The sequence below is a fragment of the Prunus persica genome, chromosome G6, assembly GCF_000346465.2.
Source record: "Prunus persica cultivar Lovell chromosome G6, Prunus_persica_NCBIv2, whole genome shotgun sequence".
NCBI lineage: Eukaryota > Viridiplantae > Streptophyta > Magnoliopsida > Rosales > Rosaceae > Prunus > Prunus persica.
The window spans coordinates 23,218,346-23,442,829 of record NC_034014.1 but is presented as its reverse complement, the minus strand read 5'-3'; the positions used below and the strand labels follow the sequence as shown (position 1 = coordinate 23,442,829).

The window sequence follows — 224,484 nt, the reverse complement described above, 5'->3', positions numbered from 1 at the left end:
ATCAGTCTGCTTGACGCCTATAGATTACTCAAATTTCTATTAAAAAATAAATTATATTGAGTAAAGCTCAGAAAAGTCGTTGAAGATTAATTGTCTATAAATTTAACTCGCATTATGAGATTCATACTCATTATTAATCACACACACACAAACTCATATCTTATTTCTTTGTCAGAAATCTACAAAAAAAAAATTTAGAGTCGGTGAAGCTTCTGAATATATCTATCTATATGTAGGTGGTAATAAATGACAATAGAATAAGATATTGATTTTATAAGAAAAAAGGTGCAAGAGGAAGTGGTTTGACATTTTTTTTTTAAATAATAATAATTTTGGAATTGCATTTATAATTTAATTAAAAAAAGTTATTAACTACAAAGGACCAATATAAATTAACCACAAAGGTCATTACAATAACGAAACGATCTAACATCAAGATTAAGATATTATGGGGCTCCTCCATTAACAATCACGCACGATCGAAGAAACTTTGACATAGTCATTCCAACTAAGAGTGCAAACTCATAACAACTAAAAAAATATAAAGCTTGAAAAAATCAAGCCATAACAATACAAATAAAACTCTCACATAAGAGAGGTGGAAAGCTCTCATGAATGAGAGGTGAAAGCCTCTCACAACAGGAGATGTCAAAACTACACAAAAAATCGATTCCAAACATAAAGAAACTGCAAAAATGATGGTGTTAGAGATCCAACACCGAAACGCAAGTAGAGATCTAACACCGAGATGTATTTGCCTGTGATAATTAAGTTGAGAAAAATCATAACAAAATGAAGACAAATAGGAGAAACTTTTTATCTATTGAAATGGGGGAAGATAGGAGAATGGAGGAAGAGAGAAGCGGGGAGGGGAGAAAGAACACGGCTTTCTTCCCCCTCAAAATAAAAACGACTCTAAAGTATTTTTTGGGAAAAAATAAACCAGGGTTTTCACAAGAGATTCCTGAAAAACCATATGTACATTCAATGGCAAACTTGTGTAAATTTTTGTTTCTAAAGGGAAAAGGGTAAAAAGACAGCATGATGCTTATTGTCCGGATCGATCTCACATAAAAACAAGATGCATGCTAAATATAAAAATGATTAATAATATAAACGTAATATTTTATATATATAAAACTGATATCATCATGATGATATAGCTGACCTGCGGTCCCTCCGTTGAATGCCGTTGCCACCCACAACAAATTATAAAAAAAGAGATGCCCCATATTCTAGCCAGCCCTTTATTTGCGTTACACTCTTCTTGGTTGATTCTTTCTTGGACAATTTATATATTAATTTACATGTAATTTTGTATTGTATTGCTCCGTGTCTACAAACCACAAACAACCACACGTGATATTTACAATACTACTGCTGAGGATTATTATTTATAAATATATATATATCGGCCTTTTAATTTAAGGTGGCAAGTAACTATTATATATGTTGGACAAAGTTGGTGAAAACGGATGCTAGTTACTTTACGTTAATAACGTACAAGGCATGATGTGTGATGATATCGTCATGACTTGGACCAAAGAACTTTACATGGTTCATGCATGAACTCCTAATAATCAAGTTTAACTAAAGTTCTAACCGATCTTCCTCGTCTTAGGGTTTAAGATTAAGCGTTAATTTGGAATTTAGTACGTATTCGAAACGTACACTAAAATATAATTACATAGTATTATATGCAATGATATTGCTTTGATAGTAAGTACAGTATCAACAGTGAAAACCTAAACCTGTGCAAAATGGGGTTGAATTGATGCTTTGCCTAATCAAGTTGTGTGGCAAGGTTCTCCACTGATCCTTTCATCCAAAAATGGCACTTGGCTTTGTCAAATGTCATGTTTTAATTCCTTACTGTTGCCAGATGCCATATATATATATATATATATATATATAGATCTCTCTCTGTGGCTAAAGTAAAATGGAAAGAGAGCTGCAAAGATTTAGAAGATTGAAGGCCCACTTTGCCAAGTATAGGGAGCACTAGAGTCAGACTAGACGCTTAGTGTTGGTTGTTCTTTCGTCACATCTTAGCTAGATTTTGTGTTTCTTCTTTTTCGTCTTTTTCACTCCCCTGAATTATGTGAATAGGTTTGAGGTCACATCTATGGCCTCTTCTCCTTGCAAAAGCGGCAACAATAATTTAAAGTCGGCTGGTTGGTGGACTGAGATTTGACTCAATTTTAGCAAATAGTAAATGGATCTACTGGCACTGTGGCACTACATTTACAACTCTTTGATGCTTCCCTTTGCAAGCTGTTCTCTAGGTAGCCCACATTTATAGCTACGTATATTAGCTGGGTGTGATGAATAAGTATTTACTCTCCCCAATTTGACCAAACTTACGACTGTGCATGAGATTAAAAACTGAGTTTTCAGGTCACACAGAGATGCTATATGAGAATAGACGTCTTTCTTGATTTTCTTAAGGTGGCCAGTCATATGTGTAGTCTGATCCCACCATGTGATGCACTAGGGGGTCCATGAATTTTCTTTCTTGAGAAAATATCTTGTAAAGTCTGGCCTTGCATGCAATGACTAATGGAGCCTAGCCTTAGCTTTCTTTGAGGCATTTTATCAAACAGTTTGCAGTCTTTGCCCCAGACTCCAAGAAAACAACCTATTTCTTAGATTCTGATTGAGGTTAGGGTTGATTTACATGTATTACTGCTTCCTTATGTGGAAAGGTTGCAATCAACTTTTGAAGAAGGAAGGAGATGGGTTTTATCAAACCAATCAAGCCAGTCAAACAACAAACTTTGTCTAAAAGCCCAAGCCTTGTTTAACTTTAGGACCAACAAATCTTTAAAACATCCCAAGGCCCATTTAAGAAACTTAGCTCATTTGAAGAAAGAAGCTACTTGTTTGTAGCTACAAGCCTACAATTATCTATCAATGCACAATTTTAAACAAGAATAATTTTTCTTTGGCCCCCTTTGGTAATTCTTGTTAGGTTGTTTTAATTTCATGCCAACCCCTATTGTTGTGGTCATACATAGACCAATCTACCTAATTGGGTCATCCTCTTCTTGCAGCTGAAGCCTATATAGACCTAGCCTGGTCCAAATGATCAAGGACAAAAAGATAGGTAGGGGGAGGCCTGAAACCTAGCTACCCTAAACCCTCAAAATTTGGGCTGGTTGCTTTGTTTTGTAGACTATAATTGGAGTTTCAACAACCAGCTCTGGCAAACTGTTAGAAACCTCTCATCACAAACTTCAAAATTGCAACAAAAAGTACATATCAAGCCATTTCCACTTTCAAACTTATTTTTTTTGGGGTAAATTATTTTTCAGTCTTTCAAAGTTGCAAGCAAACCCACAAACATGTGTGAGAATAAAGGCATCTTGGCTTATAAAATAGAAAAGACTACAATTGGAGGGTAGGTGACAGGAAAAGGTTGCTTTAAAAACCAAGCAACTTCCATTTAAAGGGAAGAGAGAGTGAGTGCAGAGTGCAGCCCCAAAGTCCATATGAAACGACATGCCTCAAAATCAATCACGAAAAAAAAGAAAACCCTAAATTGGGAATTCAAACAACTTTATCAATTCCCGTTTTTGCTAATTTTGAATATGACGAGACATCCAACCTTTGTTTTTTGTGATGGCTTTTTGTTTGAGACGCGAGACAGAGAGTCGTCTTTCCCAAATTGGAAATTGGAAACTCGTAACCAAATTGCTCATACGTTAAAATGGAAACTTATTCATTTTCTTCATGCTACTAATTAATCAGCAAACTTTGACATTTTGACAAGAACCGTGATGAGCAACTGTTGTATGCTTGTCTTTGTTGACATATGCATTCCCTTTTATCACAATTTTCTTGAGTGATATCCAAGCCTTGTCAGATATTTATAGTAATGTGGCTGTTTGTCACTCAATTTTTCTATTTCTTTCCCACCAATCTCACTCGATTGTCTTTTTCCTTTTTCCTTTCTCATTGTTGGGCTACATGAATGCTTGAATTTAAGAATATAAAAGGTAGATTAATTAAAAATTAGGGTAATTTTATCAATAATGAGATTTGTAATTGTGAATTTTACTTCATGACATGTGAATTTTAAAAAATTAGGGTTATAATTCAAATTATTTGGCTCGTATATAATTAGTGTTTTACCGAACAATGCTTATCACTCACCTTGTTCCAATGTGGCGAGAAATTTCTCACCAAATGTTCTCATTCTATAATGATAAGTAATAGAGAACATAAGTTTGAAAGTTTCACCAAACTCGCCTTCTCCCTTTTTACATATATAGATGAACATATTGAGATGATAAATGGAACTGTTATTTTCATGATTGCTGTCAACAAAACATCAAGGTGATATGAAAAATACAACTTTAATTGAATCGTTTAGTTAGCTGTTCCTGGCCATCTTACCCAGAACCCCATCAATGATGAAAAAGACCAAAACTGCATTTGGTTATGATGACAATAGCGGAAGAGACAGCACCAACCAACCAAACATGAGTCCTTTGTACTTGAAAATTATTCAATTTTTCGCGTTACTTACTATTATACGTACGAACTTTCATGAGAAAACATACCACAATGAAATACTATATATGTGTGCATTCTTTTTCTAGATCCCACACTAGCCTATTTCTCCCTCTACTAAGCCAACTCATCACACTTTTCAGGAACATCACATATGCAAGATGATGCTTTCATAAAAATGGAAATATCCAAGCCATGGTCATAATTAATTAGAAGCAAACCTAAAAATTAGAGGAAATATTTAACTGGGGTCACATGGGGCAAGTGTAGTCGTCCGGTTCGAATATCATAAAGAAACTTAAAGTTTTTAATTTAAAAATTAATTAATAATAGATAGATATAAACTTTTTGAAGGTTTCTTAACTTTCCGATGTGATATCATCTTTCACATCCTAGCAACATGTGTGTGCTCATTGTCATTGAGTCTAGTTGCTAGCTTAACCTTCACACACCCCACCACTTTCTTTATGAGAGGAAAGTGTGAAGGTGGGGGATGCACACCTAACATGCAAGCAACCTTTTAAAATCCAACCCCAATAATTCGATTTTACATTAATACCACCTCAGAGGGAACGAATGGCCACAGATGAATGGCTTTTCGTGGCCGCTTTTGCAACCCCACCGAGTTTTTGTTTTTCTTGTCGACAATCTTTTCTATTTTTGGAAACCACTCAAAATCAATTCCAATTATAGATTAAGGTAGAGAGATAAAGAGGCCTATCTCTTTTGGGTTTTTCTCACTCTCATCTCTGTCATCTGGGTTCCACTTGCTATTAATAATTTTTGTGTCTAATTTCTAAGGGTAACTTTCACTCATGTGCAAAGTGCGTGAGTGTTATATATGTTAGGATGGGTCAATTTTATTGTATTGTAATTTGTATGTGTGCAATAATATATACCACGTGCATGTGAAGGTATAGAATGTAATGTAAAAATTTACTTCGTCGGAAAATTTAATTTTTTTTATTTAAACTCGGTCGGTGTGCACTGTGCAGTTTGCAGAACGGCAGTCCTCGGTGAAGTGAAGGCAAAGAAAAACGCAGTATTTTCATTCAAGATCATGAGGGTCAAAATTAATGGGATTAGAGTAGGAATAGAAATAAAAGCTACTTTAAGTTCGAGTGTATTAGAAAGGTAATCAGCAATGTGATATAAATAGCAATACTTTTTTTGATTCTGAATAAGAGATCAATGCAAGCTTACCGTTATTCGTAATTCATCGCCAACCGTATCTCACCTAAGTCTAAGATCATAGGTAGAGCATCTCATTGCATTTATATAATATAGTCTTGTTGCGTTTCAAAAATGTTATTTTGCACCTTAAACCATGAAAAAGAATTTCAGAAAAAACGATACTGTAATTGTGTCCATGGATTGGAATTTGGAAGTATAAAAAGAGAAGAAGGTACGTACTTGGGAATTTTCAATAATTATTTTATATTATATTATATTATATTTTATGGTGGGTGAAGCATTGCTATTCACCCAAACTTCTTAATAATTAATGCTCAGAAATTAAACAGATGTATGGTACAATACCAGCACAGTTCCTTTATGATTGGGTTTCGTTTGTTGTATTGAAGACAGAGGGTGGACAAAAGCTAGCTGGTAGCTGCTTGCTGCTACCGGGCAAACTCCAGCTCCTTCTACCTCCATACATCTTCTATGACAAAATGAAGAGGATTCTTATAAAGTTTTTGGTTTATGCATCCAATTGTACAGACCTCATTAAACCACCGTGTAATTTAATACGGTCCGAACCATCCCTTTTTTTTTTTTTTTTCTTCAAATATCATTTGTACTAAAATAATCAACTAAGTAGTTTATCGAAAATATTATGTTTGTCTATTTATTTTACTGCCTTCGAATGTATGCATCATACATGTAAATAAAATAAATAAATAGAGATAATGTTTTAACTTTTAAGAGCATCCCCTTTGCAACAAAACTCTTTCTGAAAGGGGGACCATGAATCGACTTTATCTGTAGCTGTAGCATTCACAAACAGTACTTTTGGTCTGGTGGTCCAATCCAATTGCTAAATGGGACACCAATGGAGAATTCACAACAGAACAGCTCATTATCTTTTGCGATTTATGAAACTTGTGGATGAGAAAATTAGACATCTGAGGATATATATATATATATATTGTCACAAACAATTCTGTGGGTTCTTTGATTCCTAGGCAACAACTTTCTCCTTTGTTTTTCGTTTTCAACCATAAATAAAATTGTTGGACTGTTGTTACAGGAAATTGATGTCCTCACCCACCGTCTCACTGAACTCCCATGATACCATAATTGGAGTTCATGTTATTCAGAGACTAGGGTTTTGCTTAGCATTTTGAGGCAGGAAGAGGCCCTCTAGGAAAGGAAACTTTTGATTCCCCTTCCCCCAAATGGACCAAGCAAATCTGTTAATATTTCCTGAATTATAATTTGCAGAGTAATTGATAAAGTCTAGGCCATGCATATATATCATGTTATTTATTATTTTCTTGAGGCATCTAAATGATACTTTTAAAAACCTTTCCCACTTATAAGTTATATCCCAATTCCACCCAACTGGGTTTTCAACAGTTTGGCTAGTGAATAGCCTAGATTAGCCCTTACCTACAAAACATGCCTTGTCCATTTTTCTTAACCTATTAGAATGGAATCGGCTGGTAGGGTTAGCCTGAGGACAAGTTATTTTTGCTTTTGTTAGCAAAGTTTCAGACACGTTCATGCAGCTATAGCTATCGCCTAAGTTGGCTCCATCTATGATTCTACATATTTAGGCTAGTTTCGTCCCAATCCTTTGAATGCAGGCTCTTTCCTTAGTGGGGGGATCCTTTCCATATGCAAAGGTGCCATGCTTTATGATTAAGCTCTACTCAAAAGGAGAAGGATAATGTCACGCCCACGCACTTTTAAACCACACACTCATGCGTTAATAAGGTTTTTATCTCTTAAACAACATAAGTTTGTGTTTGAAATATTCTTCATACGTGTCAAACGTATTTTCATATAATCAAACCGTTTCTAATACTAGTACAGTATGATCAAAATAAAAATTTGTACTTTTTGAGAACTTCTAAACTATCTTTATTAATATAGGTTTTTTTATTACAAATAGTTCCTGAGATTTGCGGAATAATCGTCTTTGATCCTTTATGTTTTTTTTGTGACATGGTTAGTCCTTAATTAAGGTTATGTTCCGTACATAAAGCTCTTGAATAAAAAATTCAAAAAGAGAAGGACAATGTCACGCCTACACACTTTGAAACCACACAATTATACATCAATAAGGTTCTTATCTCTCAAACAACGAAAATTTGTGTTATAAGTATTCTTCATATACGTGTCAAACATATTTTCAGATAATCAAACTGTTTCTAATACTAGTACAGTACAGTATGATCAAAATAAACAATTGTACTTTTTGAGAACCTCTGAACTATCTTTTAGAAATATTTCGATCCTTAATGAAAGTTTTACATGCTTCTAACAGAAAAGGGCTGCTAAAGCGCTCACTCTCTCTCTTTCTCTCTCAAGTAGGCTTCTTGTTGAAGGGCAGGTGGGACAAGAGATGTTAAATTTTGAATGATATTGTTAAAGAGGTCCGTGCAAGGGAAGGTGTGAGGGAGCAGATGGGGTGTGAATTTTGTGGACATAATAACAATGCCCAAAAATGGAAATATATGGATGCAAAGAGAGTAAGTCAGAGAGAGATAAAGCAAAAGAATTGATGGGTGTTTTAAAGAGAGAGAGAGAGTGAGTGGAAAGCTTAAGCGCGTCCCAGAAAGGGAAACCAAAGAAGTAGTTTGTCTCAGTGAATGATGAAAGCGATCTAACACACACACTGCACTGTGCACAGCATCTACATATATGAAAATACATAATATATTATAATTATACACCCTTCACAGTCAAGTCCCAGTCTGAGTCCTTCACAGAGTCACAGTCACATTCATCAGAAATACGTATATGGTTTTGGACAGAAAACAAAAGTGAAAGGACAAACGCTACACGCACCACTCTCACCAATAATGAAACCAAATAAAGAAAACAACCTCTCCAAAACCATTTCCAACCATTCAAGCAAAGCAATCACATTTATGGAAAAAAAAAAATATTTTTTTTAAAAAAAGCAAAAATTTAATTATCCCAAGGCAACCCTTGTTTGTGTTATAAATACCTTCTAGGCCAAATGACATTTCTTTTGGTCCTTATACTTGACTAGGGTTTTCATTTTTATCCCTATACTTACTTGATATTGTAATTGAACGACCAATTTTACATACTTTATTCTAATCACTCAAAAGGATATCGACTATAATAACTACCTTAATCATTCAAAATAACACGAAAAACCTCTCACACAAAACATGATTCATATAACTTTAAAGAATAGATAGAACCCTACAACTGTTCATATATTTCAACATTAGTTAATTACGAGGACATATATTATTGTCAAAATCAAAACTATGAGGATGAAAGTGAAAATCTAAACAGCCTACATGGTTTGTTAGCACGTAATTAACTCTCCGACATGTTATTATCAGCTTATCAATACGATAAGTGTATTCAAACAAGAACTAATCCACATGATAAATGACATCACGTTATGTTGCAAGTTGCAAGAATGTTGACAAGACAACATACCCATGTATATACCCAATCTATCTATCGTCCTCCTTCTTCATAGTTTTCTGTTTAATTTTCCTTCCTTTGGTCCCCACATTGCTCAACAAGGGTTGTCTTGTACAGACCTAGTACACTTCAACACACATGCAACATAGCTGTGTTATCAATTATAGCCTCTCCCCTTTTTTTTTCTTTTCTTCTTTTTTGGTTCTTTTTTCCACCATAATAATTAATGGTAAAAAGCATATGAGAGAGAGAGAGAGAGAGAGAGAGAGAGAGAGAGAGAGAGAGAGAGTGGGATAAAATCTGTTTGTCTGAGTTATAGCAGTGCTTCGTAGATCCGATGCAAAGGAAAGGATCTTAGGCAAGGGGCTTTAAGCTACTACAGGACAATGTCGCTTTGTTCTCTTTTGGAAAATTGGAGTTTTTCCTCCATTCAATTCACACCCAAATCATATAAAGCCGCGTGGCAGCGTTAGTGCTTTGGACCACTTCAGGGATCACTTATGAAGAAATCTACGGCACACAAAAGTTTTGGTATTATTCTAAAATTTAAAAAATTAAAAAACATATTTATCTTCCTTGTTTAAAAATCAAAGTAAAATAACTAATGGGATCTAGCTAAGTACTTGCACATTATTTGTATGTGTGAGAAACTCTCTTACTCTTTGTATCGCTTGTATTTAAAAAAATAATAAAATCAAAGTAAAACATAAGCGTATGTATGTATTGCTTGCTTCTAGTCTAGGTCAAAATAACAATGAGGTAAAGTGGCAGTGAAAATCAGAGGGGTACGAAGGATTCTTTGCTTCAAAACCCAAGTTCGCTGCTTTCACATGCAAGGGACAGAATCTCTGGCTCTTTTGTTAGCAACTTTTAGATTTGCATTATTCCTCCTTGCCTAGCTAATTAAAAGTTTAATTGGTCATTAAAATATTTAATTAATCTACATTTTCCTTGTTAAAAATGAAAGTACAATGAGCTTACAGATGTTTGCTTTGTTTTGTGCAAATTTCAAACTTCAATCAAAGATGCACAAGAATGTCGAGCCAGCTTTAGCTAAGTTTTCACCCAGAGGTATATACAATGTACCTTAACTTAGGCATGCATTTACATATATTTATAATATAATGCAGACTTCAAGAAATGGCTCAGTGAGAGAGAGAGAATATAATTTGTATGCGCCTCAGAAAAATCTTGGTGTGACGCGCATGATGATGAAAGCAGCTCTTGTATTTTATTCGCATCTGCCTAACTTACAATATCTAATTAATATACTATTTTACTATTTTATTAAAAATAACAAATAAATATAATAATAAAAATATGTTCTTCGTATTGTCGCATGTTCTAGGTCTAACTTCGCTCCATTTTTCTAAAGTGTCTTTTGTGTTTGCTTTGTAATTAAAACAGACAGGACTAAACATACGAGAATTAGGTGAGTTGTTTAAGATCATTCGGTCGCAAGTTCGAATCTCCCTCTCCAAACTGATATGACTAAATTTTAAATCCCAAGTAGAACCCTAACCCCATTGGTCTCTATCTTTTAATTTTTTATGTCCTTTGAAAATATATGAAAGGTCCCTCTCGTCATAATAGCAGTGTCTGACTATTGCTTTTGGAGAAAGAACTGATTCAAAGGACACCGATGATGGGGACTATTCATCACCATCGGGTGATATTTCCAAGACAATACAAAATACCTGTTTACGTATGCCTGAATTTCTCTGAGTCTCCACCCCATCTTTGAAGCTTAGATTTTCTTCCTCTTTGTTTTCTCACCTCAACCTCAACCCCACTTTTAAGGCCAAAAAAGTTGAATTATAAAAATAGAAAGATGACAACCTTTGGATCCAAAATATCATAACTTAATCTAGCAGCTAGGGCGCAATAAGTCAGTAACACATGGTCTTGAATTACATATAAAATAATAAAACAACTATTAAAATTAAATCAGATATATATTGTTGTCAGAACTCAGAATATCTAGTTGAAGATGGATTTTTTCCACTTGTTAGTTTGACCAATGACCATACATTTCCTACAAAACAGGAGACTTTCCTTCCTTTCTCTTTCGTTTTGTGTTCTCTTCCTCTTCTTGACTAGTTTCTCTTTTTGGCACTCTGAAAAAATTGGAGTTGGGGATCAAATCAAAAGGCTTACAAACACAAACATATCAAGAGGGCTTGGTGAATAATTAGATGAAATGGGACATGGTGGAAATTAGGCAGAGGGAGGGTCATGGCTCAATGGTCAAGAGAAGAGCTATAGCTAGCGTCTTGTGAGAGAGTGGAAACCACTTTTCTGCAGCCAGCAATTTTGCGCGGACGGTCTGATTTGAGGTGGGAATCCTGATGATGCTGCAGCAGTTGCAAATATATCGGAAGTCGGCGTGCCGGATTGCCATTGTTGTTGGTGTGGGTGGTCACTCATCGAGAGTGAAAGATCACTGCCGATGCGGCCTCCTTCGCTGCTGCTTGGAAACTGAACCTGTGACAAAAGGAAAAATAATCACAATAATTTTAAGCAAATTCATCATCAACGCAGCAAATCATGAGTTGAAAATTATTTAATTGTGCTTACATGGTGGTAATTGTTTGGTGAGTTGAAATGTGGTGGGAAAGTGTGAGGCATTTGGGTGTCTCCAACGGTAGGCCTCCTACTAAACTGCCCATATTTATGCATTTCATTGGGGGCTGGAGAATGAAGGTTGGTTCTGAGTAGAAGCTGCATGGCTTCTGTCTCTAAGTATCCATCTCTTCTGTGTGCATCAGTCTCCTCTCTAGATCGATCCCTTTGTAGGTTAAGCTATTAAATGTAAGAAACAAAAATAATTAGACGGATATATGATATAAATATGTATGAATCACACGTTCAGACAAGAATTAATGTAATTAAATAAAAATAATTTGTTACGAAACCTTTTGTCGAAACCCTTGATTCCGCCAATCGGCTTCGAGTTGCATTGAGGCAGAATGTTGAACTTCCATTGCAGCATTTTGGCCATGATCACTACTCCCAAAAGCTTGATTGTTTTTCTTCGAGTTTGAACTGCCCAAACTCAAATCGAGATTGTGTTCTGCAGCATTAACGCCGGATGATTCTACGCAAACACGTATATCCAAATGATCAGATTAATTACAATGCATTAATAATGTTATTACAATTTGAATTACCAGAGGAGGGGTTGAGCTCGTTCTCGTAGATGCTGGGATCAAAATTAGTGACAGCTTCCTTGCCATTGCACTTGATTGCTGCTTTGTCATAGGCCCTACAAGAATTGAAGTAGCATAAAATTAACCCCCAAAAAAAACTCAAATTTTTAAGAACATTCTAACCGTAAATGAACTCAACATTACGAGATATACATATTTATATATAGAGAGCAGATCCGTAGTACGATATCATGTATATATATGTACCTTGCAGCATCAATCTCGGTATCAAACAAGCCCAAATACACGTACCTATGAAAATCATTGAGCAATTCATGAAGCAAGGAAGTAGTAGAAGAAAAATGGTGAAATGAGAATTGAAGGGTAAAGCTAGAGAGAGAGAGAGAGAGAGAGAGAGAGAGAGAGAGAGGTTGATTACTTTTTGCCTAAAAATTGGCCCATCCTGGCCTCCCATCTCCCACACTTGTGCAAGGTGACCCCTCTATATTTGGAGCTACCTCTGGGGAACCCGGTGCTTTGTCGGCGAAGTACATGCACAAATTCTTCCTTTGTTAAATTGGTCATCTGTGTTTCATTTCATGCAAACATCCCAAGAAAATTATAACAAACCAAAACTCAAAAATAAAATTTATAAAAAAAAGAAAAAAAGAAATTTATTTATTTATTTTCTGCAACTGTTGAAGATAAGGTATTAAAATAAATAAATAAAACTGTTGAAGATAAGTTCAAAGCCCTTTCTCTTTATTTCGGGGACCGTACACTCTCTCTCACCTGTTTCAAGTCTTCTTCATAATCCTCTATGCTAAAATTTATGTCAGCCTCCACTCCCCGGAACTTGATGGCCGCTCGATCGTAAGCACTGCATAACACAAAATAAATTCTCATATTTTTTCCAGCCCCCACATTTTCCCCCACAAAATTAAACCTTGGTTTTTTCGAGATGACGAATTAGGAAAAGAGCTCACCGTGCAGCTGCATGTGCTGTGTCAAATCCACCTATTAATCGTATTATGGAGAAAGAAAAAAAAGTCCCATCAGTAAAAATACCATAAAATAAAATTAAAATTGCAAGCCAAAACACAAAGGCATCATTTTTGTCAGAGTCTTACCAAGATAAACTTGCTTCCCACAATCCCTGTGCCAAAGTACAAAATAAATTAAATATAGAAATATAGAAATATATATATATAAATTGTTTGAAACATAGGAATAGTAACTGAAAAAAATTAGTTACTAATTATGTGAAGTGAAATTAACTAACTAATAACTGACCAAATATGAGACTCCCATCGGCCAGTCCTCCGGTAAAACGTCACGCCGCGGTACTGAGAGCTCCTGGAGCGAGGCCCACGCCGGCTCTTCTTCATGGGCTGGTGGGCTGCCTCCACCGCGGCCGGCGGCTTCCCGGGGCTGCCCGAATCCGACTGCCCGAAATTGACCCCGACCCAGTGGGCCCTGGGAAACGACGACGACGACGAAGAAGGAGGAGCTGCAGGCGGGACGGCACCCCGTGTGGGCCCCATTATTTCAGTGGTGGAGTCTAGCTCCACCGGAAAGAACTGTCGGGTCACGGTCACGGTCACGGGCGGATCACCATCCATGGACTCCTCGTGGGCCATGGAGAACCCGAATATCTTGCCCCCTCCTCCTCCCCGCGTCTTGGCGAGCTTGGCGGGGCCGTCGTCGTCTTCTTCCTCGTCTGATCCGTCGTCCTCGACGACCACGGCCGAGGAGCTTGAATTGGACACGGATCCGACCCGTTTGCCCTTTTCCTCGTCTCCGTCGGCCGAGGTCTTCTGGGATGAGCATCTCTCCGATTCATCGCCACGTGGACGCTGATCAGGCGAGTCATTGAGATCCCACATTTTTTTTCTCTCTGTCTCTTTGTTGGGTTTGTCTACCAGCTGTTTGCTCGGTGTTCAGTTTTATTTTTTTACATCAAACCCAGAATTCAGCGTGGCAAAAAAAAAAAAAAGGCCTCAACAAGAAACACGAAAAGGAAAAGTTAAAGAGAGAAAAGAGAGAGGTGGGTAATGTTGCAGGTTTTGTGTCTTTGCAAAAAGGCAAGAGGAGGAGGAGGGTTAAGAGAGAGACAGAGAGAAAGAGAGAGCTATGGAGCTATGAAGCTATGGAGCTATGGACTCCAAGATCTTGTGCTTGTATATGGCGCCTAAAACTGCCCAATACAGCATAGACGAGGCCAGTTTCAGTAAAGCCTTAGCCTCAAGCTTTCTCACCCCACCCTTAATACCCCCCTCTCTCTCTCCCTCTCTAACCACTTGCTTCCTTTTCCTTTCAATGACTCATAATTCTCTCTCTCTCTCTCTCTCTCTCTCTCTCTCTTTACTTTTTATTTTGTGCAATCACTCAATTTTATAAAATATTGTAGTATGCATTTTTGGCATCTATATTAAATAAAGATTAAACTTGAAGTTTTTGGGCTTTAAACTTGTTGTGTACAGTTCAACTTTACTGTTGTCTCTCTTTCTCTTTCTCTGTTTCTTTTTTTCTTCTTTTTTTTTCCTCTTTTTTTGAGGTTATTGGTGGGTTCAAAGGAGCATGGATCAGATGGGGTAATGGGGAGAGAAAAGAAAGAACCATCTCTTTCTTACACAACTTTCCCACGTTAACCAAATCGAAAAGCATTCTTCTCTCTCTCTCTCTCTCTCTCTCTCTCTCTCTCTATTCTATTTACCCACTAATGGAAATAGACAGCCCAAACACTAAAATAGATGGCTAATTACTCTATTGCCTTTATTAGCAACTTAATTATTTCAACGTTCACATCACAAGTCAACAAAATCAATAAAATATTGATACAAAAATATTTGATTTCACTTTTTTTCACATATTCAGGTATCTTGTGTGTTTCACCTGGTTTTTACCATAAGGAAGAAGGGCAGTAAATAGTGGGTGGACAACCGGGGCATTTTGGGAAAGAAAAAAAGGGTGTAATTATCAAATCAAGGACCTCTCTCTCGAAGGAGAGAGGTGGTGAGTGGTGACTGGGTTGTTATTACTGGGTTTGGTTTGGTATCAGAAAAAGGAAATGGGAATAATGGTAGGAAAAGGAAGGTCTTTCCAAAAAAGTCCAATCCAAGAGTACGGGAAGAGGGCCACCTTTGCCTCTTTCGTTCTTCTAGCGACCAATGCCCCTTCCTATTTGCTGTACCTCGTATTGTTGTGGCCCTTCTCTCCCCCCCTCCTCTCCTCACTCTCTTCCTTTCCCGCGTCTCCTACACTTCTACTTCTCTTCTTCCTTTCTTTTCTCTTTCAACTTCATCTTTTCCCCTTGTTAATGCTTAAACAATTTTTTACAAATGACAAGATTACTTCTTCTTCATTCATACTATATTCCTTTTCATACCATGTGTGGTCCTTCCTTCACTTGAATAGTTTAGTCCGACTATGTTAACAGGGTGTTACAAGTATTCAAGAATTGTAACATGTGTAGGGTTAGTAGTCCCGTAATTTAGAACTTCTGGTTTCATTGAATAATACGTGTATTACAATTTAAGAGAATTTGTAAGTTTACATATGCCCTGTGAAAATACAGCCACAAGTCAAATACTAGATTTTATGGGAATTGACTGTTTTATAAACATCAAGTGTTGACATTATCATCATCATACTTTAATGATTTGTTATCGAGATTGTAATATGGTCAATCTAGTTCAACACTATGATCCAACACAAAATAATTAAACTGCCAAACTTGCAATAAAAGAACTAAAACCATACTTTAGGCCGAATTACAAATTTAGTAACTCTAGTTTGTTAGGGTTTCTATTTTTGTTCTTATAGCTTAAGAATGCATAAGCATAATCTTGTATTCACATTAAGTTGCAACTGGAATTGATAGAATGGTAGCATGGTCATCCCTAAATACCCAAGTTTTCTTAATATCTTTTATGAATCCATGTGTTAGGGTGGGTTGGTGCATGACTAGCAGGTTTTATATAGGCACACTAAATCATGAAAACACCCTTTGTAAATGAAAATGAAAGCTAAAAAAATTCATGAAACTCAGGGGTCCTCTTGAAATGAGAGCAAAAGGAAAATAAAAAATAAAAATCCTAGCCTATGGAATTATAGTTGCCACCTCCTTTCCCCGTCCCTCCCCTCTCTCTTTGCTTTGTTGGTTTGGTTTAGTGTTTTTTATTAGCATATTGGAGTTTTCATATCTACTTTGGATATGTGTGGTTCTCCTCTCCTTGGATTTTGCCTCAAAGGATGGGCGTTTTGGCAAATCTAATGTCCTGGATACTTTATGGGTTTGGTGGTCGTTGACGAGTTGCTGTTGTGTGTGCCCCGTGTTGGTTTGCGGCTATTATGGAATGCAAGGATTGTAGTATTTTTCGGTTTTGAACCAGCACATGTTGAGAGAAGTCTTATATGTGCAAAGAATTATGATGCTGAATTTCAACAATCTCATTTGCTTCATCGTAAGAGGCCTTCTTTATCAGTTCGTGAATGACGTTTTCGATGGTACCCGCTATAAGATGGTTTAAGATTGTAATGTTTTGAGACATATGTTTTACATGTAAATTTCAACCAAGAAATATTATTTATTATTGATCAAACTTAATCTTAATACTTGTTTCATATTCAGTCGGGTTTAATCAAAGTTGCTTAAGTCATTTTCTTAGGATATGTTTTCATGGTTTGGTAAATGACATAAAAAGAAAAATAATTGCGATACGTTTATAGAAAAAATAGGAATAGGAGCGTGATAAGCAGTCTATAGACGCGCGTGTGGGTCTAAGTTCTAACTTGAATGCTGGAAGCCAACTCAAAGCCTGGATAGATTGGCAGATAGATTCGTAGATTAAGAGATAACATCATGCTTGACATCATCAACACTAAACTCTCTATTTGCTTTATGTTAAACAAAGATATTTTCAGTGAATAAAATAATATTTGGTATTAAAATATTCAGGAAAAATACATTTGTTTTTAGAGGAGAGAGAATAGGAACAAGCAAGACAAGCCAAAACAAATTTAAAGAGAAAAAAATTTAAAAGGAGTGGAATAGGAAAAGATTTTACAATTCTTTAGTTTTGTGTTTTTAGTCAATATTCTAGATGTCGACTATTCTGTACAAAAAAGGTTATGAATTTTTACATATATAATTGCAAATTTTGGCTGTCTTCTTCTAATATAAAGAAAATGAGTGCCGACAGTCTACGCACCACATTTTATAAATTTACTCTCAAAAAAAAAATTATAATCATATTAATTGTCTAGACAATAAGATATTCCGTCAACTAGAGTTGTAAAAAACTAGAATACATTTGTCGCATGAAAAGTGCTTATGAGTAGAAGTATAAATACAATCAGGAATACATCAACAACATCTAACTAGACAATAAAGTATTCCTCCATCCAGAATTACAAAAGACTAGTATACCTTAATCGAATAGAAAGTATTTCATATAGAAACAGTCTCAAACGGGTTCTATGTACAGTTTAATTCAGTCAAACCCAATATAGTAACAGTTAGAAAAACTTACATTTAATTCTGGTAATTAAGTTTTTGTAGTTTTGTTTACCCAAAAAAATATCTACATTTTTTTTATAATTATGAGAAGGGGGTGTTGTGTCAGAGAGGGAAACAAATATTGTCTGAGAGGGTGGGGGCCCAAGAGAGAGGAGAGGTGAAAAAGGATGGTGACGTCACAAAGCACCAGACAAAATTCCCAACAAGCCCCAACCCAACCCAATAGCAATTTATACGAAATCTGGCTCTACACGTCTAATCTCTCCTCATGAAAGAAGGATTTATTTTCTTAAGACAATGAGTGGGAGAGCAAATGGTTGGCATTGCCAAATAAAAACCTTCTAATAATGGAAGTGGGACGTGGCTATGCTTCAAAAGAGGTTGTTTTCCCCAAGTGGAAACAGTACTACTACCTTCCAAAGTGGGCCTCCACCATTCAATTATGTCTAGCCCAGGCCCACCTATCACTCTCCTCTTCATAATATATCGAAACCTCTAGGCCCACACCCTTTATGATCCTTAACCTCTTTCCTTTGTTTCAAACCTACCCTCCTCAATTTTATCCTTGTCATCGTAATACCGCCACACAGTCTTAGCATGTGTAAAATTCGTTAAATGATGGTACTAAAGGTGGTGTTTACTGATTGAGATTCAACTCGATTACGAGATAGATTTGGATCATATCGCGTTGGATTATATTGGATTGGAGATGATAACACTAATACCGTGATATATTTGATACTACACATGATATAATAAGAGTGCTGTTAAACGGACCTTAAAATTAACTGGGTACATCCTGTAATCTAAGTTAACTCTAATATTTTAATCAAAATGTAAAATTAACTAAGTACACCCTATTTAACTACCAAAAATAGCTATGATACAACACTTTAATACCAATCATAAACCAAGTTTCTCTTTTTACATGAATTTGTGCCCTCTTTTCAGATTTTGGGTTTCATCCAAATCTTTAATTTCGTAATACCAATCCTAAACTAAACTAATACTCTCTGCGTTATTCGTGAGCACCAAGCAATACAAAGACTTTTTTACGTATGATAAGGGATGAATATAGTGAGTAAGGTGTACTTATTAAAATTTTATTTGTTTCACAATTCAATATATATTTTTTGGTCATTTTATATCAGGGTAAATTAGTAATTCAATAAATGGTTTGGTAGTATGGTGTACTCAATTAATTTTAAGATTCGTTTAACAGCACTCTATAATAATGAGACTGAGTTAACAGCGTTAAAAACTATAATACCGTCATAGATAAAAATTTCCATTTTTGTCGGATCCCTTTCTTTCTTTTTTTTTCTTTTTTCGGTACTCGCATTGTGCATCATTGGATCGTCCAACATTTTTCCTTTTGATTGCCAAGGTCTAATCACAACTTTAATTTTGCGAAATTGGGTGGTTGGCATATGTTGAAATGAGTCCACATGACAATTTTTCATAATTGTTTGTTGTGCATACCAACAAAAAAAAAAAAAAAGACTGCTAGTAGACAAGCATGGTGTTATCTCATTTTGTCTTTTGTCTTGGTAACCAAAACAAAACAGAATGATACTACCACCCACCACCCACCACAATTCCTACAAAGCAAATTTCCATGCCCAATTGTGGATTTACCAACTGGCTCACAAATTTTACTCTATTCTTCAAAAGCATGCCGAATTTGGGTACCCTTTTCCTCATGTAGAACATGGCCTTCTTTAAATGTCACACTAAGTAACCTACTAAACTTAAACATTGTATTAATTTTGGATTATCAAAGAAGGAAAGGAACTCACAAGCTTGATTTTTAAGCTAATCTTGGGCTTACTTAAATAAACAAACCACAGAGATAGATGTAAGGTGAAGAGAATGCCAATGAGAGCAAGATTACAGGTACAGGTATGCCCATATATGCATAAGGTTGTTAAAGATCATATTTATTAGAGATGCCATTGCCATCAAACTTCAATGTACATTTAGTAAAAAACTAATTAAAGTAATAAATAATTTTAATGAAATTTAAGGTGCCTTAAGTATAACTAAACTTGACATAAGTTTACGTCAACCAACACCATTTCTACATTCCAGCCTTTTTCTTTATGACGAGAACTATAATATTTATAGTATTGTACGTACAAAGTTTGGATTATTTTAACCCCTAAAATTAAAATATATGATATCAACGTACTTATTTGAATTTGATGCTAATAACAACGTCCAAATACATGACATGGTTCATTGCCTCACCAGGAAAGACAAAAGGAGGACAAAAGAATGTCATAGCTCTAACTTATGCAACCGTTATCTTTGATCAAAATATTATTTTGCATAAAAGCTGCACATGAGAAACAACAAAGGTACATCAAATTGCACCATGTCTGTTTATGGACGCATGTGGAGTGGAAAACCAAGAGACAGATTTGCGGTAGGCCTTCGTGTACTTCCCTCAAATAGGAAAAACATATTTAAATCTTTTCTGAAACCTCCAAAGATCTCCAATGAGATAATGGGATCTCTCTTTGTTTTTTTTTTTGGGGGGGGACAAAATCTCCGAAGAGATTCCCATCGATCTGCCAAACAACGTTGAGAGACAGAGATGGAAAGTGAGAGAGTGGGCTTGGGCCCGTTGGTTGATCCAATTCACAAACCACCATAAATTTTTGATAGTATTGACCCGGCCCATTTAAATTCCTTACAAAAATAGGTCTCCTAATAACTCTAGGATAGAGTTTCTTCTATAAATACAACCTATGTATAAAAATATGTACGTAACTTCAACATATAAATATACCTAAACACATACACTCTAAACCTTCCAACTCCACTATGGTTCCGGTAGTACTACTCACGATTTTAATTGATATGGTTCTCATGCTCTTAGTTTTGCTCGAGGCGCCTTTAAAAAAGACGAAGATATCGAGCCTCAATGAGATCAACCGCAGCTGCTATGGGACCGCTATGCTGATAGTCGTGGGGAATATCATCTTTCTCGTGATGATTCAGAAGCGTGGGATGATGGGCCATTTGAGTCTTGAAACCACTCTCATTGTGTTGTCTCTATTGCTTGCCTTTGTGATAGACCGGCTGCATTGTCGTCTTGCTTCTCTTGAGAAGAGCATGGCTTGCAATTTAAAAAGGATCAGAGGATTAGAAGAAAAGAATGCTTGTTTAAATTTGAGGCTGAGACACAACAGAAATGAGTGCATCCAATTTCATCATCAACCTTTACATGACCAAAACGTTGACGGGTATATGAAATCAGTGCATCATCTTACCCGAAGTTTTAAAAAAAATGTTGCTGTAAATATCGAACGAGTATGCCATTTAGATTTAGGTCGCAAGAAGTATTATTAACACCATTAACTGTAACGATTTGGAGATTCTATGTAATTTTTTCTTCTTCCTTTTACATAGAAGTTGCTTGGAGAGTTCGAGGATGTATTTCAGTTTATTGCATTTTCTTCTTCTTTTTTTGTTGATGAAATTATTGCCTTTTCTTTTTACATTGTACATTTACCATGCATATTTCATCCGGTTAAAAGTGCATTTTATTCCAAAAAACTATGGGTGAATTGATTTGATAACTAGTTGAAGGATATTATGTCATCTATATATAATCTCAATAATACCATTAATTAATCAAAATGTTAAGAAATAAAACAATTTATGAAAATATAATTTCTCAATAAATAAAAAGCCAATTGGGATTAGGCGTGGACGCAATTTTGGGTCAACTCAATCATTAGATGATTGGGTTGGGTTGAATTGGTCTAATAATAAGCTAGTATTAGGTCTAAGAAATCATAAACCGCTCACGAGTTGGAACCAAAACTTAAAAGTAACTTAATTTTGAGTTAACTCGACCGATCCGCCCAACCCGATCACAAAAGGGTTGGGTTAGCTTAATAATAAGCGGATTTTGAGTCCAATAAATCATAAACAACTATATATGAATTGGGACCAAAACCGACTTAATTCAACTCATGTCCACCCCTAATTGGCATCCGTGATGCACGTGCTAGAAGGCTTAAGATTTAATGTGAGAATGAAAATTCGGATTTGATGGGGTAATTAGGACAATCATCTCTTGCATAATTATCTATCTTGGAAATATTTAATATGATCTTACAATACGTCTAACGCATGCACTACTAGTTTACTACTTCAATAGAGATTAACTTGTCACGTGACACAATGAGTAACATGTTTTGTCCAATTACAACATACCATATGCTATAAGTTTCTATTTGGGCTCAATCTCTCAGTTGTCTAACAAAAAGGAGTATTCTTGGGGGGACTTTTTTGCAGCCCAAATACAAAGTTCAAAAAAGTGTGGCCTCAATTTACCAAAACCTTGAAACCATTACATTAGCATGCTGAAAATATTTTGTGATTAGAAATAAACTTTGATATGTGAAACTCAACTAATTAAATTGCAGAATGCCAACGGGGTATAGTCCAGTAAAAAAGTGTATTTTCTTACGGATTAGTAGTTTCATATTCGAATCTTCATGGTGTGCCAAAAAAATAATAATCACTTGTATAAAAAAAAAACCCTTTCTCAATATCACTTGTAATATACATGTATATCAAATGGCAGGGATTTTGTACAGACAGGGGCAACAAACAACCTCCCATCTCAACAATAGAGAAAAGCCAGAGATTTTAGCTTGGGGTTGCTTGTTTTATATGATCATTCTTGTTATGAAAAAGTGAAAGGGGAAATATTAAGTGGGGCCGTGAACACTGAAGAAGAGTGTTTGTCGTGAAGCTAAAAGAGGCTTTTTTCACATGGGCATTATTGGCATTCTTAGTTTTAAGTCTAGATGCTTTTTTATTTATTTTGTTATTTTTAGTTAAAATTTGTAAGCGTATGATTCAAGATTTGCACCTTTGGCCCTCCCTACTTGATTCATACGAGCAAATGAGTTGTATAACCAAACAAAAGAGTAATATGATGAACTGCGGGGGTCCATTGTTCTTCCTAGGCTTTATCCATTGTTCTTCCTATGACGCAATTGTTGGGCTTGTTAAAGTAGTTCAGGTCTCTTTGTTGAGTGATTAGATTAGTTTAGAGTAATTTTAAAAAGATGGGATTTTAAAAAGCGATTATATGCTAGTCATGTTTGTGCTTGACTTTCCATTAGAGTCTTTAGATTAAAACTTGAAATAAAATAAGTGCATAAGCTAGATTACTGTAAAGGAGAATTTCCCGATCAATATTTCATTAGCATTGATACAGCTTATATACACACTTTAGTAGATATACAAAAGGTAAGAAATATGAAATACAATCAATTACAATTAATCAGTAATTAGAATCAGTGACAGCTATTATCTGATCAAGGCAATGAAGGAGAAGATCTTGTAGAGGAATTGGAGGAGAGTTGACTGGGCTTGATTGCTGCACTAACACCCCCCGCAAACTGGACGGGCAAGGCCGGACGAGTTTGGAACGAAGGAGATGATGACACGGTTTGTGAAAAGGTTTGGTGAGAAGATCGGTAAGTTGATCAATGGAAGGGATGAAACAGACTCAGTGGCTGCCTAAGGAGACCTTTTCTCGCACAAAGTGATAATCGAGCTCGATATGACGAGTACGAGTGTGAAAAAGGGGATTGGCTGCCAAGTATGTGGCAGAGAGATTGTCGCAGTGCTGAGAAATTGGAAATTGGAGATGAACACCAAGTTCGACGAGCAGATAAGACAACTAGGTTTTCTCGACACACGCATGGGCTAAGGACCAGTATTCAGATTATGTGTTGGAGTGGGATACTGTGGGCTACTTTTTGGAACACCAGGAGATCAGATTGCTACCCAAGTATATCAAGTAGCCGGTGGTGGAGCGGCAAGAGTCGGGGCAACCGGCCCAATCGGCGTTAGAGTATTTGGTTAGGCGGGCGGGAGTGGACTGAGGACAAAGTGTTAACTCCAAATCAAGAGTCCCTTTGATCATGGCAGGTACTAGGGATTAGGTTCGTTGGGTTGGAGTGGTGCTGCGGTTGGGGCAATACTCTTTTATATATATATATTGGGTTTAACAGAGAGCTTTTATTGAGGGATCCCTTAAATTTGAGGGATACCCCTTGTAGGCCCCACTCCGAATTGTATTTCACTAATCCAAACCGTTTATTTTGTAGATACTCATTGAAAGATCATCTCTACAAAAAATCACTTGAATCCGATATCATTTGACCACTCAATTGAGTTATTGAAATTTTAGTACTTTCTTAAAACACCGTGTTCATTGATTTTGTAAGACACAATTGGATGTCAAAAAGGTTTCCAATTTGTCTAATTTTTTGTAAGGATGATCTATGAATGAATAACTAAAAAATAGATGGTTTGAATTATTGAGAAAAAAATTGTAGAATACCCTAAAGGGCGTCCCTCAAATAAAATTATTTGAGGAATCCCTTAATAGAAGAGGACTGTTGGGTTTAATATATAAATTTATTATCAAGTCTTTAATTTTTTTTTTTCTATTTCAAAATATAAAAATTAAGAAGCCCAACCGTAAAAAAGAAAATAATTAAATTTTAAAAATGAACATATAACAATATTTGAGTGGGAGTACTATAAATTGACGTGGTATATCTGTACTATTGTATAATTTCTCCCTATGAGTGATGCCAAACCCAATCACAACTGATAACGCAATTTCCACCGTCAGATCGCCTCTCTGGCCCACCCTGAAACCGGAGAGTGCCACGTAGCAACCTAGTCAGCTCAGTCAAATTAGTTTTTAAATCCGTTACTATTTAACAGCTAGCGCGGTCTCGATCCCAGGGCGGTTACTCTGCAGGCCGCGCAGCTGATAAACAAAACCAAAACACAATTGCTTGCCAGCACCACTAGACACAGCCATGGCCTCGATTTTCGTTCCAGAACCTTCACTCCTGCCTAATTCCACAGCTTCCGTTTCTTCTCCGGCTAATCGGCTGCCGTGCCTGCTGCTATGCCGTCCAGACCGACGCCTATTCTCAATCTCCGTCGCCACGTGTCGCGCTTTGGGGCTCCGGAGGTCCTTCAATGTCACCGCCAGCGCCGCCTTGACGTCTAATTCCGTACCGGTATTTTTTTCTGATCCACTCCGTTCTCCGAATTTCATCTGAGTAATTTTGATTAGAATTTGTAATTGAAGGTGTTTGATCAAATCGAATTCAAACGGTTGAAATTTTGAAAATGTAGCTTAATTTGTGTCTTTGGCTAGAATTGGATCACTTGTTGTGATGGGCAGAATTGCGTCTGGTTTACCTGATAATGTGCAGGAAAAGAATGGAATTCATGTAGTTGGCGATTTTATGACGCCTAGAAAGGATTTGCGTGTGGTTAAGCCCACAACTACTGTAGATGAAGGTACTATTTGTTGTATGAGGTGAAGCTTATTAGTGCAGTTTTGTAGATTTTTCATTTTCTGATGGAATTAGCTTTTATGCCTACAGCTATAGAACTTCTTGTAGAAAACAGAATCACTGGTTTTCCAGTGATCGACGACGACTGGAAATTGGTAGGTCTTCACTTTTCATCTCCCTTCTTTCTCCAACACTTTGTGTTTCCATGTATTCTCTTTCAAATTTCAGTACCAGACTTTCAAATGATTTCCAATTTGCGATGTTTGAACTTATATATCAAAGTCTTGTCTTACTTGTAAACCAAAAAGAAGAAGAAAAAAGTATTGTCTTACTTAAGGTACATTATGTAATTCTGATTGTAAGTGAGGATTAGGTATTCACATTGGAACGGTGAATGGACCAGGAATTTTTTTCTCGTGGAGCATTGCTCTCCTCCCCCTGGTTGGTTCAGGATTTTGTTATGACCTCAAGCATCAAGAATTCACACACCTGCTTTGTTCGTTTTGAAACATATCTGCAATATGCTCAGCATAATAGTGTATGCATGCGGCCTGCATTCAAGCAAACACACATATGTCTATTTCGCAACCCCAATGGAATTTCCTGCGTTTTCTCATGTTAATGTTATAGAAACAAAAACGTCTTTCTTTTTCTGAGAAGTTGTGACCATCCTCATTGTTTAGTCAGTATCTGTTTCTTGATTTGTGCTTATATGATTGAGCAACTAATATACAGTGGTACTTTTTTTGATGCAGGTCGGTCTTGTTTCAGATTATGACTTATTAGCATTGGACACCATATCAGGTAATTTAATATGTAAAATTATATCTTAGATTTATTTATTTTTTGGTTTATCAAATTTTGCCTTTTCATTCAAGTTATCTCTAATAGATTTCATGGTGTTTTCTCTCATTTTCATCTTCATTTGATTTATGATCATATCTATGTATCATTTACTTGATAGTTAGGCCACCACTTGAAAAAGGGTGATCTGAATCTTGTAAGCTAAGTTTGTTTGACATGCATTATTTTGGCTGATATGCATGATAGTATACATTATTTTATTTTTTGTATACATTTGACATTATTGACATTATTTTACATCCAATTAAAGTAGATGAGGACGTTGAGGTGGATGTGGATATTCATTCTGAGGTAGGGGTGGCTTCGATTGATGATAAAATGAGGGAATTTATGATTTTCTGGTCATATACAATGTGAAGATACAAATGCACTCTGTGAAAGAATAAGGCAAGGAGGAGAATTGAACAGTAGATGGATACCAAGAATGGCATTGGTGGAATTGATTAGGAAGGATATGTCCACAAGAGATTTAGTGAAGGATATAGCTCTTTATAGGATTAATATTAAATGGAATTTGAAAATTCCTGTGTGAAACCTTGGGTTACAGCTAAGCTTAACATAAAGAAACATAAGCGCAAATCATGGTGTACTCACTTTGGCTAGCAGAGTATTTAGTTTTATCATTGAGAAAAAAGAGGTGTCAAAGTGTCGGGCAAGGATCACATAGTAATTCACATCCCTTACAAAAAGGTCAAAATGTTATTGTTTCCCTATAAACTACATAAAATGGGCCGTGTAGTTTGAGGAGTTTTATAAGTATGATTGTCTGGAATAGTTGAATTTCTTTCACATCCTGTTTGGAACCTCTGCAGAATAAGGAATTCACTGCTTCAGTTCAGTTGCAACTGAGTTATATAGGTATGCCCTTAGAATTCGAATTTTTTTGGTGGGGAAATATTCAGATTTCCATACAGGTTCCAGTCTGACCAAAGTAGATTGGATTTTCTCATGGTTCCATTCATCTGTTGTGATCCTTTTTCTCATTCTAACGAGATCCCTGCATCCCCTTCTAGTCTCTCCACTGCTGCCCTCCCAGTTTTTTCATTATTCAAAGAGATCTCTGTCCCCCCCTCTCTCTCTCTCTCTCTGGCCTTCAATCACTCATCTACCCATTTTTCTCATCGAAACCAAATGGTTTTAACTCACATTAATGCATATGTTAAAGACATAAGAGAACACCAGATTGGTCTTCAGTCATTCAATCACTATCCTCCTATTTCTCTTGGTGTGGCATACGAATTTCGAATGGATGACCCTGATGTCTGTCTGTATTCTCCTTTTTGGGCTAGTGATGTTGGGACTTCGTTTGATGGACTATCATGTTCTTTTTCAAATATATATATATAAATAAATAAAAAAATATTAAAAAAACTATTTTTAAATTTTTGTTTGTTTTAATATTTGTTAATTCTGTTTGGAGACGTAAATCAATTACTTCCAGTCTCTGCAACTTTTGCATATTACAACTGTGCCAGTGCGTAACAGTTATCTGGTTAAAGAAGTGTAATTTTATTAGGGCCATATTCATTTGTTTCTTCTATTGTTTTGTTCGGTATCAGTGAATTCAACTCAGTTATTCTGTTAAGTTTCAAACAAATGAAATGAATTGGAAATCAGTTCATTTTAAGTTTATTTAATTGCAATATAGATAGAATTGGTTACAAATGACGTGTTTGGCTATGGATTACTCCTTTCTGTATGGTGAGGTGCTATGATCTCAAACAGAACTGTATGATTTTCTGTGCACAATGATCAAGATGGTCATCTCTTACATAATACAGCCGTCCAAATATTTTACCTGATAGGTCAAGGAAGAACCGACAACAGCATGTTTCCAGAAGTGGACAGCTCTTGGAAAGTATGTGACAAATTTTCTTTAAATATTTTCATCTTTTACTGTTCTTGATGTTTGTCTGCATCTGTTTATATTGTTTTTATTCTACTTAACAAAAGATCTCAGTAATGGGGGTAAATTGGAGGGTGGTTTAAGAGTTTTATTACACTTTTATTTTTCTCGTATATCCCAAGAGAGGCATAATGCTTTTGGCTCCATAGCATTTGAAATTACTTCCCTGCGAAGATAGCTTCAATGAAGTCTGACCAGTACTTTCCCATTTCTGCAACAAATATTTTGCCTTACAAAAATGCTTCTTTAATTGATATGGTTGCAGACTTTCAACGAGGTACAGAACTTGCTCAGTAAAACCAATGGGCAGGTGGTCGGCGATTTGATGACACCAGCCCCAGTCGTCGTTAGTGAAACCACTAATCTTGAGGATGTTGCTAGGTTTTGTTTTCCTGCTCTACTTTTTCCCATTTCTGCATCCTATTATCCGTCTAGCCGGAAAGGATTAATTTTTGTTATCTGATGTCAGATTATTGCTCGAGACAAAATATCGCAGACTTCCAGTTGTAGATGACAGCGGTAAGCTGGTAAGATAAGAGATGCATTATTTTCTCTTGATCTCTCTTTCGCTGTCACCATAATACTCTCTGTATCTCTGATATGCCACTGTTTTCGCTACAAAGGTAGGAATTATTACAAGAGGAAACATCATAAGAGCAGCCCTTCAAATAAAACATGCTAGTGAATCAAAAACATAACAGCCAAACACATAAGGATCAACTTTCGTTCCAGATGTTTATGGTGCAATTATAGAAGATGTTGGAGGAGCTGGTCTTCTTTATAGGCGCAATTTTGACAACGTGGTTGTGTAAAACAGCAATGAGGTTGTATTAATTATGAATAACACAGAACCCTACCAGGATTAAGGGTTTATGGACCATCCTTGCTTGTCCCTGAGAAGGGACAGGAAAAGAAACAGTTTGAGTGGTTAGCTGTTGATGGAAATTCGTCTCGAAACCCGTTGACAACCACACACAATGCGCACATGTATATCATTTCTCTATAGTCTAGATGCTGTCCTGCGTTTGTTGAACTGAAGCGGCCATTGGATTGGTTTCATGATTGCCAAATTTTCCGCACTAGTTGTTGAACAAATGGTTGAATTGGGGAGGTTGTAGACTTTATCTTTCTTTATTGGACTTCTATTATTGTTGCGCATTTGTGCGTATAAAAAAGAATAGAAAATGTACGATAGTCAAAATGATTGCCTCATTGGATTTAAAAGATTTTCCCTTTGATACGCATGATGAAAAGAACATGTGGAACTACAATCAATCAAATCTTTGAGGTGTTAGAGAAAGTGTATATTTCTTTTCCTTGGAAGTAACAATCAACAAGGTCATCCATTGGAGAAAATTTGAACTACGGTGCATGTAGATTTAGCTAACCTAGAACATCTACATCATTGAGATATGAGCAACTTTTTAAAAAATAATTAACAAATCACATTAGCATAGTAAGATATACCCGATTCTCCGCTAATCGTGGATTAATCGTTGCCGTTTAGTGGAAAGTAGCATGCAAATGGTTAAATTAAACCAAAAACATGGGTTACAGCTAATCCATAATTTGCACCAGCCAAAATCAGTGTGTGCTCTTAAAATCTATGCAGCCATTGCTAATGTAATTGTCCTTGTCCAGGAGCACAGACGGATAGAGCAAGACATGGCAATAGTGTCATTTGACCAGAAATAGAATCTGAGACTGATGATGAGAGAGGCATTAGCTAGGGGGACAAAATCGATAAAGGGCACACTATGCACAACCATCAAATCACGATGACGCACCCAATTTGCCCTTCCCCCTCCATCCCACCAAAACCAAAACCCTACCACATCACCACCGCCAGTGCACCACCACCCATACCAATCCCATATAATTGAAATCGATAATCCCACCCATATAATTCACAATCAATGAATCAGCTACAGTGGTGAGAACCAGGAAATACCTAACTCTCAAATCTGAATTGCTTTTTTCTCCAGTAGTAGTTATAGCTTTAGTGGTTAGCCCTGGCCCCCTTTGTCTCCCCCTCCCTGTAGGCCCTTTCTGCTCCCCTCTTCTCAACCTCTCTCTCTCTCTCTCTCTCTCTCTCTCTCTCTCTCAATTCCATTTTTGCTCTGTTCCATCAAAATTCCCATTACCAGTTCCCTACCAAAATACCACTTGGAAGTTACATCTCTCACCCACCAAGTTCCAACTAGGAGGAACAAATTAAAATTAAAACAAAGGAATAAATACACAGCAAAAGGGGAAAATTAGCTAATTTTCTAGCATAATTTACATCTTATATCACGTTTTCGTAAGGGCCAAAATTTCTCCATCAAAATGCAAAAATCTTTCTGAACAAAAAAGAAAAGAAAAGAAAAAGGATAGGAAAAAAACGGATACAGTAGGCTAATTCTAATTCTCTAATCCAGGACCAGGACGAAAGCTTCATCATTGCTTCAGCCGTCACATACCTCCCCTGCGCATGTTAGCAAAGCCACCCCTCAATTTCAGAAACAAAGAGATGAAGATTAACATAGTCTCTCTATCTCTCTCTCTCTCTCTCTCTCTCACTAATTCGTCTCCCACTCGCAGTCACCGTCCGAATTCTCCGGGTCGGGCATCTTATTCAGGTCGACCCGATCCACGAATCCACCCACGCAGGGCTTAATCTCAGCGGCACCTCCGTTTGGCGCCGCGGTGCCACCACGGTGGTGGCGCATAGCCGTCTCGACGGCGTCGACTCGGGCGCCGACCTCGGTGGCCCGCTTGCGTATCAAAGCCGCCGACATATCGCCGCATCCGCAGCCTACGCCGCCGCCTTCGACCGGCAGAGCCTCGGGAAAATTGAGGCGCGCCGACGGGCCCCGCAGGTAAAAAACGGCCGTGTCGTAGGCCCGAGCGGCGGCGATGGGGGTGGAGTAGGAGCCGAGCCAAATTCTGGAGCGCTTGTTGGGTTCTCGAATCTCAGCCACCCACTTGCCCCACTTCCTCATCCTTATCCCCTTGTACGGCTTGTCGTTCTCAACCCCTCGCTTCCTATTAGTTTCTGCCGCACCTCCTCCACCGTCCATCTTCTTTTGGTTCTTCAATTGTTGTGGGGTTTGGTGTTTGGGTTTTTGTGGGTGTGAGAATGCAAAACGAGTGGGCTGCTTTTTGGGGGGTAGAGGGTTTGCATGCTACTTGGCCACTAAGCTTGCCATCTGGGTAAGCCTCCACGTCTCTGAAACCCAACAAAAGCAAACAAAAAATTTAATCCCAAAATAAATCCAAATTCACCGACACAATTCCCCCGTTTTTTCTTTTTTTCTTTTTTCTTTTTTGGGTTTTTGGGTTTTGAGTTTTGCCTTATTAGCAGTGGTTTTAGGCAGACTCAGAGGACCCTGTCTTACAAAAACAGGGTACTTGGCCGAGTAGAAGAAGATGGAGATGCTCTGTTTTCTCTTTGCTTTATCTTTGCATCTCTGAGTCTGGGTCTGAGTCTGAGAGCTCTAATAATCTTTTCTTCTTCTTTCTATTTTCTTTTCTTTTTGTTTTGCGTTTCCAAATGGACCAAAATGAGATGGGATTTATTTATACAATTCAGAATGTATAAATAAATAAAATATCTACTGGGTGGTGGTGGAGGTAGTGATGGGAGAGCTGTCTGTTTGTGTTGTGGGCAACTGGAGTGGAATTCAAAGGTCGTGAAAAACATTTCTCTTTTCTCTTTTTATAAAAATTATAATGCAGAAAAAAAGAATATTGAATTCAACCAGACACCATGAAAAGAATATTTCAGTTATTTCCAAGTGTTTTTTTTTTGGGCAATGTAAATAAATAAAAAAATATTTTATTATTTTAATTTTTTAATACCGTTAGGAATTGACTTTTCCCTCCACGCAATAACGATCTCAAGAGATAAGACGATTCTCTCCTCCCCTACCTGTGACAGGTGGCGGCAGGGTGGGGATAATATGGTTATTTAAAAATCGTAATGACCCCACCAAGTAAAAATGGAAAAAACCTGTTGATGATCTGATTGGGCCGGCCTCATTATTTTATGCATAAAAAGGTTACAATCTGATTGTTTGTGTGTTTTGAGTTTGATTCCCTGAATTTACCGCCCCACACACGACAAAGTGATTGAGAGAGACTTACTTTTGTGGCGGTCGAATAAAATCACACTTCCTTTCCTTTGTAACAAGTCATAAACATTAGTAGGACAAACAATGAGGTTGGAGGATTAGACACTGTAAAGTTGAAGGATCTTGTCTTTCCCAGTATAGGTAGAAAACTAGACAACTGTTAAAAAAGAAGAAAAACCTTCTACACTTCTCAAAATAGAGCGTGTGGAGATTTTATGACAACACTCGTTCACGCACGTGTAGATGATTTTGTGTCGTTAATGCATATAAAAATTTAATTAAAAGATAATTATGGTAGGTTTATTATATAGCACTTGTCCCTTGTCAACAATACATACATTATACATAATAATATTCCACAATCACATACACACCTAGGATTCATCGTTTTTTAACGCATCATACGACCCACACAAACATGTGGTTCAAGTAAATCTTCCATTTAAATACTACAAGGAATTATCTTATGTGCTTGTCCCCGTCCACATTTTGTTTTCATTGTATGTTACCTACAATAAGGGTTATTATGACCAATAAACGAATCTCAATCATTCATGGATTTGTATGGACCTTATTGTATATATATTTATATAAAATAACAATAATTTATGATCTGGTTGGTTTCTCATATCTTTGCAATTTGCATTCCATTCTGGAAATAACTTGGATTCTAACAAGAATTTTTTTTTATATATATTTTTTTGGTGTGTGTGTGGTCAAAAAGAAAAAATCTTTAGTGAAATTGTTCATGCCATACGACAGTGTTGAGTGACATAATAATCTAATTAAACAAAAATAACACGTGTTTAATTAGATTTACTTATAAATTAGATACGTGACGAACAACACCGCTGTCAAGACGGATTGTCCCTATGACTAACCTGAGTTATAGCCCAAACAAATTTTTTTTTTTCTAGTCTAAAATAGCAAACCTAGCACACTTGAGTTCACTCCCCCAAGTTCCAATCAACCCACGTAAATGGACCCCAACTGACAGATTTAATGCATTGACTTGGTGGAGTTGTGTGTGAGACACCTCCTTTCTTTAGTCCACCACATATTTCACCACACTTCCCAAATTTTATTAACATTTAACTCTTCACATAAATATATATATATTTTAAATCTTCACATACATAAACAATTAACATTAAAAACCACACTTACTCATTAAATTTTTGTTTAAATTAAAACCACACCCCATTCCTTAGCTTTAAAATTGTAATAATTTTTTTGTTTAATATTTTAAAATTAACATTAAAAAGAATTTTAAAAAATTATTTGAGTATGAGATATACATGAATTATTCTATTTTAGAGACGGAAATTTTGGGTTTGAGTTATCTAGTATTAGGGATGAACTTAATAAATTTATACGCAAAATAAATTTAACCCATCCTATTTTGAAATCATAAATCCATCCCTGCCCAAGTTTTTCCGGGCATTAAAAGTTGCCCATAAGGCATTGAAGAACAGTGGTTACATCTGTGCGTTTTGTATGTAGTTCCCAACTTGATGCGCGGCTCAGAAGAAACCCACGACAATCAGACAAGAAGCTGTACATCATTAAGAGCTGCCACTACATGCAAACATTTAAAAAGCACCACCGACCATCGCACATACACTTTTTTCAATTTTTGGCTAGTTCGAGTGTATACGTCTACACTGCTCAACCTAGAACTTTAACCACTATGGCTTGTCTCCTGGGGGACCTATAAATAAATGAATATACGTATCATGGATTGATTTTTCAGCGACATTTACAGCTTGGATGGCTACTTGTATTGTATTTTAGTATACGTAGCCAAATAATCATTACAACAAAAGAAAGGCCCTCTTTCAATGTTTTCTTGTGTTGTGATTTGTGATGGATAAATTTTGAAGCAAGTTCGTTGGTAGGTTGGAAGATTTAGAAAACAATGAGGAGGGTTGTTGTTGTTGTTGTTTATTTTAAATTTTTTTATTTTTATTTTGAAGGGTTTTAAGTAAGCTAGGTATAGCTTTGGTTTATGATACCAAATGGGTCAAATTTGGAAACCCTAGGTTTCAAAGCTAGATAGAGTGGGGGTAGAAAAATTGTAGGTGTATGGCATATGCTATGTCTTATCATGAGGCCAGTCTCCATGTGTTTGGTAATTTGCTCTTTCCGGGGACTTTCAGCTGGGTTGAAAACAAACAAGAATGCTAATTGTGATTGATGGTTGAAATAAATCTATATATATATTTTTTGGTTAGGGTTGTTGTCCCCAAAAGTGGAGAGCTTATCCAATCTTGTTGACCTTTTTAATCTCCAAAGAAAAGGATGAGGAAGTAATTAAGCTGCATTTATCAATCTAATCACGATTAAGCTAAGCTAATCCATGTTGCAAATTCAATTGCCCTCTTTTTCAATTACTGTTTGGGTCAAAGACATTAATTGGGGGCAGCATGATCTTGTATAAGGTCGGAGGAGGAAGACCAATAATTCATGCAAAGGATGAGAACATTGAAAATCATCATCCTCCTTCATTCATGCCATGATGACATGGCATGCAGTATGAATGACAGAGTGTGACAAATCCGAGGGAAGTTAGTGCATCGACATAGGAATAGTTTAGGATGCACCATGTTGACCTTTTTCTATAAATCCAAAATAAAAATTACATGTCAATTGATGCGTGCACGGTTGCACATGTCTCTAACTGTGTTGTGTACTATAATTATTATTCATTTATGTTATTTGATGATTTGAGGTTGAGGTCGTGTGTGTGTCCGCAGAAAAAAGAAAAAGAAAAAGAAAAAGAAAAAGAAAATAATAAGAGAAAGTCACATGTGTGGAAAATGCGGTGTCTTTGTCTTTGACATTTTTTTATATATATTTATTTTGTTTGGAAGATGTCACAAAGCATACACACTGACTTAGTAATTAACGATGGATGTTTATGTTACGTGCGTCTGTGCCGCCCTGCATGAATGAATGAGAGGGAAGGCTAGATGGGTTCTTAATTATTTAGTTTATTTTAATTATCAGTCCACTTACGTTGAACTACTTTTAGTATAGTTATGTTAGTCAATATTTACATTAATGCAAATCTACAAGGTTTTTTAGTTCAAAGTGATACAATCCACATATTATAATATGTGCCGACGAGCTTAACATCGAAATAAAATACGTGTTATAACATTAATGAATTGTACCGCCACGTGATTTTACTTGATTAAAGAACTTTATAAAAATTTTGTTTTATGCAAAGATTTTTTCCCAGATAAGGACAGAGGAGCCCCAAACATCACAAACTTCAAACAGCTGCTTCAATCAATGCTTCTTCATCCGTGATCAGTTGAAAATATGCAGTTTTGATTAAATCTTGGACCCTTGTAGCGATAAAATAGTTAAATCTTGAGGATCTTCGGCCAGATTTTACAAATCTTTTTTGTTTTGTTTTGTTCAACTAAGTTCTGGTCCGTATTTTTTTACCATTTACACTTCCACTCTATCACCACAAAAATACAGGGATCGCTTTCCATTCTGAATTTGAAGATATAAAACCATAGCATCACGAATTCACAATGGGAATGGAAACAAAAAAACATTTCCATTATTGAGAAAATGAAAATAAATCATCATAACAGTTAACCCTGATACTAAAGTCTACCTATTCTTGGTACAAGCTTAATGTAAGATGTGGATCCGCTTGTGTGGGCATGGAAACGAGCAAAAAGCATACATCTTGTTATTTTCTTCACATTACTTTGGCTTCTTCCGCATTCCCATTCGTGATTTGGCATACCTGAGATTCTTGTTAAGCAAAACTTGTGACAGAGAAATCAACAAAAGCCAAGGGCAGAAAAACTTAGGAGGTGATCTATTAAAGGATACTCCAATCTCATGCCTTCGCCCGTTGTTGACGAGTAGAGAATTGTGCCTTGCAGATGACTCAGCGCTCCAGTTGAGCAGGCAGTATCCTTCAGATATGGGAAAGAATATAATTAGAATTGCAAAGCAGCTCTAGAGGCGTTCGGATCAGGAGATTGGAAATTATACCGATAACTAGAGGCTTCTCCTGTACACTTTTCACAATAAAATCAAAGAATTTACAAAATGCAACTGGATAAGGATTACGGAATTTTACTTCCAATTTTCAAATGCTATCTACAAATAGAACATTCCATATCCAATTTAAAACAAGGTTCAACCGTTCAAAATAAATGAGAACTATGTCAGTTTTCACAACAAGGTTCAACCCTGTTAAAATTAAACCAGAATTATATCAGTGTTATTTACATCTTATTAGGCTCCCTCTCAGAAAGGCCGTGTTTTATGGTTATATTTAAGACGGATGATAGAACCTAACAGACATGGGCACCTGAAAATCAACAAATGCAACTGGAGCTCCATATGTGCTCTGCATCTTCAATTTTATGAACCCAGGGCACCTAATAAAAACAGTTAGAAAATGACATCACAGTATTGCGGACTATACAAATGAATCTACAATAAATAAAGTATAGCTACTAACCTTGAAAATACTTGAATCAGCTCTTGCTCCGTACAAGTTGGCCCCAAGTTAGCCACGAAAATAGTTGGGCATGGAGTATTATTTTGTGGAAAATGTTGTGCTGCAGAATTATTCTGCCAATGTATAAAGGCCAATAACACTCAGATGACATTTCACATACATATTATCTAACATTTAATTTAAATAAAAAGTGAGATTCCAGAAGAAAATATATAAATAGGAGAAAAATACAAATAGATCTGCAAAAGGCAAGCTTAGGAATCCATTATCTAACAAGAGATGAACATCGACTTGAAAATGAAACTACCCTGAAAAAATAAAAGAGTGCAAGTAGTGAAGAGATAAGATACCACGTTTCCGGCAATTGTCTCATGTACAGGTATGCCATTGAAGTTTCCATGACTGAAGAGTGAAGAAAAAAAATAAATGAGTACAAGGAATTCCGTAGATTTATTAAAGTGACTATTTCAAAAAGGAAAATACTATACTCCAACTTCATGGACCAGGGCGTCCAGAAACTGCTTTTACTAATCCCTTGGCCTTTCAGCGTAGTAATATATTTTAAAATAAATATGTGCTGATTATTGAGCTACAAGTAGTCACTTTCATGTAAACAAAACAAAACGTGTGCTCAAGCAGTGCAGATGACCTTGGTGCAGATGGATAACCAATGATGTTGTAAGCAGAATTACCCATTCCAGGCATGTGAATGCTGCCAACACCTGCTAGTGCCCAAGCGTGCAAAACATGTGCAATGTGAGCTTTTAGAAGAATGTGTCCTCCATGTGACTAAGTAATAGTTTCTGATCTTGTAGACCAGTCAATCATCAAATAGATATGGTAAAGAAAAGCAATTATAAAGCACAGTGAGATCATAAAGTACAACAGGATAATTAGCAACAAAAAAATTGCAGACAAGAAATTCGTGCAAGCTAACTTCCTTACACAAGCAGTTAGAGGCAATCCTCTTACCAGAATCAGGAGCGCCCCTTGAATACGATGAACCTCTAGCTTTCTTATCTGAGCCAGATCTTTCATCATCTACATACAACGATCAACAATAGCACAGATTGCAGTTCAAGTCAGTTAAGATGTGGAAGAGAACAAACAAAGGACAAAGAAAGTGAATAGAAATAGACCTGTTCTTGAGCGTTTTGACCTAGAATTAGATTTTGCTAGATCAATATATAATGTTGACCCTTTCTCAAGATCAAACACCATCCCCTGCAAACACAGTTCGGAATCAAGAGCTCTTAGTTAAAATTTTCACCTAAATTTTACATATAGTGTAAAACTCACCAACACAGTGAATAATAATAAAACCCATACAAACAAACAACACAAAAGCCAACTGCTAGTACTAAAGATCTGCCATTCTCCACGCATGAATAGGCATAAGCTATTTTACCCTGAGCGAGGCTCTTCAATTCAAACAATTTGCAACAGACTTATAAGTTGGGTGATAGTCCCGAAGATAACTATAAACTGTGAAATACCAACCAATACTATCCTAATTTCCTCTACTGTATAGTTGAGACAGCATTGTATATTACAGCGTTTATATACAGATACCCAACTATTAATGTCACAAAAACAATGCAAGGTCTACTCACATTCAGAGCATGCATTGCCCCGATCGCAGACTGCTGATCCAAGAACACCGCAAAAGCAAAAGGCTACATCACCAAAAGACCATGTCAGCCCACAACAACTTCAGTGACAAAAAACCAATATATATTCCAACCCAATTGCAAAGATCCAAACTTTTTGACCGCTACAGTAAGCTGATAACCAAAATCACTCAAAATCAAGCATTAATATAATTTAATTTCAATTGTCAGCAATACCTGAGACTTCTCGGTTGGGGTCCGGAGGTGGGAGGACTCGTAACCCGGAAACTCGCGAAAGAGGTTGTAGATTTCTCGGGGCTTGACATCTTCGGGAAGACCCGCGACAAATAGGGTCCGGACCTCGTCGTGTGAGGGTTGGGGGACGAGAGCGGGCGCGTAGGAAGAGAAAGGCGGTGGGTGTTGAGGGAAGTAGGGCTGAACCAGGTGGTGCTGTAACGGTGGCGCCACCGACGGAGGCGGTTGCGGTGGTGGCGGTTGTTGGTAGTATGGGTAGTGGACGGAGCCTGGTGGTGGAGGCGGTGGCGGGTAATAGGCAGCCATGTCGTCCATTTTGGAGCCCTAGCAGAAGATGATTCTGGGTTTCGGGTTTTTTGTTTTATGATACGTGCATCAGCAGTGCCGCAGTGCCGCAGATGGGCTGGGCCGGGAAAGTTGGAGCTGCGTGTATTTTATTTTATTTTATCAAAATCCTACCTTTCTTTTTGTTTCAAAATCTCATATTTTCGAATTCGAGATCAAAGCATTTTTCACTAGATTAGACCCGTTGGCTGTAATATTTAGTTTATTTGCAAGTGAAAATCAATTTTTCCCTAGTTGAGATAAACTAAAGTGTCACCATTATGCAAAGAACCCACTAGTGTAATGATTTGGAGTATTTACTCGCTCAAACAAAGTCCTGAGTCCGAGTCCTAACATTCGTGGTGTGTGTAAATTTAATATATTACCGCCTCCTTTCAATACAAAAAGTCCTCAAAAACCAAAAAAAACAGTGTCACCATTATGACAATGGAAATAGGAGGAAACATCCAAGTAAATCTTTAATCATGGGCTAAGTGAATCATGTCAACCATTAATGCTGTAAGAAAAAGTTTGGGTGATTTATTCAAGTGACCCATTTTAAGAGGAAGCTCATCTACTCACAACTGCTTTCTATTTAGAACATTGAAATTTTGCACTTCATGAAAAAACACATGGAAATAATTCCTGAACGATTCTCCGCCTTAAGATTTTCTGCCAAAGGTTAATGGACCTGATTATTTTGATCCACGTATCTCAAAGTCTGCAATTTTCATTTTTGCAATACCTTAATTACTAGAAACAAAAGAGATTCAAAGTGAAACTGAATACGAATAAACACAATACCTTGAAATCAAATCAAATGGTACCTAATTGTGTTTGAGACTATTTTGGTGCTTGCATTAGCCTTCCTCACAACCAGGAACGAGAAACTCATAAATTAACACAATTGACATAGTCCTCCCAACACGAAAGATTGTGTTTCTCATTGACACAGAGTATGACTGGATCACTCGCTAGTGTGTCATTCACTAGCAGAATTTAATCCAAATGATAAGAGGAAAAATAATTCAAGCAAGTAGTTCTACACAGGAGTCAACTAAAACTTGCAAACAACAATTTCTTACATGAGCAGTTTTAACACTAAACAAAAGGCAACAACCGACGGTTACCAGAGTACCAGCATTTTCTTGGACTAGAAAGCCAGCTTTGCGTTAAACTAGAGGTGGGTATTGCTTGGCCTGCTGCCGAACCCTTTTCTTGTACTCCGTGGCATCCTGCATAAAGTCGAATTGCAGAGTGTAAGAGCAAAAACTCAAGCAAAGCAAAGGTAAATTAATTCCTGTTTAACTCATAAGAGGTGGTCACTTCGCCACACTTAATCCTATTCTCATATGTATAGCCACCAACAGATAGCACAGCAATGGCACCCTAAAGTTGCAGTCACTCAGGGTGAGTTCTGATGCTAATTGCCACTGCCAGGATTAATGACGTTAGATGAGACTTTACTGGACGTCCCAATAATATGCCATCACCTCAGAAAATGTGGGAATGCAACCTTCAGAGTTTGCAAGATGTATACTGCATTATACTAGCTTTACATTCATTAAAGAAACAACGGAGCCTTCCCTCCAAATTTTGCAGAGCAATGGGGAAACAAAAAGTTGCTAAGGAGCAACATACCTGAATGAAGAGGTGATACCCTTCTGTCTGTGCAGGATCAGCAGGATTTGGCTGATCCAGTAAATCCTGAATGCCCACAAGAATTTGCTTCACGGTTATTGCTGGTCTCCAACCCTACATATAAGACAACGAATGCTAAGTATCATGGGATAAAAAGCTCATTAATTCTCCATGTCAAAGAAGTTGCTATATGTAGAAAACTCAAACAAACAGAAGGTACTCACACTGTCCTCATTAAGAATTGATAGACAAACAGTTCCAGATGGATATACATTTGGGTGGAAGAAACCTGGTGGGAATTTACACTTTGGAGGCTTGCTAGGGTAGTCTTCACTGAAGTGAAGGGTAAGTGGGAAAAACCCCCCCTCCCAGTCAGTCTGCAACATAATATTAGTAAGAAATGTTAATGCCAATAGAAAACATTACATTGAATGAAAACATCTTGATTTCTTCTAATTTAATGTACATTCTCCACTCTAAATATAGTAAAGCCATGCTGCTGTTGATAAATAACCATATAATGCTCACATTGCCTGATATAAAAATCTTTTTTTTTTTTTGGGTAAATTTCCCTGAAGTACAAACCCTTCAAATAAATACCCCCATATACATAATTAACACAAATGATGTGGAATGGACATGAAAACAATAACCTAAACGCATAAATTTGAAAAGCAAAAACTACGACAGAAGGAGATAAAGACACTACAGATAATAGAAAAAACCCCCCAAAAGAAGGCCATTCCTGCTGAGTCTTCCACTAAAATCAACACAAGCTTCTGCATTATGGTACAAAATGTCAGAAGCTACATACACCAAAAAAATACAAAATTATTCCATCTCTCTAGATAAAAAAAGCCTCATTCCAAAAGCTGAGGTATGATATGTAATAACAAACTTTCGAGTATGAAATGGCTCTGTTTATTTATTTATTTTAAAGTTAACATATGAATCACTCTCCACGGACCAGATCAGCACAAAACATGGATACCCTTGAAAACGTCAAGACCAGACTGGCTCACAAATAGAGTTATAAAAAGATAACTCATTCAACCTTTCATTACAATCCATGAACCCGACAATTGATGAAAGTGCTCAATCCAACTAAATCCCATCTCAATCATGCAAGTAACACTAACACATCATGTTGCACACATGTATTCTCAACAATAAATATAGCAACGCTCTTCTTTTGTCAGAGAGTTTAGTATGTTATGCATTGAAACCACACATTCAAACATGGATTCACCTCATCAATGGTACTGAGAGACAACTCGTACCAAACTATGCGGCAAAACAAACAACAAATAGGTAAGTATAATGAATAACTTAAGGCGTTCTAGGAGAAGCTTTCTGCAATGAAAAAAACTTTTTCAGTCATTTGGTCAATTAAGAAAAGGTACTTTGCACTAGAATTTTTCCTTGATTGTGTTATGGCAAGTTTTCCTGTCTTCTCCATAAGAAAATTAGTAACCTTTGAACAAGAATGAGAAAAACCCATCTCAAATGGAGTAACTCCCTTTACCAAATACTCTATTGGAATTAAGAAAACCAAACAATTCACCAGAAAAATAAAAAGACCCAAAAAACAGTAAAATTCAAAGTCCCAATAAGTTTGAGAGCTTACACCGGTCTTGCCAGGAATCGTGCAATGCCACACCATCAAATTCACCGTCCCATCAGATAAAGTCTCCGGCTTCGCAACAAAACCCTACAACCCAAAAAACTAAAAAAATAAAAACCCAAAACAAAAAAATTCGCAGTAATTCGGTGAAACAAAGATATGGGTAGATGTACGGACATGAGGGTGGTTCTTCCGCCAGGCCTTCCGCTCCTCGGCAAGACGACCACGAGCTATGCCTCCAGACATGGCGTTGTTTGTGGGTGGGTGGGTCGGGTTTGAGTTTCTCTCTGGTTTGGGGGATTTTTTAAAGAAAGAAAATTGAAGGCAGCGACTTTCGGTTTTGGTGGCTGGTGGTGCGAAACAGCAGATGGATGGGGGCGATTCTCGCTTTTATGCGGCTTCGAATCAATTGATTATAAAAAGCGCTGCTTCCGTAAAAGTCAATGAAATTGCTAATTTTTAATTTTGTTAAATTCTGGCGTGAGAACCACGCCACTGTAAGTAGTTCACGTGACCCACCCCACCATGCTTGAAGTGACTGCTTATTAATGAGCTACATTGATTGTACGAGACTGTGGGCGTTGATGCCGTAACCAGAGGTTCCAATTGTAATGGGATGGACCCTATTTTAAGGCCCATTAAGCCCATTGTTCTATGATCTTTCATGGGCTTTATGAATGGGTCTTGAGTAATTGGGCGGGAACTTTTTATGGGACCTACCCAAAAGCCTTTAGGTATTTTTTCAAAGTAAGCATTTTTACTCACCACTTTAATCCAAAGTGTATGCTCACCACTTTTCTTAATACTTGACACATATTCATAAACATAACCATGGTTACATAAATCAAGGTAAAAAGTTAGCTATGGTTATACCTAGGGGTGGGCATCTCATCCGAATTATCCGCATACCGACTATACCGTACTAATGGTTCGGTTTGGTTTGGTTAAATAGTTATTTTTTAATTTTAATTATTCTGATCCGATCCATACCGAAATATTTGGTTTGGTTAACGGAAACAAAATTCCTAATCCGACAGAAACCCGTACCGATCCGATATTTATACTTATTTTATTATTTAAATACAAAACAAGAAACCAAAGGTAAATATAATCAACATTTTGTATCACTCCTTTATCACTACTGTATCACTTCTTTTTCACCATTGTATCACTGCTTTATCACAATTTTATCACTGCTTTATCATCACTGTATCACTTCTTTATCACTATTGTATCACTTACCCGGGAGTACTGTAGCACTTTTTGGTCAGAGAGGAATTTATGAACTTCCTATGTTTTTCAGTTTCGACCTTTGTCCCTTTTTTACCTGTAACTTTTCAATTATTGATCCAAATTTTATGTTCTTTATATGGTTGGATTCAGCATGAAAAACTAAAGAACCCATCGCAGAACAAATGTCAAAATCATTTACATACATATAGAGAATTCAATAAAAAGAACACTCAAAGGTTCAAACAACAAACACAAGTGGCTCCTAGTACATCTTGAGTACATATTGAATGATATAGTGACTAAGTTATTTGATTTCATACTTGGATGAATTAGACTATTAAATTTTTATATTTTACAAGGATAATTTGGTGTATTTGTTCAAGAACTTTTGATATGTGAAAGTATTATAAATTGTGTTTTTATTATGGTACTAACGGTGTACCAACAAATTCGAACCGAATATTAGGTTAACCGATCTGAAGTCTACCTAAGTCTTTGGTTTGATTAACGGAAGAGAAAATGGTCTAACGAAGTCTTTGGTTTGGTTAACGGAAGAGCCTTCTATCTTTCCGAACCGATCCGTGCCCAGGCCTAGTTATACCTATGGACATATGTCAAGTATTAAGAAGAGTGGTGAGCATAGATCTTGTGTTAAATTGGTGAGTAAAAATATTTCCTTTTCCCAAATGTGTACGTGTGCGTCCACGTGTTTACACGTCACTAAAGAATTGAGAACCACCTAAGTTATGTAGGTGAAAAAGTAAAAATGGACCATCTAGGTCACGCATGGCACAACATTCAAATTATTTGCTGACAATTTTACCAACAATTTTTTTTTTTCCGGAGACATTAGGTTTGACATTGAAAGATTTTATAGGTTAGGGTGCTATTTGAAATTTGGATCATACTTCTGAGGTGCAAAATACACGTGATGTATTTTTATACTGGGTTTAATCTCTAACTTTTTTATGTTAGTTATATTTTGCACCTAAGAAGTATGCAACCACATTCAATTTTGACAAAAACATAATTGCAGTTAAATACACGTGATGTTAGTGTTTTTTTTTTTTTTTTTTTTTTCTTTCTATAAATAAATCAAATCAGGGAAGGGATGATGGAAGGAGATGAAGCCTTCACTAGTATACAACCACATTCAAATTTGACAAAAACATAATTGCAGTTGAGACCTGCCAACCAAAGAATTAGGTTTTCAGAGGTTACAATTTGCTTTAATCATTTAGATCAATGCTATCTAGACTAAATTATATAATAGCAAAGATGCAAAAGGCTTAAAATTTAAGGATTAATCGCCATCATTATGTGTTGTCCATGGCCAATGGCCAAGTATGTTTAACAAAATTTCAACAATCATATTTGGATAACGTTAAGTACCTTTGTGGCTAACTTTCCCAACCACATTTTTAGTTTACAGGACCTCAATCAATGATAAAGACACTTAGCAAAATACAATGAATAGTTCTTTTTATCATACAACTCGAATATACACATTTGTTTAAATTTAGAGAGCGAATGACGACAATCGAGTTTTCATCATAAGACGAGAGAAAAATACTACGCCATTGAAGTTATAAGCCTATAATAAAAAGATCTCGTTTGAAAGTCATGAAAGTGTTTTATTGCAACGAATGAAACCACATTTACATGTACTATTATTACTCAATCTTGCTGCGGTTAATCTATTGTACCTAAGATAATAATAATAATAATAATGGTTTAAGTAATTTCTGGTTGATATTGATGTCAAAGGAAGCTAGATATCATGTTATTCTAAAACACATCTTGAAAGGAAAAAGAAACTTGCAGTGGTGCACATGGATATGTTGACAAGTGCATGAAGCTTGACCTGGAAAGAAGGGAGATAAAGCTTTAGACTTTAGAGCCATTGCACCTTAACTGAGCAAGACAGGGCATGATTTACTAAAAGCAAGGAATTTGTAACTGGGACACTTTGAAACATCTGGTTCTGGAGGACCACACCACATGATCACAGCTGTAGTTGTATAGAAAGAAATCATCTTTATACACTTACTATTCGACGTTGCATATACTCAATTGAACTACCCCTTGAGGAAGAACTTTTTGTACGTTTTTGTAATCCGACCTAACATACCGACGTGATGTTATAAATTTACTCAAATTATAACACGTGTAGTGTATTGAGTCTAGGTTAATCCACACCATGAGTTATTAACAATTAATTTCTGGTAGATTTTGTGCTGATATATATTGTTGGTATTTTGTGTTTGTGGGGGAGAATCATTTTAGAAATCATAGAAAGTTTGCATAGGGGATGATAAGGGAGCATCGAACGAAAGGCCCACGAGGGCAGGGCAGACAGCACAAAGTACAAAGAACGAAAAGTAAAAAGAAAAATGGAATAAGAGCAGGAGCTCCAATCTTCTGTAAACAAAGTCATAGGGAAATGGCCAAAACTTAAAGGTAGAGGAATTTCTTGATGTAAACAAATCCTATGTAACATGAATCAATTCCTTTTGATCATTGTGATCGATTGAGGCTAAACTTTACAACAGTCCAGAAGAATAAAAAGTTGAACTTTAAAAAAAGGTTCGCAAGATTTTCAAACCATGCTTAAGCTTAATTATTCATTTGTTTACAATTACTTCCCATATATGAAGCACCATTTTGCATAAGAATGCTTCTATTAACACCTTCAAGTTTCAACATGCTCACGTTATTCTTTTCATCAGTCCTGTTAAGTTCTAAAGAAAAGAAGAAGAAAAATTAATTACATATCAAATGATGTGACAAATGATATATACAACCAACACATTCACACATCATGTACACAACTCACCACAAGAAGTATGGTGCCTTTTGGTTTTTTGTTTGCAAAATCTGCTGCCTTGGTGAAGGTTTTTGAAGAACAAAAAAAAAACCTATATGGCCACCATCAACTACAACACATCAGGGAAATATTATTTTCTTAAGTTTATTTGTATTCTTTGTTTCTTTTGACAGTGTTTAATGAAATATTCTTTTTTTACCCCCAAAAAAATAGGGAAAGCTTTTAACGTTGGACTCAATAAAAATTCACACAAGCCCTTCAACCCACAATTGCAGACGTAGTAAGTAATTGAAATTAACAAGTGGGAAGAGGCTTTAAAAAACGAAATGTTAACCTAATTCTATTGTTCTTGTGTTTACAACTAATACATATGTGAAACTTAATTATTTATATTTTTGCACTTTGCATTTGTGAAGCTTATTCGGTTGATGTCAATAAATTTTGATGGATTCAAACTACAAAGGTAAGATTTTAAGCTAGCCCACCCACAGAAAAAGCCGTAATTCTGCCCTTGAATGTACACGTTATAATTACTTACGCATATTGTGGTACATAAAATGTGTCTTTGTACTGATTTTAGCTGTCAATGTCCTGTATAGATGTGCAACCTAACCAATCTCTCCTTTTTTTTTTCTTTTTTTTTTTGGTCACTTATGTTAGAACTAGCATTCTTTAATATGCAATCTTAGAGTAAAAATTTTGCACAAATGACCATCATTTTTCTACAATTACAAAGCAAACCTTTTCGATGTAGACCCTATTGAGTATGACTTGTCACCTTATTACGAAAACAAAGGAAGTGGCTTACAATTCAATTAATTTTTTAAAAATAGTTTAAGGAAGTCTAAACTCTAACCTCTCTTACTTAATCATGTCATTTTTAGACTATTTAGGTTGGTAAAACTCTTGTCGCTGCAGTCCGTATTACCTAATATATATATATATATATATATATATATATATAAACAAGAAGATTATGATAACATCAATGTCTTAAAACAAAACCAGTCCATATCCAAAACCAATAGGACTATTTGATATCATTTGATGGGGCCTCATTCCGGATACTTGGCTCGTTTTGGGGAGAATCCGATGGATGAAGGTTTCGAAGGGTTAGGTGCATAGACTAGAAAACTTGAACTTTTCTCTTTTGAAGTTGAAATCTTTGTCTTTTTTATACCCCCTTTTTTTTTTCGGTCATTCTTCATTTCTTTAGGAGAAAGGACATTTTGAACAAACCTTATAACAACAACATTTGGGTGAGCTAGCTTAATGCTTCAATTGTCTTTTACCACATTCATATCCAAGCTATGTATTTACAAAGAAAGAGGCGGTGGTTATTGCTTTTATCATCATATGATTAAAGACATTTCTCTATCTCTATTGCTTTTTCTTTCTACAATTCATTAATTACCAAAAAAAAAGACTTTTGTTTTTTTGTTTTTTGTTTTTTGTTTTTTGTTTTTTTCTTTCAAATGTCAAGCATAAGTTTATAGTTCCCTAAACAGAAGAGTAGAGTTGAGCCCAACCATTTTTCCCAACTTATATGTTATTTTCACATTAAGGGCGTAGCCAAAGTCAGGCTTGAATTGGCTTTGCCCTCCACCTATTTTACAACTCCCTCTAAAGCATTTTCAGGAAAGTCTTTAAATTTTAATTAAAATAGTTAAAAAGCTATTATGAGCCAAAGTTAGGCGTGATTATAGAATAAAGAAGCTGCTAGACCTAGAGCTAAGGCTTTCCCTTGTTATAGCCAAAATAGGTAAGGAGCAGTGTATAACAACTCTTACAGTGAAGTATCGAATTTTAACAGCCAATCTAAAAATCCTAAGTTCGTCTCGCATCCAATTGAGTTCTATTCTAGTGCTGTCCTTTTAATGTGATAATCTGGTGTGGGAGAAAAAATTGGTATGCGTAGAATTTTCTAATATGTAATATAAACAAATATTAAAAAGAAGAAAAAAAAAATATATATATATATATAATACCGTTATCAAGCATAGGTTAACTAACAGTGGGAGATTTCTCAGCTTCATGCCCAGTAATATCACTGCAATTTTAGAATAATATTTTATGGTTTTGGCATCTTGGTAACTGAGAGGAGGCACATTATTTTTTCTCCTTCTTTTGTGTTTCCGAAGAAAAAAGATAATTATATATATTTGTTTCAAGGTATCTCTGTATTTTTTTATTTTTGTTCTTTTGCAAGAAACCAAGTACTCTCGACAGTTGGAAATACCTCGAAACCAAGTGTACGGTTGAAGACTGGAGGTTGGCTGGCCTTAAAGTTTTGGCCTTTCTGAACAGTAGGCAAGTGGAAGCACAGCACACTGACTGGGAACTGGTGGGCAATTTAGGAAAGCAAAGATATACACACACAGCAGCAGCAACCAAGCAAACAGTCTTCAGCTTGGTTTGGCTTTTGGGTGACTCGGTCAGTGATTGAGCAGTCAAGAACAAGGAAAATGATTTGATAGTAACGTATATTTACACCAAGTATTTCTATAATTGTATTGCTTCTGTTGTTGTTGTAGTAGTTATCTCTGCCTCCTTGCAGGCCTTTGCCTTCTGCTAGTCTTCTTTTCAAACCAATCCTAAACCCCGCCCTCCCCTTTTTTCCAACCACAACTCTCTCTGTCTCTCTCTGTCTCTCTCTGTCTCTGTCTCTCTCTCTCTCTCTCTCTGTGTCTGTTGAAAACCCACTTGTTGTTGCATCATTTTCTTCATTCTAACTCCAACTGATTAGAAAATGAGATCAAGATTCTAACAAATTTTATCTCTTTCTGTATAACCCATCTATTTGCATGCCCTTTTTCTCTCTTTTTTCACTCTTCCCTTTTTCAATTCACTCTCTTTATTTGTGATAGTAATTCAATGGAGGCATCAGAGAATTGCTGTGTCAAGGTAGCCCTTCATATTAGACCGCTTATTGATGATGAACGCCTTCAGGGTTGTAAGGAATGTGTTACTGTCACACCCGGAAAGCCTCAGGTACTCTGCTTTCTGTTTTGCAATAAGGAAGTGGGTTTCTTGAGATTGAAATTGTTGGTGTTACTATATTTGGATATCTTGGTTGTTTTTTAAGTTAAAGATTAATGTAAGGTTTAGTTCGTCTTTTTGGTGCATAGTTAAATGAATTGTTGGTGTTTCCAGATTGTACCTCTGTCGAATTAATGGAGTTTTGTAATTTTGTGTTTCATCTGTTATGTGTCTCTGTTTTTGGAAGTGGGCATAAAGCATGAAGAATTAGAAGCCATTCTCTCCTTTGTTTATGTTACTTATGGTTCATAGGACTTAACTAGTTTCGTTTTTTCACAATCTGAAATTTGGTAACAACCCTATGCGGTGGTGTGTGATATAAATCCGGCTTCTCATTTGGTAAGTGTTAAATCATAGTCCGTTACATTTTTCTTTTCGGATATTTTCTGTTTCTACTGAGTCATCTAGATTTAGGAAAGTTAAGGTAGAAGGTGATAAATTTAGGAAAGTTAAGCATTTGGCATAATACCTTTTTTCATATTAGGTGGCTATGTTTGTGTTTGCAATTTTTTCACTTGCTGTCTTAGTTGCTGATAGTATGATCTTTGTTGACCATGGTGCAGATAAAAATTGGCCCACATTCTTTTACATTTGATCATGTCTATGGCAGTGGTGGAGGTCCATCACCTGCCATATTTGAAGATTGCATTTCTCCACTTATTCATGGTTTATTCCAAGGATACAATGCTACTGTACTTGCTTACGGTCAGGTAATGTCTGTCCTGTACAAAATGTGCCTTATGGTTGAACAAGACCATGCATCTGGTCTCCTGTTACTTTAACAGTTGAAATATAAATATGCTGCAGACAGGATCTGGAAAGACATATACCATGGGAACTGGCTCTGGAGATGGCTGCCAGACGGGGCTGATTCCTCAAGTTATGAATGCATTGTTCAACAAGATTGAAATATTGAAGGATCAAACAGAATTCCAAATGCAAGTTTCCTATATTGAGGTGCATTCCTTAGATTGTTCATCTTCCTACTTTTTCATAGATATGTCCTCAGTCATGTGCTTCGAAAAACTTGTAAACCATATGCAATGACCAAAAGGAAAAGGCAAAACGAAAGAGAAGTGGAAAATATTATAAGCAATCTTGATTGCCTGTATTACAGATGATAGATCCCAAAATATCTCTAATTTTTTAAGGCGACTCGAAAAGGGACCTTCTTCTGGAGAGGGGTCCAACTCAAAACAATGATAGTATCAGCAAGTCTTTCTACAATGGCTAGTTATCTATTACTTTTCATAGCACAATCTCTCGCCAATTGTTTTTTCCATAATAACAGAATTAATTAGAGGGTTTAAATTTTCAGATTCTGAACGAAGAAGTGTGTGACTTGTTGGATTCTCTATCAATGAAAATTGAGACTACAAATGGACATGCCACAAAAGTTGGAAGGCATCCGATACAAATTCGTGAAAAGTCAAATGGAGCTATAACACTAGCAGGATTAACTGAAGTTGCTGTAAATTCGTTACAAGAAATGGCCACTTGCCTGGATCAAGGATCATTAAACAGAGCAACGGGGAGTACAAACATGAACAACCAATCTAGGTAAACCTTGAATGTCAAATTTTCTTTGCCATGCAAATTCCCTTTTTGCTGACTGACAAGGTCAGTTTCAATGTTTTTTTTTTTTTGGGTTCTGACCCCCCAACCATGCAATCTTGTTGGGTAAGGTCTGTTTGTCATAATGGTCAGAAATATTCAGTTTTTAAGTATATCCAATGCACTCATTACTGTTCAACTTTTAGCATGAAAAACTCTAAATTTTGTGAAATATGAAGGTTTATAAATAAAATTGGGAGGAACTTGGTTCTTTATAGATATCTTCAGCCTGGGACTTATTGATAGAGTCCTTGAATTCAAATAATTTTGTTTATGGTATTACTGTTTCCGAGATTTAAAAAAAAATCATTTGCAAGGATGCATTAGTGTAACAATTGAAGTGCTAGAAAATCTTATTACACTTACAGTTTAAGAGTGAATGCCCATAATTTAATGGCATATGGTTCCAATTTTTATGGTGGTACCAGTCGATCACATGCCATCTTCACAATCACATTAGAACAGATGCGAAAAATCCGTTCAGCTTTTCCTGGGAATGACACTCCAGATGAGGATATAGGTGAAGAGTATTTTTGCGCAAAGCTCCATTTGGTAGATCTTGCTGGATCCGAACGAGCAAAGAGAACAGGTTCCGATGGTCTTCGGTTAAAAGAAGGTTGGTAAACTGTTTCTGAATGTAATTGTAATGTAACTTTCAATCATAAAGTAATGAGACGTGTAAATATTAACTTATGAATAGGTATACATATTAACAAGGGACTTCTTGCACTTGGTAATGTCATCAGTGCATTGGGGGATGAGAAAAAGCGAAAAGAGGGTGTGCATGTCCCTTACCGAGACAGTAAACTGACTCGACTTTTGCAGGTTAGATAAACATGACTGTTCTGCCTGCTATGCCTGAGATATAATTTCAAGGGGATGAAGTTTCTGTATTGGCTTGCTTTATTTTTTTCCTGTTCTGATCTGGGTTCACTTGTGCAATTTGGCAGGACTCACTTGGTGGAAACAGCAAAACTGTAATGATAGGTAACCCTTACGAGCTTGTTACGATGATGTGTGCTTTGGTCCAGTGCCGCTAAGAATATAGTGTGACATTTATTCATACTTCCCTTGCTCAACTATTTCATTGAACCGAGTGATGTGTTTTCCAATATGGAAATAATTTTTTATTGGAAGAAATAATCTTGGATCATTTGTGTACTTTTCAACAAGATAGTCTGGAATTTTTCTCCTCTTTGATTGAAGATGGATGCCTTTCATGCTTCTTACTTTTGGTGAAATTTGCTATGCTTCCAGCTTGCATCAGTCCTGCTGATATCAATGCCGAGGAAAGTCTTAACACTCTGAAATATGCAAATCGTGCTCGTAATATCCAGAACAAGCCTATTGTAAGTTTGTCAGATGACTTTCTTATGACTAGGTTTGCTAAAATTCCCTTTACACACTGTGTTAGTTGATGAGTACGGTGTTTCATATTCCATGAATTTGGACCAACGTGAAACATTCTTGTTTTTGGGTACAGGTTAATAGAGATGTGATATCCAATGAGATGCAAAAGATGCAAGAGCAGCTAAAATTATTGCAGGCAGAGCTATGCGCTCGTGGTGGAGCTCCATCAGATGAAGTGCTGGTATTTTGCATAAAATAGATTTTTCATTTATTTTAAATTAATTTTATGCATCTTTTTATGGACACAAAAAGAAATTGGTTGCATAGGTTCTTAAGGAAAGGATTGCTTGGCTTGAGGCTACCAATGAGAATCTTTGTCGAGAACTTCATGGATACCGCAGCAGATGCGCTGTTGTGCAGCAGTGTGAAACAGATGTGCAAGTATGTCAACGGAATTTTACTGTTTATGTCTTTCATAAGTGATATTTAGCTGGTTGAGAATTTAAAAATCTCATGTTGGTAGTTAAGCCTTATATCTTAATATATAAAATCTTGAGCTTATACAATCATTGTTAACGGGGTTTTGGGTTGGATGCTCCAACTCTAACATGGTATTAGAGTGGGCAATTCATCCACATGTTGGCCCAATATACCACACATGCTTTCAGATCACATTGTCACCCAATGTAATTGATACATGTGTTTGGCTCAATGCAGCCACACGTAAGGGGCTGTCGGGAATTTAAAATTTCCGCAAGGAGCATTCTAAGGCTTAGGTGTAAATCTCAGTATATTAAGTCTTGAGCTTCTTCTACCCATTGCTAATTGGTTTTGTGTTTGATTTTCCAACTTCAACATATCTTTTACTTATTTAATTGAAAAAAGTTTTCCTAGATGTCACTAACTAGGTATATTAAGGTTGTAGTTTGACATCATATTCAAATTTATATAACAATTTACAATTTAATTGCTGGATGATCTTCATGTTGATATTTTTCCACCTCTCAGGAAGGCCCTGTTTGTTTCCCAAAAAGTGATGGACTTAAGAGGGGCTTCCAGAGTATGGACTCATCTGATTATCAGATGGTGGAAATTACATCAGGTAAACACTCATTCCGTTCATAATTTTGACCAATTTAAAAGAATGATGTTTTTTCTTTTAATTTTCTTTAAATAAGGAAATTTAGAATAATGTTGTTAGCAGGCCAATTTTGGTTGGGGTTGATTTATGAAATGCTTATTATGATACATATATCATCTTTTTCTTGGTAGTTTGGCCTTCACTTTTTCGGAATTAAATTGCCAAATTTTGCAGGCGAAAATTCTAAGGAAATTGATGAAGTAAAAAAAGAGTGGGAGCATCAACTTTTGCAAAACACTATGGATATAGAGTTGAATGAGTTGAACAAACGCTTGGAGCAAAAAGAGGTTTTACTTTCATCTATGTTTCCATATGCAAGTTATCCATGGCATTGAACTTGAAGAAAAATACTTATAATCCAACTAATATATGTACTATGTTTATAAGTTCTTTAAATGATTTCATATCATACATGCATAACTGATCTAATGGTTGCAAAATATGAGTAAATATGGTTAGTATAGTATTTCTTTATCTTCTTTATTTTTTGGGGTGAAATTTCTGTATAGTATTTCATTATAACATGCTAGGTTCCTAATTTTTCAATTCCGCAGTCTGCAGATAGTCCTTCTTTGTTATGATTGTAATCTTTCTGATATTTTATATATCAGACAAATGAATACATGGCTCAGGAATGCTAAAAAAAAGAACAGAAATTTTTTTGGGATGCAATATCAATCTGGACTGTTCTTAGACTTTTACTTCTGTAAGTTTTAAAAATAAATTAAATTAAATTAAAAAAAAAAAAACTGTGTAGTGAATATGTACAAGTATAATCTTGATTCTTGAGTAGACGTGCCTGACAATCTCCAAGCAAATTTAATTTGGTGTGACGTGAAGTCATTTTCACTTTCAGTACCTTAATTATTTCTGAATTAACTGAGCTGGCGGTCAGTGTCCCAATCAACCTTCATTAATCTTTTTGGCATGTTTTTATTTATATAATGGAATGGAATGATAACCTTACCTCTGCGCTACCCCAAAGTCATAGCTTCCACTTTTTTGCAGTCTGAAATGAGACTTTTTGGAGGGATTGACACTGAGGCACTGAAGCAGCACTTTGGAAAGAAAGTTTTGGAACTCGAAGAAGAGAAAAGAATTGTGCAGGTCAAATAGAACATGTTTGACTCTTTTTATTTTGCTAAAATATATTTGAATTTTGATTGTTTAATATTCCCATATTTTATGGCTGATATTCGTAACAATCACAGCGAGAGAGGGACCGCTTATTGGCTGAAGTTGAGAGCCTTGCTACTAACTCTGACATACAAGGACAAAAAATGCAAGATGTGCATGCGCAAAAATTAAAGTTTCTCGAAACACAGGTGATGCTGTGAAATATTTAGATACCATCATTCTGGTCGCCTATATTTGTGCTGATGGTTGAATGTTCCAATTATGAACCACAGATTTTAGATCTTAAGAAGAAACAAGAAAACCAGGTCCACCTTTTAAAGGCAAAACAAAAAAGTGAGGAAGCAGCAAAGCGGCTGCAAGCTGAAATACAATATATCAAAGCTCAGAAGGTTGGTTCTCTTTTCTCCGTATTTCAGACAGTTCTGTAAACAATGATGTGAATTGTATAATTTTTTTGTAACTTTTGGGTCTTTGTTACCTGGTTGTTCTTCATATGCAGGTTCAGTTGCAGCATAAAATAAAGCAAGAGGCAGAACAATTTCGACAATGGAAGGCTTCTCGTGAAAAGGAATTGCTACAGGTGCTTTACCTTCCATAAAAATATGTAATCTGGTCATCTTTAATATCTCCAAATTCATGGCTGGTGGGTTCCTAGTAAAGATTTTGTTATTTCCTTGATATATATATATATATATATATATGTATATATTACAATTGGATAATAGAGCATTTAAGCAACTGGATATCTTTACTTCTTCAGGAGGGGTTAAGAGCTGTAATGTTTGTTGCATGCACTGTGGAAATTCAGAAATTTATGTTATGACATTCCCGTTAAATAAAGATATATCATCATGTTTGAGAGAACTGAAACAGAATATGAAGACATTTCAATAATTACAAACTTAATCTACTGTTATAAATCTGTGTCTTGAAGCCAATAATTTTTTTCTTAAATATGAAGTGCAACAATGCTTTCTTTTGGTATCATGTTGTTGTGTTACCTTACTCCGTGGACGGTTTGGTCTAATGGGCTTCACCTATCATTTTGTATCGTATCACACATTTTTTAATGTCTCAAAGTGCTCCTGATATTTTGGAATTGGTTGCCAAAAGTAGGCCTTGTAATCTTTTTGGGGTTTCCTTGTAAAGGCCATTTTATTTTAGTCGTGCTAATTCTTGTTATGTCATTGCTTTCTATTCTTGTATTATTTAGTGCTGGTTTTGAAGTTTGATTATGATTTTATCACAAGCAGCTAAGGAAGGAAGGGAGGAGAAATGAGTATGAACGGCACAAGCTTGAAGCTCTGAATCAGCGCCAGAAAACGGTAAATATTTATATTTGGAAATGCATGCTGACGGTTAACCTTCCCTTCTCTCATTTCGACCCTAAATAAAAAATAAAAATTCCCTTCTCTCTGTGCATCTATGTCTGCTTCACCATGCTTGCTAAATTGGTAGACTTTAAAAAGGTTTTAAACAAGATATATGCTATGTTGGGAGTATGGGGTAAATTACTTTTTCTCATTGATATTAAAAAATTTATTGAATGTTGCCAATCATTTTAATCGATCTTGCAGGTTCTTCAAAGAAAGACAGAAGTGGCAGCAACTGCTACCAAGCGGCTTAAGGAGTTGTTAGAAGCTCGCAAATCTGCTGTACGTGACAACTCAGGTAATTCTTTTTTTTATTCTTTTGGAAGTATTCTTTTGTTACATAATCTCATTTCCTAATTTAGTGTTGTCTCCATCAGTTAACCCCAACAGGCATACTTCAGCCAGCCAGGTAAAGATCTGTACTTTTCATCTTAGTGCAATTTTTAAATTTAATGTTGGGAACATCCGTCTGTCAAATCCAGCAACATGTTTATAGGTTGGACAGCTTACGCTCACAATGACTCATCCCTTTTCATATCTGGAAAGAAATTCATGTATAGCCAAAAGTATGCTTATTATTATTAGCATCGCTTGTTGGTTTGTATTTACTCTAATCGATCGTTAAGCTTGTGGTTCTTTTAAACCCAGCCTGGAAAACCCTAAAAGAGATTTGTTCTATTATCTCTGCTATAATTTTATGTCAAACAATTTCAATATGAGTTGCATCTCCAGAGCAATGAAAGATCTTTACAACGGTGGCTTGATCATGAGCTGGAAGTCATGGTGCATATGTATGAAGTTCGTTTCGAATATGAGAAGCAAAAGCAAGTGTATGTACTTCTATTTTTCTGATACTTTCTGTATATTGCAATGAATGTGTTTAGACTGGGATTAATGAGAAAGTATTGTAGGCGAGCTGCACTGGAAAAAGAATTGGCCTTACTTAAACAAGCAGATCAGCTTTCTTCTGAAGGGCAGAGTACCCAAAGAGGAAAGAGTGGATATTCCAGGTATGTCTGCTAAATTTTTTGATGTATGTATACATAAATATGCAGATTTAAACAGACAATGGCTACACATGCAAGTTGATATGCAATGCAATACAATTGCCATGTTTTGTTAGTATGATACTATCTCCATTTTGACATTTTTGTATTTTCAACCAATCAGAGTGTTATCCATGTCACTGGATGCAAGAATGGCAAGAATAGCTTCACTTGAGAACATGCTTGGCATGTCTTCAAACGTTCTCGTGGTGATGGCTTCACAACTGTCAGAGGCAGAAGAAAGGGAGCGGAGCTTAAGTGGTCGTGGGCGTTGGAATCAGTTGCGTTCAATGGGTGATGCTAAGAACTTGCTTCAATATATATTTAATGCTGCTGCAGAAGCAAGGTGCTTATACAACCTACATAGAATCTGATGGAAGCTATATTGCATTCTCGAGGATTACTTTATTTCAACTATCGAGTACACATTCTTTGATGCTCAGTGAACTGTTTAAGATTTTTTTAGAATAGTATATGATGTTTGGTCACATATTTTTAGGTATAGTTTTTGTCTGAGTAAATATTACCTCTTCGCAACAGCAAATAAGAAAATTAACAATGAATAGTCCATAAGTTGTGATTACAATGTGTGAAGTTAATAACTTGTTCCTGTTTCAACAGGTGCCAGTTGTGGGAGAAGAATATGGAAATTAAGGACATGCAAGATCAACTGAATGAGCTTGTAACTCTACTGCGAAAAAGTGAAGCACAGAGAAAAGAGCTCGTGAAGGAACAAAAAGTGACAGAACAAGCTGTTGCTGTTGCCTCAAGTACATCCGCTTTGGTGAGACCACCTGCTAAACATGTCATGGTTTTCAACATTTCTTGCATTATAACTTCTTCTCATCCTTAGCTTGGGAAATTTATTTGGAAACCCTTGTTTTTAAGATCAATATGCATATCTACCATGATTTAAATGGTTATTTTAAGGCCTAACATCCTTATATCTGATAAAGCATTATTTAGTAAGCTCATATTTTACTCCACATTTTCTGTCTCAAATTTATACCTCTCTGTCAATTTTTGAATTGTTCTTACTACTACTTAAATGGGATGGGACTCAACAGGGGAATTCACGCACTTCATTAAAGCACTTCGTCGATGATATGAGTGGTCGTTTATCTCCAAGGTCACTTCCGGCACCAAAGCAGCTCAAATTCACACCTGGAATAGTTAGTGGGTCAATTCAAGAGTCGGCAACATTTCTGAACCAGACACGAAAGGTAATTCATTTGCTTTCAGGCTATCTTTAGTGTTGTAATTCTCGTCCTTGCTTAAGAAAATAGTCATCATTGCATCATGGTGAGTGCAGATGGTACCAATTGGGCAATTGTCTATGAAGAAACTAGCAACGGTGGGTCAAGGAGGGAAACTTTGGAGGTGGAAGAGAAGCCATCATCAGTGGCTGCTACAGTTTAAATGGAAGTGGCAGAAGCCTTGGAGACTCTCAGAATGGATCAAGCACAGTGATGAGACAATAATTAGATCGAGGCCTCGCCCACAGGCTCAGATAGATATTATGTGATAACTTCATTTTCATCAGCTTCCTTCCATGTTGTACTTGTACATACATCTTGACTGCCATATATGATCCAACATATGGCTTGGTGAAAACAACTGTAACTGCTGGTAATCATTCTCCTCCTGTTATAAAATAGAAGCACAAAAAGCTTCATTCTTGAAATAATTTGAGACTGCATTCTTTGTTGCCTGCATGCAGGATGCAGGGGTGTTGTAAATTGGCAGGAAGATGGCAGGTTCGACTAACCAACTTGTCATGCAAGCAGTCTCACGAAACTTGCATAAGACGGCCAAATTGGAGTGCTGTTGCATCTGGTGGAAGAAGACACGGTCATGCAAGAAATAGGTGGTTTATGATGCTAACATCTGGTGTTGATTTGTTTTCCCTTTTCCTTTTCTGTACATCGTCCATTAGATACATAGGCATACCACTTAGTTTGTCAGAATTTGGCTTTGGCATGTGATCTTTTGTTTTTGTACTTATTTTCTCTTTTATTATGTGACAGTTTTACTCAGACAAATTTTTCAAGTCAAATGAACATAGACTTCATACACTTTTTTTACTTCAAATTACACTTGGCTGATAATAAAATTCAACATGAAAGTTAAAGCACAGTTGCCCTAGAAATCAGAGCTCATAATTTAGCCATAGCAATTCAGTCTTGCAAAAGATATGGATGATTTTTTTAATGAATAAATGGATCTATGGATGTTTATCAAAATACAGCAACCTTTCTGAACCCATACCCCATTCAACACACAGAAAAAATAAGAGGATCAATCTGTCATCTTATCACTTCATCCCAGCTACCTTTCATTCAATAGGGATAGGTTTTCCACCTTAGCAAACAACAAACTCATGCAGACCTGGATTATGTCACTTGGTCAAGACAATGTACCCACTCCTTGCACTCGAGTTTGGTCAGGACAATATACCCACTCCTTAACACTCAAGTTTGATTCCCCTTCCCTAGTCGCTTAGGACATTGTCGCTTGTATAAAAGACAACAGAAAACTCGTTATTCAAGCTGCAGCAGAAAATTGGGTGACCCCGAAACTATAGGGCCCACATTGTATCAACGGCTAGACAAAAATTGCCCACTCCAGAGTGAGCAATTGGCCTTAAATTGCATAGGTCCCCCCAACAACAACAACCCGCACTCCCGTCTCTGCTGGCACTAACATTACCAAAATCACCAACCACCAGCATATGCCTACCAAAGCCCTTACGTCTTTATTGGCATTTTCAGACACTACCTTGCACCAAAAGCCACATTAACTCCCCCAACATTGTACAGTTCGTATGGTGAGAACTGCTGTAAATACCAAAGCCTCGAATCATAAGCATTTATAAAATCATTATACATCTGCCATTTAACAGATTACATTGGCTGGTCGTGTGCCTGCAATTACAAAAATGCCTTCAAGCTTCGCCTATAAATGAGTCGTTCAACCTTAGCCCCATAAATTTACCATTAGAACTTTTTCTCAGGAAACCCTCTGAGAGATACACGTATTGACACTAGCTCCTGCCTTCATTTCCTTCTTTGAATCCAATATTTGTAAAATTGAGACTACTGCTTTGAAAATCCAACACCTGCATTATCCTCTGTCATCACACTCTCTTTAATCTCCTGTATCATCTTCAGCACTTGCCACATTGCCGGCCTCTGTTCCGGAGATGTCAAACTAGATATACAAGCAACCTCAGCAAGCATTCCAAGTTGATTATCGTCCCCAACATCATCATCCCTCATTGCTCTGACCCAATCGGGCACGTCCGTGGGCACCAGAAGCGGATGTTGGGACGGATGTTTACCCGTCAAAAGTTCAAGCAAGAGGATGCCAAAGGCATAGACATCGGATTTAGAAGTGGCTCGACGGCTGGACTTGCGTATCTCAGGGGCCTTATAGCCTGCAGAGTCAGGATCTTCATTTGCAGAAGTGTCTGCAAAGAAGGTAAGGCTGTAGTCCGTGAGACAGGCCTCAAAGTCGCCTCCAAGAAGAACATTGGAGGACTTGAGATTGCCATGGATTAAGGTTGATGATTGGTGAATGTAAGCAAGGCCTTGAGCCACATCTTCCGCTATCTTCAAGCATGATGTCCAATGAAGAGGCTTTGCTCTAGTTGATTTAGAACCTGTTCATACATAATTGCAATTTGTTAGCAACAGCTTATAAACAATGGCTTGAAGTGCAAAAAATCAACTACTAGCTTATTTTCTTTTATTCCTCCTACTTTTTCACTAACAGGGAAAATCTATACGAACACTTCCTAATTGGTTACGAGGCTCTGATACGTGCAATCACTCGCAAATCACCTCCTAGGTAAACTCGAAAGTGTTTGCGTATGTAAATTCAAAACTAAAACGTCTGAATTTACCGTCTCATGCTCATGAAGTAATACGAGTGTAATATGATCCATACAAGTGTTTGAATGATGTCATGATAAAAATAATACAATATGGGGTCAAACTTTGAACCATGAGCACCAAGGGGCCAACCCGTAATTGTCGGTATTAAGACAGAAGTGATATATGACTGAAAAGCAAAACCCAGTAAAACCACAGAGACATTTTAACAAACAAAAAGCATGCAATAGTTTCAGCGTTTTTACCACACTTACCGTGAATGAGATTGAAGAGACTGCCATTGGGTTGGTAATCATAGATCACCAGCCGCTCTCCCTTGGCCTGAAAATAAGCTCTCACCGGAACCAAATACGGATGCCTCAATCCACCCACCGCATCCATATGTTCATCAAACGCTTCTCTGCTCGTAATCGCAGTCTTACCCGCATCCAATCTCTTCACCGTCACAATCAGCTGGTTATCCAGCACCGCCTTGTACGTAGTTCCAATCGTACCCCTCCCAAGCAACTCCGCCGAGGCTCTCATCAGCTGCTCCAAACTGTACAGCTGGGCCTCCCCATAACAAAACACCAAGTTCCCACTTCTCGGAATCGCTCTCGGTTGAGCTTGTTCAAATTCATCAACTGTTTTCACCTTACTGGGATACTGCATCCCCCTCTGTTCTGTCACTTGGGTTTCGTTTCTAAAAGCGTTCGGATTTGGATTCGTGTGAATGTGATCAATACCTTCATTGATGGAGGATGGTTTCGTGGCTTCATGAGTGATAGTCTTTGTTCGGTTTCTGGCCACTGCAAAGAGGCATAAGAGACCGGCAATGAGGAGCGCAACCCCAATCGCGAGCCCGAGAATGAGACCAGTTTTCTTGTGATTTTTTGGGGAAGGTTTCGACAGAACCACTCCTTGCGACTGCGCACTCTCCACTAACGGCTCCGATGCCGGAGAGGTAGCACTCGCATTGCGAGATTCGAAGAAGGGAGCACGTGAGCTGCACGCCCTGTTCACAATCTCGCCGCAGAGGCCCGGGTTCAGCTGGAACGCCGACGCGTCGAACCGGGACAGAGTCGGTGGGACCGGCCCGGTCAAGTCGTTCCCCGAAACGTTGAAGACGAAAAGGAAAGACTGGTTCAAAGCGGGGAGGGTGCCGTTGAACCGGTTAGACTGGAGTTGGAGGGAGGTGAGCCGGTCCAGAGCGGACAGCCTCAGCGGAATGGGACCGGAGAAGTTGTTGAAGGAAAGATCGAGAACGGAGAGGCGGTGGAGGGAGAGAATGGAAGGCGGCAAGGCGCCGGAGAAGTCGTTGCGGTTCAAGAAGAGGGACTTGAGGTTCTGGAGATGGGAGATGTCGGGGATTGGGCCGGAGAGCGAGTTGTTGTGGAGACTCAGGACTCGGAGCTGGTCGAGGCGAGTGAGAGTGTCGGGCGGAAACTCGCCGCGGAGGGAATATGATTGCAGAACGAAACGGACGACGCGGCCCTGGGCGCATTTGACGCCCTGCCATTGGCAGTAGTCGAAACGCTCGTTTAGGGTGTAGAGGAGCTTGTTGTTGAGGTCGGCTCCTGACTTGAAGGAGAGGAGGGCGACGGCGTCGGAGGAGGGGAGGAGGAGGTTGGGCGGCGGTGGAGAGGGAGGAGAAATGGAGGGCTGAGATTGGACGGTGGTGATGAGAAGGAGGAGGAGGGGGAGGAGTGGAAACATAGTGGGTTTATGGAGTGAGGAGGGGGGGGTTCATGTTCATGGTGGGTTTGTGTAGTATAGAGTTTGAAGTGGGAAGCAGCTGGGTGGTTGTGTCGAGTAGCGTTGGTGGAGTCTGTGTGGGGGTCACGTGAAGGTGGGGGATAGGGGAAGGGAGTGGGAAAAATTGTTGGTGTTGGTTTCTGTAGGGAACTGTTTTCTAGGCCTCAGATTTCTCGGGCTTTGCTTCTATTTGGCGCGTCAACTTACGTGTTTTTCATTACTGTGAAAAGGTTTAAAACTAAGCTACGCAATGAGTAATCATTTGTTTGTTAAGTAAGTGTTATTGTAAACTTCGTCACGTAGCATTAGCATGATGATGTTGTACTATTAGGTTTACTTCAATTCTAATTTGTGTATACTTATTAATATTTAAAAATATGTTAGTACAAGTTGTTGTGAGTTATTGTTAACGGGGTCTAGTTCAATGAAAAATGATATTGATTTGCATAATAGTCATAGTCACAAGTTCAAACCTCTATAACACCGTCGTATTGTGCATGCAAGAAACTCTATTTTATTCATAGTTTAAACTATCGCTTATAATTTCGAAATGATAAATTTTAAACTTAGAACACTCCTTACAATTTGTGTGTACTTTTAAAATTATCAGTATGTCATGTTGCATAGCATTCATGTCACACCCATAGATCTGTCCAATTACTGGGCTAAGGCATGAAGTAAGAAATGTGAGGGGGAAAAGTCGTTAAAATGCCACACACAGGTTGAACAAGCAAGTATCCTCCCTTTGAAAAATAAAAATAAAATTTTGAATTCATCACTGACTCACGTTAAACACAATAATTTCTCTCCCTTCATGGTAAAAAAAGTTAAAACTTGGTAAGCAATGGGCAATCATTTGTTTGGTGGTAATTAGATATTTAGATAAACCTTACTCATCGTTAGCTGATTCGTTGCTTTCCATTCCACCATGCCAAATTTGTACATTATTATCGTAACCTCATAGGCACAGCGACGGAGATTACAACACACGCGATGTATGGTGCGTACCTTCCGTTGTGTAGAGATCACTCTTCGTATAATAATATATAGTTGGACTGGACTGGACTGGAGAATACTATTTGACCCCTTTGATTCTTATTAATGCCGTCAATAAGTCAGACTATCCATCCTGGCATTTTTAATGTTTTGTGGTTTTTTTATTTTGTTGCTCAGCATTTGCATGTTCTTTTGGTATATTTTTGGTGTTGGACAAATTGTTCCACAATTCTCATTTCGACAGAAATGCTAACCTTAATTGTTCGAAATGCTAACCTTAATTGTTCATAGAGAAATGCTAACGTTAATCGTTTATTATATTATGTTATGGAGTTCAAAATATATTAAGATTAGGGCTTGTTAGCAAACGAGTGAGCGACTAATCCAAACACAATTCTATATGTATAATCAACTCATCCAAACACAACTCTAAGCAATAAAAAGTACCCTCTTTGTGTCGGGGCAACAAAAGCCATTGCCTCTTTGTAGTGCCTTAATTCTTGTGGGGAAAGTTTGAAGTCAAAAATCCCTTGTGTTGTGGGGACACAATGGTTCTTGATCATTGTAGCTAAGATAAGCAAGCATCTTCTTTTCGTGCTTCTTTTTTCGGAAAGGGTCGTTCATCTGCCTCATCTTTCTCATGATCTCACGGGCTTGAAATATGTGTCATCCTTGTCAAAAGAAAGGGTTGTTGTGCTTTCTTTTTCCTTTGCGCCATTTCAAACACAACAAAGCTAATGATTTTTTCTTCTTTTCAAACATGCAACAAATAATTTCATAGCTAATCGAGCCACAAATTTATACTATACACACATAGCATCTTGGGGGCAGAGCTACACTATGGCTAGGGTGGGTTCTAGCTTAGTGCAAAGTTTGGGAAAAAGAAATTTACAAGCAAAAATCACTCTACTTGATTCAAACAGATCTCGAGTTAGCTTCAATTTTTACCCTTTTAAAAAATGAATATAATTTTATTTAGATTCTTACTTATATAAGAAATAATAGCCCACTCCTATAAAAATTTATGATTCCGTCCTTTACTTAAGTCGGACTCTCTCTACGCTTTTTAGGGCCTCGAGAGTCCCAAATGACTACAGGAGCATAAGTCTACTCTACCTCAATTCACCGTTTCGAACCTCGCCCACTCTTTCATTCAGGGTGGTTAGAACCAGGGGAGGATCTTCTGCCTTTAAGGTCATAGCACCAGCACCTGAAATAATACTATGTGCATAGGTAGGTTTCCGCCTATGTGGATCCCACTTTGATAGAGAGGTAGTTAATAAAGTAGCAAGTAAAAGTGGTCCAATCCACATAACAACAATTTTCATCATAGTAGTTTGTGGCTCAATCCACAACAAATACTCTGTTATGGTTAGAATAGAATCCACTCTGTTACTATTGCATTATAGCCATGGATCACCTTATGCATAGAAGAAGATTTGGACAAGAGAGAAGTTTATCTTTCCTAGGAATGGCACTAAAGTATTGTTAGGGGGGGCAGCTAGGGATAATGAATCCTGGACTTGGTTCCTTCAACAATTTCTAAGGTGAGGTGGGGAGATAGGAGGAGGATAGGAATTGGAGTTGGTTTCTGAAAGGCAAAGGGTATCTCTAAAGTTAACTTTTGTTATATAGTGTAATGCCCATACTGGTGTGTTTTGTGTCATATTCCACCTACTTCAAGGCTTGAAGCAAACATTTTATTGCTGATGCTACAAGCTTAGCACACAATATTATGAGGCACACTGGTAGGAAAAGTTCAAGGGAAAACAGCTGAAAATGCATATACATATACTAAGAACAAGGAATTAATTTAATACTAGAAATTCAGTCTAATAATTTCAATAATATATTTTTGTCTAACAATCATTGCCAATTTATTGTTTCCAAAACAGAGGAAGACAAGCCACCAATATTTAGTACAATACTAAATAACTATACAACAACATTGGGCAATTTGTATCTTTGTTTGTAGGGGGCTACCTGTTAATGTTGTCATCTTCATAATGAGTTCCAAAGTCTCACTCATGTATTTGGTAAACATAAACAAACCCAACTGCATATTCTAATAAAACATGTTTATTCAATGGGGGAATGGATCAGACAATCTGAATCAGGTAAGTTGTCATCTTCAAAGGCAGCTACTTACTTGAGGAATTGCATATTTAAAGAGGTTACTTGAGATGTGAAGCTCAATTGAACAAGGTAAAGCGACTTGAGGCTTGTAATTAGTTATGGGGTCACTAGTACTACAACAAAAAAAACACCTATACCCATAACCCATCTACCTTCTCTCTCACCAACTACCCCCATTGTTTTCTCCTCCCACTCCCACTTCACAAGCACTGAAATACATACATACACATACATACTGAACAGAACATAAACAAATAAAAGATTGTATGGAAACAAACCACCAACTAAAGAGCAGTTATAACTAATAACAATAAAACAATTCATTCTCAAAAAATTTAAAATAATTTGATTTCTAGAATGCTTAGAGGGTGATTGTAAGGTCAAGGTCACCTTCAGTTTCTTCATCCCACATTGCTTCAGTTTTCTGCTTGCTTATTCAACACAATCTTTAAATCTTACCCTCTCCAATATTCTCAAAACAGAAAACAGAGAAACAGAGATATAGAAGAGAGAGAGACTCACCTTCCATTGTAACACAAGCCACACTCTGATCAAAGTGTCTCTCTCTTTCTCTGTTTTGATCTCTCAATCCAGTTGAGATGAAGAACATCAGCAACACAAAGCTGATCCTTCTCCACCCCTACATCCAGAAACAAGGAACCTCCAACCGCCTCTGGCTTCTAGCCTTCATGTCCATCTTCACACTCGCCTTCCTTCTCACAATCATTTACACAAGCGGCTTGTACGCATACTCATCAACCACAACAACCACCATCTCCGCCGCCACAATAACCACCACAACAACCGCCTCCACCGCCGTCCCCCAGCTCCCCACCACCGTCATCAACACCCTCCTCTACTACTCCGCCAAATCCAACGACACATTCAAAATGTCGTACGCCGACATCAAGCCCATCTCGGACGCCCTCCGGAAATGCTCAACCCCCTGCAACTTCCTCATCTTCGGCCTCACCCACGAGACCCTCCTCTGGAAGGCCCTCAACAACAACGGCCGCACCGTCTTCATCGATGAAAACCGCTACTTCGCCGCCTACATGGAGGAGAAGCACCCGGAAATCGACGCGTACGACGTGCAGTACACAACAAAATCGAAAGAGCTCAAGGAGCTGGTGGCGGTGGCAAAAGAGCAAATACGGAACGAGTGCAGGCCGGTGCAGAACCTGCTGTTCTCGGAGTGCAAGCTCGGGATCAACGACCTGCCGAACCACGTGTACGAGGTTGATTGGGACGTCATCTTGGTGGACGGGCCACGTGGCGACTGGCCGGACGCGCCCGGGCGGGTGATGCCGATATTCACGTCGGGGGTGCTGGCGAGGAGCAAAAAGGGCGGGAACGGGAAGACGCACGTGTTCGTGCATGATTTTGGCGGGGAGGTGCAGAGGGTCTGCGGGGAGGAGTTTTTGTGCAGGGAGAATTTGGTGGAGGCGAGTGAGACGCTGGGGCATTATGTGGTCGAGAGGATGGAGGAGAGTAGCTTCCAGTTCTGTCGCAGCCGTCCATCGTCAAATTCTTCATTATCAGCAGCATCTTAGTGGTTGTTGTGGGTGGTGTTTGGAATTCATAGTAATAATCGTTTAACGTCATCATGGTGAAAGATTCATCAGAGTGTTATTGGGATATGGCATGAAGGAGGTAAACCTGGGTTGGGTTTGGGTGTATATTTATGATTTTTGCTCTCCTTTTTAGATTCTTTTGTCTTTTTCTTCTTTTTCTTTTTGTTTTCTGTGGGTGGGTCATGTGAAAATAATTCTTCTTTTTTCGGCAAGTGCAAAATGTAATTTTTGCACTAAAATCAAAATATAAGTTCCAGTTACAACCATTTTTCCTTTTTCTTCGCTTCCTATTTTAATTTGTGGGTTAAGTCAGTAAATCCGCCCCCTAACACTTAAAAAGACCATTCGCTTCCCAAAAAAAAACAAAAAATAAGAACATGCCATGTCCAGTCCATTACAGATTTCCGAAGGGGTCACCTTTGGACAAGTGTTTTATAACGAGGGTCTTAGCCTTTAGATGAGACTCTATCTTTTAATAATTAGATCAAATTAGTTAGATGCTGGATTAAATCGGTTAGTCGTTTGATTAAATTGGTTAGTTTGATTTAACAGTTAAGAGATAAGACCTCATCTAAGAGCATCTACAATCATGCTTTCTATTTTTTAGTTAAAATATAGCTAAAAACACACAAAAGTTATTGTAGGAGCTCTCTATAAAATTTGAACTACAATCATATTCCCTAGTTTGGTAAGTCATAAATACTATAATTATTTTTTGATTCAATATACTTGGTCCATTTCTATAAAAAAAAAATATAAAAATAGTTAGTATTAATTAAAAGTTTACCATATGCATAAAACAAAGCAGCATTAAATTTTAAAGAGCCATTAAGAGTCTTTTCTCTCTCCTCATATTTATGAGCTCCTAAAAGTCTCCCTATTTTATAAGGCGAATAAGGAGCTGGTTTTTTTTTTTTTTTTTTTGGGTCTAAAGAGGGAGCATGGTTGGAGTTGTAGTTTTCCAATTCCTCCCTAAAATTTGTCTAAAGATGTGGGTTTTTTTTTTTTTTTTGGTAAAAAAAAATGTAGTTTAGGGAACCCATTGTGGATGTTCCAAGAGCCTTATCACTATAGAATGACTCCATCTTTTAACTCGATAGGATAAATTGGGCTTGGACTGGCCTTGAGCCTGGCCCATTTAAGCTTGTAGACATTGGGAAGGGTAGGGCGGACGCATCTCAGGACAAAAGAGGCCAATTAACCCGTAAAAGTTTATACACAAACTCCTAAAAAACCTACAAACTCACCGGTGGGTTGGTAAGTTTATTGAAGATCATGTTTAATTTAAAATGGACTTGAGGTTTTATGTAAATAAGCTAAAAATAATGGATGCAATCAACAAGGCCATGGCAATTATAGCTAATGACAATTCTGCTGTAGGTTTTATCATTCGAAATTCAGACATGAAACCAGTTATTATTCCACGATCACAGCCACAAGAATACACCTCTGTTTTACAAGCTGAAGCAATGGTCTTAAAGCAAGCTTTAATTTGGGCTAGCCGCATGAAATTTTCGAAGGTGAAAATAGAAAGAGATTCTAAAATACTTATACCAATCATTACAAACAAAACTCAATTACCTTGGAGTATCCAATCAATTGCATAAGACATATGGAAGCTCTTGGACAAGTTATCTAAAGTAAAATTTCCCAGAGTTTCCGAGAGGCAAACATGGCTGCGGATCAGCTAGCAAATGGGCACAGTTGTAATCATTCATAGTTTAGTAATTTTCCTATTGATGTTTGTTACTAAAGTTTATTTTAATTTGTATGATCTTAAAGATCCCACAGGATCTTTCTGTTTTCGAAAAAAAAAACGCCATGGCAAATAACGATAAAACCCGCGGCAAACAAGACAAACTACAACACATCATCCACCCACATGTCTATTAATCAATTAGCCCAACATTATAATTCATGATTCGCTTTTGAATATACAGATGTGTATTCTTGTTCAAGTTCTGGAACTGAGTCTGCGATAGAAAGAGAAAGAGAGAGAGGGTGAGAGTGAGAGAGAGACTAGTTTCTTCACCGCCATGGCAACAGACTTCAAGTCCATACCCATAATCGGTAAAACCTACTCATCCACCTAGCTCACTTTCACCTCACATGCTACCCAAAAGCCAAAGATACCATTTTTGATTGATTTGATTGTGTATTGTGTTTTCTGCACTTTGGTATCTTAATGCAGATATTGGTCCCCTTTTGGCCAAGTGTGATGATCCCAAAATGGGTCAAGACTCTGGTGTTGCTCAAGTTGTCAAACAATTAGATCAAGCTTGTAAAGAGGCTGGCTTTTTCTATGTGGTACTTCGAATTCTCTTCTTTCAATTTGAACCAATGAAAGATAGAAAGATTTTTCATTTTCTGTTTCATAATTTTTTTGAGTGTTATGGTTTGGTGCTTTGTAATTGACCAGAAAGGTCATGGTATTCCTGAGACTCTACTCAAACAAGTCAAGAATCTGACACGCAAGTTTTTTGAGCTTCCATATGAAGAAAAACTCAAAATCAAGATGACTGCAGATAGTGGATACAGGTTAGTTGGAATGGCTTCGTATATATGCAATTCGTAAATGAGGATCAATTTTTATTTTTATTTTTTATGAATGATTAGCATCCGTATGCTTTGAATTAACAGATGGCTGAATTTTTCATGCAGGGGATATCAGAGAATTGGGGAGAACATAACCAAAGGTGTACCTGACATGCATGAAGCCATTGATGTAGGTCTTGTTTGTTGCTTTATGATTTATAGGTGTTTCTGTAGCCTACGAAGTAAGACATCATGTAGTTTTATATTTCTGGATAATTTATTGGACCTGTTCTTTTTAACCTTTTGTCTACTGTCAAAATCATTATCATTTTGTTTCACCTCTAACAGTGCTATAAAGAACTGAAACCAGGGATGTATGGAGATCTTGGAAAACCTATGGAAGGATGTAACCAATGGTATGCACAAATTAAGGCCTTTTCTAAATCTTCCATTACAGATTAAGTAGGCAAGAATGCATTCGAGATTCGTATCAATCAACTTTACAGTCTGTACTTATCTTGATGGCTAAAAGATCGTCTCTGTAATATGATAATTCTTGGGCTGATCTAACATCATGACTGAACTGATAGTTATCCTGCCATTGTTTACTTAGTGTAGTACAATTCTAGCTCTGGCCTCTAGGTTAAGGGCTTCTATCCAAGCTCTCCATTTGGAGGCATGGAACGCACAGTCATCCTGAGAGCCATTGAACAAATTCATTATTATTTTTTATTTCATGACCTTGGTATTGTAAACTGCTAATTAATGTCGAAGTTTTGAACATCATTTGTGTATAAAAGTATTCTCTAAACCGCAGTTCCATACCTTGGCTATTCCACACTGCTACTTTTGACTTGATTGCAGAATACATAATTAAGTTGATAATAATTTGGGCATTAGATTGTGACTATCATATTAAGCATCTTTGGTCCCCTTTGCTACTTGTTTCAAGCTTGTTATAGGATTTTTTATGATATGCTTACCTGATGTTACTGGATTTGTTTGTTTTGTCTTATGATCCTTTTTGCAGGCCAATTAAGCCCACAAACTTCAAGATGCTGATGGAGGAATATGTTAGCCTCTGCACAGGCATGCTTTCCATGGCAACCAAGCTTTCTTCCCTTGTTTACCCTTTCATACTCTTCTAGATATAACTTTTGTTTCTTGTTGCTTTCAGAACTTTCAAGAAATATAATGCGTGGAATCGCTTTAGCATTGGGTGGTTCACCATATGAATTTGAAGGTGAAAGAGCTGGAAATGCATTTTGGGTGATGCGGCTCATTGGTTACCCAGGTGTACACTCTGCTAATGGCTCAAACATTCCAAAGAAGGACATTGGATGGTAAGGCAATATTTCTGCCTTTTGTGCTTGCACTTTTCCCTTAACATTTGGGTACATAAAGTGATGTTCTTTCTTTTTCTTTTCCCTGTTGCTCTCCTTTTGTTCCTTTGGCTGAACATTTCCAGTGGAGCTCACACTGATTATGGTAAAGTTTCTTCACCCTTAGATAATGCAAAGTGTAGAAAATCAATAAATCAATAACATCTAATGTTGTTCCATTGCAGGTTTGTTGACATTGGTTAATCAGGATGACGATATAACTGCACTTCAGGTAAAATCTGATTAAAACTCCGTTTCATTTATGTATCAGTAAGCAATGGTTTGAGGCCAAGTAAAAGACGCAGTCTTTGTGCGAAGTTTTCTTTACAAAGCAAAGAGAAATTTCCATTTCTAGACTATGTTCTGTTTGTATCCTTCTACTCTAGTTTCCACAACAGTTGATTTGAATGACTTGTTGAAGGTGAGAAACCATTCGGGCGAGTGGATATCAGCTCCTCCTGTTCCGGGAACATTTGTCTGCAATATCGGAGACATGTTAAAGGTAATATTAATCTGTGCAATTAATTCTTCCTAATTTCGGTGCCATCACCCGGATTTAGTACCAACCAAGTCATTCTCATCTCTGAAATAAGTGCAGATTTACTCAAATGGTTTATATGAGTCTACTTTGCATCAAGTTATCAACTCCTCCCCAAAATATCGGGTCTGTGTGGCATATTTCTATGAGGTGTGAAGATTGCCCGTTTATTTATTCACTCGTCCTTTCCTCTTCTTCCTTCTTGTATTGTGTTTTACAAATGCTTTTGTTGCGTGAACAGACAAATTTCGATACAGCAGTGGAGCCTCTGGATATTTGTAAAGAGAGGACAACTGGAGCTAAGAAATTTGAAAGAGCTGTTTACGGAGAACATTTGGTTAAAAAAGTCCAAACAAACTTCGTTTATTAGTTGAAATTTAGTGTATAAAACAATAAGTCATTACTGTATCGAGTCAATGAACTCTGGTAATTTGGTGAAACTAGTTTTCTTCTCTTTTTTCTTTTAAGAAAATATTCTTTGGGTTCATATTTGTTGTCATGAGATTTGAACTTAATACCTACTCAAACAAACCGGACAACGAAATGACACTAGACCAAATGGTCATTCGCAGCGAAACTAGTTTTGAAATTGTTAACGTTGAATGGGGATGGTACCCGCATGGATTGTGGCATTCTAGTTGGTAGGGATTGAATTGAACAAGTCTTCAATTTGGTCCCTTGAACTTGATCATACACTAAATACAACATATAAACAAACCCAGAAGCCAAAGTGAAAAAGAGTACAGATTACAACAATCATACAAGGCATTCCGCAAATTGAGTCGAAATACAGAGAATCAATACCATTCTCCCACAATGGGATGTTAATACAATTGAGGTTTCTCCCTTTCTTTTTAGGGGCCATAGACTCAAATACACTAAATCATCACCACAAAAGAATGTAGTATGGTAAATAAATAGGCGGTCTTCTCCTCCTATGTAAGTTTATATCAGTTGAATTAAATTAAATAAGAGCCACGAAACCTAACATTACAAAACTCGAAAATGATAACAAAAACCTAACGGAAAACCTGATTCTTAATTCTGATTTTGGCAAGACTCCTATATCTGGAACAGCACCTCATTCAACCAGTATCACAAAGTTCAAGTAGCCAAACCATTCGCACAAATAGTTGCAGCATTAGTCTCTTTAAGATGAAGTGGAATGCCTGCCCCAAGCTCTCTAAGCCGATCTACGATACTATAGAGAAATTCAAAAGTAAGTATGGATTGTGCATTGAGATCTTCTCTTATATGTGGATGTATTCGAAACCACTGTCCCAGCATCTTGTGCACATGAGCACGGATCATACGCCAAGGCACAGGGTATTGCTCACAAAGCTTCAAATACTCCACCAAAAGATCTGCCTGGTCCAGTTTCCCATCTTTCTTGCTTTCTTCATTCCCTGGTACCCATTCAGCAGTTCGAAATCCAGCAAAAAGAGCTGGATTCTCAAGAAGAGATTCCGCAGAAAGCACCCCATCAGCACCAGTCGCTTCCAAACAGTCGTGAACGTCATCCATGTGCCTGATGTTTCCATTGGCAAGGACGGGGATTCTGAGAGAACTTTTGACAGCCTTGATGGCATCCCAGTTCGCCCGGACTTTCTTCTGGTCTTTCTCATCTCTTGTCCGGCCATGGACGGCTAAAAGTGAGCAACCAGCATCCTCTAACATCCTAGCATACTTGATTGTATCTTGTAAATCCGGAAATATACGGACTTTGCAAGAAACGGGGACACGAAGGTTTTGAACCAAGTTTTCTACTAGAGATTTTATAAGAGGAAGGTTATCCATTAGGAAAGCTCCATAATTCCCCCGCCTAGCAATACGCTGAGGACACCTGAACAAAAATTCACACTAACTCAATGATTTGAGGCTTTCAATCCATAAACCCCACAATAAATCAAAGGGTATTCAAAAATTTGAAATAGGTGTTAGTGTGCAATGTTCTCGAGCTAGTTTGGCACATGCAAACAAGAATTCACTTCAGCATTTGAACATTTCCCAGTTTGTTTGCTACCCACTAACACTAAATTTAAAGCACAAGTTTAATAGTAATACAGTCCCATTTGAACAAAGATGCTAACTTCATAAATAAAAGATATTAAACAAAGAATTACCCCAAATTAATGTCAACATAATCACAATACGGCTCCACTCTCTTCGCAGCCTCCAACAAAACTTCAGGATCATTAGCACAGAATTGAACAAATAAAGGACGGTCCTCCTGCAACACTATAAAAAATCAAACCCACCAACCAATGAAACATTGCTATCTTCATCACCAAATTCAAACACTGTTACCTTGCAAGTGGTAAATTCCTGGTCTCTATACTTCTCACTCTCAGTAAAAATGCGAGAGTGCAGCATGGGCGTGTACGCAGCGTCGGCGCCGTACTTGCGGCAGAGCATCCGAAACGGGAGCTCCGAGTTGTCCACCATTGGAGCCACAATCAATTTGGGCCGGCCCAGCTTCGACCAATGAGCCCATGCTCGCTCGATACGCGACTCGCCGCTCAAGCAGCGAGACAGAGCCGTATCGGCAAAATTCTGCTGTTGTTCTTCTTGTTGCTGGTGTTGGTCGGAGCAGAGGACGTCGTCGAGGTCTTGCGGTGGGTCCGAATGGAGAGTCCGGGCTTGGGCTTCGGGTGCGGTGAGAAGGGAGGCCATGTGAGGCTTGGGTGTGAGAGGATTTAGGGTTTTGGAAGAGATGAGGGGCAGTTTGGGAATTTTGAATCTCATGAGCGGACGATGGGGATGGAGGAGAAGCAGCCCATCACCGCCTTTGGTTGTAGATGGGACGACGATACGCTACGCTACTCAGTAGAGGACACTGTGAATTGCGTACGGGTTCGAATTGTTCGCACGCGGAGGCTTAAAGCTAGGGCTGTACGGTTGACCCCAAAAAAAAACAAACAAGCTAGGGCTGTACGACATGGCGTTTTGGTGAGTTAAGCCCATCAAAGCCCATTCTAGTTACCAACTTGGGCCTTAATTTGGGCTGCCACTTTGATACCCCTTTGCACAATTTCTACCATGAACAATAAATAATTTTAAGATTAAACAATGAGGAAGATGAGGTGGCACTTCTCCAGTATCGCTTGTATAAAAATATAAAATACGAAATCCTTTTCTGGAGTCTTATTTACTTTTCAGTAAATTCCGAGTGAGGTCATTCCAATGTCAGTTTATTTTATTTTTCGCAATAGAACAGAATATGTTGAATTATGAATTCATTTGGATGAGTATAGACCTAGTACCACAAAACCAAATAATGAGTATCGTGAAATAACTATGATTAGAAAAGTATGGGGTTTGAAGAGACCAAGGCTCGACTTCCGTAAAGATGCAATAATCACACACTATCGATGCAAGTTTTGTACAAGTTCCGCATTACTTTCCTCATATTCGACTTTTCAAGTGGATAAATTCCCCATTGTCGGGGAAGTCAAGTCTAAGACCTTATACAAATAGCAGAACAACTTAAGTAATTCTTACCCTTACGTCGAAAGTCATTGTTTTTCCTTAAATATGGCATTAACAAGAACGTTATGTTTAAGCAATCCTTATTGACCTAAACTTCATATATATAAAAAAGCAATGAAAACAATTCTACAATCTCTGCTAAATAGTTTTATCCTTAGTTGTAGCAAGCAACTCACGGCTTAAGTGATTAAGAACATTAATCAATACATTCGAGGTATTGTGTCGAGTTTATTCTCTATTAATTTTGGTTGTACGAAAAAAGAAAATTTGTTATGATTATATTTACTTTATTTTGGAGCTCCCTCCTTACCATGTAAGCAAGAGTTCTTACATTCTTACTAATAACAGTGTGACGTGTGCAAAAAATTTTATTTTTATATTTTTAATGAATTATTTTGTATACTTGTGAAACTGTGATTCATAAAAAAGAGAAGTAAGCAACATCATTTCCGTCTTATCATGATAAGTTCAATACCAATGAACGTGTATTTGTTTTTTATGGGATTGAACTTTGTGCATTGAGGAAGCCACATGTGAATGATGAATTTTGATAGGGATAGCGCACCTTGGGGACCATACTTACAGACCAAGGTTTGATTTTTCGGCCAAAGGCGAACAAGAACAAATTGGTGCACAGCCATGAAAGGGCCCCATAATTGGTCAAAATGATGAATTGCGCACCCACAAAATTTGACTTGAGCATTAATTTTCCTACTAGATCTGGCTTTGAGGCAAAGGAAGTAGCAAAGCAAACAAGAAAGAAAAAAAAAAATTATTGCCCACCCACAAACTTTGACTTGGGCATTAATTTCCCTACCATATCAAAGGCTTCCACACCTTTGCCTCCAAAGACTTTTGTAGGCCAACTATCTCTTCTTGTCTTTCAATTCCCTCCAAATTCAGCCAACCTTTAATTTTTTTTTCTTTCTCCCAAGAGACCAAAGAAGAACCAACAAAATTGCATTGGAAAAAAAGGTCATCAATCACCCGATACCCACCTTCAGTAAATTAGCCGTTTCCAACTGGCCAACTGCCAACCCCACAAGTTCCTTTGGTCAACCGTCACAAATACGACATGTTGGTCCACTTGTTTACAATTCTTTGACCCAGTCCCTTTCATTTCTTTAAATTTCTCTCCTTTCACTGTTTGTATTGAATCAAATCAAAAGAAAAAGTAGAAAACTTTGGGGTGATGGATGGAAAAGTAGAAGGTAGGCATCCAAGACAAGAACCAAAGTAAAAGCAAGCAATCAATCAATCCAGAAAATTAAAAATAAAAATTATCTACCAGGGAGGAAGAAGAACCCAACAACACCCACTTTCCCATTTCCATTTTTTTTTTCTTTTTTCCAATGGGAAAGAAACCAACTAGACTAATCACTAAATAATACCAAATCCACCATCCTCATTTCTTTCTGGTTTAAATAAGAATAAGATTAATTCACAGTGTTTGAAGAGAGAAAAAGGAACCCCATATTGTACAGCAAAATGAACTAATTTAACTCACTCTCATCTCCTTCGAGATGGAACTGAGTCTTACTGAGTCGGAGTCCGAGTCCGAGTCCAGCCGGAACTGTAACTACTGTCACTACTAGCACTGCTCTGCTACACATTAATTTTTCTCTCTAGAAAAAGATGAACATACAAAGGCTTTTTCTTGCACCATTGTTTCTGATTTTTGATGATCTAAGACGATTCTAGAATGAGATTGGAGGTCTCTGCAACTGAGAGAGAGTGATTGTGCTCGCCTTCATAGGTCACTACAAGCATTGCTGGATCATCGAGAGCTCTCTCTACATGTTTTCGAGCTGGGCACCCTCTGACACTGCTGCACTTATAGTATCCCCTGTTTCATAGAAAACAACCACCAAAACACGATTAAAACAAGACCAAAACATCTCAAAGCCTGGAAGCCTGAAAGGGTTGCTATTTCACAGTTTTAGGCAGAGAACGGTGTGAAATTGAACTAATTGAACTTGAAAGGTCAAAACTTTCCAAGATTATACCTTGGATGTGGAGATCCCTTAATGGGTTTCTGTCCATACTTTCTCCAAGAGTAATCATCAGGTGGAATATCAGCCATCTTTAAGCTTATAGCTGGAACTCTCACAACCCTTTTCAATCTCAGCTTTCTGCAACAAACCCCACAACCCAAAATTTCATTTTTGTCAACAAGTTAAAATCGACCAACAACTAAATCGAATTAATTAGAACGTAGACATTGATTAAGAGAGAGAGAGAGAGAGAGAGAGAGGGACCCACCTCTTCTTAGAGCAATGGCAGCGGCCGGAGGACCCAGCACCGCACTTGCCAGAGCCCAAATTATCAGAACTGCACTTCCTCTTCAACGAAGCTGACGAAAGCGGTGGCTTTCCAACTGAAGACACCTGGGACATGTTGGTAATTTGAAAAGCCGAAGACGACAATGGCTGCTTGCTGTCGGAGTCTCCAGTCAACGACGACATAAACGACGTCGTAGCTGAATAGGAGAAATTTATTGTGGTGGAGGAGTCCTTGGTGCTCTCAAGCACAGTACTGTGATGATGCAGAGGAGGCGGGATCTGCTGGATCGGGGTCGCATGGTAAACCTTGGTGGACTCTAAAGGAGCTTGCTTGACGAAGGTCTCTTGGGTTTGGGCTTGGTTTTGAGAAGAAGAAGACCCAGAAGTCAAAGTCAAAGGTGCTCGCCGGAAGCGGGCATGGCCGGTCCGGGTACGACCCAGAAGAGAAATGACCTTCTTGAACTTGGAAACGGCGACGTCCGCGACGGCTCTACAATCCATGTCCATAACCATGGAAGGGTACTTATCTTGGTGCTGGTTCTGCTGAGCCTGAGACAAGAGTCTAATAAGCTTCTCAACGCTCTCGAGCCCAGAAGCTGCTTCTTGCACCGCGTTCTCTTCCAATTTCGCAGAGAAGCTGCTGTTCCTATAACCCATAAAATCTACAGCCATCTCTGACCCTCTTCAGCATAACAAGAAAAAAAGAGCCCAAACAGAGAACCAAAGAGAAAAAAGCTAATAGAGAGAGAGAGAGAGAGAGAGAGAGAGAAAGCCAAAGCAGAAAGAAAAGCGTAAAAGAAGTTGAAGAAGGGGTGTTGATAAAGGGTTGCCTATGAAGTGTTTGTTGTAATGCGTCTACGGTCAAAATGATGGCATCTATATCCGGTGGCCCACTAGCACTTGCCGTCAAGATGTAGGTGCGAATAAGATCCAACCACACCACACAATTGAAACAGCAGCAGCAGCTTTGCTTTTGGCAGTGCACGAATATTTACAATTTGTTTTTCTTCTTTTTTGCTGTTTAAATTGTTAAACTAATGAGGGTTTGATGCTTGGTGTCGGATTAACATTGACCTGCTCTGCTTTAGTCTTATCAGAGTTTCAATTTGGTCAAAGCTGGTGCCCAAGCCGTAGGATTGAAGAGTGATGTGGATGATCTGATAATCTGTGTGAGGAGAGAGAGGCCGAGTGTGACCAAATGGAAATAATTTTGAGTGAAAAAGACAAGAGTTGCTGTCTGGCAGCATGATAGAGTTGACTTTGTCTCTGGGCAACTTTCATGAAGACGTCCATAATTTTTCTTCATTGTGTCATGTGACAGTGGCTTACTGAGTTGGGTGGGGGATTGGATTTGGATGGATGGAGCCAAAGAAGTTGAGCTGTGATACAAATTTATTTGTTAATATGGTTTAGGGTTAAAATTGTTGTTTAAGAAATGCCTTTTGGGTTGATTTCTTTTTTATAGTTTGGAATGGAAGACGACCACGGACGTGGTTCTTGAGTGACTTCATGTGCAATGGAGACACTAGGAGTTTCCTTGATCAACCATTTGCCATTTTGTGCAGGCTTTGCAGGCTACTCTCTACAACACTCCAAAACCATCGCAAATTTGACCCAAACCCATCAAAGGAGAATTGGTCATGCAAATTCGAACTTAAGACTTTTTTTTATTTAAGAGTTAGTTGTGTATACAAATATTTTAAAAGGGCATACCAATGTGATGAGTATGGACATGACAAACTTGTGTGGGAACTTTTCGTTCACGTGATATTGACAGAATGAGTAACACGTGAGAATGAATTTTGTATTCATATACTTATTGTGCCAAGTATTAATACACCATCTTGTAAGGTTGATGATCAATATATAATGATCTTTCACATGATTTTGTTAGTTTGGGCATGGTTACTAATACAGAATTTTGTGTGATTTATAAATTTTACCTGAATCTTACATTTATTTGTTAGTATCGAACGCATTGTGTAGCGCCCTCAAAAAATTTGAGTAAACAAAAGCATAGGATTGATGAGAAATTGCATTAGAATGGGATATGGTTGATGATAGTTTGAGAGCTTTATAATTGGCCGCAAAACTAGCAACAAAATCAGCAAAATGGTGAAGAAATATGTTGCTTCTAGGTATAGGCTTGCGCCTGCCCATGTGTTGTTTGTTTTCCGCGTTGAAATTATACTCAATCAAATCAGACGCAGCAATAGTGTAGAGTGCTCTTTTTTCTACCCCTATTTTCCCATTTACCTTACCCTTAAATGTAAAATGTAAAATGTAAATATTAAAAAAAACTTTAAAATTAAAAATTCAACTCTTCTCCCATCTCTCTCTTCGAAAGAACCCACCCATCCCCAACAGCCCTCATCCTCTTCCCCAAACCCTAGCACCCCACCATCTTCTCATCGCCGCCCACCCACCCACCCTCTCCTTACTGACCCAAAATCACACACTCTCTCTCTCTCTCTCTCTCTCTCTCTCTCTCTCTCTTGGCTTTGGGGCGGTGGAACCAGAGAGTTTGGCCAACAAGCCACTGGCGTCCTTTGTTCATGTTCTGACCTCGGATGGATTACCTTGTCCTCCGATGGGTGATGCGTTTTAATTTGGTTTAGGTGGAGAAGTTCTGCGTTACTTACTATTCCTGGTTTGGATTAGTTTTTTATCTTCTCTTTCTTGATCCTGTATTGGTCTCGTTGTCTTTAGCGGGTTTAGCTGTTGTTGCTGACCTTGCTCCTGTTTCGTTCCCCTTCTGGTGGTTTAATGAAATCAGATTTGACCAAAATAAAAAGAGAGAGAGAGAGAGAGATGGAGTGGAAGTTTGATTGGGAAAGAGAATTTGGTTGAATTAATTTAAAGGTAGTTTAGGAATAATAGTGGTTCAAAGATAAGATGATATTTTTCAAATTTATAAGGTGAGTAAGAGAATATGACGGAGTGAAAATAGCAGCACTAGTTCCTCCGTAACCAAAGGTCATGTTTTCAAAAATTAACGACAAAACAAATTTCGTCCAAAAGAAGGGACAAAACAAATAAACTGTTGTAAAGAAGAATAAGTAAAGAAGAATAGGTGAAGCCCACATAGCCAACTAACACCCACTAAACCTAACCACACACCCACCAAACCAAACCACTACCCAATTGATTGAAGAATATTAATGATGTTGTTGATTGAAGAATATTAATGATGTTGTTGATTGGAGAATATTAATGATGTTGTTGATTGAAGAATATTAATGATGTTGTCTACCAATTATATTGTGAGGTGAACAACCAATGTCTTAGGCCTATAAATAGATACCTCCATCAAGAGAAGTACACACATATAGAAGAGGAAGAGAAGGAAGAATGAGGGTGAGTGAGTTGAGAAGAAAGAGAGCAAGAGAGAAATTCTCCAAGAGAGAAAATTGAGTGAGCCATACATATTGTAAACACAAAGTTGTAGCCCTATTATTTTACATAGTGAAAAAGTTACTGCTGCTGCTCTCCGGGGATGTAGGCATAGCCGAACCTCGTTAAATACTGTGTCTCATCTACTTTACGTGCAGCTCAATATTCGCATATATACCAGTTCATTTTATAACACGTTATCAGCACAAGAAGCTCTCAGGTATAATTTTTGTGTTGCACTATTATCTATACTACTAACCCTTATGTTGATGTAAGGAAGAAAAGTAGTGGAGGAGCTGTGGTCTGCAAGAGAGATATACGAGCAAACCAACTGTAAGGATAAGCTCTATGCCTCTTACTTTTTCTATTATTTTATTATCTCTCTACACAACAAGTTCAACTTAATTGCAAGTGAAAAGAAGAAAAGCCAACATGATATGTCTAGCTTTCCACTAATATATTAGTATAATAATATCATATTATTTGATTGTGGTGTTGATATGAATGCACAAATAATTGTCTTTACTTTATCCTTATATATGGTAATTATATGGACAGTTTCACCTTCTATATTTTTTGTGGTGGTTTTTATCCCCACATTTATTTTATTTAAATGTATGGAGCAGAATTAGTGCCCATACAAGCACGTTTACTTTACTGTAAATTTACTTTTACTTAAAGTAATATAATATATTATATTTACTGTATGGTGTAGGTTTATTACCCATACAACAGTATTTATTTAAAAGGGTGGTGCGGGTTTATCGTCCACGCCTTTACTTTTATTTAAATGTATGGAGCAGAATTAGTGCCCATACAAGCACAATTTACTTTACCGCACATTTAATTTTATTTAAGGTATGGTGCGGGATTAACGTTCATACAGCAAGTAATTTAATTTATGAATTTAATTTACCGCACATTTACATTTATTTAAAAGGGTGGTGCGGGTTTATCGTCCACGCCTTTACTTTTATTTAAATGTATGGAGCAGAATTAATGCCCATACAAGCACCTTAACTTTATGAATTTAATTTACCGCACATTTACATTTATTTAAAGTGTGGTGCGGGTTTATCGTCCATACCAGTAATTTATTTACCAGTAATTTATTTACCAGCAATTTATTTTATGGATTAAATGTGTTGTATGATGAGTTTTTTACAGTATGCAGATCAGGACCAGAAGTTCCTTGATCCTCATCATACAATTATATCAGGACTTGAAGATCCTTGATGATGATGTTAATATGAGAGCTGGCAGTCTCTCCGGTACTATATTTGTAAACATGTAATTGGACTTGAGGGTCCTTGATCCCTGACATGTAAATAAGGACCTGGGGTTCCTTAATGATGTAACAGTACCGTATTGGTTCATAATGCCGTACACATGGATGATAACTGTACTGGCAAATGTATTGTACACATGAATAGATACGTATTCATGACTTGATGAATAGTATCGGATATATGAATAGTGACGTATACATAAATATTAATCATTTTGGGTAAACCATCACTATTCAAAAAAAAAGGGAACCTGCAGTTCCTTAAACTCATGGATGAGCAATTAAATGAGATGCCAGAAGTTCCTCAAAACATGGACAATTATGTAAGGGCTTGAAGTCCAGAAATATGTACAGAAAATTGTAAAAATGTCCACACCATGAGAATATGTGATTTTGGCCCGAAGTTCAAAATCTAAGGGGATTGAATGTCCATACCATGAGAACATGTGATTTTGGCTTGAGGTTCAAAATCTAACAGTGTTGAGAACCTGAAGTTCCAACAATTAAATGGACAACCCTTGAGGTATTATTGCAAATTGTGGTACGCCACATATTTCTTTGGCATAAGAGAATGATGAATTGAGGCTCCCCTCACATTTTGTTATATCTGGGCCGGAAGCTCATGAACCCAAATATATAAGATATTAGCGTGGCTTTTACTCAATTCATATTTCATGTCCATTTGAAAAGGGTGAATAAATTCTGAGTTTTGCGTTTAGCCCAGGCCAAAAGTTCCATACGTTGAAATATGAAATTTGGGAGAGTCGATGTGGTTATTTGAACCTATAAGGCACAAGGTTCCAAACCGTCATTTTGAAAAGACGTAAAAACCACAAGTGCAAGTTTAAGAATGTGCGCAATTATTATAACAGGAACATACAACAGATAGATTTTTTCCTGCAATGAAGGTGCAGGCCCTGTAAAATCTATAAAAATACATTATGTTCCGGAAGCCTCTGAAGGAAGAGGACGACGCCTCTTAAGCTTAGCCATGAGCCTCTCATGGTCTCCCAAAATTCTTTCATTGGAGACCCTGCAGCATGTCTAGCCTTCTCAGTGTATCAACAGAGTATGAACTCACCAGTTTCAACAAGGCATTATTCTCTCCTTTAAGTTTCTCAACCTCCTGTTGAGACTCATGAAGCATTCTTTGGAGAGACGAATTTTCAGTAGCTAACCTCTCAACCTCGTTTGCTCTGGCACGCAAACGATCAGCCATGTTAGAAATAGAAACAGCACTCTGAATGCTAAAGGCCATTGAGTCATCAATAGCCTCTTCCTCTGATCTCCCTGTCAACAACATTTCATCCATTGGAGTAATGCAATTCCTAGCTACTATGACAGCAGTAGCATCATTCATCATCACAGAATCATTAACTGTGAGATGACGATTTTTGGATACAAAGGATGGACGCCAAACTTGGGCGTCACTGGTTGTTGTGGGAGTATCATTTAAATTGAAATAATTTGGGCAGGAAGAAGAGGAAGTCATTTTTAAGAAGGTTTCGAAGAAAGCCTTAAGAAAACTAAAGTTTCAGAAAATGAAGGAAGTTAAGTTGAAACGCAGTTGCTCCAATCAAGTTTTGCAAAGGCAATATCTATAGGAGGAAATATGGCTACAGTTTTTCAGGATCCCAATATCTTTTCGGATCCCCATATTATCTTTTTCTTTCTCAGATTCCAAAACTTCACGTGGCCTCCATTAATGTTTGTCGGCACTTTCGGCGTTTTCAAAGTATTATTTTCGTCAAAAGCCGATCTTGCTTTACGGATTTCACGGAGCTACTTTTTCAAAAGTATCCCGAGAATCTCGCAATTTTCCTATGGTTAATTTGAAATTCACCGGTTCTATCTATTCATTGTATTTGTGTATAAATGTGTTACTAACGAAATTTTCTTTGCAGAAGACATCCAGTTTTCTCCATACCTAGTGATGCGATATCTACTTATTTTTCTTATCAGTGAGCACTCAATATGCCCGAGAAGCAAGACTATCTCTGATCATCCATTCAGGAAGCGAGATTATCCCTGATCACGTTTCCGCCACATCAGGGAACTGTGAATGCAACCTTATACTCTAATTTCCGGAAGTTCTTCTAAACTAGAAGAAATGAGAGCTTGTTGTTTGCTCCCACCAGCTTCCTTCCTTGATTGCTGAGCTTGTTGTCTGCTCCCACCAGCTTCCTTCCCTGATTGCTTACCTTCTCTTGCAATCAATATCACAATTTTTTTTGCATTTTTTCTCTTTTTGTAATTCTCTGAGGATTATTTGTTTTTGACAGAGAAAAGAGTTGTGATTTTGCTCTTGCAGGATATAACTAGATCATCAAGCGCTACATTATATTTACTGGGCCGATACGAGCTTGAATGATACTTGAGAAAAGTTTCTCCCACCTAAGGATGTAAGCAGTATTTGTGTTATTATATGCTTATATACTTATTTGATATTTTATCTTGAAAGGTAACCAAATGGGGAGATAAGTCTGTTCCAAAAGAATGGCTTGTATGTATCCATGAATTATTAATGCAAATTTTACAGATTGCAAGTTGGATACATTGATAATACACTGCACAGATTAAAGTCTCATAAGAACAGAATATGGGTATAGCAGTGATCAATATGATGCACGCCTGTTGCGTAGCAAATGATGTGGATTGAAGTCCCGAAAGGACAATCCTTTGACATGTCAATATTGATATTATGCACGCCTAATGCGTAGTAAATTATATGGGTTAAAGTCCCATAATATGGGTTAAGGTCCCAGCAATTAATTGACATGAATGTATTAATCTGTGGCATGCCTTCAGCATGACAGATATATGGGTTCTAAATGTTCCAACTCCCTAAATGGAGATTATCCACGCCCTACTGCTAAATAACGCTCCAATGGAGGTTATAATCCACATTCTCACATAATAAAAGCCCCATGAAGTGGCTTGGGTACCCAAAGGCAAATAAATGCTTATAATTGATGCATGCACATGCACATGAGAATGGTGGGATCATGAATTGATGAATGACAATTTTTTTTATTTTGGAGTAGCTACTCAAATCATCAATGGGCTGTGTTGATTGGAATCACGTTCAATTATTAAATGTCGACAATATTATTGGCCAAAATGGAATGAGGTAATTCCATTATAGATGAGAATGAACGTGAAAGAACAAACTCACAGTACGAACCCCAAAAGATGTTAATACTGAAATTTATACTTGGGTGTTCGGAATAAAAGAGAATATACCTGCTTTGTATGACACACTGTTTCTGGCAGAAACAAGGAATGTTGGATTTTTCTCCATATTTACAGATTCAATTGTGCCCCCCCTTATTACACAATTACGGAGACCAACATATTATCTTTAAGGGTTATTAAATGCACGGAGCATATCGCCAGAAGCGATTTCCTGAAGATGTATAAATAGCTGGGTTAAAGCTATATAATGTGTCATAAAGTTTAATCTCTTTTAAACAAAATCCGTTGAGAGGATTGACATTGCATAAAGCAAGTCCCTAAAGGACATGTGCTTGAAGCACAAAATTTGTACTCAATATTAATATGCATAAATTACCTCAGTGAGTACATTGATTATAATGTGATTGCAACACATTAAAGCTTCTGCAGAATTCACGAAATATTTGTCTCGACTTAAGGATCGAGCATTATGCCAACGAGATTCTTGCTTATACTAAGAAAGTATTGAAACATTTTTATGAGGATTATCAGTTGGACACTTTAATGATTTTCCGGAAGTATATTGGACCGGACATCATATTTTCCAGATAGGGCTCAACTCCATCACCATCATTTTGGGATGATCTGAGGTATATTTGATGCTATCTCCGCATAACACCATGTACGGGCATATTCTTTCAAGTGAACTTACAAATAGCCCAAGTTTTGTTAGAAACGCGGACTCTGAAAATTTCTATGATTTACATAGAGATAGCTCACTGGAAATATATTTACTTACTCAACTACGAGAATTATTAATGGCTATATCCTCCACTCACTCCGAAAGATTCTCACTCCAAAAGATAGTCATGAAGACATCAGGGGGAGATATTAATCAGGGGGAGCATCCAGAAGTATGCTATACAGATTGCTGTACTCTTTTTTCTTCCTTCCATCAGTTTTCTACCTCACTGGATTTTTCTCCAAGCAAGGTTTTAATGAGGCAACCAATCTAGGGACATGTGGTCTCCAAGGGGGAGTGTTGTAAAGAAGAATAAGTAAAGAAGAATAGGTGAAGCCCACATAGCCAACTAACACCCACTATTAATGATGTTGTTGATTGAAGAATATTAATGATGTTGTTGATTGGAGAATATTAATGATGTTGTTGATTGAAAAATATTAATGATGTTGTTGATTGGAGAATATTAATGATGTTGTTGATTGAAGAATATTAATGATGTTGTCTACCAATTATATTGTGAGGTGAACAACCAATGTCTTAGGCCTATAAATAGATACCTCCATCAAGAGAAGTACACACATATAGAAGAGGAAGAGAAGGAAGAATGAGGGTGAGTGAGTTGAGAAGAAAGAAAGCAAGAGAGAAATTCTCCAAGAGAGAAAATTGAGTGAGCCATACATATTGTAAACACAAAGTTGTAGCCCTATTATTTTACATAGTGAAAAAGTTACTGCTGCTGCTCTCCGGGGATGTAGGCATAGCCGAACCTCGTTAAATACTGTGTCTCATCTACTTTACGTGCAGCTCAATATTCGCATATATACCAGTTCATTTTATAACATAAACAAATATATATATACATATATGGGGACGGATCCGTGGCACCATATTTTTGACACAAGTTTTGACACAATTTTTGGGCCATTAGATTACTTCACTTTTAATGGTTGAGATTAAACCTGACATGACAAAACAATATTTTTTCTTTAATTAATATTTATATATTGTGATTAAAATTCTGATACCATATTAGTTAAGAATTCATTCTCTCTCATATCATTAATTATCTTTAATTAATTCACTCTCTCTCTCTTTCTTCTAAAGAGAATTGACGCCTCCTCTTCTGCCTCTGCTCCTTTTTTCTCTCTCTCGCCTCCTCCTCTGGTGAGAGTGTTAAGTTTTGATCCAGTCGTGCTGATATTATGAATTGTTTAAAAGCAACAAATGGTAGCTAAAAAAGAATATGTAGAATAAAAGTTTTGTGTTTCGGATACAGTGTGAACGTCATTACTGTCATCCTTGAGAAGATAGACTAGGCAAATAAGAACAATGAACTCATTAAACTTGATACCCATGTCCTCATTAATATCACATGCCTCAAAGAGATCACTGATTTCCTCATCTGTAAAACAGACTTCCAGTTTATAAAAACATTTTTTCATCTCTTCTTGATCGATTGCGCCATTTGAATCCTCATCTGTCAAGAAAAGAAAAAGAACAAACCTCTTAGCAGTTACCAATTACGTGGACAAGGAAAACAGAAGAAGAAAAAAGCATATTCTTTGGTAGAATATATTAATGGAAGAAATATGCTTAACCTAGACTGTTCAAATCTAGGCAAAGCAAAATTGGTAGAGTGCCTTTATTATCAATTCTCTTCAGAAGGAAGAGAGAGAATGAATTAATTAAAGATAATTAATGACATGAGAGAGAATGATTTCTTAATTAATATAGTATCAGAATTTTAATTCCAATATATAAATATTAATTAAAAAATATATATTGTCTTGCCATGTTAGGTTTAATCTCAGCCATTAAAAGTGAAGTAATCTAATGGTCCAAAAATTATGTCAAAACTTATGTATAAAATATGGTGCCACGGATCCGCCCCCTACATATATATATATATATATATATATATATATTTGGACCCGTGCAATAGGCACGTGTGAGGCTGATAGGCTATTTATGATTGACTAGTTTGGTACAAAAGTCAATGGCCGGAAAGCTGCAGGAAATTGACTAAATGGTGATATTTATGAATTATAAGAAGAGGGAAAAACAAACGTGTTGAAGTTGGCTGCCTAAATTTTGACTTCACACCTAAAAGTCAGTAATTTACAGGGGCGGCCAATAGCCATAAGTACCGACGTAACATCCATAATTCATCCTTAAATAATGCTTAAGCTCTGTTTAAAATTAATATTAAATACCGACGTAACATCCATAATTTTTTAGATTATAAACCAAAGAATAGTATAAATCAACTAAAATATATATATATATATATATATATTGGAAATACACAACTTGAAAGAGGCACAAAGTAAATTAAACCAGAAGCCTACGGATTCTATATTAAGCTTTCACATTGGCTAACTTGGGGTCTGAGTTTCTTAATCCATTTGAAGGAAGAGGATCTTGTTATTAATTGGTTTTCATAAAATTGATTAAGTAGAGGAAGAGGAGACAATATCTAGCATGGTAGTTGAAAATAAAATAAAATGTGCTTGCATATATAATATATCCACGGATCATATAAATATTTTGAGTTAGATAAACTATGTTTAAAGCTAGGCATATATATTTATGTCTATAACACTCATTACGTGAAGAGGATCTCTATCATGATGAGGGATTAGGAATATAAATCCAAAGTCGAGCATTGCTTTTTGGTTTCCATAGAAGAACAAAGAAGCATGCATGTGGTTTCTTAAAAGAGAATAAAATTTGATTGTGAATTGTGATCGGGTAGGTAAGGGAGAATTTTATTGATAACCACTATGGGACGATGTAAGCCAGTCACAACTCACATGCATGTGTCTTGTTATTACATTATTGATCTAATCATCCAACACACTCCCATCATCCCATATCCATTTCAAATGTATATGGACAAACCTCTAATATATGGCGTTTGAATTCGAATGGATTTATTCACCAACTCCACAACCATCAACCATCCCCTCCTATCTTTCGTTTCTTATTCATTTGTTCCTTTTTGACTCATGGGACGGTGGACGAGACTCAAATTACGAGTAATGTTATTTTACCAGACTTATATTGTTTCTTGAATTTAAACCACACGTTCAAATAATAATAATGAAACTTGTGTTTTGAGGTCCACTTTATATTCTTGAGCTTCTAGTTTAGTCTTCAGCATGGGAAAAGGCAAGGGAAGATAGTCAAAGCTATACATAGTTAAATTCTTGCATAAACAATAACTACACGAAAGATAAGTTGGTTTTTCTCTCACTGGTGGAGCCTAGTTGTGACTCTTATGAGAAACCTTGGTGTTGAAGGAAATAATGATGTTTTGGAATTCCAACCCAACATACTTTGTATGAATAAGCTAACAAAAATTATTCACGTCCAAAATTAGTCAACCGACTTCAATGGGTAAGTTAGAATTTGATGAGCACCAATAATAGCTTTTTCAACAGTTTTAAAATTTTAAAACAAGTGAGTCACATTAGAAAAATTATCTTTAACAACCATTTATCAAAGTTGCAACCTCTTTCTTTCTCTTCATGATTGGTAAGTTGACTTTAGCTCTTCAAACATTTGCTTTGAAAAAAATAAAACCTTCCTTGAAAATGTTAAAAACATGCAATTTTTTCTCTTCATATAATAAATACATAGACATTTAAAACAATTTTTTTCTTCATTTTTTTAATTTATTTTTTAATGATATTGCATTAATTGAATTGAAGAATTTGTTGGAGCAAAAATTATTCAAGTAGCAAATAAGGCTTTTCAAATTGCCAAGTAGGTCAACAAACTTTAATTTAAAGATTTTGTTTGCTACTATTGTTGGAGATGCTTTTACTCATCTACTTAGAGCATCCACAATCATGCTTTCTATTTTTTAGTTAAATTTTAGCTAAAAACATATAAAAGTTATCTTAGGAGCTCTTTATAAAATTTAAACTTCAATCATGCTCTCTAGTTTAGGGAGTGATAAATGCTATAATTCTTTTTTAATTGGTCCATCTCTATTTAAAAATAATATAAAAATAATTAGCATTAATTAAAGGTTTGAAATACTCATTAAATAAAGCAGCATTAAATTATAGGGAGCCACTATGACTACTTTCTCTCTCCTCAGATTTAGGAGCTTCTAGAGGTCTTCCTATTTTAGGAGGTGGATAGGGAGCATGTTGGATTGTATTTTTCTAATTCCTCCTCAAACTTTGTCTAAAAATGTGATTTAGAGAGCCTATTATAAATGCTCTTACTAACGCTTGGTCTGGTAGTTTTTCTTTTGCAACATTATGAGAAGTAGTACTAAATTCAAACAAATATTATAATGTGAAGCTAGTCAAGTCCCAGGTTAGGGATGGCAACGGGCCGGGTATGACAATACCATCTCCGTCCCCGCTCTTCATCCCCGAACCTATCTTCGTTTAATAGGTTTCGGGGAATTCCCGTCCCCGTTCCTGTCGGGGGACTATCCCCCATACCCGCCTCGAATCCCCAATTTTTTTTGCACAAAAAATATTTATCATATATTTTAACATTAAGTTTCATATTAAATTATCATTCAACACATCCAAATTAACTATAAAGTTCAACTCAACTATTCAAAATCACATCAATATGAAATTCTAGAAAAGATTAGGAAGAATTAGGAGAGAGAGATTAACTTAGGGTTAAACATAAATATTATAATTATATATTTATTTATTTAAATATAAACATATATATTTTCGGGTCGGATTCGGGGATGGGGACGCCAATACCATCCCCTCCCCATACCCGTCGGGGATTTTTTAAGTTCGGGGATCCCTGTACCCGATATCTATTTGACCCCGAAATCTCCTCTCATTAGAGTCTGGGACTCGACAGGGACCCGCCCCCGCAGGGATTTTTGCCATCCCTATCCTAGGTCCACTATTCTCACTTGGGCTGGGTTATTATGTTGGGCAAATGTGAGATGTGGCCCACGGTTTAAACCAGGCCCAAGCATTTTCATAACTGGTTTACAATTTTGAATTTAAAAAAAGAAAGGAAAAAACAAAGAAAATTATTGATCCATATATAAAACGTGCACCGACTTGATTTTTTTTTGGCTGGGCTTACCGACTCTTATTTGTTCCCATAAATTTAAGCAAAAATCATTCTCAATTTTTAGCAATGAGATTTTATCTTAATCAAATTCAAGTTGTTTTGGTGCCTTTATATGACTAAATCACAAATACACACATTATTTTTCCGACAGAAGTAATATTGGAGGATGATTTGAAAATATGACTTCACTTCAAATGTAAGGATAACTGCTATTAACTACTTACAGTTGATATTTGATTTCCTCATACTTGCTTCTTTTTTCTTCTTCTTATTTTAAGGCTGAGAGAGACTGCTTGCCTCAGTCTCAAGCAAACAAAACAATGCAGGGTGTTGTGGAGCTAATCAACTTAATTATAACCACCCAACAACCCCATATCCTACCATTCATACTGTGTCCCAATCACTTTCATTTCCCTTTAGACAAAAAAAAAACATCACTTTCATTTCCCAAAATTGTAATAGCACCAATTTGGAAAATACCACTTGCTTCAACTTCTTTTTGAACCCTTTTTTTTGTTGCAAATAATATGCACATCATTGCAATTTGCAATTTGCAATAAAAAAGCCAAAAATGTAATAGACTAGAGCTCTAAGACTCAAAATCTTATGTGTTGTCCTAGTTTGATTCGATTTTTCAAAGTCATGGCTCGACTTTGTACTAAAATCACACATGATTCGAATCAACGTTTCTCATACTGACTTATGAACTATTCGATGTTTTAAATTAGTGGTTGGCTTAGGTCTGTTTGTAAGTCAAGTTAGGAGATTGAGATTTGTTAATTGCTAGGGTTCATCATGAAGATTTGTGTGTTTTGACATGTTTGGTTTCCGTTTTTTTTCCTTCTGCGTCTATTTGTGTTTAATTGTTGGGCATCCCTTTTTCAGCTTTTGGGCCTTTCTCTTCGTTTGCTGCTGTCCCTAGCCTCCTGAGGGATTTGGGCTTGTAGCACTTTGAACATCAGGTGTGTGTGTGTGTGTGTTTTTTTTAACGAAACTTTGATCATCAGGTTCAGGACTGTGTTTTTGGTCAACCAAAAACAACAAAGTTAAGTTGGTTTAATTCGGATATAGAGTTAAACTTTTTGGGAGTGGGACCAATCTAACCTGGGTCAGGTTACAACCCCACCCTGTTATGGGTCAATCTTGCTAATTATGCATCCTAATAGGTTTCATATCTTACAAAATAGGCTAGCATTTAATTAGACCCAAATATAAACCACAAATTAGATTCCCCACAAACTGTTTTTCAAACCAGTCAATAACTCCCATAGCCTAATTTCTCATTAACAACTTCTTCAAATCAGCAATTGATTGTTGAAATTGGAAACCCTTATTTTCCAATTTTCCATCCCCAAATTAATCCAAAGTTGGTCAATCTCTATCACTCTCCTCACTCCTTAGGTCTCACTCCACCAACCATTTAGTTGACCAAATAATAATAAAATGTCACACTCTCATCAACTAATAGAAGCAAATCTATACAATTAAATATCAATGAAGTATTAGTTGGATTGGTCCAGACTTTTGATGTGCTCCTAAATGATCATGATTTCAAACCTCTATGATATTTGTGTGTGAGTTTTCCTCCCTCTCCTTCTTAACTTTGAGAGAAAAAAAACCCCATACAATTAAATAAAAAATTAATTGATTATTAAAAAAAAAAAAAAGAATAAAAGAAAATCGTTGCTTGCATTAAAAGCGTGTAATTAAGCAAAGAAAATCCTCTTACCAAAAAATCGCCAACCAAACTATCCCTGTCTCAGACCCAAAACAAAACCCTCGCTGTCCGAACTTAACCAAAGCCCACCTGGGCCCACAATTTTGGGCCTCTCTCTCTCTCCTCTCTTTTTCTCTCCTCTTTCTCTCTCGTTGCTTTGTGTCTGAAAGCAGACAAGAAATACAGAAGAAATTGAAAGCAAAGCAAATCTAACCACCTCAATATTCATTCGTGAATTCGAAGAAATCTCTGATTAATTTAGCTAATTAATCAAAGATTAAATCACCATCATCGCCACCATCCCCAACCTCCTGTCTGCACGCTTAACTAACTTCAAAGGAACTCAAATGATATAGTCAAGACGACCACACAGCAAACACCATACCACCACACTTCAAATTCTAGCTCTGCTTTCTCTCTCTAGGATTCCAAGGAGGGAGAGAGAGGGATGAAGCTCTCGACGTTGCAGCAGAGCTACCTCAACAGACGGAGCAACAGCTTCAGAGGATCAGGGCCGTTGGATTCGTCGTCGGACGGCGTGATTAAGTCTCCTGCGACCGTGTTCTGGCTCGTGCTCCATGGCCTCTGCTGCCTCATCAGTCTCGTCCTCGGCTTCCGCTTCTCTCGACTTGTTTTCTTCTTCCTCTTCTCCACCTCCTCTTCGAATCTCTATCCGGTGCCTTTCCGGTCGGCTTCTGAGCTCGCCGGAACCCTAGACCTCCCCGCCAACCCGATCACGAACCTCGAGTTCACTCTCAACAGGAATACCACCACCGCGAGCTCCAGTAGCCGGGTCGTCGTCGGGCGGCACGGGATCCGAATCAGACCCTGGCCCCATCCGAACCCGACCGAGACGATGAAGGCGCATCGGATAATTGAGACGGTTCAGAGGGAGCAGCGGAGACAGTTCGGAGTCAACAACCCCAAAACGGTCATCGCCGTCACTCCCACTTACGCTCGGACCTTCCAAGCTCTACATTTGACTGGCGTAATGCATTCGCTTATGCTGGTCCCGTACGACGTCGTTTGGATCGTCGTCGAGGCCGGTGGGGTTACCAATGAGACGACCTCGATTGTTTCCAAGTCGGGGCTTCGGATCATCCACGTTGGGTTCGATCAGCGAATGCCCAATACTTGGGAAGGTCGTCACCTGTTGGAGGCTCGGATGCGACTTCATGCTTTGAGGTGAATTCTCAGTTTTTTCATCTTCATTTTGTTTATCTCGAGTGCTTTTAGCTCAGTTGCTTGCTGTCTGTTTATTTACTTCTGTTAATTGTTCTCAGAAGATTGCTGTTAAATTTCATGGAAGAAAAAAACTTAAAAGCTTAACCAAATGATTGTGGATAATCTAATTAGACTGAGGATTTTTATTAGTTTTTGTGAGAATGAAGCAATTGAAGATATCTTTAGTTATAAACTGTGGGTTGCGTTTAGTTTATGAATTTGACTTTTGGGATTGTGTGATGGAGCAGAATTGTGAGAGAACAGAAGCTGGATGGGATTGTGATGTTTGCGGATGATAGTAATATGCACAGCATGGAGCTTTTTGATGAGATGCAGAACGTGAAATGGTTTGGTGCTGTTTCGGTTGGAATAGTTGCTCATTCCGAGAATGCATATGACTTGTCTGACTCCACGATTCATAAAAAGGAGGATGGGGAGAACCCATCAATGCCTGTTCAAGGTCCTGCTTGTAACTCCTCCAATAAGTTGGTTGGTTGGCACACCTTTAATTCGTTGCCCTATGTGGGAAAGAGTGCAAATTACATTGATGATAGAGCACCCGTACTACCCAGGAAGCTGGAGTGGGCTGGGTTTGTGTTGAATTCCCGGTTGCTTTGGAATAGAGCTGAAGATAAACCAGAGTGGGTTAAGGATCTAGATAGTATAGGTGGGGCAGATGAGGATATAGGGAGTCCTCTTTTCTTGTTGAAGGACCTATCTATGGTTGAGCCACTTGGAAGTTGTGGGCGGCAAGTTTTGATCTGGTGGCTCCGCGTTGAAGCCCGTTTCGATAGTAAATTTCCTCCCAGGTTATTCTTTCATCTGTTGCTCCTATTATTCATTTGTGCAAATTATCTTGGGTCTGTTCATTATTATTATTGAATCATGTTAAATATACTCAAAAAATGTTAGGAAGTATTAAACTTGTCCATATTAGGCTGCTCTTGCTCTATTGTTGAACTTTTGTACGAATGTGCTACATAACTTGTATGATTTCTCGATCTGCTGATGAACAGCACGCTAGGTTCGGGGGTGACACTGAAAGATGCTCCCCTTTTTGCCTTTTATGTCTTATAAATCCCAATGGGGTGATGTATACCTTAGTAACTTATTATATGTTATCTATCATATACAATGCTGGCAAACTACTTGATAATCTGTGAAAGTTTTTTATGGATATAGGTAGATATTTGCCAGCCAATTTAGGTGATTTACTTGTGTCCAAAATTCGAATCCCATACCTAGATTCAAGGCACATATGGCGTATCTGTTTTTTGTATTTTTTAGGTATTCCGATAGTCTTATTATCAGTAAATGCAAATTTTGGCATTTGAAATATTTTATTAGTAAGTAGGTAAGGAAAATATAAAATATTTTATAGAAAGGTATTTTGGTAACACAAGCCCATTTGGTTTTGCACTTAGTAAATATCTCAGTGGTAATCAGTCTTATTCTGATTCTAATTGTAGACAATTGATAAATATTCTAATGGCAATGACTAATGACTTATTCCAGTTCCTTCTTATTTAAATTAATTCTCATCCCGGTTTTAGTTAAGTAAACATGCCATAACATTTTGAAGGGGTGTCTGATATTTGAGAAAATTGTGGTTATGCATAGCTGGTGGTGGTTGTGGTATGAGTTTGACAGAAAAGTTTTGTTTCATAGCTGGTAGTGTATATGCCAGAGTATATGTAATTGTTGTCCCACATCTTAATTGTTAAGTTTCTTGTTACAGTGGATACCAACAAAAATCTTTCCTATTGCAACATTATAATTTCTTTTGAATCTACTGCTTAAATTCTGCAGTGGTCGGGGAGGCCCACATGTGATGGTTCGAGTATTACAGATATAATTGTGTTAACATTTTATTCGTATAAACTAGGATTTATATTTGATGTCCATTTACCTAGCTATTGGTAGTTTAGTTATTGGTTGCATGAGAGCAATTCTGATTGGAAACTTGAACCTCGCTCCTTTATGAATTTGTGCAATTGCACCTAGTATTTAGTTTATGTTTTTTTAATGCTTTAATAGGACATTAGTATTATTGTTATTTCCTTGTCCCAGCAAGAATCGATAATTGTGGGTAAGGATGTTGATGGTTTATGGTCCCAAGGCAAGCCCAGGTGAGATTTTTTGTTCCTTTTTATCCGTATAGTTAGTATATAGGTTTAAGGTTTAGCCCAGTCCAAAATGTAACCTCCACCCTTAAGTAAATCTAGCCCACCCCATTCTGAAATCATGGGTCTGTCCCTCTTTCTTTGTTGAACTCTAGTGATCTGATAGTCAATAGTGAAATTTATCTCACTTGAAATGTGTGATATTTTTCATCCATGAACCATCATAGTTTGATCTATAGTTATGTTTGATTCTCCTTGTAGTCAGCTTTTCATCATGTTTATTCTGCAATCCATTTGAGTAATTAGTTTGAATTTTGTTTTGTACAGATGGACCATTGATCCTCCTTTGGAAATTACTGTACCATCGAAACGTACTCCATGGCCTGATGCTCCTCCTGAACTCCCATCTGATGGAAAAGTAGAAACTGGAGTTGAAGAGCGCATAGTGAAGCATTCTACAAAAATTCGAACAACCAGAGTGAAGAAAAGTTCTCGAAGCAAGAGAAAGCGCGAGACAAAAATGATCGACATGCAGGCTACTGCAAGGCATACTGAACAAAACTGAAACACATGCGATTGACGCTCAAAATATACAGTTGTGTGAATTTGAGACTTCTTTGGGTCTTCAGCATCGACGAAATTCATTTGAAGAGGGATCACGGTAATTTTAGTTGAAAGTGGCAGAAAAGCAAATGTTCTCGGTGGGTACGTACAGTTAGGCACCTGTAATAGGGAGTCAGTTGATATGTGCATTTGAGTAGTTTCACAATTCTTTGTTTCTTTTGGGGATTTGGGTGCTTGATATTGTGGCCTCTTGCAGAAAAGTACATCAACCGAGTCGTGCTGCATCTGATCTGCTGCTCCCTTGCAGGAAGTTGTATTCAAAATTTTATACATATTTTTCTAAATAGGAATTATAGAGTTGTGTTCAGTTGGATTTCGTAGAAACGATACATCACCAAATGTAATAAAATTTCCATTCATTTCAAGCCAATGCCTTTGTGATTTTACTTGGAAGCAACATGACTGAGCAATGCCTTTCCGTTCATTTCAAAAGCTTGGTAATCTGCAATTCTTTCTGAGAGTGACACGTCCATAAATGGCCCAAAGACAATGAGAGCAAAACCTTTGCTCGGGCACATTTCATTATCCCTTTGTTTTGTACGCACCCAAAAGAAAAACAAAAATCCATTTGATAGACCCATTTGTTTTATTAAGCCCTAAAGAAGGAGAAATACTTGTATGAAATAGGGATGACACTATTTTGTTATCTCCGGTCAATCACGGTATATCACGTGTGATAACTTTTTCACATGACAGTCTGTGATTGACCGAAGATAGTAAAATAATACTATCCCCGTTTCATACAAGTTTTTTTGCTAAGAAGTCACAAAATAAAAGGCTCACTGATAGCATTCTTTGGAAGTTCCAAGAAAAAGCCCAATTTTGGAAAAAACAAAAACAAAAACGCTCGCTAACTGTAGGCGTCTCTTGTCCGAAGGAGAAAAACTTGCCTACCTATTGCATACAAAGGGTGTCTTGCATATAAGCGGATGTAAGATACTTGTTGCATGTTGACAAGTATTTCTCCATTTGATGGACATTAGTTTACCCTCTAAAATTACGAATTAGGATCTATGTATTGTTCTAACGTGTTGTATAAATATGGGGTTTTGCAGTCTATGATATTCACGGAATAACATGAATAATATATTTGTTATGAGTTCGATATCTGATTTGTGATAGTGTAGTCTTGTAATGTGTGCATTCATAAAAATATCTTGTAATTATTTGATCATTTGTTAAAATTATTAAATTAAAAAAAAAAAAAAAAAAACTAGAATCTATGTACATACTTTCACAATTGAGGACTCTCCTCTCTCTCTCTCTCTCTCTCTCCGTCATCATGCATGTTTATAGAATTAAGGTATGGGTATAAAGGAGTTCGTTTTGGGAGTTAAACTGAAAAACCTCCATAACGGGTGTGATGGGCCGAATTAATGAGTGCTGTAATTATTAGAGGAATGGTGGGAAGAGGGAGAGAGAGAGAGAGAGTGTATACAGTATATGATTGGTCATGGGTGACGGGTAGTTGCTTGATTGATTGATTTCCTCACCTCATGGCAGTGACTGTTAGTTGGATATACATATCCATACAACGTGACTCAACCTTCCAACTTGCAAGTAAAAGAGAGACAGACAATCAAGTTGGGCCATCCATACCATGGTCCATCCATAGAATTTGGAAAATTCATAAAAGAGCTAGTTTGAGATATACATATATTCATTTTGATGAGGCTGGAGCGTTCTATTATCTTCTCATACAAGTAATTCTTACTTATCCATGAAGATTTTTTATTTTATTTATATGAATTAAATGTCAATACTTTATATGAATTTTTGAAGAATACCATTAGATCATCTTCGCATTTGATTCAATGTAACTCGTTTAAGTAGTTGGGGATTTAATAATAAAATGGATGAATGAATCTAACTATATTTCCAGTCTCATGCTCCTTCCTTCTTCTTGATGAAGAAACTTGTTCTTTTTCTTTTTCCATTTTTTGGGTAAGAAAATGATAGGCCTTTTTCTTTTCTTTAGGCTGCTTTAACCCGTTCGCACACTGTTCGAGCACTTTGACTGGTGGATGGAGGAAGGAGCAAACCTTACCTCCAAGTTAACCAGTAAGTGGATTCAACGTGGCAAAAACCCATTTCCTGCAGCCTGCACGGGAAGACGAGTTCCTTCAACTTGGCAAATTCCAAGTTCCCAAGCCCCAATATTATTATTGATTGCAGCTTCCGCAGTCCATACATCATACATTGTTGGACCAAACCAGACTAAATTCACATGGTGTGTCTGTGGCAGTTTGAAATCCATCCAATCCTCTTTCGTCTCCCTTTCCCAATACCATTTATTTACATTAATGGCATACAAATATCTTTTATTATTACACTCACAACATAACTTATTTATTTTAAAATCTGAATTATTGATTAAGTTGATTCGGGTAAGAACCGATTAAAATTCATAATTTAACAATATAAAGTATTCAGTTATAAATCATAACCCTAAAATATACACTCATGGTCAACTTATATTATAACATGTGACGGTCTTATAGTTGGACACAAAAATTTATCCTCCCCCTTTCACAAAACAAGTTTCACACGAAAACATTATTTATCCTTTATGACACACCAATATTCTTGAATATTAAACTCTCCTGACTTTTCCTTTATAAACCCGAAGGACCCCTAACCTTTCTGCACACATCTCTTTGGAGAAACACAAACAACACCCTCTTTCCCAAACCATGTCGTCAACCATGTCCCTAACCATCTTCACTCTCCTCCTCCTCTCCTTCACCCTTTCATCCTATGCCTCAGGCGTCGGCTCTCGAAGCGAGGCCGAGGTCAAACAAATCTACCAAGAATGGCTTGTGAAGCACCAGAAAACCTACAACGGGATTGGAGAGGAAGACAGGAGGTTCGAGATCTTCAAGGACAACTTGAGGTTCATCGATGAGCACAATTCCCAGGACCGTCCCTACAAGGTTGGCCTGAACGCTTTTGCTGACCTGACCAACCAAGAGTACCGTGCCAAGTTTCTGGGCACCAGAAGTGACCCTAAGCGTAGGGTCATGAAGGCCAAGAACTCTAGCCAAAGGTATGCCTTTCGTGTCGGTGAGGCGTTGCCTGAATCTGTGGATTGGAGGGTCAAGGGCGCCGTCAACCCCATCAAAAATCAAGGAAATTGCGGTCAGTAATTTTAAATTTATAATTATTTTTTTATGTAACCTTTTTTTAAAAGTTGTTTGGTTGATTAAGGAACTTGATTTACGTGGTACTTTGTACTAAGATGGTTGTTTAATCGTGTCGTGTTCGGATTGATCTATGACTCAAGTCTCGATACAATTTAATTTAAACAGATTTGTTGGATTAAAATCGGATTATTTGTGTTCAACACCAACTCTTTCTACTTTTATTTTTATTTCTTTGTTACAAAGTATGCTTCAACTTTTTTATTTATTTTTCTGTCCACAAAGGAAAAGTAAACGATACTGGATGCCCTGCGTGACACTCCACTATTGAATTTATTGATCCACCGAAAGGTAGGCAGACAAGGCTTTGCTAGTAGTTTGGACTTTCGGTTGGAAGTTGAGATTCCTGACAGCTCACGTGAAAGCAGAATTAGAATATTACTTTTTCATTCGTAAAGAAAGGAATAAAAAACAAAAGTTTTTAAAAGTCTTTTATTTATTTTCTCGCAGTTTATAACAAACGGTATTATTGGGCTGGGTGACTTCATCAGCCGTATAGATGCTGTTGATTATATTAATTTAAATTATCGTTTGTATTTATAAAAAAAATAAAATTGTATCTCTCATCAGTTGCAGAGGAGTCAACTTTCCATGTTTGGTTTGGGCCTTTAAGGACCACCATTAGGCCCATTGGGCCTACATGGGCCAACAAATCTGACAAAAAGCTTGAAATTTGTTGGGTGCAGGAAGTTGCTGGGCTTTTTCGACAGTGGCAGCAGTGGAAGGCGTAAACCAAATAGTCACAGGCGAATTGGTCTCCCTTTCAGAGCAAGAGCTTGTTGACTGCGACAGGTCGTACAACGCAGGCTGCAACGGAGGCCTCATGGACTATGCCTTTGAGTTCATCATCCAAAACGGTGGCATGGACACTGAAAAAGACTACCCTTACAAAGCATACGACCAACAATGTAACGTTGCTCTGGTCAGTCCCCAATTTTCAATCCCCATTAACCTAATTACAATAATCTTTTTAGGGTAACGTTCTTTTTTCTTAACAAACAATTTTTTTTTTTTGAATCATAAATTGCAGGAGAACAATAAGGTCGTTAGCATCGACGGATACGAAGATGTTCCTGCTTACGATGAGAACGCTTTGAAGAAAGCCGTGGCACATCAGCCCATTAGCGTTGCTATTGAAGCTGGTGGCATGGCTCTACAACTCTACCAGTCGGTAAGCACCTGCATGCCTATGACACCGCGTATTTAAATATAACAGTCTTAACAACATAACATGTCTGTAAATTACTCATTGTATTTCGGCCGTGTGATTGGCAGGGTGTGTTTACTGGTGAATGTGGGTCAGCTTTGGACCATGGTGTGGTTGCTGTTGGGTATGGCACGGAGAATGGAACAGACTATTGGCTTGTAAGGAACTCATGGGGCACCAATTGGGGTGAGAGTGGATATTTTAAGATAGAGAGAAACGTGGCTACCACATACACTGGCAAGTGTGGGATTGCAATGGAGGCTTCTTACCCAACAAAGAAGGACCAAAAGTACCCAACAAGCTCTTTCCTTGCTGAAGAAGACATCAAAATGGTCACAAGTGCTTGAAAATGGTGATGGGGTCTTTGGATAAATTGTGGGGTTTGCATGCCCGATGTTTCTTTTTGTGGTCTATGTTGACAAAAAGGATGACGAGGCTATTGTTATTTATTGATTAGGGCAAACCATTGTTTGTAAATAGTTTGATTTATGTACTGAAATTGCACTTGGAAAACTGATAATGGTGCAATCCAAATTCCTATTTCAATGAAAGTTTAGGTCCTGGGATTAAACCAGGGACTTTTTATGTGTAGGTTTCTTGTGTTGTTGTTATTGTTTGCACTTGATTAATCAAAATGTCACATGTAAAGGAATGACTTGAGGTTTGATTTGGAGGCATCAAGCGAAATTCTATAATAAGAGTGTTATGTCATTGATGGACCTATCATGTGGACGTTCATATTAGCCACAAGATCATTTCATTAAATTTAAGTGAAGTTATTATTCAGATGAATCTTGTGGCTAATATGAAAATTCACATTTATGGTCCATATACGACCCTACTATCACCATAGAACGACTCGCATCATCAAACCCATCAAGGCCTCCAATGATTTAAAACATTTTTGGGATTGGGTTGTGTGATTTTTAAGAGTACATGGGTTTTGGTTTAGAGAGAATACATGGGCTCCCAACACTTTCTTTTCGGCCTTTGGAATTTCTCAGAGCTGGCAATGGATATAATTTTGGTTTCACTTGCAAAGCATATAACAGAGATCATTTCCTTGCAACTTTGTTAACAGAGTGGAAGGAGGCCACGATTAAACACCAAACTAGCCTTTGTTTTGGTTTTAAATATTAATATTCTGTCAACTTCTTCTGTGCATGTTCTTTGTTCCACATGAAAAATGCAAGAACAGGAAGTTTCTGGCAATTATTAATATCATCCCTCCCATCTTCTTTCTACCACGTGCAAGAAAGTCATAAACCTTTTGGGTTCATTTTCTAATCAGCCACTTGTGTGACTTTGTGGTAGGACCTTGTTTGCTTCCATTAAAGTTCATAAATAAACCCTCTCAATCTTTTCTAAGAAAGGAAAATTAGGTGTTATAGGTCATCTGCCGATTCATTTTGTGCTCATGTCTAAAATTATCTTATTTTAAACTTCTATTTGGTTTTTTAAAATAATGATTTAATCCTTTTTCCCCCCCCCCCTTAGAGAGCCTTTTCAATCTGATCTAGTGGGAATTCTTAAATTCAAAATAGCTACCATGACAATATGATGATGGCAACATACCCCACAAGTTAGAGACACAAGAATAAACCACGAGAGTAAGAATAGAACATTACATCTAAAGGGTCTGCATAATTGGTTTAGGTCTATTAAAGTATCAAATAAAATATCATCTAAACCCAATTTATATCATGATGTTGGCAACAACCCCATCATTTTCAACCCCTTCATAGTTGTCTTGCCCCTTTTGCAGGTTGTGCTTTTTATTGCTTAGGATCCAAGCCAAGCCAAACCAAGCCCAGCATAGAATTCATTCTCAACCAAAAATGGTTGCTGTCTTCAACAAAGAGCTCTTGAGCTGGTACCTCATCACAGTCAAACTCAGAGAAACAGTAGAGTCTGGAATTGCAACAACTCCTACCTCCACAAACAGATCCATTGAATTGCCAGAACAAGCTCATCAGCAGGTGCAGAAACAAGAGCAGCAACCATCGCCCCTCCAAATTGTGATCCAAAATGGTGGTGATAAAAAATATGAAGATGGACCGAAGTCACCAGATTCCGAGTGGGTGATCAACATCAAAGACAAACTTGAACAAGCCGGTCAAGACGATGCAGCAGGTACATGGGCAAAGCTCTGCATCTACAGAGTCCCCCATTACCTAAGAGAAGGTGATGACAAAGCCATTGTCCCTCAGATTGTGTCATTGGGGCCTTACCACCATGGCAGGAGACGCCTTCGCCAAATGGATCGCCACAAATGGCGTTCGCTTCACCACATGCTCAAGCGTAACAACCAGAACATACAGCTCTATCTGGATTCTATAAAAGAAGTTGAAGAGAAGGCCCGTGCTTGCTATGAAGGACCAGTTGCAATGGGGATCAGCAGCAATGAGTTTGTTGAAATGATGGTGCTTGATGGTTGCTTTGTGCTGGAGCTGTTTCGTGGTGCAGCTGAGGGGTTTAAGCAACTGGGGTACCCTCGAAATGATCCCATCTTTGCAATGCGTGGTTCGATGCATTCGATTCAGAGAGACATGATCATGCTCGAGAATCAGCTTCCACTTTTCATCCTTGATAGGCTGTTGGGGCTGCAGTTTGGAGATCCTGAGCAGAAAGGACTTGTAGCCAAGCTAGCACTTCGGTTTTTTGATCCTTTAATGCCAACAGATGAGCCGTTAACAAAGAGTGATAGAAGCAAACTTGAGTCTTCACTTGGATATGCAAACACCTTTGATCCACTCTCTGATCAAGGTGGCCTTCATTGCCTTGATGTGTTCAGGCGAAGTCTATTACGCAGAGGGCTTCAGCCTACACCGAGAGTTTGGATCAAGAAATGGTCACACGCCAATCGGGTTGCTGATAAGCGGAGGCAACAGTTGATTCATTGTGTTACAGAGCTTAGGGAGGCTGGGATCAAGTTCAAGAAAAGGAAGACAGATCGGTTCTGGGATGTCAAGTTCGAGAATGGGATTCTAAGAATTCCTAGGCTCTTGATCCATGATGGAACCAAGTCTCTTTTTCTCAATCTTATTGCGTTTGAGCAGTGTCATCTTGATTGCAGCAATGACATTACTTCCTATGTGATCTTCATGGACAACTTGATCAACTCTCCACAGGATGTGGGGTACCTCCATTATTGTGGAATTATTGAGCACTGGCTTGGCAGCGATGCTGAGGTTGCTGACCTATTTAACCGACTTTGTCAAGAGGTGGTTTTCGATATTAATGACAGTTATCTTTCTCGTCTGTCGGAGGATGTAAACCGCTACTACAACCACAGGTGGAATGCTTGGCGTGCCAGTTTGAAGCATAACTACTTCAACAATCCATGGGCCACCCTCTCCTTCGTTGCCGCTGTCGTCTTGTTGTTTCTCACTTTTGCGCAGACCTTCTACGGAGTATATGGCTATTACAGGCCACCAAACTAAAGTTCATCATCCAAAGCATTTCCTCTTACAGTCTTTGGTTGCAGAGTGTGAGTGTTGTCGCGATGCACAAATTCCATACAATACCGTGATTTCATCCATTTTTACAAGCTAAGTCATGCTATACAAACCAAGTTTATAGGTTGTTTTGGATACACATTGTAACTAATGCATATGATTCCTATGATCTCATAATTGAAGCAATAAATTATGAAAGAAAGTTTTAACTCAAAGAAGCCCTTCATCATCGGCACAACAATGTCCACTAAGGTATCAATGTCATCCAAACTACAACACAAAGTCTATGTATGATTCCAATTTTTAAAATGATAGCACTATTACCCACAAATGGTCTATGACTACTTCTTCAAGAAATTGTAAAACTTCATCTCTAGTTCAGAAGCTGGGCATAGCTCTTGTGCCGCAAACAAGAGACAATAATTACAATTCCAACATAAACAACAACCAATGAGGCAAAAGGCACCTAGATTGATACCTCACAAGACTCGCAATGTGAAAGAAGCATAATCCAAATAAACAACAATTTTCAGTGTTAAGCCGAGGAAATTAACTGCATTGAGCCCAGATTAAAGTACACGATGAAAAGTACAACTAAAAATGACATAACCCAATTGCAGAGGAAGGCTAGAATTTCCCACTGCAAAAGCTCATGAAAGTACATGCCACTGGATTAATTATTTGGCAATGGAAAGTAGAGCATGTTCCTTCTATACAAATGGATCCTTTATACTAGAACTCAAAATGGAAAAAGGCCTTCAGCAACCACTTCATCTTCCCAAAGCAAAATATTACAGAGGGACATAATCAAGCTGGTCCAGAGGGATATTCGAGGGGAACCAAAAAAATCATCCAAGATGCCAGAATTAGCTCCTCAAGATGATTCCTCCACACCATATATATCTTCCAAAAAAACCCTTGGCTGTTTAACATAATGTATCATGATGTATATCAGTATAAATTGTCACCTATAACCTATGTTTAAACAGAAGTGAAAAAAATTAACTGTACCTGAAGATTTCAGTCCCTGGGGAGGAGGCCTGCGGTCTCTGTTGAAGATGAAGAAGCTTTCCTCCCATCGTACCGCTGCAAATCAGAACAACCAAATATGAATCACAGAAGAAACGGGATAATGGGCATGAAACCAATGATTGAAATAAAAAGATGGGAATCACGGAAGACAGAGGACAATGGGCATGAAATCAATGATTGAAATAAAAAAATGGGTTTGTTTAGAGGGTGAAGGCAAACCTGTTTCCCAAAGGAGAAGGGAACGTATTTGTATTTGATCATGTGTACTATCTGTCTCCTCATAGTGAGAACGAAGAGCACCACCCAGTAGAAGAGAAGTATAGGCCAGAACACAGGTACATCAAATGCACTGAAGAACGTCATAACAAAAGCAATGCAAAATGCCTTCGCGATAGAGTACCTTCCACACAGAACCACAAAATCAAAACCAAATTCTATAATACGAGACTAACAAAAAGCAATCTTTAAAAGGCAATTCAACAAACACAATCAGGGCAATTGCGATTTAAAACCAAAGGTGAGAACATAATGAAATGGGGGAATTTACCAGAACTTGAATTCGGGGAGGCGGCGAACGAAGGGTCGAAACTCATCGGATCCGCGGGTGGGAAGGGAGGGGCCGTCGGAGGCGAGGTCGTGGATCTCAGGGTCGACCTGAGGAGAGAGAAAGCCGATGAGAAGGTTGAGAATGTAGATCCCCAAGCCATACGACACGACGTAGAAGCCTTGGACCAGGTACACGCGGATGACGTAGACCAAGGCCACGCCCAGGCACGCCAGCCACCGGTACAGCACGTGCGGCGTGGTACGGTCGAGCACATGCTGATAACGGCGCGAGATACCGTAGCTCCAATCGGAGACGGCGGCGAACGGCGATCCCTTGAACGGATCGTCCGCGGCGGCTGCGGCGAGACCCACGCCCGCCGCTCCAGCGTCCATTGCCGAGTTTGTTGTTTCTTTGGTGGTCTCTTTTCTTCTCTCTCTATCTCTCTCTCAATTTCTCTCTCTGCGGGCGCGCGGCTTTTTCTGTTTATTTGTTGTCGTTTGACTTGATAAATGCAGAGAGCTTGAGAATGGTTTTGTTTGGGCTATTTCATTCGGAGAGGAGACCTCAGTTTACTGATCGTCCGGTTCGACCGGATCTATTTCAGGTTTACTCAGGCACAATTGGATCTGGATGGGATCTGGGCCTGGGCCATGTAAGCCTATTGGTCCCACTTGCTTTTTCTTTCTACCTTCATGTTTTTTCTTGTTTTATGTCAATGATCATCAAATTTTTTAAGACGACTCATCTTGGTTTTATAAATTTATTTTTTTAATAATAAAAAAAATATATATATATATAGTGAGAGAAGGTAAAATCCGAATACAAGAGCTCGTGTAAAAAAATAACAGCTCTTAACAACTTGAGTTATCAATTCCTTATCGGCTCATCGTTTTTATGTAAGGTGCAAAAAAACAATTAGGCTTTGATAGGAAAATTTGCATAAACACCCGTGTATGTGGAAAAACTTATCGAGCAACAATCTATGTGCGTATGTGGTAAATAATCACCATACTTACCTATGTAAGAGAGAAAAACCGCAATCTAAAATCATGTAATATCATATGCATAGACTACCACATCATTAAACTACTCACAAGATGGCGGATAAACGCATCTCTTAACAAAAAAAGTGTACTCCAAAAAATTACTCAAAAAAACCCATACAATTAGTGGTAGCTTGTGTAACGAACAACGGCCAGCAAGAGTGAAAGGTTCATGCGGCGATAATCACACGGCATCCCCTTTTCTGCAGCATTCATTTCATTTCAATTTTCATTATAAAACCGTGAAAGGGTCTTCGCCTTTACACAATCCTTTGCTTCAAACCCAGACTCTGTAACGGTAAGTGATCTCACATTGCCCATTCGATACTTCTATATGCTACAATTTGGCACCTGATCTTTTGAATTTATCAATTCGATTGGTGAATGTTGATGCGAGTAGATTCGCAGTACATAAATTCATGAATATGAAAATTTCACGTTGTCCATTGCAAAAGCAATCTTGACAGATCTTCCTCTCTGTGAGGTATGGTGCATTGTTATTCATCAACAACTTTAATTGTTGTCTTCAACCCATGTTTCTATTTGAGTGCATTTATTAGCTTTGAATGTGAATGCTTTGATTAAATCCTTCATCTGGGTTCCAAGTTCCAATGATTGAACCCTTTTGCTTATTTTCCTGTTATAAAGCAATCACTTTGTTGTTGGTATCTATTGATGTGGACTTGTAGTTATACATGCTCTACCTGGGTAGTTTTTAGGGTCTCCATTGAGTTCCAGAATGGATTCAAAATCTAATGACTCGAAAGCTCAACCTCCTGCTCAAGGTTCTTGTGTTGAAAATTCTACTGCTGCTGCTGCCTCTGGTCAAGATAATAGTAATCAATATGCCAAGGCGGTCTCTGGGGTTTTTCATTCATTTACAAAAGGTTTGGTTAATACATCTCAGAGTGCAGTGAAGGCTGTGCAGGTCAAGGCTCGCCATCTAGTCTCTCAAAACAAACGAAGATACCAGGTAGATTACCAGAGTTGAGAGCTACTCTAATTTTTGTTTCGTCTAGATTAAATACTGCTGAGTGTAGCTACAAATTCAAGTATTTTATTTCCATTTGGATTTCTGTTTGAATGCGAATGGCGGTTTACGGATGGGGAAGCTGGGTAGGTTGCTAGCTTCTGTTATCTCCCTTTAGATGATTTTCATTGCTTCATGTCTCCATCATAGATTACCATATTCATTTTCAAATCATACAGATTAAATCAAAGAGCCAAAACTCATGAAGATCACTCATGTCATCTATTTCCACTAAATTTTCAGGAGGGAGGTTTTGATTTGGATCTGACATATATTACTGAAAATATAATTGCTATGGGTTTCCCAGCTGGAGATATAAGCTCTGGAATTTTTGGATACGTTGAGGTAAGAAAAGAAAGTGGTATATGTTTGAAGTTTAATAGGTTAAGTTCGCCTGTATCATTTGCAAACATTACCAACTAAAAATAATGTTATTCAGGGCTTTTATAGAAATCATATGGAAGAAGTGATCAACTTTTTGGAAACTCAACACAAGGTAAGAACTGGATCTTAAATTTTAAGGCTGAAATTTTTACTGTTTACTTTATGCAACATGAAAATCTGATTATGATTCAAGAAAAGATCAGCATTCCACTAATTACAAGAAGAAAAGTTGTAGGCTTAAGAATATGGTTTTACATTTCTCTGGATCATGTCCAGTTACGGTTCTGTCGTTTTTTAAATTGTGACTTCATTGTTTATTTGGCCAATAATTTATTCACAAAATTTATGTCAAATTGACATTTGTTTTACAGGGAAAATATAAAGTGTACAATCTTTGTTCAGAGAGGTTGTATGATGCATCACGATTTGAGGGGAAGGTGTGTTTTCATTTTCACTTGCATTATGTTCAATGCTTAACAAGAAGTATAGGAATTTGATATTCTGTCTTATGGAAAATTGCAAGATTCAAAATTTTCTCTGGTATATCTATTGGCATAACTCAATACATTAAATTCTTGTCCTTGTACCAGATAGCCATGGTGGAATGTCAATTACTTTGTCAGTGCACCAGGTTGTGAGACTGTGTCACTAAGATTTCTGGTTCTTGATGTTTGCACAAATGTGTAGTCTTATAAGTAAATGAAAAAATTAAGGCTAGGTTAAGTGCTTGAATTTTTTTTTTACACCAAATGCTGATGACTTCTGTATCACTGAGGGAGCTTTTAAAGTTCTCCACTTCAAACTCACATCTCGATTAAATAACAAAATAGACACTAATGAAATCATAATCATATCATGTGAATGATCTGAAACACTTAATGAGAGCTATGATTTATCTTCTATGTGTTATATTTGAGAAAGAATACTGTTGAAAGCTTGCCACTGGGATTTGAATATTTATTTAGAATGTGAAATGGATCGAGAGGTTTTAACTTTTCAATGTTGCACTTCTGTTTTCCAGTTATGTTGAATAACAGCTTCTTTAATATTTCACTTCTCTGAATGTTTTAAGGCTGCAAGTTTCCCATTTGATGATCATAATTGCCCCCCAGTCGAACTCATAGCATCATTCTGTCGAAGTGCTCATTCGTGGTTAAAGGAGGGCATTGAAAATGTTGTTGTTGTTCATTGTAAAGCTGGTATGGGGAGGACAGGATTAATGATTTGTAGTCTTCTCTTATTTCTTAAGGTGAGATGTATAATCACAACTGTTACGGTTTGGGGGGTTTATGGCGGAACTCGAAATGTTGCGCTTCTTTTGGATCTATAATTCTTCACTTCTGACTATAATTTCATTTTTCTTTTGTCATCTCTCTGCAGTTTTTCCCGACGGCCGAGGAGGCCATTAATTACTATAACCATAAAAGATGTATAGATGGAAGGGCTCTGGTTCTCCCAAGTCAGATTGTCAGTGTCAATTAACCTTTTTGATTCTGTACTTTTAAGGTTGATGTTCCTTATCTTTTGGTATCATTCTGATTAACAATTTTTCTATGCTTTTCCTAGAGATACGTCAAATATTTTGAGCATATCTTAAAAAACTTCAATGGAGAAAACCCTTCCCCTCGAAGGTACACTTCGGATATCTTCCTCCAAAATAGATCAATGTGACCATTTACTTGTATGTGCCCATATATTAACACACACACACACACACACACACACACATACACGCATATATATATATATTATATGTATATACATGCATATGTATGTGATATGGCGGTGTTGTAATGAGGACCTAATTTGGGGACTTAAGTTGAAGACTTGCATCTGAGCTATTGGATTGGTTATAGATGGTTAAGGTGCATAGTGGGTGAGATGCATTTCAGTCGTCTATAGCTAAAGTTCTCAACATAGATCATTATTTGATCACCTACCTGTGTATTATGTGTGTGTGTGTGTGTGTGTGTGTGTGTGTGTGTGTGTAAGGCTCCATTTTAAAAGGTACTAAAATTGTAATATTATAGGTGCATGCTCAGGGGATTTCGGCTTCACAACTGCCCTTATTGGATTAGGCCCTCCATTACAATCTCTGATCATAATGGTAACCTTTTACTTTGCTGCTGCCGCTCATACTTATCATCCTTGCAATATATTGTGATGTTTTGAGCCATCACACTTTTTATTTATAGATATAATATGCTGTTATATTTGTTAATGTTGATCCTTTTTCTGCTACTGTTCACTTCCTGAACTAGTTACTATTGGACCTTTTGAGTTTGTTAAGGTAAAAAGAGCATTTACGATAAGAGATTGTAGTACTGAGTTACAGACCGCACTTCTCAGAGTTACCCTTGTGTATTAATACAATCCTTCTTGCTGTAATGATAATAAATTTTGTTTATTTGTGTGTGTACGTGTGATTATCCTCTCCGCACTGATGTTTGATTGTTGAGTTTTCTTGCATGTGCATGTTTTTATAAGGCCTGATCATGAGAGGAAATCTCTGTAACTTGTAACGAAACTTACAGTATAATGTCAGTTGTTGATTCCTGCAATTTCTTGTGCTTTCTTTTTTGTATAATGTCAAATGGATAGAATTTTTTTTTTTTCCCCACTTTTGCACATTTAGAAGGCTATGCACTGCGCTTGTCATTTTTTTATGTCACTTATCAAGATGTTTTCCTTAATCCACAGGAATTTTATTTTCATCAAGAAAACATCCAAAAACAAAAGATCTAATGGTAAGTGCTTGTTAAAATAAAATGGGTGCATATTAATTGTATGCTTGTTATTTGATCTCCTTAACACCTATGTCGACATGTATTGAATTCCTTATTTAAAGGCCCCAAACTCATTTTTCTCAGCCTGAGGATTTCTGGATTAATGCACGGAAGAAAGGGATTGTAGTTTTTGCGCTACCAGGGGAGCCTGGTCTGGCTGAGTTATTGGGGGATTTCAAAATCCATTTCCATGATAGTCAAGGAGATTTCTATTGGTCTGTACACCGATTCTTAATTTTACTCTTGTTTATGTTATGACTGAACTGCCCTTCACTGTAACTTGTGTCATGCATTGTTTGAAGGACCCTGCTTAGTAACATCATTTATGATTTCTTACAGAATTATTCCCTTTGTTTTTTTTACTTTCAGCTGGTTAAATACAATGACAGATAACAGAAAAATCTTAACTGCAGATGACCTCGATGGTTTTGACAAGGTAAATGGTGTGACCTTATTACATATAATGTACATCAAATGTAGATCTTATCTCCCTTTTTCTACCATCTGTTTCTATTTCTTCTTGGTGCTTGCTGTTAAAAAGCTGTTGGTTGTGATTGCAGAGAAAATTACCTTCTCCAGGATTTCAGGTTGAAGTTGTGATGGTAGACTATGATGGTACATTACCTACAAAAGCTAAAGCAGATTCTTCCAGTAGAAAACCCGAGGGTAGCTCAAGTGATGCCTCTGCTTCAAGTCATGGTGTTGCAGCTAATCCCAATCAAAATATAACTCCTCAGCGTGAAGATGGTGATGATGTATTTTCAGATAGTGATGGAGAGGAGGCTGGGGATATAAAGAGCACACAAGTGCAAGGTAATTCTAGCACCGGACTTCCAGCACCTAATCATGTATCTAACACCAGAAGTGAGGATACCCCGAAGAGTAGTTCTTTGAAAAAACCAACTAGCGATGGAGCTGAAAAATCTCACCTAGTCCATCACTCCCGCAAGCTGAGCTCATCTGGGGCAGAGGATATTAGGGCAATAGCTGCTGATGCTTCAGTTTTCTCTTTCGGGGATGATGACTTTGATAGTGAATGAAGCAGGTTTGCTGTTGCTTGAAACTGTATAAGACACACCAATGTATAAAACATTCCATACACATGATTGCATTGATTTTGGAAGGATCATAGGAATCAGATGTTGGTTGATTGACTTCATTGTTTTCACCATAGGAATCAAATGTTAAGTTGGAATGATTGGTCATTTGTTATTACCTTCCAGTTTCTTTGGTCTGTCCCTAGTTGCCAATCAAATAGAAAATGAAAGAGAGGAGCAAATTTGAACAGGCGAAGGAGAAAACTGCTCTAGACATGTTCACAAGTTTTTCTTTTTCAAATTCAACAAAATCCACCAGCCAGTCGGTCATTCTTTGTTCAGCTGGAATTCATCCAAAGGGAATTTGCTAAATGTACCAGGCAGAATTTTTTGAAACTATTGTCATGTGATAGAAATATCACAATGAGTATCATATATAATTCTAGCTAAACGAAGAAAACTGACTGGTGTTAGAAACAGGTTGTGCCTTCTTAATGAGCAAAAAGATTAAATGTTTGAAAGAGCACCTCCATTTGTACCTGAACCAATTGAACTCAAATGGAAACGCATTAATCATACATCTATTCCTTTTCTGTTTAGAATAAACAAACATATTATCACCAATAAAAAATTACACATAACCAGTATTACATTCCCAAAAAAAAAAAAAAACATTCTGCATCATGGAAAAAATTCCCTTAGTCAGATGAAGCTGCCAAAACTGGCATACTTTTCAATGAAAGTCACACAGGGAACCATAACGCAGAAACGGACCTTCAACCTGTTCTTTTTGTGGCTGGATGGCATCTGCCCATCACACTTAAAAGAGTTACAAGTTCGCCAAAAAATTCGCAATGTCATGCCTTCCAAAGCGGCAGATAATTTTAGAATAATTCAGGGCCACACTTAAAAAGTCTACTTCACTTTTTTCTTTCCCCCTTGGTATTTGGAAACAATCTTATTCAGTGTCGAGATTTCAAATTCCTTATTTTTAAGTTGCTGCTTCAATCCTTCAATCTCTTTTAAATTATCACAGCACTGCTCTGACACCTTTTGTTGTTCTTGCTTCAATCTTTCTATCTCTTTAAGGTGGTCGCAGCACTGACTTAAGTCTGCCACCATCTCCTCTTCTATATTCTGATCTGTCTTTTGTTTCTTATGTACACCTGGGTTCTCTTCAACTTCTAAAGCTCTCTTAGAAGATACTTGGGCACAGGAATCATCTTGTGCCATTTTACGAACGTATAAATCAGTAAATATACCCTTGCTGAGCTTAAATGAAATAAGCTTCTGTGGCCGCCCAGATGAGTCCTATAATAAGATAGATTAACAACATTATCTATTTATAACCAACTAGATCATAGTGCCTTGATAGAAGATGAAGTTTCCTTGTAATGACAATTAACCTCATCACTTAAGAGAACACAAATGAAAATCAACTGCTAGTATACCCAGGAACTATACTTGCATGAAAAGAAAGGATGCACATAATAAAATAATTAATACGTGATCAGCATTGTGAAAGATATAAATATACATCTATGGTATGTACCTTTTCCTTGTTGCCTTGGACTTTTTCATATGCTTGATCTGCTTCTTGTGGATTCTTAAAGATAGCAAAGGCAGAATATTTATCTCCTTGAGCTTTAACAGATGGTTGCTGGAAATGAGTAACTACATTAACTTCACAGTAAGAAGCAGGGAAAAAAGAGGAAGGTTGGAGAGAAAGAAAAACATGATACCCAAACTATTTTATCAAAATGCAAGCAGCCCAACTTAGTATCCTTCACATGATGTGTGGAGGTCTTTTGCATGTAGAACAGTAATGTAAACCTCCAAAGCACACTTAACCAATGTAATCTATAGAAAATTTAACAAATCAAGGGATATATATTAAACCTTGACTTCTATTGTATAGTTCCCAGGAATGGCATTGTGCAATTCTTCACTAGGCACCGTGATTGGTATCCTGTGGAGAAGTAGCTTTGCTATATTAACTTCACGTACCTACAATTGAAAGCGTTATTAGGACAATAATGGTGTACCTGGAATCACTGCCTCGGGGTTTAAAATATAATGAAAAATTAAAAAACTCACATCCTCCTGAACTGGGGGGATAATATCGCCAATTTCACGCTTTATCTTAGCAAGAACAAGTTTCATTGCAGCACAAGCATCATCTAGACAATTGTGTGGAGAACCTGGTTTCCGGACTTCATAACCCAATACAGACTGGAAAAAACAAAAAGATAAATGGAAAAATAAGTCAAGACTCATGCATCTCAAACAGCCCAAACTCATGGTTGCTTTGATTTCGTTCTTGTGATTGTGATCCAAATCCTTAAAAACTTATCCTAAAAATAGCTCCCAAGTGCAATTATGCAATGCCCAAAAAAAAAACCGAGATCAACCACAAGTTATCTATGCCACCATCCTAAACGGCCAAATTTAGAAAACATTTGCTACATTGCAACAAGTAAGAAAGTAAAGATCAAAAAATTTCTGGTCATTCCAAATTTAAAATGGACGAAGAAAAATTGGGAATCAATTGCAGAATCATGCCATAGACAACTTAATAGATTTCACAATGAGAACCATATGAAAATTTGACTGATATAAAAGTGAGATTAGCAAGTTTCGTAAAACTTGCCTTGCACAAATTATTCAAGGAAGGTTTTCTAAAAATAGGCCCATCCGAATATTTAAAGATATATGCAGTATCAATCACCCTTGCATGGTCTATCTTCAACGCTGTAAACAAAAGAATAATAAGAAGAAGAAAATTGAACAATAAAACAGAAATCAAAAGAACTGCAAAGTCATACTTCAATTGCACAGAAACTTGAAAACAAAATTCAATGAGTTGATTATGCGATCAAAAAGGCTCAAGTATACTTATAGAAACATCAGTTTACTTACCTTGCAGGTCATTACACAAACTGTGTCCCACTAAAATAGTTTCACCTGATAACAACTTCTTCAAGCGTTTCTACAATATGCAACAAGAAGTTCGGGTATTAAAAAAATAAAATCTGTTCATGGATGATCCCTTGAAACCTATAAATAACATTAATACCTGTATATCAGCCAATGTACATGTAACTCTATCCAAATCTGATGCAGAAACTCCTGTAATCTCAGTTCTGTAATCAGCAACTTTTTTACGAGGGTTTACTAGTTCATCTAGCTTGACCTGAAAGCCCGGAGTCCAAATTTAAAGGGTTATAGAGAAGGGATTTTGAAAAGGTCTAACTACAAATCAGGTATCTAGTCTAAGGAGGACAGCAGCTATACCTGTAAATTTTCATCAACAACACACACTTTAACTAGAGCTTCAGAGCCATCTTCACATAGAACCATCTCACAATCAACAGCAACCATTCCATTTGAAATCGTTGCCTTGGACTTTTTACCGCGCTTTGAAACTACCCAGTCCTGCTTTGCCATTTACACAAGTTAACAAACCAGATGACCAGATAAAAACTTACATCCATTTGAAGAAATTAAGATGTCTAAGAAAGGATCATAGGCAAGTAGGAAACAGCATATTCTGTGTAGGAAGTAAAAATGGAAGCTAAAGACATGCAGAAATGCAAGAAAAGATTTCACTGCAAGCATACACAAATTTATGTAACTTTAAAACAAAAAGTAAGCAGAGATACTGCCAGCAAACCTGTTCATGTGAAGGGAATGAATAATCCAATGGATATTGTGGGTGTTCGAGAGTTGAACGGACAAGACTCTGCACAGCCACCACCACGACAAAATTAATACTATCTAACAAATTGTGCATATTGAAAATCAAATGGCAATTAACAATTATGGCAACATGGCTCTCTGAAACTACTGGCAGCCAACCAATAGCCAAATTTACAGAAAAGAATACCTGCTCTGGGGATTCATTTTCTGGAAAAGTCTTTAACAATTGATCAACTGCTTGGCGATTTGAATGGCATTGGACAACTTTAGCCAAAACCTGGAATTAGGAAATGGGTAACAATCATCATCTGAATAAAGTATCATATCAAAAAGTGTAGAACTTAAAAGTTGAAACTCCCCATGCACACTCTGGACACAGTTGATTTACCTTCAAGTCATCCTCTTTATCAAATGTCCTTAAATACGCAGTCAATACATCGTTTGACCTCTTTCCGGGATCACTCAAGCTAGCCCCAAACTTCTTATCATAAATATTTAAGAACTGCTTCCAGTCTCCTTTATTACCCTTCATTCCCCGCTTTTGGGACAGCTTCACAATTTCCACAAGGACCTATCCACCACACATTTTAGGAGTCAAACCAATTCACACAAAGCATCCAACTTTCCCATAAATTTAAACAATATTGCAAATTGAAAACATATATAGAGAAACTAAATTAAACTTGAAAGTCGATAAATTGTTAGTTTGAATTTGTTTCTAATAGGGTTTTCTCGGCAACCAAACAAACATAAGTATGCGCGAAACCAAGCGAACTGAGAAAAATTTATGAGCTAAAAGCTCGGCTAAGAGTTTGAGCCTGTAGTGAGATATAAAGACAAGGGAAGAACCTTTTTCTCTGCGGTGGCGATAAAAGCATCCATTGGAAGTTTTCTGGTGAAGGACCAAATGCCAGGCACAGAGTCACGGCGCGAAGTTGGTGTGGCGGGCGGCTGATGGACAAACCGGTGACGAGGGTTTTCAGTTTTCCGTATAGGGTTTAAACTTTAGCATATATGATCTCTGAGATATTCAAGGGTGTTTTGGATATTTTCAGGGGATGGATTTTCATATTATTTTCCATTTTCTTTTGCCTTCATCTTTTGCTTTGGATTAGTTATAAAGGTGTGGACCCAAATCTAGAGCAAAAAAGTCTGGACTAAACTCAATAATCGCTAAGAATTTTAGACTTAGATGAAAGAATTCCTAATAATTTTTTTTTAATATAAACCCAAAAAATAAGCTTAAAGTGATCATTAAAAAAAAAAAAAAAAACAGATAAAACTTCTTTGTTTTATTATTAGCCACCAAGGAAAAGAAGAAGGGAAACCAATCAGACTTTCTTTTCATATTTCGGTGGGAAACCAACTTATATTGAGACATTAATGTTGTCAAGTGAAAGTACCCTACCTGGGCCAAACACATGCAGTTATACCTAAAGGAATTAAATGTTGCGTATGTACTCCACGACCACGAGCCATGCACCAAGGTTGTAGGACATGATCATAATCATGAAGCAGCAGCAACAATTACTGATCAACAAACTGCTCTGTCAAAGGCTGTTCCAGAAAAATGGCTCCAGGACGACGCCTTATGTCGCCGGACGATCTTGAACAATCTATCTGACTATGCCTTCCACTATTACTCGACGGAACGCAAAACTACAACTGGAAGGCAACTATGGGAATGGGATGCTATTTCGGAAGATATAAGATCAACATTGGGAGTAAAGAGAGTTGTGGTTGGAAGGTACATGGAGTTTCGTATAGTGGAGGAGAAGTCGATTGTGAAGCAAGTTGAACAACCTAATGAGATTTTAGATTGCCTTGCTGCTTTTAGGGTTCCCGTGGATGAGATGTTTCATTTTTATAACATCATCAACAAGCTCCATGCATCTTGGCAAAATGTGGCCTAGAAGTTGCTGTTCGACTAGAATCTCAACCTATCAATGTTGTTGGAGCGTTTGAGAGTTGAAGAAGAGTAGCCAATCAGGGAAAGCACCACTAGTTTATTAGTGAATTTATTCATCATTAGATAGCAACCATTTATATTATATAGCTTGCATTAATTTTGAAGAACGTTTTGAGCAACTTAGTTAGAGCTAGCTATCTATGATTGTGCGTCATTAAAAAAATTTTATTTTGATAGGTAGGTTCCACAAATTGCTTTCTTAATTAGTGCTAATTTCAACAATTTAAGTGTAGTACGTGTATTTATAGTGCGAAGATAACTGCGTCGTGTACATGAAACGACACTAAAAAGTTGCATCCCCCATCAAAAGGCAAAATTAACAGTACATGAAACGACATTGCTATGGTGCCACGGAGGTTAAAATGTGAGACCACTCGGCTATACCCGTTGACTTTTTATTTATGGTTTTGAAAGAAATAACAAACAAAAAGTAAAAGTTAATGAGTCCTAACGTCCAAGACTCGTGGGTTTACGTATAAGAGTATGGAGATGAACCTAACTGACTCTCTCTCATCCACTTTGAACTCAATTGCGAAGGTCATGAGGGGCAAGCATTGGAAATGGCTCCTCAATTAGCTACAGACATTAATTACCATATTAGAGCATGCAGTATCTACCAATAAAGGGGATATATGAACATGAGTGGTATATATTAAGGTCTAAAATATCGATGATATCGGAAATATCGGTAGTTCAAAAATATGGAAATTTCGATGGAAATATCGGGATATTATCGATATCGATAAAAATTAAATAAAAACCACGGAAATTGTAAGAAAAACTTGGAAATTTTTATTGAAACTTTGGAGAATGTTTATTTAGTCAATTGTCTATTAGTTTATCACAAAAAATTAGAAGGAAATGTATTGCATGATGGATTTAACTGATTTAAGTTGATTATACAGCAAGCGGGCAAACACTGTGAGTGTAAAAAATATGTAGTAATTAATGAAAAAAGATTAAACACACCATAATCATTTATATATGATGATTTACTATAATATTTCACACTTTATACATTGCATGGTAATATACATGAGTGACTTAGTACCATATAGAGTTCCTATGAGGTTCAAATTTTTCACTAACTTCATCATCTCTATGTGTAGAGTAAGTGTATTGTGAAGGGTAGTCATCAAATGATAAATCCCCAAAATAGTTTTGCATGTAATTGTTAACATGTCACCCATATAAATATAAATATTTGAGCATATTATCACAAAAACATAAGTGATATGGTGGTTAAGGTGTTGGAGGAGTAAAATGGGAGGGGTTCATTGTGCTTTTTCCTCCCATTTTTCCCTTTTTTTTTCTTTTGTTTTCCTTTACATCGATATTTTAGCGATATTACACCGATATTTTGACAAAATATTGCTGAAATGTGAGCGAAATTATCGACATCGATATTTTTCGATATTATCGCCGATATTGTCGATATTTATACGATATGTACATGGATATGTTCCGAAATATCCGTGATTCGAAAAAACCGAAATATCCTCGATATTTCGTCGATATTATCGATATTTCAGACTATGGTATATATTAATATTCCGTTTCAGTTGGACAAAGCAATCAGAAGTTTTGGGGTAGTATAAGAGATCAAGGAGATGTAACTCATATGGCAGAATAGCAGCTAAGTGTCTCTGAAATCTTATGCGACCGGCTTTCAGGAGTCCAGTTCATTTCGGAGAATGATGGAGTACACAGGACTAAATGTTACTTCCAGAATTCTTACAATATGCTAAAAACAATTTTTGACATATCCGAAATTTTTACTACCACATGTATGTTTATACAGTACCAATTGGCAGTTGTAAATCAGTGTTATTTTCCTTCTCAAACAATCTGCAGCATTTTGTTAGAAATAGTTTTGGGAAACTAATATGAACTTTACGGATGAAGAAACTTATGGATTCTTAAACTGGATGAGAGAAAACAACAATGCAGAGGGATTCTGGCTTGTAACTTAAAAGTTCCTGAGGGCTAAAACAGATTTCCTCTTGCCTTAGTCTTTCAATCCTGTATCCTGAACTGCTGCACTTCCACACAAATTCATGTATGTTTCATTCTAGAACGTCTACGTTTACTACTCTAAACAATATATATGTTACTCTAAACAACATGAAATTTTTGACATATTGTTAATCTGCATATGCTTTAATTTAATCTCTTTATACCTATAAATTGCACATGCCTATATTGCAAAGATTACAGAAATTCGTAAGAGAATTTCCATGCTTCAGCTGCAGTAGATAAAAGAAAAAGAAATTACCTCAAGAACCAAAGTGGTTACCATGACAGTGAGTACAGACGTTGCCATCAACATTGACTCTATGACGCCTAGCTTTCTTTAGTAACTGCTGCATACACTCAGCAGGATGTACCAGATCACCTTCCAGAAAGCGAATGCCTCCTCCACTTGCTGTAAAAAGAAGATGTTCCTTTGCACTGTTAAGGGACAGCTTCCCAATTTCTCTTCCAGGTTGTCTTTTTGATCCAAAGATGAAGTCTTTCACACAACTTTCAGCAGACTCTCTTTCGCTCTTAATCTGCCATCACAAATTTGTGCCATTAGCCTTCAAAACAGTTACCGTACACCAAGTACAGAAATTATTTAACAAAACCGATATCTATCAAAAGAACCTATGACAATCGCCAATGGTACCAATGAAGAAATTGAAAGTTTTCCAAGACAGAGGAAAAAGGAACATGAACAGAGAGAAGAATCTCAGCGCAGCTAAAGGCATCCTGCCTTTCAATATAGATGGAGAGACAAAACATGCTTTACATTAAACAATCTAGTCTTTAACTACCTAATAATACCTCAGCACTAATCTTAGCCATAATCTGTTCCAAAGGCCAAGATGCTATCCTTACAGACAGAAACAACAAATTTTTTAAAAAGACAATCAACAGCACCTCTAGCAGGGAACGTACTTTGCAATAACAAACTCCTTTCACGTGTGCACCAATTTCTAAATTCTAAGCCCAAAATTTGTCACTATTCCATTGAGCATCATATAGTTCTAATTTCATGAACACTCCTACAAGCAGCCCACTACACAAACTGGCTCACATTATCATTTCGATAATGAGATATGGCAACAGGAGAAACGTCATAAACAAAATCAAACCCAAATTTGGTCCATAACTAGCAACTCAAGAAGATCCAAGACTAATTTTTCATTTTCTCCCTACCATTTCTCAACAAGATTTAGTAGTATTTTACAAAGCCATAATCAGCAGTCAAAGAGTAAAAGTACAGACTTTGACACTTGTTCTTGTTCAAGTCATGGATTGGGCTCAAAGCCATAATTTTTTGTTCTTAATCAGCTTGACACTTGATATTTTCCCACCCAAAGTTAGTTAGTTTGTTATATCTTCGCTCCAGAAGCATGTGAGGAGAGGTAGCAAAGCCACCAGCAGCAGAGGTAGCAACTCTAATATAAAACTACTCTCTACATTGCAATTGAATTTGGATACTTCTCATTGTTTTCTTTTTCTATTTTTTTTCCTTTTGATTTTAATAAGAAATTTAACGCCTCAGATTTTACATTTCCAGCCCCCAATGGATTTGCTTGCAGATTGAATTTGACCCTATTTTTCTCTGTTCTACTTGTTGATGATTCCTCATTAAACAACATATCAGGAGTATCAGACAGAGATATGGAAGAAGAAGCAATGCGATTTGATGAGGTTCGTCCATAGGGTAAGATAGCTAAGATATTGGAAGTATATATAATATATAATGAAGAGTTAAAGCTTCTCTAGGGTGTTTATGGACCTATACTAAGAGTCGTTATATATAGTTGCTTTCGGCCCTGTCTATATATTGAGTGGAAAACAAATCTCAACTTATCTTAAACACTTGAGCTACAAGCCTTTTGAATACATATTGTTTCCACATTACTTATTTCCCCAAATAACAAATTTGGCACATTTGTAAAAATAATTTTATCAAAAACACAAAGAAAAATATTTGCACACCTATCAAACTGAATTTGGCAGGAAAAGAGGAGGCAAATTTTGTTCATAAAAGCTTGAAATACTTGGCCAAATAATTGATAAGCAGAACAATGGCCATGTTGCATTACTTTCCAAAATGCCTATAGACCATATACTATTCAAAACCAGATATTAAGAAACTGAAAAAGAAAATGCAGGGGTTGTATATCTCAGTAGCATACTAGAAAATCATGTTAACGAGTCACACAACTGCAACTCACAAAGGGTTCAATTTTGAAGAGAGACTACATGAAGTGTAGCAGGGTTTTCCATCATCAGTTTGGTCACCAGATATCCTGCGACGGTCCTCGGCACCAACTTTCTTGCTTCCATGCCTACGTATCTGCCCACCTTTCCGTCATAGTACTCTGGCCAATTGTCTTTCGACATCCGCTGCTCCACTTGTTCGATGGCTCTCTTCGCCATCTCCAGCCTGCTAGCCTTGATACATGCCGCGGTAAACAACCAAAGCAGTGCTGCAACAAAATGCCACAAACTACGATGAGAAATTCATGTACGCACCTAAAGATTTTGATTGAAACAGTGGCTGGAACCAATAATAAAGATGTTTAGACGATCCTTGCTTTTCATCCCCTGACTACATGTGAAGATACTTGTAGCATAATTCCATCCACTTAACAAAATCAACAACAAGCCTACTCCTCTATAATTGGGAAGTGTTCTTCACAAGTAATTGAAATGTCTCCAGTCGAATTAGGCTAGCACTATGCATTCAAATAGTAAAATAAAACTATTGGAGGTGCAAAAAAGGATAAACATAACTACTACATAGCAGTTAACAAAGATAAATATAAAAAGGAGGAGAGCTAACTCCAGGACACTTACTTGGCCACGAGCCACCATTGTGATAACTCCATGCCGTGTTCTTCGGATCAGACCCTGTGATAACCCTCCACTCATGTCCCTCTAATGCTGGGTACGCAATTTTCAGGGGTATCTCCCCAATCAAGACCTCCCAGTGCTCTTCAATCAAGTCCATAATAGCTGTAGCTTGCTCAGGTGTTGCTAGAGAGCTAAGGATGGCAATACAATTCCCCACTAAAAACCACCTGAAGTCCATTCAACCTGTGCTAACATTGCCAATGAAATACCCTCCTCGCAACGGCATGAAATCAAAAACCCATGCAGGGATGGAATCTGGAACGACATTAAACTTGCCGGCAGCAGTAGAGGAATACTCCTTGGTTTTGTAGCGGTATATGTTGTTTAGCTGTGCAACATCAAGCCAGTAATAGTTCTGGATGTGAAAGCGTAGATCTGTGAGGCGCTTATCTATTTGCTCAAGGAGTTCCTTAGCATGTAGCTCTTGCTCCAACAGTCCCCATGCACACCTCAATGCAAAGTAGAAAAGAGCTTGAATCTCAATTGGATAACCATGAATCCCTTGTTCAGAAAAGCAAGTAAATGTGGTGAAATTCAGTTCAGTGGAGCCTCTAGTTATGTTATCCCTTGAAGTCGGGTATCGAGTAATTTTATATAATCTTGCTAAATGTATCAAGAATCCTAGAAACTGTCAAAAAAGAAGACTCACCATCCTGCTATCAATCATGCAACATCCGTCTGCACAGAGAAGTGTCGGGAATGTGTCAAAGCTAACTGACAGGAAACGGTGGAAAATTAGTTTCAACGCCTTCTGCACCTCAAGATTCTCTTTGAATGTACGGTCACCAGTGCCTTCGATGTATGATCTCAATAAAACGATCCACCATAAAGCAGAATCTACAGGTTCAGCTCTTACAGGTGTAAATTCATCAATAGCCGTCCCCCAACCTTGGAGGCGCGGGGTCTGTAGCAGGAAAGTCTTTACACTTTGTCCATCGGGGTCATTTTTCATGAGTCTGGCCAAACCACTAGGGACAAAGTCTCTCACAAAAACCTGCAGGAGGTTCATATGACACAATCAAAGACGTCACAACACTAGACAGAAATTTCTCATATTAGTCAGTCACTCTGTATCATTCATTCTTAATGCCACCTAACAATTAATTTAAGCAATATCAAGGACAGACACTAACATTGGATTGATATATACCAAAGCTTTAACCTACTACACCCAAATGGTTATTGATGTACACACACAGTGCTTCAATTGCCTATCCAATCTTTTATGCATCAGTTGTATAATGGCATCTGTGAGCAGAGACACTAATAGGCTAATTAATTTGTTGTGTCACAGAATCATCAAATGCATGAAACGAAACACAGACATACATGCTTGCTGATGTCCTCGTTGAGAACCAAAAGCTGCCAAACTTGTTCAAATGAGCAAGCGCTGCTGCTCTCAGCCCTGGTCTTCTTGGCGGCAGCATTGGAAACCTCCACCACGGGCCTCTCTAGGAGCCTCCAGAGAAAGTCGTTGAACGGTGGCTCCTTCTTATGTCTCAGATCTGGAGAGGCTTTGTAATAGTCCTCTAAGAAGAGGTCTATGACATCACTCTTCTCACGGAGGTTTCCAACTCTACTCAACGAGCAAATTGATGAATTTTGCCTGGACCTCAACCTCACACAACAGCAAAACCGGAATGCAATTGTGTCCAATTCCAACTACTCTCTTGTGCAGTTTGCATTGTTGAGAGTCTTGGAATTGTTCAGAGTTACCCTTGTGTATGAATACAATCCTTGATGCTGTAATGACAATACATTTTGTTTGTTCGTGTGTGTACGTGTGATTATCCTCTTCGCACTGATGTTTGATTGTTTAGTTTTCTTGCACGTGCATGTTTTTATAAGGCCTGATCATGAGAGGAAATCTCTGTAACTTGTGACGAAACTTAACAGTATATAATGTCAGTTGTTGATTCCTGCAATTTCTTGTGCTTTCTTTTTTGTATAATGTCAAATGGATAGAAATTTTTTTTTCCCACTTTTGCACATTTAGAAGGCTATGCACTGCGCTTGTCATTTTTTTATGTCACTTATCAAGATGTTTTCCTTAATCCACAGGAATTTCATTTTCATCAAGAAAACATCCAAAAACAAAAGATTTAATGGTAAGTGCTTGTTAAAATAAAATGGGTGCACATTAATTGTATGCCTGTTATTTGATCTCCTTAACACCTATGTCGACATGTATTGAATTCCTTATTTAAAGGTCCCCAACTCATTTTTTTCAGCCAGAGGATTTCTGGATCAATGCACGGAAGAAAGGGATTGTAGTTTTTGCTCTACCAGGGGAGCCTGGTCTGGCTGAGTTAGCGGGGGATTTCAAAATCCATTTCCATGATAGTCAAGGAGATTTCTATTGGTCTGTACACCGATTCTTTATTTTACTCTTGTTTATGTTATGACTGAACTGTCCTTCACTGTTTTAATGAAGAATGTAGAGATCTGTAACTTGTGTCATGCATTGTTTGTAACATCATTTATGATTTCTTTCGTAATTATTCCCTTTGTTTTTTTACTTCCAGCTGGTTAAATACAATGACAGATAACAGAAAAATCTTAACCGCAGATGACCTCGATGGTTTTGAGGAGGTAAATGGTGTGACCTTATGACATATATAATGTATATCAGATGTAGATCATGTCTCCCTTTTTCTACCATCTGTTTCTATTTCTTCTTGGTGCTTGCTGGTGAGAAGCTGTTGGTTGTGATTTGCAGAGAAAATTACCTTCTCCAGGATTTCAGGTTGAAGTTGTGATGGTAGACTATGATGGTACATTACCTACAAAAGCTAAAGCAGATTCTTCCAGTAGAAAACCTGATGGTAGCTTAAGTGATGCCTCTGCTTCAAGTCATGGTGTTGCAGCTAATCCCAATCAAAATAAAACTCCTCAGCGTGAAGATGGTGATGATGTATTTTCAGATAGTGATGGAGAGGAGGCTGGGGATATAAAGAGCACACAAGCGCAAGGTAATTCTAGCACCGGACTTCCAGCACCTAATCATGTATCTAACACCAGAAGTGAGGATACCCCAAAGAGTAGTTCTTTGAAAAAACCAACTAGCGATGGAGCTGAAAAATCTCACCTAGTCCATCACTCCAGCAAGCTGAGCTCATCTGGGGCAGAGGATATTAGGGCAATAGCTGCTGATGCTTCAGTTTTCTCTTTCGGGGATGATGATTTTGATAGTGAATGAAGCAGGTTTGCTGTTGCTTGAAACTGTATAAGACACACCCATGTATAAAACATTCCATACACATGATTACATTGATTTTGGAAGGATCACAGGAATCAGATGTTGGTTGATTGACTTCATTGTTTTCACCATAGGAATCAAATGTTAAGTTGGAATGATTGGTCATTTGTTATTACCTTCCGGTTTCTTTGGTCTGTCCCTAGTTGCCAATCAAATAGAAAATGAAGACACAGAGGAGCAAATTTGAACAGGGGAAAGAGAAAACTGCTGGAGACGTGTTCACGAGTTTTTTTTTTTTTCAAATTTAACAAAATCCACCAGTCCGTCATTCTTTGTTCAGCTAGAATTCAACCCAAGGGAATTTGTAAAATGTACCAGGCAGAATTTTTTGAAACTATTGTCAGGTGATAGAAATATCACAATGAGTTTCATATATAATTCTAGCTAAACGAAGAAAACTGACTAGTAATAGAAACAGGGTGTGCATTCTTAATGAGCAAAAAGATTCAATGTTTGAAAGAGCACTTCCATTCGTACCTGAACCAATTGAACTCAAACGGGAATACATTAATCATACATCTATTCCTTTTCTGTTTAGCACATAAGTGCCAAACCACTTTTTCGCATCAACAGTTTGGCGTCATCTATGGGAAGACGATCTGAATCGACCCCTAAACACATGGGGACCACTTCAGTATCTGTACGTTTGCTAGAAGAATGGTTACCATTCGGAAGGCAAAGCGGAGCTAGCCCAGCGCTACCCCCCTTGCACTCCTTTCGGCAATTCACCCATAATACAAACCACTGCCGAAGCCGAGCTTCTAGCACAAATCACTTCCTTCGGCAGGACATGGCTAAGCTACAGGAAGATAACAACCTTCTCTCTTCCAAAGTGGACGAAACCCAGCAACTGCTCAATCAGCAATAAACGCAAAATATCCAAACCACTCAATCCTCCCAGAGCTTGCAGACTCCAAGTCGGCAAAAGAAAGGTAAGAAGGGGGCAAAGGCTACGCCTGCGCCCTCCAAGCACCTGGTAGTTCCGGCTCCTAAAGACAAACCCCACATGCCGAAGAAGGTTTACTCCGATTGTCGCCATCGGCTTAATGATCAGGAACTTGAAAGGCGGAGGTCTCTTATGAGGATCGGTGCGCACCTCAAAGATTCATGAACAAGGGTTCTGGGAAATAAATCCCCAATCGGAAAGTCTAGGGTCTGGAATCCACAGCATAATCAGACCACAAGTATGTTCCTTCCAAAACTCAAGAGTTAACCTACCGTTTGGCAACACCAACGCGGTACTTTGAGGTTAACCCGTTGAGGTCACAGGGACAGTCGGAGGATTATGGATCCGAAGGGATTCCTAGCCAAGACCTCGTCATCCGACTCCTCTTTCAGAAAGTCCAGAAGATGGAAGATGACCGAGCTCGCACTTAGGAGCTGGATTAGGGGAAGCTTCGACTAGGACCGTTCACCGAACGCATCAAGCATTCCAGGCAGGACAAGGATGTGCAGCCACTGCGCATACCGTTCTACACTGGAGTAGAAGACCCCCTAACGCACCTCCACTCCTTCTAGTCTGCCGTGGGATGCAAAGGTCTTAGCGACGAAGGGCAATGCCTGCTATTCCCGTCGGCGCTTACCGGAGCAGCCTTAAATTGGTTCAACCGGTTGGAACTAGGAACGGTAGACTCCTTCAAAGAGTTGAAACATATTTTTCTCAATCATTTCATGATCCAGACGGATCGTCTGTATTCTGCCCATGATCTGTACATGATTCGGCAGAGGGAGGACGAGCCCCTGAGAGAATACGTTGCGCTCTTCAGCCATGAGTACTCGAGGTATCTCGAAACTGACGATAGGGCAGCCTACGACGCCTTCAAGAGTGGCATTCGGTCCTCACACTTTCGGTACCTGGTACACAGTAACAACTGGTGCACCTATGACGAATTGATGAAGCAGGCAACAATTCACACAAAAGCCAAATACTTCAACTCTAAATCTGAGCCAGGAGGAGCAAGTAATGAAGAATTATTCGGCACAAGGACCACCATACACCTCGGTTGAAAGGACAAAAAGGTATCCGGTGAGCAAAAAACGGAAAGACAATTTCGACACTCGGCAAGGGCACTCGAAGAAAGGAAAAGGTAAATATGATTGCAACGACCATCGAGCGCCCTTACCAAATCATGACCGCAGTCATGAAGTCTTCACCTTGCTGAACACCACTAACGAGGCTGTTCTCATGAACGAGCACGAGATAATACCGAAGTCGGCCAATCAGAAACCCAATAGACAGGACAATCGGGATACTGGCAAATTCTGCCGGTACCACCAGCACAACAGTCATAATACCGAAGAATGCATAAGTCTGAGAAAAATCGTCAAGCGTTTGATTCGGGAGGGCAAGCTGGATCAGTACATCGCTAGACCACCACAAGTGCTAGTTCCGAACGCGAATCGACAAATTAACATGATCTGCATCATCAGCGGAGGCCCTACTCTGGCGGGTAAATCCAACCGTTCGAGAAAGCAATACGTCTGAGTCGCACAATACCCACAAGTCTTCGGCATAGAGGTCAATCGGCACCATAAAGTACCGAAAGTTCGGTGGAAACCCATCACATTCCACAAGGAGGAAGAAGAAGGGATCCTTTACCCCATGATGACCCAATGATCATACGAGCAGAAATTGCCGACTTCGATGTGGGACGAGTGCTGATTGATATAGGAAGTTCGGTAAACGTAATCTTTGCCGACGCATTTGGGGAATTGGGAATAGACGATAGCCACATCAATCGGCAGCTGACGCCTCTACTCAGTTTCTCTAGGGACCTGGTTCAACCAATCGGCCGCGTCAATTTGCCCATCGCCTCCAACATTGCCCCACGAAAAACAATGATATACGACAAATTCCTCATAGTCGATTGTCCAACAGCATACAACGTCATAATAGACCGAACGGCACTGGCTGGCATCAAGGTGCACCTTTCACTCCACATGTTGCTGATGAAATTCCCAACTAGCTACGGCACAGGCACAATCAGATGAAACCGGCTTAACGCACGAACTTGCTATGCAACAGCTCTTAAATCGGCAGCCCTCAAACCCCCTTGGGAGACTTTCACCTTCAAGGCCACGCCGAACGGTGCAGAACCAATTGACGACCCAAAGGATGAAACGCCCACGCCACAAGCGTAACCCATCGAAGAATTAGAAACGATAGTCTTGAACGAAGAGCAACCCGATCGATGCGTCAAAATCGGCACCACACTCACCCTAGCCCTCTGAGCAGAATTTATTGAGTTCTTACGGCACCACTCCAAAGTGTTAGCCTGGTTATATGACGATATGCCAGGCATTTCCCCCGAGGTCATCAGCCACAAGCTCAGTATCTCCCCCACTTATAAACATGTGTGTCAAAAGCACCGGTCGTATGATGTCGAACGGTACGAGGTCATGAGAACCGAAGTTGGCAAGCTCCAAGCTATCGATTTTATCAGAGAAGCTACATACCCTGTATGGCTGGCGAACTCTGTGATGGTTCGGAAGACGAAAGGCGATTGGCGAATGTGCCAAGACTATACCGATCTGAACAAGGCCTGTCCGAATATAGCTTTCCGTTGCCACGAATCGACCAGCTCGTAGACACCACTGCCGGTCACAATCTGCTCAGCTTCATGGATGCTTATTCGGGGTACAATCATATACTCATGCACCCTGCCGACAGCGAACATACGGCATTTATCACAGACAGAGGACTGTATTGTTATAACGTCAGAGAATGGTGAAACATTCAAAATAATATAAAATGCCCTTGGTTAATTCAAATATTAAGAATAAAAATTATTAATTAAATGAGGATAATATGGTATATTCACACTTTTTCATATTAAACAAAATTAAAATTGAAAACAAAATCAGATAATAGGTCCTACTTTTATGGAACATAACTACCTATATTATCTTTTCTTAACTCTAAAAATAAAATATAAAAGAAAAAAGAAAACCAATTGGAGGGGCTAGTATATATAGATTTTCTTTTGCCTTATTCTTTTGCCCTTGGATTTGTTATAAAACAATAATTTGGGGCGTCATTTCCTATATCATGATATTTTAATTTATCCATAATCAGAATTAAAATAAGGAGTTGCATTCAAAATACACATTATTTGTGTGTTTACTAATTATGGAAAATAAAAACACTAGTGAGGAGCACACAATATTATGAATTCAATTCCTAATTTTGAAGGAATTGGAATCTTTGGGTGGAGAATCATGGTACCATGTCATTGTTGGAAAAATAACCCATAATAGTCAATGGGATCTAGCCGAGTAGAAAAAAGTCTTAACTTGCAGACCACAGGCCTCAACCTCAAGTTTGAATTCTCACGGCATCATAATTGTGTCTGTGTGAAAAATCCATTCATCCCTTGTAATTTAGACTATAGTTTGTACTTAAAAAAACATCATCATAAGTTCACTTCTTACCCATTATATCATCACACAATTTTTAAAGTTTCAAGGTTACAATTCTCCTTAACCTACTAAGTCTCATCCCCCAATTTTATTTTTTGGGATCAAAAGTCACATCCCTCAATTATAGATCAGTAAACATGTGATCTATTCTTTAAATCCCAACTAATAATTTGGGTTGGTAATAAACAGTTGAGATAGCTTGGTAATAATTATATAACAGCCCTATTTAGAGGAACACACAATCTGCTACAACAATAAGTGGGAATATTGAAGAAAAAGGAGGGTCAAGTTGGTTCGGCTGCACAATCTTGCAAGATATACCCAATAGCTTTTTTTCACGCTGGCAATAATACTGCCGGGAGGACAAGCATGCAAGCAAACCACCATGACCTTAAATGTTGGAAGAAATTCAGGAACAATGCTTCTGTAACACTCACAAGCTGTCTCTCTTAACCACTTGTCCAAACCAAAACCCTTTGCCTTTTTCAACTTTGTATAATTGCTTGCTTTGCCTTTTCAAGTCGAAGCTAGCTGCAAAAGTCTGATCTGTTACTCAAATAAAACCAAACCCTCAAGCCTCAACCCACTCAGGCACTTAGAACAGAATCAATGCATCACACTCCAAAAGGCCTCTCAATACAACAGTATCACCCATATCACATTAAATTGCACAAGGGCTATATGCAGCATGAATTCAAACTCAACCAACACAACCACACAGATCAGAAAACAAATACAAGCAGTTTTGGATTCTCTTTGATCGAGCAAAAACTGATTATAAAGCACTTCCTGCATCAAAACTCAACACCATCCCGCGCATATATTCCATCGATCACAATAGTAGAAACAAGCCACACAAGTCCTACCAATCTAATAGTAGAAACAAGCCACACAAGTCTTACCAATCTAATAGTAGAAAGAATCCACAAACTACCTTCAGCTCAGATAATAAAAAACGACCCAAAAAAAAGGAGGGACAAATGATATCAAGGGGAAAATGTAGGAAAAAGTAAACAAGTTCTCAAAGAAGCAAATTACCAAAACTGCAGAAAATGAAGTAGGTATGTTTCCTGGACAATTGACCTAAATAAGTACAACTTGAATGCCAGCTTTTCTGAAGGCATTTCTTTGCGAACAAAAATCCAACACAGCATCATAAGGCCGAAAATGAATACAGAAGAAATTCAATTGACCAATTAACTGTAATGTAAAACAACATGACAACGTGAGCTGAGGCACCGAAGGCAACTTCGGTCGCCCACATAAAGATTCCCTACGAGTTTCCACTGGAACTACTCTCACTAACTGGCCACCTTCTGAATGTGCATGGAACAAAGCTCCTACCTGAAAAAAACCCAAACTTTGTTCTAAACAATGCCAATGGACCATTGCTACTTGATGGAGCAATAGCAACAGCTACGTGATCCATCTGAAACTCCATCCCGCTTTCCACAGCTCCACTTGCACAGCCACTAGGATCGATTGATCCAATTTCACCAGCATCCCAATTCACAGTCAAGGATCCTCTCCGTTCCCGCAACCACTCTGCGGCCTCACCGCTCACTCCTCTGCACTTCTTGACCTTAATCTTGGCCAAACTAGGACAACCCCAAGCAAGCATTTCAAGACCAACATTGGAAATTGGGCACCCCTTGATACAAAGCTTCTTCAGCGCCACGCATTTTGCAGCAATGCAAGCAAACTCTGCATCCCCAATTGAGCCACTACCGCAAAGCGCCAACCTTTCCAGCTTCTGGCAATTGGAAGCTATTGCCGTCAAGCTCAAAGAGGTGGGATTGACGCCAATCAGAACAAGCTCTTGTATGTTTGGGCACTCTTTAGCTATGGCAATCAAACCCTCATCCCCAATCCTATTCGTCCTCCATCCATCAATGTGAAGCTTCCTCAGTAGTTTACAGTGTTCGGCAACACAAATAAGACCAAAATTCGAACACTCAGGAGCCTTAACAATGTGCAAGACCTCCAAATTCGAGCATTTCGAAATCCCCGAAAGCCCCAAATCGGTCACTTGCAACCTCTCTAGGTGAATTTCAATCAAACCCCGATATCCATTTCCAAGCTTTTCCAAAACCCTATCCCAATCCCCCAAACAGCGGATTAGCTTCAAAGTCTTGAGATTTTTCGAACCGACTATAAGCGGTCCAAAGCACTGTCCATTAAGTATCTCCTTCAAGGTTATAGATTTCAGCGAGGACGACGCCATCTCTGCGCCGATCGGCTCGGAGCCGTCTTGGACGCCACGGAGCCGCTTCACCGAGAGCTCCTCGAGCGCCGTGCAGTGCTCGACGACGGCGTTCATGGCTTTGGAACCGAACATGCACGAGCCGCACGATAGCTTCTTCAAGCCTTTACAGTTCTGCGCGAACGAGGCCATCCCTAGGTCGGTGATTTCGCGGCAGCCACGAAGCTTGAGCCGCGTGAGGCTCTTGCAGCGGATCGAGATCAGGACCAAAGCGTCGTCGTCGAGGCTGATCGATTTGCGATCGCAGCGAAGCGCGAGCTTCGTGACCGAGTCGAAGCGAACGAAGAGAGAAGGCAGGAAAGGGAGGAGCCCGGCTTGGGCTTTGAGAGAGAGGCGGTGCCGGCTCTGGCCGTCCACTCGGAACCAACGGTGGCAGACGAGCGAACTCTGTTTCCGGTCGCCGGAGCCGAGGAAATGGAAAATACTGGCCAAACACTCGTCGGGAAGATCGGCAGTGTAGTCTCGTCCGTGAGTGACTTCCTCGTAAAAGTCCGGTTCTTCGTCGGGCTGAACTGGCGAGGAGGAAAGAATCGGCATCGGTTTGAAGCTGAACCGGCGGCTGGTTGAGATTTCTCTATGACCATGCTCCGCTGGAGCCTCGGGAAAGGAAGAAGACTGTCCCATAGTTCTGCCGCGACTGAATTCGACGCGCCGCCAGAAGAGCGTGTCCGGGAGAGAGATGGAGAGAGAGTTTTGGTGGTTGGCTTCGATTTTGGTTATTTCAAAGTTTGTGATTATCTATCTAGTTTCTGCTGCTTGTGTGGGCGTTGGCGCTATAAACTTATAAAAGGCGCGTAAGCCGCACGTGCGCGTGTGTACGAATGGGTGTGTGTTTTTATGTGAGCACTAAACTATGTAAACCCGTCAAATGGGATGGTTCCGTGACCTCCTCGCAATCTCCACGGGCCACGGCCGACCATCATTATTCATGCATTGCCGTCATAGACGCGCTTTTTTTTCTTTTTTCTTTTTTTTCTTTTTTTTTTCTATCATTTTTTTATTTTGTCGATTATATTTCGCAACCTTTTTTTATGATATTTTGCATTATTGTCTTTGGGAACTATGTAACAATTTTGTCCATATCTTTTAAAACTGTTACAATATTCACCATTTCGTCTGTCAAATTATGAACTTAACCGTCTTTTAGCACTTTGTGAATTCATTTTTTACCTGTATGAATGAATACTAGGTTAGGTTAGTGTTATTTCCATTATTTTTCACTTGGCCATATATAATTTATTGAGTTTACACAACATGAATTTAGCGTTCAGGCAACGAAAAATAGAATTCATTGAATTTTGCATCAAGAAACAACGAATATACTCATAAATAATGTCATTGTAGTATAACGATTTGTAAATTGTAATTTGAAATTTTATTTTTCTCGAAAATTTGTAAAAGACAATGACCAGGCTCATATAGGTATAGAGTGACCGATTTTTTTTCTTTCTTTTAAAGTTTTGAAGTGCGCGACTTAGCCAAATTGTATGTTGGAATGACGAATTAATGTGTTGGATTATTATGTGATTTAGTGATTGTGTTTTGTTTGTTGACCCCACATCCTCAGTTCAACTCAGCTGGTGTAGGTGCCGTCTGAATTTGTATGCGTGTTTTGGTTTATGTGAGCTCCAAAACTCCAACAACAACAAAAAAAAACACAAGTCCACATAACATAACCCTTTGACTAGGACTCGGTCTATAACGTTTAGCCATGCTTTAATTTCAGGTTTACTTTTCCACCTAAGTTATTAATTTCTACAATAATAAATAATAAAAGAAGTGGAAAAATAAAAGAAAGAAATCTCCGGTTGGTTGTTCAATGCATGAATGAGTGTTGATTTGGGTGCATGCACATTTTTCTTTTGCTTTGCTATAAAGAAACATATGAAACATGAATGCTAACCCTTTATTGGTGCTCAAAAGAAATAATAAATATTTTGAAAGATAGAAAGAAAAAAAGAGAGAAAGAGAATCAAGTGTTATGTCCACTAGTTTTCCTTTATCTCTCTTTAAAGGCCATGTAATGACTCATATATATATTTGAAATTTATTTTGAGACCCTACTCCCATGAGTTGCCACATTTCTATGACATCCAAATGAAGTATGCAATCGAATGGTGTTGAGTAAATATTCTTAATCACCTGAATTATTATAAATTTCTTGTCATGTATATGTTGGTCACTCGTATTATAACACGTGACATTATTATTGTCACACCTATATATTTTCTAAAATAACAGTAATTTCATAGATGAGAATAATCTAATTCTTCCAAACCAACCCAGTCAATCCGTTTGGATAGGCTTTGATAACTTCATCGGAATTGACTGGATCTCCAAACATACCTAGATTTGTTGATAAATATTTCTGTAAAATCTAATTAAATCTGGTTAGTCACATACTCACACACTTGGGAAGTTAAAAGGTAATTTCATGAAGTGAATATCGATCAGTGGTCGTGGTCTTGATTTAAAGTTTCAACCGATGGTCAAACACGTTGAGAATCAAATGAATGAACGATGGTGATTTAAAATAGCAGCAAAGAGCAAAGACCAGTGTCCTTTTTTCTTCAAACTTCAAACTGCACTGCAATATATGAAAGTTTCCACATTTTGAAACGTCCAAGTTCCAACTGAGGGGGGCACGTGTATATATATATATATATATATATATATATATATATCTTCATTCATTCTCATGCAATGCAAGATGGTCAACACGACAACACACTGACATTTTGGTGGCATCGTGCCCACCACCATTATTCAAACTTTTCAAATATGGGGGCTTTTTTTTATTTTTTATTTTTTATTTAGAATTAACACTGACTAGTCTCGCACTTCAATTAATGGTTAGAATTTCTCCTACTCTCTTTTACTTATATATTTTTGCTTTAATTTCCAGATATCTTCCAAGTCTTCTCTAGGTCTGGTCTTAGTTTCTGGCCTTTTTTTTGGGTCTTGCTATTAATATACTTGTAATTTCATTTCTAAACTGTTAATATTCGTGTGTTTGGATTGTTATTGACTTATTCTTCGTATGTTTGGATTGCTATTTTGGAAGTGAAATATTCTAGTCTTTGTTGTTAGTTTTTTTTTAAGGTCAAATGTGTCTTTTAGAAAGATTTCTAAGCTGATTTATGGTGAAATAACCAAAGGGGTTTATGATCAACTATGTTATAACTTCAGGCAATCGACTTGTAAATTTCTCAAGTGTTGGATATACAAGAAAGAAAAATAAAAGCAGAGCTAAACTTCAAAACATTTGGGCCAAAACCCTAGCCCACAATAAGGGCTCAAATGGCTCACTTAGAGCCCAATATAATTATGTGTACAATTTTGGATAAAAAGTCAACAATCTCAGTTCTGGCGGAATTTTGAAATATCGATATCCTTTCTGAATAACCCTTTTTTTTTTTTAAAGTGTATCAAATAACACCTTTGACGAATATGAATAAAAGAATGTCATGGACTGAGAATTGTAACTATAACGGTCCAAACCCAAAAGAAAAAAATTATCGGAGGTTCAAACCTGACTTTGAAGTTTGAAAGTAATTACATTTATTAAGTCTATATATAATAACATTCAACAATGTACTTTTCTTGTGCTTCATACTTCTAAATATGGGTGGGCATCTTAAACTGAAATATCGAAATTGTACCCTAATTGTACCGTACCATACCGATTTCATACCATTTCATTTGGTATGGGGAGATATTCGGTACCGTACCGTACCGTACCGTACCAATAGAGTATGATATGGTAGCGGTATCAAGATTTTGGTACTAGTCAATACCGTACCGTTCCGAATAGTACTTAAATATAATTTTGATTGCCTTTGTGTGTGTTCATAGAGCCTTTTTCTTTGATTCATTTGATAATTAAAAGCTTTTTCTTTGATTTATTTGGCAAAAGTTATCTTTCTTCAAGCAACTCAATTAGTAATTTTTGATTTATAGGTGAAAAGGTTTTCATGATGAGAATATAATAAATAAAATAGTTGTAAAATATTCAACCAAGACCCTTTGAGTGAAAGAAAAGAAAGAAACAGTTTGTACTTTTATCTATTAATAAAATTAGTGCCTATCACCGTTTGATTTTAGGATTATCCTTGAACTCTTTACTTTTTGTTTGTAGAAAAGTCACTTAGAATCTTGATTAAGATGGAGGATTTTTTTTCTTTTGGTTAAATGGCAGGCCTAAGCCGACAACAAACTAAACTAACAAGGAATGACCCTGGGCTGAGCCCTGCGTAAAATATCAGTAGCTAAAATATCTTTGAATTTGTAACTTAGGCATCACTTATTTTGGTGAATGAATATCTTGAATATTGAATTGGTTCATTTTTTTTGTTGTGTCATTTTGGTACCGAAATGGTACTAATACCGATTTGGCACGGTACTGTACTGTACCAATTTTGACAAACTATAATCTCATACCGTACCATACCGATTTAAATTTCTGATATCAGTAGCGGTACAGGCTCAATACTGTACCATACCGTACCGTGCCCACCCCTACTTCTAAAGTCCTAGAAGTTTAGCCAGCTGACTAGGTCGCTAGCTAGTTCCAATATATAACTAAGTTTGAACTTGTTTTTTTCACATTTTAAAAGTGGACAAAGTGTGAGTTGTTGTGAGCTTGATATTAAAGCCCTGCAAGTATGAAGATGAAAATATGGAGTGAGGATGTGTCACAATGCTTAATTGTGTTCATTTGACATAAGACTTTTATGAGATAGTCATAGACTAGGATAATTAGAAATTAAGTTAAGAGGTGACACGATCAGAATTAATGTTACATCTTAAGTGACAAAGACTGTCTCATCACGTGGCATGTCCAACCAACCCCACAAACGAGAGTTTTAAATCCGTGTATTTTGATCTCATCCAACTCCACGCACTTCATGTGTGAATTCCCACAAAAGCATCCCCACATTGACTGTCTTTGTGCATCGTGGGCTTAATTAGACTGCAATCTTTCTAGAAAGCAGCTAAATTATTAGATGATCAAAAATATTGATCGTGATTCGTGTGTGGAAGATGAATTGTGGGCTTTAATTCCCTTAAAGGCCTTGGGCGGGAAAGCCCACTTAGTTAATGAAGATGAAGGAGAGAGAGAGAGAGAGAGAGAGAGAGAGAGAGAGAGAGAGAGAGAGATTCTTCTGACTTTTAACTAAACTACTGGTGCAAGCAACAGCTGACACACTCTAAACTTTTGGCTGTGGAGTCTGTTTATAGCCAATTAATGAAGATCAGTAAAAGGGTATCTTCTTCCTAGTTACTATTTATTTTTGGGTAAATTATAGCAATGATCTCTGAAATGTGTTTCTAGTTACATTTTTATCTCTAAACCCCAAAAATAGTTGATGTCGTACTCGAATTAGGTTCCACGTTGCACTCGTGGTCCTCGAATTACCCTTAGTTACATTGTCTTGGCTCTTTATTTTCTATTTGACGCGCATATCTAATATATTATCAATCGAGCCACGGAAGAGAAGAAGGTGAGAAAAGCAGGCTAGATATTGTACAGCATGCGGAAAAATACACCAACTTGATTCTATTCTCTTTTCTTTTTTTTCTCTTTGGGCAAACATATGCAAGTTTTATCACTTTGGTTGATAGCAACAGTACCTTTCTCGTGCAGCACAAAGTAAGAGCCAGAGATTAAGCAGTATATAATATATATGGAATCTGATCTCTCTGATCTCTCTGATCTTTTTCTTTCACTGACGTTTATGAAGTTGAAAACTTAAAAGAAACCATTGATGGCCTGCTGCTGAGGCCCTGAGCAAAAAGAGAAGGAAAATCAAAACCTTTCTAAAGCTGGGTACGTGGTTAAGCTGTTTTGCTGCTACAAAATCAAAACCTTTCACCCCAAAAAAATTGTGCAGAAGAAAATATTGAGGCTGGGAATTTGGGATTTGCTTTATTTCCAAAGCCATGTTTATTTGTGTTGCGTCTGTAAATACCACTGAGAAAGCAGTAACAAAGCTTAGCTGCATCAGTAAAAGCTGGTTTTGTGTGTTATTAATTGTTGCAATAGTTTATAACTAAATTAAAGCCAAAGTAAAATACATAGGGTGTACGGCGTGCGTTTCAGAGAGACAATACGGCAACAATTATTTATGATGTTGTTTCACAGAGAGAGAGAGAGAGAGAGAGAGAGAGCCAGAGATAGAGTAGAGAGATGAAACGAAAAAAAGAAAAGCACATTGACAACTCTCCATTGACAACTCTACCGAGTTGAGGAAACTGTGTCTGTCTCTCTCAACTCTCCATTGACAAGTTCCCTCTCTTATTTGGCATAAGCTTATTGAGCTGTTCCTTTCCTTCCTTTTCAACCAACACCCTATCAATGTTTAATAAAAGGAAAATGATATGCATTGGCCGACCTAGGAATTTTTAAACAGATATGCAATTTTGAAAGGTCAAAAAGTCTTTGTGGATTGAACATCTAAGGCTTTTCACCTAGATTAACTTTAGGCCCGTTCATGCATTCATATCATACATGAAAAATTATTTTATGCAAAAATATTGACTAAATATGAAAAATGGTTTTTTGAAATAATCACTTTCTCAATATAATTTTTGGCGGTTTTTATTTCTTACACATCAAATAAGAAAACTTGATTTTATGGGATTTTAGTATGAAGTGTATATTGACTTAATGAGCCATAATTTTTATCCTAAATCGTATTTTGCACTAAAACCGATTTTTCATATTTTGATTTGGTGGAAATTTGATTTTCTAGTATTTTTATTTGAGTCCAAATGGGGGTACTGAGGTTTAGGCTACTACAAACAAAGATTGTTTATGTGTTAATTGTTATTGTTAATTCATATTTTCAGTTACCAGTGGTTAATCAATGACTTTTACCTTTCATTGAATTTATGAGTACTAATAAGCATTAAAGTTTTTGTTTCAAGCTTGTAAGGTAGAAGGTAAATGAAAGGAAATTGCATTGATTCATTGATTTACTGTATGAGGTTATTCCCAAAAGTATTAATGGGAAATTTGATACGATTTTGGTTATGCCATTCATTTTTTATATGCAAAATCAATGGGAGCTGAGTTTATTCCACCTAAATTCATTATTTTCTTGGAGAAAATTCAGTTATTTTGTTTGCTACTGTTTGGTTCAATTTTTTAATAAATTATGTGACTTCAATTTTATGTTTATTGTTCTTGACAAATGAATCCAGTTACATGTCATCATGTAGTATAGCTAGCTACAGTCACTACATAAGACATGAATTCATACCAGAGTCAAGGAAAGATGTTGGTAATCTCTTAAGAGAGGGCGTATGAACGAAAGTGACCTTTTTAAACACAAATTAAGTTTGGTCATGATCATTTTGCATTCTAGTCTTGACGGTGACTTGATTAGGAATTATAATTGAGTTGAATTCTATAGGCCATATAGTAATTGATATTGAGTTCTTGATGATTATTAGACCAAGTGGGAGACTGTTAGACATATAGATGTCTATCTCATTAAAGTGTGGTCTTATAATCATCAAAGGATTCTAAGACTTGATATCAATTAGGAGTTCAAATACAACTAAACTTATAGCTCTATTAAAGTTAGTGTACCTTATTTACATTGTAAACTTAAGTAAATTGACTAATATAAAAATAAATGAAAGTAAATGCTTAAAATGGAAATAAGGTAATCTGTACACCTGTAGTGCACAACCACCAGCTGAGCAATAGGGCAATTTGAAGCACTCACAATGATTTTTTCGATAAAGGGAGATGCAGTTGCACCTCCTTGCGCCTTAATAGGTCCGCCACTGCTATGTATATATACCACATTATGTACTACCAAGCTAATAGAGGTGGGCTCCACCTCTATTAGAAAGGTGATATATAAATGCGGTAAGCTGAGCATTACCCTTAATTAAAACAACCCTATTTTCTCTACCAAATTAGGAGGTGACCATTTTAAAAAGTACTTGTTGCATTAAATGTCAGGGTTAATCATTAAATTCATATGTCAACTACCTATATATCACATGGTTAACAACTCTACTCCACTCTACTCGGCTCATTTTTCTTCGTACTTTATGCAAAGAACAACTTAATGTATGCACATGCGCGTCAAACTGTAAATATATAGTATGTAAGTAAAAATGACAACTTCCTAAAGAAAGAGTCAAATCGTCTGTTAATATGTTCGGAGCAGTATTGCTCTTTCCTCCCAACCCTCATAATAACAAAAATTAAGTTATTCAATTCAACCAAAATAGATGGTGAATGAACATTTAGTATGGTAACATTCAATCTCCACTTGCTCTCATACCCAAAAGAAAAAGAAAGGAAGAAGAAAAAAGGACAGTTTATATCTCATGTAGGACAGCCCAAAAAAAAGCCTTGAATAATTGAAATTTGTGTGGGTTCCATTTTGTACCTAATCTAATGTTTTGTTTGTCCAGTTTTTGATTTCCTTCTTGGGAGTGGAGCCTTCTTTTATTTGATAGATTATCAAATTCTTAATGAAGGCCAACAACTCTGCGCGCTCCTTCCAAAAGGACCAAAAGTGTTGTTGGGCCTCACCCACCAATCTTTTTTTGTAGGAGGATAGGAACCAGGAAATTTCTCTTCGGATGCATAGGCACAGGATCTTCTTAAATTCTTACTTTAATCCCTATCTACCAACGCTACATGATACATCGCTAAACAAACAAATTTCACTTTCCATGCACTAGGAAATTTCTCCCTTCTTTTCAATTGCAATTTCCATACTAGGACTTATTAATTGCTTTAATTCAAAAATAAAATCTTTTTTAAATTTGCTTATTAAAAAAATTAATATTATTTGTATTACATTTATTTATAACATTACTGACTATCTTTCTAATATTAGTGAATCCGATAGTTGATAATATAGTCAATAAATATAATACAAATAGCAACGTCCATGACTATTTGTTAAATTGGATTTTTATATTAACTGTTTTAAGTTTTTAATATTTTAATTAGAATAGTGACTTCTCTTGGAAAGCGTAAATAACCCAAAAGGCTGCTTAACTCGGTAGAAAAGTAAAGGGAGCTGCGAAAAGGTAAATAATAACATTCCGCTGTTTGAATTTTGGGAGAGCAGAAGAAAGAAACCAAACGACCAAAGCAAAAAACCAGGTTGAGCATCTCTGTGAATCCAAAAACCGACTGTCGGTAATTCCAACAAGCCCCACTGTTTGTGTCATCGGGTTGACCAACTATGCGTTTGTATTGGTACACGTGTCACTCCGTTAGAAAACACAACAATCACAGCCGGGGTAACTTTATCAACCACTTTCATGTTCTCCGTGGTCAACGCTTTATCTTCACTAATGAGTACTTTTCCCGCGTGATAGTCACGTTTCCATCTCAATCATCGAAGTCTCCAATCCTACGATCCCCAAATCCCCAACGTAGAGACTGTGTTTCACGCCCTCATAAGGAAAACCAGTCGCTTTCTTATAAACACTAAACTGAAATTATTAGGCCCCCCCCAAAAAAAAACTAAAATTATTTACTCAAAAATCTCTAAATAATATATATATTTTTTTTGGGATAAGAAATAATAATTTATTTTGAGTATAATTCCAAACTACAACTTAATAGTGTAACATGTTGAATTGTCTTATAGTCGAACATCATCCACTAACACATATACATTAATTAGTATTTTAAGATTAAGGAATTAGTGTTATTATTTTTAAACTCACACTTAGAGTTTATCTTACACACCAATGAGAGTTGGTTGAGTTGGTAAGGATCGTCATCTTCGCTATCAAGATTTAAGTTTGAGTCTCGCTACAGACAATCCCTCTTGGTGAATAATATATAAAAACCAAAAAAAGAACTAAGACCCCTCTTTAAGTCCTCGAATAAAAGCTATCCCCCTAAACTTTTGAAAAACCCTAGAATTTATCTTTAAAAATTATTTATGGACTTGTATACACATATAGTCTAAAGGTACTAATTGATAAAACTTCACCTTGCAAAACTAACTTAAAAGAAGGTGAGATGACTACGCTATCAATTGTTACACATTAAATTTTTATCTCTTTATGTCTTGCTTGAAATTTATTTTTGTGAGTTGAGAGTGCAAAATCTTAGAGATTTTTTAGGGCTTAATACATATTGGTATATTTCTATGAAAATCATTCCTTATTGTAGTGATTTGTGGTTGAGATTTCCAAATTTGAGAGTAAAAGTTCGAGTCTCCTCTATGAAAATCATTCTCTCAAATAAATTAGTTGAGAGTTTAGTTCATTTAATATTTTAGTCATTTTTTGTTTTTGGATCATTAATGTTTTAGTCAATTTTCTTTTGTATTTAAATTGTTCTGATTCCATCTAATATATAAAAATACGGGGCAAAAAGAAAAAGGAAAAATATAGGACAGGCGTGAAGGCTTCTCAGATAAAACCCTTCGTCTGCTTACTGCAATTGGCGCTCTCTCTCTTATAAGTCCAGAGAGAGAAACACATTCAGAGATGGATATGGGCATGAGCTTAAGTTTTTCTCTTTTCCTTGTGCTTATTGTATAATGAGCAAAGCTTTTATTTTCTTCTTCTCTGAAGAAGATGGCTCTGCAAGAAGAACCCCAAGAGCTACAGAACCCTCCAATGGCTTTTGACGCTTTGTTTTGTGAAGAAGGTCTTGAGGAAGATTTGGGAGACAATGGTATTGAGGAAGAGAGTGAGGGTTGTGTTGGGAATATGGAAAAGCAGTCAACTTTCCCTCTGGTTTTGCTAGAAAATGACTTTTTTTGGGAAGATGATGAACTTGCCTCTCTAATCTCCAAAGAGGAACAGACCCATGTGTGTTTCAGTGGTTCAATCTCAGATGGGCCTTTAATGGCGGCTAGGAAAGAGGCAGTGGAGTGGATTTTGAGTGTTAAGGCACACTATGGGTTCTCTTCTTTGACTACTGTTTTAGCTGTGAACTACTTTGATAGGTTCATTGCCAGCCTACGGTTTCGGAGGGACAAGCCTTGGATGAGTCAGCTCGCTGCCGTCGCTTGTGTGTCTTTGGCTGCCAAAGTGGAAGAGATCCATGTGCCCCTTCTCTTAGATTTGCAAGTATGTGTAATGCCTATATTCAGTTTTGGTGTTTGTTAAATTGCTAGACTATTGTGTTTCTTGGTCCAGTTCTTCTGTAATCAATCAATGTGGTTTTTTTTTTCTTCTTCCTATTGTGTTTAGGTGGAGTCGTCAAAGTATGTATTTGAAGCAAAGACCATTCAAAGAATGGAGCTTTTGGTGCTATCAACTCTTGGGTGGAGGATGAATCCAGTAACTCCAAATTCATTCTTTGATCATATTATCAGGAGGTTTGGTTTGAAGATCCACTTACATTGGGAGTTTCTGTGGAGATGTGAGCGCCTCCTTCTCTCTGTCATTGCTGGTGAGCAAACAACAGGGCTCTCTATTTCATTTATACTCAATGAGTTTATTGGCATCAAACTTATATAAAATTGACCAAAATGTATGCACAATGACACCAGTTGGCACTAAATCTCATCTTCCATATCGAATTTTAATCGCAGATTCCAGATTTATGTGCTTCATGCCTTCCATATTAGCTACTGCAACAATGCTTCATGTTATTGATGAGATTGAGGCATTTAATCCTGTGGAATACCAGAGTCAGCTTATGAATGTACTTAAAGTCAGTAAGGTTTGTACTTAAAGACATGGATTTCTCAGTTATGTAATTTATTCTCTCCTGCTTCAGAAAATATAATGTAATCTAAACTTGATGTCCTAAATAGTTGAGTATTATGATGTTTTTTTACAGGACAGAGTCAATGAGTGCTACAAGCTCATCCTGGAACTATCAGGCAGCTATGGCAACATCCACAACCAGAGCCACAAACGAAAGCATTTATCAGTCCCCGGCAGCCCTAATGGAGTTATTGATGCATCTTTCAGCTGTGATACATCAAATGATTCGTGGGCTGCAGCATCACCGGTCTCATCCTCACCAGATCCTCGATTTAAAAGGAGCAAACTGCAGGACCAGCAGATGCGGTTGCCTTCTCTAAATCGTGTGTCTGTGGATGTGCTTAGCAGTCCTCATTAATCTCTTCTTGTCTATTGTCTACTATTAAACATGGTAGAATATACAATCCCTCTTTTGCATATTATATTATTGGCGTTATCTATCTTAAGGTGCAATTAGTATGTTCTATGCTATATGATTCCTTTTGTGGCCAAACCTGTGAAAATGAATCGGTATCTCTCTCTCTCTCTCTCTCTCTCTCTCTCTCTCTCTCTATATGAAGAGATGGTTTGGACGGGGCAGGACAGGACAGGAGGGGGAGGTGTGTGTGTTTAAGGATGAATGGAAGAAATCGTGTCTGATCTGCCATATTAGGGTGTTGATATACCTCTTTTTATCTAGAAAAATAACTGCAAGACATCCTCTTGATCTCAGCTTAATGTTGTTTTAGCAACCTATTAATCTTATGTTAGGTCAAGTGGTATGGGGGTGGGGTGAAGGGTAGATTGTAGAAGTCCAGGTTCAATTTATTTTGTTAGTAAAAAGAGGAATGGAAGAATGTTAAAGCCAGAGGTGGAGATGGGTGACGCTAGTCATTTTTTGTACCAAACAATAAAGGGGTAAATGATGGACAGCAAAAGTCTTTGGTTCCTCTGTCTGATTGAACAAACCAATGACTTTGGAGTTTAGGGTTTAGGTGAATAATGAGCAGTGTGTTTGTTAGCAGGTTTATTAAACTAGATTAGAGAGAGAGAGAGATTGGAATGTCAAATAGCTGAAGTTCAAAATATCTAAAGCTATAAGATTAGGTAATTTGGGTGGGGTGCTCTTACCAACAGACCAAACACACCATTAGACTCCCTTGTACACAACCAATATTTTCTTGCCAACAATTTTTTCCTGCTTTAGAGGCTTTTGCATTTTGTGTTTGTGCTATATGCATAAAACCAGTATTCATGAAGTATTCTCACATTTCTATCATGTTAAATGAAGTGATATACATTATCTTAAATGGAGAATACTCGCAGTAATGCGTTTGTCTACTCTGCTTCACACTGAGTAACTAGACTCAGTGATGAAGCTTGATCGTAGTACATATAAACTATGCATAGTCCTAAATAAGCTTCTAGTGTGTGAACAGTTCTTTTCTAATCAATTGGACACTAAACTCTACGGTCTAAATAGTTTATTGTGACCTTATTTAGTCACATTGACTTCTTACTCTTTGGGTCTCTCTGAAGTGCCCTATCAACACCTCACTCTCTTCTTCGTTTTCTTCTTTTGATCCAACACCTAATTTTAAATATGCCTTGTGTGTAGTATAAAATCCTATATTTGCAAATAACCAGTTGTTTAGAGAATGAGCAATGTGACTCTGTCGCATTTACAAGTCAGATTCTGTCAGTCAATTGCAAGAAGGCAATTAGCAATTAAAATATGTCAATGTTTTTATTAATGTTATCGTCTTCGTATGTTCGTGCAACAGTCTACGAGTTAAAGAATCTCGTTTGTACTTTTTACATTTGTGTGTGGTTGCATTCGGAAGTTAGATTTTGTCATTGCAAACCAAAAAAAGAAAAAGAAAAAGAAAGAAGCAATTATCCAGATGAAAATTGTTAATGTGATTCGTAATGCCGTCTTATAGTTGAGTCTGCAAGTTATTAAGCACCTGATTTTCAACGTTTTTGCAGTTGTGTGCCTGTATGTTGTACTAAATGCAGTTTCCTTCCCAGTATGATATGCCATTTCCTGTCAACTGTTTCTCATGTCCAAGGGAACTCAGACACTATCAAATCCCTTATTGTTTGAAATGAATATACCTCATAATACTATATGAAAGTTGTCTGAATTCATTGGAACTTCCACTAAGGACTTAATAGCTGACAGTTTCTTCCAGCAACTTGTTCATGTGATCGAATGAAAATCCCAGTAAATGCATTAGATGAATTTTGGTTGGGGATGCCCTTGTAGAAGATTAGCAAATTTCTAGATTCTGTAAAGTAGCTTTGCATCGAATTTAAACGGAGGAGGATAATAGGTCATTGATGCATTTAGAAACCAGTCTGAAATAAGTAAAAGAGAAGCAGGATGGAGAAGACATGTAGCTTTGAAATTAGGTTTGCAGATATGGGAATTTGTGTGGATATCTTTGTTCTTGTTGTCGGTGGTCCTGCCCTGCCTTTTGTCTTTAAGTTGGTGAAAAGTTTGGCTACATCTCTTTCTTATCATAAGTCGCATGCAAAGAGATCATGAAAAATAAAGATTCTTCAAAAGTTTTGAGCCAACGAATCAAAGCCTGTTTGCATATTTTCTTCAACCCCTTTTTGCCTTTTGTCTTTTAACATTTACGCGTGCCAATTCATACTGAGAGAGAAGTGAGAAACTTGGAAGAGTCAAGGTCAAAAATTTTAACTTCAAATCATATGACCAAGAACTACTTATGTTTGTTTCTCAAGCCACATGGCAATCACCGCATTGTCAAAATGACAACTCCATGTATGATCCATCTATCTCACCAAACATTATGATGTCTTTGATGCCAAAGAGCGCAGACCAGTCCAAAGCTCATAGCCAGGTACAGAATCTTGTTGGTTGTAATTGATGTGGGTTTTAAATGCCAAAATCAATGTTAACAATGCATGGTTGTAGTTTTAATGCATGAAAAGAATGTATTGTGAAAATTTGAGTAATTGGCACAGGAAAGCCAGAGCCAGAGCCAAGAAATTTTCAACATCTAAATGCCTCACTAGGACTAGGAACAGGAACAGGGAGAGTAGGGTCCTCTCCAATTGAGCAAAAAAAGTGGCTTCACATGTTTGCAATTATCATACATAAATGTTTGTGTATCCACTAAAATTAATTCACAAATTGGATGAGGTTGGCTATTTGGTTATTTCCATTGATGAGCTTCTGATCAAAATAAATTATAGACTAGCTCCATTTGTTGCAGCTCACCTCCACATATTCATTGTGTTTGGATAGACACCTTGGAAGAAGTAAGCATCCACTTGCATGAAACGGGGATAACGTTGTTTTGTTATCTCCGGCCAATAAAGCTATGACACGCCTGATAACCTTTCCACATGATATCGGCCGGAAATAGCAACTAAGTTTTACTCCCCTAATGTTATCCTGTTGCAATCAAGTTTTTCTCCTCTAATGGGCTAGAGAGACTCATTGTTTGCATCAGTTGATTAGCGAAATGATACAAGCAAAAGGGTAAATCAAAAGGTAAAATTCAAATTCAGGCATGGTAATTAATTAGGAAATGGTAACTGTAAAACAGAATATAGGTGAGGTTGAGGTTGAGGTGATGATGTAGAGAGCAAATAGTAGAACAACGCACGTGAGAGAACAGAAGTGAAGAGTTGTTGAGTTGAGAACAGCTAGAAAGCTTGTTTCTGTATCTTTTTGGAGAAATTGTCAAAAGCCTAGTACTCTCTTGTTTGTTTCAAGGTGCTGAACCTGAAATGGGAAAAGCCCTGTGAGTTTAAATCAGTATTTGGCCATCAGACCAAGAAAGTTAAATCAGTAGGAAATTTCAGAGAACCTTTCTTCTTCCTATTCCTTTTGTTATTTTTTTATTAACTATAATCTGTTAACCTGTTCTTTTCTTTTCTTTTCGGTATGTCCAAGACACAGTTGGAGTGCATGTTGGTGAGTGCTCTAAAGGCCCTTGTTAATGAAATCTAGTATCATGTCCGTCGAGAAGAGCTTCTATGCAACAAGAATGTTACTGTAGCGGTATCTCAAGTCAACTGCATATTGCTATATTAAAAACATTAAAACACATGACATTATATGATTGGTTCGGAAAAAAAAAATGAAGGTAGAGTTGTGTGTATCTTTGCATGATGTTGAAAAGAAGCTTACATACCCTTGGTCTCTTTTTTCGTTTATATATTCTTGATCTACCCAAAAAAAAAAGAATAAAGAGAAGGTTAGTACATCCGAACTACAGGGCCTTGAACTTGTCCACATCCTACCAAAAAGTCCAGCATAAGAAATGAAATGACATTACATGCAACCAGGTAGCATAGTGAACTCCAATGCCTTATGCATAAAATACACACAAAGTTGAAGCCAGCATTTTACTTTCATCCATTTGGCAATGCTCACTGCTAGCCAAAAATGATAAACAAACAATATATAGCAGGTAGAAAAAAAAACTGCATAATTGGAGATTTTACACCATTGTGTTTTACAACTACCACCAAAACTGCAGCTGTATTTTGAGTTTGTCTTTCCCAAAGAGCTGAGTGGATGGGGTGGTGCTTCCATGCATCATGCCTCTGCTTTTCTGATAAGTTTGTGCATTATTTTGGTCAAATTGCAATCTGGAAATCCATTTCCTGTGGTCAAAGTTCAATCAATAGTACCATACTTATCAAGTCACTTGATAAAGCTTTTCTCTTTTCATTTCTACCACCTACTAGAATCAATCCCAGTTTTCTACAAACCTACAAGCTTTTCCTCTTTAACGTTAAATGCTTGACATCTCTGCATGCTCCAGTCACTTTAATTTGCTGATGACACAACAAAACCCTATAAAAATGAAGCCAGGGTTCCATGGCACATGAGCTGCCAACTTTCAAAAGTTTGAAATACATCTAAAGCTTTAACTTGAAGTACATACTACCTACAATGTCTGCTTCTCGTCGCCAGAAAATTGATCATGAATGGCCAGCATTTTCTGCTACCACTCCACTGTTTCTCAAGATGATCCTAGACGACACTTCTAGAGACACAAAACTTGTAAGTCCACCTCTTTCTTTTTAAGTATATAACTGTTTTCTGCATAATGAAAAACCTAGATTGCTTTATGGAAGTACCTACTTGACAGTTTTTTTTTTTTTGTCACTTGCGAAGAGAATACCGAAGAGTTTCGTGAAGAAATATGAAAAACATCTATCAAATCCAGTACATTTGAAGCTTCCAAGTGGTTCAGAATGGGAAGTAGAAGTGACAACATGTGATGGTGAGGTTTGGCTTGACAGGGGTTGGCCAGAGTTCTCTAAGTTTTACTCTCTAGAGCAGGGTGGCTCCCTAGTTTTCAAATATGATGTGAACTCAAAATTCCAAGTTTGCATATTGGATGCAAGTGGCACAGAGATCGACTATCCCTAGCATTGCCCGTGATGGAAGAAACCAATGAGGATGATGAAAATAACTCTGTTGAAATCTTGGAGGATTATGATGATGAAAATGATAATTCTGCTGAAATTTTTGGGGATTATCAACCCTGCCCAAAAACAAGGCAGAAGTCTGGTCCATTGTCATGTCCTCTGCCTCGCAAGAAAACCAGATTAAGTACTCATTCTTCACCTGAAATATCATCATCTTCATCTAAGAGGGTTGTTGAAGCTGCCAACAAGTTCATCTCAAACCATTCCTTCAGAGTCACTGTGGGCTCATCCCCTTATGCCGGTAAGGCTCATCGACAACATTTACACAACTACATTTTGTTCAAATGGTAAATTTATGAACAATTCTTTCAATATCTTGTTCTAAATCATCTCCGTTATATTATTCATCCATATATATATTTTAAAGTGACTAATATTGCTACACATGTATTTTATGCAGCATGTACCACTTAGTTTCTCCAAGCATTTCATTAAATTGGAGAAACAAACCGCCAAACTTCTGGTCAGAAAGAAATCGTGTTGTGTGAGTTTGATTGCTCATTCTGTTAACACATTTCCATTTTCTGTTGGCTGGGCCGCTTTTGCAAGGGAAAATTGTTTGAGAGCAAGAGATGTTTGCATCTTCGAGCTTGTCGACAAAAACGACATTTCACTGAAAGTTCACATGTTCAGATGCTGATTATTGTGGTGTTGTTTGTTGTAGTGATGGGTTTGTGTTGTTGGGGTTAAATTTGCAGGTCTTTGTTAGAACTGTTTGTCTGATACTTCTTTGAAAGTCCTTCTAGGCCTGGTTAAGTGCATCTGCCATACCAAACGTCCAGAAACAAACCAATATTATAAACTGGCAATGCTTTCTGATGGCCAAATACTATACACAAACCAATATAGCAGGTAGCACAATTGCATCTTAGAAATTTTATTACAACAGTAACCAAAAATCGCAAAGTAAATTAATCTTAGTTACAAGGTTTGTCCTTTAGGAGGACTACAAAGTCTTCTTGGCAGCCTGACTGGATTATGTCTGCATAGAAAGACAGACAATATCTATACAAGTACTTTCCAGTACTAGATATACAATCAAACATTTGCTAAAATAAGAAATAAGAGGCTGAAGGAGCCTGGCTTATCGTGCCTTGCTTGAGATGTTGCTGGATAGCCAATCAAGCCCCTCATAAAGTCCTTGGCCAGAGGTGGCACAAGCAGCCTGAATGTACCTGCACATATTAAAATCCAGAAGCCATAAGAACAATATTTTAACCCAGCAGAAATTATAAAATCGAGAACCGTTTAAGAGTAATTTGTTCTTTTTCAGACTGTAAATCAAGACCGTTGATTAGGTGGATCACATTTGAACGTTCAATCCTCAATCTTATTTTAAGTCTAACCACATAACATGTCCCACTATCTAACAAGACAACATTCCTGATCATGTAGTTCTCATAAACAATTGGTTGAGGATTATTAGAATAGTATGTATGTGGCATGGTTTGGTTTTTACCAGCGGCGTTGGCGGAGTGAATGCAGGCCAAGCTTATCAGTGATCTCAGAAACACTCATGGCATTTGGAAGATCTTGCTTGTTGGCAAACACAAGCAGTGTCGCTTCACGGAGTTCATCCTGCAGCAGCAAAGAAGAACATTTGTATTCTGCAAAATTGTTCTGATGATAATTTGTAGAAGAAACTGTAAGGAACTGACCTCACTAAGCATTCGGTGGAGCTCATCTCTGGCTTCTGAAACCCTGTCTCTATCATTGCTATCCACTACAAAGATAAGACCCTGAGTGTTCTGAAAATAGTGTCTCCATAGTGGCCGAATCTACACATAGCACATGATAATCAAGATCAAGTTCCCATTAAGCTTAAGTAACCCCCACGAACTATGTTAAGTTTTCAGTGTTTAATTAAAAAGAAACTAAGATAGAACTAGTTTAGAGAATCAAAGTTAGTACCTTGTCTTGTCCTCCTACATCCCAGACAGTGAAGCTTACATTTTTGTATTCAACAGTTTCCACATTGAACCCTGGTCACAGAAGAAAAATCAATCAAAAGTTCAAAGCAGAATTGCTTAATTCCAATTTGAATAGGTACATATCAAGTTCAAGAAAAAACATGAAGCAAAAATTCGGGGTAATCGATTCGAAGTGGATACCAATTGTGGGAATGGTTGTGACAACCTCTCCAAGTTTGAGCTTGTAGAGGATGGTGGTTTTTCCAGCAGCATCAAGACCCACCATTAGTATTCTCATTTCTTTCCTTGCAAAGAGCATCTTCACCATCCTAGATATTGCCATACCCATTGCTGCTGACTGGTTCAATCAAAAGGGCAGTTGAACAATAGAGGATCAATAAAAGAAAAAGAAAAACCCTTTAATCAATACACGAGGAAGAAATTGGAGGGTTGAATTACCAGAGCAGAAAATCAGAGGAGAAAGAAAAGGTGTGGTGATTCAAGCAGAGGGAGGCAAAAGGAAATATATTTTGCTTGTGTTATATAACAAATAATGAAATGTATGTATGGCAAGTGGCAGAAAAGGAAAGAAAGGGGCAAGAGAATTGGATTCTGATGAAGATTAGAGAAGAATAAAGAACAATTGCTTTAACTTGTTTGACAAGAATTTCATGCCACAGCCCACAGCTGTGTTGGGATGGGAATGTCTGTCATATCTACAGGTTGCAAGTTGGCGGGAAAAAAAGAATGTGGATAGGATAGAACCTGCTCATCAAATATCCACCGTTTAGGATTATACCTAGCGGAATAATCTGGGGATGGAAGATTGCTTTGCCTCCTTATATAGGAGTAAAATTATATATATATATATATATATATTTTGCTGCAACAAGAGTAATTATATAGAGGTGAACAAGAAAGAAGAACTTAAGTGGGGAACACACGGCATGTTTTAACTGGAGGATGCTTGTCATTCAACCTATCACTGACTTGACCTGTGTATTGGGGGAGAAAAACTAAAGAAGACTTGATAGGTTATAGGTTTTAATTGGACGGTATATGTCACTCAACCTGGCACGTCGTTTGACTTATTTATCGTGGAAGACAAACTTAAGTAGATAACACGACATATTTTAATTGGATAATACATGTCACTCAACCTGTTACGTGACAAGAAAGTCCTCACTAAAGATTTTCTATGTCATTATCCACCTCTTATATGACACCCATGGTGTGGTGATAGGTAATGGGGTATTGGGATGGTGTGCTAGAGTTCATGTACTCCACAAATCTCAACGCATTTTCATGTTTTAAATAATTACCATAAACGCTAATGCATCAATATTGAACAATTACATAACAGTTATTGGAAGATTGTATTTGATCCAAAATTTATAACATAAAAGAATTAATACGTGTTTCTATGCAATGCATAAGCTTCCAAGCAGAGTAGCAAGTTTCTACCAGCCTAAAACTGAAAACCATATAATCCAGCCACAGAAAAAGCCTATCCAAACAAGAACATCATACATGCATCATGTATATCATAATATTTGCATTTCTTTCTGCAAATGGCAAATAAAAACTTAACAAAACAAACTACTTTTACTTTTTCTTTTTTTCTTTCAATAAATGCTCGTATGCAATGCTGATAACAAGGTCCGAAATGTAATGTTGCTATTCGTGTTTGGAGATAGCATCCTTGGCGGACTGAAGGGCAGTTGCCACGGCAGCGGCAGCACCGGTCAGGACACCGCCGCTGGTATTTGTTTTCGCAGAGGGATGTGGCTGGTGAACCACCTGCACATTACTCTGTTCATGGCCTTGCTGCCCCGCCGATGACCGGACGTCTACTGTGTTCACCTTTGTCTCTTTGGGACTTTGTGCATTTTTGTCCTTCACTTCCTGTATGAATTTCACAAAGATTGATATACAAAACGAAGGAATATGATGAAGAAGAAAAAAAACGTGAGACTAGAGATAGAGATTGGGGAAGATACCTTGATGGCTTGTGCATTCATTTTGGAGGTTATCAAATAACTCAAAAAACTTCTTTCGGGGAGATGAATTATTTAAAATTTATCTCTTAGTTTTTGGTGTTGTTTTACATGGTCTTTCAAAGGAGATTATTTAGCCGAAGGAGCAGGACCCTTGGCATCCACAAGTTAACCATTTTTAGATCTTAGATTTCCTTCTTTTATTAGAAAAATCGAAGGGAGCATCCACAATGGGCTCGCTAATCCACCTCCTTAGACAAATTTTAGGGAGGAATTGTAAAAATGCAACTCCAACCATACTCTTTATCCACCTTCTAAAATAGGAAGTCCTCTAGGAGCTCCTAAATCTGAGGAGAGAAAAAAGACTCCTAGTGACTCCCTATAATTTAATGCTGTTTTATTTAATAAGTATTTCAAACCTTTATTTAATGCTAACTATTTTTTATTTTATTTTTTAATAAAGATGGACCAATCAAAAAAGAGTTATAGCATTTATGACTCTCCAAATTAGAGAGTATGGTTAGATTTGAAATTTTTAGAGAGCTCCTAAAATAGCTTTCTTATATTTTTAGCTAAAAAATAGAGAGCATCATTGTGGATGCTCTTATGTACCCAAAAAAATGTTTTTCTTTCAGTACCAAAAAAAAAAACGACGGGTAAACATTGTATTAGAACGACGGCTAAAACAACTAGCACAAAATCCCTGCAGCTGAAATGAAAATATTTCATTCATATACCTTCTAGCTTACAACACAAAAAGCACGAGACTTCTCTCAATCGAACAAGGGATGAATAATATCCCATGTCCCTACCATTACTTGTTGAACTACATTTTGACATATATATAAAAAAAAATATATAGGATAAGAAATATATCGGTAAGAAGTTCAATGGAAGACTGTTTTCAGAAAGACGGAACTGAGAGAATGCATCAGTAAGTCATAAGGGGTGACCCACTACAATGGACATCAGAAGCATCAGAAATCCTTTGCTTGGGAGATAATGTTGTGATGGCAGCAGCATCAACATCAAGATTGAGATAAGTTTTCCTCTTTTGAGTCTCTGAGCTAACCTTCTCCTCGGAAACCTCTGCAATCGGACTCAACAGGTCTGCTTCCTTTGAGGGGCGAGATAACATAGCTTGAGCATCTGCTACCACCGATGCATCATCTTCGGTAGCATAAAGAATCTTCTGTATAGCAGCAACAACCTGCATAAAGAATTGAAACGGTAAATTGGCATTTGTTCTTTTTGTAGTCGTCATTTTGAAAACAAAGAGTGAAAATACAGTACATTTAAGTGCTCAATCTCAGGATTCTGGCAAAGTATCTCAATATCCCGGAGCTTTGCAAAGTAGAAATCCCTCTCCTTTTCAAGGCTATCCACTGATAGTTTCAACTCCGTGATCTGCATTAAAACAAGTATTAGACTACTCTAAATTCATTAACAGAATTCTCACTCCTGCACCAGTGACTAAAAGTACCTGTTCGTCATATACAGGGGGAGCAGGGCCTCCACTAGAAGCAGGTCTTGAGATCTTCCCGGATTGACTTGTAGAGTTCACAGAAGGTGGTACATCATTTCTTCGAGCAGTGTGGGAGGAGTGAGATCTTTGGGAAGCTGCTGCACCCTTGGCTGATGTTTGTGATTGGGCACCTCTTTTGTGTGCTTCTTTCCCACCTTTGCAAGCATCTCTCCTTTCTAGAGCATTGTAACTGACAATGATAATAAATATATTTATCAGAGAGTTCAAATTAACATTTATTTTTCAGCTGAAAGGCCATTCAACCTATCCAAAGAATGAATAATTTTTCGCTAAAGTAGGCAGCAAAAAAGGAACACTGCTTATAATTGACGAGTGCACACTTGAGCCTAATTAATTCACCCATTCTATTTTGAACATCATCTACATAGAAGCTCATATTGCACAAAACTCATAAGATTTATTACAAAAAGATCCGACTTTAACCCATCAATGGTGACCGGACAACATCATGTTGTGCACAACGGAGTAAATAAAACTCCGTGGCACTACCAAACAACAGCAACGTGCTTGCAAACACAAATCAAACGAGTGAGCATAGCTATAAAAGACTTGTGAATTTTGATTCTAATAGAGGCAGCAAATTGGATCAAAAGGGAAGTTCGACAAGAATTTGCATTGTGCATCTCAGCATGGAAGAACCCAAATCGATTTAAAAATTATTCAGCAAGCCTAAAGATAACTACAAAGAGTTGGTAATTCAAATCACACCAAAATGTCATTTTAAGTCCACATATAATAGGAAAAGGAAAACATGAAAAATTCAGTTAGTAAATGAAGGATCAACAAAAACAGAATTAGGGGTAGAACTTACGTGTTCATGCTGCCTCCATTAACAGAATCACAGTATCGCTTCATCCATTGCATGAACTCCAAATTATCCAGCGGCCTTCCTTTCACAAGCTTGCTCACCTCAATGTGCTAAAAACCCCAAACACAAACACACAGAGCAAGACAAAAAAAAAGGTAAAGAGACAGAAATTATTTAATTAAATTTTATAACAGAAGTTAAAGAAAACTTGCAGATCCACATAACATCCGATTAAATTTAAAAAGGAAAAGCAATTAATCACAGTTAGAGATAGACCTTGGTGATTTTGAGTTTGTTAAAGACGTCCTGAAGGACCTTGTAGTTCTGAATCATCTCATACTCGCTCTTGGCATCAAAGTTCACCTTGTGCATCGGCACCATACCGTTATGAACCGCATCCATGAGCTGGCATTGAACAGCACCGGAACAAGCCTGAGAAGCACAGATCGGAAAAAATCGAATAAGAAAACAGTAATTCGAAAAGTAAAGGTTAAGGTTAGGGTTCGGAGGAAAAAACCTCTTCGACTTTGTTGAGATTGAGATGCAGAGTGGAGTTGATCCAGGCCAAGATCTCAGATCTGCCTACGAAGTAAGCCCCATCCATCATTCCGATATTCGTCGCCATTTTCGGAGTATCTATGTGCTTCTGAGATTTCGGCGATTTCTCTGTCTTAAGTCCTCTGCGTCTCTGAAGAGGAAGAGATGAAGACTTTAATGTCTGAATGTGAGGCACAGAGAGAGAGTGAGTGAGGGTGGAATTTAAAAATGGGAGGGATTTTAAGGGGAGCGGGATATTTTTAAATTCAAAAGTTGTTGTCGGACCAACCGCTTTTTCTGGAGACTGGATATTTGGGCTTTTCTACAAGGGAAGTCCATAACTGTGTTGAGCCCAATATTCCGGTTATCCTACCAATTGAGGCTTGTTTGATTCGCGAAATGAAATTCCATGTTTGGTCTTACAAAATACGAAGGAAATATTTTAGGCTTAAATGTTGAAATGGTCCTTGTGTTTTATCTTATCGGCCAATTTAGTCCTTGTGTTATTAATTTGGCCAATTTAGTCCCTGTGTTTGTATCTGTTAACAAATTTGATCCTTTTAGTCAAAATTATGTTAAAACCTTAAAAAAGAACATTTAAAATTAATTTAAAATTTTGTAATTAATTGTAAAGATTTAAACTCAAATAATAATAATGCTAAAATGATTAAAACTCACACAACCTCAACCTCCAATGGTCTCGATTCTCGTAGGAAAAAAAAAAAAAGGGTTCTTAGTAGAATTGATGCTTACTCTTTTCTTGCTGCAAATTTTCTTCTATCTTCTGTTTAAGATTTTCTCATACTCTACCCTTCATCTCTCTCTCCTCTCCGATCCATGGGTCTGGATGTCATCGACTTTTGCTACAGCCAGGATGATCAATTGGTGGTAGAGCCGTCAAGCTTACGGTGACTGGCTATGATGATCTTCATGATTTGTCAGAGAGAGAGAGAGAGAGAGAGAGAGAGAGAGAGAGAGAGTTGTTGTAGTTTAGGTGGGGTTGGAATGGTGGTGAGGGTGGCTATGGTTTTGGGGTTGGAGTGGTGGTGGTGATGGTGGCTGGGTTTAGGAGATGGTTGAGGTGTGTGCGTGAATTGGGGAAGGTGAAATTTAAAAGAAATATATTCCATTTTCAGTTTGAATTAAAAATTTTATCATCAATTACATTTTTTTAAAAATTAATTTTATATTTTTAAAGGAATTGACCACATTGACTAACATATACAAACACAAGGACCAAATTAGCCAAATTGATAACACGGGGACTAAATTGGCCTATGAGATAAAACACAGGGACCATTTTAACATTTAAGCCAATATTTTAATTGCCTTTTTTAGGAACGTTGGGAAAAATGCATAATGAGATACCATTTTTTCCCATTCATATTATTTTTTTTTTACAATAACCTTACTTTTTTTTTAATCAAATTATTACTATTAGAATGGTATTTAAAATTTAGAACATGGGTGCCAAAAAAGTGCACTGAAATTTCATCATGCTTACCAAACATGATAACGTAATTTTATACCCATTGTGTTTGGTATTCTATTTAAATAGGGAACTCAAAAACTTTAATTTTTCTTAAAAATAAGGAGTTCTTAAATCTATTTGTAAGATTCAAAAACTTGTTTGGTACGTAATTTGAAAATTGTTTTCAAATCTTAAACATTTGAGAATTTGTGGGTTGTAAAAAAAAATTGAAAAAACATATATTTTTTGTTTTTAATAATTTGGGTGTTTTTTAGTTGTTCTTGAGTTTGAGTTTTTAAAAATAGGGCTACCAAACAGATTTTCTTTGTTTTGGACTCAAATTCTGTTTTTAAGTTTAAAAGGTTGAATTCAAGTTGAATACCAAACAGACCCTAAATCTTTAACCACACGAGTCCTAATCATTCTTCGTTGTTATGAGATAAAATCAACCATCAATGAAAATGAAGCACGAAGACATAGATATGTGTAATGTGGTTGTTGTTGATAGCTCATACGCAAGCCACCATCAATTAAGGAAGTATTTCATCAACATCAACATACCTAATCAATTGACCCAACAAACTTAATGTGCAGTCTCTGTTGACTATGGAACATTATTATTAGCCAATCAACATCTGAACCAGATACAAGGACCAATCTCCAAAGAAAAAAAAACAGATGGATTCATACTGAAAAAAGAAAAAAATTGGGAAGGATGAACCAACTACAAAGACTATCCGTCAATCATACATAGATACATCTCTCTCTACAAATTAAAAGGGTAAAAAACATGTCATTAGTGGCCATAATAATATGATGATGATGATGAAGATGGGAATTTCTCAAGGACTTGCAGGGCTTCTTTCATTGCTGGTCTCTTTTGTGGGACAGGTGAGGCACAATTATACCCTAACTTGAAGCAGGCCAACAAGGCCTCCTCTTTGCCCTCCAACTCAGCCCTAATTGCCATATCTGCCATCCTGAAAGCCCTGCTTGTGTCATCAACTGCAAGCCCAAGGCCCTGCCCTGTCTCATCCACAATCACAACTTTCCCTGTTAGTAGCTCAAGCAATATCACCCCAAATGAGTACGCATCCCACTTTGGGTTGGGCTTTAGGCTCCGAAGCGACTCCGGTGCATGGTAAGGCGATGCGCCCATGGAACTAGGGCTCGGACTTGGGCCCGGACTAGGCCCAAGCCCAAAATCTTGAAAGCTATCTCGCGAGGTGGTCGATCTCTTGCTTCCGAAATTTCGGATTGAGCTTCCAATTTTGTAGCTAGTGTCGCCCGACAAAAGTCTCTCGAGTCCAAAATCGCCAATTTTGGGCTCCATGTCATTGTCCAAGAGAATGTTGGTGGGCTTGAGGTTTCCGTGGACGTGCTTCTTCTCATGGAGGTACGCAAGCCCACGGGCTACGCCTTTCGCTATCCTGAGCCTAGCTTCCCATGGTAGATGACAAGGCGAGGAGCCCACTTTCCCTGAAAATTTCACATCCTAAAATGAGTCTCAAAATTCTAATTCTGGTAAGTAATGAGCATCAGACTTTTCAATCATGGCGCAAGTTGAAAATCTCAGTCACACACACTCACTCACTCACTGTCACATATTGGACAAAGCAAAAACAGAGACAAACCTACAGAAAGCGACCCAAGCACAAAAACATTTGGCACATTATGTGTTCTAAATTATTGATTTGGTCATCGCTATCAGAAGACCTATGGGGTAAGAAATGGCAAAACTCCACCGCTGATGGTTGACTTCTCTTGCATTAAAAAACAAAGCTTTAGGTGCACCCACTCCACCGTCATGGTCTCCCCTGGCGCACTTTAGTAAAGACCAATACTGTTCCACTAACATGCGCATACACACACACACACAGAGAGCAACATAGAGAGAGACAGAGACAGAGAACTCACTGTAACGGGCGTTTGCGAGGCTGCCATTTGGGACGAAGTCATAGATGATGAGCTTCTCTTCCACCCCCCAATAGAACCCACGAATTCGAACCAGATTTGGGTGGACTAACTTGGCCACCAGCTTCACTTGGTTCTCAAAATCCTTGAACCGGTCCACACTGTGCTCGCCGATTCTGCGAACCGCTAGGGAACTGCCATCTTCAAGAACCGCCTTGTACATTATGCTTGAACCAGTGGCTCCAAGGATGTAAGCTGAAGCTTTGAGTAGTGTCTCGAGCTCAAGCGCCTTTTCACCGTCAACAGTCACCAAGGTCCCGCCTTTGCTCTGTTCCTGCTCTTGTTGGCGTTTGATTTCTTGACCCTTTTGAGCATTTTGGTCCGTTTGATGATCTTCAGTGTCGGAGGCGGTGGTATCTGAGCTCTCTTCTTCTTCGGTTCTCTTTCTCAAACAAGACCATCTTGTGAACCCTTTTGATTCTGATGAGGAAGAAGACCAATCATTGACTGGTGGTGTAGAATTGGAATTAGCTTCTTTCTTGAGCGTTGTGGTGATCTCAGCCTTGTTGCTCTTCTTCTTTTTCTTCAATCTGTATATGTACAAGAAAATCAAAGCAAGAAGTGCAATCCCTGCTATATCACCAGCTATGATCCCTACAATGGCTGCTGGTCTAAGCCCGCTTTGGCTCTCTCGTGAACGCCCCTTCTCTGATCTTGGTGAAATGGCTTCTGGGTTCGATGAATTCAAAGTCCTGGGAATTGCAGCAAATGCTGGAGGAGAATTTGGTGAAGAAACATTGGGTGAAGAAGAGGGTGAAGATGGAATAGGACATGGGTTCTTGGTTGGCTGGCCACACAGATAAGGGTTTCCAAGAAAAGACTCTGTTTCTTGGTTCATGAAAACCTGAGATTCCGGAACTTCGCCACTGAAATTGTTGAATGAGAGGTCGGTTTTGGCGTTACCTGGAATTATCTCGGAAAACAGCGGTGGGATTTTCCCGGAAAGTCCGTTGTGGGAGACGTTAAAGTAACTCAGACTGTTGCCGCCGAAATCAGAAGGCAGAGAGCCGTTGATCAGATTGGAAGACAGATCTAAAACCTGTACGGACTGGAACCCGCTTGGAAGACCACCAGAGAAGTAATTGTTCTTCAAAGAAACGATCGTTAGGCTGCGGAGAGAAGTGAGATTGGTGGGTAAGTTTCCCGCCAAGGCATTGTCGGAGAGGTTGAGGAGCTGGAGGTTGGTGAGCTGTGATATGGTGTCTGGCAGCTCACCGGAGATGAGATTGTACGACAAATCAAGAACTCGAAGCTCCGTGGCGTTGAATATGGAGGTTGGCAGAGACCCATTGAGAGAATTGTTGGAAAGATTGAGACTTTGAAGGTGCTGGATCATGCCAAGATTGGATGGGATTGAACCCAGAAGCTGAGAGTTGGGCAGAGCCAAGCCTATGACTCTTTGGTACGTATCAGACGACACGCCTCTGCAAACGACACCTCTCCATGAACATGGCGTGTCGTCGTGCGAATTCCAGGTCTCAAGAACACGTTGAGGGTCATGAAGAATGGAGAATTTGAAGGAAAGTAGAAGAAGGCCATCTGTGTCAAGCCCAAAAGATTGCACTGAAAGAAGAAGAAGAAGACATGTCCACAAATGGAGAGTGGCGCAGTATCTTTTGGTGCTCATAATTTTTCTGCACAGTGATCCCACATCTCTGTTTCTCTCTCTCCTTCTCTCTATATTGACAAACACAAACAGGTAGAGAGAGAAAGACAAGTGAGATTTATGATTATGATGGTTTGGGAGAAAAAACTGAGGCCATGTGATGTGGGATTTGTTAAAAGGAAAATATGATGGGAAAAGTTGTGTTGGGATAAACAGCTCACAGGACCAAACCTTGGCACCAATATGCTCACACAGCTGATCTGCAGCAGCAGCAGATATAAAAATTAAGGCTTTCTGAAATGATTAAATGCACTCACCGTCGTTCGCTTCTCTCTCTCTCTCTCTCTCTCTCTCTCTCTCTGCCTTTGCTCACATTTAAGAAACAAGAAAGAAAGAAAAAAAAAAAAAAAAAAGTAGGACGCGAATAGCATCTTTGCTACATGACATGTAGGTGGGGTTAGGGAGTTTCAGAAACTCTTTCTGATCATTTAGATTGACTTTACGAAAACCATCTGCTTTATTTTATTTTAATCTGAGTTTCCCATTATTATATTACTGCCACTACCAGTTTAACGCTCGAGTAAAATAGGCTAATGGCCTAAATCTCCTGCAAGCCAGACGGCATATGCTACATAAATGTGTAACATCTCAATCCCATTTCTATCTTTAACGTAGAGATTCTTGTGTTAGCCCGATACATTGAGCCGGACTCTAAAATATAACGTACGGAATTCACCATAGACAATTGTTCTCCATGAAAATTCGTCGGCATGTTACGTTAGCTCGTACTGATCAATAATTTTTTCAATATTCAGTGTAGTGATAATAATGTCATCCCATCACAAGTCCAGAATATCATTATTGGATTTGAGAAGTTTTGGTGTCATCTCTAGTGCCCTACTGTTCAACTTTGAATGGCAGGATCCTCTGTGTTCAGTTTTTGGTATCATCTAAGATGCCTACTGTTCAATTTTGGATGCAGGTACCGACTATCAAGATGCAAGAAGAACATTATCAAAGGTAATAATAAATCAAACGACCCACATTTATTCACAAGCTACAATTATTTTTAGGTTATCAAGTGATATTATTGATCAAAGCAAAATACCCATCAAGGCGTTTGGGGACCAAAGCTTTGAAATCAGCAATTGATCACAGTGGAAAAGATCAATCTGCTATCATTTCTGGTAGCTCCCCTTTGTCCAAATTTTTATGGCGGACAGGCTCTCTAGCCGGACCACCATATCTCTTTTTTGGAACTTTTAAGAAATGCCAAAGCAAGATGCACATTTTACATTAAATTTCTATTGTCACCCAGTCTTGCTTAGCTCTCTGGTTTTGGTCCTCCACTGCACCAGTGCATGCAGCTCCTTGAGTCAAGAATTGATCTAAAAGCTAAAAGCTAAAAGCTTTAAGACCATGGGGATGCATGCTTTATCTCATGATCATCCATCGCCATCTATTCTTTTTCTCCTTTCCAACTTTCTTTAATTATGCGAGGACAGCTTCATTTACTGACCACTTTGGCTCTTTACAGAAAAAATTAACCAATAACAAAAGAGTAGGTGATCCGTATAATATTAATTAATCCAAGGTTGAAAAGTCTAGTGCTTGTGTTTAGATTAGGGTATAATTTTCCTATCTACTGTCAAGAAAAGCTGCTTTTACTCCTAAACTTTAAGATCCATGTTTTCTAAAGAATAAAATGGGCTTGAAAAGCTCCAGAGCATTTATCTTTTTTTCCTTTCTTTATGTTAAAAAACAGATAGAGAGTGAGAGAGGAGAGAGATTTTGGACTGTTGAAGGTGGAGGTAGGGCCATGGTTGTTTTTGGAAGATGACCAAAAGAAATAACTTTTCAAAAGGTCAATCTGGATCAACCAAAGCTAATACAATGGCAAGACAACGAATGCTAAAACTCACTAGGGTTAAGAATCTTCTCGAGCCTTTTGGAAAAACATCTCTATTATATATGTCAAATATTGCTACTTCAATAACTAAGCAAAATAGATTTCAAAGACCTTCCAATGGTGATCGCATGTATGTATGTCCTAGTTGATTGAGTTCTAGTTATACACATGATCATGTTATAGTACAATACATACACATGGTCATGTTATAGTACAATACAATAATTTATTCCATCGAGTTTAGGAAATTTTTCTTTCTCTTATACATTATTTACTCACTTTCTAAATAAAAAGTAATTGGAGCATAATAACAAACGAAAAAAGAAGAAGAGAGAAATTGGGACACTATCATGTGTCACATGTAGACGCTATGTTTCAAGAGTAATATTGCCACGTGCACTGCATTTATTAACCATAGTGTTGATTATATCTCTCTTTCTCAAGCAAGATTCGTTCTTTCAAGTCTATTTTATGTAATCAGAATGAGACTCGTTCATTGTTTTAAGTTTAACAGTATATAAGTTGTTGCTTTATGACATGTCATGACTCAAAACCGTTAAATGTATTAATAGAACTCATGATGACCTCTTATAAAAACACAAATAAGAGCTTGTGACCACTCAAGTATGAATTTGTAAATGCAATAACAACTTAAAATTTGCAAAATATCTTTCAACTTAAGGGAAAAAAAATATAAAGAGATGTTAATTTGTCCCTAAATTCCTAATTATAATTAGCATCCTCCTCTTTATCTGACTCACAAGAGTAATTATCACATTGTTGTTGTTGAGCCAATTCAATCATTTCATGCTTTGGCATATGGAGGGGTCTATTTATACGAAAAAGGGTTTGAGAATAAGACCTCTTTCAAAGTATTGACATGATTTTTCATAGTTTTTGCCATCTTGAAGTCGGGTCGGGGCAAACATTACCCATCATATATATATAAGTAATTAATTTCTCACCTCTAATATGAAAGCAATTAATTTCTCACCTTTAAGGTAAAAAGTAAGTGACACCTTGGACTGTCCATCTATGAAGATAAGACAAGACCATAGCTGAACTTACTTGAAGTGAACGAAGCAAGCATTCTACTTCAGTTTCTTCCCCCCAATGAACGGATCGTGTTCCTCACTTCTACTTCTCTGCATGTCACGCGATTGTGACATCTCTTAAGGTTTTCATTTTCTACTTTACCCAAAACAAAAAACAAAAAATATTATGTGGATTAAATTGGTTGGTGAGGGCAGTGAACACGCACCGTGCACTCAAGTTTGGATTTTCCTCTCTGTAAATCAGACTAAGTTAAAAGTAACTTATCGCTTGTATTATATTGTAAAAAAAGGAAAAAAGTCTGAATTATTTCTAGGTGGTTGAGTTCTTGATCATCGAGCACAACAACCAGGCGAGGAAAACCCATTTTCGATAAATTAATAGAATATTTGTTCCAAAAGTCTTAAACAAGAAGATTAAGAAAGAAGTATCCTATGAACCACATTTTCCAAATTATAGGTGATGATGAGGGTAATTTTATATATTTGCATTGCATGGGGTTCTAAAATGTCAATTCCCCCACGTCAGCTATAAATTTGTTTAATTGGTCAAACTTTGGGGGAATAAAGAGGTTAATTATGTTTCACTTAGCCCCTTCCAATAGAGAAAGAATTATAGCAGTCCTTTGCATTAGACCTCTCTATATGTCATGTCACCAAAAAAATGATATGCAAATCATCAAAAGAGTCAAAAATTTACTTTACCAAGTTTGGTGAAAAAGAAAAAAAAACAGTTAAATTTTTTTAATGTACTGTGCAACTGATTGAGGGACAGATAAATCACATACACAGTTCGAGAGAGAGAGAGAGAGAGAGAGAGAGAGAGAGAAAACAATTATAAATATCCTAGACTTTATAGAAAACATGGGCACCTTTGGGCCATAAACCATAAGTATGGCGCTGGGATTCTTAAGTGATTGGTAGGGCACTCAGCAGTGGGTTTTGGCTTTGTCCCTGTGGCTTCTTTGCTTAATAAGCATCTCTTAGGGAAGAGCCAAAAGGATAGGCAAACTTCATTTGCCTTGTCATATCAGTATTTTTATAATACAAATGAAGAGGCAAATGGGTAGATAAAATATGCTTACTCTTCCCAACAAGGCAATATCACCTACTTATTATTATTACTTCAAAGTGAATAGGCCAATAAGGGTTGGTTCAATTGGTAAGTATTGTTCTCTTCGCGCTATACATGTCTAGATTCGAGTCTCGCTGCCGACAATCCCTCTTAATAAGTAATTTGTAAAAACTAAAAAATGGGCTAGACCTCTTGTGTAAATCCTCAAAAAACTTTGATATTATGTCTGGGATGACTGTTACTCACTACTTAAGTAAATTTGACCAAACATCACTTTATCCTATTAAAAATGATGCTTAGCGCAGCATTAAACCCTAAGCACATACATAGCTCCAAATATAATTAATAACCCACTTGGATCCCATTGAAAAGCTAATCTAAGCTGTAAGAGCACGTGCTATATCACTTGCTATTTACGTCATTTAATTTAATTTAAGTATATGTAATTTGTAAATGAGACCAGAATCAGAAGAGAATGAACACATTGAATTGAATTAATATGAAATTAGTTGGTCAAGCTTCGGTAAATGAAGTCGACCCCGTGAGCACAAAGCTAGAGAGTTAACAACTCAACCCATCAATTAGTACGCTAATTAAATACAAATTGGGTTTAAAATTTTCTAATGTAACTTGTGAGCAACAACATGGTTTTTGCTTGTTCTATCTCCTATCATTTTTGTCTTAACTTGTGTCCACACATTGGGAATCAGCAAACATTTGGCACAGATTTATTGGCAAAAATCTTCATCACAATTGATGCACCTAATAATAATAATAATAATAATATTTTTATTATTTTATTTTATTATTGGGGAACAAAATTCCTATCCGTAGGGAATAAAGTCATGATGATAAATTGATAATAATATGATGTGAGCTAGCATTAGTTTTTTTATATAACTAAAATTCTATTATTCCCACTACTTATAGTAATTGCTTTTTTAGACAAACTTTTAAATTTGAGTCATAGTATTCGTATAATGTATGTGAATTTAATATATTATCGCTCGTTTCAGTAGAATAGATCATAAAAACATATATATAGATATATTATTCCTAAGCAATATATATGTTTTGGAGTCAGAGAGATTGTACTATAAAGTATTAAATTGAGGCAGTGTTATTAAGCTAAGCTGTTAAACAACGGCTTCTTTCTTTACTGCTTTTTATTAAATCCTTTGCCATGTGGGTTCCCTCAAATTATTAACTCTCAAAACACAAAGGACGCCCAGCTCATGTGTATCACTTACACATTTGCTCACCAAATTTGGTGTCTAGTGGCATGGAATGACACAACTTTAGCTGTTAGTGAGGAGGACTCTTTATAGTAGGAAGTTGGAACAATGAACAATCCCTCTCTTGGTCTTGTAAGTTTGATGTATATTGTCTGGTTTTTTTAAGATTGATAATTGTCTAACATGATATCAGACTCTTCTTTGCACGTGGCCGTAAATTTGATTTGTTTCCATGGTACATAATAGGGTTGCAGCTACATGTTTGTCTTTCTCCTCCTATCGGTCGACCTCTTCACATGCAAGATTAGCATGGATACGGAAAGAGTGTAAACTTTTTTTGTTTTTTGGTTTTTGGAGCCAAATGAGAGTGAGTGTCAACTCGATATGCATAATGCATTCATCTCCAACAGTTATACCATACGTTTCTCATTTAAGAAGAAGTATAACTTCAAAATGAGACTAATATAAACAAGGGTAATGTTATGCTTATCGCATTTATATACCACATTGTATATCACTTCTTTAATAAAGATAGAACTCACATCTATTAAAGAAATAATGCACAATATGATATGAAAATATGTGAAAACCTAACATTTTCCGGCAACATATTATCATTCAGTAGAGTGTCTCTGGCAACAATAAGCGACTCATTGGTTTGGGGTTTAAAGCTTTCCATATTTCCACGTGCGCAAGGACTAGCCTCTTTAACGTGTATGCATGGATTCTTAACAATAAGAAAAATGGGCTTACAATTCTGACCCAAACACGAGGCCTTAAGGCCAATGCTTTATTTTTGCATTCTCAGTAACAGGATGAGGCAGGGCTACAAGAACTTTCAGGTCAAAAAACTGCTATATAATAGGGGATGCTACATGCTATTTCAAGCCAATCATATACTGTAATATAAAAAAATTAACACATAACAATAGTGTGATTATTTGCAATGACAGATCTAATATTTTAAAATGGACTAGGCTGGATTTACTTTACAAAGAAACTCAATGGCATGCGCGACTTTTATTGATAACAAAAAATAATACACCAAAGTAGGGAGGACATAATGAGTCATACCCCTCAAAAGACATCTAATACATAAAATAGAAGCTAGTAAAAAAAACTAAATTAATAAAACATGCAATGTAAATACAAAATAAAACTATTTGAATTGCACCCTTCAAGTCTTTAAAAAATTAAAATAATTCTTTATAAATTCATTATCGATATTATCAGTTATTTTATTATTATTATTTTGGTTGCGTGTAGTATTATGTATAGCTCCCAACATAGATTCACCCCTCATTGTTCGGGATGCCGCCAGTGAAGTATAAGAAAGTTAGAATACATACACATCTCCGGTACATATACGTTTTTCTCTCAGAACAGCCCTGGTTCCAGAACCGAAACTTATTACATTAGTGTGCAAATTTTCCAGAGCAACAAGGGTCCAGCTCCAGACCTATAAAACATAAAAAGACAAGGGTCCAGCTGGATGGCAAGAAGACTGATGCCTACTAATTTGTAATCTTCCATTTCATGAATATCAGTCATTTTTACAATGGCTTGGACTTATACAACCGCATTCCTTTGCGTTGCTTCTCACACAGGGCAGGGAACAAACAATTACAGCTAATTACACAAACTCCTGACAGTCTTAACTATCTTCCAACTACCATACTCAGCTGCTACATGCTTTCTTGCTTTGCTTGCAGGCAACTGCAACAGCTTATTTCTTTTGACCGCCGCTGCTTGATTCCTGACTGATAGCTACCATATGCAGATTCTTTCTTACCTTCAACTGAAAATTAAAAAAAAAACTACACGCAGTGGTTTAAAAAGATATTATCAGTTGACACTGATATAAGTAAAAGTTCTTTAACATTTTGCTTTTGTCGACAGATATACAACATATAAGTGTGGGGATGTTTTCAAAGTTTTCAGATAAAAACGAAAATGAACCTGTATTTAATTTACCACCAGATACAACATGACTTCACTGCACTTCCTCAGTGCTCTAAATCTGTCTACACCAGATTAATGTCTTAACCCTTCTTAAGCCCAGCAAATCTTGCCGGACTAAACCGACTGAGATCTACAATGCTAGCTTTCCCATCCAGCACAAGCTCAGCCACAGCAGCTCCAGTGGCAGGACCATTCAGAATCCCCCAACAATTATGCCCAGTAGCCACATAACACCCCTTAACCCCTGGCACCTCCCCAATCACAGGGACACCATCATCGGTACAGGGCAGGAAACATGCTTGCTCTGCCTTCACCTGTGCCTCTCCTTCTCTCAAATGGCTTGACACACTGCTTGCCACCCCTTTCAGCACCTCTATCGACTCCGGATTGCCCACTATTTGCTCTGGATCATCCGGTATCTCTGCCTCTGCGGACATCCCACACACATACACCTCACCTGCAATCCACAAATCCAATCAACCATTCAGTCACTAAACTTGAAAAAGGTTTTGCTAATAGATCATGCCAGATTAGCCCTTTTGAAGTTGAAGCATTGTTATGAAACGCCAGGCATTGTCTTGTTTGAAATTTTCAACCAGTTTTAGTTTGCAAGCATACTAGTTTTAAGATACCCAGATGAGAGAACTGATCAAAATGTATACTTCTTCAGATTACTTTAACATGTTAATCAAATGATTTGAAATATGGATACCCAGATAAGAAAAAATGATCAGAATGTGTTAATTTTTCCGAATCAAATAAATTGAAATATTTTGATCATTGTAAAATGTCAATCAAAGGTTGGAACTTTGGTACCTGTGGGGCGAGGGTACACTTCTGGGTCCAAGGGCTTTCCTCCTTGAGACGGATAGTAACTCAGGAAAAGCGCATGAGGGGTTATAGCCTCAGGTTCTTTAGGCTCCAACACAATGCTATGAGCCTTTATACCGTACACTCTGAACAACGACGACAACAGCTCAAATTTCCCACACCATGGCCCCAGCGCCAAAACGACAGCGTCCGAGTCAATCACTCGTCCTCCCTCCAAAACCACCGAGCTCACTCGCCCATTGTCCACTCCCAAGTGCTCCAATTTCCCAATCACCACGTCGACGCCATAATCCTCCGCCGCCTTCGAAATCAAGGTCCGGGTAAAGAGCTGAGGATGGACCTGGGCTGTGGTCTCCGTGGTCCCGATGGTTCTCGGACTCCGACCCGGCCCATCAACCCAAGACGGCAAAGCGGACTTTCCGGAGGGTTTCGAGCTCTGAGACTCTGTGACGGTGAGGCTGAGAGTGGTGAGGGATCGGTAGCCGTAAGAATTGGGGCCGTCGAGTTCTTGAGCAAGCGAACGGTGGAGGTTGAAGCTGGCACGGGCGAGGGAACTGAGGGGCCCGCCGTCACACCAATCGAGGGCGAGGAAGCCGCCGGCTTTTCCGGAGGCAGCGCAAGCCACGGAGGATTTCTCGACGAGGGTTACGGTGGCGCCGCTTTTGGCTAAGAAGTAAGCGGTGCATACGCCGATGACGCCGCCGCCGCATACGACCACTCGTTTTGGGTGGTGAAGGTCCATTGGCGATGATGCTGATGAGGACGACCGGATCAAGGTCCTTTTGTAGCTTCGGGTTTGTCGGAGAAATGCAGAAACTGTTGGTGGTGAGGTTAAAAGCGGTGATGCCACCGCCATATGGCGCATATTGTGTGTGTCAGTGGCTCACTGGTTTGTTTGTGATGAGCCGAAATGTGGGCTTAGTTGAACCGAAGAGAGACACAAACAAAAAGAGGCCCAATTTTAATGTCTCAGTCTTGACCCAATTACATTTATTTTCTAGTAGCAAAGGAGGTCCAGTTTGAGTTTCTGAAAATACAAATTCTAAGTTTTATGTGCAAAAGGCCATTGCACTTTTGCCCAAACTTAGAGACAACTTACCCTACACGTTTGGTGGGGCCGTCTGGACAACACTGGATTGGGCTTTCTATGTTGGATAGAGCTCGTTGACGTAAATTTCGGATTTGAGTCATGTCCTATTGACACCTACGTCCATTCCAAAATGTTTATTAGTGCACCAAATATAGGCCACGATTCTAATCTAGTTTGATTGGAATAATTATGTCTAGATTGATCCACCAAACGAGGTCCTTAAGTCATGTGTAGTGACTAAGTTTGGATTGGATTGCACTGAACTATATCGGACACTAATCCAATAACGTGTGTAGTACTACACATGATTATGGGGTTGGATTAATTGAAATGTGCTATGACCTGGCTTAGTAGGATTAGACATACTTAATCTGACTTAATCCCAACATTTTGGTAGGATTAATTGAAATGTGCTACTACATTTGGCTTTAGTATGATTAGACATAATCCAGTCTATGTCGTTTTTAGGTCACCAAACATTTGACTACGATTATGAATCCAATACAATTATATAATCCAACTCACCAAACGATTCTTTAAGGTTATAAATGGACTAACTTTGAAGATAAATCAAGCATTAATACGAGACTAGAATAGTAAAATTCGTCCATTCATAAGTCGTAACTCACAAATGGCATGAGATGGTAGATTGAAAGTTTTTGTGGTCTCATTGAATTTTAAATTCAAATGTACTTTAGGACGCTCTGTGGGATGGTCTCTTTGATCGCTTTAATAATAACTTCACACCTATTTGTCTGATTATGGGCATATTATAGCATATTATATAATGCAATTATTTTGCAGACAAAAATTATCTTGGAACAATATTTATTGAACGAACTTAATTAGTAGATGCTGAGAAAATAACTGTTCTTTAAAATGTATCTTTTTAAGGAGAAATAATATAATATTACGATAATATGGTCACGTGATAGTATCAATATACACTAATATTATAACACGTGTATACAAGATGTACCACGTAACCGTACTACTGTAGTATTTTATAATTTCTCCTTTTTAAGTGGGTATGTCAAGTCCAAAATTATTGTGCATTTTCTTTTCAGCCATTATTTTGCAGGTTGAATTCAAACAATTTAGAGTGAGCTCGCTCTAGTAGTCTACCAATAGATGAGGAGCTTTCGGCCAATGGGGTTGGCGGCGATCAAAATTTCTTACTCTTTACCTTTTGTTTGATTTTAATAAATAATCAAACATAATTACATGTACCTTCAGATCTATTATTATCTTTTTAAACCTACAGAAAAAAAAAAAAGAAAAAAAAAGAAGAAGGAAAGTCAAGCAGGAATAATATAGGGTGGCCATGCTTCAAATCAATAGGAAAAAAATGGAAGTAAGCAGTTAGAAGTCGTAATCAAGAAACACAGAAACAGAGAGAGAAAAGAAAGAAAAAAAAGGTCGAATAATTATAAAGCCCAGCAGCGGCCACAAACGAACAAGAAATAAAGAACCATCCTAACTGAAGAGATAGCAAGCACATCATAGACCCTACATTCCCAAACAACACAAAGAATCACAGACGACCCTACAAAGACCAAACCCACCGTCCAATAACAGACCTCAAAAAATCATCATTACCAAGTTTTGGTGATGTTAGGCGGCTTTCTTGACTTGTTAATAGTGTTTACCACTAATTGGTTTCCAACTAAGTTTTTTTCCATCACCACTCAAAAGAAGAAAGCGAACGACTTCAACAACTTTGCTATATGCGATTCAGATTAATAACGTAATAACATAATATGTCAGATTAAAATGGTAACTTTTTTGACAATTTAACTATACGTGATTCGAATTGATAATGCGATATAACATGTTAATACGTCAGACTGAAATGATAACTTTTTTGACAACTTAACTATACTTGATTCAAATTGATAACACAACATGTTAGACTAGTAATAACTTCCTCGACATTATTGGAGGGTCTATAAAGGTACATAGAAATTGCAATGTGAACGGTTTGGGCCGTGAAACATTTTGTTTGCCTATATTGACTTAGAAATGATAGCTTGGTTCTGAGTTGGGGATAGGCCATATTTGTTATTAACTGTCACAATTACATTGGATTATTTTGGATTATCATTATTTATTTGGGCAACCGGCCATGAGCGTGGAGCGTGTAAATACAGTGACCTCCGACCTAACCCAAGGCCCCAACACAAGGGTACAGAGGGCTCCATGCGTTTGACAAATACCCAAATCATCGGGGCGGTTAGGGCCCTCTAATATTCTGGTGTAGCTCCTTCTTTAACATTTTTTTTTAAAGGTATATTTGTCTTTTTCTATAATATTCTCAATGCCCTTTAAATTAATTAGGATATTCTACTGCTTTTTAAATTAGAGAGAAAAAAAAAAAAAAAAGCAAAGAATTGAGTTAACCAGTCATTCATGTATGATAGCAGATCACATATATTTACATGCATCAACGGTTGATAATTACATATACACGTGTTTGTTTGTCCTTAGTATTCCTCGGGCCACTCATGTATTAAGGATGCGATAAAATGAAAATGGCATCGCCGGTAACCTCATGCTATGAAAATGGCATCCCCTACAAGAGGAAAGTGTGAATACTGCAACCATTAAATGTATGATGTATCTAAAACATTATTTGGAGACAGCCTTATGGAAGGTACGGTACTTGATTAAAAAAAAAGGAAGGATAAATCCAATGCCATAAATTAAGGGGCAGCAAATGTTGCTTAGATTCCATCAATGTGTGCTTGGTTGTAGACTTGTAGTAGGAAGGGAAGGCCCCCAAGTTTTCAGTTGGGAATAAAGGAGGAAAAAGGAAGATGGATTATATTAGCAAAAGTAATCCGCATAAATGCTTAATCAATCATAAGCTTGAACTTAGCCTTGCAAGGTGTGCTTCAATAATCATCTATTTATCTTTATAATTATTGTAATCTTCAACTAGTAATTTAGTATGAGAAAGAGAGAGACTTAATGACAACCCCACTCACAAGACTTGTTAATCTCATATTAAATTATGGATTATATCATTATTCCCTCAATGTCATACATAATGCCATACAACTGTAAAATTTAACCTTAAAGTATGGGCGTGATGATCATAGGTAGGCTCAATCATAGTAGAATTAGCTTCTAAACAAGTCCAATCATCGTTTTAAGCTAGGGTCATTCTACAATGTTAAGAGCATCTTCAAATTGACGTTTGTTGACTTATGTGGCAATTTGAAAAGTCAAAGTAACTTACCAATCCTAAAGATAATTGAATTTGACAAGATTGTTAGAAAGAGTTTCGATGATATGACTCACCTATTTTAGCATTTTAAAGCTGTCGAAGATGCTCTTAAAAAAATAATTCCTCGAGATATTTGAAACTGTTAGGTAATTTTCAGAATATGGTTAGGCCAAGCTCAAAATATCATAAAATAGTTTGGGCAACGTTTGATTGAAAAAAGGTTTGTGACTACTTTATGAATGAGAAGATGAAGATGAAGATTAAAGGAGAGTGGAGGTAATTTTCAACGGGAACAGGATCCAATCAATTATATATTTTGCCATCTGTTTGCATGATCAGATAAATATATTATATATATTTTCCTTTACGCTTCAATGGGTTTGACCATCCCTGTCATATCTACACGTCAATTAAGTATAGTTTTGATAAGCAGTCGTTACTCATTAGCTGAAAAACAACATGATTAATCTCCCATATTGGATTACACCTGTTCTTTGGAACCGCGGTATGTAAAAATCTTATCTATGTGTCAATTTTGTTAGAGTCTATTTAAAATCACTTTTGTAAGTAAGCATTTCTGCTCATAGGCTTTATGTTAGTTGCTTCTACAGAAAAATCTTTTATGACTCATAAATACTTTAAGTTTTTTTTTTTCCTTCTGCTAAATAGTATAAAAAACGCTTTAGTTGTCAAAAAATACTTTTAGCCGAACCAAAATTTGAGGTAAATAAACTCATATAATTCATGTATTGGCTTATTTTAGAGGGTTTGGATCGTTGAAAAAAATTCTTAGATGACCCTAAAGGGTGTCGTTCAAATAATTTTATTTGAGGAATTCCTCAATAAAATGGGACTATATATATATAGATTTTTTAGCCCTTAATTTTATTTTTTTGCTAGTTAAATATAAAACCATTCAAATTTTTGATTGCCGTTGAGTTGAATGTAGAAAAACAACAAAAACAATTTTCACAATGAGACCAATGGGTTTTTCACCATGGCCTACCATGATAATTAATGAACCAGAATTATTAGAAGCAATTGTCAAGTATGTATATAAATTCAGAAGAAAAGTAATAAAAAGTAGGACCTATAATACATGCACATTTCTATGTCAAACAAACCAAGCAAATGCACCAAAAGCAACAAAAGTGATAAAGATAGAGTAATTGGGTGAGCCATCAATTATGTATCTCTCAGGGTCCCCTCCTCCCAGGAGCGACCAGTGCCATTAAAACAGTCTGAAGAGATGTCCCTTTTTTTGTGCTAGACTACTAGTCAATTGGTTTGGAGATGGCAATTTCAAATTTTTGTTTGTTTTTTTAAAGAAAGAAAAAAACAATGTCTTTATAATCGCACCACATCTTTGCAAAATGATAAACTATAAATCAAAAGTTATCGGTTCTAGTCGTGCTGTCGTAGTATCTGGTGAGTTTAGTATATTATCACTATTTTTAATAAAAAAAATCCTTAAAAAAAAATTATAAACCAAAAATAAATTGAACCACACAACTTTTTAGTTTATACAGTTATGCAGATAAAGTATAGAACCCATCACATCACATCCCACCCAACATATTCAACACACCTTTGGTAAAAAAAATAAAAAAATCAACACACCAATTATATATCATTTTTCAACGTTATAAAACCGAATAATAAAATTAATAATACTAAAAAAACACCAAAGTCTTAAAACTCTAAAATTCAATTAATTTAACCGTTACATACATGTGTTTCTATGTGAATTTACCTTTGGAAATAAATTTTGATGAAATGCTTGCAAGCAATGGCTAAAACGGTGTCGTTGCGAGAGCAAGGACATGCATGTACGACATAACAAGAGATGTGGTACGATGGAGAATAGCGGGAATCAGGGGCATGAAGTCATCTCCACTTGACACAAATCCCGAAGCAACCAAAACCCAAAGACCCAAAACCCGAAACCAAAAAGAGATGCTGTCTTTTTCGACAAACCCGCCAAAAGTTACCATAAACACCCAAAAAATAAAATAAAAAATCCCCCCACAAATGCGTTATAGCTGGCAACCCCCCTCTTGACGTGGCCTCCCTTCTCTTCTTATCTTAACTGACGCTTCCAAAGCAGACAGCAACCTCAAAAAAATGACGAAAAATAATTCGAATTTTCTGTAATTTATGAATTGGATAAAAATGTTTGGGTTATGTTGGTGCCACGTCACGGGACAAAGGACGGAGGAGTGGTGGGGCCGGGTTCAACAACCTGATGATGTGGTGGAAAGAAAGGGGGGTGAAGTTGGGCTCAGGGGCTACGATGCTTAGGACGGGGGACTTGTCTCTGTGTCGGAGCTTGACTTGAACAATCAATTCGGGTACACACGTGGCACCGGTTAAAGCTCAACGTGTGTGTCGTCTATGTTTTCGTAACAACTGTCATGTTTGTCCGTTTTTCATACGGTGCCTACTTTGCCTGGAACGCTCGTTTTCCACGTGATCCGAGAGCTGATGTGATTAATAATTCAGGAGAGAGAGGTTTTGTTCTATGCGGGCAGCTACTGATTTCATGCTTTCCAAATTTTATATTTTCTTTTGGTACAACAAGTTGTACGTTACATGGCCAACGGGGTTTTAGTTTGGTGAAAAAATATTTTGATTTTATCTTTTATTTGGGTGAGGAAAAATAATTTAGAATTTAGTAAAAAGTCGGGAATTTAAGTGAAGCAATTGATAATTCTTTTGTTTGGCAACTTAAGCGCATAATTTATTAAATGACACATGAAAAAAATCGTAGAAATTGAGACATTAAATTCCCAAGTTTAATTTCCACCAAAATATGCATCATTTCACAATTTTCATAGTGTGGGAATTCATATTTTTCAGTCTGCCAAAACTTACATAACAAAAAAGAGCCAAACTTTTCATTAAAAATAAATAAATAGCGCCAAACTTATAAAAAAACAACTCCAAAAGTCTATGATAAAACCCTGGAAAACAGAGATTGCGAGTCTTGTCTCTTAAAGGCATCATAAAAAAGTTGCGAGCCAAAGAAGTAAGGAGAATGAGTTACACGTCTCTTTGGATCAAATCTGAAGGTTAGTCTTCAAGCATTTCTCTCCTTCAATTTATGTTTTTCTATTTTAGGGTTACCATGCTTTCTGAATGCCTATCAAAATTGGGTGTTTCTGACTAAATTTTTGAATACATTATGAATGGGTTTTGTGATCTTTGCGGCACTATAGCTGGATTTTGGGAAGTTTTAACAAAATACTCTTTGCCCCGGGATATTGGTGTCTGATATGTGTTTATGGTGCAGCTCTGTATTTGTTTTCTAGCTTTATTGATTTGTGTGATGCTTTTGTCTTCTATGTTTTCTATATGCTTTGTTTTCTAGTTTTCTTGGATTGTTACAACTATGAGTCTGTTGTGTTAGCTTTTCATGTCATGTAGTGAGTTACCACTAAGTCGGAAAGTATATTAATTCACAAATATAAATCGTGCATCAAATTCTTCTGATATTCTTCTGACGAAGAAAGAGGTTGTCAAAGATGTTATTGCTTATTCGATTGCTAGAATGACTTTACCATTTGAAGAGTTTATCCATGCTGACACTAAGAACCTTGATCAAGCAGAGGTATATGCTGAATTAGAAGCAGTACCAGGTCTTAGTGAAAACGAACAACTCAAAAGATGTGATTGGCTGATAGAAAATGACAAACAATTTTAGATACTGAAAGCACTCCCAATTAAGAAAAAAAAGAAAGTATGTTGTTGATGTTTATGGCACATGGGGAGTGATTTGGTTTGCTAATATGCTATGTTTGTTTAACTTGAGTTATTTAGTTCATCAAACGATATGTTATTTTATACTTCGAGGAATACCAAACACAGCAATCTTCAATTGTCAAAAATTGAAATGACGGAAATCTAAATTCCGTCATTTCAGAATTCTATGTAATTTGCAATTCCTTCATCCAAACGGATAGAGATAAGAGATTTCATCTTAAGTTTAAATTCTCATGACATCAGTTGTGTGTATGAGAGAAATCTATTTCCCTCTAGTTTAGACTATTGTTTATACTAAAAAAAAAAAGCAAATTACAAGTTGCATGAAGTTATATATATTTTCTTTTTCAAAACTTTTTCCTCCATAAAAATTTCTACGACTACTATACTAAATCTAGACTTAAACGTTCCATACTTTTAACAAGGTTAATGTGGACACAATAATTTTGAAGTTGTAGCTCTAACTTCTTTCATGATATCAAGTTTAAACTACAACACAAATTTGTGCTTAGTGAAGGAGATGTCCTTTACAAATAAGGGTATTAAATTTATGAGATAAGTTCAGTAGATATATCAAATTAGGCAAGTTCTATGAGAGATATTTCCTTACGACTAGAGGCCGAAAATTCCTTGGAAAGGTTGGAATATGCCCCTATATTGCTTACAAATATGGACATTAGAACATTTTATTCTTGAAATGTAATTCAATAATTGAAATTGTTCATTTTTTAGGATATCATCCAAGGATTATGAATACAAAAGATCATTTAAGTAAAAAATTATTTAACCTTTTGATTATCCACATTTCGTTTCATTTGAACAATAAGCAAATATTATGTTCATTATCACAATGTGTGGTGCGATTGGCAAATTGCAACCTATAGCTGGCGAGTTACTTAGTGCCTCAATGGTAAGGATTCGAAATCCGTTGGAAGCACTTTTTGGCCAGGGGTACGCCGACTTCCAAGCTAGGGATTAATCCCACCATTCAGGTGTGGAGACACCTAATGATATTTATCCAAAAAAAAGGAAAAGAAAAATGAGAGCTATGTTGTTATTTTCCTTTTTCTTCCACAAATACTATTATTTTGACCCTTTAAGATCCCCATCTCGTTTATAGACATACACCATTAAAGATAAACAATCAACTTCCCGATTCTCAATCCAGATGTACTTAGGTTTGAGATGGGAAAACACACTATTATTGTACGATAATGGACCGACCATGTTAATTACAGTATAAGTTTATAACTTGCAAAGACAAATAAAAAAATAATTAGTAAGAGTATTTATATATATAGAAAGATGTGCCTAGGTAACGTGAGGATGATTGTACGATTTGTACCATTTATTTAACGACACATTTAAACTTGGTATTTGTTTAAATCTGAGGATTATTTTTAGGCACCCTAGAAACATGTGTCTAATAATTATAAGTAGGGTGGGGAGTTCTATTTCTTAATCCGGTAACGCAAGATTTCCTTGTTGCTTCTGAGGATGCAAGCCGCACGTGTGTTCCCTATACCCGATGAGCCAACACGTGATAAAGTCACAGTTGCACATGCCCCCCATGACGGTTTATGATAAAACTAGGATATTTCCTTTTTCCTTTTTTCCTTCTTGTTTTTCATTTTTTATACTCTTTAATTTTTTTTATATTTATTTAAAAAACATGCTAAAAAATATACTAAAACGAAGCGGGTGCCATTATGATTGGTGACTAAATCTAAGAGAGAGGGAAATATTTTATTGGATATCAATGAGCTTGACTCTTCCATGATCTAACTTGAAAACTAATTCATGATTTATGAGACATAGGTTCTATCCAGCAAAGGTTTGATCGATAAAAATGACGGTATACGTTATTGAATTTCATTACACTACATATCTATTTGTTATGACGTTTTTTGTACTTACTTGGACCAAAAACAAGAGTTATTATTTCGATTTTTGACTTCGCATACGTATGAAATGAAAAATTATCTTAGCTTCACATTATAAAAAGAGGAATGCCAACTATTTTGTGCAAACTATTACTAATACATGTGAAATTATTCAGATTTTTGACTTCGCATATGTATAGAGTGAAAAACTATCTTAGCTTCACATTACAAAAAGCAGAATGTCAACTACTTTTATTCTGAATATAAGTTTAAAATTCTACAAAAAGGGGAATGTCAATTACTTCGCAAACGTTATGTGTATTTCACTCACACATAAATTTAAGCATTGTATGTAAGATATTAATATTTTGCTTGTAAAGAAAATAATGAATTTTTTTTCTTCTCTAAACACGTTAAAAATTGCCTTCCGTTTAAGAAAAATACTTATATAAAAACGAACTTCTATATTTTTATCAATAATAATTTAACATATGTGTAAATTTTTATTTTTTTTAATGAATTATTTTTTTACACATTTGTCAAATCGTGATTACAGAAAGAAGAGTATTGAAAGAGGCAAGCACTCTCCTTTCGTTAAACTTGGTTGGAACTGAGTGGTGGAATGTTTTTTTGAAAGCAATACCAGCTGCATGGCACTATATTATGTAAGGTCATTCAAAGCTTTAATATTAAACTATAATTTATAATTAAAAAATAATAATTGAACTGATAATTATTTAAAGAAAAAACCCATCCGGTCCTCCACAACAACCATACAGATAGAAACAGAGAATTAGGTAGTAGGTACTACGTACGAGTAACAGAAACAGATACGGGGAGATCTCTCTTCATCCCTTCCATTTCCTTCATTTCCTTAATCACTCATTAATTAATTTAATCCCCTTATCAATCCACAATCAATGTTCAATCTGTGCGTGCATCCCCGTGTGATCGATGATTTGATTCAGCAGCAGCTTCAACTTTAAAATTAATGACAGTCTAATTGAAGTTAGAGTAGTTAATTATGTTTAATTAACTCTACTTAATTAATTAAAGCAGAGGAGAGAGGAGGAAGAGGAAGGTGAAAAGAAAGTGCGTGCTGCTTCTTAGGAGTTCGCTCGAAGCCTCATCATCATCGCGATTAGCGAGTGTTCCGTACATTTCTATGAGTAATATATATTTATAGAGAGAGAAGGAGAGAGAGAGAGGGGCTTGGGGGTTATGTCGGTGGGTGAGGGGGAGGCCGTTAAGGAGGAGGAGGAGAGAGAGAGAGAGAGATGAGATGAATCAGACGATGATGGTGGTGGCAGGTTTACAGCCTGGACTGATGGGATGGCGCGTAATCATTGGCGCTCCCATTCGGCCTTTTCTTGTCGTCTTCTGCCACCTCAACCGCCCTTTCTTATAATTTTGTTTTAAATTTTAATGTTTGAAAAGGAAAATAAAAATATCCCACACACGAAAATGCTCTACAGCCTGGCTTTCCCCAGTCAAACTCACACCCAACCCAACCCAACCGTTATCAACTTATCATTCATCGTTATCCCTCAACAATTATTATTTTATTTATCTTTATTTTTTTATTTATATAGTAAAGTTCAAAATCTGACGTAATTTATGGCTCGAAAGTGTTTGGCTTTTGCCACAAAAAACTTCCACAACAGTAAAAGCATGCGTGCAAAACCATAACGCTCCCAATCCCATCGCGAAGAGTCGTACCCAACTTGATGCCTCAATTTAAATCCCACCAAAAAGTTTGTAACCCAAGTCGTTAAAAGTAATTATTTTGTCCCTGATTCAAGTGCAGTGGTCAAATTATTCCTCTTTAAATGTGAATTATACAGAAAAAAAACCAAATGTGCGCTAATTAAATTAACTATTAGCTTGAATTTAGTTTCGTTTTTAAATTTTAAAAGAGAGAGGCACTCAATTCAATTGTGAGTAAAGCAGACGCTCCATTCTGCGTTGTCATTAAAGAAGTAAATAAAGCGAGAAGAAAGAAAAAAGAAAAGCAAAGCCTAGGAAGAAGAGAGTGATGTTATGCAAATCAGTGCAGTCTGGATTTGACGCGTGTCCCTTCGCCAGCTGTATCCCAAACCCCCCCAACCTCCTCCATTTAACCGATTGCCTCCAACAAGCGGTGCCGCTTACCCCTACAAACCTCCAAACCTCCAAACCACTAACAACCCTTTCACCTGCTCAACCGGTCACCCCACCTCCCACTCTCTGTTATAAAAGCCCCCTCACCCCTCTCTCTTTTCTGTTTTTTCTTCCTCCTCCAACCCAAAACCAAAAAATCTCAATATTTTCGTAACTTCAAATTCAAAATTGGAGAGAAATAAATTGAGAGAGAGAGATAAGAGATTGACTTGGTACTTGTGATGGCAGTGAGCAGAAAAGATATGGATCGGATAAAGGGTCCATGGAGTCCCGAAGAGGACGACGCTCTGCAGAGGCTGGTACAGAAGCACGGCCCCCGTAACTGGTCTCTGATCAGCAAGTCGATACCCGGTCGGTCCGGCAAGTCCTGCCGGCTCCGGTGGTGCAACCAGCTCTCCCCTCAGGTGGAGCACCGTGCCTTCACGCCAGAGGAAGACGACACCATAATCCGGGCCCACGCCCGCTTCGGCAACAAGTGGGCCACCATCGCCCGCCTCCTCAACGGCCGAACCGACAACGCCATCAAGAACCACTGGAACTCCACGCTCAAGCGTAAGTGCTCCGATATCGGCGTCGTTTTTCCCGGAGGAGGTGTAGGTGGAAGCGGAGGCTACGATGGTCATTTCCTTCATGACCATGAGCAGCCGCCGCTGAAGCGATCGGTGAGTGCCGGGTCGGGCATGCCCGTTTCCACCGGGCTTTACATGAGCCCGGGTAGCCCGTCCGGTTCAGATATGAGCGACTCCAGCATAGTACCGGTTATGTCTCTGTCCGAGTGCCACGTGTACAGACCCGTGGCGCGATCTGGAGGGGTTCTGCCGCTCTCGGAAACGACGTCGTCTTCCAACGACAACAATAGTAACAACGAAAAACAACAGGAGCCTACGACTTCGCTGTCTCTGTCGCTGCCCGGGGTTGACTCGGGCGAGGTGTCGAACCGGGTGGCGGCAACCGAGTCGACTCAGGCGCCGGTTCCGATTCCGATTCCGATTCCGATTCCGATTCAGAATCCGGTTCCAGATCCGGCTCCGGCTCGGGCTCCGTTTCAGAATATACCAGTGGAGTTGTTGGCGGTGATGCAGGGGATGATACGGAAGGAGGTGAGGAGCTACATGGCGGGGTTGGAGCAGAGTGGGATATGTATGCAGCAGGCAGCTAGTAACGATGGGTTTAGGAATGTTGCTGTAAAGCGAATTGGTGTTAGCAGGATCGAGTGAGAAATTTGATGAGAAGTTGGGGAGTTTTTGGGAAATTCTAATTCAGTGAAGGAATGAATGAATGAAGCTCAATGCAAAAGCTAAGGGCTTTTTGGACGGAGGAGTTGGACTAGTTAGTGAAAAAAATGATGATAAAAAGATATGGTGGAAGTTGAAGCTGGGAAGTGAAAAATAACTGGGCTTCTGTTGTTTTTTTTTTCCTTTTGCTTTCTTTGGGTTTAATTATTAGGGGAAATAATAATTATGGTCAATGTACAGAGGGAGAGTAATGAGAGAGACTGAGATGAGGAAGAAGATATGGTGTTGGAGAAGAGAGAGAGGTCTGAAAGTGGGCATCCAATCCAAGAGGGAAGGGAACTTTTGGGCCTTGTTCATCGAAAAACAACATGCAACTTCATTAAAAAAAGAAAAGAAAAAAAAGAAGAAAAAAAAAGAATCCCCGAAATTTCAATCTTATTTCTCGTCCTCTTGAATATTTTGGGTTTATTTTTCCTGCTTATGTTATATAATCTGAAATAAGTAAAAGGAAAAAAGGGTTCTGACTGAGTTCTGAGCCACCTGTTTAAAGATCCAAACTAAAAAGCAGTAAGACCCAAAAACCACCAAACCAAAAGAGTCTGCCACACAGAAGAAATTCTATCTGGTAAGTCCGTACAAAATGTAGAGGCCATTTCAGTAATCTTGAACCACGATTCTTCAGACTGAAAATACAGGGGGTTTATGTGACAGCTAATGGCCTAGTACCTACCCTATAATACAACAGAATAGGTGCGTGACCAGTCTAAGCAAAACAAGTAAAAAAAAGCAACCTCTTTTTATCGTTTTTCAGTTTTGGTGGGGAGAACGATTCACTACGTTTACTTATTGGGTAAGGAAAAAAATTTCTTCTCAAAATTAAGGTCTCGGGTGGGACAAAAATTTGTGGTTTGTATTTTTATTTTTTTATTGTTTGAGACAGGCAATATTGGAGAAAAGGGAGAAATGAAATTAGGGTCTGGAGTATAAAGTTAAATGTTCTTTTGACCACTTGAGATATAAGTCGGTTGTAATTTGTGGTTTTGAAACGTTGATATTTTGTTGGAAAGTTGGTAGGTAAAGAAGCACTTGCAGTTAAAAACGAGAAATTAACATGCAAGTTTCGTTATCCCGTTATGTTGTTGAACCATGTCAGCAAAAGGCGACAGCTCCATGCACTGAGTTGTAAGTTTGGATTAGGTAACGAAAAAACAGGTTGTTTGGAGAGCAATACATGGGAACATGTCAAACATGACTATCTATCTCAGCCGTCGCCAAGTTTTCTACGCAACTTACTATAACTTGTAAAATTCTCTATAAACTTTAAGATGATCTATCTTCATATTTTGGTCAATGAATTTCTCCCCAAGTCTCTTCTTTTTTTCTCTTCTCTGAATGACTGATTTATTGCTTTCTAGGGTTTAAATTAAACATACAAATTGAATGTCCGAAGCTTTACAGAAGAAATTGTAATGATCTGTCGACAAATTAGGCAATTCGACCCGAAACCAAAACTAATTACAGGTTAAATATCGGACTCTTGACAAGATAATATTCACTTACAAGAGATTATGACGGTTCTCCTGTTTATACATAAATGTATTTGGATTAGCTTGCCCTTGCCCTTGTCCTTTGCTATATACCAACTTGCTAAAAGAATTATAAGGGGTGAGAGTGCCGAAGTTGCTCAACTGCAGGTTGGGCAGTGTTTGAGCTGGTATTGAGTTTCTTCGGTAATACGAGTCTAGATTTCAGTTCGCAAACCAAATGCCACAAATCCTGCCTCCAGGACCATGTTGGGTGGTTTAGAGCACGGATAGAATTGAGGCAAACAACAAGGGTACCGCCTTCATGTAATAGAACCTACATGTCACCAAAGAAGAGCAATCATGAAACCCGAAGCTAAAGTTAGAGAGCAGCCAAGAGTTCAGATAGGAAAAAGGTGCAAGCCTACAACTTTCAATCACATGCTAATGCACAGACATGTCTTATAATATGCCACTGCTTGCAATGCTCTACATGGAAAAAGAAGTAGCAATAAGGTATCAGAGAATGAACTATTAAATCGATTTATACCGTTAACCAGAGGGGAAGAAATCCTAAAACAGATGGAAGAGAGGCCAAAACTATACAAGATAAAGCAAGGCCTACACTCTGCTTCACCTGCATGTACATAATGGAAATAACGTCAGGAACAGAAAATAACAAACACATGATAGGATAAATGGTATAGCACGTACCAGGGAAGTTGTTTGGCGAGACTTAGCGATACAGAATGGTACAACCGATATATTGTCCCGCAGCAACAATACATCTGCAACAGCTGTGGCAGTTGCACTAGCACGTTGGGCAAGGACTATCCCCACAGTGGCTGCTGCAAGTGCTGGAGCATCATTAATACCTTCACCCACCATTATCAGACCTCCACCTGTAGTAAAACCCCTGAATCTTTTGAGCTACAAAACTTCTGATAAAGATGTGAAGATATGACTTTATTTTTGCATAGTTGAAATGAAAATGGGAAAAGATATGAGCATGACAGGAGAAACAAGAAGAAAAGACATTCTCGGTGAAAATACATCATGCAAATGTGATTTCTCTTATTGATTCTCAGAGTAATAATAGTTAAAAAGCATGCAGGACATGCATATATTGATGACTGCATACAAATGTATGAAGTTGTATAATGGCTTGTACGCATGAAAAATGTCAAATCCTTGTTTTTGACAAATGACGATCTGTTAGGAATTTATTAGAAGCAAAGCATTAGAAATCATGGAAGAGAATTTTTCAACTAGACTATGTACTAGTAATGAATTGAAACAAAGTGGAAGCGATAAACAAATTCCTCAGCATTTTCATTCTGCTAACTCCAATGATAAAGATTGTAAACATCTAGTCATAGACTATGCTATTGCTAAACCTCGGAGAGACTTAAAAAAATGGCAAGGATTGTGTAAATCATTTCAAATGGCATGTATAAGGATTGACAATTGCAAAACTCACCCATATCCCTTGAGACATCCTTAACATGACTCAGCTTATCCTCAGGCTTCAGGCTAGAATAAACTTCATTGATACCTACGGCATTTGCAACTCTCCATGCACTTGACTCATGGTCACCAGTCAGCATCATTACACGGAGCTTGGCTTCATCTCGTAACTCTTCTATGACATCCGAGACCCCAGGTCGAGGCCTGTCCTCAAGGTGAATCAGCGTTACCTGCATAGACTCGTGATAATTTAGTGATCCATCAGCTTGCATCCCTAGAAAAGGCTAAAAGAAACCCTAAAATAGGAATATGGGTGCTCCAATTGATAAACAAACAAAATTTCATAAAGTGTCAATCCTGTTTAGCTTGTCAACATATGCTCCTATTATGTATAGTTATCAATTTTGAACACCAGTGCACAAGTAAAACCTTTTTGATGAAACCTCACCTTTTCGTTGACTGAAAGAGCAGCACGAACAAATTCAGTTCCATAAGAAGATGCATTCACAGCTTCCTTGATCTTTTTTGATGCATCCTCCGATCTACAAAGTGAGGTGATGAAATCTACTGAACCAAGAGATGCTTTCAACAGTTTATCCCCTCCAGTTCCTAACTATAACAAGATAGAAATCAATGTGCATCAAATTACCTGTTACTGACCAAAAGCACTCAAAAAAGGTAGGTTGGAAGACAACTAATGCCTGTATGATCTTATTCATTACAATAGATGAACTTCCAAAAGAATTTAGCTAATGTAAGCATAAATTACTGGTGAAATGCAATCAGAGGAATAAATAACCATGCACTGTGTAGTATGTCTAAGAGAGTACTGCTGGGACATGGTACGTGCCAGATAGAAATCTTTATAGATTAAAAAATGGCTAAGACATGACAAAATCACAGCAAATATAGCCTACAGAACAGAAGGGGTCATACTGGAGCAGAAAAATGAGTAAAGCATTGCATTACTAAAGCTGAAATGTATAAAACAAAAGATATATGCTAGTTAGAACACAAATTACCTCTATGCCATTGAGAGTAGCAATTAGTCCTCTGCCTGGAAAGTACTCGAAACTCTCAACAGAAACAGAAGGAAGGTCTTTCCCTTCACTATGGTCTACCACAGCTCTGCACAAGAAAAGAAAGATATATAAGTACTGATAACATCAAGTTGAACATGTTTCATACGTTAAACAGTATATATGATTCAAACAAACCCCATTAATAGACTAGAGGAAATTAAAGCAAATATTTTTTTGCAAGGGGTAGAATTGTACAATACTCTTTTTGAGCAGGAAACAAAGTAGATGAATACATGTTGAATCAGAAAGGATATTTACAGATTACAATCGCAGGGTAGACTAAGTTGAAGATTCAACAGACAAAATAACGGGGTTCTGTCAGAGAACACTACCTTCCAATAGGGTGAGTGGTGCCCTTCTCCATTGCAGCAGCAACAGCAAGGGCCTCCTTTTCACAGCTGGGGGCACAACAGGAAGAAAAATCTGATATATTGTTTGTCATCCGGTGCCCGTAAATTGGTTCAATTGCTTTGAACGCTAGCCCCCCAGTTGTCAAGGTCCCAGTTTTATCAAATGCAATTGTGTGACAAGAAGCTAGAGCATCTAGCACATGGCCACCTTTCAGCAATATCCCCTATATGGAAAATGGAAGGTGATGTGTCCATCCCCAATTGCATTAACAGAACTTTCTGCTAATACCCAATGGAATTTTACCGCACACAGTTTACAACTGCAATACATAAATGCATGTAAAAGAAACAAATATCATGATGTCTACCTTCTTTGCGCAGGAGCTAATTGCAGTAGCATATGCCAACGGAGCTACAGCCAAAGCACATGGTGATGCTGCCACCATGAGGCCCAATGCTCTATAAACTGACCCTCTACAAGCTAAAGTATTAAGCAGACATCAACCAAATGGATGACAAGCATGTCCCCAAAAAAACAGAAAAGATAAATAATAGGGGAAAAAATCTGTAGACCCCCCAACACTGGAGTTAGGTAAAAAATTTTAACATAATGGTTTCGAACAGTTCTTTCAACCTATTATGAATACATCTAGTGCAAAGCAGCTCTTCAGCTAGTTCTTTTAGTGGCAGACAAAACGTAGTTCTTTTAGATTTTGATATTTCAAACTGGTAGTAAAAAAAGAAAAATCGTTAGTGGCAAGAGTGTGTCATAGTGAAAGTGCTTAGTGCAGATTACCTGATGTACCAATAAATGGCCACTTGAATAGGAATGGACCAAGAAGAGCAATAGCAGCTGACAAAACTACAACCACCTTGCTGTATTGCTCGCCAAACTGATCCAGCCACCTCTGAAGCTTTGGTTTATTCAGTTGTGCTTCTTCAGTCAATTGCACAATCCTGCTAAGGGTTGACTCTTTCCAAGTTTTTGTTGCCTGCATCAACAATTGGATTTAGCACCCAATCACCATCATCATCACACAAGATTTACTCGCACGAGAACTCTAAAAACCTAGCTAAGGCAACTGTCACCTTCACTATTATCCTGCCATCCAAGTTCCTTGCACCACCAGGTACCCTGTCTCCAACTGTTGTCTCCAATGGTTTAATTTCTCCTGTCAAGTGCTCAATGGTAATGGTGGCATTACCTTGGAAAACTTCACAATCTACAGGCACAGACTAATCACAATACAAGCTCCCATTACTACGCTTCCACATTCTAACGTGTCATTTAATGAGATATAAACGATATGTCATTAGAGTGAGGACAAAACCTATCTCACAGACAGGCATTTAGGGTCATAGCTTGACTATAAACTACTAACCATATCGAAAAAAATAAAAAAAGATGGTAAATTTGTTCCCATACCTCGCCAGCTCCGACCAAGATAAACGACCCCACTTGTATGTCGTGCACAGGAACCTGCTTGTACGCCAAATTAGATGTATTGGGAAGTTCTTCATCATTGATGTCAAGCACAAGAGCGAAATCCGGATAATTTTCTTTCAACTCTTTCACATCGATCATGGAACGACTGGTGAAATACTCCTCAGCTGAAATCAACGCACAACCATTGATCAATACACATTGCCACAAAACAAAAGTATCGAACTTGAAATTGAAATGCTTACCGATATGAGCAAGATTGAACATTGCCAACAGTAACCCTCCTTCCAGTGCATTCCCCATGAACACGGAAGCAAAGGCCGCTAAAGCCATTAATACATGAATGTTCACCTTCCCACCACTAATATCTGTCAGCGCGTCAAGTGCAGCAGAGACCTACGATTAAATTGAATTCAAACTCAATAAATAACTGCACAGTGCAGACCAAATTCTAGGGTTTATTAGTCAACTGAACACAAAAAATGTCAGGTCTTGGTTCTCACCCCTACTAGAGGAAAAGCGATGAGTATGAAAGCGTTCTGCATAGGCTTCACGGCGAGCTTGGGCATCAAATAAGGGCAGGCAGCGGCTGCGAGAAAGAGAGTGGTGGAGCAGAAGCACAACTGCAAGTGCTCCCTGAGGAAATCGGCGAGGTCGGTCCAACGTACTGCCTTGGCGAATCGGACGAACTGTTTCTGAGGTCCGGTGAGCTCATCAGAGCCATGGTGATGATGATGATGGTGGTGGTGGTGATGGTCGTGGTGGTGGTGATCGTGATCGCATGCGTAGGCGGTGCATCGGAGAGTGGTGGAATTGCGGAGAGGAGGAAGGGGTTTGAAGCGAAAGAGGGGAGCGCGGATGATGGGTTTTGGGGAGGAGGGCGAGTTGAGTCGAGTTGTGGTGGGGTGATGACTCAGAAGAAGAGAGTGGTGGTGGTTGCTGGCTCTGATTGGAATTGGAAAATGTAGGAGGCTTTCCATTTGGGTTTTTGAGAGAGGAGAGAGGAGAGAGGGTCTCTCTCTCAGAGCTTGGCGTGAGTTGAAGGTGAGAAGTTGGAAGCTGGAAGCATCGTCTCTTTCGTTTGCAGCGGTGGGTCAGTGGCTCTGAGACCCAGACTGGGGGTTAATTGGAGGAGGTGATGACATGGTCTCCACACCATGTGCTCATTTCGGAGGTGGAAGAAACAAATGGGATTTGGGCCGTTGAATTTGTTTGCCAAAAAGTCATAATCTTCAATGGCCTACGGCTACGGTCCAGTCCTTTTCTCTTTCTTTTTTATTTTTCCTCTTCTTGGATGTAAATTTGCTAATTTGATTCGATTTGGATTTGATTACTAAATTATTTATTATGATTTGTTCAATTTGATTTTACGTTTTCTCGTTGATTGATTAATGGGCGTTTGATAATCTTATTCTTAAGTTCATTTGTGCTTATTCATGTTCTTAAAATTTATGGAAATTAGTGACAGAAAAAAATAAAATTATGGAAATTAGTGTGATTGATTTGTTTTAAAATAAAAGAAAATGGTTGCAGTAAGGAACTGTTAAGTCCATAGCAATTTAAAACCAAAACTTTTACAGGGTCTTATTTATGATTCAATTCTGCACAAGGAAAGTTTGATGCGAAGTGAAGGGGCAGCTTGAATATATGGATGGATAGGGTTGAGCAGCTGATGAGGAGAATTTTGTATTATTCTTATCTTATATAACTGTTTGTGTTTTATTTTTTTATTTTTTTGTGATTTAAAGGTGATGGGAATGCAAATTGGTCTGGCAACAATCAAACCCAAGAATGAAAAAAAAAACTTATGTTGTCACATTCAAATGGTCATCCGATATGGGCAGCCAATTCTTTGGTCAAAAATTCCTAAAACTAATTTGTCAGACATGGCTTCTCCTTCTGCTAAAAAAGTTGCAATACCCTTTGCATGCATGCATTCTGGAAGCAGAGGCCTGATGGAAAGTATATAGACTGCCAAATTATGAGGGGCTGACCAACTTTCTCTCAGTGAGTCCTTGTAAAGGTCAAGGTACATGACGTGTGTGATGAGGCTAGGAAATCAACTTGAGCACCCACCAAGAAATATTATAGTAAAAAACATTGATTTTTGTCATGTCTCCACAAATCTCCCAAATGCCTTGTCATGATCCAATTGGAATTTTGAATTGTGGATCAATAAGATTTGGTTGGGTTGTCTGTCTCTGCCTCACATTTTTTTAAATATGTTTATTTTTTTGTTTTTACTTGCAGCCTCCACAGCCTTGGACTACATTTTTGTAACCTTTTCTGACTGAATGCAGAGCACCTCTCTGATATAGTACTCTTTGAATTCATTAAAAAACTAAGGCTGAGGGTCAATTGGTCATGGAGCTTGAGACGAGTATAAAACCCCCAAAGAGCAATACACCAGCTTCACCATTGTATTATTTCTTAATTATTACTCTCTTCTTGCCTTGCTCATTTTGTTCATTGCTTACCAATTGATATCTGTAACAAATGGAGGGAAGAAAGGCATTTGGTTGGGCAGCCAGAGACACTTCTGGAATTCTTTCTCCCTATTCATTCAATCTCAGGTCTCTCTCTCTCTCTCTCTCTCTCTCTCTCTCTCTCTAGGTGGTGGTGGTAGGTAGGTAATGAACTAGTTTCTAAATGTCCCCATGAACATGCAGGAAAACAGGTTCAGAAGATGTAGTGTTGAAGGTTTTGTACTGTGGAGTGGACCACACAGATCTTCATCAGATGAGAAATGAGATTCACAATACCAATTACCCTTTGGTTCCTGGGTGAGCATATTTTGGCATTATATATAAAGCACACAAATCAGGCTGCTTCATTTCATGCATGCTGCATATTACCAAAAGAAGCTTATGTTTAGGGTTTCCTTGTAGATCAATAGTGCTGTTAAACCTGTTATGCTTGAATTTGAAGGCATGAAGTGGTGGGAGAAGTGGTGGAGTTGGGTTCAGAGGTAAAGAAATTTAGAGTTGGGGACTTAGTGGGAGTTGGGGGTATAGTTGGGTCCTGTGGAGAATGCCTGTCTTGCCAATCCAACATGGAGCAATATTGCCACAACAAAATCGTCACTTACAATGATACCAACAAAGATGGAAGTCCCACGAGGGGAGGCTTCTCCTCTGCCATGGTTGTTCATCAAAGGTAACCAAAAAAACAAGAAAATAAATCTATCCATATTGCCTACGTTTTGAGTTACCCTGAAAAAATTAGAGTGAATGTAGGTTTGTGGTTCGAATACCCGAGAAGCTAGCACTGGATCAGGCAGCTCCATTGTTGTGTGCTGGGGTAACAGCTTACAGTCCACTGAAGCAATTCATGGGTTCTAATAAGGTTCTCAAGGCAGGGATATTGGGTTTAGGAGGAGTAGGTCATCTGGGTGTGTTAATTGCAAAGGCAATGGGTCACCATGTGACTGATAAGTTCTTCCGATAAGAAGAGGGAAGAGGCTTTGGAAATTTTAGGTGCAGATGCTTTTCTGGTGAGCTCCAATGCAGCTGAGATGGAGGGAGCTGCTAATAGCGTTGACTATATTCTTGACACCGTGCCAGCTTTGCACCCGCTGCGATTGTACCTTTCGCTGCTCAAGGTTGATGGAAAACTCATAATAGTTGCTGCTGTGCCTAAGCCTCTGCAGCTTGATGCAGTTGACATAATTCTAGGTACATCCTCTGCTACCATTTCTATTACATTTTTCCATTGAAATGAGTGAGGTTAGAAAATAGAATACAGTGATTTAAATTTTGTGTTGTTATACAGGGAAGAGGACCATTACCGGGAGCCTCATCGGCAGCATGGAAGAAACTCGGGAAATATTGGAGTTTTGGGCAGACAAGGGTTTGAAATCTTTCATAGAGACTGTAAAAATGGATTATCTTAACGAGGCATTTGAGAGAATGGAAAGGAATGATGTGAGGTTTAGGTTTGTCCTGGATGTAGCTGGCAGTGACCTGGAATGATCAAAGACAATTCTGTCTACGATAACTCTGTCAATTCACGAATAAACTTGTGCTTTGATTCTTATTGTGGATCAGCACGCCATGGCCGATCGATTGGCCACGGCTAGTGCAATTTTGCAGTTTGCAGGCGTTGCAGCCGTCCTCCATTCTACAGTTCTATATGTGTTTGTATCCATCCCACCCTTGATTTTTATCAAGACTGGTTGAAGAAGATTAAATTTTCATGATTGACCAAACTGAGGATTTTCTATAGATATGATACGGGTCATAATAAATGTCAACTTTGTGGATGCCTACATTAAAATTCCAACCACAATTTTTGTTTCTTTAACCAGAGTTTTTACAAATGCACATCATAAACACAACTATTGCTTGCCAAGGTTACAAGAATGACTTGTGGTATTCAAGCAAGAAATTCTCTTCACAGAGCAACAAGTCCAAAAAAAAAAAAAGGACAAAAAAAGAATGAATTAATGCTAATGTTACAACAACAAACTGGATGTTCCATGTTTGTGGATTGTCTTGGTGGATGAATCCATAACATGCCAACTAGGTCATGAATCTCTGCACTGCCTTTGCCATCCATCCAAAGATGGCAAGTATGAGAGAGCAGAAGTTAGAGCAGTTTCTGTGGCAATTCAGTCATGTTTCCCCTTGCCTTTCCCTTCAACACTTTTTGAGCCATCATAAGCAGAAAGGAAGAATGTACTGTGATTTTTCTGCAGAAACCTGCATGACCATGAAATATTACTTGTGAAAAAGTGCACCCAGCATATGTTTACAGTATGCTGCATTGAATTGGAAGAACACAGAAATAAATAAATGACAAAGTGCAAATGTAAATTCTAGTACATCATAACTACTCGAGAGGTAAAACAAGTGCTCCCATCCCAAAAGTTGAGAGAGAGAGAGAGAGAGAGAGAGAGAGAGAGAGAGAGAGAGAGCGGGGTTGTGTTGTGTGTGTGTAGCAGATTGCCTTTTCCCCTTCATGTTTCCCATAAAGCACACAGTAACTTCTTTTAAAAGATTTTGATCCTCTAGTAGAATTCACCGTATAAATATACAATCACATATAAAAAATGATTGGGAAATGCACAACTAATTTTTCAGTTCAAAGGAATAGTCAAGAAGAAGCTAAATGTGACGACGGTGATGATGCATAAGTTTTCATCTAACCTTACTGAAACCAAAATTGAGAAAACGGAAATATCTCCTAATAAAGTAAAAGGTTTGAATGCGTACTTGAGAAAATCAAGTAATTTCTGCTGTAAGCGGGTCTGTGTTTCCTCCTCAATGTTGACATAAGCCAAAAGCTCTGGTAACTTTACTGCAAACACCAGAAAGTTATCATGATTGCATTCAAATTCTAAAATATGACAACTTTCATTACAAAACATATTTTACTTTGAAAGAAATGATTTGCATAAATCATCTCATGATACGGTAATCAAATCAGAAGAGACTTTCTTATACAAACCACGAGATTCAGTGAGTTCTAAATGCAGAGGGGACATGTTAGGATTTCAAAATCAACAGCTTGGACTAAATTTCTCCCAAAAATTGTCACCACCACAGAAAACGACTAAATTATGGATGAGAAATTTATTCATTCTACACCGATTTAATAATACTACGAGAAGCGTCCTTGATCATTGCAAGAAGCGTCCTTGATCATTGCAAGAAGCGATTCCCTTGAAAAACAAAATTCACTTAATATGTAAAACAACTTTCAAGTTAAGGTCCTCTCTTGAGGATAATTATGTTGGATTTTCAAAGAAAGCAATTATAGAAGTTGCAAGGACTATAAATGCCTAGCTATAGGTATCTTCCCCTTCTTCCTCAAACCTCAACCTTTGCAAACCCAAGCTTGTCCTGTCCCACCAAAGCAAAGGGGCCCAGGAGACCTAACAGGATAGTAATGCTTCTGAGCCAGCAATGATTAAATTCAATGCAAGAGACATCAAAAGCACACATTTACAAGAATCAACTGGCCAGCCTCAGTTCTTATCAAACATAGCATGTCAAAAATATTACAATGACAACCAGACAAGACAAACAATCATGAGTCCATAACATTTCTAATAACTGACACTTATTGGTGATCATACCAAAGAGTCGTAGTAAATGTTCGGCACCATATATTGTTGATGGAGAGACATCACCTACAACTGTTTCTTGATACTGTTTGCGTTCCTTTTTGTATAAGAGCATCACTGGCAATGCTTTGTCAAAGTAACATCGTATTCCTTTCAGGACTTCACCTACTGGATCAGTCACCCTGTATTCAAGAGAGCATAGTCCATGCCAATCATCACCATGTACATTAAAACTCAAAAATTACATCTTACATTATACACACAAGCTGCAAGATTACAGTACCTAAAAAAGAAAAAAATTGAATGGGGCCTACTTATATAGAGTTAATTAAATCATCGGACATCATATGTCAAAATACATTAATGAATCCATAGGGCAGCATACTTATATATGTCAGAACTAAATAATAGAAACAGCAATTCAAATAACAAGCACAGGAAAGAAAAAGAACAAAAGCTAATACAAGGATAGAAAATCAACTTCTGTCCAATAGGCTTAGCTAAACTTACTTGCCATCCTTCTTTGTCCTGTAGTCGAGGTACTTCTGCAAAATGTCATCTACAGTTGGGGAACGAGGAAGTTTAACAAGCTGCAGAAACAGAATTCTTCAGCAATCAATATAATAATGAAAGATTTAAAAGTATCATTGAAAGGCTGGAAGAACCAAATACATTTCTGAAAGTCATTTAACTACGAAAACATCATCCTACATAATTGTCAGAAGAAGTTGCTTCTAACAGTTCATGTCTACCTTATCCTGCTGAAAGATGAATTCCCAATCATCAACAAGTTGCTTCCTTAGTGTTGGAGGAATTTGAATCTTGACAAGCTTTTCCAGGGACACAGTGTCCTTCTAACAATTATAGAACCCACAATTACTCCACCATCAAAGAAAGGTTAATAAGAAAACTTAAAAAGATCTAAAGAGTTCTGGAAGGAAGCATCTATCATTTGTGAGTAAACACACATGCAGCTTGGCACAGACAAATATCAAAATTTAGCAGGGATAGCTGCATTTCTGTGTTTCTTCTTTTCATTTTCATTTTTATTAGAAAGGCTCAAAGGACCAGCACTATAAGCATCTTAAAGCTTCAGAAAAGAAACACTGAGTATCAATTTCATGCGCACAAGCCTATCACACAGAGAAAAATGGAAGTAAGGAGTAAAGATGGCAAGTGAGAACAACACATCTGACAGCTATCTAGAAAATGGGGGGGAAAAAAGCAAAGTAGTATATTTAATCCTAATAAATGCCACACCTCAGCGCCTAAGTCATTCTTCCGCTTCTTCCCCTTTGTCACTGCAATAAATTTAATATTAATTCTTTAAGAGATGCAGGTAATTTCTTTTACAACATATGTTTTTCAAGAAAAAAATATTAAAGAAAGTAAATTGTACCATTGTTCTTGTGGTCTTCTTTCTCTGCTTTTGCATCTACAAAAATTCAACACAGTAATTAGTATCAACAGAAAACACAACAAAAACAAAAATCATTGATAACAAATAAGGATGTACAAAGGATGATAGGCAGTGAGAAAACAGCTATTGGAGCCTTTGTGGCACTAAAACTAAAGAAAAAAAAATGAGCAACGCTAACCAGAAGAACTTTTTGGCTTTGTTTGAGCTGAGCGTCCTGATTTTGTATTCTTGTCCACACCTTGTTTCTTGTCAAGAGCTTGCTGCTTCATGATATTATCTTCAGTATTTTTCAACAGGCGATCCCCACCTACCCATTCGTCCCAACTGTTGGCAAGATGTCCAAGCCATAGTAATGATTTCTGTATCCCTTTTTGAAAAGGGCATAATTATTAACGAAAGAAAACATTTCGAGTAAAGATTATACAACTCTAAGGTAGTCTTTTCAGACAACACAAATGAGATGTGCATTTTTTTGAGGGATTAGTTTGTAAATTAAAACAGGGTGATGCATGCATGATCTTATGGCTTAGAAAGCTTTAATAAAACATCAGTTTTCAAAAGACACCAGAAAATCGGTTCATATATCTATTTTTACCACTTATTATCAAATGATAAAAAATAAAAGAAAGATAACACCATTCCTACTTTTATTATTATTCTCTTTATTCCGTTCATTGGAATCCCATGCTACACCATAAGAGGTAGTTTTCTTTTATCCATAAACACCCTCAACCTGGTAAAGGAATCCTAGAATTTATGTACAACAATAAAAAGACTTTACTAACTGAACCAGTTAGAACCTTCTATTTCTATTGCTATTTCCATGATCTAAAATTGTAGCTCGCTTAGCTTTGGAAGTCAGAACATCATATTTGTGGAGATAAGGGAAGCATTGCAGAGGAATGTTTTAAATATAAGTTTTATTTTTCTTGAATGAAACTAGATCCAAAATACAGCACAGTACAGCTAGAACTTGGGAAACATTGGAGGTAGCTCTGAGTTGCATTCTTTACCTCATTCATTTCACATTCTAAAATTGGAAAATTTAATAATGTAGATAGAAATAGAATAGAAGTTATAGAAGGCATACTCACTTTTTATTCCAACCCTGCAAAACACCAAACCGTACAAATGTTAATATCATAACCAGAAACTACTTTGCTTACCTACATGTTGTCACCATAATATGCGTTATTATTCAAGAATGTGTATGGGGAGAGGTGTTATTCTACTTACGAGGTAGTGAACAAAGTATCTCCATTCATTTTTCCTCAGCTCTGCCTTTTGAACCTGAAATGTGAAAAGTTAAAGTTGTTTAGATTATAACTACAGAAACACAAAAAGAGTAAAGAATTCAAGGAATATAGCTGAATTTGGAGCAGATTTAGTATTGGTAATTCACTTTTGCGAAAGGTTAAAGCTAGTTCCCTGTATATATATATATATATACATACTACACAGATGGCCCATTGCATCTTTCAGAACGAAATCACCAACTACGCTGGTTATGCCGTAGTGCTAGAGAGAGCTGGACTAATAAAAGGTTAAAATTATCTAAAAGGATATGTGAATTATGCCCTTCTGGTGAAAAGGTAAAATCATAATTACTACCTGAGCTGGATTGGAGTTATATATGGTTTTTTAATTTTATAATTTTTGAGGAAGTAGACTGAAGCGTGCAATATGTGCAAGTGCAAGAGTAGTAAATTGGTCCCAATGAATAATTCAACATGAAGAGAACCTGCAATTGATGCAAATAAAGGAAAACTCCTGCATCAATTTCTTTAGAACAAGATTTAAACCATTTCTTTGTGAACTATTTCTTAATTGCATGTTGGAATTCCAAATCAATATTGAACAAACTAATCAAAATCAACAACTGCCTTGGAAATCAATAGCTATCTAGACCTTGATTTCTTTTCTTTTCTTTTTCTTTCCTTTTTTGGGTAGAAAACAAATACCTAAAAGGAGCCAATTGCACACAAAGACTAAGGATTACAACCCCAAAACCCTAGACAAAAATTCAAAACCATTCCGTCGAAGCTTAACAAAATTCAAGAAGTAAAACAAAACAAGAAATAGAGAATTCGGAAAACTAGGGCACAGAGATTAAAGAAATGGAGGTCAGGGAAAGAGAAACGAAAGGAGGGTTCGTTGGACTTGCCTTGGCTTCGTAGATGCGAGGGCCATGGTAGGCAAGGATCTTCTCACCCTCGGAGTAGAGGCTGGAATTGGAGGGAGGAGCGTCGCCGCTAGAGGTGTCGCCGTCGGTGGGCGAGTCATCTCTGGACGAGTTCGCCATTTTCGCGGAGTAACAGCTCCAGCAGCTCCTTCAGTTTGAGAACTCGAGAGGAGAGCACAGAAAGCGCGGTCACTCTGTTGAGCTTGAGAGTGACCCGTCGCGCAGAGTGGGTGTTTAAATTAAAGTACAAGATGGGATGGGATCTGATTTGTCACTCTAATAAAAATCCCCCCTCCCCCATTTTATCTGTTTATTTTTTTAAAGGTTATTATTGTGTTTATTTTTATTTTATTTTTTGCCAAACAAGGTTATTATTGTTTCAGTACACTACAGTAAATAAGTTTTTTTTTTTTCCAAAAAATATAAACCAGCATTTCCATAATTAAAAAAATAAAAATAAAAATTGTCATTCTCATTACACTACACGAATGCTAAGACTCGAATTCATGACTTTTTCGGAAGGATAAATTGTTTCAAACCATTACACTAGTAGGTCTTTTATAAATTATTTTTATACCTTTAATCAACAGATGAGAGGAAATTCAACTTAGGACCTCTTGGTTAGTGAGTTACAATTTGTTGCATGAGTGTACATCTCATGGAATGACAATTTGCCTATGAGGATCTAGTACAACATATTAAGACATAAAATCTTTAAAATGAGGAGGAAAACAAAACCAATTAAGAAAAATAAAAGAAAATTAATAGATCTTACAGATTTTTAACTACAAAGAGTTTGTTTTTGTGGAAAGATAATTGGGTGTTACTATCATACTATCACATGGTGTTATTAATCCATGTGTTATATGGATAGACAACGTGAATGATATGCCATGAATACAAGGTATAACATTACTAAATAAATACACATGTTATAATATGAGTGTATTAGTAATACAAGGGTGTGACCGTAACAATAAGAAAATGAAAAACATGGCAGATGACTCGACCCTAGGATCCCCCAATACCGAGAATACTGACTAACCTTGAACTTACGATGAAATTTGTTGACTTTAAAAGAAATTCAACAAACTTTTGCTAATGACGTAAACATTGCATTGCTGGTGCATATATCAGCAACATCCGTCAGAAAATACATCCATAATCAGTGCAAGATGAGTTAAAAATCATTCAGCAAATTTACTTGTTCAAATACAATTCCACAATATACAATTCATTTCTTAGATGATTCATCAATGAGTTGCTTAACAAATTCCAATTTCTCTTCATTATCTAAGGTAAGGAAGAGTTCAGCATAAAAAGGATTAGCCACAAGCAGTCTTAATGCTTTAACTCGATCCGTAACAGAAAGCCCCATAGGTTTAACCTCACGGTACAGCTCACCTGCTTCGTTACCTTTGGGTTGCAGTGATTCACATAGGACTCGCGTTTGCTCATTTGAAGCTTTTATCATTTCCACGAATGATGCAGGAATTTCATCTAACGCAACACTTAAACCTCCATGTTGTCTTCGATTTCGTGGTGAGGAATAAGACTGATCTGTTTGTTTGTTTGTTGAGATTTGGTCAACAGGCCTTGAATAAGCGTCTTCCTCTGTTCCAACGTCAGTTGATTCCTCATCACAGTTAATATCTTCATCACAGTTAATCTCCGCTTCACAGTTAATATCGTCATCACAGTTAATCTCCTCATTATAGTTCATCACCTCAACTCTTTCAACCGGAGTTTGGTATGGTTTTACAGTTGCATGGCCAACTCCAAATATATCAACAAGTCTATCATAAAGTGGAAAATATTTGTCCCTCCACCCATCTGCCTCTTTGTGATCCTGCAGGTTCAGTAAACAAACTTTAGTATAATTTATGCTACAATTATGAGATTACAAGTAACACATATGTATAAGTTGACACTTCATTGAACAACAAAAAATCAAAAGTAACATATATTAGGCTTATTAGCCTAGGATAGAGTTAACACTATCATACCTGCACATAAGATTTCCATGACTCTTCACTGTCAACCTCCAAACATTTCTTCAAATCATTCCACCCAAACCCACTTCTGTTGATCATGTCATATATTAGACGGTATTGCTTCTTCAATTTTTTCATTTTTGACTCAACGTGTGGGTTAGCTTTCAGTTCTGATGCTGGACATAAATTGCATAAAGCTTTTTCTATTAAAGTCAATGTACCAGATTTGAAAGTACCATTTTCACGATAACCCTTTGCAACTAGATCTTCTAGGATCCCTAAAAGTGCATCCTCCTCCTCTTTGGTCCATACACGTCTGCTGCCTTTTCTATTTGTCTCATGGATTTCACTACTACCTCCAGTATCATCTTGCCTTTTCCTCTTTTCTTGTGGGGAATGCAATTGATCCGTTTGCTTGGTGGTTGAGTTTTGGTCAACTGATCTTGGACAAGTGTCTTCCTCTATCCCAAATTCAGTTGCATTAACCTCATCACAGTTTATCTCTTCAATTTTCTCAGCTGGAGTTTGGGATGTTTTTACATTTGCGTGGTCCACCTTAAATATTCTAACAAGTCTATCATAGAGTGGAAAATGTTTGCCCCTCCACCCATATGCTTCCTTGTGATGCTAAAAGTTCAATCAACAAACGTTAGTGCTTATGGTACAAATGTAATATCACAGGTAAAACATACGTTATAAACTGACACTTCATTTATCAACAATTCAAAAAGGATCATACTATGGAGTCAATATTATCATACCTGAAGATATGCTTTCCATGTCTCTTCACTGTCAACCTTCACACATTTCCTCACATCATTCCACCCAAACCCGGTTTTGTTGACCATGTCATATACTATACTGAATTGCTTCTTCAACTTTTTAATTTTTGACTCGATGTGTGGGTTAGCTTTCAGTCCCGATCCTGGACACAAAACTCGCAAGGAATTTTCTATTACAATCAATGTACCAGCTCTGAAAGTACGATTAGCACGATGGCCCTTTGCAACCAGCTCCTCTAGGATGTCTAAAAGTGCATCCTCCTCCTCTTTAGTCCATACACGTCTACTCCCTTTTCTATTACTCTCATTGACTTGACTACTACTTCCAGTATCCATTCCTAAAGGGTCCTGGTGAAAAATATCCAACCATTTTAACCATAACGATCACTACTAATAATACAAAACTGTATCATTTCATATTCATTTAGAATCTGAATGCTGCATTCTTTAGTTTAAGCACATGGCCTCAAACATTATTCTTATTTCTTGGTCTAACTGCTAAAGAATGCTAGCAAAATTTGAGAAAGGAATAGGCAGAGAGTGAAATAATTAGGTCCGTTTTAATTTTTTTCCAATTTGATGACATAGAATCCTAACCCATCATTAGCTTCCTTTGTATTTTATTTTGTATGATGTCCCAGGTAGAGGTTCCATATAAAGAAAGAGAAAGAGATTATTGACGTGCAAGGAAGTCAACTGAGAAAACATACATAAATATGGTAAAATGTCAAAACACAATTAAATTTTCAAATACACATATTTTTATTTAACTACCCCTATTTGCCATCCAACTCAAAAAGCATTTGGGCTACATGTGAAGAACCAAAGGATTCAACAATCAATATAGTATTGAAACACTAAAATGTATCTCTGAAAGGTTGGAGGTACTTCGATCATGGGAAACATGTGAAGAACCAAATAGATTCTTGAAAAACATATTTAATTTAACCGTGAAACCATCATTCTTTATAATTGTTAAATGACAACCAAGAGAAGTTGCTTCTAACAGTTCATATGTACCTTATCCTGCTGATAAACAAATTCCGGATCATCAACAACTTGCTTCCTTAGTATTGAGGGAATTTGACTCATGACAAGATTTTCCAAGGAGACAGTGTCCTAACAATTATAGAACCCAGAAATAGCCCATCAAAGAAATGGCAGTAAAGAAAACATAAATAAGACCCAAGGAGAATATGAAACAGTTCTCAAAGGAAGCATTTTTCATCTGTGAGTAGAAGAAACATAAGCAGCTTTGCATAGACAGAGAATAACTGAATGTAGAAAATAACATGATCATGTGTATAAATGCAATAAAAGAAAAAGTAAATCCAGATATTGGAAAAAGAAAAAGAAAAAAAGTGGAAAAAAAGAGTTGTGAAAGGTTATAGTTGTTTTACATGAAAATTATAGCAGAAAAAAGAGAGAGTAAAGTCAGCTACTCGAGACGAAGCATAATTTAATCTCAACATACAGCAAAACCAGAAATTGATGCAAAGAAAAAGCATTCGTATCAAATTTCCAGCATAAGGTTTAAAGCATTTCTAGGTGAACAAAATTTCATGATTGCAATAGGCATTGGACAAACAAATCGATCAATCTTGATAATACTACAGCTCTAGCAAACTTTAATAAAATTGCAGAGCTAAATAAATAAAAAAGAATTCGGAAAAGTGGGGTAGTTAGATTAGGGAAGATGGAGGTTGGGGAAGAGAAAGGAAAAGTGGCTTGCCTTGGCGTCGTACGCAAGGATCATATCTCCCTCCGAGTAGACGCTGGAATTTAACGGCGGCCCGCGGCCATTGGTGGCGGAGTCGTCCGTCGACGAGTTCCCCATTTTTGCAGACCCAACAGTCAACCGCGGGAGAACAAAAATGCTGATCCAACTTGTCAGTCTAATAATTCCACTTCTCTTTCGGGGGAGCTTTGTAAATTATTATTATTTTTTTACTTTTTCGGTTTTAGGAGACGATTTTCACGTCAATATTTTATCCATTTGTTATTTTTCCTAACAAAAGAAAAATTAAATTATAAAACATAGAGAGTGCGTGCGGGTGTGTTAGGTCAGCTGGAGATTGTGTGTATATCTCTTTCTACATGAGTTTGAATTTGATTCTCTTGTTACATAAAGTATAATATTTTAGATTATTTTTTTGTATAAAAAATATAAAGAAAGTTACAAAAAATTCAAATCGAAGTGTGATTATCACTACCGTGCACTTTCATATACAATAAAGACATTCCATTGAAGAAAGCTTCATATCTACGTATATAATATTATACAGTCCTGATCTTTTAGACCCTTGTAGTCCAAGAGAGTTATGGTCACTCACCGTTAGATGTAAATTCAACGGTTGACTTGAATCGGGTAATAATCATTTATGTCATATTGCATTTATATATATATCATTTTGAACCATTGGATTAATATCCAACGGTGGGTGACCACAATCTCTTGGACTCCTGTAGTCCAAGAGATCGGGACTGTAATATTATAATATTATAATATACATATGCATATATATAGGGACTTTCTCTATTGCAAAGTCCAAGTGTGCGGAGTGAATGCGAACTTCTATTTGTGACCATTAGATGCCTTGTACGCTCTAGATTTAAAACATCATTGAAAAGGGTTTCAGTCTTTTAGTAAGAACCAAAATTCCTTACACCTTCAATCTACTAACCTCTGTTTCCTTCTTCCAACACAACACCTTCTCTTCCTGTGCTTTCATTTCTGTGCATGCACCTCCAATCTACTAATCTCTCTCTGTTTCTTTCTTCCACCACTTCCCTCTGCTTTCATTCGATGCTTTCATCAATTGCTATTTGTGACTCTGTATATGCAATACGTCATTTCCCTTCTTCCCTACGTTGATTTTCTATTTCTTTTTATAGGGAGATCCTTGCTGATTTGGGTTTGGGTTTTACTTGGTCTTCGTATGAACTTGGCTCACTTTTGTTTTGTTTTGAGTTTGGTGAGGTGTTGTATTGCTGGGTGGGATTTTTTTATATGACCTTGGCTGATCTGTTGTTTAATTATACTCTGTATTTACCTGATCTTTATAATTACTAACTATATTTCATTTGGAGATGGGGATATTGAAGCTAATTATGATCTCCTGATATGATTTGAGAGTCATGCCTTCTTCGGATGATTTGCAAAGTTTGTATACAGGATATCTTCAAAAGTTTAGAAAAAATATAAACAGATAAATGATTGAAATAGATGGTCATAAGAAAATCTTTTTAGTAAACAATCCCATACCATAAGAAAATCAGAAAACTTTGTATAAGCAAAATGGAAAATACCATATATCATAAATAAATAAATAAATAAAAAAGAAAAAAAATGGTAGCCATTTGCTTCTTCATTATCAATGGAGATTTCAACATAGGCTGCTCATTGATATCAACATGATCAGCAATTATCTCTTCATGACGTTGTTGGGCAAGCGCTCTATTAAACCATAATATGAAATCCATTAAATAATTTCTTTTTGAAATATAGAGCTTGAAAAATGCATGAACACCTTCTACTCGTTGGCTACTTGACATTTCTGCTGAAAAAATATCTTTCACATATGCTGGCATCCATCTTGAATGTATTCTATAGATTGAAGATAGCCACTCATCATCATTTAGTTTACCTTTGTGGACCACATCCATCCACTTTAACTCAAATTCTTCCTTTGTGTTTGATTCCCACACACAACTTTAAAGTTCTCTATTTTCATCCTTATAAATGCAAGTGTTTATCTTTTGAGAAAACTTATCCAGAATGTGCCAAATGCAATATCTATGAAACACACTTGGAAAAGCTTGTGAAATAGCATTTCCCATCGCTGGATCTTGATCTGTAATAATTATTTTGGGTGGAGCAGTAGTCATAGTTTTCTTAAACTGCTCAAACAACCAAAGAAAAGACTCAGTGGTCTCATTGCTTAAGAACCCACAACCAAAAAGAACAGTTTGACCATGGTTATTAACTCTTACCAGTGGGGCAAATACCATACCATACCGATTAGTATTGTAAGTGGTATCAAATACAACCACATCACCATAAAACTTATAAGCTCTTCTAGATGTTGGATCAGCCCAAAAACAATGTTTAAGCCTATCATCATCGTCATCCTCTATCATACAAAAGAAAGATTCATTTTTTGCTTGCTCACCAATAAAATGCTCACTCAACATCTGTGCATCATGCCTCTTCATCTTTCTATGCAATTGTCTTTTGTAATTATATAAATCTTTCTTCGTATATCTAATGTTTTGCATCCCTCCTGCTTGCACTTCAAGAAGACTAAATTGTTGATGTGTTGGGATATTAACATCACCAAATCGTTGTGCCAATGCTTTATTAACTTCAGAAATTTTACGATGCGATCTCAACAAATGTACCATTTGAGGGGCTGTCAAAGCATGATTGTGGCCCTCCATAAAGTTAGAAATTATGTATTTTGTTCCTTCTCTTACCTTCAAAAACACAATCTTAGCCTTACACCCACTTCGTACTACACCTCGCCGCCTTTCACTTCCACAAGATCTCATTAGAAGTTTTACTCTTTTGCTGACAATAACTTCGAACACTAAATTCCGCTTGTTTTGCGTAGTTGTTATAGAAGTTATAGGCATCCTCAAGTGATTCAAATTCTTGACCAATTTTTGGTACATGTTGATCTTCTACTTGAGGATTGAAAAATAAATCTGAATTATTTTCATTAGTATCTTCCATAAATTAATATGTCCCGAGTTCTTCTTGTGCGCTTCCCATCTCTAAAGTTTCATCTATATAAGAGACACTTTTGTAGGGCTCGCTCCTCATTGTATTTCACTAATTCAAAGATCATCTCTACAAAAATAAAAATAAAAATAAATAAATCACTTGAATATGATATTATTTGACCACTCAATTAAATTATTGAAATTGAAATACTTTCTTGATGCACCGTGTTCATTAAGTTTGTTGGTCTCAATTAGATGTCTTAATGATTTTCAATTTGCATGATTTTTTGTAAGGATGATCTCTGAATGAAGATGTGAAGAACCCCTCAATAAAAGAGGACTATATATTAGAAAAAATGTTATATTTGAATAAAGGCTCCGTTAAATACAATATATTCATTAGAGTTCATAACTTAGGTCTCTCCATTTAGTATAAAAAGTAGAAACGGGACGGGTACATGTGCTCCGTTATATAAGAGTTGGAAACATGTATGGAAACTTACATGATGAAGAAATTTTTTGGAGAAAAATATAAAATGAAATGACATGAACATAAATTATCTTATTTCGAAGATACATGGAGTATAAATATAAATAAAATCAACAAAAAAATGTAAATGAGAAAATACATAACGAATATTTCTAATTTCTATTGAGATGATCACGAATATTCATTGATGGGTGTTATCTGTAAATTTGTTTCCTGTACCAGGGCTTGGGCCCGAGTCCTTAATCCCTCCAAGTGTCTCAACATTTATGAATTTGTTTCCTGTACCAGGGCTTGGACCTGAGTCCTTAATCCCACCGAGGATCTCAACATTTGTTACTTTGTTTCCTGTACCAGGGCTTGGGCCCGACTTTTTAATTCCTCCGAGAGTTTCGACATTTGTAAATTTGTTTCCTGTACCAGGACTTGGGCCGGCATCCTTAATCCCTCCGAGAGTCTCAATATTTGTGAATTTGTTTCCTGTACCAGGACTAGGGCCGGAATCCTTAATCCCTCCCAGAGTCTCAACATTTGTGAATTTGTGTCCAGTACCAGGACTTGGACCAGAATCCTTAATCCCACCAAGAGTCTCAACATTTGTGAATTTATTTCCTGTGCCAGGACTTGGGCCTGAGCTTTTAATCCCTCCGAGGGTTTGTTGGTTGGTAAACTGGTGCCCCTCACCTGGGCTAGGGCCCGATTCTTTGATGGCTTCAAGAGACAACCCATCAAAGAAACCTCCAATTGCTCTACGACCAGAGTTTCTGTGCTTCATGATATTGAAAGGTCGAGCACTCACTGCAATGAATGTGGAGCTCAGGAAAAGAAGCAGCAAACTGAAAAACTTGGTTGTCATGTTGGTGTTGGACAATTGAAAAACGGGAGAGAGAGAGAGAGAGAGAGAGAGAGAGAGAGAGAGAATATTGTTGGTTTGTGTTTTGTGTGATCTGCATGATGAAGTATTTGGTCTGGTCTATTTATAACCTCGGTATTTGGTAAGCAAGTTAGACTGCGAGACGAGGCTTGTTTGACTGAGATACTTGACAAGCAGCATATATCATATGAATTTCAAACAAACGTGACATTTCCAATCTTTCATGGCATGCCATTCGTTCATGTGCTGCAATTAGGAAGCAACATCGATGGTTCTTGATCTCTGGCTAACATGTAGAAAAAGAATTGGAAAGATTGGTTGCGAGTCCAAGTTAGAAAATGAGGAAGAAAATAATATATATATATATATATGATGGAAACAGTATTGAATATTAAGGCCTCTACTAGCTAGCCGGCTCTATAGAGCCAACAGAAAGTTCTTGCAGTTTTGGGGAAATCAAAGGAAAAAAGAGGTCAAATTAGACTATGCATTGTTTGATTTGAATTCCATGGCTGCTGTGTAACGTGACTTGAACGATTTATTGGAATTTTCATCACCAGTCAATTTTCCTAGTTGTAATATATCAATTGGGCAAGGGGGCCAATCGGGCTACCTACATTTTTATTTTTGTCAAAATAGCCACCATAACAATTCCATGATAAGAAACACCTTCATATTTAAAACCTGTACTTATACACGTACATTGATTTAGACACCATTTTTTCATATTTTATAATTAAGAAAAATAAGAAAACTCTTTGTTTTTCAGTTGCCATGGATGTAAGTAAACTAAATCTGTCTTTTAGTTTTAATACATTACATTTTTTTTAATCGATTGACGTATCGTATGAGCATACTTAGGTATATACTATACTATATAGTATCATACTATGTTAAAAATGTTTTTCTCCGTAATGGTTTTGGAATTTATTTAGAGGAGATAAAGGACTGCACACATTTTTATAGCCCACCATTATTGACAAACCAAAAGAGGCAGGTCTGTTTGGGGTTTCCTTGTAACTCCCTTCAAGACCTGCTCATGTCTTGCATGGCAAGGTTGTGCACTAATTTAGCAAGATGGAATCAGAAATTTGTTAACGACTGGATTAGCTAAAGTTATTAGTTTAAAATTTAATGAATATATATTTTTTTTAGGTATTTATAATTTCTCTAGTCTTTTGTATAAAAAAAGAAAGTAAACACTAAATCATATACGGGCTACCTACATTTTTATTTTTATTTTTATTTGTGTCAAAATAGCCATCATAGCAGCTCCATGATAAGATACACATTCATATTTAAATACCTATACTTATACACGTACATTGATTTAGACACCATTTATTCATATTTTATAATTAAGAAAAATAAGAAGACTTTGTTTTTCAGTTGCCATGCATGTAAGTAAACTAAATCTGTCTTTTAGTTTTAATACATAACATTTTTTTTTAATCGATTGACGTATCGTATGAGCATACTGAGGTATATACTATATAGTATACTGTATTAAAAATGTTTTTCTTCGTAATGGTATTGGTGGAATTTATTTAGAGGGGATTAAGGACTTCACACATTTTTATAGCCTACCATTATTGACAAACCAAAAAAGGCAGGTCTGTTTGGGGTTCCTTGTATCTCCATCCAAGACTTGAAACACATTCTGCTAATTTCTTGCATGGCAAGATGCACTAGTTTAGTCTCATGTATTATCTCATTGTATACGTAAAATCTTATGTGGAATGAACCACTCATTTCGTTAACCCCCATGACTAAGTGCGCCCCTGATCCCATGATAATTTGATTTCCGGGTTTGTCGGAGGAAATTTTGAATTCAAATCTTATATACGATAGTTGTTGAATGCAATATGACAAGCAAATGCAAGACTTTTTTGGCAAACCTTCATGGTGTGATTTTATTTTGTACTGCTTGATTGAATTTGAGTTGTCTTAGTGTCCGTTTGGCATTACTTATTTGGAGTCAAAATCACTTTCTTCAAAATCTTGAGCTACACAATATGTTTGGTAAGGATAGAATAATAGAATTTGGTAAAGAAATTCTATTTAACTCCTACATATATTTCCATTTGCAAAACAGACTGCCGACAACAAATTGAATATTATTCAAAGGATGAGAAAAGCAATGGTGTTTTGTTTTCTTTGTGAAAGAAAGAGATTCTTATTTACTGTAGACGCCCCTGAATTATGGTCCCAGTTGCAATTGGGTTCGTGAATTTTTTTTTTAAAGGCAATTACATTCTTTAATTAGATAATTAGTTACAATTAGGTCATGTCGTAATAGAATCTGTCGAGATTGACCATGTGAGTGTCACGTGATCTTCTTGTTCGGGGTATATTCGACTTTTCATCGTTTTGAACAAAACAAAATCCAATTCAGCTTTGGAGAGAGGGGGAATTAAAACCCATCAAGTTGAAGATGAAAACCCAGATGCTATTTCTATACCAGAAGAAACAAAAAAGAAAAAACTCAAATTCTTCTTCTCAACCACCGAGTACCAGATTTCCTTTATTTTATTTTAATGATCTTCCATAGAAAATAAGGGCAGAAAAAAATAAAAAAGGAAAAAGGAGGAGCATTATTGAGATCCATACGGTAATTAGAGGCATAAATGGGTGGATTGAATGATCATCACCACAAACCTCACCGAATTTGAATAAATCGAGGTCGTCCATTATGGGGGCAGCGACAGGTTGAGATCGAACGGCAAAGGAGAGACTCCGAAACGATGACGTCATGACACAATCATTGCCGTCGTCAACAATGGAGGACGAGGAGTCGCAGTCGCTGTGGCAGTCATCGGGTGGGCAGGGTGCACTAGTTTCCGCTGCTGCTGAGCATCAGAGGTGGGTATGCGGAAGGGGAGGTTGGGATGGGGGTTGGGGAAGATGAGATGGGGGTGCCTTTTTCTGGGTTTGGTGCGATTGTTCTTGTTCTAGTTTTTATGTTTTTGAATTTTTTGTTATTTTATTCTTTAAGATATATTTGTTCTTGTTATTATTATTTTTGTTTTAAATTTACCTTTTCTCCAGCACAGTAAATAATTTTGGAAGAAGGAGCAGTTCATCCATGCTAATTGAAAGGACTCTTTTACCCCTAATTTTGACGGACAAATTGACAGATTTGGACGGCATGACCTAATTGTAACTGTTTGTCTAGTTAAAGGATGTAATTGCCTCAAAAAAAAGTTCACAAACCCAATTACAAATTGATGCCAAATTCAGGGACGTCTACAATAAATAACCCTAAAATTTATGATGACAGGTGGGACTCAACTAGTTTTGGCAAACTCAGACAAAGAAAAAGTTATGTACAAGAGAGGAATGTGGAAGAAGAAAAAACAATGCCAATCACGATACAAATAAATACAATAAGGCCCAAAGGCCAGGCAATACAAAGGTTAGCCCAAAATGGCAAACCCCTAGCCCTACTACTCCCAAAAATAAAGACAATTGGGCCCAACCTCATAAACAACCCGACCTCAAAAGCCTTTTAAATTTAAGGAGAGAAAAAGTAATTATTTATGTAATCTATATCTATATATATAAAGCAAAAGATATAGGATGATGAAACATTCAAAACACTAGAAAATGTCATTGGTTAATGCCATTAAGAATTAAAAATATTAATTAAATGAGAATAATATGGTAAATTCAAACTTTTTCATATTAAAAAAAATTAAAATTAAAAGAAAAATCAGATAATGGATCCTATATTTATGAAACACAACTACCCATTATTATTTTTAATTCTAAAATAAAATTAATTTTTTTTAAAAAGGCCTCTCTCAGGCGCGGAAGCGCTTACAGAGAGGCTAGTATATATGAAGCAAAAGGTAGAGAATGATGAAACATTTAAAATACAAGAAAATGCCATTGATTAATGCAAACATTAAGAATTGAAATTATTAATTAAATGAAGATAATATGGTAAATTCACACTTTTTCATATTTAAGAAAAATTTAAAAGAAAAATCAGATAATTGATCCTATTTTTATTGAACACAACTACCCATTATATTTTTTAATTCTAAAATAAATTTAATTTTTTTTTTAAAAAAGCCTCTCACAGGAGCAAAAACGCGTGTGAAGAGACTAGTTTATTATAATTGAGGAAAACACTTCATTTTTCATTTTGTAGAGATTAAAAATATAAGAAAGGTCACGATTATTTTCCATAATGTGTATAGACGAAGTAATAATTAAAGTTACAAAATAAGGAAGATGATTAGAGATGTCCTTAAAAAAATTAATTTGTTACAGATTAAATACGTGCATATAGCATGCAAGATTATTGCGCTAGGGAGGTAGAGGATCTGCATCAGTCAATTTTTGTTTTAATTTTTTTGGGCCTCAATCAGTTATTGAGAGAGAAAGAGAGAGAGAGAGAGAGAGAGAGAGATTCATGTGGCCAACGATGAAGGAAGGAAGCATCCAGATCCAAAACGAGAGTGCAGATAGCCAACAGATGAGTGATATTCTGCCCTACCAAATAAAGGAGGATATAATCAAGCAACTGGGTAATATAATATGATATGGCATCTAGTCATTGCCTAATCAGTGTCCCTTCACTGCCTTTGACCTTATGTTGTTTTAGTTATATGATTATATCTATCTAGCCATTCGTTTTGCTACTGTCTTTTCTTTCCTCGCACTCTAGCTATATCAGTACACAAAGTCACCCTCACACACAGCTTAGCTTTGATGTTGAAATTCGTACTGTTTTCAATATTGAGAAGAAAATTATCATTAGATAATACATTAGTTGGTAACTTGGTATTACTTTATCATTAAGAGCAAGTTTTTTGGGGTTAAAAGTAAGGGGTAAGCACAGTTCGATCCAGCTTTTCACCTCAAAAATTAAAAACCGAACAAAATCGTATTTAACGCAGTTATCTCACTCCCCTAATGCCGTCTGATTTGCTACTCTCAGTATTTTACCCACAGATATACAAGGCATTAAAATCTATATTCTTCTTTTGTCCTCAAAACATTTATTAAGAAATAAAGGGCAAAAAAATAGGGCTGACCACCCGATGGAGGAGGCATCCAGATACAAAAAGGGAACAGATATAAAGGGATACTCTGCCCTACCAAACAAGAAGGTGGTTTAAGTTTTTAAACTAGACACTTAGCATAAAAAAAGACCACATCTTGATCTTGTCATTGCCTAAATCCCTCACTACCCCATGTTTTCTTCAAGCTGAAGTAGCTAAGTAGCTAGCCATTGTTTTGCTACTCTCTCTCTCTCTCTCTCTCTCTCTCTCTCTCCAGCTCTCTCTCACCAAAAAAAAAAAAGAAAAAAAAAAAGGCATGGCGGCTGATAAAGAAGAAATACGTGTTCTCTTGGTCGTGGCATTACAAGCTCATATGAATCCTATGCTCAAGTTCGCCAGATGTCTTGCATCAAAGGGAGTCTTTATCACTCTCGCCATGACTGAAACTGCAAGAGACACCCTTTTAAACTTAAACTTCAACACGTTCACAACCCAAAACCCCAAAATCAACCTTGAGTTCTTCTCAGATGGGCTCACCGCCGAATTCAACCGTGAGAAGGGTGGAGAGGCCTTGACCACCCTTCAAATCTCAGGTTCCAAAAACCTCTCAAACCTCATCAAAAACCTCACTTTCGTCAAGAAACTAACAATTTCCTGCATAATTTTCAACCCCTTTGTTCCATGGGTTGCTGATGTAGCAGCTGAACTTGGCATCCCTTGTGCCTTGCTTTGGAACCAATCTTGTGCAACCTTTTCTATTCTATACAGATACTCTAAAAAAATCAACCCATTTGATCCTAACTTTGAAATGAACCCAAGTGAGATTTTGGGTTGTCCTGGAATTCCAAATTTAGAAGTCAATGATCTTCCTAGCACTATCCTCCCTTCAACCCCTTTCCATTTTAAGAAGCTGATATCAGATTCAGTTCAGAGCTCAGAGAAGGCAAGTTGGGTTTTGGGCAATTCGTTTTATGAGCTCGAGAAGGACATCAAAGACTCAATGGATTCACTCATTCCAATTCGCCCAATTGGCCCATTGGTCTCATCATTTATACTGGGCAGAACAGAAGAAGATGATAACAATACCCTTCACATTGACATGTGGGAGGCTGAAGATTCCTGCATAGAATGGCTCAACAAGCAGCCAATCTCCTCTGTTATTTATGCCTCATTTGGCAGAGTGACTGTTTTGTCACAAATTCAGATAGACAACATTGCCATGGCATTGAAAACCAGCAAAAGACCATTTCTTTGGGTGCTAAAGGCCCCAACGGAAGGCTCCAAGATGAAGTTAGGTGAATTGCCATCTGGGTTTTTAGAAGAGACCAGAGAGAGGGGCATGGTGGTCAATTGGTGCTCTCAGGAGAAGGTGCTTATGCACAAGGCGGTGGCTTGCTTCATGACCCATGGTGGGTGGAGCTCTACACTTGAGACTGTTGCCTCTGGTGTGCCTGTTGTAGTTTATCCAGAGTGGACTGATCAGCCCACAAATGCCAAGCTTTTGGCTGATGTGTTTAGGGTTGGTGTGAGAATTAGGGTTGGGGAAGATGGGATTGCTGGCTCAGAAGAAATGGGAAGATGCATTGAGGAGGTTGTGGATGGGCCAAGGGCTAAAGAAATGAAGAAGAGAGCTTTGGAGTTGAAGGAAGCAGCAAAGAAAGCAGTGGAAGATGGTGGTTCCTCTGACCTGAATATTAATCAATTTATCAGGGAAATTTCTGGGAAATCTTGCCAAGATTATTTTCTAGGAACTGTTAGAATTTGACTCATCATTCATCTAGGTTAGCTCTGTTTTTCTGTTTTTTTTTTTTTGGTTTGTCTAGGAGGTTTCAATTTCAAATGTTTTTTTTTTTTTTTTCCGCTTAATAATTGTAAACACGACATTATCTACTATGGAAACAAAATGGGATCAAACATAAAGTACTTGTGGAAGTAGTGAAGTACTAAAAGCCAATAAGGTAAGGAAGTGATAAGGTTGAGTTGAGGTGATAAAATTCAGAAAGTAAATGATTGTCAATTGTCGACTTGTACTTCATGCACCAATTATTGAGTATTTAATTTTTATTATATATTATGTGTTTTACGAAGTTGTTTTTTATTTATTTAATGTTTAAAAAGATAAGAAAGACTTTACAAAGTTGCATGTTCTTGAGTGTCGGCAACAGAAAAAGGAAAGTATTAAATAGAAGAAACAATTGAAAAAAAAAGTTATATTGGCATCATCATCAGCTTTTTGATTCAACATGATTTTTTCTCTTCTTTTGGAAAAATCGGAAGGTAAGCGAATGATGATAAGAGTTCGAAACGAAGTCTCTGTTTCTGTTGGTATTAGTTTAACTTCTAATTTGAGTTGTGTATACAAAAAACAAGAGTTCTTCGATATGACTTCAAATTTAATGGTGAAATAAGGGATAACTTTAACTTTTTAATAAAAGGTTTTTAAAAGTTAAGAAATGCCAAAACAAACAAAGGAGCTAGATCTTAAGCAGAAAAAAAAAAAAACCAAATAGTCAAAGACCTTGTTATGCCACGTGAAAGTATTATCACGTATTTTTTAGTGTTATTGATCGGGAATAATAAATAGTGATAGGCTGTGGACATAACATTCAGTTTAAATAATAAAAATATCATTTTGCCCCTGCATTTAATTGAAAAAGTTAACAAAATTGATGGCATGACCATTTGTCCAAATGACACTAAAATTAAAGGACCACGGGAACTATTTTGGAAATTGAGGTACTCAAATGCAAATTGGGGCAAAATTTAAGGACTAATAAAATGATTAACCCTATTAAATTGCATAACAGCATAATACTTGTTTTTTTTTTAATAATAAAAAAAAAAGAGTGGCATGTTTACTAATTAGAGGAAGCCTTGGCCCATGGCGACTAGGGCTGCAGCTCGGGGCCCAAAGTTGAGAGGCACACAATTTTTTTTATAGCCCATATATGTGTATATTAAAAAAGAAGAAGAACCAAACCTTCAAAACTAGAAGGAGTTCCTGATATGGTGGCATCTCAGCACAAATCACTTTTTGATACTCTCAAGTAAACTTCCTTACTTGGAAAACAAAGTCAAATATATATTATATATTATATAATATAACAAAAGAAAAACCAACCATATAGGGAAATTAAACAAAGATAAACCAACATGCCTTTTATTTTATTTTTTTATATTTATAATCAAAAAACAAAAAGGCTCTCAAACACAACACAAGAAGACTCTCAAATGTAAGCAAATTTTTATTTTTTGTGATTCTCTTCTTCTCCAACACCAAGTTGGAAAACAATCCTCCACAACACTAGACCAGTGCCTTTCTTTCAAGATTTTTATTTATTTATCAGATCTTTCAAGGTTCTTCCTTTTTTTATAGAGAGATATAGATGTATAAATTTTATAATACATTATACACTTCTTTATTAACTTCTTTTTCTTTATTATTTAATTCAACAAAAAAATTGGCAAAGATTCTTGGTCTTTACAATTGGAAGTTTCAAGTTGAAGAAAAGATGCTCAAAATCCATGTTTTATTGTTATTTGTTAATTAGTTATTTGTTATTGTGTTGTGTTTATTATAAAAAAAATTAAAAAATGCTTCCTAATAAACAACTTTATGGAAATCTCAAAAGACAAAAAAGAAAAAGAAGAAGAAATTTTTCCAAGTGTAAGAGGATCTTTGAATAATATTTTATTAAAAAGACATCAATGCTTCACTTGAAAATCTGAGCAGTGTTTAATTTTGATAAAAATTGTAATTTTAGTGTTTAATTTGTCTAAAGGGTCACACTTTCAAAATTTGCCCAGGACCTTAGAAAACCCTGGACCGGCTCTGTTACTAATCAATAATGAGTATTAGAATGATTCTAATTACTGCTTTTCTTGTGTTTACTAACACACGGGTATTGGAATAATTCCAATTCATCATTTTCCTTGTGTTTACCAACACATTAGGAATAAAAAATTATGTAGGTTTCACGATAAAATCCTTAATTAAATACCCTCAAAATCATGAATAATATCAACTAGGGGTGAGTAGTTGATTCGATTCCATTTTTTTGTTGTTGAAAAAAAGGATAGATTTTTATTAATGAGAGGAAGGGAATAAGTATAAAAACCAAGTTATGTCGTAGATGATTAGGCGAGCAACTATATACATAAGGGTTCGATTGTCGGTCTAGCCAAGTAGCCTACCATCTCAACGACAAGCATGAGAAGGAACCTTGCCCCTGATAAAGCATCCCCAAGTTCCCTAGGATCATACCCGTAAAAATCTACTTTTTTTTTACCTTTAAAAGTCTCAAAGAACTACTAGTTCCAATTCCTTTATTATCCTATTTAATTTTCCCAATTCATGACTTTCTCCATTTATAGTAAGTAAACTTGCGTATGACTTTTCTGGTCCACAATAATTTTTGTAAAATTAGTTGAGACGTGTCTATTTATAAAACTAGTTATCTTTGACAAAGTCAAAACTAAACAAACCACCTAAGGATTGATTCTACCCATCAAAACAAAAAGAAGAAAAAAAAGGATTGATTCTAATAATATCATCAATGCTTTATTATATTTTTCATCCACAAGGAGAATATAACTAGTTGGTCAAATTCTATGGTTACGGTGTAAATTTCATGTCATCAAACTTGGGCTTTTTTTGAATTTCGTTCAAAAGGCTGTGCAATTTATTTATAAATGAATCCCTTGGGTCACAATTTATTGGATGTAGGTAATTTTTTATTTATTTTTCCTTCTGTCTTTGTTCAACAGTTCATTATGTTCACTCTCCTGCCCTCAAAAATCTTTTTATTATTTTATTATTTTTTATGCTTCGACTTGAGCAACAATCATCCAATAAATTTATCTTGAATACCAAAAGCGTTGATACCAAGTGTAGGCTTTATGGCTATGATACCAGATATAGGAATAACTACTTTGACTGCTAAGCCTACAAAATTAATATAATTATAAATTATTTAAAAAGTTAAAAAAGAAATTTAATTTAATTTAATTTAATTCCTCCACCACTCCCATCTAATTCCTTTTACTAATGACACAGTACTAAAAACAAATACCCAACTGGTTCTTTTTCCTAAAAAAATATAAATTAATATCCACCAATTGAGATTCCCATGAAATTGACATATGTGGATCCAGTTTTCATGGTATCATTGCTTTGCTTTGCTTTGTTGCTGGCTGGTTTTGAGAGAAGAAGGAATGTGAAAAATAAAAGGTGAACATTAATTCAGTGTAATTGAACCATTTAGACCGTTGTTTATGTGACATTGACATTTGAGAACCCCAAACAATTTGGGGACTTTTGCAGCACACATTTCAAATTTGATTTGGTATATCATGCACCTACTTATAACCCAAAAAGTATGTGCACCAACCGACCCTGTGACATTACTCGTAAACCCATGTTTTTTTTTTGTTTGGTCGGAGGCAGGTAACCCATGTAACCATGTCATAAATTAATCCAAATGCGAAAGAGAAGGACAGTTGTTCAAATCAACAATTCTTCGTCGCGCACTCAATAATCATCTATCTACGCTTGAATGGCCGGTTATCTCAAATACATTTTAACAACTAAAAATCACCTAAACAATGCATTAACAGCTGAGAGTCGCATGGTCTCAAAGAGAAGTCAAGCGTGGACTGTGCCAAGCAGAGCTCAATCTCAATGCGAAATTGAAGCCTACTCCCACCGTCTGCGCCTGAACTCATGAGTGACCAATAGGAAAATGAAAAGTTTGGGTCAAAGTCAAAAACACTTCTTTTAATGGATCCCACAACCAAAAAGCTCTACACCGTCCTTTGCCACCCAATCCCTCCCACCCCTTATAACAAAGGACGTTAAATAGCTTATGAAATGAAGATGCCAAAGAACCCCAAAGCCAATCTTTTTCTGCTCCATTCTTTTTGCCTAGGAGGAGAATATAGCTGAAAGAATCATCCTATATAGTTGGGGGGGAAGAAAGAGGTTCATTAAACAAGTTATAGTTCTTGAAACATCAAGAATGAGACACTTTTGCTTATGTCTATTAGTTTTGATGGCTCTAGTGTTCTTCTCACAATCCAACGTTGTTGTTGTTCAAGTTGAATGTAGAGCTCTTCGTTCCAAAGTTTCTGGTAATGGGCATAGATTGATCGGATCAAAACCTTCATTTTCAAGCTCTGCAACTACAAGGAAGAAGAGGGACAAGGTTTTTGTAAGGTATCAAATGTCTACGTTGGCTTCTGGACCAAGTAGGAAGGGCTCTGGCCACTAGCTTAATTCCATACTTTTAAAACTTTTTTAATGGCTTCCTTCAGTCATCATGTAATTCTTCTTTATGTATATCATCAGCTGTGGATGTTTGTAGCCTAAACATATGTATATTTGCAATGGATTATTATGAAATTCAAGAAACGAAACACACTTCTTAGAAGCTATAGCTTATTTGTTATTGCCTTAATTTTTTCAAATAATTCGTATACCGACTTGTTGCTGCAAACTCTAGAGCAACTTTCTAGCTTTCTGCTAGCAAAATCAGAAGCCAATTAGCTAATTGTGACTGAATTATCTGCTCTGCTGCAATTTGTATTTGAAAAAGAATATAAAATCCCACGCCGGAAATTTGAAGCCTTACTTTAACAGTATGTTTATGTTATATTTTGGTCCTCCTCATGATCTCATGCTCAAATTGTATCGTGATATTAGAGCATGCACTTCATTCATTCGTTGGTTCAATTTGGTCACATGCGCTCTAGAATTTAATTGATTCACATATTTAGCACAATCTGGCGGCTTACAAAGGATCGTGTTAGAAACTATAGAAGTTAAAATTCCAGTAGAAATTTGAAGCTTTTCATTGCAGTGCATAATATATTGGGTCTTTCGATCGTTACCGATTAATTTTGAGTTGAACGCTTTTAAGTCTAAAAAAAAAACCAACTTTTTAAAGTAGCAGAGCCAAGAGTGTCAAAAAGCATATAAATTGTATGATACAAGTAAAAATTTCAAAAGGCAGATTTATTTTCTTAGATTGAAACCTCAACCGTTGGAAGAATTCTTTTCCTGACAAATATGCTTTTGTTCCCTAACCCATATGTGATCTGAGATTCTAAGAGATATTTTAGTTCCAGAGTATTTTAACATGTTCAGTATCAGTATCAATCACGAGTTTTGAGTCCCCTTCAATTTGAATATTTTTCTGCGTTTGATCCTACAGCCCAAGCTAGCCAATTTTGCAAGGCTTGGGTCAGAGGCCACGCCGTTAAACGTCGACGCAAGCACAAGAGTCAAGAGTCAAGTGGGTTCAATCAAAGATGAGAAACAACACTACTAGGTTGAATCTTAAAGATGAGATATCAGAGCTAATAGTACAATAATCAAAGACAATACCAAAATCAACACAGCCACACCAAAGTTAGCTTTACTGGCAAGAAACTAAAAACAAGGGTAATATTAATACTTCATAGAACACACAAGCTTATCCTTATCTGGCATCGCCAAACTTCAACTGGGAGAAAACTTGGCTTGGTGTTGTGTCCACCGATCCGACCGCGGAGACAGCTGTATCGTCTGCGTTAACTGTGGAACTAAGTGAAGGAAGACGCTCAACATTTATGAATGCTGATGAAGCATTGGCTGTGCTGTCCTCAGAACTAAGTTCTCTAGGATTTAGTGCTAGATGGAGCCTTAATGCATATTCCAAGTCAGACAGCACATTACCCATTGTAGGCCGATCATTAACTTCTTTTCGGAGACATTTCTCAGCCGTGTCACTAAATACTCGCAGCGAGTTAGCATCAATCTGACCCTCAAGTGAAGAGTCTACAACCTGTTCAAGCAACCCTTTCGTCTTGCAATGTAGAACCCATTCAGCTAAGTTCATTTCATCTCTTGGGAGATTTCCATCAATAGGAGGTCTTCCACATAACACCTCAAGAAGAACTACCCCGAACGAGTACACATCAGATTTTTCAGACAACTGTTCGGACATCATGTAGTCCGGATCAAGGTAACCAAGGGTGCCTTTCACTTTGGTGACGACATGAGTTTCATCAACAGAACCATGTTTTGAAAGGCCAAAGTCAGCAACTTTAGCAACATTATATTTATCAAGCAATATGTTGTTGGACTTAACATCACGGTGAATGATGGCCCCAGCTGCAACTGTGTGGAGGTAATCCAGACCCCTTGCTGCACCAAGGCAAATTTCAAGTCTCTGCTTCCAAGGCATACGTGGCAAGTCCGAACCATATAAGTGATCTGTCAAGGTCCCATTTTCCATGAACTCATAGACAATTATCATCTCAGACTTTTGATCACAGTACCCAATTAAGGAAACAAGATGGCGATGGTGAATCTTGGACAAAATCTTGATCTCTGTATGGAATTCTCGAAGGCCTTGGCCTGAACCTTTCTTAGCTCTCTTGACAGCTACTTCTCTTCCATCGAGGAGAGTTCCTCTGTAAACATTCCCAAAGCCACCTTCACCAAGCAGCTTCTCATCGTCAAAGTTGTTTGTTGCACGCTGAACTTCAGCAAATGATATCTTCAGCCCACGAATCGCAGTCAACCTTCTTATGTGTTTCAAACCAAACAAGATTCCGAAAGCCAAAATGCAGATGAAAGACAGGCTTCCAACAACCGAACCAACCACAAGACCCACATTTTTCTTCACAGACTCTTTCACATCAGAAACTGAAACTGAGCCCTCCATTATCTCCAACATTTCCAGACCATTCAGAAAGGCAGTTTTGTTTGTAGAGTTTGTCCGAGCGCCTACGCTGATGCTAATGTGTTGAGACTCATTAGAACTCACCACAAAATCATAGTAGAAAGGAGTACCCGACTGTGTATCGAATAAGGACTGACTTCCACCAACCTTCTTACTGAAGTTGCCATTTGAGTATAAATTAAATACTATATTACCAGGTTGACCAATAATGTCACAGAAGTGAACCCGGACAAGGTGCCTAGCGTTTCTTCTCGCCGCATTAAAAGACCAGGTTATGTTGAAGGAATTGAATGGCCTGCTAGGAGTAATATTCATCTCTTTGGCAGTTCGGTAAACAGAATCCGGGGCAATAAAATCATTAGCAGCAATGAAATGAGTGACTGGATCATTAAGCTCTCCATTATTGTAATAACTAGGCTCCCCCGGGTAGTGGAATTCCTTGGCAGAGTTTGGATCAGACAGATACCTATCATCTTGTTCCCAGTTTCTCCATCTTTTGTCATTATCTGGTGTGATTTTCTGGCCTCCAACATTCACCCTGTAAATTGTATGCAGAACTAAAGGAAGACTACTGTTGTAATTCTCAGGGCTGAAACTTGCAGGAGCAAGGAAGACTTCAATGGCATTTACAAATGCAAAAGATGATGCTTGAGGAACAAAATATATTTTAAACGTGCCAGGATCAATCCCAAGGAAGAACTCCTTTATCAAAGGAGAGTTGCTACTATTCTTAGCAGTGAAATTGCTCAACAGTTTGAACCCAGAATTTGAAACATTAGGAAAAGCCAGAACATCAAAAAAAGCTGTGGAGAGATTAACTGAGGAGGAGAAAGCCAAGAAATGCAGGCGTACAAAATAAGTACCGTTTTCACTAATCTCGAACTTATAGTAGGATTGCTGGCTGAAAATTCTTGCTGTTTGGTAGAGAGTTGATATATTATCTGGAAGCTGGTTGCTGGCTTTGACAGCCTTGCTTTTCTGTGAGGAGAAGTAATCATCTGCAATGAACGTCCTGCCAGTAAAGTTTATAGCAGCATCTGATCCACAATTGATGAAATTCTCATCTGGGAGCTCATAAGCTAGAGACAGAGAGTGAAAGGATGATAAGTGGAGGAGAAGAGCAAGCAGAGAAAACATGGGGACAAGGGTTCTACAGTTATGAAGATTTTCCATGACAGATAATGGAGTCACTGGATTTTACTAATTCTTAGCCGAAGCAATATGCTCATCTGGGAATGGAATTTGGAGCTGAATGATTATGGAAATTATGCAAGACGAAGACTTGGAATAGGAAAAGTTGCGGACTTTTAAAGTTGATAAATGTTTGTTGAGAGAATCCCACGTCAGGAAAGTAAAGCCAATTGATTTTAAGATGGATGCTTTAATTCTACTAATATCAACCATGAACATTGGAAAATAGAAAATTGCAAGAGAAATTAGGGTGGAATTTATGTAAATATCCCTTATATTTCATAGACTAAGCAAATACAACAAGGACATTTTGGGTATCTTAGTTTTCTCTAGTTAAAGCGAACCATGTAATTGACTAAAGTTCCTTCCACTAAGAAAAAGTTTGATGGCGCTCGTCTTCATGTGTTTTGCATTGGATGAGACATGAGACACTGGTCCACCTGACAATCATTTTTTCTTTTTGTGCTTTAATAAATGATAAACTAAAAACTTTTTCTGCGTTATTTCTCTGCTGAACCGATGATATGGAAAGCATTTGTGATAATTTAGAAGTGCCATTTGAATCACAATGCTTTACAGCCACTTTGATACCTTGAAGAGTTTCTTATAGACTTTCCCGAACCCACCTTCGCAAAAAGGTATCTTCAGACCAGGAGCAATTCATATACCCTTTCATAATCATTTCCTCCCCAACTTTTCAACTTTGAACCCAAGCTTGTAGTCATAAATCCAATGGGAGAGTAAAGCATTACTGAAGCTATTCTAGGTCTAGGGGCGATAATAATTATGAGGTCAACAACATGGACAACTACATCAACATGAAATGATGCTAAAGAAGATTGTTTGCAAGAAGAACTATTCTTCTTGTAGCTGCTTGTCAAGTGTTGGCCAAAAAAAGCCAGAAGCTAACCTTAATTTTGGAAGATCTCCTGCGATTTGGAGTTAAACTTACGCATTCTTTGACATCTTAATTTTGCTACCTATTCCTACGTTCTATTTGCATTTACAGAACCTTTTTCACCTAAGTGTCCCTTGTCATTTCTTTTGGTCAAAAAGCTTGCTATTAACAACTTCAAAGCCAGACGACTAGACTGTGAACCCTCAACCTGATGGCCTAAACTAGCTAAAGCATCTGTGCAAGAATTTTTTCCCTGATAAATAAATGATTGAGTTCCAGGATTCATATGAGACATGAGGTTTTTGAGATATACCTATCCATAATATTTTCCAGGGCATTTAAACATATTTCATAACACTATCAATCGCGAGTTTGTGTCTCCTTCAATTTGAATTGTTTTGTGTCATGATCCTACTGCCCAGGGTTTAGGCTGAGAGCATGGCTGGATAGTCTCAGGGAAAAGTACAGAATTTAGCAGGGAGTCATGTATGAACCTAAGTAAGACATTCCTCTGGGGTAGCAAGGTGAAACTCCCAATCAACAGCAGTTTAACTATCATAGAATTTGTTAGCTGCTTCTGTTTATGAACAATTAATACTATTATCACATCTTAAAGATGGGAAAGAAGTTGTAGTACAATAATCAAAATAGGACTAAAATTAACAAGGCATACCTAACTTAGCTTTTACAGCCTAAAGAAACTTAAACAAGGTTAACTAATATACCTTACAATCTGAACAAATTTATCTGGCATCACCAACTCTCAATTGGGAGAAAACTTCAACTTCTGTTGTATCTAATTCATCGTCTCCGGGAAGAGCCAGATCATCTATGTTAATCGTAGAGCTAACTGAAGGAAAACGCT

General features: G+C 37.3%; 31 protein-coding genes and 2 pseudogenes across 47 annotated transcripts in view; 13 read left to right on the top strand and 20 right to left on the bottom strand.

The window, feature by feature from the left end:
• On the bottom strand, nucleotides 10,996–14,643 carry LOC18773024 (floral homeotic protein APETALA 2). 2 transcript variants are annotated; one of them, XM_007207942.2, is made up of 10 exons: nucleotides 13,596–14,643; nucleotides 13,433–13,458; nucleotides 13,289–13,319; nucleotides 13,095–13,182; nucleotides 12,742–12,887; nucleotides 12,570–12,614; nucleotides 12,324–12,418; nucleotides 12,069–12,250; nucleotides 11,731–11,955; nucleotides 10,996–11,637 (listed from the first exon to the last, which is right to left on the bottom strand). In XM_007207942.2, exons 1-10 carry the CDS (start codon nucleotides 14,186–14,188, stop codon nucleotides 11,419–11,421), a joined length of 1,650 nt encoding a protein of 549 aa, XP_007208004.1. In that variant the 5' UTR covers nucleotides 14,189–14,643; the 3' UTR covers nucleotides 10,996–11,418. The 2 variants fall into 2 exon arrangements, with proteins under 2 accessions (XP_007208004.1, XP_020422029.1); XM_020566440.1 differs by having other exon boundaries at nucleotides 12,069–12,226.
• Nucleotides 24,382–29,189, top strand: LOC18772961 (CBS domain-containing protein CBSX1, chloroplastic). 2 transcript variants are annotated; one of them, XM_007206041.2, is made up of 8 exons: nucleotides 24,382–24,899; nucleotides 25,098–25,185; nucleotides 25,272–25,336; nucleotides 25,937–25,985; nucleotides 27,851–27,903; nucleotides 28,217–28,332; nucleotides 28,421–28,470; nucleotides 28,575–29,189. In XM_007206041.2, the coding sequence occupies exons 1-8, from the start codon at nucleotides 24,693–24,695 to the stop codon at nucleotides 28,631–28,633; spliced, it is 687 nt and encodes a 228-aa protein (XP_007206103.2). In that variant the 5' UTR covers nucleotides 24,382–24,692; the 3' UTR covers nucleotides 28,634–29,189. The 2 variants fall into 2 exon arrangements, with proteins under 2 accessions (XP_007206103.2, XP_007206104.2); XM_007206042.2 differs by having other exon boundaries at nucleotides 24,386–24,899; nucleotides 28,421–28,478.
• Nucleotides 30,132–31,660, bottom strand: LOC18773759 (ethylene-responsive transcription factor ERF011). Its single transcript, XM_020566665.1, has one exon. The coding sequence runs from the start codon at nucleotides 31,011–31,013 to the stop codon at nucleotides 30,513–30,515; it is 501 nt and encodes a 166-aa protein (XP_020422254.1). The 5' UTR covers nucleotides 31,014–31,660; the 3' UTR covers nucleotides 30,132–30,512.
• Nucleotides 35,540–39,475, bottom strand: LOC18772979 (U1 small nuclear ribonucleoprotein A). 5 transcript variants are annotated; one of them, XM_020566139.1, is made up of 10 exons: nucleotides 38,412–39,475; nucleotides 38,178–38,240; nucleotides 37,704–37,788; nucleotides 37,537–37,605; nucleotides 37,214–37,289; nucleotides 36,915–36,966; nucleotides 36,565–36,677; nucleotides 36,412–36,481; nucleotides 35,925–36,010; nucleotides 35,540–35,835 (listed from the first exon to the last, which is right to left on the bottom strand). In XM_020566139.1, the coding sequence occupies exons 1-10, from the start codon at nucleotides 38,742–38,744 to the stop codon at nucleotides 35,793–35,795; spliced, it is 990 nt and encodes a 329-aa protein (XP_020421728.1). In that variant the 5' UTR covers nucleotides 38,745–39,475; the 3' UTR covers nucleotides 35,540–35,792. The 5 variants fall into 5 exon arrangements, 4 of the variants coding, with proteins under 4 accessions (XP_020421728.1, XP_020421729.1, XP_007206844.1 ...); XM_020566140.1 differs by having other exon boundaries at nucleotides 36,918–36,966; XM_007206782.2 differs by having other exon boundaries at nucleotides 37,214–37,286.
• Nucleotides 39,565–42,494, bottom strand: LOC18775261 (SUMO-conjugating enzyme SCE1). Its single transcript, XM_007205991.2, has 5 exons — nucleotides 42,196–42,494; nucleotides 42,022–42,105; nucleotides 40,619–40,771; nucleotides 40,395–40,508; nucleotides 39,565–39,988 (listed from the first exon to the last, which is right to left on the bottom strand). The coding sequence occupies exons 1-5, from the start codon at nucleotides 42,262–42,264 to the stop codon at nucleotides 39,926–39,928; spliced, it is 483 nt and encodes a 160-aa protein (XP_007206053.1). The 5' UTR covers nucleotides 42,265–42,494; the 3' UTR covers nucleotides 39,565–39,925.
• LOC18774415 (kinesin-like protein KIN-4A) lies at nucleotides 47,894–58,853 on the top strand. 4 transcript variants are annotated; one of them, XM_020565626.1, is made up of 27 exons: nucleotides 47,930–48,512; nucleotides 48,946–49,069; nucleotides 49,681–49,827; nucleotides 49,925–50,074; nucleotides 50,436–50,677; nucleotides 51,160–51,347; nucleotides 51,432–51,556; nucleotides 51,682–51,718; nucleotides 51,989–52,080; nucleotides 52,215–52,322; nucleotides 52,409–52,522; nucleotides 53,090–53,183; nucleotides 53,397–53,509; nucleotides 54,231–54,329; nucleotides 54,434–54,547; nucleotides 54,632–54,748; nucleotides 54,859–54,939; nucleotides 55,613–55,684; nucleotides 55,937–56,030; nucleotides 56,110–56,141; nucleotides 56,465–56,562; nucleotides 56,644–56,742; nucleotides 56,903–57,124; nucleotides 57,400–57,562; nucleotides 57,846–58,001; nucleotides 58,091–58,407; nucleotides 58,499–58,853. In XM_020565626.1, the coding sequence occupies exons 2-26, from the start codon at nucleotides 48,953–48,955 to the stop codon at nucleotides 58,301–58,303; spliced, it is 3,087 nt and encodes a 1,028-aa protein (XP_020421215.1). In that variant the 5' UTR covers nucleotides 47,930–48,512; nucleotides 48,946–48,952; the 3' UTR covers nucleotides 58,304–58,407; nucleotides 58,499–58,853. The 4 variants fall into 4 exon arrangements, with proteins under 4 accessions (XP_020421216.1, XP_020421215.1, XP_020421214.1 ...); XM_020565625.1 differs by having other exon boundaries at nucleotides 47,930–48,554; XM_007208318.2 differs by having other exon boundaries at nucleotides 47,930–48,559.
• LOC18772540 (probable inactive receptor kinase At5g67200) lies at nucleotides 58,970–62,740 on the bottom strand. Its single transcript, XM_020565628.1, has 2 exons — nucleotides 60,926–62,740; nucleotides 58,970–60,439 (listed from the first exon to the last, which is right to left on the bottom strand). The coding sequence occupies exons 1-2, from the start codon at nucleotides 62,364–62,366 to the stop codon at nucleotides 59,874–59,876; spliced, it is 2,007 nt and encodes a 668-aa protein (XP_020421217.1). The 5' UTR covers nucleotides 62,367–62,740; the 3' UTR covers nucleotides 58,970–59,873.
• Nucleotides 65,509–67,388, top strand: LOC18772491 (protein IRX15-LIKE). Its single transcript, XM_007205519.2, has one exon. It carries the CDS (start codon nucleotides 66,137–66,139, stop codon nucleotides 67,088–67,090), a length of 954 nt encoding a protein of 317 aa, XP_007205581.1. The 5' UTR covers nucleotides 65,509–66,136; the 3' UTR covers nucleotides 67,091–67,388.
• Nucleotides 68,974–72,143, top strand: LOC18772276 (probable 2-oxoglutarate-dependent dioxygenase At3g49630). Its single transcript, XM_007205462.2, has 12 exons — nucleotides 68,974–69,181; nucleotides 69,303–69,418; nucleotides 69,531–69,649; nucleotides 69,773–69,836; nucleotides 69,995–70,062; nucleotides 70,677–70,735; nucleotides 70,824–70,989; nucleotides 71,115–71,134; nucleotides 71,214–71,260; nucleotides 71,450–71,530; nucleotides 71,627–71,716; nucleotides 71,808–72,143. The coding sequence occupies exons 1-12, from the start codon at nucleotides 69,148–69,150 to the stop codon at nucleotides 71,934–71,936; spliced, it is 993 nt and encodes a 330-aa protein (XP_007205524.1). The 5' UTR covers nucleotides 68,974–69,147; the 3' UTR covers nucleotides 71,937–72,143.
• Nucleotides 72,314–74,438, bottom strand: LOC18772516 (tRNA-dihydrouridine(16/17) synthase [NAD(P)(+)]-like). The gene is made up of 3 exons (XM_007205224.2): nucleotides 73,874–74,438; nucleotides 73,690–73,796; nucleotides 72,314–73,409 (listed from the first exon to the last, which is right to left on the bottom strand). Exons 1-3 carry the CDS (start codon nucleotides 74,309–74,311, stop codon nucleotides 72,671–72,673), a joined length of 1,284 nt encoding a protein of 427 aa, XP_007205286.2. The 5' UTR covers nucleotides 74,312–74,438; the 3' UTR covers nucleotides 72,314–72,670.
• Nucleotides 76,323–78,294, bottom strand: LOC18774277 (probable WRKY transcription factor 7). Its single transcript, XM_007205490.2, has 3 exons — nucleotides 77,318–78,294; nucleotides 77,062–77,187; nucleotides 76,323–76,901 (listed from the first exon to the last, which is right to left on the bottom strand). Exons 1-3 carry the CDS (start codon nucleotides 78,007–78,009, stop codon nucleotides 76,742–76,744), a joined length of 978 nt encoding a protein of 325 aa, XP_007205552.1. The 5' UTR covers nucleotides 78,010–78,294; the 3' UTR covers nucleotides 76,323–76,741.
• On the top strand, nucleotides 92,254–97,081 carry LOC18772379 (probable beta-1,4-xylosyltransferase IRX14H). Its single transcript, XM_007207318.2, has 3 exons — nucleotides 92,254–93,909; nucleotides 94,197–94,757; nucleotides 96,399–97,081. Exons 1-3 carry the CDS (start codon nucleotides 93,173–93,175, stop codon nucleotides 96,634–96,636), a joined length of 1,536 nt encoding a protein of 511 aa, XP_007207380.1. The 5' UTR covers nucleotides 92,254–93,172; the 3' UTR covers nucleotides 96,637–97,081.
• LOC18773388 (cysteine proteinase COT44) lies at nucleotides 99,325–101,693 on the top strand. Its single transcript, XM_007205334.2, has 4 exons — nucleotides 99,325–99,833; nucleotides 100,582–100,817; nucleotides 100,926–101,066; nucleotides 101,171–101,693. Exons 1-4 carry the CDS (start codon nucleotides 99,389–99,391, stop codon nucleotides 101,447–101,449), a joined length of 1,101 nt encoding a protein of 366 aa, XP_007205396.1. The 5' UTR covers nucleotides 99,325–99,388; the 3' UTR covers nucleotides 101,450–101,693.
• Nucleotides 102,822–104,694, top strand: LOC18772843 (UPF0481 protein At3g47200). The gene has a single exon (XM_007206411.2). It carries the CDS (start codon nucleotides 102,941–102,943, stop codon nucleotides 104,543–104,545), a length of 1,605 nt encoding a protein of 534 aa, XP_007206473.1. The 5' UTR covers nucleotides 102,822–102,940; the 3' UTR covers nucleotides 104,546–104,694.
• Nucleotides 105,057–106,842, bottom strand: LOC18772034 (protein RER1A). Its single transcript, XM_007205840.2, has 4 exons — nucleotides 106,140–106,842; nucleotides 105,812–105,992; nucleotides 105,572–105,646; nucleotides 105,057–105,482 (listed from the first exon to the last, which is right to left on the bottom strand). The coding sequence occupies exons 1-3, from the start codon at nucleotides 106,529–106,531 to the stop codon at nucleotides 105,581–105,583; spliced, it is 639 nt and encodes a 212-aa protein (XP_007205902.1). The 5' UTR covers nucleotides 106,532–106,842; the 3' UTR covers nucleotides 105,057–105,482; nucleotides 105,572–105,580.
• Nucleotides 107,236–112,597, top strand: LOC18774841 (phosphatidylinositol 3,4,5-trisphosphate 3-phosphatase and protein-tyrosine-phosphatase PTEN2A). Of its 5 annotated transcripts, XM_020566146.1 has the most exons (14): nucleotides 107,236–107,480; nucleotides 107,583–107,666; nucleotides 107,895–108,155; nucleotides 108,456–108,557; nucleotides 108,652–108,708; nucleotides 108,968–109,033; nucleotides 109,669–109,845; nucleotides 109,977–110,063; nucleotides 110,163–110,227; nucleotides 110,627–110,703; nucleotides 111,297–111,343; nucleotides 111,467–111,597; nucleotides 111,752–111,818; nucleotides 111,943–112,597. In XM_020566146.1, the coding sequence occupies exons 3-14, from the start codon at nucleotides 107,922–107,924 to the stop codon at nucleotides 112,420–112,422; spliced, it is 1,590 nt and encodes a 529-aa protein (XP_020421735.1). In that variant the 5' UTR covers nucleotides 107,236–107,480; nucleotides 107,583–107,666; nucleotides 107,895–107,921; the 3' UTR covers nucleotides 112,423–112,597. The 5 variants fall into 5 exon arrangements, with proteins under 5 accessions (XP_020421735.1, XP_020421737.1, XP_020421734.1 ...); XM_020566148.1 differs by lacking the exon at nucleotides 107,583–107,666 and having other exon boundaries at nucleotides 107,902–108,155; XM_020566145.1 differs by lacking the exon at nucleotides 107,583–107,666.
• LOC18773938 (small RNA degrading nuclease 3) lies at nucleotides 112,952–117,342 on the bottom strand. Its single transcript, XM_020566149.1, has 12 exons — nucleotides 116,968–117,342; nucleotides 116,507–116,689; nucleotides 116,306–116,395; nucleotides 116,093–116,161; nucleotides 115,714–115,854; nucleotides 115,496–115,612; nucleotides 115,339–115,408; nucleotides 115,070–115,170; nucleotides 114,517–114,651; nucleotides 114,319–114,426; nucleotides 113,972–114,079; nucleotides 112,952–113,730 (listed from the first exon to the last, which is right to left on the bottom strand). Exons 1-12 carry the CDS (start codon nucleotides 116,998–117,000, stop codon nucleotides 113,335–113,337), a joined length of 1,551 nt encoding a protein of 516 aa, XP_020421738.1. The 5' UTR covers nucleotides 117,001–117,342; the 3' UTR covers nucleotides 112,952–113,334.
• On the bottom strand, nucleotides 122,324–124,758 carry LOC18772783 (annotated as a pseudogene).
• LOC18772367 (F-box protein SKIP2) lies at nucleotides 131,663–133,713 on the bottom strand. Its single transcript, XM_007204963.2, has one exon. The coding sequence runs from the start codon at nucleotides 133,561–133,563 to the stop codon at nucleotides 131,950–131,952; it is 1,614 nt and encodes a 537-aa protein (XP_007205025.1). The 5' UTR covers nucleotides 133,564–133,713; the 3' UTR covers nucleotides 131,663–131,949.
• On the top strand, nucleotides 143,296–145,153 carry LOC18775029 (cyclin-D3-2). Its single transcript, XM_007205322.2, has 4 exons — nucleotides 143,296–144,015; nucleotides 144,139–144,340; nucleotides 144,483–144,613; nucleotides 144,734–145,153. Exons 1-4 carry the CDS (start codon nucleotides 143,518–143,520, stop codon nucleotides 145,016–145,018), a joined length of 1,116 nt encoding a protein of 371 aa, XP_007205384.1. The 5' UTR covers nucleotides 143,296–143,517; the 3' UTR covers nucleotides 145,019–145,153.
• Nucleotides 149,582–150,064, top strand: LOC18772915 (B3 domain-containing protein At4g01580). Its single transcript, XM_020565852.1, has 2 exons — nucleotides 149,582–149,692; nucleotides 149,807–150,064. Exons 1-2 carry the CDS (start codon nucleotides 149,582–149,584, stop codon nucleotides 150,062–150,064), a joined length of 369 nt encoding a protein of 122 aa, XP_020421441.1.
• LOC18773195 (ADP-ribosylation factor 1) lies at nucleotides 150,922–152,842 on the bottom strand. Its single transcript, XM_007205919.2, has 6 exons — nucleotides 152,493–152,842; nucleotides 152,235–152,391; nucleotides 152,035–152,105; nucleotides 151,782–151,901; nucleotides 151,583–151,701; nucleotides 150,922–151,298 (listed from the first exon to the last, which is right to left on the bottom strand). Exons 2-6 carry the CDS (start codon nucleotides 152,380–152,382, stop codon nucleotides 151,208–151,210), a joined length of 549 nt encoding a protein of 182 aa, XP_007205981.1. The 5' UTR covers nucleotides 152,383–152,391; nucleotides 152,493–152,842; the 3' UTR covers nucleotides 150,922–151,207.
• On the bottom strand, nucleotides 153,645–154,054 carry LOC18772490. The gene is made up of 2 exons (XM_007206217.2): nucleotides 154,034–154,054; nucleotides 153,645–153,938 (listed from the first exon to the last, which is right to left on the bottom strand). The coding sequence occupies exons 1-2, from the start codon at nucleotides 154,052–154,054 to the stop codon at nucleotides 153,711–153,713; spliced, it is 249 nt and encodes an 82-aa protein (XP_007206279.1). The 3' UTR covers nucleotides 153,645–153,710.
• On the bottom strand, nucleotides 154,735–157,136 carry LOC18774957 (microtubule-associated protein RP/EB family member 1C). Its single transcript, XM_007205461.2, has 6 exons — nucleotides 156,902–157,136; nucleotides 156,661–156,816; nucleotides 156,388–156,494; nucleotides 155,514–155,745; nucleotides 155,324–155,437; nucleotides 154,735–155,240 (listed from the first exon to the last, which is right to left on the bottom strand). The coding sequence occupies exons 1-6, from the start codon at nucleotides 157,007–157,009 to the stop codon at nucleotides 154,962–154,964; spliced, it is 996 nt and encodes a 331-aa protein (XP_007205523.1). The 5' UTR covers nucleotides 157,010–157,136; the 3' UTR covers nucleotides 154,735–154,961.
• On the bottom strand, nucleotides 158,976–162,365 carry LOC18772252 (probable LRR receptor-like serine/threonine-protein kinase At4g37250). Its single transcript, XM_020566620.1, has 2 exons — nucleotides 160,310–162,365; nucleotides 158,976–159,871 (listed from the first exon to the last, which is right to left on the bottom strand). The coding sequence occupies exons 1-2, from the start codon at nucleotides 161,991–161,993 to the stop codon at nucleotides 159,189–159,191; spliced, it is 2,367 nt and encodes a 788-aa protein (XP_020422209.1). The 5' UTR covers nucleotides 161,994–162,365; the 3' UTR covers nucleotides 158,976–159,188.
• On the bottom strand, nucleotides 168,749–170,939 carry LOC18772489 (putative oxidoreductase TDA3). The gene is made up of 2 exons (XM_007205196.2): nucleotides 170,022–170,939; nucleotides 168,749–169,662 (listed from the first exon to the last, which is right to left on the bottom strand). Exons 1-2 carry the CDS (start codon nucleotides 170,899–170,901, stop codon nucleotides 169,286–169,288), a joined length of 1,257 nt encoding a protein of 418 aa, XP_007205258.1. The 5' UTR covers nucleotides 170,902–170,939; the 3' UTR covers nucleotides 168,749–169,285.
• LOC18775054 (transcription factor MYB44) lies at nucleotides 182,169–183,831 on the top strand. The gene has a single exon (XM_020565967.1). The coding sequence runs from the start codon at nucleotides 182,382–182,384 to the stop codon at nucleotides 183,375–183,377; it is 996 nt and encodes a 331-aa protein (XP_020421556.1). The 5' UTR covers nucleotides 182,169–182,381; the 3' UTR covers nucleotides 183,378–183,831.
• LOC18773575 (probable cadmium/zinc-transporting ATPase HMA1, chloroplastic) lies at nucleotides 183,567–190,519 on the bottom strand. Its single transcript, XM_007208110.2, has 13 exons — nucleotides 189,765–190,519; nucleotides 189,507–189,657; nucleotides 189,244–189,428; nucleotides 188,907–189,053; nucleotides 188,614–188,809; nucleotides 188,186–188,298; nucleotides 187,800–188,041; nucleotides 187,408–187,513; nucleotides 186,834–186,998; nucleotides 186,399–186,615; nucleotides 185,633–185,820; nucleotides 185,469–185,555; nucleotides 183,567–185,255 (listed from the first exon to the last, which is right to left on the bottom strand). Exons 1-13 carry the CDS (start codon nucleotides 190,239–190,241, stop codon nucleotides 185,052–185,054), a joined length of 2,478 nt encoding a protein of 825 aa, XP_007208172.1. The 5' UTR covers nucleotides 190,242–190,519; the 3' UTR covers nucleotides 183,567–185,051.
• LOC18772433 lies at nucleotides 190,618–193,684 on the top strand (annotated as a pseudogene).
• Nucleotides 193,508–199,213, bottom strand: LOC18772976 (protein MRG1). 4 transcript variants are annotated; one of them, XM_020565970.1, is made up of 11 exons: nucleotides 198,913–199,213; nucleotides 197,985–198,038; nucleotides 197,843–197,856; nucleotides 196,927–197,072; nucleotides 196,728–196,763; nucleotides 196,589–196,629; nucleotides 196,081–196,182; nucleotides 195,839–195,918; nucleotides 195,395–195,510; nucleotides 194,475–194,559; nucleotides 193,508–193,961 (listed from the first exon to the last, which is right to left on the bottom strand). In XM_020565970.1, exons 1-11 carry the CDS (start codon nucleotides 199,048–199,050, stop codon nucleotides 193,871–193,873), a joined length of 903 nt encoding a protein of 300 aa, XP_020421559.1. In that variant the 5' UTR covers nucleotides 199,051–199,213; the 3' UTR covers nucleotides 193,508–193,870. The 4 variants fall into 4 exon arrangements, with proteins under 4 accessions (XP_020421559.1, XP_020421558.1, XP_020421557.1 ...); XM_020565969.1 differs by having other exon boundaries at nucleotides 195,341–195,510; nucleotides 196,081–196,179; nucleotides 198,913–199,210; XM_020565968.1 differs by having other exon boundaries at nucleotides 193,530–193,961; nucleotides 195,341–195,510; nucleotides 198,913–199,206.
• Nucleotides 200,033–203,607, bottom strand: LOC18773318. The gene is made up of 5 exons (XM_020565966.1): nucleotides 203,439–203,607; nucleotides 202,727–202,825; nucleotides 201,686–202,054; nucleotides 200,937–201,551; nucleotides 200,033–200,779 (listed from the first exon to the last, which is right to left on the bottom strand). The coding sequence occupies exons 1-5, from the start codon at nucleotides 203,541–203,543 to the stop codon at nucleotides 200,165–200,167; spliced, it is 1,803 nt and encodes a 600-aa protein (XP_020421555.1). The 5' UTR covers nucleotides 203,544–203,607; the 3' UTR covers nucleotides 200,033–200,164.
• On the top strand, nucleotides 212,776–214,891 carry LOC18775086 (UDP-glycosyltransferase 84B2). The gene has a single exon (XM_020567363.1). It carries the CDS (start codon nucleotides 213,121–213,123, stop codon nucleotides 214,567–214,569), a length of 1,449 nt encoding a protein of 482 aa, XP_020422952.1. The 5' UTR covers nucleotides 212,776–213,120; the 3' UTR covers nucleotides 214,570–214,891.
• LOC18775052 overlaps nucleotides 220,100–224,484 on the bottom strand; it is a gene marked incomplete at its 5' end in the record, with an annotated part of 6,801 nt that continues 2,416 nt past the window's right edge. The window contains 2 exons of the mRNA XM_020565851.1: nucleotides 220,100–222,727; nucleotides 224,372–224,484. The exon at nucleotides 224,372–224,484 is cut by the window's right edge and continues 2,416 nt beyond it. Of these exons, the coding sequence (XP_020421440.1) occupies nucleotides 220,283–222,727; nucleotides 224,372–224,484 (2,558 nt within the window). The remainder of the gene's footprint in view (nucleotides 222,728–224,371) is intronic.

Bases quoted from the DNA above. Each gene is read 5' to 3' on its own strand.
- LOC18772516 (XM_007205224.2), bottom strand. From the start codon at position 74,311: ATGAGATTCAAAATTCCCAAACTGCCCCTCATCTCTTCCAAAACCCTA. The intron at 73,797-73,873 runs GTAACAGTGTTT...ATAGTGTTGCAG, and splicing joins AGGAATTTACCACTTGCAAG to GAGGACCGTCCTTTATTTGT. The intron at 73,410-73,689 runs GTAATTCTTTGT...ATTTTTGTTCAG, and splicing joins TATGTTGACATTAATTTGGG to GTGTCCTCAGCGTATTGCTA.
- LOC18773024 (XM_007207942.2), bottom strand. From the start codon at position 14,188: ATGTGGGATCTCAATGACTCGCCTGATCAGCGTCCACGTGGCGATGAA. The intron at 12,615-12,741 runs GTAATCAACCTC...TGATTTTCATAG, and splicing joins GGCCAATTTTTAGGCAAAAA to GTACGTGTATTTGGGCTTGT. The intron at 11,638-11,730 runs GTAAGCACAATT...CTTTTGTCACAG, and splicing joins CACCAAACAATTACCACCAT to GTTCAGTTTCCAAGCAGCAG.
- LOC18774277 (XM_007205490.2), bottom strand. From the start codon at position 78,009: ATGGCTGTAGATTTTATGGGTTATAGGAACAGCAGCTTCTCTGCGAAA. The intron at 77,188-77,317 runs GTGGGTCCCTCT...GGTTTGTTGCAG, and splicing joins TGCCATTGCTCTAAGAAGAG to AAAGCTGAGATTGAAAAGGG. The intron at 76,902-77,061 runs GTATAATCTTGG...TCTATGAAACAG, and splicing joins AAGGGATCTCCACATCCAAG to GGGATACTATAAGTGCAGCA.
- LOC18773195 (XM_007205919.2), bottom strand. From the start codon at position 152,382: ATGGGTATGGCAATATCTAGGATGGTGAAGATGCTCTTTGCAAGGAAA. The intron at 152,106-152,234 runs GTATCCACTTCG...TTCTGTGACCAG, and splicing joins CACAACCATTCCCACAATTG to GGTTCAATGTGGAAACTGTT. The intron at 151,902-152,034 runs GTACTAACTTTG...TGCTATGTGTAG, and splicing joins ATGTAGGAGGACAAGACAAG to ATTCGGCCACTATGGAGACA.
- LOC18772034 (XM_007205840.2), bottom strand. From the start codon at position 106,531: ATGGACGCTGGAGCGGCGGGCGTGGGTCTCGCCGCAGCCGCCGCGGAC. The intron at 105,993-106,139 runs GTAAATTCCCCC...TCTGTGTGGAAG, and splicing joins CTCCCCGAATTCAAGTTCTG to GTACTCTATCGCGAAGGCAT. The intron at 105,647-105,811 runs GTTTGCCTTCAC...TCTGATTTGCAG, and splicing joins CCTTCTCCTTTGGGAAACAG to CGGTACGATGGGAGGAAAGC.
- LOC18772489 (XM_007205196.2), bottom strand. From the start codon at position 170,901: ATGCGCCATATGGCGGTGGCATCACCGCTTTTAACCTCACCACCAACA. The intron at 169,663-170,021 runs GTACCAAAGTTC...TGTGGATTGCAG, and splicing joins AGTGTACCCTCGCCCCACAG to GTGAGGTGTATGTGTGTGGG.
- LOC18775261 (XM_007205991.2), bottom strand. From the start codon at position 42,264: ATGTCTGGAGGCATAGCTCGTGGTCGTCTTGCCGAGGAGCGGAAGGCC. The intron at 40,772-42,021 runs GTAAGCTCTCAA...ATTATGTTGCAG, and splicing joins CGATTCCTGGCAAGACCGGT to ACTGACTGGGAGGGGGGGTT. The intron at 39,989-40,394 runs GTATGTTGCTCC...GACTTTATGCAG, and splicing joins GGTATCACCTCTTCATTCAG to GATGCCACGGAGTACAAGAA.
- LOC18775054 (XM_020565967.1), top strand. From the start codon at position 182,382: ATGGCAGTGAGCAGAAAAGATATGGATCGGATAAAGGGTCCATGGAGT.
- LOC18774841 (XM_020566148.1), top strand. From the start codon at position 107,922: ATGGATTCAAAATCTAATGACTCGAAAGCTCAACCTCCTGCTCAAGGT. The intron at 108,709-108,967 runs GTAAGAACTGGA...TTTGTTTTACAG, and splicing joins TTTTGGAAACTCAACACAAG to GGAAAATATAAAGTGTACAA. The intron at 111,819-111,942 runs GTAAATGGTGTG...TTGTGATTGCAG, and splicing joins ACCTCGATGGTTTTGACAAG to AGAAAATTACCTTCTCCAGG.
- LOC18774415 (XM_020565626.1), top strand. From the start codon at position 48,953: ATGGAGGCATCAGAGAATTGCTGTGTCAAGGTAGCCCTTCATATTAGA. The intron at 50,075-50,435 runs GTGCATTCCTTA...TTAAATTTTCAG, and splicing joins TGCAAGTTTCCTATATTGAG to ATTCTGAACGAAGAAGTGTG. The intron at 57,125-57,399 runs GTGCTTATACAA...CTGTTTCAACAG, and splicing joins AATGCTGCTGCAGAAGCAAG to GTGCCAGTTGTGGGAGAAGA.
- LOC18772252 (XM_020566620.1), bottom strand. From the start codon at position 161,993: ATGAGCACCAAAAGATACTGCGCCACTCTCCATTTGTGGACATGTCTT. The intron at 159,872-160,309 runs GTGAGTTCTCTG...TGAAATTTTCAG, and splicing joins CCTCGCAAACGCCCGTTACA to GGAAAGTGGGCTCCTCGCCT.
- LOC18773388 (XM_007205334.2), top strand. From the start codon at position 99,389: ATGTCGTCAACCATGTCCCTAACCATCTTCACTCTCCTCCTCCTCTCC. The intron at 99,834-100,581 runs GTCAGTAATTTT...TGTTGGGTGCAG, and splicing joins CAAAAATCAAGGAAATTGCG to GAAGTTGCTGGGCTTTTTCG. The intron at 101,067-101,170 runs GTAAGCACCTGC...TGTGATTGGCAG, and splicing joins CTCTACAACTCTACCAGTCG to GGTGTGTTTACTGGTGAATG.
- LOC18772540 (XM_020565628.1), bottom strand. From the start codon at position 62,366: ATGTTTCCACTCCTCCCCCTCCTCCTCCTTCTCATCACCACCGTCCAA. The intron at 60,440-60,925 runs GTAAGTGTGGTA...ATGTATGAACAG, and splicing joins TCTCTTCAATCTCATTCACG to GTTCTAAATCAACTAGAGCA.
- LOC18772276 (XM_007205462.2), top strand. From the start codon at position 69,148: ATGGCAACAGACTTCAAGTCCATACCCATAATCG. The intron at 69,182-69,302 runs GTAAAACCTACT...ATCTTAATGCAG, and splicing joins CAAGTCCATACCCATAATCG to ATATTGGTCCCCTTTTGGCC. The intron at 71,261-71,449 runs GTAAAATCTGAT...GACTTGTTGAAG, and splicing joins ACGATATAACTGCACTTCAG to GTGAGAAACCATTCGGGCGA.
- LOC18772915 (XM_020565852.1), top strand. From the start codon at position 149,582: ATGTCTGCTTCTCGTCGCCAGAAAATTGATCATGAATGGCCAGCATTT. The intron at 149,693-149,806 runs GTAAGTCCACCT...TCACTTGCGAAG, and splicing joins CTTCTAGAGACACAAAACTT to AGAATACCGAAGAGTTTCGT.
- LOC18775029 (XM_007205322.2), top strand. From the start codon at position 143,518: ATGGCTCTGCAAGAAGAACCCCAAGAGCTACAGAACCCTCCAATGGCT. The intron at 144,341-144,482 runs GTGAGCAAACAA...TTTTAATCGCAG, and splicing joins CCTTCTCTCTGTCATTGCTG to ATTCCAGATTTATGTGCTTC. The intron at 144,614-144,733 runs GTTTGTACTTAA...GTTTTTTTACAG, and splicing joins ATGTACTTAAAGTCAGTAAG to GACAGAGTCAATGAGTGCTA.
- LOC18772979 (XM_020566139.1), bottom strand. From the start codon at position 38,744: ATGGACGACATGGCTGCCTATTACCCGCCACCGCCTCCACCACCAGGC. The intron at 36,967-37,213 runs GTCATCTGCACT...TTCACTCTTCAG, and splicing joins GGTTATCCATCTGCACCAAG to TCATGGAAACTTCAATGGCA. The intron at 35,836-35,924 runs GTATCCTTTAAT...CAAGAATCTCAG, and splicing joins GGCGAAGGCATGAGATTGGA to GTATGCCAAATCACGAATGG.
- LOC18775086 (XM_020567363.1), top strand. From the start codon at position 213,121: ATGGCGGCTGATAAAGAAGAAATACGTGTTCTCTTGGTCGTGGCATTA.
- LOC18772379 (XM_007207318.2), top strand. From the start codon at position 93,173: ATGAAGCTCTCGACGTTGCAGCAGAGCTACCTCAACAGACGGAGCAAC. The intron at 93,910-94,196 runs GTGAATTCTCAG...GTGATGGAGCAG, and splicing joins ATGCGACTTCATGCTTTGAG to AATTGTGAGAGAACAGAAGC. The intron at 94,758-96,398 runs GTTATTCTTTCA...TGTTTTGTACAG, and splicing joins GATAGTAAATTTCCTCCCAG to ATGGACCATTGATCCTCCTT.
- LOC18772491 (XM_007205519.2), top strand. From the start codon at position 66,137: ATGAAGAACATCAGCAACACAAAGCTGATCCTTCTCCACCCCTACATC.
- LOC18772843 (XM_007206411.2), top strand. From the start codon at position 102,941: ATGGTTGCTGTCTTCAACAAAGAGCTCTTGAGCTGGTACCTCATCACA.
- LOC18772490 (XM_007206217.2), bottom strand. From the start codon at position 154,054: ATGAATGCACAAGCCATCAAG. The intron at 153,939-154,033 runs GTATCTTCCCCA...AAATTCATACAG, and splicing joins TGAATGCACAAGCCATCAAG to GAAGTGAAGGACAAAAATGC.
- LOC18773575 (XM_007208110.2), bottom strand. From the start codon at position 190,241: ATGGAAAGCCTCCTACATTTTCCAATTCCAATCAGAGCCAGCAACCAC. The intron at 186,999-187,407 runs GTAATTTGTGTT...ATCTTGTTATAG, and splicing joins CTACTCTCAATGGCATAGAG to TTAGGAACTGGAGGGGATAA. The intron at 185,256-185,468 runs GTATAAATCGAT...GGTGACATGTAG, and splicing joins TTCTTCCCCTCTGGTTAACG to GTTCTATTACATGAAGGCGG.
- LOC18772961 (XM_007206042.2), top strand. From the start codon at position 24,693: ATGGCCTCGATTTTCGTTCCAGAACCTTCACTCCTGCCTAATTCCACA. The intron at 27,904-28,216 runs GTATGTGACAAA...ATATGGTTGCAG, and splicing joins AAGTGGACAGCTCTTGGAAA to ACTTTCAACGAGGTACAGAA. The intron at 28,333-28,420 runs GTTTTGTTTTCC...ATCTGATGTCAG, and splicing joins AATCTTGAGGATGTTGCTAG to ATTATTGCTCGAGACAAAAT.
- LOC18773759 (XM_020566665.1), bottom strand. From the start codon at position 31,013: ATGGACGGTGGAGGAGGTGCGGCAGAAACTAATAGGAAGCGAGGGGTT.
- LOC18773938 (XM_020566149.1), bottom strand. From the start codon at position 117,000: ATGGATGCTTTTATCGCCACCGCAGAGAAAAAG. The intron at 116,396-116,506 runs GTAAATCAACTG...TCCTAATTCCAG, and splicing joins ATAAAGAGGATGACTTGAAG to GTTTTGGCTAAAGTTGTCCA. The intron at 115,409-115,495 runs GTATTAATGTTA...TGCATATTGTAG, and splicing joins GTACATTGGCTGATATACAG to AAACGCTTGAAGAAGTTGTT.
- LOC18772976 (XM_020565968.1), bottom strand. From the start codon at position 199,050: ATGGCGAACTCGTCCAGAGATGACTCGCCCACCGACGGCGACACCTCT. The intron at 196,183-196,588 runs GTGTGGCATTTA...TATAATTGTTAG, and splicing joins AGAATGACTTAGGCGCTGAG to AAGGACACTGTGTCCCTGGA. The intron at 195,511-195,838 runs GTAAGTTTAGCT...TCTTGAATACAG, and splicing joins AGGACAAAGAAGGATGGCAA to GGTGACTGATCCAGTAGGTG.
- LOC18774957 (XM_007205461.2), bottom strand. From the start codon at position 157,009: ATGGCGACGAATATCGGAATGATGGATGGGGCTTACTTCGTAGGCAGA. The intron at 156,817-156,901 runs GTTTTTTCCTCC...TGTGCTTCTCAG, and splicing joins ATCTCAACAAAGTCGAAGAG to GCTTGTTCCGGTGCTGTTCA. The intron at 155,241-155,323 runs GTACTGTATTTT...TTCTTTATGCAG, and splicing joins CTGAGATTGAGCACTTAAAT to GTTGTTGCTGCTATACAGAA.
- LOC18773318 (XM_020565966.1), bottom strand. From the start codon at position 203,543: ATGGGGAACTCGTCGACGGACGACTCCGCCACCAATGGCCGCGGGCCG. The intron at 202,826-203,438 runs GCAAGCCACTTT...TATAATTGTTAG, and splicing joins TCCTTGCGTACGACGCCAAG to GACACTGTCTCCTTGGAAAA. The intron at 202,055-202,726 runs GTACATATGAAC...ATTTTTCACCAG, and splicing joins TTGTTTATCAGCAGGATAAG to GACCCTTTAGGAATGGATAC.
- LOC18772367 (XM_007204963.2), bottom strand. From the start codon at position 133,563: ATGGGACAGTCTTCTTCCTTTCCCGAGGCTCCAGCGGAGCATGGTCAT.